Raw genomic sequence first — 288358 nt, 5'->3', positions numbered from 1 at the left:
AAAATATTGCCCTGTGTGGGCTGCAGAAACACATTTTAAGCATCATAGAAAATGGCCGACTTGGTGGAAGTTATGGGAAGTGTTTTTTTCTAATTTTGCTAAAGCGACATGCAAAAAAACACCTTTTTGTGTGCTCCTTGTTAAGGATTGCTCTCTGCTTTTCCTCCTTACATTACTACACAAGTGTCTGCAGCGTACATTGTACATAGTGCAACAGATGAACAATTTCAATAGGAGGAAAAAAACTATCAACGCCACTGGGAAACATCACTCTAGAAGCACTAAGGTTCTCATGGGTACAGAAGAACATCCTAGCATGGAACAGAAAAGCATACATACACCTGAATTGATAATCCGTAGTCCCATTTCCATGCCAAGCACATAAAGAAGTACAGCATGTAGCATGTGCGCTTTGCCCAACTACCGCAAGGGCCGCGCCCCAGGAAAGCAAGTCCAGTCCTTCTTCCCTTTCCAGTACTCTTTTACCAGCACTCCCTGATTGGCTACTGTTAAACGATTACATACGCATCCACCAATTACAATCAAGAATTGTGCATGCAACGCTATCACATCTATTGAACAGTCCATACCAATCGTTAAACATGCAGAAGTCAAATGTCCTGTAAATCAAAAGCACCTGCACGGGAGGTACTGTAAAACGATCTATGAGTTCTGCACCCACATACATTGGCATTGCTACCCATCACCACGCCTAGTAGGTATAACTATTGTTTGTACAGTACTGTGGCAACTGTGTTATAAGTTCGTAGCAACAGGGTACCGAGCAGTGAATCTCCATGACGTACTCAAAATTCATACTGTTATTTCTCCCATCACCTACCATTAAATGGCTCTTACAGTGGTAGGTGGTAGGTGGTGGCAAAGTTGCCATTTGCCCATAACAGTCGTTGTTAGATGGAAACGGCTACTCTGTTCTTTTGTTCCGTCAATTTTACAATGCTTTCCCCGATTAACGCACCTGCTATCAAATTTGTAAAAAATCGCACACAAAATGATCAAGCAGCCTTTCCCACCAAACTAAGCCAAGTGCATACATTGCAAGCATAACAACAGTTTCCTGCCGCACGTCATAGATAACAACAGTAGTTAAGCAATTAAAAAAATTATGTGTGCATTTAGAACAGTAACATTCATAAATATGCATAAGGACATTAAAGCCCAAAAGCAATGCCTGCTCTCATATAGCAAGCATACATATGCAGAGAAGTATATTCAAACGCACACACAAAAACATTCTGCTTTGCACTCTGTACATCTTTCCGCACCTTTTTGTCATCCTTCCACAATACGAAGTACTGCATTTTGAAACTAAATAGGCCTACACTAATACATACACATGTTTAATAACAAGTCATGCAATGCACTCCCAAATAATCCACCTACCCCCTTAACAAACATGCTTTTGCTCCCAAGTGCCCATTCATATCGTAAGCCTTCCATTTACACACACACACACTTCCTATTCCTACCAAGACATCCCCCAATAGTTTTGAAGAATGTACTGCACAAATGTAAGCTCTATGCCATTAGCCAACATATTTTGTTACCATCTTCTCATACAGGTGCAGTACCCACCTCTCTCCAGAAAGCTACTCGAGTGTGCACTTCAAAATACAGCCTGCAATAAACCTACTCTCAGCAAGCAACAAAGTAAGTACAATACCATCATACTGTTGTATGTCTTACTAGAAGAGTACACTATTGTTGCATTGTAGCATATAGATGTGCGGCCATCCACCAGTATATACTTCATTGTTACTGATGACACCTCTACAGGTGCTCAGTGGTGGTTATGTCATCACCATTAGACAAATCCCCACATGTTAAAATACTGTCCCCAACCAAAAGTTAGACACCACTGCACAGTGACACACTTCCAGTTAAATGCCTACCCTCCTATTGACCCACTCATAAACATTGCACACATATACATTTCAAATTTTGCACACCCCCATTTCCCTTTCTTCACCAACAGCTACTACACAATGCCTACCAAACTGCAACTCCGTAGAAAGCAATGCAGAAAGAGTGCCATGCAACCTAAAAACACAGAACGTAGCCATCCACTGCAAGCTGAGCGTGAACAGAAAGTTGAAGGAGAATAGGTAATTCAGTCATTAAAGAAAATGGATGCATCTACCAGTAAAAACAGTGTAGTTGATCTGTCAACATGTGAAAATGAAAAAAAAGCCACTAAGTACAGTGCAACGCACACTACTGCTAAGAGAGCACGTACCAATGGTAATGTAACCACAAGCAAGCATTATAAAAAAGTAATTTTACAAGAAATGTTCCACCACAGAGTCCTTCAGAACCTTATAAATTCAGGGAAGAAATTACGTTCAACCCTCAAAACTTACCGCAGAAAAGCCATTTTAGAAGCTCTTGAAGACAGTGCAATGAGCGCGAAACGGAAATTGTTTATAGTAATTTTGAACAGAATGAAACCACTAACAAGATTAATTGGTAAATTGCAAGCATTACTTCGAAACAAACTCAATGTCTGCATAGCTACCTTTGGCCGCATCTGTACAGGTGAGCGGAGTCACACCACCAACACAAAACTATACTTCAATGAAGAATCATACAAACAAGAACAAACAAACCAAATTGCCTTAAATCGGAGTGGACGAGGGTATGAAAAGATACACAATACCATAATGGAAGAGGAAACACTGCTTTCAGAAATATCCCCATCAAACTTAGATGTCACTCTCCATTCCACCAAAGCAACACGCCTCACCTACAAATGGCCTTGCACATCAATGTTTAACGTTCGCCAATGCTTAATCAAATCTTTGCAGCAATTCCTCAATCAGTATGTCAATGACAAAATAGCAATGACAAAATAAAAATAAAAATACTACAAATTATAGACTCCTCTCCAGTGCCCAACCACACTGGAATACGAGAAAATTCCTTAGCCTGTATTTCTGGACCTGCTTGCAAAAGCACCTTCCACTGTATCAAAATGTTAGCAACCCACCATTCAACAGTCAGAAATCTAGTTTACAAACTACTATGCAAAAAGTCCAGCTTTTGCACTCCAACATTTAAATGATATTATCCTACACGGTACAGCCAAACAAGTGCTTGATGAAATGGAGCACATCCAAAGGTAATATTGTGGAACTGAAGAGCACTTACAAACTCCAGCATTTTCAGACATTAGTAGTGACAACAGTGCAGCTATCAACTTTTTATATCACACATACAGAAAAGAAATTCAAACGTTCAAAAGCACATTTGCTGAAATGCCAAATCAAGTATGTGTGTGTTGTTGTAGAACTTTCTATAGAAAGAGTACCAAAACTGTAGATATAATGCAGAAAATAGAAGGCAATGAGGAATCCCAATGGTTTCAATTAGCTAGGTACCTTATAGCTGAAAACAAATACGAAATTATGAACACCTTCATACTGGGCACATATTACACTGCAAAACTGGACAATAACCAAAGGCCTTCATGGGCAATTAGCAATAATTTGGAACTATTTCCACTGCCAAACACACTGCAGCTGCTTAATTTGTATGAGACCATTATAATCCAAACAGTGCACCCATTTCAAGCAATAATACAACTTCAGTCGAAAACTGCAAACTTACCGAATTACTGAGAGGCAATTGTGGTAAAGTCGTTTATTTACCATTAGATCTCAAAGAAAATGTAGACACTCTACGAGTGCAAAGGCCAATACACAAATCTTTGATTATTCTGGTAAATGGTGTACCTACAAAAGAAAAAATAAATTGGCAGCAACTAGTGGACTTAACCAAAGTTAGGGAAACGTTGCAATACCTTAAAGAAAACAATGAATACTACAAGGAAATAAATGTTCAATAAAACCTGAGAGAAACAACCAAAATAATGCAGGACTCCTCAACAACTGGAGCATGGGCAATTCTCAGTCGCACTGCGCCAAGGAGTGCAATATAGGCATGTGTTGCAAGTAATTGAAGAGAGATGTAGTAATAAGTCTGATGGATTTATTTGCAAAGTAGCCTGACACGTGTTTCAAGTCTAAACCGACCCTTCATCCGAGGCAGTAAATGGGAGATGGGACCTAAGATAAATTGAAAGAAGGACAGTGCCAGAAAACTCTCTCACGGCTTCGCAATTGCGGTAATTTCAGCACAGCAGGAAAAGCCAAAGTGATGTGAAAGGAAGCAGCTTCAGCACATGCCTATATTGCACTCCTGGGCGCAGTGCGACTGAGAATTGCCCATACTCTAATTGTTTCCACAACAGTGGTTTGTACTTGGCAGTACTCCCACACCTCTCAGGCACCTGCAGCCTATGTGCACTCTTAATATTTATTCATACAAGCGCTGTGGTTTTGTGACTTTTTCTGCCAAATCTGTGTTTTTCTCCTCAACAACTGGCCAATTTGAACATCTAGATCCTAGTGCAGCCTCCAGTATTTTAGACCACTATACAATTCACCCACTGCACTCGAAAGACACCATAGACGATGCGCTAGAAACATATCAAATGCGGCAAGCCAAAGGAGCGCCAATCAGTATATGGGAAAAAAGTGTGGAAGCACAAGCCTTTCCTCTACTCTTCCCGACTGGAAAAGTATGGAGTGGACTGGAATGATGAAAGAGGCAAACAAATAACAGCATCAGAATACCTCTGTTTACAAATGTATTCTGAAGACCCAAGTTTAAGACAGAACGTGGAGTACATATTCCACCTGCTCTTTGAAAGTGAACTGGCAACGCTACATTATGGAGTTGCCCACACATTAAAAACAGGTTCCCATTTTCAAAACATGTCTGCTACACAGCTACTTCAAAAGGTGCAAGAGAAGGACGAAGTTTTACAGTCAAGTATTACAAATCTCTTGGCAAACATGCGTGGTATGAAAGAGTACTGGTTCCGACAGCACGCAGATGTACACTGTATGCTACGCAACCTTGGGCCACCCACCTGGTTTGTCACTTTAAGTTGTGCAGAGTATGCACAGGAAGACTTGCACACTTTCCTGCGCTTAGCAAAATAAAACAAAACAGGTGTAGACATGAAAACACCAGGAGAGCTTTGCTCTCTCGATCCAGTAAATGTTTCACGCAACTTCCATCATCGCTTCCTTGTCATGGTGCACTTCATTTGCAATAAAGCACTTCCTCCCCTCGGAGAAGTGGAACGCTTCTTTTGGAGAAAACTATATCAAGCCAGAGGAGCACCACCCATCCACATGCTTTTGTGGATTAGAAAGGCTCCTAAATTTGGTGAGGGGAGTAATGAAACTGTTTTGCAGTTCATTCACAAATCTGTCACTTGCGAAATCCATTCGGAAAGTACACATAGTGACCTACGAGCACAAATTTCACAATTCCAAAGACACAAATGTGGCAAGTATTGTCAACACAAATATCAGAACAGATGCAAATACTACACCAATGCCACTTTGGTTTCCCTAGACCAGTTTCAACAACAGGCCAAGTAAACAGCTTCATGTCTTTGGTTCGACACAGTGTGAAAGGAAAATCTCCTAAGAACACATACTGCATAAAAAAGAGCGAAGCATCAAGGTACATCAATGATTACAATCCAATTTTTGGCCTCCTAGGGAATGCCAATGTTGATATACAGTACATTGCAGACAACTCCACTGCAGTTGCACGATATGTCACCGCCTACTTAACCAAAGCAGAGAAAACAGAGCTCAAAGACCTCTGGGGTGACATATCCTCTGAGCTCAGATGGGAACTAGACACTACACTGGGTTTTAGGGGAGGCAGAAGTGTGTTATTCCCATGCTCACCTCTGTTTGACCTCACGAGATTAAGAGAAAGTGGAGGAGGAGGAGGAGAAGGAGGAGGAGCTGCAGCGGGCATCGTTGGAAAGATGAGAGGACTGCGAGAGTGAAGCGAAGGATGGAAGGAGTTCTGTACAAATGGACCAATTATATGACAGGGAACGGGAGAGTTGTGAATCTCTGGGTGTACCCCTTGAGTCTATGAAAATTTATATTGGAGGATTTAACCTTTCCTCCGAAATGGTGCTGCCTGCATGAAAAACAGCCACTGCAGGATTGAACCATTCCCATATCTCCAGCTGACGGTTACGCAGTGCAGACGTGTTGGGACATTGCATATTGGTATAGCTGGTACTCCTGTTCTTCATATCAGGAATTTTCAGCTGTCTCTTCTTTTCTCTCTTCATTCATGAAGAGTCGAATTGTTATTCTCCTGATGAAGGCGTAACTCAATTAAAGTTAAATACGCCGAAACCGGTTGAGGAACCAGTGATGAGGTCAACTTTGGACATCGATGTGACCCATCCTAAACTGATGACCACTTGAACTATCTGTTGTGGCTTTTCATATATATTTATTATATATCTCTTTCTCTCTCTTTTTTATGAAGACAATAAGTAAATCAATTGTTATGACTTTTTTAGGATAAAGTTTTACCTTACATGTATTATTGTGATGGATGTATGAATGGTTATTGGATGCCTGTGTACGAATGAGATGGATTATATGTGAAACTATGTGAAATTATGTGTTCTTAATTCCTTTCCTGCGATATAAAATTATTGAGTGCTATGATTAATTCTCGATTAAAATTTGATATTTAAATAATGGATCAGGTTCAATTAAATTTCTTGATTCCTTCTGTCTCCAAAATTGTATCCTCTGGTTTTCTTCCGTAATTAGTAATATCCTCTGACAAAACACTTGCACAGAAACTGTTCAGTTTTGGCATTAAAATGCTGTCCCATAGAGAATGTAGCAGCGACGAACCCGCTGGCCGTTTAACCGGCACTGCCTTATATGGGAAATCTGACAACATAGTGTAGCTAAGCCTTGGCCCTGCTGCATCCAGTAAAAGAGTACTTAAATCATATGAAGACATACAAACAATAGCCAAAAGCGATTCCAACAGCCAGGACATTTTGAAGAACAACTTATTGGATACATACTACCCGAACAGGAGTATTACTTTAGAACACTTGTGCCTGTACCAGATAGCCCAAAACTATGCATACAAAAATGACATTAAAGCAAATGAGGAAAAAGGTAGATACAGAGTGGAAAGTTGTGAAGGCAGCCTGGTGGAACTTAACAAAAGCAGCATAATTGATCATATGAAGTTGTCATGAAAAACCCCTCAACACAAAGAACTGTACTACAGCACTCCCTTATGCACCTTCTTCTTAAGAAACCCTCTGCCAACCGGTCCTGCCCAGCTAACTATCGCCCAATCTCCATCACTCCTTTCCTGGGCAAACTCTTGGAAAAGTTGGCCATCTCCCAACTTAATCTCCACACTGAAGCTGTTGGTTGTGTCCATGATCATCAGTCTGGCTTCAGAGCTGCCAGAAGCATGGAAACTGCTCTCTTGAACATCTGTGAAGACCTGCTCTCCAACCTCGATTCCAACACCCCTTGTGTCCTCATCTTACTTAATTTCTCCTCTGCCTTTGAAACGGTCAACCATGCCATCCTGCTCAACCTTCTCCATGATAACCTGGGTATCACCGGTCAGGTCCTGGCAGGGCTGACTTCTTTTCTCTCTGATCGACCCACCCAGGTTTAATTTGGGTCCTTCCTCTCCTCTATCTCTATCTCTACCTGTGGTGTTCCCCAGGGGTCTAACCTCTCTCCCTGGCTGTTCAATCAATACCTGGCACTTCTTAACCACCGCATTGATGTGCTCTGCCCCAACCTCCAGTGCTATGGGGATGACATCCAGCTCATTTTCAGGCTACCCTCAGCCACCTCTTCTCCCTCTCTCATGTCAGACTGTCTGTCCGCCATCCATGCCGCAAATGATCTCTGCCTTAATTCCAGTAAGACAGAGATTCTCCTAATCGGCACGCCCACTCCCACCTTTCCTGTCACTCCCTGGCTGGCCTCTCTTGGCCCTCTCCCTGCTCCCATCTGTGAGGCTAAAAACCCCAGGGTCATCTTCGACTGCACACTCTCCTACTCTCCTCACATCTCTGACATTTCTAAGAAGTTACTCTACCAGCTGCACCTCCTCAGAGGTATTCTTCCTTCCCTCTCCTTCCCCCAGAAGCTCACTGTCTCCAGAGCTCTGGTTCTCTCTAGGCTGGACTATTGCAACAGCCTCCTTCTAAATCTGCCTGCTTCTACTCTCCGCCCACTGCAACTCATCCAGAACAGGACTGCGAGACTTGTCCTTGGCCTCAAGCCCAGGCATTGTATCTCTCCAGGACTGAAATCTCTGCCCTGGCTCCCAGTGGCTGCGAGGATAAAGTTCAAAACCCTCTGCATTGTCCACAAGGCCTTCTGGGGCCTGGGGCCTCAATACCTTCAACTCTCTCTTCCTAAATATCTTCACTCACCAGCTCTGCCTCCAACTCCCTCAGGGTCAGTCGCTTCTCCAAGCAACGAGTTGGTGGTAGATCTCTTTCTTCATCTGGCGCCTCCCTCTGGAACAGCCTCCCACCCCCCCGAATCTTGAGGAGAATCATATACGGTTCCGGAAGCACCTCAAAACATTTATCTTTGCTTCTGCTTTTTCTCCTCCTCTCCCCTACTGACTTCCTGGCTGAAACTGAATCTGCACTGGTTACCTGCCCACCCTCTTTTCTCAGGCCCAGGTCCCTTCTCCCACCAGTTGCACCCCCGTACTGCCTTCCTGGCAACCCCCGCACTTGGGACTGTTTCTGTTTCCCTACGGTCCCAATAGCACCACTTACACCTGATGTCTGCACTCACCCTTGCACTTGCCACCTGATATCTGCACTTACCCTTTCACTCACCACAAGTTGGCTGTACAGTACTTACTTATTTATTATATCATCCTATGTACTGCACTTTTCCCTCCTGCCCCCCGCACTTTCCTTTTCTCCCTTTCCATGCACTTGCGCGATCTGAATGACACCTGGCCTAGTAGGATTGTTGTCTGTCTTCCCTCTGTTCCCCCTCCCTTGCCTCGTTGCACCTTGAAACACTTGTGTATAGGTGCGCTATAAATGCCATATCATATCATATCATATCATATCACATGGCTCTACTGCAACATTTCAAACTATGGAGAAAAGAAGAAGATTTATTAGCCACCTACACCTCCTATGAAGGTGCTTTCAATGCCAGTGAAAGTACAATTACAGATGAAAACTTTACATGGTACAAAACCATATGGAACAATGAACACCAACAAGAAGAAGAACTTCAAGCGCAACTAAATGTAGACACTTCTGAGAGCAGTGAACCTTCTCAAACAGGCAGCCAAGAACCACTTCGACAGCTACTCATAGCAAATGAGGCAGAATTAGCCATGACGGAAGTAATCACCACTATGCTTCCGTATGAGCACTGTGTAGAAGAGTTTGCAGCACTGAAATCCCAACTAAAAATGAACAGCGTACCATTTTTGTCGAAGTAAGTGAAACCATTGAACATGGTATACAGTACAAAAGTAAAACTTGCCCCTTTGACAACTACAAACCTGTACTGCTGTATGTAAGTGGTGAAGATGGGTCAGGTAAAACATTCATAATAAAAGTTATCTGTAAATACCTCCAACAATTAACAAACAACCTTTCTGCTGTTGTAACCGCCCTTACAGGTTTGGCTGCCTACAACATAGGTATAGCCACTCTACACTGATTGCTACTCCTTCCAGTAGAACACCAAAACAAATAAAAGTACTATAAACTTTCAGCAGAATCTGCTATGGAGCTACGCAGAGTTTTGAAACAAATGAAAATGCTCCTAATAGATGAGGTGAGCATGGTCTCCAACCTAATGGTGGCTTTGATTCACCTCATTTTGCAAGAGGTCCTCAAAACAGACTACAAAGAACTCTTTGGAGGAAAACGTGATTGTTTTCGGAGATCTCCTTCAATTAACACAAGTCAAAGGTGACCCTATCTTCAAAACTTTAGGACCCAAAGAGTGCCGTAAAAGTCTTGGAAGCATCGGGAATGTTAATCTCTGGCAACATTTCCAATACAGAGAACTAACTCAAAACATATGTCAGTCTGCAGACCTCACCTACGCCAATATATTTTTTTAAAAACATAGAGATTGGTGTACTATCAAAGGAGGCACAGTCTACCCTCAATACAAGATGCATCCATGAGCGGTACAGGTGTACCACATGTCCTACTGATGTCATGGAACAATTAGCTCAGAAAAATATCAGCTGTATGTCCTTAATGCCAACTCTAGCAAGATGTGCACAATTTAATGCAACAATGCTGCAAAAACAAAAACAACCACTAGTGGAAATTCATGCCACAGACAAACTGGACGTACACGGTATGACAATACCTATGTGTCAACAAGGCATAGCACGACAACAAACCTTAGAGAACTCTGTCTCCAACACAGCTTGTTTGGAGAAAACTTTAACATTATGTGTCAACGGTAGAGTTATGTTAAAGCGTAACATTGACATAGAGCAAGGTTTAGTCAATGGAGCACTTGGTACAGTTGTTGGCTTCCAGACATACCCACAGGACAACAGCATTCAGTTTGTAAATTCAAGTTTGACAAACTTTCAGAAGTCAAAAATATAGGACGCACAACTGCGCAATTCCTTCTTTTCAAAGACATGTATGTACGCAGAGAACAGTTTTCTCTGTCACTAGCTTATGCAGTAACTATTCATAAATTGCAAGGTTTAACCTTAGATCAAGCATTGATTGATATTGGCAGCACAGTCTTTAAAGAAGGCATGAGTTACGTAGCACTGTCACGGCTACGTACACTGGAAGGACTGTATTTAGTGAATTTTGATGCAACTGCAGTCAGTGCAGACATTCCTTTCATCATAGAGTACAATATACTACGTGCACTGTACACAGCCCATCTGAAATGTACCCTATTCCTCGGAAACCGAAAAGTTTGAAAAGAAAGCTCATTCAATGAGAAGTTGTAAATGATTTGGCAACAGTACCATCAAAGAAATTGAAAGCAACTCTTACTACATCACCTACCAAAATCACATACAAAAGGAGTCAAAAAGACAAAGCATACCCAACTCCACCCACAAAGAAAAATGCCTCTGCAAAGAAACCACGTACCCTTCTATCAAAGTGTTCAGACACAAAAGTACCTGGCCCATTCAAATGTTCCAATACAACAGGTGTTAATTGCTATGCAAATGTAACAATTAATGTTCTATTCCAAATGCCAGCAATTGTGGAAAACATTTATTTAAATGGCACAGACCAGTTGTGTTTGCAAATGCTCGTCCTTCACAGAAATGCACTAAGTAATCCTGACACCATTTACAGTGTCTCAGGAATAAGGCAAGATTTGGACTACAGTGCTAGAATGGTGAAATTCACTTTAAACCTACAAGAAGATCCACAGGAGTTTCTAATGTACTTACTACAAATACTGGAAAGGAAAACATACTCATAATTGAAATCTTTCACAAACCTAATATACCTTACTCCCCAGCAGGACCAGTACCTTCATGAGTGGACACAAAATCTTTTTCCTTCCACACTGTCTACCTAAAGCAATTTAGCATACTGCAAGCATTGACGAAATGCACTAAAGTGTGTGTTGGACATTTCTATTTCCAATGAATACACTCGCACAAACAATACGTGTACACAAATCACAGTAGCAGTATTTTCCACAGGATACATGGAAGGAAAAGTACTAAGTATGAGGGTTCAAAACTATCCTCCGTAACCTCTGAAACCACCACGTACGCAAATCAGTCACCAGCTCTCCAAGAATAGTCATACAACTCCAAGACATATGGACCTATCATCACGTACACTACCAATTCAGAATGTACACAGATGTCCAGGTAGCAACAGGAATGCACAACCTTTACGAATGGGACACTGTAAACAGTTAGACTACGCCACATGGTACATAACTGCAACCAGAATATTAAAATGTTATTTGCAGCATTCAAACAACCCAACTCAACCTTCAACAACTACTGTGCTACAAACATATTGTAAAACACTTCCAAAGTATGAGCAGTTACAGTACACCAACAGATACGTAACTACGTCAGAATTCCGCACTAGCACACTACAATGCCACAATACTTGCAAACCAGCAGCAGCAACCAAACACATAAATAAACAGTGATACAAAAAGGAAGCAGGTAAACATTTACAAAATACCACCTGCTATGCAACGCCACCCATCCTACCAACACGCATAGGCCAGGAATGGTAAACCCTTACATTTCCTCCTACTTCAAGAGTACACCTTAAAAAGTGCTGTAACCATTCCAAACGTGACTATCCTTCATTGTGCACCATAATAGCAAAGAAATTTGGAAGGTTTTTTTTTTAATCCAGCATGGATTTTTTTTCCCCACAGACCCAATGATTATGCAAAGAAACACAGGAACTACACTCATTGCACATTACACTGGTTCAAAGCATAGTACTTAGGAAGTACTAGTTACAAGGGTCCTGAAAGTAAGTTATGCTATGTAGTGGACTGCAAACTAATGAAATACCTGCTCTAACATGTTCTGTTCTCTTTTCCCACAGATAATGCAGCAACCAGGACCACAACATTTCACACTCGATACACAAAACACAGTACAGGCCCTCCTCAATCCAAACAGTAAGTCTGCAACAATTGCTATTACACTTCTCTACAATGTCCAAAGTGCAATGTGTGCACTTATTTCTGCCATACACATAGCAATGCCACCATTTGCAATGTACACCTATATTGCACTATGCAGCTTGTGCCTACGCCCTACACACTTCACTACACCCTGTACAGTGTAGGGCCTTCAGCCACGCACTCAACATCCTACACCCTGCCCACAATTGCCGCTGCACTGTACAGCTATGCATGCAACCATCTATCCACGTACCACTAACCCCACACATAGCACAGCCACCTAACAATTAGCCACTGCAGTTGACATTGGCTGCCATTTCTTCCACACAATACATAACCTGTTTCCTACGTACACTGTTGACCCAAGCCTATAATAAGTGGACACACTGAACGCACAACACTACAGTAACCTACCCGACAATCTGCACAATCACAATACAACTTGATGAATGCATTCATACATTTTATGCAACTGTCGTAACTGCTGCATCATTTAGATCCTTGCTTTTTAATGGCACTGTGTAGGCCATTAGGTCATTTTCATAGTTATGTAAACCATTTCAAAAAAAGGTATCCAACACATATTTCAGTGCAGCTCATGGGTCATAGCTCGGCAGCCATATTGCAACCACTGCATTACTGCTTAAGTTTTCAGACTTCTGTTTCCCTTTCTCATTGTATAAAGGAAACACAATTTGAACACCATAACCCCCTTACACTGTTTGACGACCGTACACACTTATTCCTTTTCTTTGCTGAACAGCAGCCCCAAAACAGGTTCATGCTGCACGACACCAAACTGCGTAAAATGGGCCACCCACCCACTTATTCTGAGGCAGCAAACACACAGTCTGCCATCGTCCATCATTGCTCGTAACACACTGCACATATAACTGGTCCTTAGGCACTGTAAAGGCACATTTAATGTATGTTGCCATCTGTGCATTCACGGCACCATGTGTACGGCACCATCATCTCTACTTGTACGTCGTACTACATTCACCGTAATGACACTGCCAACATTCGTAAATGCATGCTACAATTGAAAAACGTTGCCGGCTGATTCCTTTTTTTTCAGCATCATCTCCGGAAAGCGAAACCTAACATACCTCTCCTTGAACAGTTCACACGCTCATGGTAAAACAAGGTCAATATAATCAGTGAACTGCGCCAATTTACAATAATACATCAATCAGTTGAGTTATATTTTTAATTCCATTCCACAGCCTGACACGTGTTTCGAGCAGAGCTCTTCTTCAAAAGCTGTGCATCAAAATACAATTTAAAACCATTAGCATGTTGACCAATGTGTACGCATCATACCAATTGGGCAAACACATAGGGGTTGAAAAAGGGGGGGAAAAATGGCCACAATCATGAATGTATGATACATAACAGCATTGTTTAAATCATTACAGTGTTACATAATCAGTGTGATTGGATAACCATAAATGATAAAGAGAAAATAAAAATAAATTACTGTTGCCAAAGGACATCCATACGGTTCCGAAACCATTAAGAAGGATGACAAAACAACATGATAAGACAGTAAGTGAGGTGCGGTGACTAAGCAACCCTGGATGATAAGATTGGCTGGATTACCAATAATAATTGAAATATCAAGGTATAATTACTGTTGATGCTTGTCGAAGGCGAATAATCTGTGCAACAAGAATTAGTGTCCAAAATCACAATTGTTACAAAGTGCCATAATGTTGCCAAAATTAATGTAACAAAAACCAAAAACCAAGATTAGCAATGTGTTGCACTTACCAATAGTACGATTAATTCTAGGGTACAATTCCAGGACTAGACGGGATTAAATTAAATATAATAATAAGTGTTAGAGCTGCATAGCCCATTCAAAGAGTTTGTAATTATGTATTTTTAAAAAAAAATTTGCAACACATTATTAATAGAAGTAAAAGAATTACCTTAATATAAATTGCAATTGCAACGACTAATTATAGTAGACTGCAAAGATCCGCAATGAAGGGGGGAATGTTGCCCACGAAGATACAATATATCCATCAATTCAAAGTAGCCACGAGAGTCCGATGTCAGTTGACAATTGAGCAATTAGCAGAAAAAGACAGAGAGCCAAAGCACGGAATTAGGTGAGTGAATAGTAAACGAACATGATTAAGTGTCAGGGACCGTATTGAAGGAGCAGCATCTCACTTACCAGCTTTCCGGCAACAACTGTATCCAAGGGAGAGTGCGCGCGCGCAAGATGCAGCTGGTGTAGTTAAGCAGGAGAACTAGGACACAAGAGCAAGACCGTAACAAACCATCCAGCTTCAGCCATGTTGGGTGAGGAAACCATTGGCTGCCAATCAAATCTCAATGAAGACAGAGTCATGAGCCAGAATTGGCAATCGAACCTACACGCAATTAAATATAGTAATTGACGTTGTATTTTAGATTAGAAATAACGCACTAAATTTATCATGCATCCTGGTTGTGTAATCTGCCGCACACACTTGTTAACTCATCACGATACATAAATCACGGTAAAGTTACTTCCATTTGCACGCAAAACAAAAATATATAGCATTAAGAACAAGGTAATGGTGTGTAGCCACCTACGGTGTTATCTGCACTGGCAGCCACCCTAATAATTGCACCAAATATAATCATGTATATAATAGCTAAAGGGATTGTGAAATTCCATTTATAAACGGGCCAGCTATACATGGACCAGGAGTTTAATCAGTGATTATGTAAGACCTCATTTAAGTCATAAATGGTTTTAGTTGAAACAAATTAATAGCATATAAAATTCCAATTTAACTGAAATGCAGATGGAATCATGAAAAAGCAGAATTTGTCTGAAATACAAGTTGAATCATAAGAAAACGTGAAATTCATGATCAGAATTTAATCCACGAGTGACCAATCTATGTTTGCAGATAAGCCTCACTTCCAATTGTCTCAGTCTGAGTTCCATATTACCTCCTCTTTTGGAAGGACGAATCTGAGCCAAACCAATAAATCTTAAATCTTTGAAATCATCCAATTGATGTAAAGTCTGCCAATGCAGTGCCAAAGGATATTTGGCATCCTGTTTGTTCAAACCCTAGAATTAATCGTACTATTGGTAAGTGCAACACATTGCTAATCTTGGTTTTCAGTTTTTGTTACATTAATTTTGGCAACATTATGGCACTTTGTAACAATTGTGATTTTGGACACTAATTCTTGTTGCACAGATTATTCGCCTTCGACAAGCATCAACGGTAATTATACCTTGATATTTCAATTATTATTGGTAATCCAGCCAATCTTATCATCCAGGGTTGCTTAGTCACCGCACCTCACTTATTTTCTTATCATGTTGTTTTGTCATCCTTCTTAATGGTTTCGGAACCGTATGGATGTCCTTTGGCAACGGTAATTTATTTTTATTTTCTCTTTATCATTTATGGTTATCCAATCACACTGATTATGTAACACTGTAATGATTTAAACAATGCTGTTATGTATCATACATTCATGATTGTGGCCATTTTTCCCCCCCTTTTTCAACCCCTATGTGTTTGCCCAATTGGTATGATGCGTACACATTGGTCAACATGCTAATGGTTTTAAATTGTATTTTGATGCACAGCCTTTGAAGAAGAGCTCTGCTCGAAACACGTGTCAGGCTGTGGAATGGAATTAAAAATATAACTCAACTGATTGATGTATTATTGTAAATTGGCGCAGTTCACTGATTATATTGACCTTGTTTCTTACAGAGGGCACTTGGTCTAGGTACCCTCAAAAATTCATGTTGAACGCTGCCTTTTATATTTATAACTATTGGCATTAGTGCTGGTCGTTCTTAGTGGCTTTCTGGACCACCTTGCTCTACTGGTAAATTTTGGCCCTGAACCCAGCAGCTGTTGCATTGTATTTTCTTAATTCAATGGCTGAAGCGGCCGAATATTATTTGCACCTCGTAGTTCTACTTTGAATCCGTTTAAACGGTTACCTAACATTACTGAGGATCTTAGATCTAAATTCATTAAGCTTGAGAGATTGAGTATTAGAGAGATCAATAAATTTTGGGAGATGACTACGCTCAAGCATTACATTCAAGAACACAAAATACCGAGAGGTCTTCGTATACTTATTTTGCCGGATTTTGAGGATCCTCAGGATAATGACTTGGCAGTGGAGTGGGAAACCAACCTGACCAATAGTTCTAATAAAATGTTATTATTACTTATTGAGCATGCGGAAAGAGCACACTCTCGTATTGTCAAACAAATTGATGAACTCAAACAAGAAATTCAATTGTTTGATGCACCTTCTGCAACTATTGATAAAAATTTCAAAACAATGTATAATATACTGAGAAGGCATCAGAATGAGGTTAAAATGAGAAAATGTAGAAAATTTTCTAGAGATGACAGGGATTATCGAGATAATCGGGTCTACACTTACCAGCCCAAATTTGATGATGTGTCCAGATCGCGCAATAGTAGTGCTGCCTCATCCCCTGCCAGCTCTGATGTAGAAAGTGATGTAGATAGACCTAGGAACAAAGCTGTCCCAGGGACTAGCCAACCTGAGGATGAGGCTCAGGATGAAGAGGATGTCGACTCGTTGGAATTACCTGCACAACCTATTTCGGCTCCGCAACCTTTTTTAGAACAGATGAGAAGATTCAAAAAGGGCAATCGACAAGAGGCCATCAGAAAACAGGTCAGGTTTCGCTTACCACCCGTTGCCAATAACGCAATGCTCGGGCCCAACCAAGGGGCTCAAGTGGTGGCCAACACAGGCGACGCCAACGCCGCTTCATTAGGTCAACGGCTAACCAGAGCCTCTTATCAGAAATCCCTGCAGAATCAGATCGATCCAAATCAGTTCAGATAGATTTAATACATAACCTTAGTCAATATCAGCTCTCTCCAGAAGAACACTCACTACTAAATAAAGGGTTATCTTTTGCTCCATCTTGTAAGAATGATTGTGTACAGATACAGATTGATTTGTTCAAGTTTATCAGAAAGTTAAAGTTAAAAAAGATTTTTGCCACACAGGTTAAACAATATTCTCCTAAAATGCCTGTTGCCGAATTATCAGAATTTACACTGCAAACAATGATGAGTACACACATACTTATGTCTATTGATGAGTCAATGTCTGATAGTGGGTCTAATCTCCTTGATACCATGAAAGAATTAGACATACAGCATCGTAATTTGACAATTAAAGAATTTGCAAACAAATCGAAATTCACTCCCATTTTTTCAGATGATAACATTATAGATACTTTTCATCGGGTAGTGACTAATGATATTCACACATTGTTTGATCGTCGTTCTTCCCGACCTCATCATACATTTTCTAATTTAACATCAGCATAGCGTCTTGCCCTTCACAAGCTGGCATATAATGATTCACTTGTGATCAAGGAAGCTGATAAAGGTGGTAATGTTGTAATTATGGATAAAGCAGATTACATCTCTATGGCATTGGATCATTTGAATTCTCCTGGGTGTTATGCCATTTTGAAAAATAATCCTATTTCACATATTCGACATAAAGTTCATTCTCTAAATGACAAATGGTATAAACTAGGTATTATTACCGATGTGGAAAAATGTTTTCTGTTCTCTGACAAACCAACAATGCCAACCGCCTATTTTCTGCCCAAGATTCATAAGCTGTTTGATAAGATACCGGAAGGCAGACCCATTATTAGTGGCCAGGGTGGAATTTTGGAACCAATTTCAATCTATGTTAATGAATGCATATCACCACTGGTTCACTCCACACCTACATATATACGTGACACTATGCATATTCTTGACATCCTTGCACAATTGCCATATATCAGTGACGTATTATTGGTCACACTCGATGTTAAATCTCTATACACTTCTATTGATCATCAGAAAGCAATTGACAGTATTACCTATATTTTCCGACACAAATCAGCATCGTATCATCTTCATATTGAAATGATCAAAGAATTTCTTTTCTGTGCTCTACAAAACAATGTTTTCCTTTTTAATGACACATACTACCAACAACTGATTGGGATTGCCATGGGAGCTAGTTTTGCTCCATCTGTGGCAAATATATTCATGCACCAATTTGAAGAAAAGTATGTGTTTCAGAACAAGGATTTTTTTCAATTTATACACCTTTGGAAGAGATACATTGATGATGTTTTCATGATTTGGACTGGTAATGAAGTAGAATTAAGAGAGTTTGTTAATTTTCTGAATTTTAACAACTGGGGTTTGCAATTTATACATCATTACTCTAATGATTCTGTAGACTTTCTTGATTTAAACGTCTCTGTGTCCCCTACTGGTTTTATCACTGAAACATTTCGCAAACCCACCTCGGTTAATGCAGTTTTACATTCATCCAGTTCTCATAAACGTTCTGTTATTAATAATATTCCGAAAGGAGAATATATTCGAGCAAAAAGGAATTGTTCTCTTCATGCTGACTTTGATGCGGAAAAATCATTTATACATGATCAATTTGTACAACGTGGGTATCAACCAAATCTGCTTACCTAAGTTGAACGTGAAGTGTCTAGTATGGAGAGAGGTGATTTACTTAAACCTAAAACTAGATCATCTTCAGCTAATATGCCCTTCAACAAAATTAGACTGATCACTCGGTACAACAGTGATAGTAATGGTGTGTATGCTATACTCAAACGTCATTGGCACTTGCTCCATCTCGACAATGATCTAACTAAACTATTGGATTCACATCCATCAATAGTATTCAGTAGAGCCCCCACTCTTAAAAATCTCTTATGCCCGTCTTTTATGGCACAAGCACCCATTGCTAAAACATGGTTAGACCAAGGGCGGCTGAATGGTTTTCACAAATGTGGGAGCTGCAATATGTGTTCATATACATTTGAGTCTGAATCCTTAGACTTTGGGTCCACAGGCAAGCATGTCATTAATTCATTTATTAACTGCAATACAAAGTTTGTAGTGTATTGTATCATTTGTGTGTGTGGACTATTTTATAATGGTAGTACCATCAGGCCACTTAAAATTCGGATTCGGGAACATTTGGCTTCTTTGAACAAACAGGATGCCAAATGTCCTTTGGCACTGCATTGGCAGACTTTACATCAATTGGATGATTTCAAGGATTTAAGATTTATTGGTTTGGCTCAGATTTGTCCTTCCAAAAGAGGAGGTAATATGGAACTCAGACTGAGACAATTGTAAGCGAGGCTTATCTGCAAACATAGATTGGTCACTCGTGGATTAAATTCTGATCATGAATTTCACGTTTTCTTATGATTCAACTTGTATTTCAGACAAATTCTGCTTTTTCATGATTCCATCTGCATTTCAGTTAAATTGGAATTTTATATGCTATTAATCTGTTTCAACTAAAACCATTTATGACTTAAATGAGGTCTTACATAATCACTGATTAAACTCCTGGTCCATGTATAGCTGGCCCGTTTATAAATGGAATTTCACAATCCCTTTAGCTATTATATACATGATTATATTTGGTGCAATTATTAGGGTGGCTGCCAGTGCAGATGACACCGTAGGTGGCTACACACCATTACCTTGTTCTTAATGCTATATATTTTTGTTTTGCGTGCAAATGGAAGTAACTTTACCGTGATTTATGTATCGTGATGAGTTAACAAGTGTGTGCGGCAGATTACACAACCAGGATGCATGATAAATTTAGTGCGTTATTTCTAATCTAAAATACAACGTCAATTACTATATTTAATTGCGTGTAGGTTCGATTGCCAATTCTGGCTCATGAGTCTGTCTTCATTGAGATTTGATTGGCAGCCAATGGTTTCCTCACCCAACATGGCTGACGCTGGATGGTTTGTTACGGTCTTGCTCTTGTGTCCTAGTTCTCCTGCTTAACTACACCAGCTGCATCTCGCGCGCGTGCACTCTTCCTTGGATACAGTTGTTGCCGGAAGGCTGGTAAGTGAGATGCTGCTCCTTCGATACGGTCCCTGACACTTAATCATGTTCGTTTACTATTCACTCACCTAATTCCGTGCTTTGGCTCTCTGTCTTTTTCTGCTAATTGCTCAATTGTCAACTGACATCGGACTATCGTGGCTACTTTGAATTGATGGATATATTGTATCTTCGTGGGCAACATTCCCCCCTTCATTGCAGATCTTTGCAGTCTACTATAATTAGTCGTTGCAATTGCAATTTATATTAAGGTAATTCTTTTACTTCTATTAATAATGTGTTGCGAAAATTTTTTCAAAAATACATAATTACAAACTCTTTGAATGGGCTATGCAGCTCTAACATTTATTGTTATATTTAATTTAATCCCGTCTAGTCCTGGAATTGTACCCTAGAATTAATCGTACTATTGGTAAGTGCAACACATTGCTAATCTTGGTTTTCGGTTTTTGTTACATTAAATTTGGCAACATTATGGCACTTTGTAACAATTGTGATTTTGGACACTAATTCTTATTGCACAGATTATTCGCCTTCGACAAGCATCAACGGTAATTATACCTTGACATTTCAATTATTATTGGTAATCCAGCCAATCTTATCATCCAGGGTTGCTTAGTCACCGCACCTCACTTATTTTCTTATCATGTTGTTTTGTCATCCTTCTTAATGGTTTCGGAACCGTATGGATGTCCTTTGGCAACGGTAATTTATTTTTATTTTCTCTTTATCATTTATGGCTATCCAATCACACTGATTATGTAACACTGTAATGATTTAAACAATGCTGTTATGTATCATACATTCATGATTGTGGCCATTTTACCCCCCCCCTTTTTCAACCCCTATGTGTTTGCCCAATTGGTATGATGCGTACACATTGGTCAACATGCTAATGGTTTTAAATTATATTTTGATGCACAGCCTTTGAAGAAGAGCTCTGCTCGAAACACGTGTCAGGCTATGGAATGGAATTAAAAATATAACTCAACTGATTGATGTATTATTGTAAATTGGCGCAGTTCACTGATTATATTGACCTTGTTTCTTACAGAGGGCACTTGGTCTAGGTACCCTCAAAAATTCATGTTGAACGCTGCCTTTTATATTTATAACTATTGGCATTAGCGCTGGTCGTTCTTAGTGGCTTTCTGGACCACCTTGCTCTACTCATTGTAAAACAGCCTTGAGGGGTAAGCATGTTAAGCTACAAGGTCAGACATTTTATGGAAGTATAGCAAAAAAGGGTACATACCTTACACTGCAGTTGGTCTGCGCATTTGCCGCAAAGGTAGTCTGCAATGATCTCATACGCCGTACACTGCCATTTCTCGGCCACCCAATAAAAGCATGGAATTTGCTGAAGTTATGTAAGCACAACTTTACATCACATGTGTATTACGAATAAAAAGTATTAAGCTACTCTTCTGTATGCATATTTATAAATTTACTCCATGGCACACTTTCTCTCTGTACATTGTACAGAGCTTTGTGACAGCAGTAAGGACGCGCCGTTACAGTGCCATGTGTCCACCATTCCCCATAAATTGCAACTGTGATTATACTTCCTTTTGCTGACATTCTTCCCCACCCCCTGCAAATGTACACATAAAGGGCAAGACGAAAAGGGAACGCAAGTCCTGCACTAAAACAACACACCTTCTGGTCACTCGTGCAGTGCTACATTCCCTGTTTTACCCTTTCCATGCCCTTTCACACAATTACTAGGTCTACACAACCTCAGTGTACTGAACATTATAACGGCCACAGGTGCACGCAACGGTCAACCGGCACACAAACATCGACAGCTCACATTTCTTTGACGCCCTTCTTAGCAAAGCAACTCCTCCATTCTCCAGCAATCCAAGGTGACCCCCATGAGAGTTCTTGTTTTCTTACTTTCTTTGCAGACAGACAGACACATTGTGCCATGGGTCGAACAACACTCGCTACCACTGTCAAGTTTTGTAAAAAGGAAACACATCAAAAGAGCATCTGGTGACAACGTTTCCAAGACATTTTGCTTGTGAGGAGCCGTACAATCACAGTACCACCTAAATAACAGATAGCAAGGCAGTGGGGTAACATATGACGCTACTCACTAACACACAGTACATGGTCCATGAGGCAGCCAGCTATCACGACATCCTTCCGCAAATTCTTGTCCTGACGCTGCCACTGATACCGGCTACTTACATATACTCTTATTCCTCTTCTCAGATATCTTGCACCTTACTGCATGTGCCACCCCTTCCACATTCCAATAGAGGGTGGTGGACCAAGCATTGGAAGATTATCATAAGCGATTTATTTTCCGTCGTTATTATCTGGGCCGACCGATATGGACTGGTATGTGCATTTGCGGTTCCGGCAATAATAACCAACCTGCAAACCTTTATGCTGTAAGGCGTCCCAGAGGCACCAGCTGCTACCTTGTCTACCTTTCAAAGAACATGTGTTGTTCCACACGGCCCACCAAGCACCACTAAGTACTCCTTTTCCCACTTTGCTAGACGAGAACAGAAGTACATAAGTGCACAGACTGCATTGGTCACTGAATTTTGTTTGCGAAATAAGAGGGGTGAATGCAGCCAACGTACATGTTGTCGTTTACAATCTGTAGCAAAATAAAGCACTTCCAACAATTCATTGTGGTGTTACTAAACTATGGGAATGTTCTGGAACTGTATGCTCTGTTTGTGCATGTCTGCTTTTGCTTTTGTTTATGTTTATGTTGTTCCTTTCCGGAGATAGGTGCTCACATGACAGCGTGCCTTACGCTTGGCACGCACATAAAGAAAATACCTGGAGTGCATGCCATGAGGAATGACTGTCCACAAGCAAAGTCAGTGACACCAGTAACTGCTGCAATTGTGTATGTCACACAAACACGTACAGGTAATGGTAGTGATGCACACATTACAATTTCACACAGTAGAAGCACCAACCGCCTCAATTGGTCATCTCAACAAGTACGCAAAACAAAGCTAACAGTCAGATGGCCTGCCGTCCTGTATTTGGCTGCACTTAATGGCGTTGATGATGTTGTCGGCTTCAAATATATGCGGGATGGTCTGTACATTATCCATACTTTAAATGTGTAATGCTTATTAACTTGTGTCATGTCGCAATATCTTCCTTCACTCTGAAAGCACAGGGTATTATGAGAGGCACACCATACGAAATATAAATGGTGGCATCTCAGTCCCTGAATGGCAACAAGGCCAATGACACACACCATATGCAAATACAGGCACTTCACGCCACCTCTACTGGTGTACCAACTGCAAAATGTCCTCCACAACCATTCTGTAATAGTGAGCACCCACAGGAGAAATACATATTTCCAAGAGTGTACACTGGAGTTACATAGCAATATAAGAACAGACCCAAAGAATGCAAGATTCTAAAACCTACTTCCAACCAGTGGCCAGCCTGTTAAGTCCAAGGGCCCCAGCCATGCACACAAGCCAGTAGGGGTTTTGCAGGCACAAAACAACATAGCACACCGACTGGAAATATCCTCATATTGTCTGCAATGCACTCCTCATCCCCAATGGAGTCTGCATGCACTCACCAAAAAAGGATAATCGCCTCTACAGCTGCCCGCCAATGACGTATATGTGAGTACCTGTGTAAAAAGTCCATATCGCAAAACTGTGATGGTAAAAAATTCCTTCCACGTCTCAATGTCGTAATGGCCTTCCTTGAAGCAAGGTTGTGAGCAAGTGCTAGCCTCTTGGGTACATGCGGAGGCCTATGGCCTCTGCTCATGTACCCAAAAGCCTAGCCCTTGCACATCCACTAGAAGGCAATAGGGAGTACACTAACAGACCCACACATGACAACTTCCTCACACCTACTTCAATATGAGTACACTAACGGACCCACATATGACAACTTCCTAACACCTACTTCCAACCACTGCCCGCACTGTTAGGGCAAGGCCCCTAACTATGCACACAAGCCAGTTGGGACTTCGAGGCACAACACAACATAGTACACCGACAGGAAATAACCTAATAATATTGACAAAGCATTCGCCATCCTCACTGCAGCCAGCCTGCACTGACCAAAATATGATAGCCGCCTGTGCAGCTAACCGCCAATAAAGTATATGTGAGTAGCTGCGTGCATGGAAGCATTGCATTGTGGGTGTGTTGCCCAAGCCCTAGGCTACAAGGGGAGGCCTGCGGCCTCTGCCCATGCACTGAAAAGCCTACACCTTACCCACAACCACTACAAGGCAAGGCAGCCAAGCATGGGAACATTTCGCCACAAACCCGCCGCCATAAAACAATTCAAACACAGAAAGTCAATGTAACCACCGGCAGCCCTAGGATACAGCACAATACATGACCAATTTCTTTGCTTTGCCCTCTTTCACCCACCCGAGCCTGCAAACCATGTTTTGAAACCCCTTGCAGCGCAGCACTATCCTCCAATACACTATGGCGGTGTTTCCCAAAAACCTTGACGCACAGGATGCTTCCCTCCAGCAAACCACCGGCCACGTCCAATGTTCGCTGACAGCACGGCATACCGCGGACCAATGAGACTTCGGTCCGCGGAGCAAACAGGGAAATGGGTCCGCGGAGCAGACCCAGATATCACTAATTTTTTGGGATGTACATTTCAGTTCTTTGCAACAAAAGTACTGGTCCGATTTTCACCAAACACACAAAAGCACGCTCTCTGACCCAAGCCCCCGCTCCTGCTGCAAATTTGCAATTGCGCAAAGTTTTTACCCACTCAGTCTATGGAAAGAAAAACGTTTTTGGGACCCCCTATAACTTTGCCCCCCCTGTACGAAACCTCACCCAACTTGGTGAAAAAATTCAGAGCCAGCCATGTACTTTTTTGCAAAGTTTGGTGAGGATTCCTCCAGGGGGAGCGAACTCATAAGCCGCTGAAAAAAAGTGCTCTTCCTATGAGTTTAGCAACTTAACCATAACTACACGGCCTCTACTGCGGGCCGTGTAATATCTATAAATAAGTATTCAAAAGTCTGCCATTGGTAAACAAGCACTGATAAAGCCAACAGTGTTGGCTTTTGCATAGGAATGCAATAGACATTTGTCGGGCACTGCCATAATGGTATTAACTGGCCATAAAATGGCAACAGCTGGAAAGTAATGCATTGTACGGGCCTATGCTAGCAGCGCCTTGCAATACCTATCCTATGCCTACACAAAAGCCAAAACTGTTGGATTTATAAATGTTTGTTTTTATTGGGACGCAAGTGCAAGGAACAGAACAAAAGAAGTGTCTGAAAGCCCACCTGGTTACGCCATTTCTATTGGACCAGTAGCAAATTTACAGCTGCACTTGCACCATTAACTCTTATCAGACTGCTTAGAAATATACTGACAGGTCACAGTTTGATGTTACTGCTTCATAGAGCCAGTCCAACGAGGTTCCAGTAGGATGTGTTTTGGGATACGAGCGGCAGGTAGTGGGTGGAGATGGCCCTAGGGATTAGCATGGCAATGGCCAGTCAATCTGTGGGTAAATAACCCAAAACACACATAAGCTACATGTCCCTCCTCACATCTCATCTTCTTCCTAGCTGCATTCCAAAGCAAAAGGGTTGGCTAATAATCAAAACTGAAAAGGAAACACACACACACACTGTTTAATTTTTAAATCACCCTCTATTCGATGCAAAAACAGTGCTTATGTGGTTTACATTAGTATGTAGGGTGGAATACCTTTCATCAAGCATTTCAAGTGCCAGGTAGTCTGCCCCTTTACCACACCCCTGAACCCCAATACATTTAATTGAAACCCCAAACATTTAATGGACCCCCCAAAAATAATAAATGAAGTGATAAGAAACCCGCTGTAGTGTATACAACGTTTAATAGAGATGTTTCTGAGCCCCTATACATTTGATTGAACCCCTATAAATGTAATGACCCCTAAACATTTAATATACATTTTATATAAACATAAGAACCCCGCTGTAGTGTATATAGCATTTGAGAGAGATGTATCCAAACCCATATACATTTAATTGAACCCAAATACATTTGATGACCCCAAAAATAAAAAATAAAAATGTTTATACATTTTACATACATTTGATAAAAATCCCAATGAGTTTGATAAAAAATGTGATATAGATTTACCCAAACCCCTATACATATAATTGAACCCCAAAAAATGAGATGACCCCCCCAAAAAATGTTATCTACATTTTATTGAACCTCAATACATTTTATATTAATTGAATATAAATTTGCTAAGATTTGCAATAAATGTGATGACCCCATTACATTTTATATAAATTCGATATATAAATTTGATTGAACCCTAATTAATTTGATGACCCCCCAAAATTGTTATATAAATTTGATATACATTTGATTGAACCCCAATAAATTGGATGAGCCCAACATTTTTTTATATAAATGCAATATACATTTGATTAAACCCCAACACTTTTGATGACCCTTCAACATTTTATATACAATTTGATATACATTGATTGAATCCCAATAAATTTGATGACCCCATTATTTTAATATAAATGTGATATCAAATTGATTAAACCCCAATATATTTGATGACCCCCTACATTTTATATATACATTTTGATATATATTTGATTGAACCCCATACGTTTGATGACCGCCCAAATATTTTTTTATAAATTTGATATACATTTGATTGAACCCCAGTAAATCTAATAACCCTCAAAAATGTTCATACAAATTTTATATGAATTTGATTGAACCCCAATGAATTTGATATAAAAATACAACTTTGAGAGCGACTCTGTCGGTTTGAAATTGAACTATAAAAAAAGCTCACATGTAATACATACCACTGCTAGCATGTGACACATTTCACAGCAATATTTAGCTATATGGTTGCCGACCACCACGTTCAGGATGTTATACATATTTGCACAGACTTCACAGAACAGCATACAGCTGTATAAATGTATTTCACAACAGGTCAATACTCTTTATAGAGACGCATAACATTTTTAACTGTTGTTTCACAAATGTGTATATATATTACACGGCCTGCAGTAGTGGCTGTGTAGTTATGGTTAAGTTGCCCAACCCACCATAGGAAGAGTACTTTTTGGGTGGCTTATAACCTTGCCCCCCTGGATGATTCCTCACTAAACTTTGCAAAAAAAGTATACAGGCCCCTCGGATTGATTCTGTGAAGTGATGGGGGGGTCTCAAAATTAGAAGTTATTCTCATAGACGCAATAGAAAAATAATTTTGCTTACATCTACAGCCCAAACTGCTGGATGGATTTTCGCCAAATTTGCAGCAGGAGCGGCAGCTTGGTCCTGAAAGAGTGCTTTTGTAAATTTGGTGTAAATCAGTCCAGTATTTTTTTTTAAAACAGCCAAAAAGTAGGTAAAACAAAATGTGTGATATCTGGGTTTGGTGCAGAGACTCACTTCCCTGTTCGGTCTGCAGACTGGCGTCCGATTGGTCCAGGGGCTGTCGTGATGTCTGTGGACATGCCTAGAGATTGGATGGTGAAAAGCATGAGGTGCGTCATATTTTTGGAAATGGTCACCATGTCTGCAGACAGCGGCCGGTGTCCGCGGACAGCACGCTGGAGGAAAAAAAGTCTGGAAACATATTGTGGGTTATTTGATGGCAAAAAGGGGGCCCAGAAAGGGTGAGGGACTGGAATAAAGATGATATGGAGCTGTTTTTCTAGGTGAAAAAGGTGGGTGCCATCCGCTCCGTGGACACTGCAGTAGTCTGCGGACAGCACCCTGAATGAATAGCTTGGAAAGCTCTGATGGCTGAAAGAAGACTTAGAAAGGGTAGGGGAATGGAATGAAGATATGGAGCGGTTTTTATAGGTGAAAATAGGATCTGCAGGTGCCGTTGAGATCGCGATGAGTTGCAGTGTCCGCAGACACCAATTCAATGGTTGGGGGTTCAGGGCAAGTTTTGTTATTTGCAGGTGCACCAAAAATCTGGCCACTGGCCACAACCATTATAGTAATATGTGTATAGTAATTATAAGTGCTGTGATTAGAAAGTATGTGGTATTTATGATTCTAGTATAATTGAGGACAGTGCTTATGGAATATGTATTTGTTTATTACTTAGTTACTTAGTTGTATAAAGTACTAAAGCTGGAATCTCTGGTTCGCTGTCTGTGATACAAAACAGTATAATTTGTTAAGCAGGATAGATGAAAGGGTTTAATAGCATACCATTTTACATATACATTTACTTTTTCTGACCCTCATAAATAGTACATTCTATGTACTATGTTTGGTACAACATACATGTGTGGTACACTGTTGTTGTATTGACTTCAATAATTATTGGTTCATTTGAGGGGAAAAAACCCAGAGGATAAAAAAAAACACTACAATTATGTCAGTGTAAGTGTGATAGTTTGTTTGGTTGAAGTGTGTTGTTATTAAGGGAATGTTTAAAGTAGTTAGATACCTGTTGGCATACTCTAACTACATTAGGCTTTAGAAGATGTTTTGTATTAACAAGAATTGTGATGGCCTATATGAAGTGTATTGCAATGAAGGGTCTTTTTAAGTAGTTAGATACCTGTTGGAGTATTCTAACTGTCTTGACTTTTAAAAGTACTATTGTAGTATTATGGATGTAGTTAGATACCTGTTGGCGTATTCTAACTGTTTATTGTGCTACAGTTTAGTGAGTAAAGTTGGGTTGAAGGAATATTAAGTAGGCATTTATTAGATTTGCTGGTAAGCTATGTTTTGGAGTAACCGAGGTGCCGTTACACTCAAACCAACGACTTCTTTTTTTGACATATGCAGTTTAATACCCTGAAGTGGTTGTGGCAGCAGTGTGGTATACAATACCTCCTGTTGTGAAGGTTTTCTTGCCAAGAGATACTTGGACGTGTGTGAAGCTAGTAAGCTTACAGTTATTTTTGGTACCATCTGCATTGCACCTAACAAGCATTAGTAGGACATATTGGCTATGTGATTGATTTGCATACTGGAACGATTGTCTGAATTGCAAAAATGGCATAGTATGCCATGATTTGCATTCTGCAGAGGCTGGTGAAATGGAATGGAGTCACAATTTGGTATGGATACATATAAAAATCATTTGTTAGTGATGTACTCTTGTGAAACATGGTTGCAGAGAGTGCATGTATGTTTCCACATGTATGAAATCTGAAAGATTTCATTTATAGGGATGTTTTTCTGTTTTTAGTACTTTTAGTAAGTACATTAGGAATTCTTGAGGATCTTCTTGTGTGTTGCACAGTAGTCCAATTCATGCCTTATATCTGAGGCACTGTAAGTGCTGTCAGGATTATTTGTGGCATTTCTATGAAGGATGAGCATTTGCAAACGCACCTGGTCTGAGCCATTTAAATAAATGTTGTTGTCAAGCTGATTGGCCCGAGAGGACCGCGTACCTGTAGTCTTGGTGGTTGGTCTCGCAGAGGTCGCCAGTCTGGAGTCCAGGAACCGATGAGATAGCGGCACGAGGAATCAGCCTCTCCACCACCCAAAAGAGGAACTGGGTGAAGGATGGACCAACCCCCAATGTCACGAAGGCACTCTCCCAGGTAAGCGTGACAAGAGGATGTAGGCTCAGATGGATGGAACCATAGTCCAGGTAGAGCTTGTAGTCAAGACCATGAATCTTCCGAGAACCTCAGTGCAGCGACAGTTGATAGATAGACCAGTGTAGCAGATAGGTATTCGCAGTAGGCAAAAGGAGCTTGACTGGTGCAGATGGTTCCAATGGTACACAGGATGAGATTCGGAGACAGGCAAGACAGGAAAGAGTGAGGACAGAACTCCGGAATGGGCTGAGGGAAGATTGACCCAGGGCAGAACCCAGGTAGTAGCTGGAGGCTGGCTGGCCCAGGGCCGGACCCAGGTGATGACTGGAGGCAGGCAGGCCCCGGACAGGCCACAGGTAAGGACTGGAGGCAGGCAGGCCCAGGACAGGCCACAGGTAAGGCTGGAGGTAGGCAGGCCCAGGACAGGCCACAGGTAAGGCTGGAGGTAGGCAGGCCCAGGACAGGCCACAGGTAAGGCTGGAGGTAGGCAGGCCCAGGACAGGCCACAGGTAAGGCTGGAGGTAGGCAGGCCCAGGACAGGCCACAGGTAAGGCTGGAGGTAGGCAGGCCCAGGACAGGCCACAGGTAAGGCTGGAGGTAGGCAGGCCCAGGACAGGCCACAGGTAAGGCTGGAGGTAGGCAGGCCCAGGACAGGCCACAGGTAAGGCTGGAGGTAGGCAGGCCCAGGACAGGCCACAGGTAAGGCTGGAGGCAGGCAGGCCCAGGACAGGCCACAGGTAAGGCTGGGCAGGAACAACGAGGTGAGCAAAGCGAACCGCGTTGAGACGCGGCCCGCTTTGACTCACGGCCTCTTTTATGGGCCGCCGGCGCCCGAGAGGCCTGGAACGCAAACCGTTCCGTTTCCGGGCGCCGGCGAACCCAGAGCGAGGCTTGGGAGGCAAGCCCCTACGGCGCATGCGCGGAACCGAGAGTGAGGGCCTCCGCGCATGCGCCGAAGGCCGCCGGCCCCGTAACCCGTCGCTCCCCTCCCGGCGAGTCCCCAGACGCGAACGCGCGGGTAGACTCGCCAGGAGGAAATGGGAGCGGCAGACCCCAGTCTCCCGCGTGACATGACAGTTGTGAACAATTGCTGAAGATTTATTGTTACATTTGCATAGCAATTTACTCCAATTTTGTTGTTTAATTAATTTATTTATTTTATTGTTCACTTATTAGGTGCTTATACAATTAGCAAAACTGTTTCAAAGTGCGCACAGGGCAAACAGGGTGGGGACAGGGGGGGGGAGACAATGAATTTACGCAAGGATTAATAATTGCATTCATTGTACAAAACATATACTGAAACTAAGGGGAAGGGGAGTGCAACCACCCATGTGTAGGGTGAGCCCAAGTAAGTGCAGCAGAAGACAGCAGCTGGGATGAGAGATGTGGAGGGCCAAGGCCCCGAGGACACATAAGGGCCCTGCACATCCGTCACGCTGCTGTAAGATTAGCAGGGAAGAGAGGAGGGGAAGTAAGAGGTAAAGAGAAAGGTCTTGAGGTTTTTTCGGAACTTAAGGAGGTCTTGCTCAAGACGCAGAGGGACAGGGAGGCTGTTCCACAGGAGGGAGCCAGCAGAGGAAAGTGATGATCCACCAGCTCTCTGTTTAGCAAAGCGCTTAACCCGCAGCGAGTGGTCCATGGCCTGAGGTAGCCTTGTGTATGATACAGAGGGATTTGAATTTAATCTGTGCTGAGAACGGGAGCCATTGTTGAATTTAAATGAACCAGAGAGATGTGTGTCTGCATCGTTTCACGGGCCTGCACATATTTCTGGATAAGAGATATTCGTCTCTTTCTTTTTTGATGATGTGCAGTTGAGTTTGTAGTAGACAGTTTTGTGGTTGTATTATTTGATGGAGAAGGAGTTAGTCGTTGTTTCTTTAGCTGTATTGTTGGGAGATCCCTTGGTGATTCTGTTTGCATTACTTTTCTTTTTAAATGTTTAATGTTTTGAGGTACAGGGTACATATCTAGATGGGGGTACAGTGCACATAGCATGTTGTATTCTAGGATGCAAAGAATGTTAGCGTTGACGTTGTTTTCATCAAAGTTAACTAGGAATAGACCATTGAGTGTACGCAGATGGGAAAGTGCCACATAACTCATACCTTCCTTAAAGACTGGGCTACCAATATCAATCAAGGCGTGATTTAGGGTTAGACCTTGCGATTTGTGAATAGTGACAGCATATGCAAGAGATAGAGAAAATTGTTCTCTGCATACGTACATGTCTTTGAAAAGAAGGAAACGTGCTTCTCACATGCTAGGTTTGTCAAAGTGGATGCTGACAAACTGAAGGTTGTTAGCATGTGGATATGTTTGGAAGCCAACAACTGTACCAATTGCACCATTTACTAAACCTTGTTCTACAAAAAAGGTTACATTTTAGAATGACTCTGTCAAGGAGTTCCCCCCTTCTCACCTGGGTCCGATGTTTGCCCGTGTCTTCGATCGCTGCTTTCTTGTGAACGCTCCTGGTCTTGAACAGCGCTGCTCGAGTCTCGCCTGGTTCCAGGTTGCGTTTAGTTCCGGGATCGCGGAGTCCAGGAATCCGGGAGACTGGAAAGGCTAGAAATGCTCGGAACCAGGAAGGGGGAAAGGGACAGGAGTGGGTAATAGCACTGAGACAAAGGAAACAATACTGCGAGCTACGAACACACGAGCACTGAGACGCGCGGAGCCGCGGAAGGCGTGGTCTATAAATAGATCACGCCGCATTCAGCGCATGGAGCGAGCAAGGGCTTCAGGTCTGGACGGCCATGTTGGAAGTAGTACGGAATGTAAGCCCCATTGAGACAAGGACCAGGAAGTCCAAAAGGGGCGTGATCTGAAGTTCATGACAGCATGCCTCCTCCGAAGGCCTTTCCCTCCAGGTTTGCCCGGGTGTATTAGGTGAAATCCTCTGAGCAACTGAGGAGCCTTGATATTTGAAATAGGTTCCCAAGTCCTTTCGCTGGGAGGATATCCTTTCCACTCCACTAGGTATTGAAGATGACCCCGCTTATACCTGGAGTCACAAATCCGGGACACCTCATATTCCAGTTGGTTGTCAACATGTAGAGGAGGTGGTCTACTGAATTTTCCAGAGGATTGAATGTAGGGTTTCAATAGGGATGTGTGAAAAACTGGATGAATTATTTTCCAGGAGTCAGGTAGCTTGATTTGATATGAGACAGGATTGATAATCTCCTTGATGGAAAATGGACCATAGTAGCGGGGAGCCCGCTTGTTTGGTCGTAAGTGTCGGGGAAGTATTTTGATGACACCCACACTCGGTCACCAACTGTATAGGAAGGACCTGGTCTTCTCTTGGAATCCGCATACCTCTTGGTCTGTAATCTGGCTTTCTCTAAGTGTTCTTTAGCCTCCCGGTGAATGTTGATAAGAGTTTCGATCCAGGAGTCAACTGTAGGTACTGGTGTAGGGTAAGGAAGAACTGAGGGTAAGACCGATGGATGGAAGCCCTGGCTACAATAAAAGGGGCTGGTCTGTAGCGCTGAGTGTTCTGAGTTGTTGTAAGCGAATTCCGCAACAGGTATCAGGAGAGACCAGTCATCTGTGACCTTGGTGGCAAAACATTGGAGATATTGTCTCAGGGTCTGATTTGCACGTTCAGTGGCTCCGTTGGTTTGGGGGTGATATCCTGAAGAGAGGGCACGTTGGATTCCTAGTACCTGACAGAGGTGTTTCCAGAATTGTGAAATGTATTGGGGACCCCGGTCAGATATGATCTTGTAAGGAAGCCCATGTAGTCGGAATATGTGTTCCAGAAATATTCCTGCTAGCTCTGAAGAGGAGGGTAGTTTCGTCAGTGGCGTAAAATGGGCCATATGGGTAAACAAATCTATGGTGACCATGATGGTAGTATATCCTCGGGAAGGTGGTAACTCCACTATGAAGTCTGTAGCTATGATTTCCCATGGTTTAGAGGGTAGAGTGGGCTGCAGAAGAAGACCCGCCGGTCTCTTGTTATCATGTTTATTTTGGGCACAGGTTATACAAGCCTGGATGTATTGCTGCACATCAGACTTCATTTTAGGCCACCAGAACTGTCTCTGTATAAGACGGAGGGTGTTGGTGATACCTCGATGCCCGGAATGGAGTGTGTCATGACAAAGGTTTATTATTTTTTGCTGTAACTTCCGTGTAGGAATGAGTAGTGCATTGTCCTTGAATAAGTAGCCTTCCTTGGCTCTTAATTTCCAGAGATTTCGTGTTGAAATGTCCTTCCATAGTTCCGAGGATTGAGTTTGCGATTGGACTTCTTCCAGGAGATCAACTGCTTGGGCTACGAAGATCGTGGGAGAGAACATTTTAGGAAATGCCTTATCTTTAGTGGTCACGTAGTCAGGACGGCGAGACAAGGCGTCAGCGATCAGGTTCTGTGATCCAGGGACATGGGTAATGTGGAACTGATACTGGGCAAAAAAGTAGGCCCAACATGCCTGACGACTGTTCCTGCACTCCAGTGACTGTAGAATCTAAAGGTTTCGATGATCAGTACGGACTTGGACAGGATGTCTGGCTCCCAGAAGTAGGTGTCGCCATTCAGTGAAGGCTTGGCGAATGGCTAAGAGTTCCTTTTCCAGGACGGAGTAGTGCGTTTCACTAGGAGTTAAGGTTCTTGACAGATAAGCAACGGGGTGTTCCAAATCGTCCTCCATCTTCTGCTTCAACACTGCTCCTATAGCGTAATTAGAGGCATCCGTTTCCACTAAAAAGGGTCAACTTGTATCGGGTTGAGCCAAAATGGGAGCTTGTGTGAACTCAGTCTTTAAACGCTGGAATGCAGTTTCTTGTAATGTTGACCAGACAAATGGGGTGTCCTTCTTTAGCAGAGCCACTATGGGTTGTATAATCTCGGAAAAGGTGGCTATGAACTTCCGGTAGAAATTGGCTAGTCCTAGGAAGGATTGGATTTGTTTCACAGACGTGGGAGTAGGCCAGGCGAGAATGGCCTTTACTTTTGAAGGGTCCTTTTCAATCCCCTCTGGACTAAGGATAAATCCCTGATAGTGCACAGAGGTAACGTGAAACAAACATTTTTCAGGCTTGGCTAAGAGGTGATCTTCCCGGAGTCTTTGTAGAACTGCCTTAACATGTCCTTCATGCTTCAGAGGGTCCTTGGAAAAACACAATATGTCGTCCAGATAGTCAATGACGAAGAGACACAACATATCAGAGAACACCCTATCCATAAAACGTTGGAATACTGCTGGGGCATTGGCTAGTCCAAAGGGCATGACCAGGTACTCGTAGTGGCCAAAGGGTGTTCTAAAGGCGGTCTTCCACTCGTCTCCTTCCCGGATACGGATCAAAATGGTAGGCACCCCTGAGATCCAATTTGGTGAATATTACAGCTCCTCTCAGCTTCCAGGATATCCGAGATCTGGGGCAGTGGGTACCAATCCTTGAGGGTGCATTGATTTAAGCCTCTATAGTCGAGGCAAGGTCTGAGTTCCTTGGTATCCTTCTTGGGAACGAAGAACAATGAAGCACCCGCTGGAGATTTCGAGGGCCTTATGGTGCAGTTTTCAAGATTAGTGTCTAGGTATTCCCGAAGGGCCTTTTTCTCGGGTTCGGAAAGAATGAACATTCTGCCGAAAGGAATTACAGCTGAGGGATCCATATCTATGGCACAGTCTTCAGGCCTGGGAGGGGGTAAGGCCTGGACTATGGCAGTAGAAAATACATCAGCATATCCCTGATAGGCCTCTGGAACTTGTATGATATTGGAAACCATGAGTGATGTTTCTTGGTCTCTTGGTGGTTCTTTAGGAGTTACCGAGGAGGGATCCAGGGTTAGACAGTGGGACATACATAACTCTGAGCCCAGGAATAATGATCCTGCTGTCCAATTGATATACGGATTGTGCTTTTGTAACCAGGGCATACCCAAAACCATGGGGTAATGGGCTGACTTAATGATGTTGAATGTAATCCGCTCTTGATGATGGTTTATGGAAAGTTGGATGTCTTTAGTCTGCAGGCTTATGGGTCCTGAAGAGAGGGGTCTTTCGTCAATTGCTTCCACCGGCTGCATGGAGTTTCGGGTCTCGTACGGAATATGATGACTAACAACCCAGTCTTGATCAATGAAAATTCCCATAGCTCCGCAGTCCACTAAGGCCAGAATGGGATAGGTCTTGTCTTTGGAGGGTGACAGGAAGGCCTGTAGTATCACCAAACTGTTTTGTCCAGGAGAGTTTGAAGGATGGAATTGATGTGGAGCAAACATCTCTCTCCCGAATCTCAGCTCCATTTAAGATCGGGAGCTGGCATTTCCCGAACGCCGAGGAGGTGCCAGAGGACATTCTCTGACCAAATGTTTGTCTGAAGCACAATACATACACAAACCCGTATGGATCCTTCTCAATCTTTCTTGAGGTGATATGGGTCCACGAAAGGCTCCAATTTGCATGGGTTCAGGTTCTGGGGCTGGACTTGGGTTTGCATCCATTCTGGCTGTGCTCTCAAAGGACGTCTTGGGTGGGTTTCCCTTGGATTTCTTCCTTTCAGCCTTCCTTTCCTGGATGCGAAAGTCTATTTGCAAGGCCAGGTCCATTAGTGCTTGGAATGAATTTGGTCTGGCCACCTTGGCCAGTTCATCCTTGATCTCATCGTTTAGGCCTCTCCTGAACAGGGTAAAACTAGCCTCAGAGGACCAGTCTGCTTCCTTAGCCAATTGTTTAAATCTGGTCACATAAGTGAGCATACCTTGGGAGCCTTGTTGAAAGTCCAGCAAGCGTTCTTGGGCAGTATAGACCTGCTCTGGACGGTCAAACATGCCTTTAAGGGCCTGTATGAACCCATCATAGTCGTCTAGAAGGGCATCGCCGGAATTAACAAGGGGTGTTGCCCAAGTTAAGGCGTTGCCAGAAAGGTGGGATATGATGAAACCCACCTTAGCCCTAGGAGTCGAGAAATAATAGGGCTTAAAGGTGAAGTGGACCAGACATGAATCCAGGAATCCGCAAAGTGTTTTTGCCGAACCATCAAACTTGTCAACAATACCGCCCAACAGGGCACCCTCCTTTGTAGCAGAATCCCGGGATAAGAACAATTGTTTGAGCGCGGCGTTTTCCGCCTTAAGATTTTGAACCTTGGTTGATAATTCTTGCATGTGTCGCATTAAGTCCTGCACGGCGGTTTCCATCTCGTTTTTAGGTTCGATGGGGTGGCATCTCAAACTGTCAAGGAGTTCCCCCCCTTCTCACCTGGGTACGATGTTTGCCGGTGTCTTCGATCGCTGCTTTCATGTGAACGCTCCTGGTCTTGAACAGCGCTGCTCAAGTCTCGTCTAGTTCCAGGTTGCGTTTAGTTCCGGGATCGTGCAGTCCAGGAATCCGGGAGACTGGAAAGGCTAGAAATGCTCAGGACCAGGAGTGGGGGAAAGGGACAGGAGTGGGTAATAGCACTGGGACAAAGGAAACAATACAGCGAGCTACGAACACACGTCTGGGCTAGTCTGCAATAGCATTGAGACGCGTGGAGCCGCGGAAGGCGTGGTCTATAAATAGATCATGCCGCGTTCAGCGCATGGAGCGAGCAAGGGCTTCAGGTCTGGACGGCCATGTTGGAAGTAGTATGGAATGTAAGCCCCGTTGAGACAAGGACCAGGAAGTCCAAAAGAGGCATGATCTGAAGTTCCTGACAGACTCTGCTGTTTAGGCACAAAATTAATATTTTCTCCAATCCAGCTGTGTTGGAGAGATATTTTTCTATGGTATTTTTCATGCAGTTGCTTGTTGACACATAGGAAGTGTCATGCCGTGCACTTCTAGTTTGTCTGTGGAGCTGATATGCAGTATGGGTTGCATTTCTTTTCTTAACATTGTCTCGCTAAATTGACTACAGCTTGCAAGGGTTGGCATTAAGGACATGCAGTTTAGATTTTGTTGAGTTCATTTTTCCATGACATCGGGAGCAGATGTGTTTTTCACCCATGTAGCTCATGGATTAGTCTAGCATTTAAGATGGATTTTGCATCTTTTGTAAGCAGACCAGTTCTAATGCTTTTTAAAATGGTAGTATAGTTGAGGTCTGCAGACTGGCACATGTTTTGAGTTAGTGCTCTGTACTGAAAATGTTGCCAGAGATTTACATTTCCAATGTTGCTGAGTTTGTTGCAGCATTGTTTGTGTCCTAATGTTCTGAAAATAGGTTGACCTTCTACTGGTGTTAACTGTAGGAGGTCTCCAAAAACAATAACATGGTTTCTCATAGTCGGTTTTCTGAGGTGAATTAAAGCCAACATGAGGTTGGAATCCATGCTAACCTCATCTATTAGGCACATTTGTTTCAGGATTTTGCATACAGTAGCATCCTCTGCAGATAATCTGTAGTATTCTAATTTATTTTGGTGTTTTACTGGCAGCAGGAGTAGTCGGTGTAAAGTTACACCTCCTATGTTGTAGGCAGTTAAACCTGCGGGGGCTGTTACAACAGCTGAAAGGTTATTGTTTGTTAAGGTTTGTAGAAATGTGTTGATTATTTTAATTAAGAATGTTTTACCAGACCCAGCTTCACCAGATACATACAGAAGCAGAGGTTTATCATTTTTACAGCTACACATTTTAGTTTCATGTTCCAAACCATGTTCAATTTATTTAGTGACTTCTAGATGAATGGTTAGTTGTTACTGACAAGTCTTCAAATTGTTTATATTGACACATGGTATTTTTTACCTCAGTTATGCCTATTTCTGCTTCATTTAGAATGAGTGGTTCTCCAAATGGTTCTTGGCTTCCTGTAAGAGAAGGGTGACTGCCCTCAGGAGTGTCTTTATCTAACTGAGCTTAAATTTCTTCCTCTTGTTAGCATTCATTGTTCAACATTTCTTTTTCTTGTTTGAAATTGGCATTTGTTATACTACTTGCATTAGCTTTGAATGCAGTTTTTCAAATGCGTCATAGTCATCTAATCAGCCCTCCAGATAAGCTGCGTATACAGCCATTTTACGCATGTAATTATGGCCATTACGGAGCATTTAATTCTCTTCTGCGTACCGTTTACGCTTTATTTATTTTCATTAAAAAGCCTACTTTCCTCCACTAGATGGCACTAGAGTGCAAAAGGTGTCTTGGATCTGCATCAGCAAACACATTTCTTTTATCAGTGGCAGAGCCTTTCATATGCATCATAGTTAAAGTGAGCAACCCAAAGCGCCCATTTAATTATGTGTTTATATTGACACATCATTAAATGGGTGCTTTATATTTCTATGATGTCTGCTAGATTGACACGCAAAAAAAATAAAGTTGCTTTAAGTCACTAATCAAATGTTTTCAACATCATGAAAAACAGAGCTGGAGGTTTGTTGCAAAGAATCTCCATATGTGAGTTTATTATATAACATATTTTATTACATGTCTTAAATCACTGAAAGTACTGTGGGGTTAACTAGATCTTTCAGGTTGATATTATCTTGGATTCTGGGACTTATAGTATACCATTCAGGACGTGAACATTAAAGCCACAATGATATTCTTTTGGCTTAATACGTAGCTGTAAGGATTTACAGGTTGGCATGTGGCGTTATTATGCAATTTGTGTTTTTTGTAAGTAAACTCTATGAGACATCATTACTGGTGGCCTTGAAATCCAAACTATTTGTACCAACTAAACCTTGGAAGCTATATGGTCAAATTTTCAGCGTGGATTAAAATCCCTGCTTAACAGTTCAGGCAAGGCTTGTGATCCTGGTCCCGTCCCACACTCCTCCCTTGCCTACCCACCCCATCTGTCTGGCCACCCCACTCCCTCCTTTTTGGATGCAGCCAGAGTACCTGTAGTTCATTTTTTTCCACTTCCACCACTCTTTAATCCCTCCTTATCTGATTAGCGATTACGGGCTAAATTGGCTGCGATGCATGTCATGCCAGAGATGCAGATTCTTGACTATCTTGGAAGAAACCTATCGGGCAATCAAGACTGCTCACCTATGATGGAAGTAGAAGATGGAGGAAAGTACAAGGAGTTCATGTGGATTTACATTAAAGAAGCAGCAAGGAGTAAGCCACGAGACATATACACTTTGGGCCTAATTCACAGAAACCTTTTATAATGGCAACAGCCCATTGGAAAACGCTCAATGATTTAGGCCCTTTGTCATGTGCATTATATAAATGGTCGCTACTATTAATGGTATAGTTCAAACAGGGGAAAAGGTGTCAGTCAGGCTTTTTTGAGTAGTAACTAGTTGGCAATAAATCACTTGTTATAGATATTTCTGTTTTTGCTAAAAAGGCAAAGTGGCAAAATTAGTTGCCCAGGATCACACACTTTAGTGTTGAAGCAGGAATTTGGGACCAGTCTGCAACTTATGCACTTGTCTGCATTTCTTCCCAACTGTAATTGCCAGAATCATGTTTTTGGTTTTGTACACAATGTGGGGATCCACATTAATTTCCTGCAGCAGACAGCAGGGAATGTAGCTTAGCAGGTTGTGACTGTTGCTGAGATTATGTGTGCAAGTTCCTGTAAGTAAATCATATGCTAACACTTGCTTACTCACACTCCCTCTGCAAGCAATACATTAGTCTCTATCTATAGTAGTCTTAACAGAGTTTCTAGTGTCCAGTGTAACAAAATGGTTAAAGGCAAGCAAGACAACTTTGATCTACAGCTCTTTTGGTCTACGTGTCCGATTTTACGGGTCTGATTTTGTGTATGCATTGGGTGTATTTTGGATACGTTTTACTCTCTTGCAGAGGAGCAAACTCATTTTTACTCTCTTGAAATTGCATTTACTCTCTAATTTGAAAAATCATGCGTAAAATACTCCCACCTCAAAATCTTATCTGGAGCACTGCACCTAATAATTCTTCTTCTTTTCTCCAAGGTTTAAAAAGTTGCACTAGGGCCATGTAAAACAGTTCTCTATGTTACATTAATTAGGCTGGTTTTGGTAAGTTTTACTAGGCTTCCTTCACAAGTTAAGACTGAATATTTGCAAGTTGCCTCATCCGGTGTGACATTGTTTTTGTAGAGTACTTTTGGGCTGTGTCGCACAAGCACATGTTTTCCATAGCAGTACTTCTGTTTGGTTAGTATGTGTCAATTACATTGTTTTTTTTAAATGTCCTGGTTGTTGGGATCATTTGTGGCTATCTCTTGGTAGGATTTTAGTACTCTTTTTCAGGATGACCCTGGACCAACGTTTAGCCAGACAATGTGTTCAAATTTGCCATATAAAGCTGTACCTGTAAAATGACCTGTAGCTTCAAAGCACCCGTATTCTCCATTGGAGAACATTTTTGTACCGAAGCTGTACAATTTTTGTGATAGTGTTTTGTCAGATGATATGTCACCCTAGAGGTCCTTTAGATCTGTTTTCCCAGCTTTATTTATTTGTTTATTTATTTGGATTTGTATAGCGCAGATCTGCCCAGGGGCATCGTGGCGCTGAAAGCATTCTTACTTGTTACAGGCAAACATGGTATGGATATAGATACATTGCTGAACATATAAGCATGTTTATATACAGTTGTGCTTATTTATATACAGTTGTGAAAAAACAGTTAGGACGGTGGGGTGGAGTTAGTTAAACAGTGTGGTTTTGAGTAGTCTGCGGAAGACATGGTAAGAGTTTTCGTTCCTAAGCGCTGTGGGGAGAGCGTTCCAGTTTTTGGGTGCTAAGTGTTGGAGGCTAGCCCCCCCGGCTTTGCTTCTTTTGAATGTCGGTACGTAGGTCTGGTTGGTCATGTGTGACCTTGTGGGTCTAGTAGATATGTTAAGGGTGATTCTTTCAGAAAGATAGGGCAGAGCCTTGGCTGAGAGGCATCTGTGGGTGATGGCCATGGATTTAAATAGTATCCGTTCTTTTATTGGTAGCCAGTGGGCTTCTTTCCTGGCTTGGGTGATGTGCTCCCTTTTAGGGATGCTTAGGGCTGCTCTTAGAACATTGTTTTGTGTGACTTGCATTTTTTTTTAGGTTTTGTGCAGACGTGCCCAGGAAGAGAGCATTGCAATAGTCCAATTTGGTACCTACTGTGGCTCTAGCTACGGCCAGGCAGTTTTTAGTGGATAGGAAGGGTTTAACAGCGTTGATTATCTTCGTGGTGAGTGCGGCAGAGGAGGCTATTGCATTGACTTGCCGTGTCATGGAGAGAGTGGAGTCAAGGTATACTCCTAGCGTTTTTACTGCAGTGGAGACTGTGATGGTAGAGTTATCTATGTTAAAGGATTTGTACTGCGGTGGGAGTTTGTTTAGTGTTTCTTTGGTGCCAACTAATAGGATTTCTGTTTTGTCCCCGTTTAGGCAGAGGCCGTTGGCTGCCATCCAGGTTTAGATGGCTGTATAGATCTTGGTTAGTGCTGCTGCGTCTTGTTCATAGACCCTTGTGAGAGGGAGCAGGACTTGCGTGTCGTCAGCATAATTGGTGTATGCTATGTGGCGACGGTCCAAGTCATTGAACAATGGGAGGATGAAGAGGTTGTATAGGGTGAGTGCAGTGCAGTACCCTTGTGGGACGCCACAGTGGATGGTGGTGGGGATAGCGCTTACAGAGTCTGAAAAGACTTTCATAAGTCGTCCCTCGAGGAATGATTTGACCCAAGAGATGGCTTCTGGCGAGAAGTGGGCTTCATTTTTGAGTTGCGTGCCTAGAATATCGTGATTGACCAGGTCAAAGGCGGCAGATAAGTCTAGCAGGAGCAATAGTGCCGGTTTTCCTTTGTCCATGATGTCATTTAGTTGGATTTTGAGGTCTAATAGGGCTGATTCGGTCCCATGCCCCGGGCGGAATCCCGATTGTCTTTTTCCTAAGATGCGGTTTTCTTCCAGGTATTCCTGTATTTGTGTGTAAGCAACTTTGTCAAGGATCTTGAGCAGGAAGGGAACGGTTGTGATGGGTCTATAGCTGTTGGCGTTTTCGGGATCTAGAGTGGGTTTTTTGAGAAGAGGGCGCACCCAGGCTTCTTTTAGGCTGGTTGGGACTGAGTTTGAGTTGAAGGACGCATTGATGAAGGTTTTAAGAAATGGTGCTAGTGTTTCTACGCAGTCTTTAACTAGTTTAGCGGGGCAGGCGTCGCCTTTACAATTAGAAGGTTTGATTCTGTTGACGATGTCTACTACCTCTTTTTCTGGAACTTCTCTAAATTTGAAAGGAGTAAAGAGCTTAGTCTTTGTGTTCTCAGTCACAGTTTCCGTGTGGGATGCTGATAGGTTGTGCTGAGTGAGATTTTTGTGGTGATCTATGATTTTTGCTTGGAGGAGTTCAATTTTGTTTATGAGGGCGGACTGTATGGTGTTACACCAAGCTTGGTCCTTAACAATCTCTTGCGACTTAGTAGCCGGTGTAGATAGTTCCTTGAAGATGGTGAAAAGCTCTTTGGATTCAGAGGAGGCGTTGGAGATTCTTTCATTGTAGGACGCGGATTTGGCTGCTATGATACTTTTTTTGTATTGGGTGGCCAGTGATTTGTAGGAGACCAGCGAGGATGCGTTGGGTGCGCTTTGCCATAGGTTTAGGGCTTTGCGTTTTTTGGTTCGTAATTCTTTTAGTTCTGCTGAGAACCAGGTATTTGAGTGTTTGGTATTTTTAGATTTTTTCTTTTGTAGAGGGGCAATGGTATCTATGGCAGTGCTGATGGTGGATTTGTAGATATCTGCCAGCGCAGCTTGGTCTGATGCGGCAGGGAGGTTAGAAGTGAGGGTGTCTAGGTAAGGTAGGATATTTTCTTTAGTGATGTTCTTGGCGCTTCTGGCCAGGGCTGGAGGTGCTGGCTTGAGTTTTTTACCCGAGTTGTTAGGAAAGGGGATGAGGAAGTGAATGAGAAAGTGGTCGGACCATGGGGTAGGTATGATGGAGCTGATGTCGATGCCACAGTTGTGGTCAGCTATCCAGTCAAGAGTACGTCCTTTGTTATGGGTAGGATGGAGTACTTTATGTTCAAAGCCCAGTTCCTGGAGAACCTGTGCTAGTGTGGTGGAAGGTCTATCTTTCTGGTCGTGGAGTCCCAGGTTAAGGTCTCCTAAGAGGATAGTTTTGGTTGTAGTTTTAAGGTTTTCCCCTAGTAGATGTGAGAGGTTGTCCTGAAAGTCCAGTATTGGGCCTGGTGGGCGGTATACTAGATTGAGGGTGATGGTGGTATTGGGAGAAAGTGCGATCTTGGCAGATAGCGAGTCTACGTTCTCCCCTAATTTGGAGCAGAGTTGTCTTATTTCTAGGTGATCTTTAGCTATGAGGGCTACCCCCCTCCTGTGGATAGTGTTCTGTCCTGTCTAAGGATGGAGTATCCCGATGGGATGGCTAGGGAGAAGGCCGGGCTGGCGGCATTGTGCAGCCAGGTTTCGTGATTGCGAGAATGTCAAGGTCGAGGTTGGTTAGAAGGTCATGAATTTCAGTAGCGTGGGCAGGGAGGGATCTGGCATTAATTAATGCACATTGTAAATCTGGGTGTGGCAGTGGAGGTGGGGTGGTATTCTGTCCAGTGGCTGCCTTGTTGGTGGTGGCCCTTTTGTGGTATTCTGTAGTTGGTTTGTTTACAGTTTTATCTGGTTGGGTTTGCGGTGAGGATCTGGAGCGGAGGCCTAGTATTTGATTTCTAGAGTTAGTAGCTCTGGGGTGCGTCGAGGGTGTGCTTGGTTTGTGATCTGTGGGTTTAGTGAAGAAGGATGGAAGGAAGGGTGTGGGGGGGATGAATGCATACGGTGGGGGTGTGATGTTGGGCATGATGGGTGAGTGCAGGGCAGCGATCAGCTATCAGTCAACTTTGGCTAGGTGTATGCAACACAATGGCTAGGAGTGGGCAACACAATGGCTAGATATAGGCAACACAATGGCTAAGAGTGGGCAACACAGTGGCTAGATGTAGGCAACACAATGGCTAAGAGTGGGCAACATAATGGCTAGGGATAGGCAGCACAATGGCTAGGAGTGACATAACATACCTAGAAGCGACAATCCAACAGTGACTGAAATGCAAAGGATAAGGCACCTATTGTGGCAATTGAGCAGTGACTAGAGTACATAACATACCTAGAAGCGACAATCCAACAGTGACTGACATGCAAAGGATAAAAGCACCTAATGGGTTGACAATTTATGCAAAGGATTATTTGTAAAGTCATTAATCCTAGTGCGAATTACTGAACAGTAGCAGGTTAGTGGCAGCATCTAAATGCGAAAATCCACGCATAAGCAAAAATACCTGCATTGACTTAATACTGATAGATCAACACTAACAGAATAGTGGCAACATCTGAATGCGAAGATCAGCGCGTAGGCAGGAGAGGCTTTCATTGAGTGTTAATGTTCCATGCCGGTAGAGAACAGATTTGTCATGGCACTTAGGCTCAACGGGACCATACGCGAGCCTGGGCTGCTAGCTATAGTGAGTGAAAATGGGAGCTAGCTTGAGAAGCGAGGTTAGGCTATTGAAGAGATAGTCTAGTCTCTCTCCTGGCGTGAGCAACTGGTATTAGGTGGTCGCAGTTGTAACAGTCTTTGCATGTAAGTAGTTCAGTTCGTATAACGTTCTTTTGCAAGATGATCACCTCACTTTGAGTGTAGGTGTGTACTGGGCGATAATAATGTAGAAGCAATATGTCACCAGCTTTGGTGAGATAGGCTGTGACATATCTTTCAACTGCAGTGGAATTGTCTGTATTTCTATATTTGCATTCCACAAGAGGGAAATGATTGCATGGTAATCATTTATGTACTTTTTTACGCTGTGTCTAACAGATGACAATAAGCTATTTACTTGTCCTTTTTTGCAAATGGGTCTAGGGAAGCCAAAGCGACATTTAGTATAGTATTTACCTTTGTTTTTATATTTACGTCGGCCGTATTTGCCAAACTTATGTTTTGGAAGCGTAAGATTTGCATTCGTAGGTCACTATCTGTGGTTTATGAAGGGATGTTGCAGGTTATGTATTTTTCAATAAACTATATAACAGTGGAATCACTGTCATGGGCAAATTTGGGAGCATCTTTTATCCACAAAAGCATTTGGATGTGTAGTGCTCCACTGGATTGATATTCTTTCCTCCAAAAGAAGTGTTGCACTTATCCGAGCGGAGGGGTAGTTTCATTGCAGATGAAGTGCAGCATGGCAATGAAGCAATGGTGAATTAACCTTGATACATTGACGGGATCAAGAGAACAGAGTTCTCCTGGTGTTTTTATATCTATTCCATCTTTATTTTGGTTTGCTGTGCATAAAAAGGCATGCATGTCATCCCATGCACGTTCTGCACAGATTAAAGTAACAAACCATGTGGGTGGGCCTAGGTTCCTTATCATACAAAGTACATCAGCGTGACGTCGGAACCAGTATTCCTTTGTACCATGCATGTTTGCCAACAGATTTGTAATACTTGACTGCACAACTTCATCTTTGTCTTTTATATTTTGAAGCAGTTGGGTAGCAGACATGTTTAAAAAAATTACAGCCTGTTTTTAATGTGTATGCCACTCCATAAAATAGAGTTGCTAGTTCACTTTCAAACAGGAGGTCGAAAATGCATTCTACATTTTGTCTTAATCTGTGTTCCTCAGACTACATTCATAAAGAGTGATATTCTGATGCACTAATGTGTGTGTGGACCTTTCGTCATATCTTCCTCCTTTTCCTGTAAAGAATGTGCTTTTACACTTTTTTCCCCCATATGCTCATTAGGGATCCTTTGGCTTGACGCATTTGATATGTTTCTAATGCATCTTCAATGGTGTCTTTGGCGTATAGTGGGTGAATTGTATACTGGTCTAAAATGTTGGCTGCAGTAACAGGATCTACACGTTCAAATTGACCAGTTGCTGGTGAATCCTGAATTATTTGGGTTGTTTCTTTTAGGTTTTCCTCTATGTTTGTATCTATGTAGTATTCATTGTTTTCTTTTAGATATTGTAGGGCTTGTCTAACTTTGTTCAAGTCAACTAGTTGTTGCCAAATATTTTTTCTCTTTTGTTGGTACACCATTAACTAGTACAATCAAAGACGCAGCAGCACTAACCAAAAATTGATCTAGTGGTCATTGTACTCCTAGAGTTTCTACATTTTCTTTAACATTGAATGGCAAATTTGCCACGGATGCCCTTTAGTAACTCAGATGGAGGGAATTTGGCCATTTTTCAGCTGAAGGCGTATTATAGTTTGAAATGGGTGTACTGTTTGGTTTATAATGCTCTTATACAAGTTAAGTTGTTTGAGAGCCTTTGGAAGTGGGAATATTTCTAAGTTATTACTGATAGCGCAAGATGGCATTTGGTTACTGTCAAGCTTTGTGTTGCAGTATGTGCAAAGTATTGAATGGTCCTTTTTTTAAAATTTATTTTCTGCTGTTAGATATAAAGCTAAATCGAACCACTGCGATTCTTCATTGTTCTCTATTTTCTCCGACATATCTACTGTTTTTGTGCTCTTTTTATAAAAAGTTCTCCGACAACAGACACATACTTGGTCTTGTATTACAGCAGTGGTGTTTTGTAATGTAACTATTTATTTTTTGTATGTGTTTGTTAGGAGGGTGGTGTGTGTGGGCTTTTCAGTAATGTTTTCTTAAGTTACTGAATTGTAAACTTCAGTCCCAAAGTACTTACTTTGGATGTGCTCTCTTTTTTGAAGGAGTTCTTTGGCTGTTACATGTACGAGAATGTTATTTAAATGTTGTAGTTCTAAAGCAGGAGTTTTTGCATAGTATAGTATATGTACAAGATTACGTATAGCGGAATGGTTTGTTGCTAACATTTTGATGTGCTGGAAGGTACTTTTGCAAGCAGTTCCCAAAATGTAGGCTAATGAATTTCCTTGCAGACCAGTGTGGCTGCACACTGGGCAGGAGTCCATGGGTTGTAAAGTTTTCATTCTCCTTTTGTCTTTTAGTTTGATATAGAGATTGAGGGATTGTCGTAAACATTTGAAGGATTCTTGCCTTACATTACACATTGAGCTGCATGTCCATTTGTACAGTGGACAGTTTGTTTGGACGAAAGGAACATTTGGTTGAAAGTTTGTTGGGATGTTTCTTCTGTAAGGGTTTCTTTTGACATAATGGTTTCTTCTAACATTTCATACTTTCGGCCATCACTGTCTATAACAATTCTTTTCTTTTTTATAAGCCTCATCATTGAAATATGGTTCGGTGCTGCTTGTGTGAATCCATACACCTTCACAGAAGTTTGAAAATGTATATTGACATTGGACATGTTTGGAAGTACTTTTTGTAATTCATTAATTAATTTAGTTAGTGTTTCAGTCTGTTTAAAATCAATATAAACAATGTTCTCTTTAGTAGAAATGCACTTTCAATTAGAGCTTGAAGGATTCATCTCCTGCAGTAGTTTTTAAAGGTGAATTGTGACTTTGTAGCTTTTGTGATAAGATTGTGAAGAACTGAGTGTACATGTTACAATATAATGAGTAAGAGTCAAATAAATGTTGATTTGAAATGAATACTCTAGGCTGATATATAGTGATACTACATTGTTACAATAGTAGCAAGATGAATACTGTATTAATGTACTTACTTTGTAGGATGTGAAGAGTGCTCTTTTTTCGGTAGCTGTGTTCAGGAATGTTCTTCTTTCCTGTAATTGTAAAAAAAAGTTAGTAGGTATATATGGTAATGGTGAAGTACTTTTAGTAAGAGAGGTTGTTGTTTATGAAGGTATGAGGAGTTGTTGGGAAAAAGAGTTAATACAGTTGTGTTATGGATGGTGTACTAAAGTATGTTAAGTATGTCCATAGAACAATTGGAGTATGAGTAGTGGCGCTTGGGGGATTAGAAAGAACAGGGCATAAATGGCCAGAAATGGGTGTAAGAAAAAGGTGCATGTGTAGGTTACTTTAATGCTGCTGATTTTAATGAAAGAAGTGCTGTGTTTGTGGGGCAACATATTTGTAATGTGTTCCAGTGTTTTTTTTTAAATAGGGACAGTGTGGCCTAGTGGTAATGCAATGGTGGATTGTTGTTGTAGCGCTGTTTGGTGTATTATAGTAGAGGTTGGAACAGAACAGTACTTTATATGTAAGTTGAAGTGTTGTATTTAGATACTTAGGCGGTATACACATATGTGTGAACAAGCGGACAATGATAGCAGTGTAAGGGGTGTAATGAGTGAGTTAGAAAGTATGACATGTTTGTGGAATGGAAAATGCTGAAAGTTTACAAATGTTTCTATTTAGGAGCATTTTTTCGTGAAAGTAAAAAAATGCATATGTGCATTTATAGGAGCACTGTATGTAACTGTTTGTAAAAGAAAAGAAAAGTAAGGCAACCAGATTTGTCTGGAAAATTTTCAAAATGCATTGAATCAGTTTTTGTGAACACATAATAATTACATTGTGTAGAATCTTTGTGTATAGGCGCGTTACAAATGCCATATCATATTATATCATACAAAAGAAAATAATCGAAAAAATATTTAAAAGTCAAAAAGACAAAAAAAAGGTTCTTTTAAGAGCCACCATTTTTGCGTGAAAAACAATTAAAATGATTTCCATGCCCCCACACCTGGAATTTTCCAGATGTCCGTGGACGACCACCCTGTCCGCGGACTATGCAGGCTGCAAAGGAGCCTGTAATTTTTTTTATCACATTGATATTATAGGGTGTATTGAGGGTGAGTGTAACCCATTGTCTGTATATATATTTTAGAGCCCGCCCTGAGGATGGACAGCATCTCTGAAATGCATCGGCTGGGGCCTCTGCCAGAATGAATGAACTTGAATAAAATAATCTTTGAAAAAATATAAAACAATGTATGAAGAGCATTATTTGATACAATCTAGCAGGCTAGATTAAACTGTATTGAATGAATAGAAAGTTTGAACCTTACACAAGCAGTAGTATTTACTACATACATGGCATCTCCAAAGCTCAGTGAGAGATTTACTGAGCAGTTTTTGCCCTCTAGTTTTTTTGTGACGATGTGTACGCCACACTATTTGGATGACGCCTGAACCTTCTATGAAATACAATTACAACAAAGTAAATATAAAGAACAAAGCTGTGCCCGCCCACCAAAACATTCCTTTTTGTTCACCCATTTGTTACACAATCAGGGTGATGGCACGCAAAGAGTATGTCATTCGAGGATATTTCAAATATTACAACTAAGCATGCAGAAAAACTGGGGTTTTCATCACGGGAAGCGGAGGCCAACCTAAATCTCATCTCAGATTCTGGGCTTAAACTACAACCCTCTGATCCAATCAAAATAATTTAACAATTGGAGTATTAGATTCAGAAACAAATTAACAGGAAATTACGTGCAGTTACATTAACCAAATACCATCGAGCACAACGCATACCTAGGGGTCTACGAATGCCATTACGACCGACACTATGTAAAAACAACAAAGATTTCGCAAAGAAATGGGAAAATATATTGAACAAGTGTTCTTTAGATCTCATCTTCCTTACCATACATGAATTGTCTTAATAACTAATTGTGATCAACACTGAGATAGAAGCGATCCAGGCTGCACTAGTTGGGACGTTCAGTAAGGAAGATCTTGTGAAAACTCTAGAGGACATCAATTCGAAATTGGAAACTTACAAAACTGAGTTAGAAACAAAGAAAATACGTACATTTAAACGGGACACATATAACTATCATAACGACGGGGTGTATACCTGGATGCTCAAGTACAACAACCCAAACCAACCACAAAGATACAGTTCAACTGACCATTTGAGTTCAGATTCAGATACCCAAGCACGTCAGACATCGGAAAACAGACTTGATCAACAACCAGAGACCTCGGCCAGACAACCATCTATCTCCACATACATCACCTCCAGCAAGAGGGCGCCCTGTTTTTTTAGAGAAAGCCAAAGACAGAAGAAAAGAACCAGAAGGGGGAGATGAAAGTGGAGAAACATCCGGCACACAGAGCTGATACGCGAGTCACAGAACCTAGTAATCAACTTATCCGAGTGGATGTTGACAATCTCTGAGAGTCTGACATTACAGAAAGGTCTAAACTTCAATCCAAACCTACTCTTCAACACTTTTCAAAATGAAAATTGAGCTTTTTAGGTTTGTACGCAAACTGAAGTTGAAAGCACATTTTGCAGGTATGGACATAGAGCAGCAACAAACAGCTTCCAACTATTTAGAATTATGTCCTAAAAGCACTTACATGCCTCCAACACCACATGGTACCATTGATGCGTTTCACAAGGCAATTCTTAATGATATGAAAAAGATTCCATTTCAAATACCAAAATATAGAAATTTGAGCAAGAAAGAAATCGCACTCATAAGAAATCTATATGAAGACAGTGAAATAACGATACGATCTGCAGACAAAGGAGGTGCTCTTGTAATAATTAATACATCTGATTACGAATTGGAATGCCAATACCAACTCAATGATACATCAAAATACCATCTACTGCCGGGTGATCCCACACAAATAATCAAAAAGAAGACAGATGCCTTACTAACGGAGGCTGAAGACAATTAATGGATATCTGACAAAACCAGGTCTTTTCTCACAGTACAATACCCTAAGGTTCCTCATTTTTACTTACTCCCGAAAATCCATAAAACATTGCATAACCCTTCAGGCAGACCTATTGTTGCAGCAACTAATGGATTAGTACAACCTCTGGGTACGTATATTGATAGAAATTCTGCATCCAAAAATTCCCTGCATATATCAAGGATACTACCAATTTCCTGAACAGAATACACAAGACTCTAATTGAGCCTCAAGATATCTTAGTCACCAACGATGTGTGTAGTTTATACACGTCCATACCGCACTACTTGGAATGTCAAGCAGTTGAATGGATACTCTTGAGAGAAGAGAATATTGGAGCATCAGCAGAATTTATAGTAATGTTATTACAAATGATTGCAGAAAATTCCTATTTCAAAAACGGCAAGACATTCTATTCACAAATAAGAGGGACAGCGATGGGGGCAACAATGGCGCCGCCATACGCCAATAACTTTATGCTTAAATTTGAGGAAGATCATTTTTTGAAACACCCTGTATGGCGCAAATACATTAAGCATTGGGGTCGGTACATCGATGATATTTTTATGATTTGGAGTGGTACACCAGAAACTTTGACTTCTTTTTTGTCATATTTGAACTGCATTGACCCAAGAATTCAATTTACTTCTGAAATCGGTGACCCAGGTCTACAGTTCCTGGATGTACAAGTAACACCCAAAGCTCCCAATTTTGTCACGAACATTTACCACAAACCCACAAACAGAAATAATCTTTTACATAGACTGAGCTTTCTTCCACCTTCAACCATAAAAAGCTTACCATACAGTCAACTTCTATGGGTAAAGCGGATCATTAACACGCCCAGTAACTGGGAGATTGAATCGGAAGCAATGCTTAATAAATTTAAATCTAGAGGATACCATAATGATGAACTGACTCAAGCAAAACTGAAAGTAAGCACACAAGAACTAAAATGTTTGTTTAACTCCAAAGAGAAAGGACCAGGGTTCGCAAAACCTTTAGCCTTTGTAACCAAATACAGCACACAAACCACCATAATCCCGAATCCCGACGCGTGTTATTTTTCAGTCCGTAGGAATCAGACTTTCTATTGTGGATTATACCCAGTTATTACTACAGGGATAACAGTCCTATGGATTTATTACAAGCCATTAAGGCCCAGATTTGAAAAAGGCTCAGCAGAGCCGAAACATGTTATCGTTTATGGGCTTTTGTTCAAGAAGTGTGAATATATGATATAATTAAATATACACACATCTTTGATGGCGCTGAGTCCTGGAGTCTCTTCTATTTTACACTAAAAATAACATAATCCACCTGGGAGTCATGGAGATATCAGAAATGGACCAATTGGCTCAGTTGTTGGGACAGTTACGTGCCGAAGTACATTCAGCCAGGCAAGAAACCAATGCTCTCAGGAAGGAGCTGATTGTTACTAAAGATCGTACCGATGAACTCAGTGGACAATTACTCCAACCACAGGCAGGACAAACCCCATTGCCTGGAAACATTCCGCCGGCACAAGCACCAATCTCATCAACCAGTCCAGTACAAATAACTCTTCCTGGGGCAGTGTCACAACCTTTACCCCGGCCCCCCACCGGTAAGCCCACTTGCCAGGTAAGGTCAGGGTTCGGGACTCCATCAAGGCCTTGGAGGCCTTGCATCCACTCCCAAGACTCTCTTGAAGTCAGTCCTGGCGCCTCTGGCGCCAGGCTCATATTCATTATGGAAAACATGTTTGAAAGGCGTCTACTTTTCATTAAGCCTGCAATTAACATGGAGGCATTCGCATAGCTTGGTTCCTAAGAACCAAGCTATGCGGTATAGTGTTTTGGGTGTGGTGGACTGGGACTACTTTACCTGGACTACTTTGTTGGGAGGCTATTTAAACCACACCCAAGCAACAGAACACGCTTCGCGTTACTTTGCAGACTGCAACGTGACGCTCACCGTGTCCTGTGATACCCGCGAGCATCGGAGCAACGAGCCTGCAGAGGAAACAAAAGGAACATCTTTAATCGAATCTTACCTGCAATTTCCATCCTGTCATCCGCTCTCCAGTGAAAAGCTTCTTATGGGCTCTGCACACCTACCGGAACGAAGCGACCCGAAAAGGAAAAGGAGAAAGACAACATTAGAAAAGACATACTCAGGCATCGCTTAAGCCTAAACATTATAGGAAGCTTACCTGGCTTTTCAACTTAAGGCCGGCATCGCTCCGGAGTTCCTCACCCGCAGGAAAAGGACCGTGACCTGTAAGGAAGAGAGGAAACACAGGTTAGCAAGGCAAGACAAAAGCAGCGCTGTGCAGCGCATTACTTACCGCATTACACCGCACATTCCGCGCCATCATTACAGGCGGTGCTCAAACCAACCAGTACACCACACCGAATCTCCCGCACACCTAGGGAGAAAGAAAGGACATTGTTAATTACAAAAGAAAGGCAGGCAAGAACAATCAGCGCTATAAAAAAACGAATGCAATAAGACCTACCTTAAAGACACTTGAACGGGCACTCGCCAGTGAATTAACTCGTTCACGAACCAGTGTCGTCTTCATTTCCTTTGCAGACCTGGTGCATTTCCCAATGACCAGGCGCGAGTTGCTTTTGTATTGTCATATCTGAGCGGTAGTGCTGCGGATTGGTCAGTGCCATTAGTAAGTCAAGATGATCCATTGTTACAAGACCTTGGGGGGTTTCAGATGGAAATGGAGAAACTCTTTGCTCGACATACCCACGGACAAGCATTCGACAACAAACTTTTATCACTCCTTCAAGGAAATCAAGACTTGTTAAAGTATATAGCAACCGTTAACAGATTAGTCGTTGAAGATGGGTGGCCTGAAAGCAAAAGAACCATGCTATTTCATCGAGGTCTATGGGGAGAATTGAAGGACGTTCTAGCTCAGGTGGTTGGCCCACCTAAGGACTGTGCTGAATTCATCAATCTGGTTGTGCAACTAGATCACAGACTACAAGAACGAAAGGCAGACTGGACTAGATTAGACACTCGGGCACTGTATGTTCTGTTCAAGGATAATGTCTCGCGTGTATCGGAGAACACTGTAGCACCCATGAAAATCGGAGGTGTACGACCCCCATTAACAAAAACCGAAATAGACAAGAGAAGAGAAGGCAACAACAATTATGTTTATACTGCGGAAAATCAGGTCACTTCCTCAAAGAATGTCCAGTGAAGCATCCAAAGAGAATTGTAGGGGCCACAGAGAAGGAAGATAATAAGGAGTCGGAAAACTACCAAGCTCAGCAAGCATAGAGGTCAGTTTGTCGAGTGAGAAGAATGAGCCACCAACCTCACACTTTGCATTACCAGTGGACCTAATCAATCACCAACAACCACCTCAGATGCATGCCGTTGAAGCATACATAGAGAGCAGAGCAGTTGGGAATTACATAGATCAAGAACTGGCAGCAGAGATGGGGCTTCCCTTATGTTCAAAGTCGACCACTGAAAAGGTTACCACTGTGGATGGGACAGAAATAGCTTCCGACTAATAACCCAATGTACAGCAGCACTAACCGTACTGTGCCAGGACGGACACTGAGAATCTATTTCCTTTGATCTCATCAAGGCTCCTCAGTTTCGACTAATATTAGGGATGCCATAGCTCACAATCCTCAAATAGATTGGTGTGCAAAGAAGCTGGCCTTTTCCGATGACTGTGCTCTTACCTGCTATTACCAAGAAAAGAAGGAACCTCATTTATGCACATCTGCGACTTCCAGAACGGCGGCATTAGTACTTGGCGCGACTAGTACCTTACCAAGTGAATAACAAGATTTTCAGGATGTGTTCCAGAAAGAACAAGCTAATACGCTACCATCACACAGGCCCTACGACTGTCAGATGTACCTCATCCCTGGTGCACAAATTCCTTGTGGCAGAATCTATGCACTCACAGAACCAGAAAACCTCCATTGGAAATCTTACCTAGACCAGTACTTGGCAAATGGGTTTATCCGCCGTCTAAATCTCCGGCAGCCAGTCCCTTATTCTTCGTACTAAAGAAGGAAGGGGATTTGAGGACTTGCATCAACTATCGCGCACTAAACCAGATCACCGTAAAGAATCGTTATCCCCTGCCCCTCATTCCCGAATTTTTAGACCAAGTCAAGGATGCCCAAATTTATACCAAACTAGACCTTGGAGGGGCGTATCGCCTGGTTCGAGTAAAACAAGGAGATGAATGAAAAACCGCCTTTCGTACCAAATATGGCTTGTATGAATATCAGGTAATGCCTTTTGGACTTTGCAACGCTCCCGCTGCATTCCAATAATTCATGAACTATGTCTTGTGGGAATTAATCGATGTTTGTGCCTTAGTTTACATTGATGACATCTTAGTATATTCTGCCTCAAAACAGGACATGTCAAGCACGTCTGCTCCGTTCTTACCAAGCTCCGCCAACATCAACTGTATGCTAAGCTCGAAAAATGCTCTTTTCATGTAACCGAAGTTGAATTCCTTGGTTTCATCCTCACTCCGAAAGGCATCAGAATGGACATGGAAAAGGTAGATGCCATTCTAAACTGGCCGTCACCAACTTCGCTTAAAGGAATCCAGAGTATGCTGGGTTTTGCAACCTTTTACCGCCAATTCATCCCAGACTTCTCTCAAATTGTATATCCGATTACATCATTATTACGAAAAAACAATAAGAAGTTCAATTGGGCTGAAGAAACAGAAAAAGCTTTCTAAGAACTTAAGAAAAAATTCACTTCCACTCCAGTTTTACGACACCTTCGCCTAGACCTCCCTTACATCATAGAAACAGATGCCTCTAGTATGGCTATGGGAGCTGTTCTCTCACAAAGGGACCCTGAAACTGGCCAGATTCATCCCGTGGCCTTCTGGTCTCGAAAATGTTCACCTCCAGAGTTCAACTATGCTATCACAGACAAAGAACTTCTGGCTATTAAATCAGCTTTTAAGGCATGGCGACATTATCTCCTTGGAGCCAGACATACCATCACAATAATAACAGATCATCGAAACCTGCAATACCTAAAAACAGCAAAGGCCCAATCTTCACATCAACTGCGGTGGGCCCTTTTCTTCCCTGACTATGATTAGGTAATCACATATCGACCTGGAGTCCGAAATGGAAAGGCTGACGCCTTATCCCGCATGGGCATTGATGAAAAGGTATATACAACTCCAGAGCCAGTAGCCGAGGACAAACTCTTAGGTCTTACAACAACCTTGACACAGACTGAACTCCAAGAAAAGGTTCAACATTTTATGGATCCGAACACTTCACTAGAATGGTGTGCTCAAGGAGAACAGTACACAATTAAAGATCAACTGCCATATTTTAGAGGAACCGTTTATACTTGCCAAAAAAAGAACTACAACAGCAAGTCATTTCAAGATATCGCGATTCCCTGATTGAAGGGCACCCTGGAATTGCCAAGACCCTAGCCAAGGTAAAACAAAACTATTGGTGGCCCACTTGGCGTAAAGACATTATCCAATTTATCCAGTCATAAGGCGTGTGCGCACAAAACAAATCTCAGAAGCCAGCTGGTCTTCTTCAACCATTGGAAATCCCTCCCGCACCGTGGCACACACTTTTCCTCGATTTCATCACAGACTTACCCCCAGTCAGGGATTCAACACTATTTTAGTAGTCATAGACTTATTCTCAAAAATGGCACACTTTATTCCTTTTAAGGGTCTTCCAAATGTATCCAGTTTAGCAAAAGTGTTCCTGGAAAAACATTGTATGGTTACATGACTTTCCATCAGTTCTGATCTCTGATCAGGTTAGTCAGTTTCTGTCCAGCTTCTGGAAAAGGTGCTGTTCGATGGCCCAAATCAGCATCCGACTATCCACCCATCACCATCCTCAAACAGGTGGCCAAACAGAAAGAACCAATCAAACACTCGAGCAATACTTGCGTTGCATGATGCATCAAGTGGAAGGAAATTGGAAGGACTTGTTATGGATAGCAGAATATGCTTACAATAAATTGTTACACTCCAGCACTGGACAAACCCCTTTCTACATCCTATATGGTAGACACACATGTACGTCTGAATTGGATCTTCCAACCACCTTGGAAATGCCAGAGGTTGAAAACCTACATGCAACCATTTCCCAGGCCTTCAAAAAGGCAGCTGAACACTTGCTCCAAACCAAGCACAGACAAAAGACATTCGCTGACAAACATCGTAGGAAGACCCCCGACTATCAAGTTGGAGACAAGGTTTGGTTAGCATCGAAATATGTACCCATAAAAGGAACCTGGACCTTTCGTCCTCTGTATTTGGGACCTTACTCTGTTGAATCCATAATCAATCCAGTATCCGTCAAATTAGCATTACCATCCAACATGCAAATTCACCCTGTGTTCCACATATCACTCCTGAAACCAGTACAACCAGGTACTCGGGTTACAACACCACCGAAACCAGTATTGGTCGATGGAGAACCCGAGTTCGAAGTGAAGGATATCCTGGACTCCAAATACACCAGGTCCAGGTTGTAATATCTAGTCGATTGGAAATGATACAGCCCTCAAGACAGATCCTGGGAACCTAGCAAAAACATCCATGCACCACGTCTGATAAAAAAATTCCAGCAGAATTATCCAACCAAAACAGGACCATGCAGAAGAACTACCGTGTGAGGGGCCTTGGGGGGAGTGCTGTCATGATCCCTACCCCTGACCCCCACTGGCAAGGCAGCCTGCCAGGTATGACCAGTTTTCAGGGTTCCATTATGGCCTTGGAGGTCCTAAAATCTCACCAGAGAATCTCTTGGAGTCAGTCCTGGCGCCTTTGGCACCAGGCTCATAATCACTATGGAGAACATCTTTAGGTTGGGACTATTTTACTTGGAACTACTATCTTGGGGGGCTTCAGTCAACATGGAGGCACTCACATTGCTCTGTTACCAAGAACTGAGCTATGCGGTATAGTGTTTAGGGTGTGGTTGGCCTGGGACTACTTTACCTGGACTACTTTTCCTGAAGACTATTTAAACCACACCCAAACAGCAGAACACACTTTGCGTTATTCTGCTGTTGGCAGCATAACGCTCACTGTGTCTAGTTGGGCTCCAGTATTCTTTGATGGCAGCTATTCTTGGAACCGTGTGCCTGCAAAGAGAAAAAAAAAACATTGTTATTGGAATCTTACCTGCGAGTAGCATCCTGTCTTCAGCCATCGTCAGCTCCTGATTCTGCTTACCCGGAGACAGTCGATCCAGCGAAGGTATGCCTTGAGATACATTGTTGCATTGGACTTAAATAATAACCACAGTCCATAATGTAAATGGATATTATAAATCATTGTTAACTGGAGTTAATGTAATCAGTAATACAAATGTACATGTTTGTTTTGTTGCTGTTATAGACAGTCTTGGAACATACAAGTGACAAGTTACAAGAGAATACTGGCAATTGCCATTTGAGCGCTGCTTAAACACGATGACTGCAAACATCTTTATAAAGTGAAAAGGAGTATTTTTCATAGAATAACGAAAGTGTTACCACAGGTATGAGTTGTGAGTATTTGCGTTTCAATATCCTATTTGTGTAGCATGTATTGAGGGTAAGTGTAACCCGTTGTCTGTGTATATATTTTAGAGCCCGCCCTAAGGATGGCCAGCATGTCTGAAATGCATCGGCTGGGGCCTCTGCCAGAATGAATGAACTTGAATAAAATCATCTTTGAAAGAATATAAAACAATATATAAAGAGCATTATTTGATACAACCTAGCAGGCTAGATTAAAACTGTATTGAATGAACAGAAAGTCTGAACCTTACACAAGCAGTAGTATTTACTACATACAGGGCGTCTCCAAAGCTCAGTGAGAGATTCACTGAGCAGTTTTTGCCCTCTCAGCGCATTACAAATGCCATATCATATTATATCATATAAAAGAAAATAATCAAAAAAAATGTAAAGGTCAAAAAGACAAAAAAAGGTTATTTTAGGAGCCATCATTTTTACTTGAAAAACAATTAAAATGATTTTCATGCCCCCATGCCTGGAATTTCCCAGATGTCCGTGGACTACCACACTGTTCGCGGACTATGCAGGCTGCAAAGGGGCCTGTAACTTTCTTTATCACTTTGATTTTTTTAACTGGGAAAGGTGGCTCCTAAAGGAACCTTTTTTAAGTGTTTTTTTGGTTTTGTATTTTTTGTGGCTTTTCTGTGTTTTTTTCCAGGAGAGGCAAGGTGGGAGGGAAGGGGCACCAACCACAGAGACAAAAGGGGCAGGTGGACAGATGAAGATGATGGGTGGGCCTTAATCAAGGTAGGTAGCAGTGCTTCTCATGCTCCTTGACCGCGGCTTTGAAAGCACTCTGAAACTGCTTGCCCCACCAGATCGATGCTTCACAGTAAAAAAAATAGTACTGTGACCCTGGAAAGGTAAGGGTCAACAGCATCCTTTGTGGCAAAAGGAGCGGTTCAAGAAGATGAGGCATAGGGCATCAACCTACTTTTCCCTGAGAAAGGTACTGCTTCCCTCAGAGCACATGGAGCTGGTGCCATAGGAATACAGCCCAGGTTTTCCTCGACTGGGCACAACTTTGCACTCAGTGCAGTGCATTGAACCTTAGCTGCACGGCCTTAAGCGCACTTCCAACAGTGGTGATAAATCACCACACCCAGGACTCATTTCGGGTACTGGAGATAGGGACTTCCTCCACCTCATCTTCATCTTCCTCTTGATCCTCATTATATTTATCACTGCGCATGTTACCCTGTCCAGGTCCTCCGGATGGTAATGGTTGGGGAGGAGGATTGGCCTTAGCAGATGCCAATGATGCAGTATTGCAGGTATTCTCCAAAGCAGGTGCTGCAAGATGCCCTCTCCTTGCTAGCCAGATTGAGAATGAGTGAAAGTAATGGTAAATGGGTTGGTCCCTTCAGAGGACCCGTCCGCAGACAGTTGTGCTGTCTGTGGACAACTGAGTCGCAAATAGGCCTTGAAAAGTTGTAAAAGGTTGCCAGTTCAACCAAGAATGGGTCTGGTAGCTGTGGAAGGGTAACGTTTCAGCTTGAAACACCGTTGATTGGCAGAATACGCACTTTTAAACTGTCTACGGCCGCCGACACCGTTTGTGGACATGCCATCATGCTGCATGGGTGTGGTCAAATGATTATGTCCGGCGACATCCGTGGCCCAGACGGCCATCCGCAGATAGCCATTGGGCGGGAATCGCAGTGCGCATGCACTTGGATGTCTGTAGGAAAGGCGATGTGTCCGCAGAGTAATTCAAATTGCATCATGAGAAAACAGACATGTCCGGACATCGTGCCCCTCTGGGGGCACCTCCATTTTGAGTTTTGAGTGTGGACACCCCGGACAGTCGTAGTGTCCGTGGACTCATAATGGGGCTTTAATAACAAATAAGGAATATCACACAATATACAACACATTTATAGTATAAAAATACATTTATTTATGAAAGGGATGGAGTATCGGAATGGGAAACATAAATGGGAGAATTAGGAATGTCTGTACAATAATGATCAGGGGAGGAAGAGAGTGAGGTTTCATCAAAGTGTCTTTGAATTAAATTTTGTGAATTTTATGGGGGTGATTGCTCGGGACAAGGGGTCAGGCGTAAGGACAGTGATAGGGAAACATTTCAATGACATGATTTTTGATACATTGCAAAAGTTCATTAAAATCATTACTTTTGTAGACAAGTTCATGATTTGATTATGTACAGTTGCGGATAGGGCTTCTCTTTGTGGTTCTTGGGATTGTGTATAATTAAATTGGGGCTTTGTTTCTTCATGAAAACTATGTACTGTAAGAAAAAAGAAATCATTATTTTAGTAAGGTCTGTACAAATTACATTATTTGTTTACATTAAAATGTGTATTGTATACCATTAAAGATGTTATTGTCACTAATTTCTTCTTTTGGGAAGTTCTCCTCTAACCACTCAAGTCTTTTTGCCATTTCTGTCCAAATGAAAAAATAGTGCTTTTAAAAAAAATACATGTTTACATGATGAATGCTAATAATAAAGAAAGAAATACAGTGAACTTACTGTTTGGTGAGAGATTATTTTTGAATAAGTGCTTGCTGTATGTTAGTCTCTATGAACAATTGTAGTGAAGTGATAATATGAGGTGTACATTTATGGTTTATGCCTGGTCCATTCCATTATATTGTGTGTTCTAAATAAATAATAATGTGTACATTTTCAAGTAATCACTTGTACACAAAGGTATATTTGGGTTAAAAAAAATTTAAGTAATGTTGCTTTAAGTATAAGTGTTTGTTGGTTGGTGGGTAGAACATGTTCTGTTCTCCCCTGTGCTTGTGGGCTTTGTGAATGCTACCTTCTGTCCGTGGACATTCGTATTGTTCACGGATTCTACAGCAGCTAGAATGGGGGTGAGTATAATATAAGGAATTTAGAGCAGATCAAGGGTGCACTGGTAAAAACCTATGAAATTCCATGAACAAACTTTGTTAAAGGGACGTTATGGTAAAGTTGCAATAACAAAAACCTATGAAATTCAGTGAAAAAACATTGTTAAAGGGACGTTAGGGTTACAAGTAAAACTGAAAAACCATTGAAATTTGCCAGTTATAGTAAGCTAAACAACCATAACTTGCGCCACCACTGTGCACTACTAAAACTATCACACAGGACATCAAAGATGACATGACAAAAGTCATTGATGACATCACTGATGGCATCACATATCAAATTAATTCTGATGAAAAGTCAGTAGAAGGGGTTGTGTGTACAGTGTTCGTAACAACATACTACGGATGATCGGGGGATCTCTTATTAACCATTTAATGTATTAAAAAATGTACTCATTTGTAGAAAATGTTATATTGTAGTGGTCTTGTTAATAAAACAACCTAATAATACATACACATAGGAAATGGGTGCAGCATGCACCAAAGAAGTACATTATTTTTTATTTTGTTATATCGGTCAGTAAAATAATGAATGCAAGGCTATCAGAATTTTGTCTACTGTTAAACCTGAAATTAATAGCTAACAATACAAGTCTTACTGCACACTTGTGTTAGTGCAAAGAATACATATAAAGAGACACAATGCATTGGAATTTGAGGCACATTGCCTCATTATGAGCATGGCGGTCCGGGAACTACGGTACCGGTAAGCATGCTGGCACTGTAGTTCCCCCGCCATACTACGTGCTCTGCTCGCGAGTGCCGTCTCACCTGCCAGGTTTTTCCTGGTGGGTGTAACGGCACCCGCAACCAGAACATGTCGGATGCACCGGCACAACTCTGAATGTGCTGGTGCATCCGACGTCCTCATCCCCATTCAGCCCTATTTGGCAGAATGGGGATCAGGGGGCCCTTGATTCCGGCACGCGCAAATGAGAAATTACCGGGTCCGCTGAGCTCGGCATGACCCGGTTCTTGCCCATTCGCGGGTCCCGGAAAAAATGCAACTCCAGCTGCAGCCGTGTCATTTTTAACGGCACGGCTACCGCCAGAGTTGTAATGAGGCCCATACAGTGAAACTCCAGTAAGAAGGAGAGAAAGAGTATAACTAGAAAATGGGAATAAGATTATAGTTCATTATTATATATACAAATGAATTGTGTGTTTGAGGTGTGCTTATTTCCCCATGTATGTGCACCATGAGCTGAGGCCAAACCCTAAGGAAAGTACTTAAACAACATAGGACAAGGTTAACGTCTAGATATAAAACATCTTTTCAATTTTAAAATACTTATTGTCAGTAAAAAAAATCATCAGGCCTCGATTTGTCAGTGAACAAAAACAAGTGGACTGCATATGTGATGTCATCAGTTATGTCATCAATTACATTTGTGATGCCATCTTTGATATCCTGTGTGTTAGTTTTTGAAGTGAGTTATGGTTGCTTGGCACACCATAAATGGCGAATTTCAATGGTTTTTCGGTTTTACTTGTAGCCATAACGCCCCTTTACCCAAGTATTTTAATTGAATTTCATAGGTTTTTATTAGTGCAACTCAAGCATAACGTCCCTTTAACAAAGTTTTGTTCACTGAATATATATATTGAAAAACATAAATGACAGTCGCACGGATAGGCAGCAAAGAGAAACACAGAGTGATCTGTTAGAGAAGCATTTTTAATAGCGAACAATACTAGTGCAAGAGTGCATCCAGCTACGCGTTTCGTGCCCCAACAGGCATTTGTTCATATATATATATATATATAAAATCTCTGAGCATGGAAGCCTTAATCACGCCTCCACACAACACCGCAATTCAAAAGTGCCCGGGCACACGTAGAAAGGTGCTTTAACTTTTAATCAGTTCGTGTATATGAACAAAACAAATGATTTACAATCATTGCTCAATCTAAGCAAACCAGGTAAAGATAAAATCACTTACCCTCTGGGGTGAAAAACGCCACGCGTTCCGCCCATTACAAAGACTTCTTCAGGCTGTTAGAAAACAGTTTTATTAACTGGCTTCCTTTAATATATACATTTATGCATTGGCAACTCACCTCGTGTTCGCATCACGTGATGACCATATAGTAGGTTTAAGTAAATTTAAACATGAAGACTGCCATATATGAATGGCTTAACGTGCTACATCTTAATTTATACCAAGTGGATTATGTTACATAGTAAACACAGTAAAAATACAATTTCCTTTACATGCGCGTTGCATCAGGGGAAATGACAAATGGGTTGACCCAATTCTTTAAAACAATTATAGAAGCATCTTGGCACAAATGCAATGTGATCTTGTTTGCCCACAGTGTAGGATAAAATATCCATGCATGCCGACATGGCCCGCTTGCGGCAAGGGAATTGTGGGACAGCAGCACTCGCGTTCAACTTTAACAAGTAAAAGTGTGCAATTGTAATCCAAACTGCAAGCTTACCTTGCTTATGTAACGCCCTTAAGTACACAGTGCTCTATGTTATGAGCAGCTAAACCATGCCTTATTATAGCTACTGACCTCTTTTAAAATGCCAGTGCCATTACTCATCTTTGTTAGTACACATGGCATTTCAAATTCATACAGCAACCTATTGGGCACAGAAAACAATGAATAGCATTAATTATGATAACATTTCTGCTAAGCCTGTCACACTCTGACTCTTGACTGTCACACTCTGACACTTGTCTCACCTGTTTGTCCTTTGAAGTCTTCTTTCTTGGGTTTGGAGGTCTCTCTTTTCTCCTGGTTGTTCGAGACTTGTACAGGAACGGACGATTCTCCTCTGTCGCAAGTATGCAGATGTATGTATGCAGTTCGGATACCTGACTTGATGAGATGGTAAGGTAAGACGTTCAGTGTTCCTGGAAGGGTCACGTGAGTATTGGGCAATGTCCAGGAGCCAGGAAGCAGCAGGGAACTCGCACAGTTCCACGATGCGGAAATGCGAGGATAGGTTTTGGATCAGGGCCCAGGGTCCGGGAAGAGTAGGAGACGATTCCACAAACGGAGAATGCGAGGAGCGGTACTGACTGGATACCAGGAAGGAACAATATGTTACCGCTGGAACCAAACGGAAGAAGAAAGAGGGAGTGGGAGGAAAAACAGGGTAACGTACTTGCCGGTAACACCGAAAGTTAGCGTTGAAACGCGCAGAGCCGCGGGGCGTGTCTGTTTTCTAGGAAGTGGCAGACATAGCTGGAACACTAGACAGCGGTCTGACTAACAGCGCCGGCCATGTTGGTAGTATACTGGACATGATACTACAGTGCTTAATGGACCACATATTCCAGAAGGGGCGGAAACAGTGAATCATGACAGCATGCCCCCTCTTAAACTTCGATCCACCAGGTTTACCTGGCTGAGTCAAATGAAACCTCTGCATCAAACGGGGGGCGTTTATGTTGAACACAGGTTCCCATGTTTGTTCGATGGGAGTATAACATTTCCATTCCACCAGGTATTGAAGACGACCTCTCCTATATCTTGAATCACATATCCTGGAAACCTCAAATTCGACCTGATCGTTGACGAGAGCAGGGGGAGGTCGAAGAGCCATCCTGGTTGACTGAGAGTAGGGTTTTTTTGTAAGGAAGTGTGAAAAACGGGATGAATTCTCTTCCAAGACTCATGTAATTGGAGTCAAAAGGCCACAGGGTTAATAATTTCCTTCACTGTAAAAGGCCCATAGAATCTAGGGGCCATTTTATTGGGCCGTAGGTGTAGAGGCAAAAGTCTAGAAGAAAGCCAGACCTTTTCGCCGATGGCATAGGTAGGACCAGGTCTCCTCCTGGTATCAGTATGTCTCTTAACGCCCATCCTGGCCCTTTCTAGATGTCTTTTTACGTCCTAATGTACAGTGACCAAATGCTTTATCCAGGAGTCAACTGAGGGAACCTGGGTGGAGTGAGGAAGGAGAGTAGGCAGAACAGATGGATGGAAACCTTGACTGCAAAAGAAAGGGCTTGTCTTGATCGTGGAGTGGTCAGAATTATTGTATGCAAATTCAGCTACTGGGATTAGAACCGACCAATCATCCTGGACTTTGGAAGCGAAGCATCGCAAGTACTGTTCAAAGGTCTGATTTACTTGTTTGGTGATTCCGTTAGATTGGGGATGATATCCTAAGCATAAGGCACGTTGAATACCCAATATTTGGCACAGGTACTTCCAGAATCGGGAAATGTATTGGGGCCTGCCGTCTAAGATGGTTTTGGAAGGAAGACCATGCAGTCTAAAGATGTGGTTAAAAAAAATCCCAGCCACTTCTTGTGCCGAAGGTAACTTGTTCAGGGGAGTGAAATGGGCCATATGAGAAAATAGGTCGATGGTAACCATGATAGTGGTAAAACCCTTGGAAGGAGGTAGAGCCATGATGAAATCAGTGGCAATTACCTCCCAAGGATGGTCCAGCAATGCAGGTTGATGGAGTAATCCAGCTGGCTTTCTATTGTCGCACTTGTTCTGACTGCAGACTGCACAGGCTTGAATGTATGACTTTATATCATCGATCATTTAAGGGTTTGTTATCTTGGTTCTTAGGATCTGTGTAGGAATAACCAATCTCTTGTCCTTAAAAAGGTAACCATCCTTAGCAATTAGGGAACATTGATTGGTCTTGGAGTAATCTTTCCAGAGGTCAGAGAGTGGAGTTTCAGTCCAGATGTTGTCCAATAGTGAGTTGGTCTGGGCTATAAATACAGTGTCGGGAAACATCTTCGGAAAGGCGCAGTCTTCATCCGGTTCATAATCAGGACGTCTGGATAATGCATCAGCTATTATATTGGTTGTCCCAGGTATGTGTTGAATGCAGAACTGATATTGGGCAAAAAAATGGCCCAACGGGCTTGACGACTGTTTCTGCATTCCAGTGATTGTAGGACCTGTAAATTCCAATGATCAGGTCGTACTTGTACAGGGAACTTGGCACCCAAAAGTAGATGACGCCACTCCGTAAAAGCCTGTCGGATGGCAAGTAATTATTTTTCCAGTACTGAGTAATGTGTCTCACTAGGATTCAATGTTCAAGATAGGTAAGACTCTTGCTTTAGTACAGCCCCAATAGCATACTCCGAGGCATCTGTTTCTACCAGGAAGGGTTTAGTAATGTCGGGTTGAGCCAGGATGGGTCCTTGAGTAAACCTTTGTTTTAATTCCTGGAAGGCGGATTCCTGATCAACCGACCAATTGAAGGGTGTGTCTTCCCTTAGCAATGAAACTATAGGTTGAACTATAGCACAGAATATAGGCATAAACTTCCTGTAAAAATGTGCAAGTCCCAGGAAGGATTGTATTTGTTTAACTGATGTGGGAGCAGGCCATGAAAGAATAGATTCAACCCTGCATGGCAGGACCTATTGCTACTCCTTGGGGACTTAAAACAAATACCAGGTAATGGACTGTAGAGACATGAAAAATGCACTTCTCTGGTTTGGCCAGTAGTTTATTCTCCTGTAGGCGTTGTAAGACCAAGATAACGTGTTCCTGATGTAAGACGGGGTCATTAGAATTTATCAATATGTCATCCAGGTAGACGATAACAAAAAGGAATAACATATCTGAGAAGACTCTATCCATAAAGCGCTAGAATACCGCTGGGGCATTGGCAAGACCGAATGGCATGACCAGATACTCAAGGTGTCCGAAGGGTGTTCTGAAGGCAGTTTTCAACTCATCGCCCTCTTTTATGCGGATTAAATGATAAGCACGCCACAAGTCGAGTTTGGTAAAGATTACAGCGCCACATACAGCTTGTAAGATGTCAGAGATGAGTGGTAATGGATAACGGTCCTTGAGAGTACACTGATTAAGACCCCTATAGTCCAGGAATGGTCGGAGCTCCTTGGTATCCTTTTTGGGCACAAAAAACAAGGAGGCCCCAGCAGGAGACTTGGAAGGACGAATGGTTCCATTGGTTAGATTGGGCCCAGGTATTCTCGTGGGGCTCTTTTTTCGGGTTCTGATAGAATAAACATCCTTCCAAAGGGTATAACTGCAGAATCTTCAGTATCAATAGCACAGTCCTCCTGTCGATGGGGAGGTAGTGACTGAACAATAGCTGCTGAGAATACATCTGAAAATTGATGATAGTTCTCAGGTACCTGAGTAATGTTGGAAACACTTATAGGTTGTTGTTCTGGGATCTGGGTTTCCGTGGATATGGTTTGTAACGCATTCCGGGACAGGCAATGTGAAAGACAAAATTCTGAGCCTAAAAATAAGGACCCATTAGCCCAGTTAATGTATGGATTATGTCTTTGAAGCCAGGGCATGCCCAGCACCATTGGGTAATGAACTGCCTTTATTATGTCAAAACGTCACATCTCCTGTTGGTTGTTTATAGAAAGCAGTAATTCTGAGGTTTGATGAGTTATGGGTCCTGGACACAACAGCTTCCCATCTATTCCTTCGACCGCCTGGATGACTTCTTTGGACGCCCTAGGAATATTCTGCTTCAAGGCCCACTCCTGCTCTAGGAAGATAACCATTGCACCACAATCCACTAGGGCCAGGAGGGAATGATTCTCTTTATTGGTGGTCGACACAGATACCTGGAGTATCACTAATGAGTTCTTATGAGGATAGTTCAAGGAAGGAGAAGAGTCAGAGCAAGTTCCTTTCTCCAAAAGCTGGGCTCCGTTCAAGATCGGGAGCTGGTGTTTCCCGAACGCCGAGGTGGGGCTATTGGGCAGTTTCTTACCAGATGTTTGTCAGAGGCACAATACATACAAAGTCCAGTGTTGATCCGACGAGTCCTTTCCTGTGAGGAGATAGGTCCCTGCAAGGAGCCAAGTTGCATAGGCTCTGGATCCGAGGGGTTAGATGTGGCTGATTCTTTAGGGCTAGGATGTTCCAAGGAGGCTTTCTGTGGTAGTGTCTGTGTCTTCCTCTACTCTGCTTTTCTCTCTTGAATACGGAAGTCAATTTGTAAGGACAAGTCTACAAGAGTCTGGAAGGAACCTGGACGGGCCACTCTAGCTAACTCGTCCTTGATTTCTTTGTTTAACCCACGGCAAAACAAATTAAGCATGGCTCAGGGGTCCAATTTGCCTCCTTAGCCAATTCCTTAAAACGGGTTACATAGGACAACATGTCTTGGTTTCCTTGTTGGAATTCCAGTAGCTTCTCTTGGGCGCTTTACACTTGTTCAGGACGGTCAAAAATGGTTTTGAAGGCGTCCACCAATCCTTCGTAGTTGTCCAGGAGCGGGTCTCCTGCATTCACCAAGGGAGTTGCCCAGGCTAAAGCATTTCAAGAAAGATGGGAAATTATAAAACCCATCTTAGCCCTGGGAGTAGAAAAATAGTAAGGTTTGAACGTGAAATGCACCAGACATGAATCAAGAAAAGAATGCAGGGTCTTGGATGTACCATCATATTTGTCCACAATCCCCCCTACCAGGGCACTTTTCTGAAATGCTGAATCCCTGGATAACACGAGTTGCTTTAGTGCTGCATTTTCGGCTTTGAGGTTCTGAACCTCTGTCAGTAATTCTTGCATTCCTCTCATGAGATCCTGTACAGCAGCCTCTATGTTAGTTTCGATATCGGGTTTTTGGCGTTACAAACTGTCACACTCTGACTCTTGACTGTCACACTCTGATTCTTGTCTCACCTGTTTGTCCTTTGAAGTCTTCTTTCTTGGGTTTGGAGGTCTCTCTTTTTTCCTGGTCGTTCGAGACTTGTACAGGAACGGACGATTGTCCTCTGTCGCCAGTATGCAGGTGTATGTATGCAGTCCGGATACCTGCCTTGATGAGATGGTAAGGTAAGACGTTCAGTGTTCCTGGAAGGGTCACGTGAGTATTGGACAATGTCCAGGAAGGGTCCAGGAGCCAGGAAGGAGCAGGGACTCGCATAGTTCCGCAAAAACGGAAATGCGAGGAAAGGTTTTGGATCAGGGCCCAGGGTCCGGGTAGAGTAGGAGACTCGCACGATTCCACAAAGGGAGAATGCGAGGAGCGGTACTGACTGGATACCAGGAAGGAAGAATACGGTACCGCTGGAACCAAAGGGAAGAAGGATGCAGGAGTGGGAGGAAAAACAGGGTAACGTATTTGCTGGTAACATGGAAAGTTAGAGTTGAAACGCATAGAGCCGCGGGGGGGTGTCTGTTTTCTAGGAAGTGGCAGACATAGCTGGAACAGTAGACAGCGGTCTGCCAAACAGCGCCGCCCATGTTGGTAGTATACTGGACATGATAATACGGTGCTTAATGGAGCACATTTCCAGAAGGGGCGCAAACACTGAATCATGACAAAGCCTAAAATCATAATAAAGTGCTATTGCTTAGGTGCAAACATTGTGTGCAAAATATCGCTACATCTATATAGCAGCATTTATCATCTCATAAAGTGCAAAAGACATCTTATAAAGTGCAAATGCTTTACCCATCCAAGGCATTGCCTAAGGTGCAAATGTTATGGTTGATCCTCATAACTACACAGAACATGCTAATAATTGACAATGCTAATTTATGCATTGATGGAGAAGAATAGCATTATGCATAATAGAATTCCTGCTAAATCCTAGATTCGGAATACAGTGCTAGTGCAAAACATGCTGTGCAAAATGACAATCAGTATATCTAGCAACCTGTACCACCTCACTAGTTGCATATGTTCTTCCAAAGACAAGTTGTTTCTAGGCCCATTCTTAAACACAATCATATGGCTTCTAACTGGATTCAATGGTATTTTCTTAGTGTACTATTTAATGAAACCTAACTCTATTATAAAGTGCATGTGCATCTTATGTATGAGCATCATGGTTAATTTCCACATACAATGTTTGATTGTCCTTCTCAATCTAAAACCAAAATGGGTTAAGCATCTGCAAAGTGTACAGGTTGCTACATGCTACTCTATCACATCCCTATATTAGACATCTCTGCATGGGTTCATAATAAAGTGTGACACAAGGTGTAAATCAGCATTTGATTCAATTTAAAAACAGATACATCTCGGAGTCAACATTTAGACCAAACGGTTTTAAGATGTTAAGTGTGCATATTAGTTTGGCTTCAAGTTGTCATAACATTAATTCTCTAGCGCCTTATCTTTCATGTTCTGGAATGAGCACTAGCTCCAAGAATTTCATATTCTGAACATCACTATTGTGTTTGTCTATAAAATGCTGAGTTAAAGGGTAATTAAGATCAGCATTTTTTATGGCCCTGTAATGCTGTAATATTCGTAATGGGCCAATAGTAGAACCAACATACATTACACCACACATACGTATGATGACATAAACTAACAGTTTTGTCAGGCTTGTGATTCTATGCTTCTAGGTCCAAAATTTGCCTTCTTGTATTTCAAACCCATCTGCGTGAATGAGATCACACATTTTACATTTCTGATAGCTAAAGAAGCCAGTTGTCATGGATACATTGGATAGCCAATCTCTATTTGTCGAGCTAGGCAACAATATGTTCTTTAGTGAAGGGGCTCTCGAAAAGGTTACCTGAGGGAATTTACCCAGCACATTTCGGAGATCGCTATCACTGGTTTCTACGTGTGCCCGGGCATTTTTGAATCTCAGTGTTGTGTGGAGGCGTAATTAAGACTTCCATGCTCAGAGATTGTGTTTTTCTACACTTTCAGGTGACAGCCCACCTTGCCCTTGAACACCAGCTGTGTAATGAGGCAGAGAACCTCTATTAGGGCTACGCGTGTTGTCTGAATAGACATTGGTTGTGGGCTTGTGTAATAAGTGTATATCAGATGTAACTGTAATCAACAGAGCATGCGCTCTTTAGGTTTTACAGGGTGGGGTGCACTTAAAAAACCCAGCGCAAGCTACAGCGGAGGGTCATTGAAAGGTCACATGAAACAGCACAATTGCGACCCCCCCTCTTTGTAAGCCATGTGGGCATAGTCTGATAAGCCTTAATAAGGCTTTAACATAACCTTTAAAAGAGGACTTGCGATTGTGGGGTGGCAAATGGAGACAGCAGTTGAGCTGGCCCAGGGAGAGAACAATGATCTGGGCCCATTAAAGGGCAACGTCAACGCTCAGGACATGACCCCCTCTGCTGAAGCACATGTGGAGATAAAACAGCCCCTCTACAGGACAGCGCTGTACGACTTGACCAGTGACTGCCAAGTCGGAAATGCTTCAGTGAGAATAGGTAAGGCAACAATCTTTAAAATAGCTGGAGTCCCAGTCTTGTGTTATTATTAGTCTTTAGTTATTTTAAACTTTTAACGACAACTGTTTTATTGAGATGTTGAGATTGTATTTTTAAAATCCAAACCTTCTTTGTCTCTTTAGGCATTGTTGTTGCCATAGGGAGATAGCAGCCGGGTTGGGTCCCGTGAAGAGATAACAAGCCTTTGGAGCCTTTGACCACCGTACATGATGCACATCGTTAGTGCACGCATACACACAAGGGTTGATAGCTCCCTGCTTCACTGGACAGATCTGTAAGGACACGAGCACTACATTGCTACTGGACAGCCCTACTGTAAGCCTGGGTAAGAGAATGCCTTATGTTATTAGTCTGTAGTCTATAGCTATTTTCAACTTTGAAAGACAACCATTTTATAGAAATGTTCAGAACGTGTTCTAAATCCAAGCTCTCTTGTACTCTCTTTAAAGGTACAATGGGTTTCATACTTGGGCCAGCACAGTCATGAAAATACAGCCACAGGTCATGCTTTGTGTTATTAGTCTTTATCAGTGCTATTCAAACTTTTGTAATGCTTTTACTGCCATATCTGCTTATATTTTATATTGAAGAGCCTTGCTATTTTAAACTTTTAAAGACAATTGTTTTGTAGACATGTTCAGACTGTGTTTTAAATCCAAATTGTCTTGTACTCTCTTTAAAGGTACAATGGATTCCATTTGTGGGACTGCACGGTCATCAGCAGGGGGTCCACCGAGTGCGGCTAAAATGAAATGATGCCGGACCCCTACAACTGATCAGAGGACCTTTTAAATGGGGACCGATCTGTATCATGGGAACACTGCAGGTTGCAGCCTTGCTTCATCAAGGACCCTTGGAACCGGAGTTCCTATTACAGATCAAAGGGCCTTTTCAATAAGGACTGATCTGTAGCATAGGGATTCTTGGAACAGGGACCCCTACAATGCCATAGGAAGTCTTTATGGCAAGCACTGATTGGTGTACTAAGATCAAAATACTCAATAGCTGTAGATCGACAGTTCCTTTACACGTGCAACTCGCTACTGGATGTCTGGGAATAGAGTTTGGATAGCTTACAATGCCTGTGCCATAATGCATGATGGCAGATCGTTTGGGCATAAAACAACACTTCAACAACCTCAGGTGAAACTGGAGCTGAAGAACAAGCTGCAGTGTGTAGATACAACATCTGTTTTAACTTTCCACTCTCACAAAAGACAAAAGCCTCAAGCCCAGTACAGAATGATGCTATAAATGAACATGTTGAAGTAGGGGCATGGTCTAAAGGAAAACGCTTGAGCAGTCAAAGATATAAGCACACGCCTAGCAGTGGGCCAGGGGGTGTTACATTGGCAAACAGCATTGCTATGGCCTATCTGGTCTTCAGGCAATAGCCAAAAGAGACGACTTCTATAAACGGGTGGCACACACGCATGTTCAACAGAGTGATGACAAGCCCAAGCTGTGGTAATCATCGACGATGATGACGCTGTGATAGCATGTAACCCTCTCACTGCTAAAACACAGTCCACACTGTTAAAGGTATCTGTAAAGAACAATTTATTGCAAATGCTGTTGTCAATGCTGCAAAGAACCCATCAAATAACACCACCATACCCCAGGGCGATCATTCATCAGCACATATAGGATCTATTTACCAGTATGAGCCTGATCTCTCTCTGTATGAAAACATTAGCCCGGGGCAGAAAGTGGAGTGAAGGAAGACCAAGTACCGTGGCTAAGAGTCCTAGTGGAGAGGGTCCGGGACCCAACTAACTTTGCAGAAATAAAGGACACTCACAGACCTTGGCAGGAGAGTAAACTATGGCTGTGGAGTGAGGGAAGAGTGAAGCAGGATGCTATTGTGAAGAAGTCTGGGTCCCATATGAGAAAGAGGTACCCCAATCGCAAGAGGGGGAATTACGAGTATTGAAGAAACAAGAGAAGTTAACAGACTCTGGCAGGAGAGTAAACCGGGGCTGTAGGATAGAGACAGATCGGATAACAAAAGCTTTGTGAGTGAATACATGAAGGGGGTCTGGGATCCTTGCTGGGGACGAGTTACCCAACCTATATTCAAGAGGAATACAAACTTTGTAGGTGTTGAGAAAACCCAGAGACTTTGGCAGGAGAGTAAACCAAGGATGTGGATGAAAGTGAATGAAGAGAGACTAAACTGAGAAGTGAAGATCCTGGTCTACCCTACTTGGTGCAAGAGTGGGTCAAGAAGAGGGGTATCGTGAATGAGCTCTGGGACCCAAAACAAGCGAGAGGATTTATTGCAGCACACCTTTGGAGAAAGAGCCAGGCTATTTTAGACCTGTTCAAGAAGAAAAAAGGTTGTGGAATACGCAAAAGGCTTTGGGGAAAGGAAATAAAACCCCAAGCCTTATCGAACTTATATTTGCTTTTCTACACCCTTTTGAACTTTTATTTTGGAACTATAATATCGGGCTGCAGGTTGGCAGTCAAAAGACATTTCCCTTTTCACCTTTTAACTAAGTTTAGTTTTTGAGGGATAGGATAGGTTTTGGACACAGGACAGTGGACTATAAGTTGAACATCCTGACACTGACAGTATCATTAGTTAGTTTTGTTGAGGCAGCGAAACCTCCCATAGAGATAGGGCTAGGTCGGACTTTTCGAACCCTTCTTATTCTGTCTTGAATAAAAGGTTTTATCAATCAATATGCCACCCTTGTGTTAGTCCCTTAATCCTACCACCTCACATATGGTAGTAGAAATGCTATCTGACTTGATTGATACAAATCTGGGAACCTAAAGTTTACAAAACATTCAGTCACAGTCTATGCCCCGACTGTGCCTACACCAGAGTCCATTGGTTTTGACCTCTGTAATAGTCAAGAGTTGACCCTGGAGCCATAAGCGAGACAGTAATTCCAACCGGCTTAGTTTTAACTCCACCCAAGGGTACATACATCCGATTAACATCTATATCTGATTAACATCTACACCTGGGCTAGCATGGAGGTTAGACGTACTAGTTGGAGTAGTGGGCCCTGACTACAGAGGAGACATTAAGGTCTTAGTGCAAAACAATGGGAAACACTCTTATCATGTTAAGATATGCGATAAGGTAGCCCAATGTATCTTGGAGAGTGCAGTGTTCCCCACATAGAGGAGGTCCGTAAACAAGAGCAAATGGATAGAGGTATAAAAGCGTTTGGTGAGGCCAATCTATTACCTTCCACCAGTAGCAGGGCACATGAACCCCAGATTGACCAGGAAGAAATTGAGATTATTTGAGATTTGAAATTTGAGATCATGCCAGATCTTGGATTTGTGCAAAGGAACAACCCCATTTTGTCGGATGCCTTCATCCAGGTAATACCAGAAGAGGAGGGAAGAGGAAAAGAGGGTCCTTTTTTTCACAAAGCGTGGACTATTGTAAAGGGGGAATGTTTGCAGTGATCGGGAGCATGGTCCCAAATAGTATTGCCCAACGGTCATCCATGGGTGGTTCTTCAGCTTGCCTATGTCCATCGAACTGCTGGACACCTCGGACCAGCTAAGACCCAGGGTCAAGTAATTGATAGATTCTATTGGCCAGGGATTTTTGCATATATTAAAAACTATATCGAAGCATGCCCCTTATGCCAAAAGACTGATCCCCAAATGCCTTTGCCAGTTCATTTACAACCTTTATCCATTATAGATGCACAATTTTCAAGAATAGGGATGGATATAGTGGGCCCCTTAGAGCCTTTCAAACAGGCAAATAGGTATGTATTAGCCATCTTGGATTATGCCACTCGCTATGCTGAGGCTTTCTCCATGCAAAGCAATACCACCCAGCAAATATTTAAACATCTGATACCTTTCTTGGCACGGGTTGGCTTCCCCAAGGAAAACCTTACAGACCAAGGCGCAACGTTCATGAGTAAGGTCATGGCTGAGGTGAAGCAAGTCCTTAAAATTAAAACCTACAGAACGTCTGTCTATCACCCACAGCATGATGGCCTGGTCGAGCAATTTAACCAAACCCTAAAAATAATTGTAAAGAAGCTGGTTAAGACAGATAAAAAGAAACTTGAACTTGATGATCCTCTGGCCCTTATTTGCCAAAAGAAAAGCTCTGGATGCTCTCTAGGATTTTCACCTTTTGAATTGTTATATGGGAAAGATCCCAGAGATGTGTTAGACATGCTTAGGGAGATGTGGGAGGAGAGAGAAGAAGCTCTTCTACCACTGTTTCAAACATCGCAACAGATTAAAAGCTACATGGCGTTGGTAAGAAGTGAGTTCAAATTTAGCCAAGGCTCAAGAAAAACAGAAGGGTTATTATGATCGAAAGGCAACCCCTCGTTCTTTTTCTGTAGCTCAAAGGTCCTTGTTTTACTCCTTACGTATGAATACAAAATGCTGTTGGTCCCTGATATCTTAGAGCAGACCGGACACTGCAACTATCGGGTCTCCCAACCTGACCGACGATTAAAACCTCTGTGGTAATGGCTAGTTTATTGACTGAGGAAGAGGATGGTCTAAATCTATTTCACAAAGACCTCCCCATTTGACAGCAACAGGTCCCACTGAACCCTAAGGATAAAGAGGAAACAGCCTTCTCCACCCCTAGAGGTTTGTTTCACTTCAAAGTTCTTCCCTTTAGGCTTCACATAGCACCAGCGACAGGCTCAGACTGGCCTATAGGTCAATAGGCCCAGGGCCAAACCAAAAACACAAAATGGTGGTGTGGGCCATTTTTTGTGGTCAAAGTAGGCCACTTTATTGACCAATGTGGGCCAGTTTGATGAGTTACTTCACTATGCGGCTAGTAGTTTTCACCAGTGTTGCTGAATAAATATTTTTTTAATGCAGAATTTGCATCACTGTTGAACAAATAAACTCCCCCTTCAAAAAGTGTAATAAAATGAACAAATAGCTATTTGCAACTGTGTGGCACTTTTTTATTGGTGCCCGTGACAATTTTATGGCCCAGTCCGACCCTGGCCAGCAACCTTCCAAAGGTTGATGGACTAAATATTATAACCATATTCCAATTTCTGTGGGGCTCATTTAGAGGACATTGTCATACATAGTAAGACGTGGGAAGAACATAGGTTGAATATATATCAGATAGTTAGAGGCCTACATAGTGCCAGACAAATAGCCAATCCGAAGAAGTGCCTTCTTGCCAGTCAGCAGTTAAATATCTATCTTCTTTGTTAGCAAAGGCATGGGCAAGCCACACCTAGAGGAAGTGGAGGCAGTCAGGGAGACCCCTATACCAAAAACTAAAAGAGACCTGAGGGACATTTCGGTCATGTAGGATACTATAGGAGGTTTATTCCCACCAACTTCTCCTCTATGACTTCCTGTTTAACGGACAAGTTGAAAAATGTTGAGGCACAGAAGATCAAATGGGGCAAAAAAGATCAGGCTTTCTTTGACTCTCTGACAGTCTTGTGCAGTGAGCCTGTACTTAAGGTAGCTAATTTCAACAAAGTGTTTATATTGCTAACGGACAGTGGGATATCTCCTGTACTATCTCACCGGGGAGAAAGTTTATGTTAGTTACTGACCATTCCCCATTAGTATTGCTCAGCTTAAGGAAAGATACCAACCCCTGAGTAATGCGATGGTATTCGTGACTTGCAACCATTCTGTTTCAGTGTTGCACATCGCAAGGGCAAAGAACAGAGGAACATAGACTTCCTCTCCCGTTTCCCTTTAGGAGAGGAAGGAGTTGAAACCCTACGGGAAAGGCTATATGACGAATCCCAAGATATCGTCACTGCTTTGGTTCAGGAAGTCCCCCACCTCCATGAGTCCAGGGTGGAGAGGCCGCTACCTGAAAGTCCCTCTGGGGTGGTGCACAGCAAGGGGACCACGTGGGAAGGGAGGAGCCCATTGAGAGCAGTGACTAAATACGGAGAACACAGTACCCCTTAACCCTCCCACCTTTACCCCAACCCCTTCCATGTACCCTCCACCAAGTATCACAATGTGCTGTTGTAATGCCTCTCTAGTGGAACCCATTGAGGAAAAAGACACTTACACAGTATTCAATGGTAGTACTGGGACGAGGAACAGGATGCGAGTAAGGAAGATCGGCAAAAAGGAATGAAAGTACATGCTCTAGCCTTTTGACAGCGTGATTGGTCAGCTGTCATTCAGAGGGAGAGCGGGGAGAGAAGGATGGCGTCTTCGTTCAATACTCAGTGTGGAGCGGGCACATCGCAATGGCCACGCAGACACTCAGCAGGGAGAAGTGGGCAACGCGCAGGAGGGCAGACCCATGGGGAACCGACGAAATGGGAAGCAAACTGTGGAAGAGGAGAGTTGCCTACCGGTTGCCGGGGCTTCCGCGCTGACATCCAGACAATGGGAGACTTCATGGAGAGTATGCAAGGGACAGCAGAAGGTATATACTTCATATAGATTCCTTTTCTCAGGAAAGACAGGTTTTATTAACACAACTCCACCATTTCTCACTTGGTGTTTGATAGTGCCCTTGTGAGGTTTTTAACCACTGCAACCCTCCAGGTTCCCTCTCCTCCCAGTTCTGTTCACTATGTTTCGTATTTCCAAGACTGCCCAAAGTCCTCTGGCTCTCAGAGAAGCTTGCTTTAGTAGGACCCTGGTAGGACGTTTGTCTGTTCAGGTTTTCCAGGCTCCTGTAGGCCATGTGTCCGTTATAGCCTCGCATGTCAATGTCTCTTGATTTCCCAAGGCTCCCCAAAGCCCTCTGGTCCTCTGATAGGCTTACATTAGCAGGGTCTCAGGAGCGTGGTTTGCTCCTTTGGGTTTTCTGGGTTCCCGCAACCCTTATGGCTTTCCCCAACTCTATTATTACTATTCACCCCTCTAAACAGTGTTACCTCTTCGGGAGCATTCATTTCCCTTCCGCTGCTAGGCAGTTAATGTACTTCTTATGCGGAGATCGGGGATCTGACTTCTCCGGTGCTGTCTGGCCTCAGTGTCAGATAAAGGGCTTCAGGCCAAACACAGCGTCAGTTAGGTGAGACGGTTCTTTTACTGTCTCTGTCTCTCTCCCGACCTTGACTTCTTGGCGTCTTGGTTGGTCAGGATTCCAGCGTTCCGGCATCTTGATAGTGATTTGCCCGCTCTCCATACTACTGCTGGCTCTGTAATCTACGGTGGCTCCACCCCTCCAGGATATCGTCCCAACAGAGGCTCGCCTCTGTGTATGATTCTCTTTCCTCCAGTCAAGGTTCCTCGTCCTTTTATGTATGTGATCACCAACAAAAGGGGTGTATTGTTTCGCTTTAACTGTTAAGTTCAGGCGGGATTCAGCATTACCTAAAGCCAAAGAATTTGAAGAAAGGTCACAATTTGGTGGCTTCAAAATAGAAGTAAGAACTGTCAATGTACTCTGAATCGTGAGCTCCTTACCGGAATGCAAGTCCTTGTCCCCAATTGGGGAGTCACTTCCCCTGAGTTCCCACTTTCCCAGACCCCTAGGGAGGGTCTTGCTGAGCAGGCTCACCTCCCTAGCCTCAAAGGGGATGGCTCCCCCCTGGGGAGAAGAACAAATAGTTCAGAATAATCACACAGACAGAACTGCCATACTGCAGAGCCATGGCCACAGCAGACCGTTGGTCTAAACACTCTATGTGACACAGACTAGTGCAGCAGATTTAACCTCACCGTCAGCAAAGATGCAGAGATGTTTCGCACCACAAACCAGCAATCTCAAAGTTCTACACAATACACACAGAGACAGTTTCCTTACCTGCAGCAGGACCGCATAATGATCCCCAAGTGAAAACAACATATCAATTGCTCCGGCAAGCCCTAGTACGAACTGGGACATTGATCATGATTGTAGCGGGCCGCCATTGCCTAGAATGACGGACTCACATATGGGAAGGGGCAGGGGATTAGGACCACCTTTTAAGCATTTGCTTACATGTAACACCACCCTTCTGGAAAATAAACCCAGAGATTGGCCCAGGGAACCTTCTGAGTTAAAAAAGCAAATGGAGGGGGATGAGGGAGAATTAAAAGAGGCACAGGAAACAGGAAGGTGTGGACTGTTCGGGTGTGGTAAAGATAAGAGAAGGAGGACCAAAAAAAAACTAAGCAGAGGAAGGATGGTGCAGAGGTGCATGGAGAAGAATGTTTAAAGGAGTGTGCAGTCCGAGGTATTGGTTGGTGGGAGAAAATGGTATTTGGGTGTAAGATTGCGTGCAAGGTGTTTGAGTGAAGCTAATAGAGATAGAGTAGAGTGTGACAGAGAGTAATTATAAGCTGATTGTGACAGTGAAAGTAGGGTGACTGAGGGAAAAGTTGTGGGTTGAGTGCATAGTAGGGTGGGGAGGGGAGCGTATCAGTAGGAGGAGAGAGTGGTAGTAGTGTGGAGAAGGGAGATTAATGGTAGATAATGGATAGGAGTAGGAGTAAAAAGAGAAAATTGGAGGGACCTAAGGGAGGAGCAAGAGAGGGATAGACAAAGGGGAGTCGGAGGAAGAAGAGCAGGAGAGTGGAAGGAGGATAGAGAAAGGATAGAACAGTAGGGTGAAGAGTACAAGGGCAAGAAAGGAAAGGACCAAGCGGGACCGGATTATCTTGAATGCACATTGTCTTGTACTAATTGTTTTGTGGGACCTAGGTTAGGATGCAACTAGATTGTTCCCAGAGCTAACAGATAGAAAGGATGTTTGGCCTTAGGCCATCACGACCAGCCAGGCAGTAGATGTTAACAATCTCCAGCAAACATCCTGGAGTTGAGAGATGCCTTGGCTAGGCAGAGAACCGGCCGAGCAGACAAGGAGTGGGAGGGCTCCTGGTGAACCTCTTCTAAAATCTGTCAATAAAAACCCTTGCCATGCTTTTCAAAGTTGGTGTGTCATTGAGACCATCTGTGCCATGTAGTGTCATCATGGGAACATCCAAACACTGTAACCGAGTCCGCCCAAAGCCAAGAGAGTGTAGGGACAACTTACCTGGTTGAGGCAACCACGGCGTCCTCCTTCCAGGACTCCTCTGGCATCTCTGTTGGACATGTTGGTACCTGCTAGCGTCAGTATTCCCATGCCAAGATGGCCGTCACGCCGCACCAACACTCCATCAATAGTATCCCATCACGTACCCATACCAAGATGGCCACCACAAACGTAGGGTCACGTCATTAGGACGGGCTACGGCAATAGTAAACCTACAGCATATAAGGAAGTGTTTCGGCAGGAACAAGCGTCTTGCAGTCTACATTTCCAGGACCTCGAGACTCGCTGAGCCTCATTTTCAGACTCTCTCATGACCAAAACCCTTTTTGATCTTAGGTAACTAGATTCTTGTTTGTTCTATTTTTGTTTTGGGGGCTTCTACAGGACAAGTATCCATCATGTTTTTAGTTGGAATGGCTGAGCAAGTTATATTGGACATATGAATATGATTTAAAGAGATCGCTTTCCCATTTCCAGGTAATCCACTTCCAGGAAAGGTAAGGGGGAACTTGCCTATGCCAACCCATATTACTCATTGTATTCTGTTTGTTTCCTTATAGTCCCTATCATTACGATCCATCTGGTCCCGAATAATCAAGTCACTTGTTCTAGTGCCTTCCTCACACATGGAAAGGACAGAACATCATCCCATCTGATCCAACGCTCCCTACACTTGGGGAGGAAGGGGAACCCGAAGCTGTGCAGCTACATTAGAGCATTCAGTTCCAATTTCTCTCCTAGATGTACTAACTGCATGGTTCCTGGGAGTCTATGTTAGTGATCTTGTTTTGAAATCTGACAGAGATGCTGAGAATGGTACAATTGACAAAGATGGCCCATGTCCCCAACAGAGCAACACCCAGGGCTGCAAAATGTGACCTGTATGGGGACGAGAAGGTGATAGTTCCTGTTACGCTCACCTGGTATCCACAGGAACGCCACTCAGCCCTGGTTGGATGATATGCGCCTCGAACCCTCTCCCCGATCCCTGGGTAGTGCCTCCGATGGAAGTTGAGCCTTAATTCTTTAGAAGGCATGCTCTCCGTCCTGCTATTCATGGCAGGGGAGCGTAGTCTTGTGTGGGCGTGAGCGACCAAGCTGCTTCACTGGTGCTAGCCCTTTTGAGTGTCTTTAAGGCATTTCTTGCTGCTTTACAGTCTTTGTATTCAATTCTGTTCTTTCCTTCTTTCCTCTTATAGTTATTAATGTCTTATTTCTTCTCTTTAGGTGTGCAAAGAGATTTTGGCGTTTTTTCGTGAGGGTTGAAGCTGAGCACGAGCCGGTAAAGGAGGGCGCGGTGTGCGCGATGCTGTCTGGTAAGTAATGCGCAATGCGCAGCGCTGTTTTGCCTTGTATATGCTAACTTGTGTCTTTCCCCTTCCTTCGTAGGCCGCAGTGCTCTTCGCCAGTTGCAGTGATGTTCGGGAATGATGCTGGCCTAGAGGTGACTAACCAGGTAAGGATCTTGTGATTTTCATTGTTCGTGTGGAACCATGAGTATGCGCTCACTAATGCTGTTCTTCTCTCTCTCCTTTTCAGGTTGCAGCGTCCCGGGAAGCATGCAGTGCCCAGATGATGGAGTTCACTGGATCAAATGTCTCCGGATAAGCAGTATCAGGAGCTGACGATGGGCTGAAGACAGGATGCTACTCACAGGTAAGATTCTAATAACAATGTTCTTTTTCTCTCTGCAGGCACGCGGTTCCAAGAGTAGCTGGCATCAAGAATACTGGAGACCCAACTGGACACGGTGAGCGTTACGCTGAAAACAGCAGAATAACGCAAAGCGTGTTCTGTTGTTTGGGTGTGGTTTAAATAGTCTTCAGGTAAAGTAGTCCCAGGCCAACCACACCCTAAACACTATACCACATAGCTCAGTTCTTGCTAACTGAGCTATGTGAGTGCCTCCATGTTGACTGAAGCCCCCAAGAAAGAAGTTCCAAGTTAAAATAGTCCCAACCTAAAAGGTGTTCTCCATAGTGATTATGAGCCTGGCGCCAAAGGCGCCAGGACTGACTCCAAAAGAGTCTCGGTGAGATTTTAAGGCCTTTAAGGCCATAATGGAACCCTGAAACCTGGCCCTACCTGGCAGGCTGCTTTGCCAGTGGGAGTCAGGGGTAGGGGTCATGACAGTTCCACCCCAGTGTAAGGCCTAGTCACGATTGGGTTGGATGTGGAAGTACATGAAGGGACCTATTGGCAGATTGCACAAAAATCTGGATTGGCTCATAAACATTCCTTGGATGTCGGAGTTGGAGCCATTGATGGAGACTACAATGGGAAGTTAATATGATCTTCTTTATCCTTGGGTACCCTATGACATAAATCCCAGCAATCCCATTGCTTAATTGGTGTGTGAGAAGATCTTAGTGCCAGATATTGAAGAAGTGAAAGTTCTGGATTCGATTCAAAGATTGAAATGACGGCTTCACAGAGAGGACTCCCAACCCCTACGATCTGCAGGCCCTGAATCAATAGAGTTTGTTGAAGCCCAGAAAATGGAGGTGCGCAGTGCGAAAGCCTGAGACCTCCACGCCACCCCACCCCGCACCAGCGATCACATACTTGTTGAAGTCCAGAAAACGGATCCTCTTATGGAGCAAGTTCCTAAGAATGTAGTGCCTAAAGCTGAGAGACTAACTCTGAAGACCCCCTTTTCATCTACAGGACAGGGTCTATATATAGGGTGAACATAAACCCAAGAGGGGACGGTACCAACCATTACCAACCCCTTTTCCTGAAGCAGTTCTGGAAGGTGGTGATGGAGTTGGCCAATTCCATTCTGACAGTTGTTAACCTGGGCCTACAGAAGATGCAGAACATCATCCTGAGCCAATTCTACTGGCCCATAGTGTAAGTACAGGTCAAACAATTTTCTGCAACCTGCCAGAAGTCCTCGCCAGATAACGTACCCAGGGCCCCCTCCAGCTGCTGGATATCATCAAGGTCCCATTGTAAAGGATAGGCAGGGATATCGTGTCGCACCGGGAGCCCACCAGAGCAGGGAACACGTCCACCTTTCTGATAGTGGACTATGCCACCAATTATCTAGAGGCTTTTTCTTTAAGGAGCAAAACCACCTAGGCAATCCTCAAAGTGCACATACCATTCTTCACCCAAGCCAGCTTTCTGACAGAAATACTCACAGATGAAGGCAGCAGTTTGAAGTTCAAGCTGGTGCGTGACATCAAAGGCTTAGTGAAGATGAAGACCCTGAGAACATCAGTGTATCACACTCAGACCGACAGGCTAGCTGAGAGGTTTAACCTGACTCTCAAGTGCATCCTTCAAAGGTTTGCTGCCGAAGATGGGAAAAAGGGATGATCTAATCCCATGGAATTTTGTTTGGTGCGAAAGAAGCCCCAATCATCTACCGCCTCCCCGGTTACTTTCGCTGGTGTATGGTTGGAACCCATGGGATGTGCTGGCCATTATTAAAGAAAAGTGGCAAGAACCGGGCAGTTGGCAGACCAGCAATCACCCCATTGTACAAAATAGCAGGGAGTACATGTAGAAGGTGCAATTATTGGTCAACTTCAAGACGCTAATGCCCGACAAGAGAAAGCCTACAAAAGAAATTCCAGGTTATTTATCTTTCAAGTGGGCAACAAAGTCATGGTGCTGCTGCCCACCACACAGAACAAGCTATTGGCAAGATATCATGTCCAATATGCTATCACCAAGGTTGTGCCACACATCACATAAAAAGTCCAGCGGGCTGATAGGAGAAAACCATCCCAGCGCTACTGTATTAATAGGCTGAAAACCTGGTCAGAGATTAGCAAACCAGAACTCCTAGTACTCTACATAAACAACACCTGGGGGACTTGCATACCAACTCAAGTGCATGGGGATACCCTGCCACCCGGTCTCCCCACATCCAGCCACAAGGGACTGGCTGAGTTTATTTATTTATTTATTTTGACATTTATAAAATTGCAAGGTAGATACCTGATGTGTTCTCCACAAAGCCAGGACGAGTATGAGGGGTGGTGTACAAGGTCTAAACAGAACCCAGAAGAGTCATCAGCAACCAGAGGGTAGGAAGAAGATCATCAAGCAGAAGTTAAGGAAAATGCTGGATCTTGGCACAATAGAAAGATTCTACACTGAGGGGTCTACTTCGATCATGCTGATGCCCAAGTCTGACTACAGTTGGAGTTTCTGTATAGACTTACGAAGGCTGAATGAGATCTCCAAATTCGATGCTCACTGCATTGCCCAAAAATACAAACTAGTGGAAACCCTTGGAGGGGCAACATTTGCTTCCATTGTGTATCTTACAAAGGGGTATTGGCAGGTGCTCCTAGATGAAGAAGCCAAGCGAAACACAGCCTTCTCCACAACAGAAGGTCTCTTCCAATACACAGTTCTTCCATTTGGTCTTCACAGGGCATCTGATACCTTTCAACAGTGACGGTCCACATCCTGACCTCATGTTTAATATTTGATGAGGCCTATCTCAACGGCATTGTTATATATAGCAGGAAATAGGAGGATAGCCTAAAACACCTGACCACAGTATATGATCTACTCAGGAAGGACAACCTCAAGGACAATCCACCCAAGAGTTCGTTGGCCAAGTCATCAGTCAAATACCTCAGTTTCGAAATGGGAAATGGACTGATGTTTCTCCAAACTAGTAAGGTAGATGCTGTTCAAAATGTCGCACTGCTCTCTACCAAGAAGGACATTCAAGAATTCCTGGGGCTGGTTAGATATTACCCCCAACTTCTCAGGACCAGCAGCCCTCTTATCGGACAAACTAATCAATGCCCATCACCATCCTGTGCAGTGGGATCACAGAGCTCTCCTGGTTTTTGAAAGATTAAAGAAAAAGTACAGGCAGGTGTTGTAAGGCAGTTTTCTTGGTGGTAGCAGGTGGTTTCAGTAAGTACATTTATTAAGCAGGAAAGTCATCAGATGACATCAATTATAGATTCATAAGGGATAGGAGCATAGATTAGGGAATAGAGCCCACTGGCTCCCACCATCCAGGCTACTCCATCTCAACTGCCAGGGAGGAACTTCTAATCAAACACTAACATTCTACATACACACCAAACATTCCATCATGACATCACACACACACAAGAAACCTCTCAAGGCAGCCACGCACACAGACAGAGAGCAAGGCACAGGAAAGGTACAATACAACAGCAGGCACCGCCCTTACATGTTCTTAATCAAATAATTAAACACAGGTAAGGAGGAGGCATCGTTCTGTGGGGAAGGGAACTCTATGAGAATGAGATCAACAGGCAATTGGAAGACACAACATTCTATAAAAAAATTGACATCAACCCAACTCAGCGTCTCATATCAGAGATAGAATGTCTCATGATACATGCCCACACGGAAGAATGGATCGATGACGACAAAAAATTGTTCTTGATCAATAGACATCCCATCTTACCAGCAATATATTTATTGCCCAAAATTCATAAAAATGAACAAACACCACCCGGACGACCCATTGTGGCAGGTATATGGTCCATCCTAGAACCAATATCGATCTATGTTGACACTTTCCTTCAACCCTTTGTCGGAACAATGAAATCATTTGTACATGATACAACATCCATGATCAACACATTCAGCACTATCTCCATTGAGAAAGACGACCTGTTAGTAACCTTTGATGTGGAATCACTTTACACCAGCATTCCCCAAAGGGAATGTATCGAGGTATTAAGAACTTACCTAGAAGAAATAAGCAATATGGAGCCTCCTACTTCCTTTCTCCCCGAGTGCATTCGTCTGGCACTTACAGAAAATGTCTTCATCCATGGCCAAACTTTCTACCAACAACGCCATGGCACCAGCATGGGAGCAACCTTTGCCCCCGACGTAACTAATCTTTATATGGACACTTTCGAACATGCCTCGGTTTATCATGCAAACAACCAGTTCTCAGGCAATTTGATCTGTTGGCACAGATACATCGATTATATTTTTGTAGTTTGCCGTGGCGCACAAGACCGATTGGAGGAATTATTTATATGGCTCAAACACGCAAAACCCTTGCATTAAATTTACCAAACATGAAGACCTATGCAGTATTCCTTTCTTAGATCTGGAAATATACAAATCCGATGCTAATAACTTGAGAACCACTCTCTACAGAAAACCCACATCCAAAAATACCTTACTTAGCTACTCCAGCTACCATCCATCTAGCCTGAAAGAAAACCTTCCATACGGCCAGTTTCTACGCCTTCGTCGCAATTGCACTCTGTTAACAGACTTTGACAGCACTAGCAAATCCTTGATGACATGCTTAAAAGAAAGAGGTTACCCCTCCTACATCATCAGAAGAGCTCGCAAGAGAGCAAGAAATACCAACCGAGGTTCCTGCCTTACTCGAACAACTCGAGAACTACAAGACACGCTAACGTGTATAACAACTTTTACACCCATCAGTAACACTCTTAGAAAGACAGTACTACGCCACTGGGATGTCCTTACTATTGACACCTTTAAACTAAATAAACCCAGGTTCGCCTTCAAACGAAGCAGGAACCTCAAGGATCACCTTGTTAATACTTACGAAGAACCAAAAATTGCAACTTCAAATCAAAGAACTCTGTGGAACTTACCACCTGTAATTGGCCACCATAAATGTGGGACATGCACTGCCTGTGCCTTGACAAAGGATCTGAAAGAAATCAATCTTAATGGAATAGTATGGAAATTCAAATCCTTTACTAAATGTAAAACAAAATGGTCAGTCTACGGCATTAAATCTCCATGTGAGCTAATATACATCGGCAAATGCAAACGCGTAATCCGTCAATGGATTTCCGAACACAAGTCCTGCATTAAAAAATGAAATATACGATAAGCCTATGGTGGCCCATTTTAAAGCAAAAAAACATCTCCATTCAGACCTTTTTTGGTTTATTATAGAGACCGTAAAAAATCCCTACAGAGGAGGTGACTGCGACATGATGCTCCGTCGCTTAGAACAAAAGTGGATTTACCGCCTAGACATGGTCAAACGAGGCCTTAACGTTTCAATAGAGTGGAATCTTTTCTTCAATTGAATTACAACTATATTCCTAGTTTTTCAAGCAGCCAATGCTCTTCTTATAATCAATTCATATCAACTGTTGATTGGTCCCTCTTTCACTTACGTTAGCCAATATGTCGCACACAACATGTCATTGTGGAGTTTGTTTTTATTAGAAATCCGAAAATCCCTGTATTTTCACTTGGTGCATATTTGCAGGATTTATTCATCTACAAACATTGGAATCTGTCCAGATCTTCAATGTCATAACACCAAATGCAATGGAAAAAATGTTTTGTCTTTCCATGTTCAATGTGCATGCAATAGTGTAACCATTTCATAATAAGCATCGACTCTTCCATCTCCTGTTCATGTTAGCCAATGTCTTTCACCTAAAGGGTTCTGACAATGTCACATATAATATGCTACCGCAGAAGTCGGTGTTCTCTCAGAAATTTGAAAATCTGTTTTACACTTCGTGCACAATTAGAGTGTTTTTTTCATCTACAAACAATGAAATCTGTCCAGGTACTCAACCAAATTCAAATGCAATACAAAATTCTTTCTTTTTTCATGTTCAATATGTGTACAATAATCATGTAAACACACAGCGTAATGCACGCCCATGTAAATTGCTTTCTTGTGCTTTTTTGTTATAAAACAATGCGAGCATAAAACGTATCGCAATCATCTATTTCATCGACCCACTACCAAGGTCTCAATGTTCTGCAAGATCCTTTGTTCAAAACACTAATTGTATCTTTTTGCGCCTGCAATGTGGAATTTTTAAGTAAACATTTTGTGGTTAGCACTGTAAGCTTTCTCTTTCATAACAAACAGTATAGTTTTCACAACGCCTAACATTAGAAAAAAGCCCAGATGATTTTCTCAATAGCCCGTTTGACACACTGTGCGTTCTCAGTCCTTGAAATTCAATAAAGCTATTCAACTAGAGATGTATCGGCTCATAGCGCATATACGCATGCACGAGAGCCAAGACACTCCCGCTCTACGTTCGGAAAAAGAACACACATCGAGGTGAGTTCCTCTTTCCCCCTCCGTCACATCTAAATAATAATCCGCACACATCAGATCTCTTGCACATGCTCTGGTGCAGCTATTATTTAAAAGTATTTTACATTTTTTTATGAAATAATTCGCTGCCAAGTCATGCCCTGGTCTCATTCTTAATAGCACAGCTCAGACACCGCTGCGTCACGTGTTATTCTAAATAGCCTCCTCTTTCCAAATAGCCTCCATTTTCCAACAAGTATGGCCAAATTAGTCCTACATGCTGGTTTCAGCATACATGTTGTTTACATAGCGAAGTTATGCAAGTCACTTTAACCACGGTCCTTATGTGTTTTTAGGACACATCCACAGGTGTCCACTGCAGTTCTACTGCCACAACTGGGTATTTCAGCCACCATCTAAGCCTTGCCCTTTGGTCTTTCAATCAACTGATTTCTCAGTTTTCCATTGTGGACCTGTACCTTCTACACCTCCTGTGATTTCCAACTAGCCTTGCCAGGTAATTCCACTTTACTTTGCTGTTTGACAATCACCAGTACAGCTTTTGGCACCAATAATGATTCTCTGTCTCTACCACTACAGGTAGCCATTGTGCACCAGAGACTTCCACAACTGTACGCAAGACAGTTCTTTTTCTACTTTGCTTCCCTAGACATCATTAACCAAAGGTGAGGGTTAGACCTACTCTTCCTGCATTCAATTAAAAATGAATGAGTATGATCACACTTTTTTAATTCGCTCCATTTTTATTGTTTGTAGATGAACATTTGCACATCTAGTTAATCTCCTTGTTGTCCTGAAGAAAGCTCTGAGCCCCTGAAAGCCGTTTCATCATCAACAAGACCTTAGTGTCTACAATCACTGTATCTGACTCACAAACACTAAATCTGGGTTTCCGAGCTAGAAACACCAAATCTGTGCCGACAGTGAAAATGTGTTGAGTATCTGTTACTACACATAAATCATTTTTTTCTATGTGAAATCATCTATGTTGATTTTTCCTGCCAATGCCAAGACACATGCCATTTGTCTTCTTTTAAGGTAATAATTGTACCGCCTTTTTTTATGTATGTTTTTAACATGTTTGTTTTATTAAACTTTGTTTTATATGTTTAATTTCAAGTGTGATCCTCTATAGCTAGTTTAAGCAATTACTAGTTTCCTTGAATAGGTCCTTCCCCGCTATACGCTTAAGGGAGGGGTAGCCTGGTGTCTATTCCTTAGTTTGCTTTCACAACAGGTGACCACATACGCAGACTGGGGCTTTGCTAAATACTTAAAAAAGAGGCCAAGGAAAACATCCACAGTCTTGTTGTTCTCTTGTGGAAAACCACTGTTATTTTGTATCCATAACAACAGTTCAAGTAAACAGTGCTGTATGATATACCATATACTGAAAATTCCTTTAATTAGATGTCGGGTTTCAAGTGAAGATATTGTTAGGGACAGAAGTATCAATCCAATGCATTTCAGACCTCCAAAGTCCTTCAGGAAAAACATCTGTAAAAAAACATATAAAGAAATGTCTGTCTGATATATATATAAACATATATTTTCAATCAATAAATATATATTTAGTGAAAAAAACCTTGGTTAAGAGAGAGTTAAGGTAATTAGATTTGATGCAGCAAAACCCCTGAAATTCAGCAATCACATTTTCAGCAAGTCCTGCTTAAGTATGCACCCCCTGTTGTGCAGAGTATGACCACAACGATGACATCAAATATGGCATCACTGATGGCATCACTGGTGGCATCACTAATTACATCATACATGACATCACCAATGAGATCAATAATTACATCAAATGTAACATTACTGTTTAAATTAGTTAGAATATTTTTGCTGACATCTTGTGATACATATTTTAGTGTATTACACTTAATAATAACAAAATGACATGGAGCAATAGACTGATGCATAAGTATGACCTGATTGCATGTGGAGCATTCATTTGTAGTAGTTATCAGCCTATAAACTTTAAAATATTATGCATTAGTAAACAATTACAATACTCCATTGTAGGCAATGTACCTGATTCTGGTAAATCTATTTCAGGTATTTCAAACATAATATAATAAGTATATGTAGTAGTAAAAAAAATAGGAATAGATAGAAGTAGAAACATGTTTCATAGTAAATGTTATGAAAATAGTCAATGTTCAAATTAAAATTTACAATTCTCCTTACTGTAATGGAGTGTGTTGTGTTTGGCAGGAGACGCCGCTTGGTATCAGCAGCAGTGAGGTGAGGTGGGAAGGCCTTTTTCCCTTACTTTCAACATTTTATTATTGGTGGTGCAGCCTTTAAAAGCTTGCAGAGATGCGCTGAATATTTTGTGTTTGGCACAAGACGCTGCTTGATATCAGCACCAGTGAGGCGGGAAGGCCTTTTTTCCACTTCTTTTGGCATTTCATCATTGGAGACGTGGCATTTAAAAACTGCAGGTAATGCGCAGCACGCGGAGTGCGCGGAATGTTTTGTATTTGGCAGGAGACACCGCTTGGTAACAGCAGCAGCGAGGTGGGAAAGTCTTTTGTTCACTACTTTCAGCATTTAATCATTGGAGATGTGGCATTTAAAAACTGCAGTGAGCACGGAAGTGAACACGGAAGTGAACAGGCAGTGTGCGGATTGTGCTGAGTGTTTTGTGCTTGGCTGTTTGACAGTCGGCTAGGAGAGGTGCATGAGTTGGAAAGCCTGACACCTCCACCCCACCCCATCCTGCACCAGCGATCACATACTTGTGATACAGTCCCTTTTCAGGCGGCCCTTAGCACATTGGTGCATCACCGACATAAGGTGAGACAATGCTACTACTGTGGGGGTGGAGGAAGTTTGATTTTGTATGTACGATCTGAGAAGCTCTAAGAAATGTCAAATGATGCCGGAAGAAAGACATGACCCGGCAGCCAATTTTGTACTGGCTACTTCTATCCCTCTGCCTCCCTCTTGCCTGTTTTCTTCCATCAGGTGAAGGGGTAATAGAAGGAATGGAAAAAAACCGTCAAGCTATGTCACGGGTAAAGTAGAGCACCAATAGAAACGTGGGCATTAAAGGAAAAAAAGAATAACCTCACTGCAAATTTTGAGTCTCTTAACACTACAACCTGCTTCCTTGCTTCCTTGCTAGACCGATGTCGTGAACAAGGTGAAACATTGCAGGACGTCATGGACCAGTCCCTGATGTTGGGGCAAACCTCCGTATTGTCCGACAATGAGGCCTTGCTAAGTGTTCTGCATTATACCCAAGGTCAACTTAGTCAGCTGAGAGAATTATGTGAGGTCACACTGTACATTCTGGAAGTCTCCTTTCATGAAACTGAAAAATCTCTGTCCTCCTACACGTCCACACCGGCCCCGGTACCTCCTAGAAGACTGTCGGCAATGCTAAGGCAATTGGATATCAGGTTGGCCGAAGGTTCAGGTTTAAACCAGGATAGTGCACTACAGGAAATCAATGAAGTCTTAAGTGCTTTGGTGAACCTGTATGAAAGGCTTAAAATTGAATCAAAAACCCAAACATCAATACTTGAATCGCTGGTGTTCCAGTTCAATCATACAGGTGTGCATACTAAATTAAAAGACTTTCTGAGAAACAAAGTAACATCAAAATCAATCCATAATGTGAATAATGACGAAATAACAATAAGAATTTCAACATAATACAGATGATGTGCAAAGGTACAGCACGACTGAGCACTCTGAAGCAGGTCATGAGGGAGATACAACCATCGACCTCAGAAGTATTTAGGGAAAGTGAAGTCTCCCTCCCAGCACAAACCAAGGTCAACTTCCTGCAAAAAGGAGTACAAAATGACCACATGGGATATCCATCAAGAGGGCCTTGACTGCACTAAGTCGCTGCTGGGGGAATCAGCTTTCAGGGAGATCCTTTAAAGATCAGTGGTGGAGATGAAGAGCGAGCAGGAATCAGGAACGGAGGGCGTAGATGTTGAAGTCCTGTAAAATGCCAAACATGCATCTTCCCGCCCCCGGTTGGAAAATTTGGGGAAACAGCAGGGGAAAGGAAAAGCCAAAACCAAATGGTGTGAGAATAGAAAGGACAAAAATAAACCCAGGGAAAAGCAATCACATAACTCATCTCAAAGGTTTCTGAGGAACCGGACGAGGAATCCATTGGTGATTATGGCACTCAGAAATGGCCAGTTGAAAAAGACAAAAACACAAAGTGAGACGGGTGTGGTCGGCCCACCTGAGAAGAAAGGGGAAGAGGCTACAGTTGGTTCAAGACAACAATTGCAGTTGGTCAAGTCAAGCGTGTCCCACTCGGTTCCAACAGAGGCCTCATTATTTGAGCCCTTTGTTGATGAGTCCGAGCAGGGGGTGGGAGTTCCACGTCAGAAGTGAGAGAATGCAGTAAATGGTGGCGAACGGTCAGAGGTGAACATCTATATGCCTCAGCAGGAAACGCAGTGACCCTCTCATCAGAATCACAGACATCTCCATGTTCGGGTTCTGCACAGCAGCCAGTATGTCAAAAGAGGGGAGAGTTAATGAGAACTGTATTGACGGGTCCCTCTGGAAACTCGATAAGGAATACGGACGGAACTACTAAATCAAAGGTTTACAGTTTCGTAAAGGGGTCAAAATGTTCAGATCTGACGTCGATAGGAGGGAGAGTTTCTGGAGGAGATCAAAAATGGTCTTCAGATAATTACTAAAAAAGAAACCATGAGGAGCGGAGCCCCTCCCTCTCTATACTTCATACATGGTTTTGCTTGAGAGGCTTTTGGTGGAGAACAATCCTTTGCAATCATCTAACCACAGCATCACACTTCTCTGATAAAGCCACTGCATGGATCCAGTCATTCCTTGACAATAGATCAATGAGGGTCTTTGCACCATCGAGCACTGCCGAGCCAGCACCAGTCACCTGCAGAGTCCCCCAACGATCCTGCATGTCTCCAACTTTATATAATGTGTTCACGAAGCCTCTGTTCGATGACCTTGACTATTTGGGTGTCACGTACACTTATTATGCCGATGACACCCAAATACGCATCACTATAACCAGAGACTATGCAACTGACACCAAAGCACTTGGTGACATCTACCTCATCATACAAGCCTGGATGGCTAAGCATGGACACTGCCTAAACGATGATAAGACAAAGTTACTCCTCCTTGGTTCCCAAACAAAACGCCTTCAACATCGACGGTAACATCATTAGGGTCTGTAAGGACGTGAGAACATTAGGCATCTACATTGACTCCGCTTTAACCCTAACAAGACAAATCAATGTGATAGCCTCCTCCACGGCATATTCCTGCAAATTAATTACTGCTTGCAGACTGTTCTTAACCACTACCAATTGCATATCCATAGCCAGAGCACTAGTCCTATCAAAACTTGACTTTTGCAATGCGCTCTACCTGAGAACCAACCAATGGAACATTAGAAAAATGCAAGTAATTCAAAACAATGCCATTAGATCAGCGCTGAACATCCCGAGATCTCAACACATCTCCGAATCCAGACGAACCTGAATTGGCTATCTGTCAATCAAAGAGTTGCATTCAAAACCCTGTCACTCGCACATAAGTGCCTCACGAATCTTGCACCTAGATACTTGACCAACCTTTTCTCATGCAACATCTCAGATCGCCCCACCAGATCTGCACAGGTCACTGCCTCAAGATCCCTAGGTTCAAACTACAGAAGGCAGGAGGTAGTAGCTTACCTGTACTAGCAGCTAAACTGTGGAATACTCTACCCATAACTTTAAGATTAGAACCCACCTACCACCGGGGTGCTTCGGTGGGGGCGCGACGACACGTCAGTCTTGCTTGGAGGCGGCCTTGCCGCCTTGGCCTCCTTGGCGATGATGGCGGGATCCCCCTTGCTTGCCGCGACCTCTGTAGGCCTCCTGGGAAGAGGAGCGGGCCGCCTGGCGGTATGTGGAGGAGCCACCGCTGGATCCTTTGGAGGCACCCTGTCTGCCTCCGGAGCTCCGAAAGGGCCGTCATTGTTGAAGTACCCCTAGGGCCCGGGCCTTCTCCGAGTCAGTCTTGACGGCCTGGAGAGACTAGTCCACCGCCTTACCAAAAAGGTTGTTGCCGTCGAACGGCATATCCAACACTCTGATCTGGACGTCCTGGCGAAAGTCTGTCGCCTTGAGCCATCCTCGTCGTCGGAGGCAAACTCTGTTGCCCAGTTGGCGAAATCCGGTATCAGCAATGTCCGTTGCCACCGTTATGGCGTGATCCGATGCCACCTCTCCTTCCTGCAGAATTTGTAGGGCCTCCGCCCTCTTGTCGTCAGGTAGGAAGTCTAGCAGGGGAGCTATCTTGAACCAGAGCTCCCTGTCGTAGCGGGCCACGATCGCTAAGGCATTGGCCGCCTTAATCGTCATCGCCGACGACGAGATGACTCGTCGTCCCATGGAGTCCAACTTCTTGCCCTCGCTGTCCGGCGGGGAAGTGGAAGTTGAAGCCGCCGCACCCGCTGCTTTCTTCTTAGCCACTGCCGAGACGACAGAGTCCGGCGTGGGCTGGGCCCTGAGGCACAAGGGGGTGGCTGTCGTAGAAGGGTTCTTGAGGACAGCAAGCCCCTCGTCCCAGATGTCGTCGAGCAAAGGCACCGCAAGGACCGTCTTCCTCTTGGCCTCTCGTCGTTGGTAAAGAAACCCTTCCTTTTGTTGTTCTTCAGGGCAGAGCTGGAAGAGCTCGGATGCCCTGGTTATCATGGCGTGAAAGGAGCCAATTTCGACAGCTGGAGAAGCCCGAGGGGGGGGTGATGAAGGGATGTCCGCTGTGTCATCGTCGTCGTCCGTCCCCGTCACTGTATCCGTCGCTGTATCCTCTCTAGGGTCCGGCGAGGGGGATGAGGGGTCCACAGGCCTCATGGGCACGAAGGGCGGAGAGGGGTGGACTCTCCTCCGCTTGTTCGGAGGGTTTCCTGATGGGCCTGGTTCTGGATCCTCTGTCGGGGTCCGTGGTAATCTCATCCTTATCTTGGTACATAAGGATTGGATCGCCAACAAAATGGCCGCCGAGCTATCCTGGGGCTCGGGTAATGGCTGCGACGGACGGGATGGCCGCTCCACTGGGCCCTCTTCGTCGCCATCGTCGCTATCTTCGATCACGTCAGCGGGGACCGTCCCCTGGGATCGAACCTTCTCGAACCTCTCTTTGAGGCCTATGAACCTCTCGTTGAGGCCCTTCTCGGTTTCCACCAGCTCCTCCTCAGAGGCTGATTCCGAGTCTGTAATGGCCACTGCCCACCCCCCTCTTTTTCCGCTGTGGACTTCACGGGGGTCTTAACGATGTGCTGGAAAGAGGATTCCCTCCGTGGTGGCAGGGATACTCTGGGCCCAGAGGCCGTTTCCACTGGCGTAGTCTCAGCCGGCTTCGCCAGGGTCGCAGCGACCACTTCGATAGAGGCCTTTGCCGGCTGGATTAAAGCCATCACCACCTTAGGTGCGTCCTGGGCCTTTGCCTTGGGGGGCGGGTCAGCGCCTCGCTCCCCCTTCGAGATTGACCGGGGTCGCTCCAGCAGCTTACCCGGGTTCTCGGACTTCCTCTTCCCCCGAACCACAGCGCTGGCTCGTGGTTGAACGTGCCAGGGAAGTCGTGCCCTGCCTGCCAGCCAAAGAGCCCGACTGTCAGGATTCCACAGGTGGCAGGGGGAAGCATGATGTGCCCAAGAACTGTAGGTCGTGGAAGTCACTTAAAGAAAGCAACACAGAGGTTAAAACCTCTTTATTTTAGGACCTTACTCTGTGTTCTTTGCAGGCAGAAAGCTAGGTGTAAGCGAACCAGCCTCCTAGCCCTGAAATCCAATGGAAAAGGCAACAGAACTACAGTTCCCAGCAACCTCGCGTGCACGCTACAGGATCTGGACGAGACAAGACGTGTTTCCAGCGGGCTCCTGCAGGCAGCTATCAGCGGGGCCACACCCCGCCAGCGACTTCTGCAGGCCCCGCTGAATCCTTCAGATAAGTGCATCTAACTATTATTGGTTTACTGGCAACTCGAACACTCTTAGGAAGTGTCGAGCGTTCTTGTGGGAGTTGAGTTCGGCTTCACTGACAGCTGCGGTTCGGAGCCCGGCATTGTGATATTTGAAGCCGCGCAGCTCCGCACCCGGCAGTGAAAGCCATAGAAGTCGGGTCTCCGACACGTTTAACCCTAACTAATCCTACGACCGGAGCACCGGAACTGTTAATTCAACGGTCGGAGCACCGGCACTGTTAATTTGTTTATCTTGTGCGAGTCAGAACTCTGGCATTAGTTATCCCTGCTTCTTCTAACATTTAACATTTTAGTGTTGTTTACGTTAAGCAGGGTTCCAGCGGCATGATTGTGAAGTCTATGGATCTTAACCTCGATTTCTAGATGTAAGCTCACTCGTGTTTTTGGTTCTTTGTAGCGGAGTTCCGTTGTTCGCACAGCACGCTCAGAACATTGGTGAATTAACCCCGAGTCGCCCGCTGAACAACCAAAGCTAAGTGCTTTCTTTTTGTCACTCCCAGTGTTATTTAGAACATGTTGTGATCCACTGTTTTTTGCTGATCTGTGAATGTGTTAGTAATTCTCATTCAGCCAAGGCAGTAGAGAAGGCAATACTGCTTAAATGTGATTTATCGAGGGAACCTAGGCAAAGTGTCATCTAGGTTCCCACTAAAGGACATGTACATTAGTGAAGGAGTGAATGGGCGGAGTTTCAGCAGTTTAATGAAACCCCAGGAGGGGCATCTCATCCAAACCTCTCAAACTTTCCTTGTACCTCCCATTTCCCTTTCCTACCCTGTTACTGGGTTTTCCTAACCTCCCCATCCTATCCAACCAGCGGACCCTAACCCTCTTTCCCCGGAGGGTCAAGGAAGCCTGTGTTGCTAACACTCCAGGCCCCAAGACCTAACAGGGAGGTAGGTGTACATGCTACCTCCGCGCAAGGCCAAGATCGTGACACCGACATTTCGGCGCTCCCGGTGCCCGCGGACTCGCGGTGCTTGGACTTCTGTTGGGCCCCTGTCGCCGGGGCACCCTCACAGGACTTAGAAGCCGGCTCAGACTTTTTCTTCGCCTTCTCACCTGCTGTGCCCTTCTCCAGCCAGGCGGCGAGGCGGGAACGACGATCTTGTTTGGTCCGTTCCAAAAGGTTCTTGCAGAACGCACAGTCCTTCTCCACGTGCGTCTTGTCCTCATGAAGGCAGTAGAGACATTGCAAATGCTCGTCCTCCTTGAAAACGTTTTGTAATCCGCATCCAGGGCAGCACCTGAACAGCTTGGATCCGGGCGTCCAGCTTCCCTTGTCCTGGGCCATGTCCGTTGAGGTAGGCCGCAGATCTTCCGGAATCCTCCAAGAAGTGTAAACTTGACGAAAACTTCACCCTTGAGGGGCATAGAAGAATTCCGAAACGGATCCCTGTTATCGGAAGTAGAAACGGTGGAGCTTGAGGCTCGATTAAACCGAAAAAATGAGAAAATCTCCTGAAAAAGCGCGGAAACGCAGCAAAAACTCAAGAGCTAAAGCACGAGGACTCCCAGCACTTGAGCGTGCGGTAAAAATCTGAGGATGGCTGCCAGAGGCGGGGCTTAGGGAGAGGGCAGTCATTGGCTGGGGGCAGTATGACCCAGAGATCAGTGATTGGTTACTACTAACAAAGACACATCAGAAACGAAACTGATACTGATTTTTTCTTTACCGAGGATTCCCAGCCTGACGACGGGGAATATTCATGAGCATGTGAATCCATGCCAGACCCCATGCTGGAGAATATGGACATTTGTCCTTTAGAAAACTCATTACATAAAGACCTGCTCACTGTAACCCAGTCAACAAATGCAACATTTATACATGAGTTTGCAACCTTTTGTAGTTCTCTATTGAGTTCCCTGGTGTTGCAGGAGGAGGACCTCATCCAAAATCCATTGAGGGTTCAGAAATTCTTGTTTGATGAGAATTGGATTCAAATCATGGAGAGATTTCACGGTTATGAATCTTTGGAGCACCTCAAACCTGGTCATAAACAACAGGGCACTGTGGCTCATTTTGTTACCATGTATCCCATTAGATCTATGAGAAGGCAGTTCTTGAGATTTAGATGGAATCTCTATTATAATAACCAAATTAGATTGACATATGGTCACATCCAGGCTGAAAATATACAGTGTAGATTTTGTAAGTTAGAGGACACTGTGGAAAAACTGAAACACCTTCTGATTAGACGTCCTGCTCTTGACGCGAAACGGTGGTGCTATTTGGGAAATATGCGCACGATACATATGCTGATTGGGAGGACAAGTTTTCTAAGGATTGTTTAGCCGGGAGAACATCTTCACTTGTAATCGCATTTGTGGGGGTTTCGTATAAAATATGCTAACATGATTAATGTTTAAATATTCTTTACAGGAAAAAGTAAAAATTGTTTCACTTTTTAAATTAATTTCTTAAATGCTACAAAATGTACGGAAAATGTTATCTTTTAATGAAATGTTTTTGCTAATTACTTTTAATCTATTTTATTCAAATACTGTACTTTTTTTGCAATATTTGTTAAATGTTATTTGATTAACCAAATTAACAATAAAATAAATAGCATTGCAAAAACACATTCTTTTCTAAATGTTTTATAAAAAATAATAACATACAACAGAAAGATCATGCTCGTGTGTATTGTGACAATATATCATCTATGTATTCGAAGTTTGGGTAATATGTCAAAGAAATGTGTTACTTATGCTACATAATTGCATTTATAGAAAAGAAATGAAGATCAAAAGTAAATATTTAATTATAGATAAAGCAATGGTATTAATATTTGGAGTCATTAATTTTGAAAATAAATTATGAATTTGTATTCCGATACAACAGATTACCTTCCAAAGTACATACATGCTTACATTCTATTCTTCATTGTAATAATGTCTGTATGCACTTACAATTGTATAACGCTTGTTACATTTTAAGAAACAAGGGCAGAATACATTGTACTGTATAAGTATGAAATATGTACATCAATGTTATGTTAAAAAACAGAGTTGTCATATTTCAAAATGTAATTTATCAAACCGGTGTCATCAGTGATGTCATGTTTGATGTAGTTAGTGATATCACCAGTGAATTCAAAAATGGTATCATCTGTGATGTCATATCTGATGCCATCATAATGGTAATCCGCTGCGCAATAGGGGGCACATAGTTAAGGTGGACTTGTTTGAAATGCGATTGCTGGATTTCAGGGGGTTTGTTGTGTTATATCTGATAACCTTAACTCTCTCTTAACCAAGGTTTTTTCACTGAATTTCAAAAGGTTTTGTTGTAATGTATTTTTCACGTTAAATCTGATCACCTTAACTCTCTCCCAACTAAAGTTTTTTTTCCCGAATTTCAAGTGTTTTGTTATACTAAAGATTCTTTGGGGCCCACTAGTCATGGCCTTTGGCCGTGACCAGTGTACATGTTGCACCAAAACTTTTCTTTGTGGCCCCCTAGCCATGGCCTTCAGCCATTGTCCATGGCCTTCGTCTGTGGCCACTGTACATGTTGCACCAATAGGTTTCTTTGGGGCGCACTAGCCATGGCCTTCAGTCATGGCCACTGTACATGTTGCACAAATAGGTTTCATTGGGGCCCACTAGCCATGGGCTTTGGCAGTGGCCTCTGTACATGTTGCACAAATAGGTTTCTTTGGGGCCTACTAGCCATGTCCTTGGGCCCTGGGATCCATTACCCCCTGCCCAGGAGATGTGATCAATGCAGGTGTAGGCTTTTTTTTTCACTCTCTGCACCATTCCCATGTAACCCCCCTTATGTTCCCCAATTATGGCAACAAACTACACATACAGCGGCATTGACCCTTGTCTGCGCGATTTACACAGTATTCCCCTGATAATGCTTGAAAATCCCAAACTCTTCCCTGTCCTCACAGGCACTCACCAATGACCCCTCCTTTTCCATGGTCCACTCCACTCCCTGCAATTGCTTTTTTACTGCTCTTGTTCCTGCAAGTTCTGCTAATCTTTGTCCATACTGATCTTACAATCTTCTGCGCACGATTCAATATCACATCATCTAGCAACGTGCTAACGTCCCACAGTATTTCTTAGATGAATGCTACTCAATTAGCCTATTGTCAAGTCAACTGTATGCTTTATCACATACTGCACAGCCATCTCTATGCCTAATGTATGTAAACTAATTCCCAAATGAATGCCCTTTGTACATGCGAATGCTGCCATTTGAAAACAAGCTACTTTTTCATTCCTCAATGTCTTCCATGAACTGTTATATACTCAGCTATACCCTAGCCATACCGCTGACAGACTCTTGTATCCACCTTGACCTCCAAACAGTGCCAGCCAACACCACCTTCTCCTTCTCCCCCACAATATATCAATATATTTGCACTCCTATCAGTCAACTTAGTTACCACTACAGACTAACAGACCGTATACAACATGCACACCTTGATTACATTACTGTTACTCTTGCTAGTTCCCACCTGTGCTTCTTCAAAGCACACCTTACCTCCAAACCTAAGCTCTGGGTATTAAACCTGCACAAACATGGTCAACACCAGTGACCATGCACCTGGAATCAGAGCCACACATTTCCTACCGTCACTCAAACTTGATCTATTGGACAGAGACGTCTTTATGGGAGGGCAAAAGGGGCACTTGCCCAGGGCCCCCACCTTGGAGGGGGGCCCCCACAAGGCTGCCTGATCTAAAGTAAGATTCCATTGTTCACCAGACTTAAATAGCACACGCCAGGAGATTTTATGGCATGCTGCTGAGGCGCTAAACCTATTGTCTGTTTTGACAAGTACATTCTGCCTTGATCAATTAATCATGTAATGCTTTCTGTTTTCACTGTGGAATACATAGTTTATGTGTTCCGTACTGCACAACTTCTGTAGCATTCTTTCCTTCTTGTGGGAATTATGTTGATCAAGTGCAATAGCCAACGTTGAAATCCATATTGATAAATTGAGTGCCACAATGGTTCAGACGTTAGCTCAGTGTGTTAAGCACACATTGCAGAGATGAGTGTTCATATGAAAGATTAGAAGAGCACATTGCAGCAATGCCGGCTGAACCTTTCATATGTCTGAAGTTTATAAACCCACCTGCATATGAACTTGGTTTTGCAACAGAGGAGGTGCTATTATCAGCAATGCTCCTGCATCAGATAGGGGTTGCTATAAAAACTAACATGTCATTCGTATGGTGAAGGGCCAGAAATTGGTTTGTTCAGATGGGGCATTCTAAAACCTAGGCAATCCCCTCCAAAGATGAGCATAAACTATTAGTCCAAAAGGTGAATAAAAGACTGTGGAACCAAAGTGTTCATGCTTGTATCCTGGCTTTGCCAGCAGATGATACAGTGATCCTGGTCAAATCATTTATCTCTTGCATTACTGTGCTGTCTTCTGTGAGGTTTGCCTTCTTGCATGCTGGTGGCATCGTTTAGCTCATTACTTGATCTTTCTTCTTATGTAGGCCATTTGATTGGAATGGGTGGTAGACAGGAGAGAGAGGACCAGATGGTGTAGGCATTGGGCAAGCATATTGTACGGTCTGTTCATTTGACACAACTTTTAGCTTTTTGTATAAAAGTCAAATGTTTTTCTGCACGTTCATGAATGACAATTTCACAAGCCATTGTTTTGGAAGTATTTAAAGCTTAAAAGTACAAAATACATACCTAGATTAAATCTGTTAAATCACATTGATTGGTATGCTGGTACTTATATACGTCCCTTGATGATGGAGAGAATGTAGCTAGAATCATTCCCATTTTGCCTAACACCCTTCTGTAATGCTTTGGTTTTAAAAATTGTCAAGTTTGGAAATGTGATTTGTGTATTTTGCAAGTCAGTTTTATAAAATTAGATTGTTTTAGTACATTGTAAGAGCTGGAAAAGAAAGTTTTCAAATGCAGAAATTGGAGAGTTGGCAAAAATCCCAGCTTCACCCCTTAAGCAATATGTGATCCTGGGCATCTCATTTAATCTTGCATTGCCTAACCTCTCAATGTTGCCAGTCCCTAAACCTTTCAAAATTGTCAGCCCCTCAGTGTGATTTCCTTCTCAGGGTATGATCTTCATAAAAGCCTCACGCATGGTTTCACTGGCTATAGGATTGCTTCCACTACAATAGTGAGCATTGATATACTGCACACCACAGGCACTTGTTCCCTTGATCTCTAATGGCAACGCTATTTGAAAACCATGTCCCACTTCTAATCTCAGTCTGTCTGGATAGAGGCACCTTCCTGGTAGCTTCTAATCTGCCTCCACTATCCATGCTATGGTATGTGTAGCTTTCTCCTTCCTTACAATTGGTCTACTCTATCCATGCATGAACACTTGCGCATTCTCCAAGGCAGCTAAATTGAGTTATCTGCCTATTCTGGGTAACATGTACCTTTTACATACAGTTCTGCATTAATACTACAGGCGGCATACCTTCCCGGATGCTATGGATAAAAAGTATCCTGTTTCTATACTAGAACAGAAGTAACCTCTTCGTAGATTGCTAATGTTGGTCTTCAAATGCTACTTGTTTATCAATCTGATTAGAGCAAGAATGAAGAGGGTAAGGGGACTTAAAGGGAGTAAACATGCTTATTTTGAATGGTGCGAGGTGGCATGTCTACCTATGGGTTGTGCTCACAGTGGGGTGGAGGGTGCCACCAGATATACTTGATCACTTAATTCCTTTGGTTTGATTGAGGGGGTCCCCAAAGATGTCCATGCCCAGGGCCCCAAAAAAGCTTAGGGTGGCCCTGCTATTGGATGCATCCATCAGATCCACTAAATTCCTACCTAAACTACGGCCAAACCCTATATGCCCTATCAGGGCCTCTCCACCTGATGCCATTGTGTCACTAATAAATGCATTTCTGGACCCTCGCACTCACTAACCTCCCATGCCACACCAAAGACAGAAACAACAGACTCCGATCCAGACTAGCAACCTGTTTCGAACCTTTGGCTAAAGTGAACTACAACAAACTTACACCTACTACCAAGAACAAAAAAAACACATGACTGGGTTTTCAGATGCAACCAAAACAACAAGAAAACGAAATAAGAAATCAAAAAAGTCTAAACCTACTTTCACTACTACTACAGATACTTTAGACACTACTTTAGCTACTACCCAAATGATTAAGGGACCATTAATTAATGACCGATCTATGATAGCTCATGCAACTGACATAGCCAACATTATTTTAGCTGAAAATCTCGATTTCTTGGCCATCACAGAATCTTGTCTGCATGCAGCAGCTGGCCCTTCTCTCCTACTTGCGGTACCAGACAATTAATCAATCATCAGAGTGGACAGACCAACTCCAGAGGAATGGGTATCGCCATTATCTCTAAAACCAACCTAGACCTGAGATTAGCCACCGCACCCTCACTCTTATCCTGTGAATTACTCACAACCAAATGCCAGTATTACATACAAGTACCATTACAATCCACCTAATTTACAGACCTCCAGGGCCTATCAGCCTACTTGAAGAAGACTTGATGACTCTTCTATTCGACAACATCAAAGCCTCATTGCAAATTCTAATTCTTGGAGACTTTAATTTAGGATTTAATGATCCTAACGACCACCAAGCCTCATCTACAGCCAATACCATTACTGAGCATGGCCTTAACCAAAAAGTTCCCAGCCCACCCATGAGAAAGGGAGAACCCTTGATTGGGTAGCTGATCTAAACTGTGACATTGCAATTACTGCTAACTCACCGCAATACTGGACGGATCACCCCCTCCTCACATTTGCGCTTGCAGCTAACAAACCAGTAATCAAGATTCTCCTCATCGGCACACCGGCTCCCTCCTTTCCTGTCACTCTCTGGCCAGACTCTCTTGGCCACCTTCCTGCTCCCACCTGTGAGGCTAAAAATCTCTGGGTCATCTTCGACTCCACACTCTCCTTCTCTTCTCACATCTCCGACATCTCTAAGAAGTCAAACTACCAGCTGCACCTCCTCAGAGGTATTCACCCTTTCCTCTCCTTCCCCCAGAAGCTCACTGTCTCCAGTGCTCTGGTTCTCTCTAGGCTGGACTATTGCAACAGCCTCTTTCTAAATCTGTCTGCTTCTACTCTCCGCTCTCTGCAACTCATCCAGAAAAGGACTGCGAGACTTGTCCTTGGCCTCAAGCCCGGGGATCGTATCTCTCCAGGACTGAAATCTCTGCACTGGCTCCCTGTGGCTGCGAGGGTTAAGTTCAAAACCCTCTGCATTGTCCACAAGGCCTTCTGGGGCCTGTGCCCTCAATACCTCCAACTCTCTCTTCCTAAATATCTTCCTTCTCGAGCTCTACACTCATCCGCCTCCAACTTCCTCAGGGTCATTCGCTTCTACAAGAAACGAGTTGTGGCAGATCTCTTTCTTCGGCTGGGGCCTCCCTCTGGAATGGTCTTCCTGCCTCCCTGAAACTGGAGGAGAACTATCTCCGGTTCCGGAAGCACCTCAAAACCTTTCTCTTTGCTTCTGCTTTTTCTCCTCCTCTCCTCTGCTGACTTCCTGGCTGAAACCTAAACTGCACTGGCTACCTGGCCACCCTCTGATCTTGGGCGTAGTTCCCCCGCCCGCCAGTCGCACACCCGCACTGCCTTCCTGGCAACGTCAGCACTTGGGAACTGTTTCTGTATCCCTACAGTTCAACTACCAGCACTTGACACATGTTGTCTGCGCTTACCCTTGCCGCCTGCTGGCTGTACTTCTACTTGTTATTTATTCTTATCCCATGTACTGCACTGTCCCTTCCCCTTACCCCCACAATGTCCCCCTTCCCCTTTCGCATGCACTTTACGCAATCTTAATGACACCTCGCCTAGTAGGATTGTTGTCTGTCTTCCCTCTGTTCCCCCTCCCTTGCCTAGTTGCGCCTTGAAACACTTGTGTATAGCGCGTTATAAATGCCATATCATATCCCTGCAGCACCTCCCTGCCTGAAAAGAAACAAATGCAACATTACCACAGACTCCATTATGCCACTTGTGATCCCCATCCTCAACTCCTTACAGTATACTACAGACCCGAACTTAATATTGGACGCTTATAACTCCACAATGACTAAAGCCTTAGACACTGTGCCCCCCCCTAAAAATGTGCAAAGGCAAACCAAAAGCCCACCTGAACTCCTGGTTCACACCGGAGCTGAAAACCCTACGATTTGAAAAAAGAAAACCCGAAACCCTATGCAAACATAGCCCATCCATAGAGAACAAATCGAATTTGACTAACCTTTGTGCTAAATACAAAGATGAGATCATTTGCACCAAACGTGAGACGTACAATAATAGAATAAACCAAGCTAGCGCCAGCACCAAAGAGCTTTTCATTATCCTAAGAGAAATGGAGACGCCTAACCCCCCCACTACCCCTGCTGATTCATGCATAAAAGACAATCTCTGGTGTACAAACATTCAGAATGCTCTTGCATATAAAATAGCCACCTTGCAAACGAAAATTAAGGATAAACGTTGTAAACTACCCTAGCCTAGCTCCGACCTACCCGACTCAAGAGCTTTCTACTAAACCCACCCAAGACTTCAAATTCTCGAAAGTCTCTATACTAGAGATACAAAAAATCATTGCCTCCTTGAAACTGATGAGGTGCCAAGGAGATAGCTGTCCGGCACGGATCATCAAAGATACCGCTAGAGATCTGGACCCTTTCATTACTAAGTTAATCAATGCCTCCTTCTCCTCAGGCACTGTACCTAGCAACCTAAAGGAATCATGGGTACACCCCCTTCTTAAAAAGCAATTGCTGGACCCCTCCATTCCTACAAATTATAGGCCAATCACAACAGTCCCATTTCTGCTGAAGATCCTGGATAGGGTTGCGTTTATGCAAATCCATGACTACTTAGAGGCCAACAAGCTCTTGGGGATTCGTCAGTCTGGCTTCAGACCTCAACACGGTTCCCTAAATGGCACTGATTGACTGAAAGAGTCAGATCAACGAACTAAAAGACAGAGGAGAAATTGCAATACTTCTACTCTTGGACCTTTCAGCCGCCTTTGACTTGGTTGACCACAGAGTTCTCTGTAGTCACCTCGCCACAGCTGCCCATTTCTCCCAGAATGCAATCACATGGATCCAATCTTTCCTAAACAATAGGACTATGCGTGTTTTCTCACCGCCAGTGGCGGCTGGCCCCATCCCCATCACATGTGGAGTACCCCAGGGTGTTATCTGTTATCTGAATAGCGATTAGCTCAGTTAGAGATATAAAGATTAATGCACTAACCTATACATCCAGCTGTAACCGGGAAGGGCAAAGGTACTGACGACTGCGAAGGCTTCCCTATAAGCCCAATCACTCCCTACCTGGATTGAACAACCAGGAGAGAGAGGACTGTGCCCCCAGGGAAACCCTCTATGGGAAAAAACCCTGAGCGGCACTGAAGACTCTGGTACTGGGCTGGATTCAATTTCCTGGAATCTTGAGGGAACTGAGATGCTGAAGTATGAGTTCGGTCGGGAAGAGTTCTGTAAAATGAGAAAGAGCTGATGAGAGAGGTAAAGGTCGGAAGGGGAGAGTCCCACAGAAACCCTGCGCCTACCTATATCTGCCTCAGATGTTCTAATGCAGACAAATTGCGCTCCGTGTTTCAAGGAACTCAGAAGGCTGAAGGGATGGAAGGAACACTCCTGGAAGGTACGGAAGAGGAGGATGGTTAGTAGAATAGTAGAAAGTAGCAGAATGGCGGGTCTAGGAAGAGAGAAGAGAAAATGGCCTGAAAGTAAGTACCGTAGAATGAAAGCAACTATACTAGATTCGGATAGAGGTCTGGAGATACACTGCAGGGGGTCTCGGCGGGTGGAATCAAAGAATCCCTGAATTCTGGAAGATTCAATGCTAAAGCACACAAAAGGGAAAAGGGTTAGCAATCGAACACAAGTCAGAGAGTAAAGATCCCTAGGAGGCTATCACTTACGAAGCGTCTGGGCTAAAGGAGTAGCGACACGCGGAGGCAAAGCAATCGGTTCCTTATATCCGGTCACATGACCCGCTGGCAGCATCTGAGAAGTACGTGAAACAACTATACCGGCACTCAAAGAATAGCAAGAAAGACGCCACCATGCTGGGGGGATTCACAAATGCGGAACGGCACGCCCTGCCGCGATGCCACAAGGACCAACGTTTATAGCAGGATGTAACACAGGGCTCCTGTGTGTCACCAACGCTCTTTAATATCTTCACGAAGCCGCTATTTGACGAATTGGACCGTCTGGGTGTCACCTACAGAAACTATGAAGATGAAACCCAGATCCTCCTCCCTCTAACAGGCATCTATGACTCTGATGTACGGCTCGCGAACAAAATGTATCTAATCATTCAGGCATGGATGGCCACCCATGGTTTATGCCTGAATGATGATAAAACAGAACTCCTGCTCATAGGTTTCTCTGTAAACCTGAACAAGCTCAACCCAAACTATGCCTCTTTCAATATAGACAGGAACAATATCCCAGTGGCTAAAGAGGTAAAAACACTGGGTTTCTACCTCAACTCTACCTCAAACCTTCTCAAACAAGTTAACGTGACGGCTTCAGCTACTGCCTACACATGTAAACTAATAAGAGTGTGCAAACCACTGCTCTCCATGGAGCTCTGATATTGTACAGACTGGACTGTTGTAATGGACTCCACTTGTGTGCCAGTAAGTTTCTGCTTAACAAACTGCAAATACTGCAAAACAAACCGCTCAGGATTGCGCTGAATATCCCCAAGAGAGAACACATCTCTGCTATAAGAAGACAACACAAATGGCTCTCCATAAAGGAAAAGATTGGGTTGAAATCCTTGTCTCTTACATTCAAATCCCTGAATCACACGGCTCCACCTTATCTAATAGAAAAATTCACCATCAGATCTTTGACACAGATCAACAGATCATCTAACACGTCTTGCCTGTTGGTCCCAAGATATTAACTTAAAAAATCAGGTTGGAGTAGCTTCCCTGTCCTGGCGGCCCAACTGTGCAACACACTTCCACCCGACATTAAGATGACCCAGCACTTCACTAACTTCAGGAGAAAATCCATCTCCTGGCTTATCTGCAATAACAAACTATGACTTCATGCAATCCTTAACTTGTCGTCTTGTCACTCGGCTTCCTGTGCATTAGAAATCCTTCCTGCTTCTGAATCGAAACTGCAACCTGCCTTATGATTTTGCTCTACAAATGCAACTGTAATGTTTCCTATTTGTCTTTGCTGTAGCAATAGTATTTTTGCTCTAAACGCACCCAGGTACCACAGGGTTAGGTGCGCTATAGAAATAAATAAAACAAACACACAAACAAACAAACGAACAAACAAGATGTCGAGAGCAAAAATGTCTTGTGTCCAAAATCCTTTTCTAGACCGCACATTCTAAAAGTAACTCAAATGTGTTAAGGGTATGTCTTTGGCCTTGGAAGTGCACCTTTCGAGAATCTGCAATCGCATTTGAGCGCCTGATGCTATATCGCCATTGGGCAAATTAGTGAAATTAGAAGATCTATTGCCAAAAGCTGACAGCCCATTTCTAAATCACACCTTTCTTTTAGCCATGTGGAAAAGCATCCCCTGGCTCTCATCCATTAATAGTGATGATTTATTATACTTTGAGCTTCCTAAGTGGGATATCACTTCTAATTGGGTCCTAAATGAATTTGCCTCTCCGGCATTAGTGCCCCCACTGTGTACCTGTGCTGGAACCCTGTTAAGAATGGGGTATAAGTTTACGATTTGCTGATAATACCTGATAATCTTGATTCCCATTCTCTTATTTTCAGGAAAAAAGTGATTACTTCTGATGAGCAGCAATATATGGCTAAGCCCATTTTGCAGCCAGCAGCTGCTTACCCCATGATAATCATATGGGTGGCAGAGAAACTAACTTCTGGCTCCCGGATTCTACAGATAAAGATAATTACTGACAACATAGTCAATTTCACACCCTCAAGTGGGTCTGCTGGAATACTTGTGGATTCCACTCTTTCCGGATAAACCCTCTGGGTTTAGCACACATCAAAACTTGTGAAGTTTTTCTTTTACAAGAAACATGAGCAGTCGAAGCCTTCATTATCGATGGCTATAAAATTCTATGCCACCCTGCCACTCGCGGAGTTAGGGGCCATCCGATTGGCGGCCTTGCAATTGGAGCTCTGTCCAAATTAAGTTTGTAACTATTTTGTGTTGAAATTACAACTGCATATGTCATGTCTGCAATCTTCATGTTACTTCTGCGAGCGAGAGAACTATGAGAGTGTTCTCCCGTTCGGCAGCAGCGGATCCTACACCTATCCTGTGTGGTGTCCCTCAGGGCTCTTGTGTCTCTCCCACTCTATATAACATCTTCACCAAACCCTTATTCGATGATTTGGACCTTCTGGGTATCACCTACACTAACTATGCAGATGATACACAGATTCTCCACCCACTTTCTGGGGATCGTAGTAGGGATCTGGAGTTAGTGAATGGGGTATATCTCATCATTCAGGCATGGATGGCAACACATGGCTTCTGCCTGAATGATGATAAGACAGAGTTAATAATCCTGGGCATGCACTCCAACATCAATAAACTAGGACAAGAATATGCCTCATCCAATATCGACGGCAGCATCATAAATGTATCCAATGAAGTAAAAACCTTTGGTTTTTACCTGTACTCAACCATGTCTTTTGACAAACAGGTGAAATCTCTGGCCTCGACCACTGCCTACACTTGCAAGTTAATAAGAGCGGGCAAGCCCTTCCTTTCTAACCACAGTTGCTTGATTCTGGCTAGAGCCCTAATCGTATCCAGACTCGATTACTGTAATGCCCTTTACAGTGGTACGAGCAAAGCTACCATCCAGAGGCTACAAAGTTTACAAAATAATGCCCTAACAGCCACACTTGGCATAAATAAAGGAGTACATATCTCCTCCACTAGATGCCAACACAAATTGCTCTCCGCCGACAATAAAATACAGTTAAAAATGAGCTCCTTGATGCACAAAGCTCTTAATAACGCGGCCCCTAGCTACCTCATGGATAAATTAACTAGAAGAACATCTACTAGACCAACAAGAACGGCAAATACCAATTGCCTTGTAGTTCCAAGATACAGACCAACTAAGATTGGAGTTAATAGCTTTCCAGTGAAGGCTGCTAAACTGTGGAACGCCTTGCCTTATAAGTTGAGTAGATCAACCTTACCCACTCTTTAGAAAGAACTACATTAATTACATCAATGCCAATGGTCCCTAGACACCTTCCACACTAGTACCAAAGCTGTTTTAGACTTCTAGTCAAAGATTCAATTGTATATTTCCTGTATAGATTGTAGATTTTCTGTATAGTTTGAACTTGCATTGTAGTACTGCTACACTGCCATGCAACATTATCACAATATCAAAGTTGATTGTAAACTTATTTGTATTGCTGTGCCCTATTCTGTAACATGTAAAATGTGTAACTTGTAAGCCTTGCATCTTCTTACTGCTGCGCCCTCCTACATCCGGGTTTTGGTGCTTATTAAAAATAAACAAACTAACAAACAAACTTCTAATGTTCAGAGGAATCATATTGTATGGAGTAGGAATAATGTTTAAAATATCTGTAATTTTATATATTCTAATCAAGATTTGCTCCTGGAGTGGCTTGAGAAGAACTATTGGGACTTGTGTGATTTGATTCTGTCCCTGAGAAAGTTGTTGCACTTGGAACGTAGGGCCTCGGCTGACTTAACAAAAAAATGTGGTATTTTGGACATTGCGATATACCCTGCTAAGAAGTCATGTCGCAAAAAAAGTACCACCATTAAGAATAACTTTAACCATGCGTGGCATGTGAAAAAGGAAACGATTGCACACATATCCACACATTATAAGAATTAGCTTAGGCGTCATAAATTCTCCACTACCAAAGAAGTTTGGAAATTCCTTTTTGGAGTACTTCAAAGCAATGACGAAAAGAAGTTCTGGGACATGGCAAGAATTGTTGTTAATGGTCAGTCCAGGCTGGAACTAAACCCGATTAATTAATGTGAATGGATAACTGCTATCAGGGACCTTTATTATGACCCTGCTTATCCACCTACTGAGGATCCCCCCTATTTACAGATGGCACATTTCTTAGTTGTGTTTGGGAGGGATATTACCATTCAGACCACTAAATCCATAAGTAGCTCTTGTGCTCCTGGCCCTGACTCTTTGGCTAATGTTGTATTGAAGGAAAAGCCCAATTTTGAGCTTTTGTCTTAGAACAGCAATATCATAAAATTTGAATTAGTAGGCTTATCCCTCCGAGCTTCAAAAAGAGTTGCCATGCCAACTGTAAGGCAGGCATGGTATCAAACAGTCAAACAGTAAGACAGACACAAGTGATCACAATTCAGGGGTGTTTCTTGAACTTCAACTAGGTTTAAAAAAAAACTATCTAATCCTACATCAAAAGAGTGGAGCAAGCTACGACCATCAAATAAAAATAAAGCAGTCCTAGTGGTGTCTTGTCAAAATAAAAGTGCCTATACTAATAAACCTATTGCCAATCCTTAATTCTAAATACAAATAGTGTGGGAAACAATGTTATGCAAAAGTAAAGTGTGCAAGAAATGCTATGTAGGATATTCAAGCCATTGGCTTTCCTTCCCCACGTTTTCAGCACGGGACAAGGAAGCACACTGAAGCCTAGCACAGTCTCGGTCTTCTCTAGCATGAGGGTGCAGTTCAAAACTTCAACATCATGGCCTTCTGTACCAAAGTCTCTTTGCCATTCAAATTCTCTTTTCAGAGGGCCTGATGCAACACAACAAACATCGAAGTTCCTTTCCTCTTAGGATTTCACATGTACAAATTCTCGAATCATTTTCTGTTCACCCCAGGGCCCTCTCCACCGGGCTCAGACCCACTTTAACACAAAATCTTCTCAGTGATTTTCACTTCACCAAGGGTCCCCTTCCGCCAGGCTCATACCCACTTGAACACAAAGCTTTCAATTGACCTCCCTCTGCCGGGCTCGGACCAACTTTATCTACTTTGCCACAAACTTTCTTTACTCTATCAACATCAAAGACTTTTGACTGTGCCTGGGATTTAGCTTGACCCGTCACAGGACCACTTTGATTCAGAATTCTTTAAAATTCTTTCACTTTTCAGCAGGATACCTTATAGAGACCTTCGATTGAGCACACACACGCTGCTGGACCACTTTGTCAAAGGTATTGTATCTTGGTTTCAAAGTTCAATCACTCATCAGCAGTTCAACTTTACTTGTGTCTTTTATCACACGTATTTCAAACAATGTCGGTTCCAGTGCTCAACATACAATGTTGCCATTTGTGACCTTGGCTTCAACACAGACCAGTCTTGTATCGGTCTCCCCAACTCACCGGCTTTGTTGATTTTACTGACGCTGCTTTATGCTTGGAGCCAAGGCCAGTACCTCTGGGGCTGGTGATTTTCCCTGCTTTGATTATTGACGCGGGAGGGCTGCGGATATCTCTGACACACAATGTAGGATTCTTCAGCCTGTTTTCCTGATCTTACGCTTTCCAATCCCGAGGGCTCATGGAAGCAACGGTTCTTTGCTGAAAAGTTCAAGGGCACTTCCCTCCTTGTGATCGGCTTCTGTTTAGCCATCTTTCTTCTCTCGTTAAACTGCCATCTTGGAACTGCTGTTTCCTTGTGTGTTTTGCCTCGCTCAGAGTGTGCTCTCGTGCTCCGCTTTTTATCCGTGTGGGGAAGCTTAATGGAAGTCAGGTGTGTGTGATGGTCAGTAATTGCCTGAAATTGCCTGACCATTGTATTGGTATATGGCTCGTGTGTTAGTCTGTTTTCTCTCATGGCGGGCTGTCTGTGAGAATGTGTTGTAAATGAGGGGAGTAGAGTTCCTAAATATCCTACTTGGTAGGATGGGGTAAAGGTGTTATAGGAAGGGGATACCACGTCTCACCATCCAGTGTCACAATCCCACTCCCTGAAGACCCCTCACCCAGGTGATTCTCCCGCACTGGTCCACCCCCAGGAACTGGATCCAAAAGCGATGGCCGTGTCCTGGCCACCTGGATGACAGATCCCTGGGGACTAGTGGGTGAGACACCAGCTGGTTTCTCACACAACCCACAAGACCACATACTTTTGGCAACGCTGGGCATTAACCAAAAGATCTTTGGCAGCATATTGTTAAAATAACTCTCACAATGGGCTACAGCTAAAGCATTATCATCCCCCCTTCAGACATGCTTTCGAAAAGGCCATAGTACCTTGAATAATATTAGCGTATTACTCTTTATCAACTCTGCTTGTAAGGGTAAAATGAGTGGTAAACTTTATTTGTGTTTCATAGATTTTAGAAAGGCGTTTAATAATATATGTCTCATCCGCTGCTCTGGACCAAATAAAAACATTGGGGGATTGATCCATCTCTTTTACATTTTCTTACCTCTTTGTACTCTGATACCACTGTGGTAGTTTGCACCAATCAGATGGGAGAGTTTACGAGTTAAATACCTACCAATCCTCGCCTGAAACAGTACTAGCTCCACTCGGGGGTGGACTGACCTACAGGGAACTATGGAGATTTCCCGATAGGCCTCTGCACCCTGGGCCTCTTTTGTGTTGTATTTCCAAATGTTCCAATAGGAAAGGAGTTCGGCTTGGTGAAAATGTGTAATATGGGGACACTTTGAAAATGTATTGCAGGGCCTCTTTTGGTTCCCAGTCCACCCCTGACTCCACTGCGGTACAATGTATATGTTTCTGATATGGGCCTTGCTATCAAGTCTGCCTGTAATTTTCCACCATATTGGAAACAACTTGGCATTTTGGATTGGGTATGCGGATGATCCCATTTTGTAAGACCAAACACTGATTGGTCTTCAGCATTCGCTAGATGCCCTTTCCTCTTATGCCAATAAACATTTTCTTAGGGTTAATATTTCAAAAACTAAAATATTGATTATTGGTTGAAAATTAAAGAAATGTACGTCTAAATTTTTTTTTAAGGGATCTTGTTTGGAGATTGTGGGTAGATATATGTATTTGGGAGTCCCTATTTGTTATTCTTCCCCACAACATTTTCATGGTGATTTTATTAGAACTAAAATATTAAAGAAACGGTTGCTGCTCAAACATTTTATTCATAAATGAGGTGGTCATAACATTGAGGGCCTTGATTCGATCTACAGCAAAAGCATTTTACCTGGGATTCTGTACGGACTTGCAGTCTTACCAGAACCCAGCTTTGTGGCAGTTGAGGCCCTACATTGTGAGCTGGGAGTTCCTTCTATCCACTCTCTTTGGTTTATTCAGCGCTGTAACCATTTCATCACTATTTATACATCCCTACTTTCTTCAAACAAATCAATTAGCTTCCTGGTGCGATAATATTCCCAGGAACACTTAATACCTTTTAGAAGCAATTGCGTTTCACTGCATTAAACCATCTGGAGCATGTTGACATTGCACTTGAGGATCTGGTACAAGCTCCAAATGCGTGAAGGGTATTACAAAATAAAACCAGAGATTACGATATCATCACCAACATCGAATCCAGTTTATTGTACTCAGGGTATTTGACGTAATCTTCTCTGTCCATATCTAACCAAACTATGCTCCTTACCTATACGTAGATTTATTGTTTACTTACGCTTCAACATCTGACCTACACTGGAGCATACTGGTCGCTGGCTAAATTTACCTCAAAATGACAGGATTTGCCCGCTCTGTCATTTTGTCATAGAATCAGCACATCATCTGCTTACACAGTGTCCAAAATAGAATCCTTGTTATTGAAATAACTACTCTTGTCTCACTACTAACATTGATTCTATTGAGACTGATCAATCCTGGTGCTCTATCTTTGGGGCTGAGTCAATCATTATTACAGCTGCTGCGTATCATGTGTGGAAAGAAGCCCCCTGTTACATTGCATTATCTTGAAGATCATTGTTGCTGATGGGCATATTAATTCTAATTTGAATAATTGTATCTTTTGGAGAATATTTGCATTCATTATTGTAACTAATGTGTTGGAGCAGCATTCTTTTATAGGTTAGTTTTATATTTTAATGACTGCAATTAATTGGGAAAAAACATTTATCGATTTGACTTTGTATCATAATTAATGTTTTAAACTCATTGCTGCTATTATTCTATTTCATCTTCAATTATGTTGATTATTGTATTGTTATTGTGATTATAATATGTTACTGTTTGTTGAAATGTGCAAGAAGGTTTGTTGTATTCATAACCAAATGCACTAACAAAAACAAACAGAAAAAACAATTGTTCAAGTATAAAAGAAAAGTGTAATTCCAACACAAAAGTTCCCAACGGATAGTATTCACAGATTTAGGGAATGGCTCCCTTCCCCAGGTTTCTCTTCACCAATATGATAGATCAACAAGACATTCAAAGCTGCTTATAGCCCAAGAGGATATTTCCTTTCTCTTGTTGTTGGAATCCACTTTTAGGAAGAATGTCCCCAAGTCTTTTCTAACATTCACAATCCTAAGCGTACGAGTCTTCCTTGCGATTCTTTATTCAACAAAACAACTTGAAAGCAAAACATCTAGTACGCGGGCTGCAGCATCGCAGTACATCTGGTATACTCCTCTGCCAGGGTCTTTCCACACTTAATGCAATCTGACTAACAAACCTATTATTTCCTGATATACTTTGCTGCCAGTCCTTTTCCATGTGGGTCACTTTTTGCATTCGCAAACTTGACTTTGCCTGGTACACTCTCCTGCAAGGGCTTTCTCAGGTGATTCTCTTTTGCACACTTGCAAACGTGACTTTGCTTGGTATACTCTCCTGCTAGGGCTTTCTCGCACAGTTCACTTTATACACTTGCCTGCTATACTCTCCTGCCAGCACTTTGTCAGGTGATTCACTTTTCCACACTTGCAAACTTGACAGTTCTTATTTCTAACATCCACTTCTGGTATTCTTCATTTTCAAATATTAGATCTCAAATCCCTTGCATTCACTTTGCTTGCTCTTTTCTTTCCTTAATAGTGTTGGCAAAGTACATCAGTGTCACAGCTTCCCTCCACTGGACTCACCGGCTTTTCGTGGGTCTCTTCGGTCCCCTCATGGTAAACGTGAAGCAGCTCTCTGGCGTCCCATCTCTACTTCACCGCAAAAAATTCTCTAGCTTCCAGCTACGGTCCCAGCACGGCAAACCTGCTTCTGCAATCTTCCTCTACCGACTTCCCAAGCGGTACAGCTCCAGGGTCTCCTCTGCAGCTCAGCGGTCCCTCGGTCGGCACCCAGAGGATGAGGCTCCTTTCACAGCATCTCTCTGCTTCATGCTGGTTTGGAGTTTTAAATGTCCCGACACCTATCATGCGCTTGCAACCACTAGAGTGCGTCATGGGCTTCTCGGCTTCTCTGATCTTCATTATTCCATTCAGCCACCTCGTCACAGTCTTTCCATACAGATGGGAATAATAGGCAGTTTTTGGTATTTCATTCTCAGAATACTGAAAGAGGTTATTAGCAGGTTTTATGGTTGATTGAAGAGGTCCACCACAGTATGCCATAAAGGCATGAGGAATTGAGGGGATATCCCTAAAAGGGAAAGAGTGATATGTGTTTTCATCCGATGATGTCGGGTCATCCCCCTGAAGGCCACCTCCCCATGTGGTCCTCCCTCATATAGCCACCCTGTAAAGACTGGAGGAGGTTATCTGTACTCCGGCCCTCTACATGGCAGAGTAGAAGCACAGAGCACCCCAGCCAAGATTCTCTATATGGTAGAATGGACGAGCAAACAAGGCTTGAGGTTTAAGGAGGTGATGCAGGCTAGTTCTTAAGTCCAGTGTAGTCCCCAAGCCCATACAAAGTAAAGTCCACACACTATGTTATGTGCTAACACAGTTCTTTACATACAAATAAGGTTCAATATATATACACAATTAATAACACACTTTGTACTTTGGCAAATCTAATATGGCATATATATACAATCTCTATGTGGTACCAAACTTAATTAGTGACTCTTTTAAAATGCATCAACTGCTGACAGTTCTAACGGCATACAAATCATATAACAATGGGTATCAGCATAGATCATAAGAAGGAAGTCAAGTTAGGTTAAACAATGGCAGAATGGTTCTCTTGCTACTAAGACACAGTTTTGTGTGAGGATCCCACCCACCTGTACAACCTGTAATAACATGTATTAACAAGCCCAGTCCATTAATGTTTATATAGTCTTGTTTCCTGGTCAAAATGTTCCAGTACCCCAATGTACCTGAGTTTAGCAGAGTTTCTTCTATGGTTCGTCAACGGATCCCTCGAGGGTAGACTCCCTTTAAAGCAGGACTCAAGGGCGTCAAGATTCCTCTAAGAAAATGTGAACACTGTCGTCGAGACAGCAACTTCAACGTTCGTGGTGCTCGTCGACGAGCGATCGTGGACGTCCTGCGAAGACGAGGCATGCGGTCCACCTTGACGTAAAGAGTTTGAGTACCGCAAAGAGAACGTAAGCCTGGCAGTGGGCATCGGTTGTCGGTGTCAGTGTCAATGATTAGGACTGGACCACAGCTGGATTTCGGATCTTTACTCATCAGCGCCTTTGTGGACTTCAGAAGGCAGGAAATCCACCGGTGGATTCTACTCAGTCGCTGACTTTCTCCGGGGAGACAAAGCGGTCAGCGGTGATGGCAAGGGAGCCCTTTGTTTAAAGGTTCCTAGGCAAAGGTGGAGCGTTGCGGCTCCGGTCGTCGAGCAGCACAGTGTCAAGCTCTCTCCCCTTGTGGGCAACACGACTCGACTGGCTTCCAGCAGTTACAGAAATCCTTCGAACCCCAGTCGATGAAGATGGACGTCAATGGCCTTGTTGTCTTGGTGCTTTACTTCAACATTTCTCGGCAGACCCCGTCTCCGGTCGACAGCCTTTCAGGACTGGATTCCAGGGTGCCTTAATGAAGATCAGCTTTTGCACGATGTTCCCTCGTAGCTCATGGAGAGGTCTGCTAGCCAGGTCTTCTCTTGGATTAGTACTTGACAGAGTCAATAGCTTTTAAATTTCATCAACGGAAAGCAGCAGCAAACCTTTTTCCAGCTGGGCTTCAAGGATAACCCGCTTCAAGTTTAAACGTCTGCTTCTGACCCAATTGGAAAGTGAGAAGTCCCAAGATATACACATCTGTCGCTCATTCACACTACTGAGCCAAGCTTAGTCAGCAATCAGTCCCAAGGGCATTCATGCAAGCAGGCAGCCAATCAGGGTCACAGTGCATTCAGGCCATTCACTTCCCCCCAGACACCCATAACAAGGAATGTGGATTGGGGCAAGCACACAGCCTTTCAGCAGACCACACTGCACTCATTTCAGTTTCAGACAGGGCTGTCTCATTCTTTGTGTCACACACAGAGATACCAGACACCCATAATTTAGAATGCATAATGGTCATGCACTCTATTCACCTAGGTCCCACCCCAAGGGTGTACCCACAACATACAGTCACTGGGAAGACTCCAGCCAGTCTGGCCTGGACTTCCCCCCGAATACCATATATGGTTCTTCCATCCAACAGCCAGTCAGGGGAAGGGACAGAGTCAGGGCTTCCCAAGATTTTGGTAAAACAAGGTAACAGGCAATAGAATCCAAGAGGCCACAGGGGCCATCTTGCCTTCTATCAGAAATCTACTGGTTCCTATGGCAGGGCCTGGGTATCCCAAAATTCAGTATACTCAGAGCACCTGTCAAGTTTAGCATGGAGCTGCCACCAGCCCATACCCCGCTCTGTGGGCCACACACAGGTGCCCACAAACATACACTAGGGGTAAGGGTGTGTACCCCCCAGCCATGGGTGCCAAAAGGGTATCCCAGGGGTCTCGGTTCACCACAACCAAAAAGAGGAAGAGCTGCACTGCCAGGGGCCCCACTGGACTCTTGTGCAGAAAACAACACAGAACACACATGATAAGATAGTACAGGACAAGGACACGGAGTCCATGTCCCTCCAATGCATTTCCAGCATCACAGTGCCGAAGTTTGATTCCTAAAGGAATACTGAACTATAACCCTTTATTCCTACAAACAACTACAACACTTATAAGAAGTCATGTGGTTACATTTTGTATCCTTGTATACGTGATCGAAAAGAAAGAGCAAGCATTGCCCAAGCCAACAGGCTTTTCCCTTTTAACACTGAAAACAGCCTTTCTCAGAGCCGAAACACATTGTTATCAATAATGTGAGGCCAATAGAAGTTTGTTCTTGCTTAAGACATCAGTGTACATGTAATACCTAAAGCTAAAATAGTGGCACCAAGGCTTTTGAGTAATTGATTGGCTAACAGCTAGCAGAGAAAGTGAAGGCACAGTTGAGGAAAGGGAACCTGCTGCTCTTAAGTATTGTTGAAGTTGACAACTTATATTGACAAAGACTGTGAGAGAGAAGTGGGTAATAAAGGCAAACATGGGTTGTTACTCTGGCAGATAGACAAGAGAGGCAAAGAGGCTGCCCCTTTTGAAGTGAGTTTTTTAGAGGAAGAGTGCCTTGCCTTTTCACAGTTATTTAAGTACCATGAAGTGAGTCTTGTTGAAATCTGTCTTAAGTTTTAAAACTAATGAAGCAGTTGTGGTCTATCTAATTGCCAGTGGATGCAAACTTTCAGTGACACAAGTAAAGTGGAATGCTGTGTCGCAAAGTCTCAAATAGAAGTGAAGTGGTTGAAGTATAATACTAAAGTTGTGGTTGTATCACAAACGATTGAAGCTGTGGCTGTATCAAAATTTTCATTCAGACAAATATACCTTTTGAGCAGTCTAATACTGAAGTTGTGGTTGTATTCCAAAGTACTGAAGCTGTGGTTGTATCACAAGTTGAATAGAAGACTGATAACTGTGAACTAAGACTTTTGTTATCCTAACCTTCTATAAGTTATATTTATTTTGAACTGTGTCAAGTATTCTGTAAGGGGTGAAAAAGCATTGTGGCTGGGAATAACATTGATGGTATTCTGAGTAACTGGAAAAGTCCATATTTCTTCAGTAAAAATTACTTTGTTATTGGAACTTTGGTTAACAAGACCTTACCTTGCCATAAGAATGTCAAGAAGTGAACCAAGAAGTTACTATCTATGTGGATTTCCTTTCCTTTTGATGTACAGTGGAACTGAGTTAATCTTGAATCCTGGGAAAGGGAGTTCACCCAAGTTACTGAAAAGGTTCACAAGAAACTGTAACTATCTTTGTTTATGTTGTTTAAATTGCCATATAGTTTTCCTTTGTATTGAAAGTTTAGTTTGAGGGCCAGAACCTCTGTGCTAGTGTTTCCGCTTAGTTTTTTAGGTAGGGAAACCCACAGTAGAGTAAGAAGAGTGAGTAATTTGGATATTCATTTTGTTATAATAAAATGGCATATTTTGAACAAATATCAGTTGTCCGCCTTGCATTGCTGACCCCTCACACTTCATATTGCACCAGATGTAAATGACGATCACTACTTCCAGTTGCCAGTTCTGCAGCTTCAGATATATGCCATGCCATCAGCACCATCTTGAAATTCTCTATGGGTGTGTTTGCCATTTCGAGGTGCTCCGCAACTGCCTGTGTTAGCTAGTCAAACAGATGAAGCATTCCGTGGGTGACCTGGAATCCTGCTTCTTTACAGGTATGTGCATATGTTGGTTTTATTAAGCTTGCTGGGTCAGTGTTCAGGTTCGCTTGTAGTCGTATTGCTGTGTATGTGATTCTAGTGTCCTCCAAAGGGAACACAAAAACACTGCGCCCATGGAAATCCCACTCCATGCACCCTGCGGGTGGTCCATCAAATAGCAGCTTGACCAACCCAGTCCTCTGTGGCTTGGCCCTTTCATAGCAGAGGATGGGGAGTGTCTCTAGCTCACCAAGGTCTGAACCCACAAGTCACCTTATCCTGGTTTATGAGATAGACTAATTTGTTGAAAAAGAATTAACTCACATTGGTGAGAAATAAAATGGGTCCCCTCAAGGGTCGAGGAAGATGGCGACTGAGAATAAAGATGCTAACCGGTTTATGGTCTTTCCATTGAAACTTTTGCATCGAAGATACGTACCATCGATTTTTTTCCATCAAAATATGTTCCATCGAATTCCCATACATAAAATGTAAAGTGTTCTTCCATCGAAACCGTTTAATCGAAAAAGACTTTACATTTTTTTGCATGGAAATTCGATGGAACATAACATAACAGGGAGCTGGAAAGCTCCTTTTAACTTACAATATTTATTTTTTATTGGGGTGTCTCCCCCACCAAACCCCCCTCCACTCCCAGGGGTCCTCCCTCTCTACCCACCCACACCAACCCCCATTTTCAAAATTGAACCCTTGTCCAGTGCTGAAATCTTTAATGTATTTCAGCACAGGACTGCTCCCTGTAACTTGATGTATTTATTGTTTATTTGGGGAGTGGGAGGATCCACCCCAATCCCCCCTAACCCCAAAGGTGCTAACTCTTGCCCTAACCCTTCCCCTAACCTTTGCCCTAACCCTAACCCTTGCCCTAACCATAACCCTAAAATCCATCAAAATTCATTCAATTAATATGCTTTTCGATGGAAAAGCATTTCAATGAGCAAAATTCAGTGGATTTACATTTGATGGATACATTTTTGATGGAAAGGCCAGGTACCAGACTAATCCTTACATATTTCATTGGAGCACAGAGACACACTCTGATGAAGGTGGAACACGAGCGAGAGCAGATCCTCTGGGGCTAAGGCAAACCTACTGGAGCAGAGAGACGGACTGAGGGACGAGAACAAAGGGTAGAGAACACTGAAACACTTGTGTATAGGCGCGTTACAAATGCCATATCACACCATATCATAACCCCAGGAGTTCCCTGCAGGAGATTGGTGCCTCCAAAAGGCTGTGAAGAAACATGGAGAAGGCCAAGTCATAGACAAGAAAACTGCATTGTGTTTCAATGACGTGTAAGGAACTCATGGTGGCAACAGTAAGACAGCAGAGACAAGTGATCACAGTTCAAGGGTGTTTATTAAAACAATATGCAGGTTGGAAAAACGCCCAAGCTGAACCTAAATCTAAGCTGGGAGCAAGCGTTGACCAACAAATGAAAAATTAAGCAGTCCTTGTGGCGTCTTGTCAAAATAAAAGGCCTACACTAAGAAAAACCTATTACCTTACAACTAAATACAGAAAGAGTGAGAGATAAGGTTTTTAATAAAGAAAGAAGTGTTCTAAAATAATATGGAAGGGTGGGCATTAGTCAGGTGTCTCCCTTCCCCACTTTTTGAGCATGAGGTAAGGTAGTAGTCCTGTGCACAGCACACGCTCAAGCTTTCCCAGCACGAGCTGACGGTTCCTGGGCAAATATCAGGTTCTTCCTTGGTTAAGTATCTTTCAGCAAAAGGCTCCTGCCTCCATGGACCTGATGGGTTTCAAAAATAACAAAACAAAAGTTCCTCTTCAGTGGGTGATGCCTTCACCCCTGGGTCCCCCTCTTCCGGGCGCAATCCCACAATGAGTTTCTATCAGTATTAGGACCTTCGAGGACTTGGTGTATTCCACAAACAAAAAAACAATTCTGTTCCACATATCCGCTGGGTGATGGCTTCATCCTTGGGTCCCCTCTTCTGGGCGAAAAACCCCTTACAAATCAAATTCAACAAAACAAGCTGGGCTCAGATCCTCATTCACAAGGGGGAAACTTCCTTTCCCCTTGTCTTGCAGTCCTTAATGTTTAACAAATCTTAATGTTCTTTTAAACAGTATCACAGGCTTCAGCCCTGTATGTCGGGCTCCCTCTGCTGGGTTCACTCTGGCCACCTTTTCAAAACACTTCACTGCGAACACCCCTCATCTTTATCAATCGTGCCTTTCTCAATCACCTGTCGGTCAAAGACTTTCGACAGTACAGAGGATTTTGCAAGGCCCCTGTATGACCACTTTGACGGTTCCTTCGCAGCATTCCTTCTGGTGTTAGTAGTTTTCAACAAACACAGGTTTGACCAGAGTCTCTCGAGTAAGCACCCACATGGTGCCGGATACCTCTGCAGCTGGTCTTGAAGGTTTTCATTGCGTCTTATAGTTTCACCACTGGGCCTCCCTATGTCGGGCTCAGAACCTTTTTGTAGTTCTTCAAGGTTCTCCCTCTGCCGGGCTCAGACCCCTTTTCCAATAGTCACAATTTTTAACACAAACAAGTTTTTGGGAGTTTTAGACGCAGCATGCATTTTCGTCAATTTTGCTCCCACTTTGTTGCTCCCAAAATGGCACTTTCTGTCTTTGGGAGCTGCAGGAGCCAGAATGGGATATCTGTAGGAAGTCAAGGTATCTCCCACTGCCCCTCAGAGACCTGGGTTTGCCTGCATGGCCAGGTGGAGGAGTTTAACTGTCGTTTCCAGTGGACAACTCCAACTGCCCCTGGTCTTGCCTTCTGGAGGGACAGTTTCCTCCTCCACACTGCAATCTCGTCCCTGGCAGCAGTGCCAGTGTTTGGGTGGTTTTCTTCTCCTCCTCCAGGCCTTTCAGGGTCTCTCCAGCTCACATGGGCTCTCTCCGGGACCTTGCAGCATCCCTGACTCGCTCACAATGCTGTTCCTGGCTGCTGATTTTATATTCCCATCTAGAGTTAATTGGAGTGAGTTGTGAATAGTTGTCCCTCCCTGCCTGACTCTGCCTGACCTCGTCATTGGGACAACATGGAGACTGTCCATAGGAATCCATTGCCCATGGATTCCTATGGGTACTCCTCATGACTCCCATCTGCCTCTTCCTTGTCCCAGTCCTTGTGGATTTCAATAGGGGAATGGTATTATGGGAATTGTAGTGTTGTGGAGAGGTCAAATTCGTTTTGGGTTTTAAATGTAATTTGGAGTTCCCCTATTGTTTTATCCGTCCTTTCCGTAGTGGAAAGTGCTGGGAGGGATGGGATTTTGGTGTCAACCTCCCATAAAGACTGCTGGGATATCAGGTAGGGATGCATTGAAAGAAATGGGATACCGCGTCTTGCCCAAGGGCTCTCTTCTCGCAGTCTCCAAGGACCCCCGGCCCAGGTGATCCTCCTTTGCTCGTCTGCCCCCCGGGTTGGGATCAAAGGGCGATGGCCCTCCCTTGGCCACCTGAACAAAGGATCCGCGGGAATAACCTTGGAGAAATTTCTCAGGTTTCTCACAGACGCCAGCTATAAAACCTGTGATACTAAGTAGCGGAGTGGTCCGGCAAAACATTAGTAGCCTACTCGAAAGTCTCAGTGAAAGGTGAAAGGCCTTTGATAAAGTGAATGAAATATAAAAAGCCAAGTGATCAAAAGTAACCCTGGGAATAGGGGGGGGGAGTAGAAAGGTGAACATTGAACTTTTGTGCTTATGTCATCAAACTACCCAGACCAAGAGACACTGGGGCAAATAACACAAGAGTGTGGAAGGAAAGTTGAAGTGTCCTGCGTAGGTCTATAGCCAAAGCCATGCACATTCGAAAGTCTACGACATCAGGAAAAGGTCAGAGCCCAACTGAGGGAGACCAGAAGTGTGATAAGTTAGGGGAAGAGAACCCCTAGAGGATGTGAATTAAGCGTGGAGAAGGGAATACCTGCAAGTGTTGTGTTTGAAAGGTCCAAGCCCGACTGAGGGAGACCTACGTGAACTTTTGATTTGACGTGAATATTTTGCATTGAAAGATCCAAGCCCAACTGCCGGAGACCTATGTGAGCTTTTGCTTTTAAAGGTCCAAATCCGAATGAGGGAGACCTATCTGAACTTTTGCCTTGAAAGGTCTGAACCCGACCAAGGTAGACCGGCGTGACTTTTTTGTTGAACTGTGTTTTGAAAGCTGGAAAGAGAGACTTTAACATGGAAGGCCAGGTGGGCCTCGATCCACGTTTTGAACTACCTTTGCTATGAGAACCTGAGCCAGAGTGTGTCATCCTGTCTACAGGGGCTGCCTTACTCCGTGCTGTCTAACGTGGGGAGGAGAGCTGACTCAGCTACACTTAATCTATACATTCTGACACTGATTTTCCTTTGCATACATATTCTCCTTTACACATTTTTTGTACAACAGATAGGGCAGGCATAAGGGTTTTGTTAGTATAGGCTATTTCGATTTGGTGGACTCCACTAGGACGGTTTTATTTATCGTTTGATGGTAGAGACCACTCCCATACTAGCTATAGGGCAAAGTAGGAGTTTTTCCAACCCCATAAACTTTAATAAATGTTTTACAAATTGTACCCTTTGTGCCAGTGTCATACTTGTGATACCATGCCACCCCTACAAACCTCAGACACGTGTTTTGGCCTAGTCGGGCCTCATCAGTGAGGTGGAGCTGTGCCTCTCTGAGCAGAGTGAGCAAGGGGTCCACATTCCGATTACCCTGGTACCTTAGGGTGAGACCCCAAGTACCTCAAAATATGCAAAAGATGTCTGGGAGTCCGTCTACTGGCAGGAACACAGCCAATTGACCTTCATTTGCATACATTAGGACAGTACTTGTCATCTAAAAATCATTTGTCATGAGGAGTGCCTCATGGTATCCCGTTATCCCTATTTTATTCAACATTTATATGGGACTGTTCTATGATATTTTCAAAAAATGTTATCTCGGTTATCATTCCTACACAGATGACAAACCCAGATTTGATTTGAAAGTTGGCGACAGTAATACAAGAGCTGATGTTCTGAAAGAATGTTATGGCCAAGTAGTATCATGGATGCTGGGAAATGCTCTACATCTTAATCCTAATAAAACAGAGGCCCTTCCATTGGGTCCCAAGAATACATTCAATAAGCAGGACTATCTGCTTCCAGCCCTTACCCTGTTTTATATACCTATGGATTATACATCCAAAGTAAAAAAATTGTGTTTTTTATTGCCAGCGAGATGTTGGCTTGGATACCAAAATAAACCAATTGTTGAAAGCTGACTTTTTCAAATGCTGGCTTTTACAAAGAGCTGCTCCATTAAGTGAATCAAGTTCTTAGCTGATGTACCGAGCTCTTTGACCAAGTCAAAAATCGATTACTGTAATGCTTTATATGTAGGCATTCCAGGCTATCAGATTACACTGCTGCTGGTAGTCCAGAACGCAACCCTTCAGTTGATTCTTCAACTCTCTCTGTGTGATTCCGTTGGTGCCCTGCGTCAATTCCTTTACGAGTTAAACCCTACTGGTAACTTTCTGCATGGAGGGGACCAACAGTTTGTCATAGCAGCCCCAAGATTATGGAACTTGTTACCTTAAAACAGTTGAGAGACAGATAACTTCCTTCAGCTGAGTAAGGGGATCATGACTTGGTTGTTTTGTTAGTTTTACTAGTCCTGCAGAATAGAGAATTCTTTTAGTAATATGTCTTTTTTTTGTCCTTCGCGCCTTGATGCAATTGATTATCTCGGTGGGGCGTTAGATATTCAAACTACAAATTACAAATAGAAAACCACAGCACCATAAGAACCCTCCACTGGGCACACAGGACACTCAACACTACAGCCAAAGCCACAGCAAATGTCTACACAATAAACATCATGAAAGCATCCAACAATAGCAGTGCAATCTTCCAACCCATGAAGCACTGCATCAACTCTGTGTCGTGAGGCCGCGCAATGTCACAACTGACGCAACACAAATCTGATGAGATTCAAAAGGACTGATTTTATTGTTGGTTTCTTTAGGGAAGGGGTTTGACGAAACACCTACAGATTCTAGGGAATGAACACTCGAAACAATAAGAGATTTACTAAAGCAAACAGTGTTATCTATGGGTCAACACAAAGTGGGGGTCTCTCCAGATGTTCAACAGATCCATAGGTTGATATACTAATGATAACCTATTCTTACAAGACCTCTATCTCCCTAGGGCACCCTATTTTACAAAGTAATATTCAACAAGATGACAATAGAAAGTTCAGATTGTAAGCCTCAAAATTATATACTATGGAAGCAAAATAAGATCACAAGAGGCACAGAGATGATAGTAAACGAAAACATATTTATTATGCATGGCAGGGGAAGTCAGCTGCTCACTAACAAGCCAAGCCCCCAGCACTCAGCTGTCACACTAACACTAGCATTAGCACAGCACTCAGCACTCTCAATAAGAGCCCTAGCAAAATGAGCAATCCGCACACTCTAGCAATGAAAGCTCTCCCCTCTAGCACCGAAAAGAAATCCACTGTTTATACATAGTGGCATTGACGTACATTACATGGGTAGAAGCCTTTCATGGAAACAGCATGCTTCTACTTACATGCATACATTTCATCATAGCCATGTACTGTAATGGACATATTCTAAGAAAGCAAGGCATATTGTGCGAACATTCTTTCTCTCGTACAAGACATCCTAACTCTCCTGAAACAAAGACATGTGTCCTGCTATCTCTGCAATCAAGGCTGTATTCTCTGTGCTGAGAATAGCTGACAGTCTGCCAACAGACAAGTTCTTCTAATAACATCTCTACACTGTGTTGAGCGGCCTTCAGTATTTATCATGAACACATTTCCTTTGCATACTCAGCAAAGCCTGATTCAAAATGGACAAAAACACACCACATTTAGCACTTAGAAAACTAGAGTGTGTGCTTTACAAAATAACAAGTATATGTTTCTGCATGGCTCTCAGCAAATGTGGATCCATGATAGCTCAGAACAAACCATAGTGCTAAACATATTTGACATTAATGAATGAATGGATTAGTTTATGCTAACCATAGAAAAATGCAAAGCAACAAGATGTCTAATGTTAAAATGTCCTTAGTCTCCCAGCGATACTAAGCTATATTGTTATTGTTATTGTTATTTGGCATTTATAAAGCGCTCTATGTATCATTGGTATGACCTCAAAGCGCTGGTCGGTTGAACGCCCTCGGGGACCGTAGTCCAGGTCAGTTGAGAGAGTAGGGTGTCAAAGGGTGCGTGGGTGCACCAGTTAAGTGTGCAGCTGATTAAATTGTCCGATGGTAGCTGCATCCTAGCAATAGGTGTGGTGGTATTGATATCGGTACAATGTGAGCAGTCTAGCGGGATGACACCAAGACTGGGTTCTGGCTGCGTTGGGCCTGTGGGACACTTATGTGTGTAGCTAGGCTGGTTTGTCATGGGGTATAGCTGCATTTTATTAGAATGATGAGATATTCATGGGATAGTGTTCCTATGTGAGCAGCTAGGCCGAATTAATTGAGGGGTGTAGCTGAACTCTAATTGTGTGATGGTGTAGAGTAGAGAGTGAGCATAGTGATATGATATGATATGATAGTTCATTTATACACTGTCAACAGACAATGCTTTCCAAAGCTCCCACGACAATGGAGGGTACAGGAAAAACACAAAAACATGCCTACAGGACATGAACAACAAGAATGAGAAGATTAGCCATTGCACTTGGCCTAGTGACACTTCAGACAGTGCAAGTGCCAAGATACAGAGAGTAGGGAAACAGGAACAGACAGGCGATTACCGCACTAGGCCTGAAGACATCTCCAGAGAATCACACAAGGTGAGGGAGAGGGGAGGACAGAGGAGGGAGAGGCAGAAACAAGCAACCATTGTACTCGGCCCTACGACACCTCAGGCAGTTCTAGAGGGGGGGTTTGGGGGAATAACACATAAGGGGGGAGGAGACAGACAAGTTTACCCATCATACTAAGTTCAGGGGTAATTCTGATAGAGAAAGTGCAGAGAAAGATAGTGGAGGGGAAGAAGGGAGGGGGGATGGGAGAAGAGAGGGTAACAGAGAATAAAACAATGGAAAGAGCAGAGAAGTAGAGGGGACAGTGAATACAGTTGCAGATGTCAGTAAAGCACATAGGGTGGCGGTAAGGGTTTACCGGTACCGGTAAGGGTACCAGTGCGGGTAAACCCTTACCGCCTTACTACGAGGTCCCTTTGCGGGTCCCTACCTTAACGGCTGGTTTTACCAGCCGTTAAGGACGGGACCCGCAAAGGGACCTTGGAGGTAATTACGGTACCGCAATTTGCGGTACCGTAATTACCACCTTCCTCATTCCCATTGAGCCCTATGGGGCAAAAATGGGAATGGGGAAGTGCCATGGTGAATGGGGAATCAGCGACCCCCACACACCTTGGAATAGGGCAGTAATTCCGCCATTCACCATGGCGGACTCGGTAAAATACCGGCGGCAACCATGGCGCTAATAGCGCCATGGTTACCGCCTTCCGTGTAATGAGGCCCATAATGTTGTAAAGGAACAGAGAATGCATGCGAGGATTAACGTTAACGATGGGTACATCATGATTCAGGGCCAACCTGAGTGCGGGATCAAGGGGAGGTCCAGCATGAGAGTAGAGGGGATGAAGTACCACAAGTCAATGGGCATCATTACGAGTTTGGCGGTAGCCGTGCCTGTTTTACAGGCACGGCTACCGCCAAACTCGCTACCGGCACCGCCACCCACGATTGGGCAATAACTGGCCCATTACGAGTTGAATGGGCCAGTAATTGCCCATTCGCAGGTGGTGGTATTGCCGGACTAAATCCTGATCCCCATTCTGCCCTTTAGGGCAGAATGGGGGTAGGGAGCATGGTTTCACCGGCACCGTTGATACCGGTGCCGGTGCAATTACGAGTTATGCAAGCGGGTGCCGCACACCCTGCCATGTCAGACCTGGCGGGCTGTCAGGCACCCGCGAGCAGAACTCGTAATTCGGTGGCACATTATGAACGGTGCCAGTGCCTTACCGGCACCGTGCATACTGTGACCGCCAACATTATGAGGCCCAACGTGTCCAAAGGTCAAATCCAGGCGTTGGCAAAAGGTTATTGGTGGTGAACCCTTTATGAATCAAGACAGCACCTGCAATGAATGGGACGTGGGGATGGAACAAAGGAATAAGGGGGGAGGAGGGAGAAAAGATCAGGGAAATCAGGGGTGGGGGGCATAGGTGGGGTTAAAAGACGTGGCACACAGCAACATGACAGGGACCATAGGGACACACAGCGACATCACAGGGGGCTAGTGGGGCTGGGGGCACACAGCAACATCACAGGGTATTAGAGGGGATGGGTAGCACACAGTGACATCACGGGGACCTGGGGGGCTGGGAGGCACACAGCGACATCACAGGGGACCAGAGGGGGTTGAGGGGCACACAGCAACAGTATGAGGACCAGAGGAGGCTGGGGGCACACAGCAACTGCATGGGGGACCAGAGGGGATGGGGGCACATATCGGCATCACGGGGGACCAGTGGGGGCTGAGGGTAAACAGCAACAACACGGGGACCACCTCCAGAGAGTGAGGTGGAGGCACACAGCGACAACACGGGGGACCAGAGGGGCTGGGGGCACACAGCAACATCACGGGGGGCAGGGGCATACAGCAACAACACAGGGTATGAGGGGGGGACAACAGTGATAACACAGGGGGCACATAGCAACAACGCAGGGACCAGAGGGGGCTGGAGGCACACAGCAACATCTTGGGGACCGGAGGGGGCTGGGGGCACACAGAGACATCACAAGGGGGCCGGAGGGACTGTGGGGACACAGCGATTACACGGGGCGATAGGGCCACAGGCACACTGCAACAAGGGGGGGTTTGGAGGAGAACACCGCAACGTCACGGGGGACCAGGGGCATACAGTGACAACACAGGAAAACTAGGGTGCTGGGGGCATACAGTAACATCATGGAGGCCAGGGGAGCAGGGGGCATGTGGCAATAACACAGGGGACCAGAGGGGCTGGGGGGCACACTGCAACATCACGGGGATCAGGTGGGGTTGGAGGGCACACAGTAACAACACGGGCACCAGAGGGCCAGGAGCACACAGCGACATTATGGGACCAGAGAGGGCAGGGGGTACACAGCGACCTTACGAGGAATCAGAGGGGCTGAGGCACACAGCGACATCACGGGGGACCGGAGGGGCTGGGGGTCACACAGCAACATCACGGGGGACCAGAGGGGCTGGACGTCACACAGCGACAAACCGGGGGAACAGAGGTTGTTGGTGGCACACACAGCAACATCACAGGGGCATACTATGGCCTCACAGGGTACCAGAGGGGCTGGGGGAACACAGCGACAACATGGGGGATCAGCAAGCTGGGCGGGCACACAGCGACAACCCGGGGGGCCAGAGGGACTCGGGGCACACAGCGACATCACAGGGAACCAGAGGGGCTGTGGCACACAGCAACAACACGGGGGACCAGAGGGGCTGGGGGCCACATAGTGACATCTCAGGAACCAGGGGATCTGGGGGGTACAAAGCAACAACACGGGGGACCAGAGGGGCTGGCGGCATATGGCAACAACACAGGAAACCAGAGGGGATGGGGGCACACAGCCACAACACAGGGACTAGAGGGGCTGGGGGGTACATAGTGACATCACGGGGCGGGAAGCGACCCTGAAGCAGACAGGGAGCAGACAGAGGCCTTTGTTGTGGGCCTTGTTCGGTGAAAAATAAACTGGCAAGGATATGTGAAATCCAGTAAGGAGAGAGTTTGCGTGGAGTTTTGATCTAGGGGATCAATATTCTGCATTTCAGGCATGCAGTTGCTTAATAGCGAATTACTGAGCGTATTCAGTGATGACATTGTTGGGATCTCATTGAGCATTAGTCATCGGGTTGCTAGGGTTCAATCCCTTCAGAAGGTCGTGGTTTGTATTACGGAAAGAGACATGTTTTTAGAGCTTTGCGGAATGTCATAGTCTTGGGTGTGTCGAATATGAGGGGGAAGCGAGTTCCACAGAGTTGGGGCCAAGGTTGAGAAGGCAGATCGGCCAATCCTAATAGAGTTAGAGGTTGGGATCACTAGAAGGAGGGCAGTGCTTGATCTTAGGGTACGGGGTTTCATCTTTTCTTGCGGGTATAATGGGTGGGTCTTGTGCACTGCGCAGCAAGTGATGCACAGGGTTTTAAATGTGGCCCTTCGTCCAACTGGGAGCCAGTGGAGAGTTCGGAGAGCTGGAGATATGTGGTCTCTCAGACATAGGGCAACGAGCAGTTTTGCAGAAGCGTTTTGGGTTCTTTGGGGTTTGTTTAGATGGTATTCCGGGGCTCCTAGGTATAGGGAGTTGGCATAATCCAGTCTCGACATCACAATAGACATAACTGCGGCAAGTCTGCTCGGGAAGGAGAGGTAGGGAAAGATGCGCCTGAGAATTTTAAGATGGTAGTGACAACATTTTGACACATTGTAGATCTGACGGGAGAGGGTTAGGCCAGAGTCCATAGTGCACCCATGTTTTTTACTGTGTAGGAGGGGGGTGGGCCCAGGGTCGGGGACCATGGGAGCGGATGAGATAGAAGGGCAGTGTTGCCGCACACCATGAGTTCAGTTTTAGTGGGGTTCAAGAGGGGGTGGTTTATTGTCATCCATTGATCAATATCGAGAAGACAGGCTTCAAGATCGGAGGGGGGAGGGGATTGGTGCCAGATTTGGGAATTCTTAGGATGATTTGGGTATCGTCAGCGTAGTTGTAGCATGAGATGTTATGCATGCGGATGATTCCAGGAAGGGTGGTCATATAGAGGTTGAACAGGAGATCAGATAGGCATGAGCCTTGCGGTACTCCAGTGTTCACCGAGCGAGCAGAGGAGGATTATTTGCTTCCTGTTGCTGGAGAAGGAGGTGATCCACTTGAGAGCAGTGCCACGGATTCCAAGGGAGTGGAGGCAGTCAAAGAGGATTGAGTGGTTAACCATGTCAAAAGCTGCATAGAGATCAAGGAGAATTCGAGCAGCGCATCCTTCGGACTCTGCAGTGACCTTGAGATCATCCCAGATCGAGGTCAGAGTGGTTTCAGTTCCATGTTGTGAACAAACTTCAATTGTTCCAAGGGAGCAAACAGAAGTTCCTAGGAAGACCACCACAAAATTGATTGAATTAGTTCTAATCTTAAATGTCCACCGTAAATTATGTTAAAGAACAGAAAAGGTTCTCCTTGGAAGGGCCTTCAAGGGTTTACTCAATGTCTGGATCTACATGGTTTCACAACGTCTCTCCAGACATGTCCTAGGTTTTTGGCTTCTAAGGATTTTCTAATCAGGTCTCCATTCAGCTTCTAGTTTCTTCACCCCAAAGATAAGTTCCTAAAATGCTCCTCATTGGCTGGTAGAGTCCTCCCCATCCTCTTGACAGTCTTGTCTTCTGAATATGTAAAATTATATGTCATCATCATGGGTATCCGAGAAGGCAAAATAATATAGAGGGAGGGATTTTTGGGTTGCCTATGATACTTTCCCCTTTTGGATACCCTACCCACACCCATATATTCCAGGCCAGGGTGTTTATTATGTTTCTTTAAATTTTAAATCTTAGCAGGCTTTGGTTGAGATTTGTCCCCTAGGTGTATGGTAGTAGCAGAGCATGCTCATTTTCTGGATGATTTGGGACACTGGGTGAAGGACACCTATCTGGCATTTTTGGACTGAACTGGTTATATCAAGCCCCAACAATAGGACCTTCTTCCAGACCTGATGTGCAAAGGGGGCGCTCGCCGAGAGAAGGATGGGACCGGAATTCAATGCGAACACTGATCTGAACCGAAACTACAATGTCATATGGTACCTATAAAATGCTGGAAGATGATAGGCTTCTTCGAGGAGACAAGGATCCTATTGTTTTAGAGAGGCAGGAATTGATGGACTTGAAGGCCTGATGAGACAATGAGGTTGAGTATCTTGTGGGGAATAAGGGTAGCCAGGTTGGGGGGTGCGATGGGTTGGCTTGGTGTACAGGGTTAGAAATTGATTCTGTCCACTTTGTTGCAAGACAATGGAAAAATAAAATGTTGCTGGTTCAGTTTTTCAATCCTACTCCAACTGGCCTTCTGTCATGCTCATAGTTTACAGAGGTCTTTCCAGGGCCTCAAGTCTCTAAGTCTTTGTTGCAGGTTTCTCCCTGAACGGGGATCTTTCAATATTCACTTCCAACCTTGCATTTCTAATGATTCACTTCAGGTCTTTGCCAGACCATCGGGTTTTCAGCATTCACTCAGATCCCTCATAGACCTTGGGTTTCTCAGCATACAACTCAGATCTTTCCCAGAGGTTGGGGTTCTCAGCATTCTCTCCAGGTCTTTCCCAGAAATTGGGTTTCTCAATATTCACTTCAGGGATAATGCCCCCACCTCATTGTGGTCCTTTTCAAACAGAAGACATGCTGTCACCCTTCTGATACAGGTCTGATTTCTCACCTTCTGAGCAGGGGGTCCTGGTGGAAAGCCTCGGACTCAGGCTCTACATTCCACCCAAACAATTGGGAGCTGCTTCTGGACACCTGTAGTCAGCCTCTCTCTCCAGAGCTTCAAGGTATGACAAGCTCCCCATCTGTCCTTCAAAAGCCTCCAGGTTGGTGCAACATTCTTCCAGAGAGCGTGCTCATCAGTACACCTCTCTGGCTCTGCATTCCTCCAGGCAGCTGGCTTCTCAAGAATTACCCTTTCAGCACTCTCCACTAGTAGCAAGAACAAGCATGTTTGCTTCCTCCAGGATTCATATTTCTACTCGTGTTTTACATCCTCTTTTATACACTACAGGTTGGAAGGTGTTTCTAGAGCTCTCACTGATATGTTATTCTCCTTTTGGTTTTGTGTTCCTTTCGAGGATTGGTCATTCCTCCTTTCATTCTCAACTGCTCTCATTAGGGTATTACTAGTCTAGGCCTGTTATTGGTTAATTTGATGATTTCTATATATATATATATTTAATTACTGCATATGGTTACAAAACAAACCTTTTGCCAATTTAATACAGCAAGTAAGTGTGATACATAAAACCAGAACTGATAGAAACACAAAGTTGTGTGGAACAATAGCAGCATACAGTCAAATACAATCTAAAATAAAAACTTTAGTTATAGTTTAAAAAAAATCTCCTTATATTACATTGATAATCAATAAATACTCTGCACATTTCATATTGAAATTTGGTGTAGTGCTACTTTCCACACATTATAAGCCGCAGCTATCATAACCGTGCTCTCCGCTCTAATAGTGTTCCAAAATTGATCCCCCTCTATAGATCAAATATTGTGTACTAAGCAGGTATAATTGGCACTGTAGTAGGATGTGAGAGCCTGACATTGTGTTAGAAGGTGGTTCGCAGTCTCAATTTGCACACTGCACAGTCTACAGCGTCTTTCTCTCAGTGCTAATTTATACCATCTGCCCGTATGCTCCCAGGTTGGGGTATATTGAATCGCAGGTATATTATAAACCTGCGTATATCTGTGGACAATAGTTTGGTTAAATACACAGGGAGAAGGTCCCGTGGGAAGCCTTGAGTACTATACACCTGATACATGGCCTTATTACGGAGATGCCGAATATTCAAATAAAATCAAAGCTGTTAGTCTTCTTTTTTAATATACAAAAGGCACTGGGTAATTCCATGAAATCATTCATATCTATGTACACATTTTTTAAGTGCTGCATTGCTGTCCCTTTGAGCTGGACAAGAAATGTATTCCCCCCAACCCCGATAGAGTCTGGCCATATAGCTAATAACATTCTCTCCCTCAATAAGGGAGTGAAATATTGCCAAGAACAATTTACACCACTGAAGTAGCCAAAGGGAATGGATGGTTTGGACCCCAAGTTCACACCGTAGGGCCTCTACTGGGACGGAGGGAGGGACTCCCAAAACAGACCTCAGCAGTTTTGGCTTCTAATCTATCCACCCATTTCACCATAGGGTCTGGATGAATAGCAGAGCCATAAAGAATCATACCCTTTACATTATTACCCCTTTGCTGCGGATAAATCTTCTAATTACAAGCCATTTCTTCATAGTTTTGGTTTGCACATGATTGCCATACAAATGAAGAGTCAGTACCCTTATAGCACCAATTGAAGTTGTGTCTCATCTTCTTTTTCTTGCCAAACATCAGTATCTTAGTTTTGGCACTTTTAACGCAGAGATCATTTGTCTCTGCAAACTCTGCCTGCGCGTCCAAATATCTCTGCAGACCAATGGGAGTTTGGTCAAGTATAATCGTATCATCGGCATAGCCAATCCAGGATACTGGCACTATGCCGATACAGGGAGGAGAATTATGTGCTGTTTCAATGCAAGAACCCATCCACATATAAGTTATATAAAAAAGGAGCCAGGCCGCAGCCCTGCTTCAGACCTGTAGTAGTTTGAATATCCTCAGTAACCTGACAGTTCTGATTAACACAAAGCAACGCTGTGGTGTCAGTGTACAAGACACTGAAGAAATATAAAAGTGAGCGATCAATACCGCAGTTAATCAATTTAGACCACAATCGAGTGCGGGATACATTCACTAATGCTTTCGAGAAATCCACGAAGCACACATACAGGGTCCCGAAAATTTCTTCCTGACACTGGTTAATAATAGTTTGCAGGATACTAAGATTTGTGATATCATCTTTGATGTCCTGGGTGTTAGTCTTAGCAGTACACTGTGGTGGAACGAGTTATGGTTGCTTAGCTTACTTAACTGGCAAATTTCAGGGGTTTTTCAGTTTTACTTGGAGCCCTAACGTCCCTTTAACAAAGTTTTTTTCACTGAATTTCATAGGTTTTTAGTAGCGCAACTTAACCATAACATCCCTTAAACAAAGTTTTTTCACTGAATTTGATCGGTTTTTAACATAGAACATACTGAACCCCCTACCTGCGCTAGTGGTCCTGATGTCCGCGGACCATGTGCCTGTTTGCGGATGGACTCGGACAACATCAACACTATCCAAAAACTCAGGGGGTATCTTACATTGTTATATCATCCAAACAAAGCACTAAATATGTTCAAAAAGCAGCACATAAATAAATTACATTCAATAATAAATAAAAAGTGAAACTGTGTATGTAAGACACTAACAGTCTAATTACATTGCATATGCAACATAGTGGAATATACCAAAACATAATAAATATGCCTCCAACAGAATTAACACACAGAAATTGCACAGCAAAAATCAACAGGACACCTACGCTGCAGTAACAGCAAAACTTAGCAAGAAACTAGTGAGTACACTACATTTATTGTTTATATTTATAAACTTTCTGTATTAGGTACACTAAAACTAATTTTTTTTTACACAGAAATGTCCAGTACTTTGGAATGGCTGGAAGAAAATGTTCCTTGGGATGAAATGAGTGAAGTCAGTCATACTAATGGTAGATACTACACTTCTCTATATAAACCAATTAATAACCATTACTTTATGTGTACTTAACACATTTTTTTAACAGATCATACAGACATTAAAAATAATATACCAAGAGAGACGTTAAAAAATCCTCTGCAGCGAATGGAGCTAAAAATTGATCTGTTAATGAAAAATGTCATTCTTATAAAAAACTTTGTGGAGGACCAAATAAAAGACAAAATTAAATATCACTGTCCAACAAGTACCTGTTCCCCCTCTCCATGTCCCAGCCAACTACCCCCAAAACCTCCTCAGCAAGAAAAACGTTATGATGAGACTTCAATCCCTTCCTCCCCTACCATCCATCATGTCCAACCCCCTAATTCGCCTGTATTTGTTTCAGTTTCTGCTTCCCCCTCTTTTTCATAATGTTTATACTTTTATACAATAATAAAATATTAAGTGTGTTGTGAGTATATTCCTCTGTGTCTTATTTTTAAAAAAAGGCAGTTAGGGTATCCGCGGACAGCGTGGCTGTCCGGGATGTCCTTAATTAACCAAAATGGGGATGGCCTAAGGACGCTATACCTGTTTGTACCATCCTCAATCAAGATGGAAGTGTCCTTAGGACACACAAGATGTCCGCCTGTCTGTAATTAACCAAAATGGGGGTGTCCTAAGGACACTATACATGTTTTAATTGGCTGTAGTTAAAATGGGGGTGTCCGCAGAACACTAAAGATGTCTGCATTTTCGTAACTAAGCAAAATAAAGTGTCCTAAGAACATTTCCCCTGTTCGCATTGTCCGTAACCAGAATGAATATGTCCGTAGAACACTTAGTCCGTCCGCCTGTCCGCAAAGTTGTGATGCACATTTGTTATGTTGGGGGACCTGAACACTGACCGTAGAATACCTGCGTGCATGCGTAGCACACCCTTGCCCCTATGAACATCGTGCCTGTCTGCAACTGTCCGCCGCACTAGTGTTGCACTTTTAATTAGTTTGGGGACTGGAACACTGTCCGTAGAACACCCGCACTCATGCGTAGACCCGACCCCACGCATTTGGTGTGCTATGGACAGCTGTCCCATTCGCCAACGTGTCCTCGACGTCATCATGTGACCACACCCGCGCTAAGCATAACGAACACTGTCTGGGCCCGCGGACACCTAAAAAGTGTTTTTTTCAGCAATCCAAGGTATTTTCCTAGGAAAGTTCAGTCTTGCACATGTCTCACACTATGGGCCTCATTACGAGTTTGGAGGTAGCCATGCTCTTAATAAGGGCATGGCTGCCTCCAAACTCGGGTCTGGGTCTGGGTTCCTTGAATGAGGAATTACCAGGCCGTTCCAACCTTGGAGCACCCGGTAATTCCTCATTCAATGTACCCATCCCCATGCCCATTTGAGCCCCCGCAGGGCTCAATGGGAATGGGGAGGGAGCTAACAACGGGTCCGTTAATAACAGGCCCGTTGTTAGCTCCCTGGTCCCCTCGCGGGACCCTCAAAGGACGTCTGGTCTGACCAGACGTCGAGAGCGGGTCCCGCAAGGGGACCTCATAATAGGGCGGAATGGATTTAACGGTGCCGGCACCTTTACCGGCGCCGTTAAACCCATTCTGCCTTGGTCGTAATGAGGCCCTATGTCCCTGGCGATCTGAATACTTTTTGGAATTTTTTTAGCCCTTTCTTGGTGTTCAAAATGTTCGGGGACAGTATTTATTTATATTTATATAGCGCGCAGACAGCCCAGGGGCATTGTGGCGCTGTTACTTGCAGGAACGTAGTTACAGGGGGTACAGGATTGGTAGCAGTCGTTGGCACATTATGATTGCTACAAACAGATTAGTCATTACAGCTCATGCATCTTTGGTTATTACATTACAGGCAGTTTATTGGCAAACATGGTGCTGCGAGAGACCTTCTGTGAAGAGGATGGTTTTCATAGCTTTCCGGAAGGCAATGAGGGAGGGCTCACCTCGGATTGTGGAAGGTAGGGCATTCCAGTGTGATGGTGCGAGATAAGGGAAGCTAGATCCTCCAGCTCTGGCTCTTTTTACTAGTGGCACACAGAGCGTGTTGGTATATGGTGATCTGGTTGGCCTTGAGGAGGAGACGGGGCGGATTCTTTGTGAGAGGTAGACCGGGGCGGTGAGGTGGATGCACTTGTGGGCCAGTGTCAAAGCTTTGAAGATGATTCCTTCCTTTACTCGTAGCCAATGGGCTAGTTTTCTGGCCTCCCAGATGTGTTCTCTTTTCGTGAGACCTTGGGCAGCGCGGAGGACATTGTTCTGTATGATTTGTAGCCTTTCCAGGTTTTTGTTGGAGGTTCCTAGGAAGAGTACATTGCAGTGATCTAGCCTGGAGCCGGTGATTGCTCTGGCTATGTTTGTGCAATTCTCTTTGGAGAGGAAGGGTCTGACTGCGTTGATCAGTTTGGCGTGGTACGCAGCTGAAGAGGCTATTGCGTTGACTTGTCTGTCCATGGAGAGGTTGGAATCCAAGTAGACACCAAGAGTTTTGACCGAGTCTGAGACAGGTATTTTAATGGAGTCAATGGTGAAATGACTGAATTGGGAGTGTAGATTTTTTAGCGTGTCGGGGGAGCCTACCAGGAGGAGTTCGGTCTTGTCAGAATTGAGGCATAGTCCATTGTCTGCCATCCAGGCTTGGATGGTGTTGTAGAGGTTGTTGAGGGTCAGTGAGTCAGTGTCATAGTTGCCAGTGAGGGTGAGGAGGATCTGGGTATCGTCAGCGTAGTTGGTGTAGGAGAAACCCATGGCGTCGAGAATGAGGAAGAGGGGTCGTGTGAAGATGTTGTAGAGAGTGGGGGAGAGGCAGGAGCCTTGATAGTGCCGGTGTCCACGGACACATCAGAAAATCTGAGCGTGGGGAATTAAAATGTAAATAGTGTTCCCCATTTCCCCTTTGAGGTTCGCACTGAAAAGAGCCTTTTTTTGTTTTTTTTTGCAGATGCTTCAGAAACACCTTTTATTTTGATTTTTTTTGGGGGGGTCCTTATTTTCCTCCAAAAATCTTCACATTAGCTTCTCCAAAGCAACCCTTATGTTCCAAAACATCATGGCATTTCCCACAAAAGATAAAGACACGCCATCTTCTTTAAAGTAATCAACATTACCAGGGTCAATGTTGTCATTGTTGCAAAAGAACATGCCAGCTCTAAGCATAAAAGTAAACATGCCTCGGTTGATTAAACACAATATACTGAAAGAATTTGTCCAGATGTTGTTTTTTAATTTTTAAAGGTATCAAAAATTTTATTTCTTGAGATATATTATTCTCAAAAAGTGAATTAATCATTAATTAATGCACACAATTAAATTACATTAACATTGCAGGGGAGCATAAGACACCAGATAATAAAAACCTAACATCACCATCATTCATCAACAGTCAAACCATCATTTGCAACTCAAATCAATCAGCCTCATTCACTCACAGTAAAAAGATTTGGACTAAAACTTTTAGTGCAATCCAATCCATATGTGGTAGTATTTCATAAATTAGCCCCACATGGTCTTAAATATTTCATTTTATCCACATGGAATGTGTATCAGCACAACCATTAACCAGAAATGTGCTCTATTCCACGGAGTGGGTACGTTCAACAATGAATGATAAATCCCATCCCTGGATGTTCTTCTCTACCGGATTCGACCTTTTGTGAAATAATTGGAATAACGTCTTCGTCAGGAGAAACAATTGATACAATATTACCACTGTAAAAAACACAAATATACAACAATTATATGTAGGAATCTACTGCCTATACTGGCTGGCTCAAGCTACCAACATGCAAAAGTAAACATGCCTCGGTTGATTAAACACCTACCAATATTTTGCTGAGGACAAAAAACAGAACTATTGTCCCATATTGCCCTATGTACCAAAGCAGAAAAATTACCTTGGCATTTGGAAGTAGTTTCATTACTGCCTGAATCAAGTTTTCTATATCTTTTAACAAAGTAGGTGCACTGACATAACCCAAATGCAAAGCGCCACAGTGCAGGACAACCACATGTGGACTGTTAACCCTAGCCATATCTTGGCAAACTTCTACCATTGCCTGCAAATTGAAACCAGGCACAGTGCTCCACACCACCTCCACTCCTTTTACATCAAAATTCTTTCCCACATTCCTACATTTTGCATGCTGCTCCAAACCATTCACAGACATATCTCCAAGCACCACCACCCTGACTTTCTCCACCTCCGCCATCTTCACTACACACAGCCTCTCTCAATACAAAGCAGAACCTCAACACCTGATTGGCTAATCCTCAAAATACATTGCCATTTCATGCTTGGAAGCCCCGGATGTGGCATGTCCTGTCTTCGAACAGCCGCCCCTCCCGCGGAGCACGTAAGTAACACTGGGGCAGCCCTTCTACCCTTTCCACTTCACTCTCTGCACCATTCCCTCATTTGCTACTGTTAAGCAGTCACACAACAATCCACCAATAATATGCAAGACCTCTATAGCTAACTCCATCATCACAATTCAGCATTTTTGCGCTGTGACTGCAAAGCACTTACAGCAACTACTACTAAACTCACCAACATTTCTACTTGCGGATTCATGCGCATCCACATGCATGAACACAAAGTACAGGTATGAATATTTTTTGCACTGTACACCATACATGCCAACATTCCGACCCACCTGGGAGGCACATTTCCTCCGAAAAATCGGGAGACAACATTTGTGTCATAAGAATGCATTGGGCAAAGATGTATTTTTGTGGGAGAACGTAAAAAAGAACAATATTTTTCACAGAAAAATGGGGAGTCTCCCGGCGAAATTGGGGGGATTGGCATGTAGGTACATGTACATCTCTTGTATAAATGACTATAAACAGAGTAACTGCCACTTACCCTGTGTGATCTGTAAAACAAGCTTACTGTCATTTCTCCCATCTGCTATGATCAAGTGTCACTTGCAAATTTGTCTGCTCTCCACATTTTTATTTACCCATATTATTAACTGCAGTGTGCAAACTGTTATTTTCTTCATTCATTCTTTCATTTCTGTAACCATTGCCACGTGTTTAACCACATTTCAACCATGATAGCATTTGATGCATTATAGTGCATAAGATGTACATAACATTTATTTCTATACATTCTGCACATTTCACATACATTCTATCATTTCAACTTCCTTTACAAATGACTATATTAGTAACCAGACACAACACACACAGCTATCTAACAAAGTGCCATTTCATGTTAAAGGTGGGAGAAATAACAGTATAATTATGAAAAAGGCTTTCTAGTGTGTTATAAAATTACACACAGCCAGGATGAGTACATGCATCTTTATTTATAAACACAGATAGCCAATATCATTTGAAAGGCTCCCAGCTGAAACAACACCACTGCCTCTACAACTGTTCTTCCAATCTACACAGCTCTCTCATTCCAGCTGGTTGCCCATTCCGTTCTAGATTTCACAACAGCATTCAACTATGCACAGGTGCAGTCATATCTATCACATCATCTACAACCATATACAGTGTTGTAAAGAAAGACATACAACATCTCCCCCTTCCCTTCAGTCTGCAACACAAGCACCAGATTCTTCCTTGCAACCCTTACTTTATTTCAGACTCTCTCATCTCCAAGCACCACAGAATAACCCAGTAATTTAGTAATTACCTACTGAGTAATAATCTGCTGACCCCATCAAATCCATCTGATTTATTTCCCACACCTTCACAAATACATACATTGCATACTTTTCCATACAGTTCCTGCCATTTACCCTGTAAAAATAGCAAACAAAGCATATGATTATTTCTTCTGTCTCCTAACATCCAATACCACCACCTTACGAAGCCAAGTGTGCTCTGTGTGCTTACTATTGTACTCATTTCTAAAGCACATTCAACTAACAGATTCTAAATAAAATATGCAGAATACACATAGGCAAAGATAAGTGCATGTACATGCTATGCACAGTTATCAGAAAGCACTTCCACTGCAAAAACAAAGAAATGCATGTCTACATTAATAACAATGGTATTAACACACATATTTTCTAACTTCTTTCTTTCATAATTACAGTGAAGACCACTCTCCTGAAAAGCAACACTGTCTGAAGTACGAACGAGAACTCAGAAGAAACCTACTGTTTCCATCCAAAAAAGTAAGTGCTGTAGAATTCTAGAACAAACAATTGTATTAACCCTGCAGCATTATATTCAGTATTAGTGCTTCCCCTCACCAGCTCCATACTTTCTATTGCAATCTGAACACCAGTATAGTAACACACATACAAGAATAGCCTTCCCAACCTTGTGTAGCAGCACATTGCACAATCACACATCTCTACATGCATCCTTACCATCATACCCAGACACTCATGCACAAAGCACACATACAATGCACAAAATCCCAACCCACACTTTATTTTTTCTCCAACAGACCCCAAAGAATGCCTACCAAAATTAAACTCCTTAGAAAGCAACGCAAAAGTAAACGAAATCAAAGTAAAACTCTCCAAAATAACCATCCACCTCTAGCAGTATTTGTACAAAAAGTTCAAACAAAACAGCTAATACAGTCATTGAGCAAAACAAAACAAGCTTCCAATATAGAAACTTTGCCTCCTCTTTCAAAATGTAAAACAAAACAGAAAGTGATTAACACGACTGCAGCTACCAGTAGTGCTAACACTGCACCTACAAATCTTGATGTAGCGGCAAGTAAGCATACCAATAAAATGCTCTGCCACAGAGTTCTTCGGAACCTTACAAAAACAGGAGAGAAATCACCCACAACCCTTAAAACCTACCGTAGAAAATTAATCCTAAAAGCTCTTATAGACAGTGCAATCCTTCTCAAAAGGAAATTATTTATTTTAGTTTTAAACAGTGTTGTTCTAAGTACTAAACTACAAAAAAAGACTTCTTAATAAACGGAATATCAACAAATATAACTTCACAAACATCTGTGGAGGTGAATGGAGTCATACCACAAGCACAGAACCATATTTCAATGAAGAAGCATACAAACAAAAGCAAACAAACCCAATTGCCATACATAGCAGTGGACGAGGGTATGAAAAACTTAATACCATTATGGAACAAGAAACGCTACTCACAAAAATATCCCCAGAAAACTCAGTATCACCTATAAATTCCACTGAACCAATACGTCCAGTCTACAAATGGCAGTGCACATCAATGTTTAACATTGCCAAAAAATCTTTCAAATCTTTACGCCAGTTCCTCACACAGTATGTGAAAGGCAAAGACAAATTCAAAATTAAACAACTACAAAATATGGACCCCTGTCCAGTACGCAAATACACAGGACTACACATTAGCCTGCATTTGTGGGCCTATTTGCAAAAGCACCTTCCACCATATCAAAATGTTATCAACACATCATTCAACTATAAGAAATCTGGTCCATAAACTGTACTATGCCAAAAGTCCTGCTTTAGCACTAGCCAATTTAAATAACAATGTTCTATATGGTACAGCCAACCAACTACTTGAAGAAATAGAGCATATCCAGACAAACAATTTTGGAATTGAAAGCCACTTACAAAATGCAATAGATTTACAACAGACTAGCAACAACTGTACAGATGGAAACCTTCTTTTATACACATACAAAAAAAGAAATATTAAAGTTTAAAAGTACATCTGCTGAAGTACCAAACCATGTGTGTGTGTTGTCGCAGGACTTTTTATAAAAAAAATAGCACGAAAACTGTAGACATAATGTACAAAATAGAAGACAATGAAGATTCCAAATGGTTCCAATTAGCTCTCTATCTTATAGCAGAAAACAAATACGAGATTACTGACCCCTTAATACTTTGCAGTTACTGCACTGCAAAACTTGAAACAACCAAACACCTTCATGTGCCATCACAAATAACTTTATTCCCATTACCAAAACCCCTGCTACAACTCAATTTATATGAGAGCATCACAATGCAAACAGTGCACCCATTTCAAGCAATAATACGCCTTCAACCAAAAACAGCAAAACTACCTCCCTCTGAATTAGTGAAAGGCATTCATGGCAAAGTAGTTTATTAGCCATTAGATCTCAAAGAAAATGTACACACTCTGGGAGTACAACATCTAATAGATCAATCTTTAATTATCTTAGTAAATGGCGTACTTACAAAAAAAAAACTATTTGGCAACAACTCGTGGACTTACATAAAGTTAGACAAGCCCTGCAATATCTAAAAGACAACAATGAATACTACAGAGAAATGAATTTTGAAGAAAACCTGAGGGAAACCACTGAAATAATTCGAGAGTCATCAGACCTGGTCAATTTCAATGTCTAGATCCTGCTACAGAATCCAATATTTTAGACCATTATACAATTCACCCATTACACTCTAAAGACACCATACATAGATGGTGCACTGGAAACGTACCAAATGTGACAAGCCAAAGGATCTCCAATCAGCATATGGGGAAAAAGTATAGCAGCATGTGCCTTTCCTGTACTCTTTCCTAATGGAAAAGGAGGACGGTACGATGATAGACCCACACAAATAACAGCATCAGAATACTGCTCTTTACGAATGTATTCTGAAGACCCCAGATTCCGACAAAACGTGGAATACATATTCCACCTTCTCTTTGAAAGTGAACTAGCAACTCTATGCTACGGAGTTGCACACACATTGAAATCAGGTACCCATTTTCAAAATATGTCAGCTATGGAATTACTACAAAAGTGCAAGAAAAAGATGAGATTTTACAGTCAAGCATTACAAATCTTTTAGCAAACATGCGCGGTACAAAAGAATACTGGTTCCGACGTCACTGAGATGTACGCTGTATGATAAGAAACCTTGGCAGAATATGCATGGGAAGATTTACACAATTTCCTACGCATAGCAAACAAACACAAAACAAACATAGATATAAAAACACCAGGAGAACTCTGCTCTCTAGCTCCTGTGAATGTATCAAGATATTTCCATCATCGCTTCATTGCTATGCTACACTTCATATATAATAAAACTGTTCCTCCCCTCGGAGAAGTGCAACACTTCTTTTGGAGAAAAGAATACCAAGCCACAGGAGCACCACACATCCACATGCTTTTGTGGATTAAAGATGCTCCTAAATTTGGTCAGGATAGTGATGCCACTGTTTTGCAGTTCATCCAAAAATATGTCACTTGTGAAATCCCTTCACAAACAACACATAGTGACCTTCATGCACAAATTTTACAATTTCAAAGACACAAATGTGGGAAATATTGTCCTTGCAAATATAAAAACAAGGAAATACTACACCAAATGCTGCTTTGGTTTCCATAGACCAGTTTCAACAGCAGGCCAAGTAAACAACTTCATGTCTTCAGTTAGACATAGGGCCTCATTCCGAGGTGGGTGGTAAGGGGTTAACGGTGCTGGTAAGGGTGCTGGTGCCATTAACCCCTTACCACCGCATTACGAGGTTCTTTAGTGGGTCCCGCTAAGGGCGGCTGGTTTTACCAGACACCCTTAGTGGGAGCCGTTAAAGGACCAACATGCTAACAACAGGCCCATTGTTAGCATGGTCCCCATTCCCATTGAGCCCTATGGGGGATCGAATGGGAATGGGGATGGGTTCCCTGAATGGGGAAATACTGGGTCCTCCAAGGTTGGAATGGCCCGGTAATTCCCCATTCAGGGAACCCGGACCCAGTATGCGGTAAGGGGGTAGCATGGCACTAATAGTGCCATGGCTACCTCCAACCTCGGAATGAGGCCCATAGTGTCAAAGGTAAATCACCTAAGAACACATATTACATAAAAAGAACAGAAGAAGAATCAAAATACATCAATGATTACAATGCAATCATTGCCCTCCTATGGAATGCAAACATAGATGTGCAGTACATTGCAGACAATTCCACTGCAGTTGCACAATATGTCACAAACTACTTAACCAAAGCAGAGAAAACAGAGCTTCAGGACCTCTGGGATGAGATATCATCTGAAAAACACTATCGCAGAAATTGTACAGCTTAGGCATAAAAATGCTCTCTCACAGAGAATGGGGCTGCTATGAAGCTGTAGACCATTTAACCGGTACTGCCTTGTTGTCAGGGTTCCGCTCAGTTCTTCCTCGTCATGTCTTGCACCAGGTACACACAAGAGGAAACACTCCCCTGCCTCCAGCAAATCTGCCTGTATTCCTAAAAATCTGGAACTCAAACTAAGCCCTCAGAAAACTTGTTCATCCAGAAGCACGCGTTCCTTCAGAGCAGGCTATGGCTGGCATGGAAACGTTGGCTTCCATTGCATACGCATATGCCTTCAAGATTAAGGTGGCACGTGTGCGTGCAGTCAGCTGTTTGTTATACAAACCCCACCCACTCTGCACGACAGAGTTTCTGAATTTGTTCTGAAAGCTCTACATCTTGCTGTTACCTTGTTTTCCTGGTTTTCAATCCTCTGGTCCGTATTTCGACTTCCTTGCTTCGTCTCCTGATTTTGCTTTGACTTGTTTGCCTGTTGCCAACTCGGAACGCTTATCGGACTGCACCCGCTTAAGCCCGCTACATGTAGCCTGCCTGTTGCCAACTCAGAACGTTTACTGGATTGTACACGCTTAAAGCCCTCTACAACTTGTCTACCTGCTGCCAACTCGGAACGCTTATTGGACTGCATAAGTTTACTGGATCGTCACTAATCTGGAACTTTCAACGGTTGTTCACATCTTCACTTCTTCTCCTGTCTGAAGACTTTAAAGAACTCAGGGGTCATTAGCGCAACGGCGCAAGGATCAAAATACTGTGTTTAGGCGCCCTTGTGCCGGCAGGAATAGTCAACAAGACATTTGTGCTCCCGAGATTCCTCTCTTCAGAAACACTCCAAGACACCTAACATCCTTCTATCGCTAATCCAAATACTGTTGGAGTCTTTTGCTCTTCCCTATCTTGTTTGCCCCCCAGTAATTGCTACCTCTGTTTTTCCCTGGGTACTCATCATCCCAGCTTGGAAAACCTTAGTCATATCTCTCATTCTTCACTTGTGAGTAACAGTATTAATCTCGCCTAGTTCCACCACTGCCTTGAACTGTGCATTAATCCTTGTTTTTTTCCTTTCCAGCCAGCTGTGTGGGTACCAGGGTGTACCAAATATTTTCGGGCAATACTCACCTCAATCTGTCCTTTTGTACTCTTGAGGGATATATTGTCAGAAAGACTCAATTGCTTCACGACGTGTCAAGGCACCACTTCTGTGTTTAGCCCTTGGGCCTAACACTTGTATGGAAAATCTGACAATATAGTATGGCTAAGTCTTGGTCCTGCTAAATATAGAAAAAGAGTTCTCAAATCATATGAGGACATAGAAACAATAGCCAAAAATGATCCCAACAGCCAAAACATTTTGAAAAACAATTTACTAGACACATACTACCCAAACAGGAGTATCACTTTGGAAACCATGTGTGTCTACCATGTAGCATAAAACTTCACATACAAAAATAATATTAAACCAGATAAAAAGAAAGGTAGATACAGAGTAGCACATTGTGAAGGCAGCTTAGTGAAACCTACCAAATGCAGCTTAATTAATCATATCAAATTGTCATTTAAAACTCCTCAATATAAAGAACTGTATTACATGTCCCTACTACAACTTTTTAAACCATGGAGAAAAGAAGAAGAGTTACTGGATACGTATGACTCCTATGAAGATGCTTTCAAAGCAAATGAAATCCCTATAACAGACATAAACTTTACACAGTACCAAACAATGTTGCACAATGAACAGCAACAGAAAGAAGAACTCCAGGCCCAACTAGATGTGGACACTCCTGGTAGTAGTCAACCTTCTGTAACAGGAAGCCAAGAACCACTTGGACAGCCACTAATAGCAAATGAGGCAGAATTAGCCATGACCGAAGTAGAAAACACCATGGGCCTCATTATAACCCTGGCGCTCCCGGATTGAAGGGGGCCGGTACAGGACCGGCCCCCTTCAATCCGGGAACACCGATTACGAGCTTCTCATCACGGGACCCGGATCGCACGCCTGGTAAAACCAGGTGTGCTTTCCGTGTCCCACGAGGGGAAGAAGGAGACAATAACGGGCAAGTTGTACTCTGCCCGTTATTACCTCCCTCCCCATTCCCATTGAGCCCCATGGGGGCTCAAATGGGGATGGGTTCCTGCATGGAGGACTTACCGGTCCTCCTATCTCGGATTAATCCGGTAAGTCCCCATTGTAGGAACCCGGTAATGGAGCCCGGAACGGAGGCAGCCATGGAGCTAATAGCTCCATGGCTACCTCCATTCTCTTAATGAGGCCCCATGTGTCAGTATGAGCAATCTACAAAAGACTTTGCTGTACTGAAATCACAACTAAACACTGAGCAGCGTAGTATTTTCCAAGAAATAACAAAACAAATTGAACATGGTGTGCAACATGAACATAAAAACTGTACTTGCCAAGACTACAAACCTATACTGCTATACGTGAGTGGTCAACTGGTTCCGGCCAAACATTCTTAATCAAAATCATCAGCAAGTTCCTCCAACAATTGACAAACAGCAAACTGTCAGCTGTTGTAACTGCCCCCACAGGTTTAGCTTCCTACAACATAGGCGGTGTGACTTTACACCGATTACTACTCCTTCCAGTAGAACACCAAAACAAATTAGATATTACAAACTTTCTACAGAAGCTGCAATGGAACTACACAGAGTTTTCACACAAATGAAAATGCTGCTAATAGATGAGGTGAGCATGGTCCCCAACCAAATATTGGCTTTAATTCACCTCAGACTACAAGAGGTCCTCAAAACAGTCTACGAAGAGCTCTTTAGAGGAAGACGCATTATTGTTTTTGGAGATCTTCTTCAATTAACACAAGTGAAAGCTGAACCTATTTTTAAAACCTTAGGGCACAAACTGTGCCATAAAACTCTTGGTAGCATAGAAAATGTCAACCTTTGGCAACATTTCCAATACAGTGAATTAACTGAAAATATGTGGCAGTCGGCAGACCTGACATATGCCAACATTTTAAAAAGTATTAGAGTTGGTGTACTATCGCAAGAGGCACAAACTATATTAAAAACCAGGCACATCCATGCACTCTATGGCCATAACTCATGTGCTACTGATGACATGGAACAATTAGCACACAAAAATGTCAATTGTATGTCCTTGATGCCAACTCTTACAAGCTGTTCAAAATTTAATGAAACAATGTTAAAAAAAAGAAATGCAACCAATAGTTCAAATTGCCTCCACAAACAAACTGGACGTACATGGTATGACACTACCCATGTGTCAAAAAGCCACATCAAGGCTAGACATCTTGGAAAACTCTATCTCTAACACAGCTGGTTTGATGAAAATATTAAAATTATCTTTAAACTGTAGAGTAATGCTTAAACGTAACTTTGACGTGGACCAAGGACTAGTTAATTGAGCACTTGGTACAGTTGTTGACTTTCAAACATACCCACGTGACAACAATATTCAATTTGTCAATATTCTCTTTGACAAACTATCTGAAGTTAAAACGATAGGACGCTCAACTGCCCGCTTCCTTCTTTTTAAAGACATGTATATACACAAAGAACAATTTTCTCTAACTCTAGCACACGCAGTCACCATTCACATATCACAAGGTTTTACCCTAGATAAAGCATTGATAGATATTGGTAGCACAGTCTTTAAAGAAGGCATGAGCTATGTAGTACTATCATGCTAACGTAAACTTGACAGACTATTTCTAATCAACTTTGATGCAAGTAAAGTAAATGCTGATATTTCTTGCATTCTAGAATACAATATGCGTTTAACTCTACACCCCCATTTAAAAACCTATCCTGTTCAACAAAAAGCAAAACGTTGTAAAAGAAAACTACTTCAGACTCAATATATGCAGGATCTCACAGGAATTGCTCCAAAGAAAGTAAAAGATTCCAAAGAAAGTAAAAGAAGGTAATACTTAATCAAGGACCACAACCAAATAAGAATCTACTGCTCAAAGTAACTCAACTACCTCTTCAAAGAAGCAACACAAACTCCAAACAAATGACTTGGACACAGAACTGTCAGGTCCATTCAAATTTTCAAATATGACTGCTGTAAATTGCTACGCAAATGCAGCAATAAATATTCTATTCCAATTGTCACCAATTATTGACATTTATTTACACGGTACAGACCAATTGTGTTTGCAAATGTTAGTCCTTCATAGAAATGCAACCAACAATCTTGACAACACTTAGTGTTCATGGAATAAGACAGGAATTGGACTACTGTGCTGGAATGGTCAAATTCACTATAAACTCACAAGAAGATCCACAAGAATTTCTAATGTACTTGCTACAATTACTAGAAAACAAAAACATATCTATACATGAAATCTTCCAGATTTCATACATGTGGAAACATACATGCACTCTTTGCAGGCATGGAGTACAAGAAGAAGTTCCTAATGAATGCTTTGCGTATGTATCCATATCCAACTGTGATTCCATTCCATTTCAGCAACTTGTACAAAATGCAAACCAGGCAGATTACGTACTACCTGCAATTCCCATAATCGTTCCACCTTACAAATACAGATGTTTTTACGTTATAGTGCAGATGGTACCAAAAACAACTGCAAAATGACTGGATTCACATATGGTCAAGTATGACTTGGTAAGAAAACCTTCACAAAAATAGGTATAAGCTACCACGCAGGAGACACAACCAATGCAGGTCACTACACTGCATATATAAAAAAGAATTGTGGATGGTTTGAATGTAATATAAGTACCATTACTCTAAAGCAGAGATACCAGCAAATCTTGTAAACGCTTACTTAATATTCTTAAAACCAAAATTTAATAACTAATTTGTGTATGAACATAAACAAAACTTGAACTTCAAAACTATGACCAGTTAGAATATGCCAACAGGTACCTAACTGCCCCAAGAATCTGCATCAAAGAAACAGATAAATGAATACCACTAAAATTAAACAAGAAATAAACAGAATACACCAACGGGTATCTAACTGACCCAAAAATCTGCAACAAGCCAACAGTTAGATGAATACCACTAAAATGGAAAAATAAATAAACAAATAGAGTACACCAACTGCTATCTAATTGCAACAATACTACCACCACTTCCAAATGAAAAACCATACACCTATTCAATTCCTCCGATTGAAATCAATGATAGAAATATGTTGTACCACAACGTAGAAAGTTTTTTTTTTTTTAATCCAGCATGGATTTTTTTTAACTATAGTACTCCTAAAGTACTAACTACGAGGGTCGACAAAATACAGAAATGTCTACTATGCAATGCAATACTCATTATAAACTACCTACACTACCTACACTAACATGTGATTTTTTTCTTTTATCACAGTGATTGAAAAAGAATGTGGGCTCCAACTATCCTGCTAACTAACTGCATACAACCACAAAAGGTCAAACAGTAAGTATATAATGATTGGACTCACAAACACCACAAACACCACAGCACAACACACCCATTCAAGCAAACACTTGACAATAAACCACAATCCAAAATGTTTGCTTCCATAGGTATCTTATGCTGCAGCGCTTGTTGCCAAACACTACAATCTTGACTGTTGAGGCTGTATGTAGAGTTTTGGCCAGGTCCTGGAAAGAAAAAATGTAGTATATAATAATTAAATTCACAAACACCGCAACATAACACAGCCATGTAAACTAACACCTCACCAATAAATACAACCCAAAATGCCTAGAGTGTTCAATACCAACAATCTGAACACAATCCAACAAAAAAACACACATCATCTCACTATCCTATAAACACTATTACACTAGTACCAATCAGTACTTTCATTTTTGAAAACATATCCCCTAAGCAGCCCACATACCACAATCAAAATGTATGGTAGCATTGTAGAGTTCTGCTGCGGTAGTTATGGCCAGGGCCTAGAGTCTTGGGTGCCTGGCCTACGGCCATCGGCCATGCACCCAAGACTCTAGGCCCTGGCCACAACCACCGCAAGCATAACACACCCATAGAAACAAACACCTACCAAATGACCACAACCCAAAAACATAATACATCCACCTCAAAACTATGCACTTCAATTAACCATCTAAAAAATAATTACAACCAACGTACAAACTCTTCATTACATACCCTCTTCACCCAATGCTCTTCTAACGACCCAAAACCAACATCATACTAAACTAAAATAGCCAGTAGTGCGCCCAGTGTCTAGTATGCCCGTGGACAACCGCGGTGACTGCGGACACCGCGAACACATCATGGCCTTCTCTCACCTAAACAAATACAGCATTTGACCCATCTCTTACTCCCCCACCCTCTCCAAGCACTCATACACACCAACACCCTCCCAAAATAGGATTTATGCTCACTTCCAGCGCATGTCCACGCATCCAATATGGCGGGCGCATCGAACAATTTGACGCGCCTCATCCCAGCCAATCAGAGATCCCGTCGCGTATCCGCGGACATGACACAAGCCGATTAGCCAATCGCTATCCTGTCCGCGGAGCAAACAGGTAAGTGTGTCCGCAGAGCAGACATAGATATCACACATTTTTTTAGACCTACTTTTTGGTCGTTTTAAAAAAAACTACTACTTGATTTTCACCAAATTTACAAAAGCACGCTTTTTGGAGCAAGCCGCCACTCCTGCCGCAAATCTGGTGAAAATCTGTGCAGCGGTTTGGGCTGTAGGCACGACAGAAATTTTGGGAACCCCCCTATAACCTTGCCCCCCCCAGACCAAACCTCACCAAACGTTTGCAAAATATTCAGAGTGGGCCATATACTTTTTTTGCAAAGTTTGGTGAGGATTCCTCCAGGGGGAGCGAAGTTATAAGCCGCCCAAAAAGTGCTCTTCCTATGGGTTTAACAACTTAACCATAACTACACAGCCGCTACGGCGGCCTGTGTAATTTGTGTTGAGGGTCTGAGCTATATGATATAGGGCCTCATTACAAGTTTTGCGGTAGCCTTGCCGGTAAAACAGGCAGGCTCCCGCCAAACTTGCGGATTTTTCTGGTGCCCGCGAATGGGCAATTACCGGGTTATTACAGCCCTGCCGGACCCGGTAATTGCTCATTCGCGGGCGAGAGAATGAAATGCTCCCCATTCCCATTCCCCATAGGGCTCAATGGGAATTGGGAGGTCGCATGCATTCAGAATGGTGCCGGTGCATCCGACATGCTCTGCTCACGGGTGCCGGTACGCCCGCCAGGTCAGACCTGTTGGGCGGGAAGGCACCCGCAAGCAGAACTCGTAGTTTGCCGGTCCGGTAACAACGGTACTGGCAAGCTTACCGGTACCATTGTTACCGGACTGGCAAACTTATAATGAGGCCCATAGTGTGTTTACCAGTTTGTATAAATGTTCTTACAGGTTGTCAAGTATAATGAAAATATGAAAAAACAAGAAAAGAGGGGTGCGCATGTGGCATTTAATATTTGTTTTTGTCCTGATGGAGGCCAGATGTTACTGATTGGGGCAGCACATGTTTGACTGTACATGAGGGGGTGGCCGAAAACAAAGTGTGTCAACAGATAGTAGATATGATATGTCATTTTGTGATATGCAGATCGAGAATACCCCTGAAAATACACAGTCTTGGCAAGCTGGGCTGACAACAACCCGGCGACCAGTGTCTAATGTTAATAGTTGCATTGCTACTAAATCAGATGGCACTGAGAAATTTGTGACATAGAAGGGTTTTTGTTTGTGCAAGAAAGAGTGACTGCAATTGTTAGGATCCATGTACTGAAGATGTTTAGAAACATGATTGTAGAATAATGCACTTACTAACAATGGTCGCCCAAAAAGTTAAAGTGGTTTTGTATGCTGACTTGTTTCTGAATTTTAGTGAATGTTTCTATATATGTTGTTTGAAATAAATAAACTGGCGTAAGAAAGAGAATCATCTACAGGGTTGAGCTGACCCTTCAAAAGTGTGGCTTTCGTGTGGTTTGGCAGACTTTTGCCTTCTACGCCTGTCTGTTTTTTTTAAGATTTGTCACTGTGGGATTTAGGAAAAGGTTATTTGTTTTGTGCGTGTTTTTCGAGGGCCCTGCAGAAAACGTTAGATGTTGTCTAATACTGAATACCAAACGGTCCTTCAATTAATTAAGTAGGATTGGTTGGTCGTTGTGTTATTTATAATGCGCCTATACACAATGGCGCCAATTCATGGAATTATTTGCGTTTAAAACGGGGATTTGCGTGCCATTCTGCCCGCAAATCCCTGTTTGACGAATGGGGATTTGCGGGCAGAATGGCACGCAAATCCCCGTTTCGCGCGTGTTTCAAGGCGCAAATGTGTTTCCAGGCGCAACGCGAGCAGTATTCAGCGCAAGTATTCATCATTTGCTCAGGAATGTGTCGAGCGATACGTGTCTGCACTCAAGTTCATTTTTTTGTTTCATTATCATCTTTAATCCGAAAATAAAGACTTGCAAATCGTGTTCCTTCAGATCTGCTTCTTTTACACGCGGCACCTGAAGGTTCGGGACATTTCCCAAAGGACTTGCCTCTTTTCTCACTGTCCACATTCAGGAATACATGCTCTCGCATAGTCATTGCAATGCAACAACCTTCATCTGCTTCCTAGTGCCCCGCAGCTCGGCTCTCCGTCTGCGACCTTCGCCAAGATCACACAGTTCCATCGGGGCCCAATTCATAGCTGTATCGGTGGAGCCAGCCCGGTGACGTGAAATCGCCAACATGGAAGGGTGAGCCTGGAGAGCTCATGTTTTATGTGCAAGCAGGGGATTCCCACCAGGCAATCAGCTATGCACGATGACAGCCTATATTAACAGATGCAAGCCCATGTTCGAAGTTGGGCGGTGGGGCCTAATTCCTGTCAGCCTGCCCCTCCCATGCCTCTTCCCACTGCTCACGCTCACCCTCTTATCCAGCAACTACTCCCAAAACAGCACTCTGCAGGCCTAGTCTTCGGTACTTGCCGCCTGCCTCTCATTGGCACCTCAAGATCCATGCCATGGAAAAGGAAGTGCAACTCCGCTTGGAACCCTGGCTTCCTTGTGCATAGCAGTCGTGTTTCTTCTTTTCACACGAACAGAATGCACTGGTTGCAAGCTTCCCCCTCCTTTCCATGTTTTTCCTTTATTACCTCACGCGTTGCACCATGGACCTTTGCGCCAGGATTCTAATCGTCATAATGCCCTGTTCTTTGGGCAGGTAACCTGCCATTACCTTGGGCTGTGTGGGGCATTACCACCCGGTATGGACATCCGAATGCTACATGATTGCTTAACTGGAATAGCTTCTCCACTACCTCACCCTTAGAGTACCATCTTTCCTGGGCAGATTCTACACAAGATAGCACCAAAACTGCCACTCTAGCATGCACCCCATATCACAAACCCTGCACTGCAAACCCAGCCAAAAAATGTTAAAATCAATGACTGTAACATGTGAAAACATCACACATATGTATCACCTTTCTCCCACTATCCAGCACTATGCCCATGTAGGTTTCTAGTCTTCCTGTTCATTGAAAAATGTTTCATCGAATGGCCATACATGAAGTGCAAAGTGTTTATGCATTGAAACCCTTTCATCGAAGAGGGTTTCGTTATATAAACACTTAACATTTTTTGCATGGAAAGTTGATGAAACATGCATAATGTTATAACGTTACAAAGATCTGTCCAGAGCTGAAATCTATTCAATACAATTGCAATGTATTTCAGCACTGGACAGATCCCTCTAACTTGTATAGTGTGCATTTTTATTTTATTTTTTAATGCTCTCCCCCACACCCCAATAAAATAAAGGTCGCCAGTCCTAAAAAAAATAAAATGAAAGTGCACACTACACCAATCAGAGGGAGCTGTCCAGTGCTGAAATCTATAATTAATTTCAGCACTCGACAGATCCTATTGTTTATTGGGGGGGAGAGGGGTTGGGGGGATCAAAATGTAACCCTTTCCTCGACCCATTGATTTTCCAACCCAAAACGAAATTCAATGAAAAAAAAATCTATTAATATGATTTTCGATGGAAAATGATTCGATGGATATTATTTCGATGGATAGACTGCATACCGCCCACGTAGTTTAGGAATAGAGTTTGTATATATAATTATACCAGTCCTAAAATAAGTCGGGTTTTCAATATAAACAAAAGATGGATTTATTCACTTGTAAGTAAAGTACTTAAAAGTCCTATATAGTAATTGCAAAGTAAACAATTTTGCACACAAATAAATCACTTTCATTACCTAATGTTTATGTTCTGTCTCTAAACACACTTCATTTTTTTAGGCTGAAAAGTGTGACTATTGCTGCTGCTATCTATTTTTACGACCAGTTTGTTCTAAATTGAAAGCTTAACTAGAGGCTATAGTCTAATTAAAATGTACTGAAACTCTTTTCATCTATTAGTAACAGGAACTGTAATCACGATTCTCATATTTATTTGTATGGTAGCTGGTTCTGACAAAGAAAACATTTCACTTTTTGCAAGCCATAATCTTTGGCTTTGCCAATTCTACACTATAGAGTATCATTTGAAATGAATCACTTCTAAGGATCACAATGTTGTCAAATAAGGCTCAGTGATAATAAATAGTTGCCTGGGATCTGACACTTTGGTTAAGTTTGAACTCAGTCAGCAATTTAAGGACTTTACCACACATCTAACCATCTCTGCTTGGTACTGATAGGTGTTAATGTTTGAAATCTCAGGGCTAAAACAGTATTTTGCTTTTTAGAATGGAATTTAAAAGTGCACAAATCACATAATAAAGCAACCTGACAAAGAATGCTTTGACACAAAAACATGTTGAGCAAATGGAGTTTGATTTTACTGTTATTTTCCTTATCCATAAATCAAAGACAGCATACAGGCCAAGCAACTGCACATGGAGGCCTGGTAAATGTGGGGCCCTGGGTTTGGATCAGGCAGGTATGCTTCATCTGCTAACCCTGGAACAAGACAGCAGAGGAGTTGAAATCATGATGCTCCTTCTGTAAACTGCCAAGGCACCTAGATTTTCCTTGTGCCTTTCAGTGTCTGGGGAGGGGGGAATTACACCAGCCAAGGGAGGTCGGGCAACCGGATGGTGTGAGGCACCCGCCAGGTGGCCCCATGTAGTCAAACTGCACTGTGCTGGAAAACAGGAGCTTAATGCACAACAACATGAAACCAGCACAGGAAAGCCTCTGCTAGAGGAGAGCTTTCTTCTGTGGCTTCAACTCAGCTGAGACTCTCACAGTCTAGTATGGTACACATGCTCGTCCTCATCTTTGAAAGCGCTCTCTTGCCTTGTTTCTGACCTTCATTTCACTCCTCCCACATCCGCTTATTAAAAAAATCAAGGAGTCCCTTACCATACCCATATGCTTCAACATGCAGATACAAAAAATGAAGGTAGGGGGTCCCCTTAAGCCTTTGTACCTGGGAAAAGACAAATGAAAAACAAACAGGCCGTATAAAGGCCAAAAGGATCCCTCACACGAGTATGAATCCACAGAAAAAAGACGTTACTCCGAGGGGCCGTGGAGTCTGTAGTACCGGAAGAGACGTTTCGGGTCCGTGACGAATAGCAGGATGTTTGACCCCGTTCGGCAGTATGGACTAGACTTGCTTGTTCGGAGACATTTGCATTGTGGACTGATGGTGACGCAGCACATATGCAGACTTTTTTGACAGAAAGCTGCGGCCCGCCGTAGTGACGTAATTTTCCAGTGAAATCCTACTCGTCAGAGGTCCGCACCAAACCCCTGGAGAAGTAGATGTCTGGACTAGCTAGGATGCACTTAGATCGATTTGGTCGCAGAACATTGGCTATCCAGTCCTGAGGAAAAAATAACCCGCATTGTGCATGTGTGCATGTTTAAACTAGCGAGGAGGAGACTGTTTAAGCACCCGATAAAGGGCACATTTTAGAAGGCAACTTTGCGTTTATTGTTATTGTTGCACTGATTTATTCTCGTTTTTGCATTGTGCTTCTGAAGAATCACCTTCCGGGGCACCAGTGGTCCAGGGATAAATATCGGTTTCTAAACCATCAATGAGCCCCACACCTCTAAGACACCAGAAGGGATCCGAACAGATTGGAAACACAAGTCAAATATAAACCTCATTGTCCAATTTTGGTAACGTGGACCGAACGTCAGGATTATCTCTGCAAGGTCGTGGATCATTGGTTAGCTGCAACACAGCACACCTATAATTATTACCCAACGATAAAAGGGACTGTCCACTCAATATTGTAAAAACATATCTACTTTATTATTATCACAGCAAACAATTCTAGCCCACTACAAAATAAAACCCATCCTGGAAAGGAATGCAGAGGACAGACAGTTTCAAGAAGGAAAGGGGGTGCACTCTGCACACTGACAGGAGGGTAGTCGGTAAAGTAATTAATCGCAATAGTTCACGGATACTTGGTTTCAGCACAAACAGACCAATGGGTCGTAAAATGTCATTAGGGGCCTTCGGGGAAGGACCAGGGGCACAGAACCACAATGCACCTTGTGCTTGTAGAAGTTCTTGGTGATCGACGGGGTTGAGTCGGTTTCAGGGCGCTTTGCAGCTCCTGCGACAGAGTTCAAAATGGGAGACAGCTGCGGGTATCAGGCGGCAGGAAGTTCAGCGAGTGGGACCGGAATGACAGCTGCTGGCTGGCCCACACAGCAGCTCGGGGTCAGTTAATCGTTGTCTCAGTGATATTTGGCAGGTCTGAAGCACTGGTTGAGGCATCTCAGACGACGTTAGCGACTGCAGCATGACAACAGTCATCAGTCGAATGCAGCTCGAGGGGCTCATGGCTCGAAAATGTCCTTTAAGCCAGATGCTGGTTGATGCTCGTCGATGCACTCCTCTGTGCTTCTTTACTGGGCTTGCGTCGTCCTTCAAGGCGGATGGCCCAAAGCTGAGGAGAGTGTTGTAGGCAACGGCCTTGTCCTTGGTTTGGTTCAGAGACTTTCTGCCACTTCCCACCTAGGAAGCTTGCCTGCAGAGACTAGCAGGGCACACTGTGTGCTGACTGGGTATCAGTTCTGGAACTGCTGGAGGGTCCTCTTGATTCAGTATCTCCCTCTGTTCCCAAGGAGATGTTTAGAGGAGGGATCTTGCTTCCCTCTTTGGAAATCCTGGTATTCCTTCAATGGCGGAAGCTGTGAGGCAGACTGTACCTTCAGCCAGGGTCTAAATTAGTTCTTCTTGTTCCACCTTGCAGTCTTCAGATTATCTGCCCAAAAGAGGGGCCCAACCCTATTTTGTAGGCAAATGGGGCACAGCGGCATGGCTACCTCCATACTTGTAATGAGGCCCATAGTCTTTTAAGTCCAGCTGGTCTCTTGGATACCACCCCTGCGACTGCGGCACTTGCATCAACATGACTGTGGAACCTGCCAGTGTCCATGAAAATCCTTTATTGTCGAGTGGGTGGGAGGATAACGCTGTCCTACTTGCAATGAGTTCTTCTTGTTACTCCTTACAAAGTCTTCTGATGACCTGCCCAAAAGAGGGGCTCAGCCCTATTTTAAAGTCAAATGGGCCACAGTGATTGGTGTAGGCTAAGCCTACCTTAATGAACCAATCCTGGGTCACCACCAACAATCTCCTGCATGCATGAGGTCATAGCCAGAGTGCTTTGCAACAGAAAAGGTAAATACATGTAATACTAAGTCCCATCCATCATCCTGTCTGTTCTGGATCAAAGGGTCTCTCTGATTATTTGAGCTCTCTGTGGTTCCTGATTAAAGCAGCAGGTCTCCCTTGAAGCTGAGGCGAGGCCAGACCTTTGGTCTCCGCCAAACCACATACTCGTCGCTTCTGAATGGGGTCCCCCTACAGGGATGACCACTGTAAATACATAGTTGCGGACATCAGACATAATAGGTCATTGCTCTTGATACTGAGAGGCAGGAGCTGGCTCTAGGTTGAGACAGTGCATAGCAAAGGTTGTTGGGGTGACTTTGAGCATAACACACCCCAATCCACTACCATGGGAGTCCGGTGGGGCGCCTTCAAAGCCTTCATCAGGGGAATGTCCATATCTAGGGAGGCGGGAGTACACAAGACAATAAGAGCAGCCCTCGGCTGCTCCGAGTCCAATCTACGTGAACTGGAGCGGGCACACCCAACATCGGTTGACCCTGCAAACCTCGTGGGCTCACCCAACATCGATTGACCCTGCAACCCTCGCCCTAATCAGCGAAGAACTTCAAACATTCAATGAACACGCCACTAGGGAAGTCCAATATTTTAGCCGCCCACAAGCCACACGGAGGTATGGAGAGGGTGATAGACCCGGCAGAACACTGGCTGCCCTAACTAGGGGAGAGTGGGGTCAGACTCAGATTACTTGTGTCAAGGATGACCAGGTTGCTGTACAGTGGTCCGACCAGCAGATTTTGGAAGTCTTCACGGACTTCTACTCAGAGCTATATTCCCAACACCCGAACATAGTGAGCCCCAGATGAGGGATCTCCTTGAATAGATCCCTACGACTTGCATTTCGTCCGCAACCATAGACCAGCTAGATTCCCCAATCCTACTGGACGGAATAGTTGAGGCCATATATCCAGTCTGCCTAAGGGTAAGGCACCATGCCCCGACGGGCTCACGGCAGAATTCTATCAGGAACACATAGCCATACTGGCCCCTAAACTACTTGAGGTATGGGACGAGTCACTCTGGTTAGCTACCCTCCCCCAACACTACATGAGGCCGGCATAACGGTGCTACTTATACCTGGTAAACCCAGTGATGAGTGAGGCACCTACAGGCCCCTCTCACTAATGAATCTGGACACTAAAATCTTCGCCAAAGTAATAGCAAACCGCTTCCTCCCAGTTATGACATACATGGTCCATGACGATCAGTCGGGGTTTGTACCCGGGAGATCCACCTCCCACAATATCAGGAGGCTGCTCAACGTCATGGCGCGGATCGATCAGGGTGCGAGTGCGGTTGCGGTCACACTTGACACACAAAAAGCATTTGATATGGTGTCTTGAAAGTACATGTGGTTGGTACTGGAGGCTATGGGCATTAGGCCTAACATGATCAGATACATTAAATTACTATATACCTCACCAGTGGCCAGGATCCGAGTCAGCTCCCTGACGTCAGCTCTGATCCCACTCCACAGAGGCACCCGACAGGGCTGCCCATTCTCCCCGATTCTCTTCGCCCTGGCAATCGAGCCGATGGCTGATCGCATCAGAGCATGCCACTCACTCAGGGGGATACGACGGAAAGACACTCCTGAGATTCTATCCCTCTATGCGGATGATGTGTTATTGTTTATCAGAGACCCCGCTATCCACCTTGACCCAATTCTACGTGACATCACTCATATAGGTACACACTCTGGATTCACCATCAACTACACCAAGTCTGAGCTCTTTCCCCCTCACTAGTTCCACTCAACAACCTGCCACCGAGTATCCACTCCGCTGGTCGCCCGACGGGATTAAGTACCTGGGGGTCCAAGTGTCCCTGACCAAAGATACATTGCTAGCAGACAACTACCTGGCAGCGGCACAGCAGGCTGAGGCCAAAATGACGCGATGGCGCTCCCTTCCACCATCACTTGCTGGGAAACTCTCACTCATCAAGATGGTACTGCTCCCCAAGCTGTTGTACATATTTAGTAATGTGCCCGTCTGGCCAGGGGGGGAATACTTTACAAGATTGCAAAAATTGTGTGCACAGTTCTTATGGCATTCTGGCGCTATGCGCAAAAAATGCTCTGACATGACGCTCCCCTACGATAGAGGGGGGTTTACCGCCCCTGACCTGCTACTGTACTGGCTCGCGGCACAAGCGCAATTCACCTCCTATTGGTATCCTCGGCCACCTCCTCGCCCCCATGTTAAGCTGGAAATTCTGGCGGCAGCAGGCACCAACGTAATGTCACTAATACTACACCAGCAGTATGTACCAGACTTGCCCATCGACCCGGTTGGAACCACTGTGCATGCTTGGGGTCGAATATTTGAGGCTGGTGCGGAACAGCAGCCCTACTACAAGTGGCTCCCCGCCTGGGGATTTCCCTGGCTGGAACCCACACATGACACAGCCTTGGCACGACACTGGGAGGCCCTGGGGTACCTCGCTCTAGCGGACTTTTACCCCAACGGGAACTTTATAACTCCACAGACATGGAGACCGGGCCATTCGGGTTCAGCATTGGAATATCTGCAATTTTATAGACTCCGCACAGCCTTCTAGACTGCTTGGCCTGGTTTTCCTAACAAGCCCCCGGACTCCACAGGGATTGCATACATTGCTAATTCGGGTGGCGCCCATGGGGTGGTATCTTCACTGTACAAGCTTTTGCTGATGGGTGCCCCGACCCGACCCTCCAGGGCCCGTGATGACTGGGCGACCGAGCTGGACGTGAAGCTTACCGACCACTTATGGGGGAAAATGTGCTCACACACTAACAGAGTCTCCCTCAACTTTCGCTACCGAACCATACAATACAAATTGTTAAATAGACTGTATCATACTCCGCACAGGATCTCTAAGTTTGCTCGAACCACCCTGCAATCCTGCCCTCGCTGTGGAGCAGAGGGCGCCGATCATCTACATGTTCTGGGGGTGTCCGAGGCTGGCGGAATTCTGGGGTAAGATCCTGGAGGCACTATCTAAAATCAGTGACACTGTTATTGACCCAGACCCGATAGGAGTTTTGTTCGGGGTGTGGCAGGCTGAGGGGGCTAAACATATGGCCACATTTCTGAATGTGGGCTGTATAGTGGCCAAGAAGTGTGTTCTGCAGAACTAGAAGAGCCCTTCTCCCCCCTCATTCCAGAAGTGGTTAAACCTACTCACCTGGTCTCGTAATTGTGAAGAGCAGTACCTTAGTATGATCCCAACTCGCTCTTGCCCTAAAAACATTTGGACGGCTTTCAACAGTTACCTTCATAGCCTGGACGGGACCTCCTCTGTAAGTGGTTCCTCCCAGACCTCTCATTAATATGCTGATGCATTATGGTACATTGTGATGTCTTATTCCCCACCTATTGTTAAATCACTGTCTTTGCCTGCTACTGTACTCATGTATGCATGTATTGAACCCACTGGTTGCTCTGATGTATGTGTATGCTATATGCCTCTGCCAACAAAGCATTTAAAAAAAAAAATAAATAAAAAAAGGTTGTTGGGGTGTTCCTGTCCTTTGTTAGTCCTGCAATCAGGCCCCCTATGGGCCTGTTTGAATTAACTCTAATTAGTATACAAAGCTTCCACCAGCAGAGCTAACAAAGGATAGGGTGGATAGGGTGGATCCATGGAGCCTTTGTTAGTTCGTTAGGCTGGCCATGTGTCACGCCCCCATCCACATCCACAAGCCCGCCTGTTGTACCCCGTAATTCCATCAATACACGGCAGAGACATAGAGCACAGCAAGTCCCCACACGCACCATTGCACATCCTCACCTTCAGGTTTGCCGACAAGGGGCTGGCCGAACTCAGAGGTGCTGGCTTATGCCTCGCTCTCCATTTCTGCATTGGCGGTTGCTGTGGAGACGCGCCACGGGCATTCCGCGTCTCCGCTGCCGGCGCTTGGACGCTCTTCCTCCACGTGTCCAATCGCGTGTGCGCCAATCACGTGTGTGAGCCACGTGATCACTGGAGCGAGCGTTCAAAAGCGACGCGCAAACTCCCATCCGCGCTTCACAGCTGATCTTGGTTGGACTACGGACTACAGACTTGACGCTGCTTCTTGATCTTGGATTTTTGCCCTTGGATTCCGACCCGCTTCCACTTTGGTACCTCGCCTGGACCTGCTTCTTTCTGGCTTTGACCTCGGCTACTCCCACGGACTGCTTCTTGGATTTCCCTTGTTTTGGTACCTTGTCTTGAACCGCTCCCCCTGGACACGACCTCGGCTTCCCACCTGGACTGCAATTGGATTGCCCCTTGGTTTAGACTGTGCTCTCTGGATCACGTGCCATATTGTTTGGCTCACAGTACCAGGTTCCGTATCAGGTGGTGATTCCATCCTTCAAGTGCATTGCCAGGCTGCTACCTTGTCGTCAACCCTGCCGGTTCCCTCAGACAAACACCCCACATCAACATTGGTTTCCAAACAACCACTCAGGGTAAGCTCCCTTGTAGATAAACATTAAGGATTGTGTACAGGGTGTATTTGTTATCTAACCCGCGTGTTTGCCTTACAGTGGTCGGGGGGACATCTTCCGGCATTCCTGGTTCCGGCTGACGACATTCACCACCTGTGGCCTCAAGGGCTGCTCGAGCAGTATATTGATTGTTTGCTCGAGTGGAACTTGGGGACAGAGGTATCATCGCCTACACGACCATCAAGTTTTGACAGACTATGAAGCCACTTCTGGTCGTTCAGGCGATGGAACCCGCTGCCGGGGATCCCGTGGCCGCTCTAATGCAAGCTGTTGCATCCCTTAGAATGGAAGTGGCAGCTGCCACAACCGCGATTCATCATCGCTTAGACAACATCCAGAGCAACCGCAACCCTTTACCGCCAGATGCCGAATTTGGGGATCCTGCACCACCAACCCCGGGCCCCTCTGCACCCCTCACGCCACCTGCTCCCGTGGTATTGCCCACCCAGTTTCCTTTGGCATCCCCTGAGAAGTTCCAGGGGGACCCCAGAAAATACTGTACCTTTATCAATCAGTGTAAGCTTCATTTCCTTTGTCGGCCCTTAGTCTTTCTCGATTCCACCACAAAGGCCGCTTTTCTGCTTTCCCATCTGTCCGGGGTTGCCGCTACTTGGGCTAATCCTTTCCTTGAAAACGATCACCCGGCCCTTTATGATTTCGACCTCCTGGTGAGTGAGTTGGCAAAAATATTTGACACCAGATATAAAGCCCAGTCCCGGGACCTGGAGCTGCTAGAGCTATCCCAAGGGAGACAATCCTTGATAGAATACATCACACACTTCAACCAGTTGTCGGCTGAAACCTCATGGCCAGAAAACAAGAAAGCCGTGGTGTTCTACAAAGGGTTGTGTAACACTATGAAGGACGCCCTTTCTGTAGTTCCTTCACTTCCTGACACCTATTCTGATCTGGTAGACCTAGCCCTACAGGTAGACGCTCGGAAGTCCGAACGCCGGATGGAGTCAGGGCTTTCTGTAAAACCCTTGCCCTCTTCCCCAGATGGTGCTGGTGAACCCATGCAAATAGGAGGTCTACGAAGCCCTATTACCCAAACCGAAAGAGAGCGTCGGAGAACTGACAATGCATGCTACTATTGTGGCCTCAGTGGACATTTTGTCAAGGAGTGCCCTCGACGCCCAAAGAACAAGGCTTTGGGTTTTCAGAAAGCTCGCCCTTGAGTACGGGGGACAAGGCGAGCTCGGTTTATAACCCCGGGGTTCCTTCATTCGGTCCAGTAAGGCCAGTAGTTGTTCAAGCGGTTCTTCAACCGGCCAGGGAGTGTTCACATGAAGTCCACATCGTCATTGATTCAGGAGCTACCGGTTGCTTCATCGACATATCATTGGCCAAGTCACTGAACCTTCCACTGGTAACCAAGATACATCCCGAACCAGTCCAGACAGTGGACGGGTCCTCCCTCGTATCCGGTCCGATCAAGCAACAGACCGCCCAAATGGACATGACCATCCAGGGCAACCATAAGGAACAACTGTCCTTTGATCTGATATCAACACCACAGTTCGGGATAATCTTGGGCCTTCCCTGGTTGAAAAAGCATAACCCTCTCATCGATTGGGGTACTGGTCAGGTCTCATTTGAATCCGAGGTATGCCAGCATTTTTGCCTACTGGAAGACGATGTCCTCATCAGTCCCGCAAGGGCACTCGGGGGGCTACGCATAGTGGATGAGAGTCCTCCTGAAGGGGCACACACAGTGGGAGCCACTGTATCAGGGGTACCCCCGGAATACCACTATTTCCATTCGGTTTTTGACAAAGCCTCTGCCGAAGTACTACCACCCCACAGACAGTATGATTGTCCCATTGATCTGATCGATGGGGCAACGCTTCCCAAGGGGCGCATATATTCGCTATCACCATCAGAAGAAATGGCCCTGAAGGAATACATACGTCATGCCCTTCAATTAGGTCACATCAGGCCTTCTTCTTCCCCTGTGGCTAGTACCATTTTCTTTGTTCCGAAGAAGGAGGGTGACCTCCGTCCCTGTGTAGATTACAGACGCCTGAATGCGGTCACCATAAAAAATCGCTACCCTCTCCCACTCATATCGACCTTGCTAGACAAGCTGACCAATGCTTCTGTATATACCAAGTTGGATCTCCGGGGAGCATACAATCTGGTCCGTATGCGCTCTGGTGACCAGTGAAAAACGGCCTTCTGCTCCCGTCAGGGGTTGTATGAGTATATGGTGATGCGTTTTGGCCTTTGCAATGCCCCCACCACTTTCCAACGGTTCGTAAACGACATATTCAGTGATATTCTGGGCATATATGTTGTAGTATATCTGGACGACATACTAGTCTTTTCCCAAACTATGGTCGAGCATGTCCTTCATGTTAGAGAAGTACTCACACGACTCAGAAAACATTCCTTATATGCCAAACCCGAGAAATGCCTATTTCACACAGCTGAAGTCGAATTCCTGGGTTTTCATATCTCCCCTGGGGGGCTGACTATGAACCAGTCCAAGGTCCAAGCCATCATAGATTGGCCGATCCCTGTCACTGTGAAACAACTGGAATCTTTCTTGGGGTTCGCTAACTTTTATCGGAGATTCATTGCGAATTTCTCTTCCATTGTGGCACCCCTAACCGCATTGACCAGTCCCGCAGTGTTGTTTGACTGGACCGATACACATCAAGTAGCCTTTGTTACCCTCAAAACCTCGTTCACCACGGCTCCTGTCTTGCAACACCCGGACCCAGAACTCCCATATGTCGTGGAAGCAGATGCCTCTTCATTCGCTTTGTGGGCCATCCAGTCCCAACCATGTCCCTCCACCGGAGCACTACACGGGTGGCCTACCATTCCAGGAAATTCAAACCGACCGAGACACACTATACGGTCACCGAAAAAGAGCTCCTAGCAATCAGAGATGCGTTTCTGGTCTGGAGACATCATCTCCTGGGGGCGAAGCACCAGACCACAGTCTACACTGATCACAAAAATCTACAGGACCTAGCGTCATTGAAGTGTGTCAACAGTAGAAAGGTTCGTTGGCATCTCTTCTTTTCTGCCTATGATTTCCTTGTCAAGCATAGACCTGGGGCGATCCATGGAAAAGCTGACGCCTTGTCTCGTTCACCAGGTGGGGTACCCCTTCCTTCGTATCCCGAAATGCTTCTAGGCGAAGGCCATGTAGTTTGTGCTTGCACTCCACCCCCATCTATGTTGACTGCTATTCGACAATGGGTTGCACAACATCCCCAGATACTAGCTGACTGGGATCCTGACATACAAGACGGCTTGCCTTTTGTTCAAGGGAAATTATTCCTACCCACCAATGATACTCGTAACCAGGCTTTAGAGTGGTCCCATAATGCTCTCATCAATGGTCACCCAGGTCAGCGACGAACCCTGGAATTATTGAAACGCTGGTGCTGGTGGCCATCGATGCGACGAGATGTGGAGACTTATGTCAACACCTGCTCTACATGCGCACAGTGCAAAACACAGAGAGGCCGTCCATTGGGATTACTACAGCCCTTACCCATACCCCCGAGACCTTGTCCATGGATTTGATAACAGAATTACCACGTATTCGGGGTTATGACACGGTATGGGTAGTTGTGGACTCGTACACCAAAATGGCCCGCTTTGTACCGTGTAAAGGCATCCCCACCGCTCCTTCCTTGTCCCGGATGTTTTTCAGGTCTGTTTTCTGTCTGTTCGGTCTGGCATGTGTCATTGTGTCAGACTGTGGAACACAGTTCACGTCACGTTTCTGGGTGGCCCATACCAAACTACTGGGTATTGACGCACGCTTCTCGTCGGCCTACCATCCCGAAAGCAATGGCCAGACCGAAAGAGTAAATCAGGCCTTGGAACAGTACCTACGTTGTTTAGCCTTGCAATTCCAATACACCTGGCTTGATTCACTACATTACGCAGAATTTGCCTACAACAACACCCTGCATTCATCTACTGGTTTCTCCCCTTTCTACTCACTCTACGGCCAACATCCACGTACTCTCCCTTTTTCTGATTCCAACTTTGCCAATACCCCCGCACTACGGACCAGAACTCCTGCGGCAAATGACTGTGCCCGGGATCTCGCATCCATACACGCCCAAACCTTTGTCCATCTCCGGGAAGCACAGGAGTCGATGCGGACAGCCGCTAACAAAAGGAGAAAGGCAGCCCCTTCATACTCACCGGGCGATCGGGTATGGTTGTCTACGCGTCACCTACGCATACCGGGTTCACGTAAACTACTACCCCGTTTCGTCGGCCCATTTAGGGTCTCCAAGGTCCTGAACCCGGTAGCTTACCGACTCGCTGTCCCCGCTTCATGGAGACTGCACCCTGTTTTTCACACGTCCCTTCTCAAACCCTGCCTCGATGCCACTCGCATGAAGCCCACTCCCGGTCCTGTTCCACTGGCCTCCCAGGAGGATTATGAGGTTAGCGCTATTTTGGGGTCCCGGATTGTTAGAGGGCAGTTGCAGTACCTGGTAGACTGGTTGGGCTTTGGTCCTGAGGAACGGTCCTGGGTCCCGTCTCCTGACATCCATGCTCCGTTGTTGGTGGCTCGGTTCCACAGGGAGTACCCTTCAAGCCCACGGGGTCGTGGGCCTTTGAGGGGGGGGCTCTGTCACGCCCCATCCAAATCCACAAGCCCTCCTGTTGCACCCCATAATTCCATCAATACACGGCAGAGACATAGAGCACAGCAAGTCCCCACACGCACCATTGCATATCCTCACCTTCAGGTTTGCCGACAAGGGGCTGGCCGAACTCAGCAGCGCTGGCTTATGCCTCGCTCTCCATTTCTGCATTGGCGGTTTCTGTGGAGACGCGCCACGGGCATTCCGCGTCTCCGCTGCCGGCGCTTGGATGCTCTTCCTCCACGCGTCCAATCGCGTGTGCGCCAATCACGTGTGTGAGCCACGTGATCACTGGAGCGAGCGTTCAAAAGCGACGCGCAAACTCCCATCTGCTCTTCACAGCTGATCTTGGTTGGACTACGGACTACGGACTTGACGCTGCTTCTTGATCTTGGATTTTTGCCCTTGGATTCCGACCCGCTTCCCCTTTGGTACCTCGCCTGGACCTGCTTCTTTCTGGCTTTGACCTCGGCTACTCCCACGGACTGCTTCTTGGATTTCCCTTGTTTTGGTACCTTGTCTTGAACCGCTCCCCCTGGACACGACCTCGGCTTCCCTCCTGGACTGCAATTGGATTGCCCCTTGGTTTAGACTCTGCTCTCTGGATCACGTGCCATATTGTTTGGCTCACAGTACCAGGTTCCGTATCAGGTGGTGATTCCATCCTTCAAGTGCATTGCCAGGCTGCTACCTTGTCGTCAACCCTGCCGGTTCCCTCAGACAAACACCCCACATTAACATTGGCTTCCAAACAACCACTCATGGTAAGCTCCCTTGTAGATAAACATTAAGGATTGTGTACAGGGTGTATTTGTTATCTAACCCGCGTGTTTGCCTTACAGTGGTCGGGGGGACATCTTCCGGCATTCCTGGTTTCCGGCTGACGACATTCACCACCTGTGGACTCAAGAGCTGCTCGAGCAGTATATTGATTGTTTGCTCGAGTGGAACTTGGGGACATAGGTATCATCGCCTACACGACCATCAAGTCTTGACACCATGGCAAGAGGAAGGTTTTCCATTCCCCTTTCTGAGATGCTTTGATGTGCTCTTGGCTGTCATATTCCAACTAAATATGACGGGGGATGGCGCCTGTAGGCTGTGTCCACCCAGAGTATAAAGGTTTATGTGTATGTCATGCGGTGAGCATAGGAAACTGTGTGTGGATTAGCCCTACACATTTTCCAGAGGTTGATCTACATCATTCAATTTCATATCAAAAAATGTTTTAAAGCCCAGGCGAGTGCACACCCACCGTGCAGATTATCAAATTCCTCACATGCCCCCCAGCCTCAACATGTGAACCACAACCCAACTGAGGGTCTGGTTCATCATCAAGACAAAAGAACTAGCAGGGAGCCTGGCTTGTGCTGGATGTCGATATCTAATCCCTTTTTGTCAATCCCCTGCTAATGTAGGCGAAAGGTTGCTCTACCCCTTGAAAGTTCCGCTGAGCTAACACTGCCCCAAACCCAAAATCACAGGAGTCTGTCTGGATAAGGAACTCTTGACTATAGTCTGGCACTTTCAGAACTGGGGCCCTTGCACACTCCATCCTTTAAAACCTGAAAGGAGGTTTGACAGGCAGGGGTCTAAGTTACCTTCTTTAGCAATTTCTTGGAAGTTACATCATACAGGGGCATGGCAATGAACAACCAGTAGTACCCGGTGAGACCTAGAAAGGCTCTTATGTGTGTCTGTGTGGTGGGGATGTCCTAATCCTTCACAGCCTGCACCTTGGCTTCGAGAGGTTGTTTCTTACCGCCACCGACCAGGTGGACTGGATATGTCACTGTGCCCTGCACTATCTGGCACTTCGTGGGCTTGATAGTCAGACCTGCATTCTGCAGCACCTGAAACACGTGTTTCAAGTGGGATAAGTGATCCTCCCAGGTGTAGCTGAACACAGCAATGTCATCTAAATAGGCAACAGTGAAGTTTTCCAGACCAGGTTAAGCATGCGCTAAAAAGTGGCAGGAGAATTCTTCAATCCGAAGAGCATCACATGAACTGAGAATGTCCTTCTGGGGTTCAGAATGCCGACTTCTCTCTCGCTCCATCTGTAAAGCTCACCTGCCAGTACCCTGCCGTGAGGTCAAAGGTATTCAGGTACTTGGCAGCGCCGAGCTTGTCAATGAGCTCATCTGCCCGAGGAATGGGATGAGCATCTGTCTTCGTGGCAGAATGGTGCCCTCTGTAGTCCACACAAAAGTGATCTTAAGTCTTCCCACCACTTGTCTTTTTAGGGACCAGTACCACTTGGCTAGCCCAGGGGCTGTGTGATGGCTCTATCACTCCTAGTGACAGCATCTTGGACACTTCCTCCTTGATGGTGTCTCTGACCTTATTGGACTTCCGGTGAATCCTACTCTTCACCGGCTTACTGTCTCGAGTGTCCACATCATAGGTGCACGAATCTGCATGACCTGCAGTCAGCGAAAACAGACCGGCAAACTATCCCAGTAACTGGCGAGTCTGTCAGCTGCTGTTCTGATAGGTCTGTTACAAGGGTGACACCTTCAACTGACCCATCTGTGGCTTCAGTGTGCAGGATGTCTGAGAGGGGATCGGTCTCCTTCTCAGTCTCTCCATCAGTCACTAATGCATCGACCAAGTCATCCCGGCTATAATGGGTTTTAGCCGGTTGACATGAAATACCCTGCACATCTGTTTAGGTCCTTTAACGTAAATGAGATAATTTACCTCACTGACATTTTTCCAGCACACAGTAAGGCCGAGTCCACTTGTCCTGAAGGGCACTGGGTTTGACAGGAAACATAATCCACACCCACTAACCTGGAGAATAGACTGTCACTGTGGACCTCTGGTCGTGCCAGTGCTTCATCAGCTCCTGACTGGCCTTTAGGTTTCTCGTTGACTGTTCCATGTACTTGGCCATTTTAGACCGAAGGCCAAGTACATAGTCCACCACATCCCGTGTAGGGGACGAGGGGTTGCCCTCCCATCCTCTTTCACTAGACTAAGGGCACCTCGTAGGCGAACAGAAGGCATGGCAGGAGAATATCCCATTTTCTCCTCAGGTGCTCTTCCAAGCCACCTATCATACCTTTCGTGGGTCTTGTTGAACCACTCAACAAGCCCATTTGTTTGTGGATGAAAGGATGTAGAGAACCGGTAGGTGACCACACACTCTTCGCACATAGCATTCATATATGCTGATATGAAGTTTGATCCCCTGTCAGAAATTACTTCCTTGGGAAATCCAACATGAGAGAATATCCCAATCAGAGCCTTTGCAACAACAGTGGTTTTAATGCTTCTTAGAGGGACAGTCACAGGGTACCTTGTGGCATGGTCTACCACCACAAAGATGTACCTGTTCCCTGAGCTCGTTTGAGGATCCAAAAGACCCACAATATCTATGCCTATTCTCTCGAAAGGCTGTCCAACCATGGGTAGGGGAATTAAGGTGGCCTTTGTGGCGCCACCTGACTTGCCAGAAGCTTGACAAGTCAGGCAGGACTAGACAAATTCCTTCACCTTCATGCCGAACTGCGGTCAGTAAAAGTGTGCAGACAACCGGTCCAATGTCTTAGTCACTCCCTAGGGACCCGCTAAAGGAATTTGGTGAGCCAAATCCAAAAGGAACTTTCTGTGGCAGTGGGGAATCACCAGCCTTCTGGTGCCCTCACCTTCAGTCTTTTGGCTCACTGTACAGGAGTCCATCCTCCCAGTATACTTTGAACAGTCCACGGGCCTCGCCCTTAGCCTGCTTCACTGCCTGCTTCTGCAGACCCACCAAAGCGGGACACTCTTTCTGGGCTGAGAAGAAGGCAGTCTGATCTGGGCCCCCAGCTGATGCAAACTCATCCAGCTTTGGCAGGCCCTCCAGATCTGCACCCACCTGGTCCTCCACCTCAGGTTCCTGCACTGCGCCAGGTAACTCTGAAGTCACTGAATCCCCTGCTACCAAAGTAGAGTCCTCAGAGGGTACTGGTCCCTCTCCCGCAGGAGTAGGCCATTCAGAAATCTGTGGAACTGGACTAGGGGCTACTGGCCACGCTGGTCCTTGCAACAAGCCCTCTGGAAGCACTCCATGCCTTAAGGTGCTGAGAGTGTTCAATCTGGCAATCTCTTTGGCCCTGGATTGGGTAGCCGCTGTGACTATCTCGGGTCAGGAAGATCATTATTCAACAGACATGGGACAGGGATGGAGTCTTTCACTGCAATACAGCGCTAGGTCATTTCACCTTGTCAGCTGAACTCTACTATTGCCAAAGGGTCACTTACTCTTTCCGTCAAACCCACTGATGCTACAATCAGGCCCATCAATATATTGGCCTGGCTGTACCCTCTGCCGGGTGACAGCAGTGACGCTAGCCGCAGTGTCTCGGACCGCAGGAGTTTTGTGTCCATTGATATACATACTTCTAAATAGAGTTGAGTATTTTTGGGAACTGGGATCACTTCTAGAGACCCGGTATCGTTCCCACTCAGCGTAACCAATCCACATTCGGCCACTCCTTGGCCTAGTGGGAAGTCCTCCTCTAAGAGGCCCACACTAATGGTGGCCTCTTCCATGAGTCCAACATTCACTATGGCTTGCTTGGGTAAACCCTTGCAAGCAGGACCCCCTTTCCTATGGCCCAGCTCCTTACAAACAAAACAACCTTTTGGTGGTGAGAACACATGTGTCTGAGGGATAGGGGTGCCTGTGCTCTTCTTTTCAGTGTGTTTAGGTTTATTTTTATAAATGTATATAGTGCTTAAGCCAACAGGCATCAAAGAGCAGACATGAACACAACGGACAACATAAATGTCACCAGACGAGCTAGAGAGAAGGGGAGCCATTGTATGGGAGGCAAAGTCCTGGATAACCCCTCCCCTCCATTCTATCCCCACATGCGGATTATGGTTTGTCCACCAGCCACCTATGCTTCTGTGGCCAGGGATGCGGGATGGCTGCGGGACGATTCATATGTACGCACACATTGACCGGAAAGCTAATCCCAGCCTCCATTTTGTACCTCAACCCGACTCCATTTTGTGCATACCACAGGCCTCATAGACAAAGGTAGCCGGCAGAGCTGCAGCTCTCCCCTCGAGATTACGCACAGCAAGCCTGTCATCTCCCTCACACTCCTCCCCTCTGCGTCCCTGCAGAAGGTCTGTTCCCACGGGAGACTAAGCGCAAACAAGCTACATGACAAACACTGTATCTTTTACCTTCCGCAGTTAATCACTGGCCTGCGAATGACCGGGCAAAGGCTTGGGTTTAAGGAAAACAATCCATCTCCACGAACATGTCCCGTCCCCTTGTGGACCCCACATTTATGACATACATTGTGGATAACCCCCCAACCTTGTTCTCCTTTTGAAGTAACAGATATAGATTGTACGCCTGTGTGCTACCCTGGTTCACCCTTACTGCTAATCCCTCTGTGAAGACTGTAAATTCTCTCATGTAAGTGTGTATTAAGGTGCTAAGTTCAGAAAACGAAACAAGAAGATCCTCACATATTTGTAATGCACATGAAGCTATTAGTCATATGTATACGTCCCATACTGTTAAACGAATTTTGTCTTATGACAAAAGCTCACACTAATGTATGGCGTGGTGATTCACTCGTTCATTATAAAACGAGGTACACAATCCAGATTTTCACTGGCTTTTCAAATATATATGTGTTCACATAATATGCTCAATTTACATACTGGTCCAAATGTATATGATGCAAGATGATAACGTTACGAGACTGCTATAGATAGAATTTACTTTGTAACATGGTACTCATGATAATCGTAAAATGTGTAACCTATACAATGTTCATAAGTTCCCATATTGTTTGATGTACCTGCAACCACACTGGCCTAATCCTACCTCGCACTCTAAATGACGTGCATATAACCCCGTGAAGTAGAAGAGTTAGAAGCCACAAGGGCCTCTCTCCCTGCCCCAGCAGCGCTGCATACTCAGCCCCCACCTTTCTCCCGCCTCATGTTGGGCTGATAACTGGAGGCCCTTATTCCATTGATGATGTGATGCTATAAGTGTAACCTCCCACCTCTCCACTAAGCCTGCACCAAGTATCCTCCCTCCCCTAAGCCCCCAGACCCACAATAGCACCATAAAACTTGTTCCACACCCCGCGACCTAGGTTGAAACAAATATAGGCAACAAGCCCCTCATCCCACTGCCTTTTTGATGTACCAGTTATGTGCCCTCTGACCAGATAGTATCCAGGCTCACCCCAACCCCAACTGACCATGGCGGCGGAATATTTTCTCTTGTACTAACATACTATAAAGATGTCCCCCACTAAATGTAACAAAGTAAACTGTTCGAGATATCCCTGACATGTGCCCCCTGAGTGGGCACCTGAAACCATGAAGCAGTCCCTTTATTGTATGTTGTGTTTTATGATGATGAGATAAGAGCACCTAGAGTTATGTGCTATTTCTCTCGCGATGTTAGATTAACAATTTGTAGGATTTACAGGGCATTATGAATTATAATGAACACTGAATGAGTATGTGTGGCCACAAGAGCAAATGTCAGTGCAGCCACGATGTATCAATTCAGACATCTTCTGATCCGACACTCGACCCCGATGAGCCCAGCTGACCTCCAAGCATCACCATGACACGACGAGGAGCCTCACCAATCCTGGAGCCTCAACCCTGTAGAATCCATGCTGCTGTTCCCCTTTGCCCAATCTCATCGATTTATGTAATCCTTAGCTCCCACGTCATTGGTGACACGGTTTTGTAACAAAATGTAGATGCTTTCTAATTTCTGACAGAGCGCTCTCAGAGTTTACAGAGTTCTCTGCTTGCCCTATTTTTTGATAAACGTACTTTTTACCTTCACCCGCACTTGGTCTTGGTCTCATTCCCTCCTGGGGTGTGTCCATTATTGACTCTCACTGGGAAGTGTTTTGTTGTATTTTTGGGGACGCTCACTTTCACCATATAAAGGAAAACAGAAGACCGTTAAACAAAGAGCAGGGTCTTAAGCCTTTTACGAAACACAGCAAGACTCTGTTCTGTGCGAAGATTGGCTGGGAGTGAATTCCAGGCCTTAACTGCATGCACAGGGAATGTTTGACTCTAGGGCAGATCAGTCTGCAGGTTCCTGCATATCTGGTTGAACGTGAGGATTGTTGCAGCTTTACGCATTCTTTTAAGTAGCGTGGGGCCAGACCAAAAACACACTTGTGAACTAGAGTGTTCAGTTTAAACGTGATTCTGGCTGGAATAGGGGTACAGTGAATAGCCTTCCTAAAGCATGACACAAACCCTCTTTTAGGAATATGCTTTATGATACGAACTGCATTGTTTTGAAGAACCTGAAGCTTGTGTAAATTCATTTTACTGGCGCCACAGAGAAGAGCATTACACAGTAATCTAGTCTAGGCATGATTCCTGCCCTTACAAGAGTTTCACAATTTTTAGGGGAGACAAAGGGCCTCCCAGCCCTTAATAGCCGCAGGTGATATTGAAATTGTTTCACCACACTGTCTACTTGGGCATCAGCTCCCAGAGATGTCTCGAAGAAGACACCAAGAGTTTTAACCTTATCATGAACTTTTAATCTAATTTTCTTTGATACAAAAGCTAGTGAAGCGAAGGTCTAGCTTTTGACGGGCCTGGGAAGAGCCAAAGATAAGAAACTCTGTCTTTGATATGTTCAAACACAGCCAATTGGTAGTCATCCAATTTTTGCTGATGCTATAGACATTCTGTACATCTCTAAATCCAATAGGTAGTTGCCTGTTAATTCTATCAGGAGCTGAGTATCCTCTGTATAGTTTGCAAACACAAACACAGAGTCCTCCAAAAGCTCACATAAAGAGTATATATACATTAAACAGAGAGGGTGACAAACAGGCAACCCGTGGCACACCACGCGTGATTCTGGATTGAGGCGAAGATGCTTTATCCATAACTACGCGGGACATGCGGTCACCTAGAAAGGATTTAAACAATATGATGCAGTTCTTAGAACATTGTGTATTGGCCTGTACCTCTGAAAGCAATCTATTATGATCTACAAGGTCAAACGCCAAGGACAGATACAGAATCATCAAAAGACCAGCTTTACCTCAGTCCACCATATCCAGCATTTGTTATTGCAGATCATCCAATGTGCTTTCCGTGCCAGGATTGGCACAAAATCAGGATTGTCTGGAATGTAGCGGATTGGATGCCTCACAGTATTCTTGGAATTACCGATGGCCACTTTGTCAATAGTTTTTAATAAAAAGGGAACATTTGTAATAGGTCTAAAGTTCCCCATGTTAGACGGGTCAGCCCCAACCTTTTTTTATCTGGGGTGTGATCAGCACATGTTTATTGGAGTCTGGTACTATGCAATGGAGGAAAGATGCATTCAAGAAGTGAGTAAAGAATGGTATGAAGAAACTGGTATTATCTAGGACAAACGTGGAGGAGATAGTGTCACTAGGGCATGATGTCGGATGCATCTTTTTTAATATCTTAATTTCCTCTAATGAAACATGGTTAAAATTAAACATATCACCTGTATCACAAACAGGTTCTTATATATGAACAGGGTGGGATATGTAATATCCAGGGAAAGATCAACAATTTTAGCCCTTGCTACATTAATTTTATCAAGGAATGCCTCTTGAATATTCTGGCACCCACTATCTGTCCGAGAGACCAAATTTGGATGTATGTGAGGTTTTTCTAAGTATTTGAAAATAGAGAAGAGTTTCTTAGTACTAGTGGAAGCCTTCTCTATTTCTTTGTTAGAAAAGTATTTCTGGGAATTGATGATTTGATGTCTATATACTTGTTCTAGAGATTTCCAGGCGAGTAAATTACTTGTAGAGCTATCGTTACTCCACCGTCTTTCAGCACGTCTTTTTTCTGGCTTTAGGCTAGCGAGTACAGGAGTAAAGCAAGATTTAGGTATGGAACCATTTTTGATGACTGTCAATTTCCAGGGGGCCACTTGATCCAGGAAAGAACTCAAGCAGTCGTTATACAGTGAGGCTAGCCTAGTGGGAGATTCAGAGTCCAAAGTGTCCATCATAATGCTATTAAGACAGCTATGGGGGTTCTCCAGTTTTATTTTCTTCAGGTTACGGAAGGTGGCATCTTCGGATATGTTGGCCCTAGGGGTCAGGCTTCCCTGGTACGTGTAACCTAAATGTAACAAAGAAGTTGTCCGACCAAACACAAGGAGTAATCTTCCAGGTGTCCAGATGAAAGGTTTATTGACATAACCCAATATAGGGTGTTGCCTAACATGTGAGTAGGGGCACTATTGTGTATAGTCATACCATTATAATGTGTGCGAGGAGGGGGTCTTGAAACCCCCCCATTCTTACACTTCCTGGGTGGGCCCAGTGCGGCTGCTTTGGGTCCAGGGCCCGGCCCCGGAGCACCCAAGCGGGAACACCCCTAGGAACTGTGACCCCCCTTAAGACAGCATATGATCAGAATTGAACCAGACTCACTTTTGCAGGCCACCAACTCCAATTTGTTATTTCATATTGTCAGACCAGCTGTAAACTTAGAACACAGACCTGCAGCTCTCCCAGCCAGGCACACACAGCAGACAAGCTACTCCTCCCGCCTCCTCCCCTCTGCCATCTCTGCAGTTGTTCGGTTCTCATGGGAGACTAGCCGCGAGATTGCAACAAACTTTACACTGTATCCCCTGTCTTCCGTCTTACCTCACTTCACCCTGCCACAGCCCACCACAGGGACAAACAGAAGCCATTCATCTCTATAAGCCTGCCCCCCACCCAACAGACCCAGGCCACAAAGAATACCATCCCCATATTCCCTAAAACATGATCAAACAGCTAGAAGTGACCCTCGAGTATGTTTAATTAATCGCGCCCCAAGTGTCTTCCCGCATGCAATTAGAACAAGCTGCTCATTTTTTGTAGAATAATGTAAGACTTGTGGTACGACAATCAGCATATTAATAATGTATAATATATGTGTGCTCAAAAGCATTAACGTTGGAATCCAGTTATCAGAGAGTGTTGTGTGTTAACGTGTCATAGGACGTTGTTTAATAGAAATGAATTACAATAGGTACTGCATTGGCGCAGCATCTGAGTCCTAATTGGCACACACAAAAAATAAGGAGCAAAAAGACGATGAGTGGTATGAGGAGTTTCACTGTCATTCCAAGCCACAAGGGTACCCAAGAAAAAAGATTGTCGAACCAGGTGCTGGGCTGCGCTCCTCCTTCATCTTTCATACGTTCTCCGAGGTCGTGCACCGCTGCAATGACATGGGAAAAGGAGCCGTTGTCCGTATCTGCAGAGGGTGCGAAAGTGCAACATGCGCTCCCGATTTTTCAGAAAACACCTCCATCCATTGTTCTTTGATAACGTTGAATCATTCTTCAGTGTCGTTGTCCAGCTGGATGAGCTCCCACTTTGTTATCTGAAGCCATTTTGCATTCGCCCTTGTCTGGATGCTGGGAACGAGGGATGGAAAGAAGGTCTCAACGGAGCTGAACACCTGGAATCGATCCGGGATCTGCGCCAGGAGTTCTGATCATCTAGCTGAAATATAGTTTGATGATCGTTTCTTCCTTCTCATTGTGCTTTGCAAACTTTTTTCAGCTATGGCATACACTGGAACCTTTTCAGGTGGCGTTGGAGACAGTTCATTTGGCGCCGCCACCTGTGTGTTTTCTCCTTGGATGTGGCTTTCTGGGATTACCATAAGTGTGGAATGCAGCGTTGCCAAGGAACACGTGCCCCTCCATGATTGCTGGAGTTGTAGGTACGCCAGGTTGCCGCAGACCCAGTACGTATCCATCATCACAGCCGGTCCTTTCTTCATGTCAGATATTATGAGAGTTTTGCTGCAGTTCTTGTTTTCTCCCATGTTCTTTTTACCTTCCCCACGGAAGCAGAGTTCGTAAGAAATGTCTTTTTGCAGTTTGAAGGGTTTTTCGATGACAGTAACCCAAGTAAGTTTCATTATGTGTTCAGTCCCTATAGGAGCACATGTTTTCTGTACCCAGGAAAGTGTTTCTTCAGACAGCCCTCGCAGTGCTTCTGCCTTACACATTATTTCCTCGTTTTGCCACTTATTGTCCAAGTGCAGCGTTCCCTTCATCACCAAGAAAGGCTCCTTTACACAAATCACTCCTTGCGGCCAGGAGTAACATGTCAGTTCATTTTGTAACAGCTCAAATATGAAACTGTGTGTGCTTGAAACATATTTTTGATTCTACACAGCGCAAGATGTAAGAGACATTGGGCCTCATCACGACTTTGGCGGTAACCCTTAAATCTGGTGGTAGCGCTATAACTGCCGGATTTAAGGGTCCGCCAAATCAGGACTTCGGCGGGTTTCGCCCGAGCTCTGAGCTGGGGGGAAATCCATTGAAAATTTGCGCTCATACCGTGGCGGGAAATCCGCTGGCGGTATTAGCGTGAAATTTCCCCATTGAGCCCAATGGGGAATGGGGCATTCCCGAATGGGCTCAATGGGGAATGGGGATTAACATTACTGCCGGACTCGTGATCCGGCGCTATTAGCGCCGGGGAGTTCGGCGGTAGGGCAGATTAGCGCCGGCGTTACCGCCCAAGTCGTGATGAGGCCCATTGTGCCTCTGCAAATGGAATTTCTTGTGGAAGCAATACCTTAGGGGTGCCCGAGGCATGGGGTATGAGTGAGCAGATGTAACAACTTTTGTTTGTTGTCTGCTTTGCCATGTTGCTCATGTCAGCATACCATTTGTTTGTTTGTTGTGGGTGCTGAGGATCATCAACTGTATCTAGGCTGAATTTATAATGTTCTTGCCATTTCTCCTGTTGCATTTCCCTCTTTTTCCTCCTTTGTCCACCCCCGTTATATCACGGGGGCCGTCTGGTCACTCCCTTTTTCCTCCCACTCAGTGTATAGGCTGGAATAGCTGTTAAACGTATATCTATCATCATCGTTTTCTTTTCTGGTGGTTATGCTACCTATTATATGTGGATTCTGCGACTGACATTGTGGTCGGATAGGGGTGGTTTTGTACCCATGTGAGTTCTGAAGGTGTTCTGTCATTCATTGTGTAAACGCTAAAATCAAATTCATTGAAGTATTGGGCCTTCTGTGTGGCCTGCATCATTGTGCCATTTGTGTTGTTATTGTATTAATTCCCATGACTACCGTGGGCCCAGATTAACTTGACACCGTCCCAAATTAAATGGGTTCCTTGTTTAATCGATTTCATGCCCACGCCCCGCTGGCTCATATCAACTGAAATAAACACTATTGCCCAGTACAGGACCAGGACAAATAATGTTGAAAAAAAACACCACTGCACACACAAACAACACACACTCATATGAATAGCTAGGATAAACACTTTTTCTTCTATTCCTATCTACACTATTATTCGTTGCCGCTGGGGCCTCTTCCATTCCCATTGTAGCTCCTAATAAATGAGATGTACGCAATTGTTAAGCATATGTGTTAAAGTGTCATTATTTACACTTTTTATTCGTAAGACATTTCCAGCTTTCCAAGTTTTTTTTTAACTTGCTTTTTGTTTCTTATTGGTAATCATTTTCTACATCCTTCCTTCCTCCCTCCCCATACTTCACGCTTGGGGAAGACGAATTGAAGGAGACAATTTACTATCAACTTATAACCAACAATAGAGAGAAACGCATTTGAAAAGAGAGAGAGAGAGAAAGAAAGAGGGAGAGAGTGTGGAGGACATTCATCATTGTTTTATATAAAAGTTTTACACCTTAGCAGAAATCCTTCGTTTTACTCATTGTGGTCATGCATCTGTTAAATATCCTCTTACCATTGTTTACCCCTGTTCTAAGTTTACAATCTATTTCTGTGTTTCTTCTTTTTCACTTTCTATGTTTGTGCACTTTGTTCACCTCTACCATCTTCATAGTCCGTACAGTCTGTACTCCCATGGGCCCGGCAGACATCTGTCAAGTGCACCCAATACCTTAGGCCCTGTACCTTCACTGCCGTAGGTGTGCAGTATATTACCTTGTAGGGACCATGAAACCTTGGTCCATTCCACCTTCGCACGAAACTCCTCACGTATACCATGTCACCTGTCATCAACTGGCTGTCTGGGCTGTCTGCGGCTGGAGTGGTTGTATCAGTGGCAATTTAAATGGTGGTGCGATTTGCTTTACTATGGCTCGTGCTGCTCTTGTAAGATTTCTAAGATACTCATGGAACTCTTCTACAAGTACTGTGGCACTCTGATGTGCATCTCACTGTCTACGCAGGGGTGAGTGGGCTGTGTGCATTCTCCTACCTGTCACAATCTCATGGGGTGACAAGTGGTGGTCCTTGCTGGGCTGATTCCTCATCTCAAAAAGTGCTAAGGGTAAACAATATACCCAGTTCTTTTTGAGTGTATGGCACAATTTTGACAATCTGCTCTTGAGCAATCCATTCATTTTTTCAACAATGCCGTTCGATTGCGGATGATAAATAGTACAGAGCTTGTGAGTTATATCTAGCATTGCAGATATGTGCTTCAACATGTCATTAACAAAGTGCATCCCATTGTTGGAAGGCATGACTCACAAATGCCCCAGTGGGGAAATACCTCCCTGACCAGGAACCTGGCAGCACACCGTGCGTCTGTGTGAGCACAGGGGCCTGCTTCCACCCACCGGGAAAAGGGACACACTAAAGCAATCAGATATCTGGACCCGTTAGACCGCTCTCCCATGTCTGCATAGTTTATATGCAGCTCTCTGAATGGCCCTTCAGGTTTTGGCAATGTTCCTCTGAGCGTCCGTAGCTTCAATCCAGAGTTGTATGTTGGCATATGATGCATTCTACTATTAGCTTTGTGACCTGCTCCTGTAGTACCGGAACGAACCAATCTTCTTGTATGTCTGCGATAGTGTGTTGCTTTGCATTGTGGGCAGGGAAGTGCAATTGCTGGAATGCCACCTTCAGTAATTTTGCAGGCATTACTACCTTACCGGTGTTATTCTGTCTCCATAAAAGGTCGGTGGATGACTGGCTGCACCCTCTTTTCACCCATGTTTCCTTCTCCTCACTGGGTGCATCTTGCTGAAGTTCAATAATTTGGGAGACTGGCAATGAGTTGAGCCCTTCTGGCTGCTCTTCCTCTACTGCCTTCTGTAGTATGTACTCACCTGGTGAGCTTTTTGGTAAATAGGAGGCTTCCTTGGTGGCAGTGTCCGCTGCCGCATTCCCCAATGAGATGACGTCATCACCTCGTTTGTGGGCCTGACATTTCACGACTGCTACAAGTGTAGGTTCTTTCAGTACGTCACTTCATTCCCCTAGTAATGTTGCATGCTGGACTGGGGACCCGTCTACCCTTCGGAATCCTCTCCTTCCCCACCTTGCATGTACTGTTGTTGCCATGTAGGGAGAGTCTGTGTAGATGGTGACCGTGCACCCTTTTGCTGTGTGCAATGCTTCTATGAGTGCCACCGGTTCTGCTGCTTGTGCTGAGAAGTGTGGTGGTAACCATTTTTGTACAATCACTTCAAATTCCCCTCCTTGCCCCACCTTTCGCTTTCTTGATCAGGTAAATGCAAGTGTTGCAGGGTGAATTGGATGGCACTATAAGTCCCTGTATCATCAATGCATTTATAGTTTCTCGTATTCCTTCTTCTGCTTCCCTCAATAAGGGGTATTGTTTTATCCGGGGTAGAATGGCTCCAGGCTTGAGTTTTATTTTTACAGGTGTTACTTCATATAGCAGCCCTACATCGTGTGGGCCTATGGTCCACGACTGCTGCAGTACTTGGAACATATCTTCCTCAAAGTATGCTGGAGGTGCTTTGATAGTTGCTATGAGGGGTAATGGCACCTCTCTTTTTTGAATCATCACATCACAGGGGATTGAAATCTCCATCACTATTTCTCCATCATTTTCTACGTCACTAAACAGTTCCTAGTCTGTTAAATCCTGCAGGGCCATATTGGCGTCGATGCACAACACTATCCTCCACTGGCATCCCTGCATGTCCATTGCAATTACCGCTATTCTTTGCGCTGACAACTGCACTGCATGTATGTCTAGCGATACTATTGATCCTGGCACTATCTCCGGGTCTGTGATTGGGTGAAAAATAAACCATGAGGACACTCTCCATTTCCTACGTTTCAACTCTGGCACCACTCTCACCAGTATCCTCATCCCTTGTACGAACATGTCCGGGTCTACAGGTATGCTGCATGTTTGTGGGAAGTTTGCTTGAGTGTGTATCGCTAACATGGCGTGAATTGTACATGTGCCTGGTGTAGAGCACACTATTCCTCTTTCAATGAAGGACATAGTCATGTTGAGTTTGCTGAGAAGGTCCTTTCCCAGAAAATTAATGGGCGACTCTTCGTAGTAGAGCAGGGGCGCCCGTACAGTTTTTCCCCCCACTGTTCTGTCTAGCTCTTCAGTGTATGGAACCTCGACCACCGCCCCAGAGAATCCTTGCGTTTCCAAAGTCCGATTAGAAAGCGGGAACCTGCCTTCCTTGAGGCATGATTTTTCCACTCCCGAATCCACCATAAAAACAAATTGTTTCCTATCGCTGCCCCCACCGGTGGTTCCTCTGCTGCGTTAAGGGTCATCGACAGTACTGAACACCCAAGTGTTCCCTGTGGGCTGTCCTATGCCGAATGCCATGGGAGTTCATCAGTGTCAAAAACATTTCTGTTACCATTTCCGTCCCTCTACATGGTCTAGGTGCTCCATTTGTAGGGGTAGTGTAAGTGCTGCCACTAGTGGGGGCAGTACAATCATGAAACTGGGGGTGTTGAGATGTGGTTTGTGGGGGCATCTGGTGCTCATTCGTGTACCTAGGGTCGGGTTGGCTCTCCCTTCTGTTTCCGCCCAACAGTAACCCGTAGGGGCTCGCTGGGTGGGGATGTCCATTCTGTGGTTCGTTTGAGTATAAATTAGTGGGCCTGCTCCGGCATTCTCTCATGAAATGCCCCCACCTCCCACAATTCCAAAACTGTCCTTGCCCTCCTCCTCTGGGCCTTCCATACCCTGCGCCCCCTCCCCTTCGCCCCCTAAATCCTCCTCCATTACCCCGGCCTCCTCTCACCAGCCACTGTGGTCCCTCATACTGATTTTCCCCTAACCATGATTCCTGGCCATTACCTGTCCAGTTTGCCGCCATTTGCGCTGGTATTCCCATCTGTCTGTCGTCCTCTTCCCGTTACCTTCCTGCCGTACTGGTTGCTGCTGCTGTACTGACCTTCACCAGTTTGCTTTGTACTAACTTAGCCTTGTCTGCCAATCGCCGCTGAGCTATCTCCTTTACTTTCTCTTTGATCCTTTTACAATGGTGTACTATTATGCTTTGAATTTCAGGCCATCCTTTAGCTTCTATCCATGCTATTTTATCAAGGGCCTTCTGAACCTCCTTTGGGAGCCCCCTTTTTATTATGAAATGAAATAAGGATGTCGATTGGTCCCAGGCTGTACCCATTTCCACTCTCCACATATCCTGCACTCGGAGAATGAAAGCCATCACATCTTCCATTGTACACTGCATTACTGACTGTAAATCTGGTGTATCTGGAAATGTGTCCCTTTGGGCATCTCACACTCTTGCCAGTACTGTGTTGAATGAGGCTCCATCATGACGGTCACAATCCAATGTTATTCCGGGGAACCCTGCCTTCACCCATACTCGGTTTGCTTGATCTCCCACTGCAGATACTAGCAGGCTTTTAACATCCCCCACTGCCAAGGGCACTCCTGCCGTATGTTTCTCAAATGCGTATACCCACTTACTGGCACCTCCGGACAGTGGGGGTAATTGTTTGAGCAAATTGGCCTTGTCCATTTGGGCCCACGGTATGTAATTTGGCCTCCCTGCTCCCCTGTGTATTAGTGGCAGCTGTAGGGTTCCCCCCCTTGCTGATATTCACCTTTTTTCCCCTTCTTTCCTACTACTGCTATGCGCCCCATTCTATTCCTTAACCTCCCTTTCCATTCTTCTGTAGGGGACAATCCCTCCCCAAATGAAGCCCACCCTGAGGCAATTCCCAACCTCCCTTCTTCTTCATCCTGTTCCTCTTTGTCACACCAATATTCTTTCTCCCTGTCCGATGTCATCCCTCCTTCTTCTATCTCATGTTCACTGCCCACTGTGTTTATTTCTATGATTCGTGTGGAGGTGTCATTTATTCGAAATCATATCTCTCCCTTCTTCCATCCTTCTTCCGCCACCCCTTCACTCGGACGAGACATTGCGTCTCGTTCTGCTCTGGGGGTGAGTGACCTTCCCTGTTCCCCCATGGCCCTCAGGTCGGACAGCTAAGTTTGAGCCATCGTTAATCGAGAGTCTAAATCCTGTGTAAGTTTCTCAATATCAATAGGTATGGTCGGTAGTGTAGGTTGTGCTACGTATACGGGGCCACTGTATCCTTCTGCAAGCACTGGTTTTGTCAATAAGGGATATGTGTGTGTAACCGCTATCTTAAACTCATTCTGTTCAATTTTCCCTACACTGCCAGTTGTTTTCAGGGGAGATGCATTGTACTCGACACTTTTACCCGAGGGGACTTCCTCGAACAGCCGCCACAGGTCCAATATCTCTTTCCTGTTCTGCAACTGCTTCCCTTTATATTTAATGAATAAACAGGTGGCAACCATATCTAGCACAGCCTTATCAAAGGACCCTCCCTGGGGTCACACTTGAGGCAATCCTCATGATCATGATCAAACATGATCAAACAGCTAGAAGCGACCCTCAACTATGTTTAATTGATCCACCCCAATAGAAGAAAACCAAGTGTCTTCCCGCATGCAAGTAGAACAAGCTGCTCATTTTTTGTAGAATAATGTAAGACTTGTGGTAGGACACTCAGCATATTCGTAATGTATAATATATATGCATCAATGTTAGAATCCAGTTATCAGAGAGTGATGTGTGTTAACGTGTAATATGACGTTGTTTAATAGAAATGAATTACAATAACAAATAATAACAAATGCATAGCAGAACATAACACTGTGCATGCCAGCACGAAGGTACCTCGTTTTGAAGCTCAATGTAAACATATGCATGATATAGTATGAAAATAATATAACAACTAGCTGCCATAATTAATGTGATTCTAACATGACAATATATGCTAGAACCTACATGTGTAGAATTTAATAATGAACTGTTCACTAGAGAATATATAATGACCTAAGTATATGCGATTTATTATCATGAAGTATGTAACCACGAGAACACTCAGGCAGGTAGAATAGATAGTATGCTTTAAATAAATATAATTAGAATGCAATGAGCCACGTGTAAAAGGCCTTCTTGTAAAACCTACTCCTAAAGGCCCTAGTTTTCAAGGCTATGCAGACCTACACCACAAAGGTGTTTCGATTCCCCTCCGTCCTCCATTGTGTCAAAGCAGATCAGCAAATATTTAATGATGTTTAAACAACCGGCCCCAGCCCCCACAGTGAGACTTAGGACCGTTGTGGTATGTGCCCCTTTGTGGCCTAGTCTTTTATGTGTAAGTTAGATCTTAGATTTAGAGTCTCCTTTGTTGTTTATCAGATAGACATTCCAGACCACACAATGACCTCAAAAGTCTCACCTCTTTAGTCAATATATCTTGTAGTGTATCGGCACATAGTCAAGCCTACACATAGTTAAGCCTGCCTAGCAATGGATCGAACAATGCATTTAATACCTGTATTTTGACCTATGCCCAATGTTTGTTTGTTTATTTGTTTGTTTGTTTATTTATTTGGTATGGCGCACAGAACCCAGAGGTAACATCGTGCAGCCGAGAGGCAGGAAAGTAAGGTTACATAAAAACTTGGTTACAAGGTAGGCACAAAAATGTACATATATACATACAGTTAATTACATTAGGCAAGTCAGTTACAGGGATGTACATATTTACTTTCGGTTTGGTTGTGGTCAGTTAGTGCGCGGGTCAGTTGTAGGAATCATTGGCACGTAGCCAGGTGAGGATGTTTTGCCTGAAGCAGTGGTAGGATTGGTCTGCTCTTGTGTTGAGTGGGAGGGCGTTCCAATGTTGGGCTGCCATGACAGGGAAGCTACTGCCGCCTGCTTTCTTTTGTCTGAATTTGGGTACCTGAAGGCGATAGGAGTTGATTGTTCCGGTAGGGCGGGTGGAGGTCTTTTTTACTATTCTGGCAGCGAGGTAGGAGGGGGCTGCGTTGTTTAAGCATTTGAAAGTAAGTGATGCTGTTTTGAGGGAGATGCGGTCGCAGATTTTGAGCCAGTTGTGTTCTCGTCTTTTGATGGAGATATGTTCCTTAGAGGGTAGGTTGAGGGCTGTTTTGAGTGCATTGTTTTGCAGAGTTTGGAGTTTGTTGATTATGTATTTGTTGGCTCCTTGGTACATGGCGTTACAATAATGGAGTCTGGAGAGTATTAGGGCATTAGCGATAATGATGCAGCTAGCTTGGGAGAGGAATGCTCTGCATGCTCTGATTAGCTAGCATGTATATGCGGTGGAGGAAGCTAGTGACTTTGCTTGTTTATTTAGTGACAAGGTGGAGTCTAGATGAAAGCCTAAGGTTTTCACTGTTTTGGCAGTTGCAATGGTGTTGCCATATATGTTGAAGGCTTTGTAACTGGGGCTGAGTTTTTTTAGGTTGGCGTTGGAGCCAAGGAGCAGAATTTCGGTTTCCTCATCGTTCAGGCATGGGCCATGTGTGGCCATCCATGCCTGAATGATGAGGTATATTTTGATTACCAAGATCGTATCTGAGTCAAAGTTGCCTGAAAGAGGTATGATGATCTGGGTGTCGTATGCGTAATTAGTGTAGGTGACACCCAGTTTATCCAACTTGTCAAATAAGGGCTTGGTAAAGATGTTGTAGAGGGTAGGGGAGACGCAGGATCGCTGTGGAACACCGCAGGTTATGCTGATGGGGTCTGCAGAGGCTATTGAGGAGAAGACTCTAATGGTTCGATTGTCCAGGAACGATTGTATCCAGTCTATGGCTTCCTTTGAGAAGTGGGCTGCCATGGCCAGGTGTTTGCACAGGATTGCATGATCCACCTGGTCGAAAGCCGCCGACAGGTTAAGGAGGGGTAACATGGCGGTGTCGCCTTTGTCATTGATTTCATTGATCTGGGTTTTAAGGTCGAGAAGAGCTGTCTCAGTACCATGCTGTGGTCTGAAGCCTGATTGGCGGTGCCTAGGAGTTTGTGGGTTTCTAGGTATTGCTGGATTCGTAGGTATGCTACTCTCTCTATTATCTTTAACAGGAACGGTACTCTAGTGATGGGCCTATAGTTAGTGGGAATAGCGGGGTCTAGAGTTTGCTTCTTGAGGAGGGGTAGACCCCAACACTCTTTAAGATTGTTGGGTATGGTATTGGAGGAGAAGGATGTGTTAATCAGTTTGGTTATAAAGGGGGCTAGGTCTCTGCCAGCGTCCTTAATTATTTAGGGTGGGCAGTTGTCGCCTTTGCAGTTGGATGGTTTAAGTGAGGCTGTAACTCTTTCAGTTTCTAGGATGGATATTTTGGTGAACCTGAAGGGATTGGGGTTAGATGGGTTGGTGCTTTTGGCCTGCTTTGGTGATGATGCGTTTGGGGTTAAGGAATCTTTTTTTAGCTTAATTTTAGTTTGGAGAGTTGTGATTTTATTGGATAGAGCGTTTTGTACGCTAGTGCACCATTGCTTGTCTTTAGTTATGTTGTCCGGCAGGGGTTTGGGGGATTTGAGTTCCCTTAGTATAGCAAATAGTTCTCTAGTATTGGAATTTGAGTTTTCAATTCTTTTGTTAAATATGTTCTTTTTGGTAAGTAGGATTTCTTTTTTGTAGTTGTTGGCGAAGAGTTGAAGTTGTAGTTTGTTCTCTTCTGTGGGGGTGTTGCACCATTGGGATTCTAGTTTCCTTTTGCTCATTCTTAGTTCTTTCAGGTGGGGGGTGAACCAAGTATTCAGATGAGCTTGCCGTTTGCTTTTTTGCATTTTTATGGGGGAAATAATGTCTAATCCATTTTTCATGGCCAGGTTATAGCTTTTTACTAGGTATTTTGGATTTGAGTTGTCAGGGAGAGTATTGAGGGTTGGCAGTAGGAGTGGTAAGAGGTTGTCGGGAGTTATCATTTTTATAGCTCTGGTGGGCAGTGGTGGTGCCATAGTCTTTCCTTTACTCACTTCTTTGTTAAGTGATAATGTAAAGTCGATAAGGTAGTGGTCTGTCCAGTGTTGAGGAGTGGTTTTGGTGATGGCGGCATCGCAGTTCAAGGTGGCGATCCAGTCCAAGGTCCTGCCTTTATTGTGGGAGGGTGTGAGTACTTTTTGAAGTAGACCGTGTTCGGTTAGCATGGTAGCGATGGCTAGTGCTGATTTGTCATCAGGGTCTTTCAGGCCAAGATTTAGGTCACCAAGTAGTAATAGTTGAGAGGTGCCTTCGGTATTGTTGGCTATGAGGCTGGATAGGTCTGCCTCAAATGAACCAATAGGGCCTGGAGGTCTATATATGAGGTGGATGGTTAATGTACGGCAGTTGGAGATGGGTAGTTTTGCAGTGAGGAGCTTGCAAGATTTGAGAGGCGATTGGTTGATTAACCTTAACTCAAGGTTAGATTTTGCTATGATGGCCAGTACGCCCCCTATACTATTGGTTCTGTCCATTCTGATTATTTGGTAGTTTTCGGGGATGGCTATTGATAGTGCGGGGCCTGCTGCCTCATGCAGCCAGGTTTCAGTGATTGCTAGTAGGTCGAGGTTGTTAGAGGAAAGGGTGTCTGCTATTTCTGAGGCGTGGGCTACTAAGGATCTGGCGTTGATTAGGGCTCCAGATAGAATGGTTTTGTTGGGTGAGTCCTGGGTGGATGTAGGGGTAGTTTTATGTTGGGTGGAGTTGCTACAGGGTATGGTAAGGTGAGGACATGCTTCTGGGTGTCGTGATCTTGTGGGAGGATTGGGGAGTTTGTTATGATACATGGGCTCATAGAGGCGGGGTAATCTTGCGCGAAGTCTTAGGTTTCTTTCTGAAGGAGGGCAGGGTACATTTTCTGTTGGGGGCATGGTTGTTGCCATGATGGAGATGCCGATGGACGTAAGGAGGTACAGTAGGGTGACCGTTTTTTTTTTTTAGTGTTCATAGTACTATGAGGGATGGTCTCAAGTTGTATTTAGTGGTGGCGATAGTGCCTTGACTAGTGTCATGTAGGGCACAGCATTGGTATGAGGCGGTGCTAGGCTAGTGAATTAACCTGTGTTTGAGAAACGTCTATTCCTTTAGTGTCCAACCTCACAGGTCTCAGAACACGCTGGACAGAGCAGATCATGGTATTGGATGAATGGGAATGTGTGGCCACAAGGGCAAATGTCAAATGGTTATTTTATAAAGAAACATCTCAACAGTTGCCGATTCTGCATACCAATTCGATAAGCCCAGCTGACCGAGTGACTCGAGAAGTATCACCGCAACACCACGTGCTCCTGAGCCAACCACATCCCTCTGACCCTATGGCACCTATAGGTGTTTGTCCCTAGTGACCAATCCCAACTGTTCATGTGCCCATTAGGCCTTCCCTCTGTTCGATGACGATAAAGCTGTATAAAAGTAATTTGTAACATGTTTTCTGCAGAGCGCTCTATCCTGTTTGCTCTATTTTAGATAAAGCCTTCTGATATAATCCGGACTTGGTCTTGGTCTCATTCTCTCTGGGGAAGTGTCCTGATTGACTTATTGGGAGATTTAACTGCATTTTTGGGGGCCTCTCACCTTCATAGTTAAACTGATGTTCCAAGGTGAGCGCTTCAGAATCGTCTGAATTATTCCACCATCTGTTAAAGTCACCTAGGACCAGGCTAGATTGATTGGGTTTGCCTAGAGAAGATAAGATATTCATGATTGTTTCTGAAAAGTCCAGTGTGTCCCGAGCGGTGGGGGAGTGGACAGGAATTTAAATTAAAATAAAATCAGCAAAAGTATTCGCAGAGGAGGTGATTTTCAGTTGCAAAACCTCACAGGCTTCACAGTCAATTGGGGAAGGGAAGAGGTCCAAATCTTCACGTGCTTCAAACACAACCTCGCCACCATTCCCTATTAGATGATTTATACTGTCCAATTTATAGACCTTAGGAGTAAGTAGATCTATAATGGGACCGCTTGTGTCTTTAAGCCACGTTTCCGTTAGGCACATAAGGTCAATCCCATGATCAATAATGTAATCATGTATATCTATAGCATGTTTATTAACAGACCTAATGTTAAGTAGGGATAGAGTAATAGCATGAGCCTGGATATCCTGCACAAGTGTGCTGTCAGAAACTGCACAATCTGTTACAGTTTGTGTAGAGAGAACAAGTCTGTCAGGCAGGGTGAGGCCCTGACACTGTTTAGATTGGCTTGAAGCAACATTTGTGAGATACACATAGACAATATCACCATCACCAATAACATAATGTTCTAGCCATGGTCTTTCCATCTCTGTATCAAGGGCAGGGAGAGTATCAGAGAGTGTACTTGAATTGGAGTGCAGTGCATCATCGATATACTTCCGAACGGAGGTCTTGCCGGCAAGTTTCTGAGTTGAAAGAAAGGGTTGGAGATATTAAAAACCCTGAAATGCTGAGGTGGAACACCAAACAGGAGCATAACAGTACCCAAACTGGCACTAGCCGGCTCACCCCTAACTCTCCGGCGCTGACGTGCCTGGGGACTAAAGAAATACGGCGAGGACTACAAAAACCCTGCAAAGTGTAGTTTCTTGTAGTTCTCATCATAGAATAGGAGCAAAGCTAATTTCACACATTTCCTTCAAAAATGCACCGTTTCTATTTTGCACGATAACGAAAATGAAGGATACTGTTAAAAAGGGCAATTTTCTGTACAACGATCAACACAATTTAAAATTTAAATAAGTTTACAAATTGTTTAAAATTGTATAAAACTAAGCAACAATACAAGTAGATGGCGGCAAGAAGTCTGGACGTGGACAGGCTAAGGGGAACAGCTGAACTAAAGTTTTGGGATTTCCCTTCATTCTTTTGGAGATCTGACTTTGAAGAAGAGTGGGTTGGACCTTTTTCCTTCCCATCCTTGCTTACTTTTTTGTCTGAAGATTTCTCTTCTGGTTTGGGTGCGCTCGCCTGAGCCTTTTTCTCGACTTGTGTACTCACAAACCTGTCGGCAGCCTTTGCAAGCTCCCTAGGGTCTGTGATAGTCTTGTCCACAAGATGCTGGTGTAGGTCAACCTCACAATTCTTCAATACATGCTCACGCGCAATCAAATTGTACATCCCTTTAAATGTGGCAACTTTGTTACCAGCCACCACCCTCTCAGATATTTCAACAAGTGTGTGAACTCTTCAAATGTCTGCCCACTTTTCTTACCAAGCTCTCTGAAGACCTTGAGATACTGTTCTGGGGTTTTACAGAACTTTCCGAGGAGGGCTGCCTGCATCCTTTCATAAACAGGGATTTTTCCTCAGGAGTTAAATGAAGAATTGCATCGGTCCCTGATGTAGGTAAGCGACTTATCGGGGCTGTAGCTCCACAGTACCTTTCCCACCTCCTGTAGCTGAAAAGCCAGCTCGAGTGCTTCAAACGAGTCAAAAATAGCCTTCACCACTTCGTAAGCCTGCACTAAGTCTTTGGGTATGTGCCACCGGGGCTTATCCTGTGCACTCAGGTGTGAGCCACTACTGCTGCTTTCACTTGGGGTGGATCTGTTGGCCTCCTTCTTATCTTCAAGCGCCAGTTGCACAGCTCTATGGTGACCTTGTCCCGCTGTTTCTGTTCCTCTAGCGCTAGTCTCCTCTCCTTTAGCAGGAGCATTTTAGCTGCTACCTCATTAATAGCCAGAAATAATTACTGAGCCACTTAGAGACTGTGCTGAGGCCTGGGAACTGTGGGATGCTGCACTAGCCCCTGACCTCACTGACACTCTAGAGTGCTGAGAAACCACGCTTGCCCCGCCACCGGATGGTTGGCGAGAAACACTACTTATGATGTCATGCTCGTCATCTTCCACTTCCCCCTCTGGAAGGTAATTTCCGTTCGGGTACACAGGGCCTAGCCTGTCCCCTGGGGTCTTATCCCCAACCGCCCTCGCTTCTACCCAAGCTTGAAGGCTGGTCAGCAACTCAGGTTTATTAACCTTAGTGGTGTGGGGAAGCCCCCTCTCTTGACATAGGACGCGCAGGACATCCTTGGCCATCCCTTTCACAGTCTCCATGTCTAGATCCATGGTTATTACAAATACCTAGCAGTGTCTAAACGTTGCCTGCAACAGTACTTTTATCATTGGGTGACTAAGCTGTATGCAAGGCTCGAACTAGATCCTACCGCTGCCACCAATGTGATGAATATCAACTTCCAGGGAACCAGTGGTCCAGGGATGAATATCGGTATCTAAACAATCAGCCCCATACCTCTAGTACACCAGAAGGGATCTGAGCAGATTGGAAAGGCAAGCAGATTCTAAACCTCCTTGTCCAATTTCGCTAACGTGGATGGAACGGCAGGCTTATCTCCACAAGATTGTGGATCATTTGTTAGTTGCAACACAGCGTAAATACAATTATGACTAATCATTAAAGGGACTGTCCAGACAAGGTTGTAAAAAAAAATCTACTTTATTATTATCACAACAGACAGTTCTAGCACACTACAAACGACAACCTACCCTGTAAAGTAATGCATAGGACAGACAGTTTCAAGAAGGAAAGGGGATGCACTCTGGATACTGACACGAGGGTAGTCGGTAAAGTAAATAATCGCAATTGTTCAAGGATAGTTGGTTTCAGCACAAAGAGAACAATGGGTCATAAAATGTCACCAGGGTCCTTTGGAGAAGGACCAGAGGGACAGAACCACAATGTACCTTGTGCTTGTAGAAGTTCTTGGTGCTGGACAGGGCCGAGTCGGTTTCAGGGCATTTTGCTGCTTTTTCCACAGAGTTCAAGACGGAAGACATCTGTGGGTATCAGGCAGCAGGCAGGTCGGAGAGCGAGGCTGGACGGACGGCTCTGGCTGGCCTACACAGAGGCTAGGGGTCCGGCTTAGTTGTCTCAGTGCTGGTTGGCAGGTCTGAAGCACTGGTCAAGGCGTCTCGGACGATGTTAGCGACTGCGGCGTGACAACAGTCAGAAATGAAGTCGGTTGTAGCTCGAAGGGTTCGACTGGCTTGGAGATGTCCTTTAAGGTGAACACTGGTTGATGCCTATTGATGCACTCTTCCTAGCTTCTTCACTGGGCTTGTGTCGTCTTTAAGGTGGATGGCCCAAAGCTGAGGAGAGTGTTGCAGGCAATGACCTTGTCCTTGGTTTGGTTCAGAGACTCTCTGGCACTTCCCACTTAGGAAGCTTGCCTGCAGAGCATAGCAGGGTACGCTGTGTGCTGGCTGGGTACCAGTTCTGGAGCTGCTGGAGGGTCCTCTGAATTCAGCATCTCCCTCTGTTCCCTGGGAGATGTTTAGAGAAGGGATCTTGCTTCCCTCTTTGAAAATCCTGGTCTTCCTTCAATGGCGGAAGCTGTGAGGCGGACTGTACCTTCAGCCAGGGTCTAAATTAGTTCTTCTTGTTCCTCCTTGCAAAGTCTTCAGATGATCTGCCCAAAAGAGGGGCCCAACCCTATTTTGTAGGCAAATGGGGCACAGCGGCATGGCTACCTCCATACTTGTAATGAGGCCCATAGTCTTTTAAGTCCAGCTGGTCTCTTGGATACCACCCCTGCGACTGCGGCAGTTGCATCAACATGACTTTGGAACCTGCCAGTGTCCATGAAAATCCTTTATTGTCGAGTGGGTGGGAGGATAACGCTGACCTACTTGCTTCTCGGCAGCGGCACGAACGGAAAAGAGGGTCCTGCAGAGGGGGGTCACGTTTATATACTTGGAGAGGGCAAGCCTCCCGATTGGCTGCCTTCTCCTCTTCTGGCTGCAGACCCCCATTGAAATTTTCCAGGCCTTAGTTCTTTTGGCGAGCATGCTCCCTTTCCTTTGTTTAGCCTCCAGGGCAGTGGCACAGGTTAGGCTTATGCCTCCTCCAGGGTTGGCTTCGCCTCTCACGTCGTCATCGCCAGTCTCCTGCTATCGCCCCCAGGGCATTGTGACATGGCCTGTGGATGGCCACAGCCCCCATGCGACAACTAGATTGGTGCATTGGAGGGAGTTGTGGATTGTATGTGTATGTTTGCTGAATTTAACTGGTTCATGTGATATAAAGTTTCCCTGTTGCATTGTGTTATAAATGCGGGCAGGTTGAAACAACAAAAGGTTATATGGGCCTCATTACGGGTTTGGCAGTAGCCGGCTGCCACCAAAATCGGGTCTGGGTTCCCTGAATGGGGAATTACCAGGCCAATCCGAGTTCTGAGGGCCTGGAAATTCCTCCCTTAGGGAACCGGGGCCCGGACCTTCCCCATTCCCATTCGAGCCCCCATAGGGCTCAATGGGAGAGGGAGCTAACAATGGGCCAATTACGACCGGCCCTTTGTTAGCTCCCCGGTCCCCTCGTGGTACCCGGTAACGACACCTGTTTGTACCAGGCGTCTTTCTCGGGTCCCGCAAGGGGACCTTGTAATCAGGCGGAATGGGAATAACGGGTCCGCACCCATTAGCGGACCCTGTTAACCCATTCCGACTGACTTGTAATGAGGTCCCATGTCTTTTTGGCAGACCCTGGCCCCTGCATGACCCAAAACCAGGTTTCTTTTGTCAAAGTGTTTACTTTGGATTGGGGGCACATTGAGGGGTTTTCAAATTCTAAAAGGCCTGTCCCTGTGAGTTGACAAAGAAAGTGCTAGTGCCACCCACCATTTAACACTTGTTTCTACTGCAGCTTGCAATAAAATACAAGCCCAATCTGCTGCTTTAAAGAAACATAGAGGCGAGCGGTGAGTGGACAAATGACCTGCAGCCTGTCAAGCCTGTGCTGGGGGAGTGCCTTAACATTTGTTTGAAAGCCCTTGATTAGCGCCTCCTCGGCATGAACCAAAAACAAGAATCCTTAATTTGGACAGAGGCAGAGTTGCATCACGTGATTTACACCTTAAGGATGCAACATCTTCCGTGTTTTCATGGACCATTCCGCACTTCAGTAAGAACCACCACAGAGGCTTCAGGGTTGGTTACCCCAGTGCTTTGAGCCCCAGAGCGATCATTACTGGCGGCCGGGGATTGAGTCTAACCAGGCGATATAACCTGGCGCCTGTTATGTTGTCAGCCCTCAGCCTGCACGCGCGGGGGCTGGCAGAATGCTGGTAGGCCGCGTGGCCTGTTGCGCAGCTCCAGCGGAAGCCGAATGATCGTACACCCACACAGGTTGCTGGTCAGCCCCGGAACTGCCTCCCGAACGCGGGGGCGGGGCTTTTATTTAGGACGCCCTGCGTCACCGCGTAGCGGGACGCAGGGCGGAACTTAACATTCCTCCTTTATTATAAAACAAACAAACATAACGCTAACTACCAACAACGGCGAAGTCCAACATGACTTACAGTCTTCCACACCCAGCTACCCTGCCATTGGGGTTCATGGCACCGGGGCACTAATTACCACACATAGTCACTTAGCTTGGCTGGCAGTCTCGTCGTTGTTCGCAGCCGGTATCGCCCTTCTCGGGGAGCACTCCCCCTTGCTTCATGCTCTGGTTCACCTTCGCTGTTCGGGCCCTCGAGGTCGGGTGCATCCAACGGCTCCCAGGTTCCATCCCCCGCTCCTGTCTCCTCAGGGATGGCCTCCGGCTCTTCTTCGCTGGGCTGAGTACCCTCGCCTTCCCGATGGCCCTCCTTATCGGTCCACAGGGTACGGGGTACAGCCTTGAACCATGACGAATTCCTTGTCACTTGACGGCGTCCTCGTGTCACAGTCACCATGGTTCCATGCCGGTCACTGACGGTCCATGGAAGTTCCTCGTACCTGGTATCAAGTTTTGACTTGGAGGGGTTTCGTATGATGATGACTTGGTCACCCACTTGATGATGGGACGGCCTCGCTCTCCGCTTGCCACTCATGTGTGCGTTAGCATCCCTTCTCCTTCTTTCTATGCGTTCCTCGCTGACCGCGTCCGGGGTCCTGCTTGGGTGATGCGGGATCGACGATCTAATGACAGTGCCAAACATGAGGTCCGCTGGTGGTATGCCGGTTGTGCTATGAGGCGTGACCCGGTAGTTCCGGAGGAATCGGAAGAGGTCAACCTTCCAGGGGCTGGCGTTCGCCTTGGACACCCTGAGCACCTTGTTGATGGTTCTCATAAACCTTTCTACGTCTCCATTTGCCTGGGGGTGTCTTGGTGTGATATGATGATATTTTACATTGAGGTCCTGTAGATAATTTTTGAAGTCCTCTCCCGTAAACGGTGGCCCGTTGTCGCTTTTGATTGAGGTCGGAAGCCCGTGAGTTGCGAACATTTTTTCTAGGGCCGGAATGACCACTTCAGCTGCTGTGGATTCAACTATCTCAACTTCCGGGTATCGGGAGTGATCATCCACGGCCACCAACAGGTGGAGGCCCTCTCGTAGCTTGCAAAAGTCGATGCTGATGGCCTCCCAGCGAGAGCGGCCACGTTCTGCCGATATGATTGGTTCCGTTCTGGCGGGGCCCCCGTTATCTGACAGGATAGGCACATGCTAACGAGTGTCTCGACCCGCTCCTCGATCTGGGGAAACCATACTCGGTGCCGAATACGGGCTTTTGTCCTTACCAGTCCTTGGTGTCCTTCATGCGCTAGGGACACTATCCTGTCTTGTATTTTGAGAGGGATTACGATGCGGTTTCCTCTTAGTATCAGTCCACCTTCTGTGATTGACAAGTCTTGCCGGACTGTGAATATGCTGGACAAAAACCCTTTTGCTTCTGCTGTTCTGTTGTGCGTGTGTCTCATGAAGGTCTTCCAGTCACCTGAGAGGATGGCATCCTTCACTAAGTCACAACACGGGTCCTTGAGCGTTTCCGCCTCGATTTCCTCGATGCTCACCGCCTTGGGTCTCATCGCGTGCACCACTTGACATATGTGTTCCTCCGTCTCTGCAGCTACTTGGATCTCTTGTTGGGTGGCCTCTCGCGGATGCCTGGAGAGAAAATCCGCCGGGTTTCCGCTGCCCGGTTGGTAGATGAGATCAAAGTCATATTGCTGGAGGTGTAGTAACCACTTGGTGATACGTGCCGGAGGGTGTGCTGACGTCCCCATGAAAATGGGTAGTAGGGGCTTGTGGTCCGTGATCGTCGTGAACCGACGCCCATATAAGTAGAGGTGAAAATGCCAGCACCCCCACAGCACAGCGATGGCCTCCTTTTCGATGTGTGAGTACCTTTGTTCGGTCTCTGTGAGGGCTCTCGATGCATATGCTATCGGTCTCTTCTCCCCTTCCTTCGTGACTTGCATTAGGATGGCTCCGAGCCCTACGGGGCTTGCATCCACGAACAGTTCTGTGGGCAGCTTGGTGCTATAGTAGGCCATCTTGGTGTCGGCGGACAGGGAGTCCTTGATGCTCTCGAACGCGTCCTGGCATGTCTGCCCCCAATCCCACTTGACGTTGGCCTTGGTGAGTTCCCGCAACGGCTCAGATAGTGTGGCCAGGTTTCGGATGAACCTCCCGCAGTAGGTGGCCATGCCTAGGAAGCTGCGCACTTCTGTGGGGGTCATCGGTTGGCTTGCAGCCTGAATGCCTGCGACCTTCTGCGGGTCAGGGGAGATGCCTGTGCTGCCAAACTTGTACCCGAAAAAAGTGATCTCCGATTTGAGGAACTCAGACTTCTCCCGGTGTATTGTGAGCCCAGCATCTTGTAGTCTGCCCAGTAAAACGTGAAGCCTCTTGATATGTATTTCTTTGTCGGGGGCGTGAATCAAAATATCATCGCTCACGTTGAGGACAGCAGGGATGCCTCTGATGACCTCCTGGATGGTTTGCTGGAATACCTCAACAGCAGACGATATTCCGAAACATAGGCGTTTGTATCTCCGCAGCCCCAAATGCGTCGAGAACGTTGTAATGTAGCGAGAGTCTCTGTGGAGTTTGAGTTGATGATATCCCGCCTTGAGATCAATCTTTGAGAATACACACGACCCTGTGAGGTCAGCCACGATTTCGTCGATCGTTGGGGTGATGTGGCGTTCTCTTTTAATGGCAGTGTTGGGGAGACGCATGTCTATGCAGATCCGCACCTTTCCAGGCTGCTTAGGCTTCCGTGTCACCACCATTGGAGAGACCCACGGTGTGGGCCCTGTGACCTCCTCAATGATGCCCGCTTCTTCCAACGCCTTGAGTTCCTGCTCCACTTGTTCTCTCATGTGGAATGGCATTCTCCGGTGCCTAACGGCTTTCGGCTGCACTGTTTCATCAATATGAAGTTTGATGGTTTTCCCTTTTAAACAGCCTATTCCCTCTTGCAAGTCAGGGTATTGGTTCAGCATCTGCTCCACCTCCTTGTCTTCGTTGACATGGCAGATGAATTGGACCACTCCCAGGTCCTCCGCTGCGTCCCCACTCAGGAGGCTCTCAATTCCTGCCTTCACGACATAGACCTTGGACCATAGTCTGTTTTTTCCGTGTTCCAGCGTAGTGCGGAACCTGCCAATCACCGGCAGGGGCTTTCGACTGCCGTATGCATACAACAGAGTGTCTGTGCTTTTCAGCTCTGGTGTAGGGTTTAGAGTCTGGAAAATGCTTTCGGGCATGACGTTCACCGAGGCGCCTGTGTCGATGGTCATGAGAATGCACTGGTTTTGGATGGTGACCATGCACTTGCGCCTTCGGACGGCTTTTCTTCGTGGTCCCCGACCTTGGCACAGTGCAGACACCAGGTATACCTTCCTCCCTTTTCTCTCGATGTCCTTGGTGGGGTCCTGCTGCATTGCCGAGACATCATCCCTTTCATCCTCCGTGGAAGAGTTGGCCACTGCGACCCTTCTGGCGCTCGCTTGCTTCTTTTTCTTGGTCGCGTTCTTCTCCGGCGGGTTTTGTGGGGGCTGTATGGGGGTGTCCGCTGATCGGCATACCTTTGCGTAATGATCCTTCCGGCTGCATGCTCCACATGTGGTGCCTTGAGCAGGACAGTTGCAACGGCCATGTCGTGGGCCACCGCACCAGCCGCACTCTGTGGGCCCCGGAATGCGCGGTTGCCACCTGTTTTTGCCGTAACCTCCACTGTTGTCGTCCCTCGAGGATTGTCTGTTGGTGATCCGGGCCACCATAGCTGTGTTGAGAGCAGGTTACAGCCTGTGTAGCGTGGCCTCCATGTTGGCCGCTCTGGTGTGGGCCAGTTCCCTTTGACGTCCTAGTTCAAGGATCCACTGTAGGGGAATACCGTTTTCGCTAAGTATCAGGCGCCTTAGCTTTTCCGAGTGTATCCCGTTGATGATTTGCCTCCTGATCTCCCTCTCCACGTTCGTGAACTCGCAGGACATGGCTAGCTTTCTCAGACGAGTGTGATATGCATCAAGGGTTTCCTCCGCTGCCTGTAAGGTGGTGCAGAAGAGAAACGTCTCATAGTCTGGATTTAGTTGAGGGAGAAAATGAGCCGTGAGGGCATCTTTCGCGCTTTGGTATGCATCCTGGCCATCATCAACGTTCAGGGAGTTGAAAATGCGCAGTACCTCGTCACCCACGCTGAGTAGTAGGTGTGCCTTCCTTTTCCTGGGCGCCGTAATCTCTTTGCACTCCATCGCCATCTCAAATTTCTGAATCCACAGCTGCCATCTGGGACCGCTCGATGATGGATCCGTGAATGGGTCAAACGGCTGGACCAGTGTCGACGAACTCCCGTGTGTGCGAGGTGGAGGTGACGTCATGGACAGGTTCGCCGCAATTCTGGACGGCGTGGTGGGCCCAGGCGTGGACGTGCCGGCCGCCATGTTGGCATGGACCTGATCGATGTTGTCGTGAGTTCTTTCGACGACCCCCAGCGCCGCGACGTCGGGCCTACCTTGGAGGTGCTGCCGTTCCCAGGCACTGTGTGGGACAGTTCAGGGCTTGGCGCTCCCGTCACTCTGTGTTGCTGCCCTCTGGTGTTGGATGCCAGATGCCACCAGGTTCTCCAGTGCCCAAAGGAAGAGCTTTGGTCATGGTGGATGGGGCGAAAAACGGAGTGGCAGAGAGAAGGAAGAGAGAAAAGAATTTTTTTTTTTTTTTTTTTTTGGGGTGGGGGGTCACGTGTGTGATTCCACCCCCACCGGGTGTCCAAAAATTTCGCCGCGATGGCTGTAGGGCGTTAGGGTGCCTTCAAACCACCGAGCGTGTAGTGGAGTTCATCCCGCCTCGTCGCCATTGTTATGTTGTCAGCCCTCGGCCTGCGCGCGTGCGGGCTGGCAGAATGCTGGTAGGCCGCGTGGCCTGTTGCGCAGCTCCAGCGGGAGCCGAATGATCGTACACCCACACAGGTTGCTGGTCGGCCCCGGAACTGCCTCCCGAACGCGGGGGCAGGGCTTTTATTTAGGACGCCCTGCGTCACCGCGTAGCGGGACGCAGGGCGGAACTTAACAGCGCCTATCCACCGTTCGGGTTCAGGAGAGGGGAAACATCTCTAGCCACCTGTCATGGCGGTTCATTGTCCAATAGTGGGATCAACGCTCGTCAAAAATGATCTCAGATGACCCCACGAATCATGCCGGCTCCTTGCCCAGAGCGCTGTGGACACAGCGACTCTTGGTTCAAAAGCCATTAATCAGAAAACAGCTCTGCATGACACGCTGTTCGGCAGGGAAATGAGCTGCACAACTATTCATTGAGCCACGCCCTCCATTCTTATTCTGATTGTTTTTTTCAAATGCATTATTTGCAACATAGTTTGACAAAAACACCCCCTTGGGTACTACTCAAACAGCCTGTCAGGATGGTAATTAATTGTTATATGTGAGCGCGTGCCACTTTTTCATTGGTGTCTGGACTGACTTTATCCCCCAGCCATGGAAGGAAATTTTGGGAAATAGGGGTGAGGAATAAAGTAATTGTAGCACCATGGTGCCACCTTCCGGGATTAGAGGTGCTTTCATGCTTTCTAAGAGCAGTCATAAAGGACTGTATCATGGCTATGTTCTTCAAAGCAGAGCATCCATGACGTCCTAACTTTCCCAACTATCACGTGGGCTACAGTCTCGAGCATCCACTCGTTAGCTCTTCTCCCACACATCATTCCATCCCATCCCATTCTAGATACGGCCGGCCATTTTAGCACTGTCAGGGAGTGCTGGTACATGTAGCCATATTAGGTGTTTGTGACACACCTTTACTTCCCTAAGGTTACTCAAACAAGAAATAACATTAAAAGATGCTCTTTTTCACGTGGCTGTGACGTGGGGCCCCAGGCATGGATCCGTTATAAGGCTTTATTTACTTGCTTCTAAAGTGCCTCCATTTTGACAAGACCTTTTTCCTTCTGTGATTTCTCTACTGCCCCACAAATGCTTTGGCGACTGTCAGTTGCAAGTAAGGGTGTTGATGGATCTCCCGCTACCACCCAGCTCTGCTTCCCCTACCCTCCTTAGGCTGTGGCTTGGACAGCTCCAAGGAGAGAAGTGGCACCGATAAAAGAAACTCAGGGCGGTGGTCACTTTGTATAGTGTAACTAAGTGCTATTCAAACTTTTTTTATGCCAAGTCCCGCCTTCCTTACATAGACTTGCACAACACACATAGCCTTACACAACAGCACAGGACGGATACCAACCTCAGATACCACACCAAAAAGCTCAGCTAACGGTGCTCACCGAACTGAAGCTGCCAACAGCACATCACAGCTCCCTTGCTCTTTCTCCAAACTTTGTCCTACTAACGTACCCCAACGGACCCCCTTTTTTCAGATCCTGCAGAGCGCCAGGGGACCACTCAGGTGGTGATAGTGCGTGGTATAAATATTCTTTAACATAAAAATCGTGTTGCCTGAAGCACACACTCATTTTTCGCCTTTTCTTCTGGAACTCTTTTGAACGTTGTTGCTTTGGTTCAATGAAAAGGCTTTTCATGCCCCCTAGTGGCACAAATCAAGAACAACGATTGCATCCATTTTTGTAGTGCTAATCTGCCATTGCCATAGCCACATCACATCATGTGCTGTCTGCAAGTGCAATACTGCAACAGTTCTGGATTTCCGGTAGAAGTCTTACTTTTCCAGAATGAAAGCTGCTGTGGAATGCCAAACTGATACATAAATACAGATATCTAAGACAGAGTTAGTACTTTATCCGGGGTTAGGTCTCCGTGGACAAACCCACAGGTGGGAACCTCCTAAACCGCTGGAACCTAGAGGTAAGGCCATAGCATGAAACAAATAGTGGTCCCAGGGTAAATGTGGATAAACTGGTGCGAGAGAGAAAGGAGGAGATAAGTATTAAATCATTATTTTATTATGATTTATATGCTAAATATCAAAAATCATTAAACATTTTTAATGAATTCTTTTTGTTAAAACAAGACATCCTAACATCATGCATTCATTCATTCATTCACACTAATATAAATCGTAAAACATTTCATGATTATACAATAAAATTCAATTTCATTCTGCTGTAGTTCACTCCAAAAAATATCGACTATTGGTGCCCAACAGCATGGATCTTCTTTACAAGGCAGGGCTTCCCAGTGGACAAAATAGTTTCGACTTTTACAGATTATGTTTGACTTCATCAGGGTAAGTGAACCTTAACCAAATTTCTAAAAACAAAATAAATAAAAAAAAACATTAAAATAACAACTCCTATTCTTTCTCACTCAATTTATCCAACATAATTATCGATCAAAACTAGGGGAGCACTTAGCATTGGTCCAGGACTGATTTGATTCAGAGGGTCCTTCCTCTTGGCTTTACTTTGGGTGAGAGGGTAATCTTTTATGATGCTCCCCTAGTTTTAAGCATCTGGATAAAACTTAATTCTGGGGCTGATGATCTACATTGCAGGAAAATATACAAAATGGACATGTGTCACCAGCAATGGGATGCATTGTTCCTTAGGGTATTTTGAGGGAATTGTGCGGTGGCTTTGTGATGTGAAATGTAAAAGAACAAAACAGTTGAAAGACTGAAAAGTTTGGCGGTGCAGTAAAAGCCCTGGTAAAAAATAGTGGTAAATTTGTTACTGGCACTTTTACCACACCTCCATACTACAGTTTGCCGGTGGGGGTTACCTAATTTACCTGCAGCCAATAGCTGGAGGCAAATAGGGCCCCCATCAGGAAAAAACAGCCGCTATTATCAGCACCGCTAACACCGGCATTCCCCTCTATGGAGTCCTAGGAATGGGGAAAGACCGCCCTTCCCACAACCTGTGATATCCTGGAAATTCCAGGATATGAGTCGGCGGAAACCATAGGTCAGTTTGCCAGTATTCCGCTGGTATTACTGGTGGGATACCAGCAAACTTGTAATGAGAGCATAGTCTTTCTTTCAGAGTACTACCTGCCCTCCCAATGCTCTCTGCTTCGGTGTTGCTTGGATACTACAAATTAAGGGACTAATCAACTTCCACTTCATAGAGAAAGTGAAATAATTTTGATTGCTCAAAAACATTTATGATAGAGTTGGGATTCTATTAAAGGCACTGTGGCAAGCATTATGCATTTCTCTTCTTTTTTCAGCAGCAAGAAAGTAAAAACAAACTAAGCCTAGACACTATACACGACAAGTCCCATAAATCCTTGCTGTCCCTCAGTGTCCTGTAGTCCATCTCCTCGAATCCTGATGCACTCTCCATCTTGAAATTGACTCCACTCCCACGTTCTCTTCGCTACTGTTCATCTACAGGGACAACAATAGGCCCTTCGACAAAGTCAGCTGCTTCATTCTGGGAAACCACTAGAGGGGTGGCCTAGAGAGCCAGTATGACCTCGAATTAGTGGATGATGGCCCCCAGGGTGGTGAGGAGAAGATATCCTGGTCACCCTCACTTAGCCTGTGTCACTGCATAGAAGACAGTCACATGCTGGAATACACGCTCCTGGCCCTTTAAGGGTTTTGCTGGGACACCTGCAACCTCACACAGTGCAACTCAACCTAGGATCAAACAGATGCAGGCCTCAACCTCACCAGAAACTATTATACCACGTTTAGAGAACTGACAACCATTACCGTGGGTCCTCCCGCAGATGCGACACAGCTGTTGGCTGCGGGTGCCCACGCAAATGTGCAGTCTCCTAAGGACAAGAAATCCAAGATGGCTGACCCACTTCATAAAGCCACTGCCCATCCGCCATTGGGATTACTCGCTAAAACATAAGCTTCTCCTGTGGGGAGAAAGTAATTCTGCAACAACCAATCACATGGCAACATTAACGAGGATACACATGTGCAGGCCCAAAACCCGGACCAATGCAAAGGGAGGACCCACTTGGATATACAAGAGGCATCACAGGGAGGGACGGTGTGGGAGTTTGGGAAAGGTTGTAGCCAGAGATTGGAGGCAGTAAGCATTCAGAAAGGAAGGAGTTGTTTGAGAGACAGGACAAAGTGGAGGAGGCTGGAGACAAGAAGGGGGGAAAACACTAGGTGGTGTTCTGGGGAAGACATCTGGTGTTGGAAGGAGGAAGCATTCAGGAGGAGGATATTACCAGGAGGCACGAGAAAGGCATCTGGAGGAGTCGGGGAACTGAGAGAAAGTACAAAGGACTAGCAAGGTGGTATCTGGGAAGAGCCGGAAGGGAAAAGAGGGCACAAAGCATGGGGTAGTAGTGAGACCCCGATCAAACGGAGAACCAAGCATGTTGTGTGGTGTCAATGAGAGCCAGGACTAGAAGAGCAGTAGAGAGGTGGTGCAGAGGGTAGAAATCAGGACCCTGGAAAGGAGAGTGGAAACATCCATCTTAAACTCATCGGTTGAAACTGGGGCAGGCAACCTCAATTGGCTACAAGTGGAAGAGAAACTCCTGCTGTATCTATGGCTTGTGGGGGAGTCTGTCAAGGGCAGGTGAGAGAGAGAGAGAGAGAGAGAGAGAGAGAGAGAGAGAGAGAGAGAGAGAGAGAGAGAAGGAGACTTGTTAACCAAAGCTGAAGAGACAGTGGTGTACAGAAAACTGTAAGAGGAAAGAACTTTTCACACAAGAGGATGGGTTGTTAGTGTCAACAACCATCAAGGGGAATTAACAGAAAAGCAACGAGACTGCAACCAAGACAAACAAGCTTAGTCCGCACACTAGGGATGTACACAGAATGGGCACAGGGGTTACCACAATGTCAGGTTAAAACTCTAAGCAAAGAAAACAAAATAGGTAATGGCGGGAATGTTTAGAATTAATCTTAACCTCTGGCATTGCTCTGGGCAACCCTCCAGACCACTGTTCTTCGCCTGCCAAGCCATTACAAAAGGGGGAAAGACGATATGCAAATCAGGCTTGATCCCACCCCAAAAGGGGCTGTCCAGCCAGAACTTCTTGGTCACACCACTTCTGCAGGAGACCAAAAACACTAGCCTTCTGAGCAAGTAACTATTAGAGTTTCTCACTGTGAGTGCCCATGGGCAGGAGCAGCAGGAGTGCACGTCTATGTCTGGACCTGCAGGCACGAATGAGGAAACAATACTCACAAGACAGTATCCTGCATTGGTCCACAGGTTTCAAAATGTGCACTCACCACTAACCGTTGGCTAGTGATATTTGACTTTCGGCGAGTAAGAAATGGTGTGCTGTGTTTATGTATAGAATTGTGGTGGCGAGTGATTTCTTTTATGACTGGCTAGTAATTGCAACTTGATTATTTTGCCCCCTGTTGGTCCAGCGGAAATAGAACAGTGGCTTCCACCTGAAACAGGAAACAGCACACTGTTAACAAATACGGCACAATGGACAATACAGTAGTGTGACAAAGGACCGGGACAGGGATTGCCTGCTGGAAAATCCGGCAGCCAAACTCTGGACAAAGGAATTACATAAGCACAAGTGAGGACAAGAATAATAGCACAAACCTTCACAGAAATAACCCAGTAAAGAAAAGGAAGTCCAAGTAAGCAAAGTTCAAGACAGAGAACAGAAAGCAAGTGCATAAGTTGAAGCAAGCCTGCTAGCAGCAGCTGGAGTATCACACCTGAAAGTAATCAGCACCCTCCCTCTCCAGACCTGGGAAAGGAAAAGCAAAGAAGGCCTATACACCTCCTGCGGACTGTAGTTCTCAGACTCTGACCTAGGATACGCTAGGTTCCCAGACTTACCAAAAGGTGCATTTTGGGACATGCACTTTGTGCAATGCAATAGGGAACTTCCAATGCCTTCCAAATGGAATATAAAGCTAGACATTTGCATGAAAATTGTTCAGACTGAATTGTGATAATGTACTGCAAACCCAGGCTAGTCCCCAAGGGCTCCTTCTATTGTTGAAGAGGTAGAATCATGACAGAGCAAGATGTATAGGTTCTCAAAGAAGGTTCAGAAGGGGTTGCATTCCGCCTTCAGTCAGAGACAACCTGGGGGGCCTTTGGAGAAAGTAACATAGTGACTGTGAGTAACTTGGGAACTTTGTAAGGAGACCCGTGAACTGGTGAAACTGTTGACAAAGGACTGTCCAGACACTTAATGTTTCCATTGACCCAAGGAGGAGTTATGTGTAAAATAAAACCTAGTTTTACCTAATATCATGTTTGGCCTCCTTGTGGATCCCACTCTGCAATATGACCGCATGAAGATATATCACGCCAGCACACCCAAGATCGGCATCCTTGGCTATCTCATCTGTCTATGCCTCCAGTCAGTCAAACTGTTGCCCTGTATACGAGTCTGCAGCTGCATAGGACAAAAAAGATAGAGGGGCTCAATAAGAAGGCATAATACAAACGTATGTGGCATTTATAAAATAATGACTGTGTCTTAAATTACAAAGAGCAATAACCATTCTATAGCCTGGCAGAAAGGCTTCCTATTAAGCTATTTGAAATCCTTTCAATGACAGAAGCATAGGGAATAATGGCTTTACAATACAAAGTATGAAACCCCTGCCCCTGAGACCAATCAGCTGATCTGAGAATGCCCTCTAACCTGTACCAAGGCCACAACGCCTTGGATACCATTGCCCCGTTGGCAGAATGGGACACATATGCAGAGGCATCTATGCCAGCCACAGACATAACCCACCTAACCAACCTAGCCAAAGAAAGAGAAGAAACTGGGCTATGTGGTTTATCAAAGGAAACACACAACTGATCACATGACACTCACAGGTTTTCTGTATGAGCCTCTTATTCTTTGGAATATAGCATCACAAAAAGAAAAAGGAATGTCTCTAAAACAAGGACATTTAATAAGGGCAGACTAGTTCTTGGGTCTTCAGACAATCCTGAATCTAACCCTCACCAGGGTGAAATACACACCTGGGAGGTTCAAAGCCTTCTGTTGCAAAGCTAAGTGGACTCTACAGAGGATTTGATCCATCTATATTGTTCAGAAAGGTTTATTCTGGACTATATGAAAATGTTGGGGAGCTCCAATGGGTCGTAATGGCAAAACATATACCTATTATTATGAAAGATTCTTCCACAGGTCTCTTTGGCCCTCTCCCCGGGTGTCACTCACAGTCTTTAGGTACAGTGTTGCTCTGACAACTGGTGTCCTGGTCTTTGGATGGTTTCTCGATGTAGGCCACTGGTGGAGTAGCGCTGCTCAGGTGTTACAGGTATTTGCGTTACAGCTCTAGGCATTGTGGCAGAACGTTCCATGACATCTGCCCAAGGTGAGGTATGCCAGGAATCTATCTAGGGCACTGATCAAGCTCTAGATTCCCTCCCTGATGCAGGATAGTGAACCTATTGCTACCCAACCCCATCTTACTTTTCTCCTTGCCGACGTGATACTCTTTTTTACATATCAGCCTGTCATTGAACCTCAGCGTTGATCCTCGAGTTAACTTCTTCGATGTTCCACCACCTGCATGTTCCTCCACTCACTTCCCAGACAATGGATAAGCGCGTGTTGTCTATCACTGTCCCTTCATCTCCATGAACTATAAACCATTCTCCTTCCTTGTTTCCGGCTTCCTCTCCCTGCCTCCAATGATTGCTTTTCTGCTGCTCTTCTCGTTATTCTCTCCTCACCTACATCCCACTTCTACTGCACGCCATCTTATCCTGCACCTCCAACTCCTTCTGTACTTCTATCTCCTCCTGCAGCTTCTACTCCTTCTGCAACTCCCTCTCCCCTTCCTCCTGTATCTTCAACTCCTTCTTCACCTTCACCTCTTCACAGCTCCCAACTCTGCTACTCCAAATGCCCAAACCCATCCTTTCTCTCCCTGGCATTATATACCTGCTGATCCCTTCCTCTCTGACCATTTATCGCATTGCGGGTGTTGGGGCTCAGCCCTATGAGTCACCCCCCACGGCAGCAGCTAGGGCTAAGCAGGGGATATCATCACATAACACCCTCTTTTTATTTGAGCCCTTCCCTGCAAGGACTCCTCCATATGGACTACGGTAAAGGAGTATATCTGGAGAGTTAAGAACCAATGAATGATTTGTGTGTCGGTATCCCCATTTATATCTAACCTAACCAGACCACAGGCGCATGGTCTATAGCCAATACACATTTTCTGCCACTCAGGTAATACACGAGGGCCTTTATGGCACATTTATTGGCCAGACATTACAACTAAATTGTGGTGTAATTAAGGTCTCTGGGGTACAATTTGCGGCTGATAAAAAGGATAAGCTGTTCTACACCATTGTGAACCTGGGAGAGGACTAACCCCAAGCCCACTGTGACGAGTCGCAGGAATTAGTCCCTTCTCTCCAAGGGGAAGCCCACCCCTGTGAGGCTAGGGAGGTGAGCCTGCTCCACAAAACTCTCCCCAAGGGTGGAGGCAAGTGGGACCTTACCAGGAAAGACTCCCCTTTTGGGGCTAAGGACTTCCATTCCTGTGAGCAATGTCCTAGAGAATACTCTAAAATTACCTCTTCAAGACTTTCCTGTGAAAATCTATATGGAGAGAAAACCAGTATATGTTGTTTTCAACAGAAAATGGTAAATCTTTCCTTAAAAACCAATTCTCATTTCACTGGGATGAAGAAGATGATGTACGGAGAAGAAAAGCTGCTAAAGACAGAGAGGAAGGGACAAGGAGTTGCACCAGGGAAGCCCCACTGCTATGTCATTTCTGAAAGGGGAGGAGCCTGGAGATGCGAGGGAAGAACCTGCGAATTACAAAAAGGCCTGAACGCTGGTTCAGGGATGATACTGGATGTGCAGCATCCAGGAGTTCTACGAGTGCGACAAGTGGCGACAGACGTGCTGCAACTTGTAGCATGGAGACAGGGAGCAACAAAGCCGAATGCGTGGTGACTTAGCCCGGAAAAGAGAAAGAGACAGTGGTGGCATGATCAAGGAAGGCTCGTGGTCGACCAACAATGCCCCAAAACAACACAAAAAAAATCACATTGTAGCGACTTGCACGGCATAGGCTTGTAGATATAATACCGAACGGCCATCCGAGAAGACAAGACGGACAAAACAACATAAAAGGGAAAAGAGAGACCAAGCTGGAGAGAGAGAGAACCAACCATGAACAACTAGAAAACCTGGTGACATTATCCCTAAGAGCATCAGGTAATAGGGAAAATGGGAGACACAGGAGGGGTACAGAGAGTTATTATTGGAGTAATCATACTCATCCCAGTTAAGATAAAGAGACTGTACTACTAAAACCCAGAGAATTAATTGAGAATCATTATGGGAGTACTCATACTTGACCCAGTCAAGATAAAGAGACTGCACCCATGTAGAATTGGTGGTACCTCATGCCATGAAGGTGGTGTACCGCAATCGTAAGCAATACCACTCCATCAATGTGCAGATGGTATGTGACTCCAGCAAGATCATCACACATTGTTGTGCCTGATTTCCCGAATCCACACATGATGCCATGGTGCTGCGGAACTCCTCGCTACCCCGCTACATGGAGCGACATGCTGGACGACATGCCTGGCTGCTCAGTAAGTTGCCTGACAGGCCCAGGACAGTGCAGTGGGGGGATGCATACTCCAGCTGGGTGAGATTGCGGCATATTCCTCATCTTGTGATTCCTCATCTTGTGATATTATATCTCTGCAGTTTTGTTGCTTCGGAAAACAGAAAATTCACGGCAGAGGGCGCTGTATGCGATGCCGTCACGTCGATGTCCCTCGAGGGCCTCCCACGAGCGTCAACGTCATTGTCAGTATAAATAGCGCATGCAGCGCCCATTGGCTTCAGTTCTGTTTTTCTCTTCCCCTTTTTCGAGGAATTAACCAGGCGTACCCAAGACCGCAAGCTCACAGAAAGCGCAGATTGTAATACACAAATTGTACAGCAGGGTAGGCTGGGAGGGGCGATGAGGAATATGTGGGAGGAACATCCAATTGAAAGAACAATACCAGGGGTAAGTAACTTGTTCTTCGAATGGATAGTGTCCTCCCACGTATTCCTCATCTTGTGATAGACTCCCAAAGCAGTGACAATTTCGAGGTGGGAGTATCAATCAGTTTAATCATGTACCGAATGGAGAACGGCCTTAGCCAAAAGTCCTCCTTGAGTGGAGGAAGAATCGAAACAGTAGTGTTTGACAAATTTGTGAATGGATGAACATGTGGCCGCTGAACAGATGTAATTTATTGGCACACCCCTTTGAAAAGCTGCAGAGGTTGCCATGCCCCTAGTGTAATGAGCCTTAGCCCTTACGGCTGGCCCTTTCCCACAAGTCTATACCATTCTTCAATGGCCAGTATGATCCACCTGGAAAGAGTTCATTTGGGGACTGCCAGACCCAATTTGGGGCTGGTATACCCAATAAAAAGTTGATCATCCTGGCGAAATTTAGCCATTCTTGAAATGTAAACGCTTAGAGCCCTTTTTTGGGTCTAGCCTATGTAGTCTCTCTTCCTCTTTGCCTGAATGAGGAGGAGGATAGAAAGCTGGTAGCGTTATCTTCTGCGACAGATGGAAGTCGGAGACTACCTTCGGTAGGAATGATGGTTTTACCCTAAGGATGACTTTGGGCCTCATTACACGTTGTGCGATAAGGGAATACCGGTACGGGTAAGGAATTACCGGTACCGGTAATTTCCCAAGCCAATCAATACCCGGACCCACCGCTATCAGCGCACCCATTAATTACGGTGCCACTAATAGCGGCAAGGCCGCGGGCGCGCGACCCCCAGGCCGGAATTAGCGCCATGGCGCTAATACCAGGCCATCACAAGCCATGCGGACATGGCATTAGCGGCATGGAAAACACCCAAAAAACCCTTACCGGCATGGCGCTAATAACAGCATCGAAAAGCACCCATTAAGAGACCTGAGCAGTGTACCCATCTACCACAGGTGGACACAATCAGCACAGGTGCATGCAATGGAGACAGACAGCACAAAAGAGCACACCACACCCCTACCCACATCCCTTCCCACACCAAGATGGTCCCAATAGCAGCAGCATGACATGACGGCCTTGACTACATGATAGCAGTGCAGCACCAACAACAACAGCCCGCACCAGAGGTGACCCGTAACAGGTACCCATTCCTCACACCATACAGGCGATGCCAGCTATCCACTGAGGAGGTGGCTCCTAACCCCTGTACGGAACCCACAGAACCAGCAGGAAGAGGACAACAATATTGCACATCCCCGTACCTGCGTCGTGATAGAGCTGGCAGTCAGCCTTCCAATGACAGTGCTCCGCTGCCTAAGCAGCCTGGGTGAGGCACTCCTGTACAGCCGTGTCAAAGTGGCAAAGATAACCATGGCATGTGTAGACCATCAAAAAATGTGCATATGATGGGATGTGCCAATGCCACCTGAAATTAACATGCAACCACCAGAAGAGCATGATGTGTATGGGGATGAGTACGGGTGGAATGCCCCGGCAAGACATGCAAGAGGCAATGCCAAGGAGGCACACGATGTGCGTCAGCATCTGATTCTGAAATCCCATCAGGCACAAAGGTGAAATAGCATGGACAGAGACGGATATTGTTGCCCTGGTGCATGTTTTGAGTCCCACAAAGGACCCTGTCCAAAATAAATGACACATACGCAATGATGGAGACCACGCTTGGATTTCAACTTCAGAACAGTGTATATTGAACAGAATGTGATAATAAGTGCAACACCCCAACACACCCAAATGCACCCTTACCCCCCTCCCCCCAAAACACCCAAATGCACCCTTACCCCCCTCCCCCCCAAAACACCCAAATGCACCCTTACCCCCCTGACCCCCAAAACACCCAGGTGAGTCTTATGGTGTCTACGTTTCCTGCCCCACATGTGCCACCTGGTCCTTGGTGGACCTAAGCCTCAGGGCCTCCACCAACATTGGATTGGAGTGATGTGGGGCGCCTCAGGTTGAGCAGAGAGCGGCACAGGGGGCTGGTCTGCTGGGAACTCTCTGAGGAGGTTCCCGGTCGATCCTGTGTTGGGGGTTGGTGATGCTGCTCCATGATGTCCCCAATACGTAAAATGGCCTGGCGGAGTTGGCCCATTTCCTGGCATATCCTGTCAGTGCAGGCCTCAATGGCCTCCTTTGTTTGCCCTGCATATTTGTTGAGGTCATCCCTTAGACGGCCTGTCTCGGCCACATGCTGGGCGACCAGCGCAGTAATGTCCTCCTGCCTCCGGGTGATGGTTGCAAGGTCAGTCAGGGTGGTAGGTGCTGCTGGGCTGGACGGTGCGCCCTGGTCCGTGCTTCCGGCATCCGGTGAAGACACCTGAGGGCTCCATGCACCTTCTACAGTGTGGGTGTCATGTGCTCCCTGGCTAGCAGATCCGGACGTTGCCCTTGGACTCCCCTCAATGGACCATGATGGGCTGGGGGTATGGATTAGTTGTAGGACGTCAATTGCGTCCTCCTCGTCAGTGGGCGGTGCGGTGGCTGCTGCCTCCCCAGTTGAGCTGGTGGCAGCGGAGTGCGTGCCCTCCGTGCTCATCTCAGCAATGATGGGGCACACTGGCGTGGGTTCAGCTACAACAGGAGCCGTGCCCTCAGGCTGTGATGAAATGGTGCTCCTGCCGCCCTTGGCCCTCTGCAGATGGACTGTCCTCCGAGTTCCCCTGGAGGTGGTGGCGGTGTCACCTTTCTCATGCATCCTGGCTTTTTCGGCTGCTGGGGGAGTATGTGCTGCAGTGCTTGTATCTCCAGTGTCTGTCGGTGATCCTGTGGAGGACATAAATAGGGTACATCATCGTTAATGGGTCTAGGTGCCTCATGCAGAATGTTCACGTCATGCTGCTCTATGCATTGGGGCCTATTTATCAGTGATTCTTGTAATGGGGATGTCGGGTTGGTCATGCATTGATGGGTCTGTATTGCACGTGTATATGGTGATGCATGCATGTATGTGTGTGGCTGGATCAATGGCCCGGTCATCGACACATGTTTGGGGTACCCCCTCACCCTTCACTGTGCATTGTTTGACGTATACACTCACCTCCATCAGATGAGATGGCCACACCATGCTCCATATCTCCGACCCCCTCTATGGTTTCGACTCCTATTGTGGAGGCACATGTCTCCTCCCACTCCATCTTCAGAGGTGATTCTGCGCCACCTCCTGTGGCCATTGCAAGGTTGCGGTTGACAGATAGGATATTCCGCACACGGAGCCGGAGGTCGTCCCACCTCTTGCGGCAGTCCTTCACACTGCGGGTGGTAGTGCCCACCGCACTAACTTTGCGGGCAACTTCGTCCCAGATGGCCTTTTTCTTGATGATAGCCTCCCGGCGCATATCATTGGCGAAGACGACCTCGGCATTGGCTGCAAGGTGCTAGTCAGCATTATGAGCTCCTCAGGTGTACATTTCTCTTTCCGCTGACGATCTGAGGTTTTTTTAAGGCCTTTGACATCTTCGGGCAGTCATGGATGGTTTCTTGTCGGAGTTCTCCAGAAAGAGGTCCTGGATGCAGAGGATGGAAATGGATTGTGTTTTTAAAGATGGCCGCCGTTCTCTTTCCCGTTCCTGTGCGATGACGCTATTTCCGGTTCCGCTTTTTAACGGTGTCCGCTAATAGCGGTGACCGCTATTTGCATGTTGCGTGAGGGAGGAGGTGCTATCAGCACTTTGGTCGAGGCCGGTAATGGGTATTTTGTTGACTTTTGCGGCATGGCTGTCAGGACTCTGGCAAGTGTTGGGGTGGTGGCAGGGAAAAGGGCCCCTATGTTGGGTTGTGGAGGGAGGAGGGGGCCTCTGCGGCGCCCAACTGGCTTCTCAAGACGTGTTCTCCACCCCTTTACCAGGTCGTGTGGCCAGGGGTGGAGAACAGCCAAGAGACTACGTTTCCCAGCGGCCCCGGCAGCAGGACACATGAGAACCGCGCCCACGCGAGGGCGCATGCGCGAGCCGTGCCCCTCGAGCGCTGCTCGCAATCCTGACCGGCAACCTGAGCTGACGTGTATCTGATGAGCTCCGGTCGGCAAGCATCAGCGGGGCACCAGCCCGCCTGAAAGCATACCCCAGGCCCCGCGTCACAATTAAGGTAAGTAGCGCAAGGTTCTACGCGCAGCGGCTAATTGCATGGAAGAGATTTCTCATAAAAACTAACAAGAAAACCAAGTCGCGTGCAAAACGAAACTAACTCTTGGGGCACAAACTATTAATCCTGCATGGGTAGTGCTTGCATAACTACCGCATGCACCTTGGGGGGCATTGCATGGTCCAGACTACTAAGACCCGTGTGGGGAAAACGAAAGACACGGGCCGCTCGATCTCAGAACAATTAACCCTTTAAGGGTAGAACTAGCGCAAGCAACCGTTCTGACATTCCTTGTTTGTTTCTAGAGGAAGACGACTCCGCGGAACGGTGCTGGGACAGAAAAGACGACAGTCGCCGCAGATCATCAGAAAACGAAGCTAAGTTCAAGATTATGTTTCTTGTAGCTTTTAATGACAGAGTGAGCCTAGTGAGTCACGTATAGCAGAATTGCCCCTCACATGAAGCAATGTGGGGAACGCTTATTTCTACATGTAGTAATGTGGGAATCTTGCACGCAATAACCTGGGAAATGTTTTGTAGGTGTTTGTGAATAACATTGGTAACCGCACAGGCTCTGCAGAAGCAGTTGGCCAAACTGGTTGGAGCTTCAGCACAAAGGCTCCCGAGTTTACCAGATGTGGTAAAGAGCATTGGAGTGACAGGTCACAACTCCACTGAAAGGAAGCAGGAGCCAAGGAGCATGTTACCCTAATTCCCCCATTCCTATCCACAACTCCTTCCTCTACCTCTTTCCGGTGATCCTAAAACCCTCAGCCTATCCATTCCACGTACCCTAACCCTCTTTCCCCGAAAGGTCGCGGAAGCCTGCGATGGTGTAATCTCCAGGCCCCAAGACCTAACGGGAAGGGAGGCGTTTGTGCTGCCTCTGCGCCAGGAGAAGAAGACTGAAGGCTCTGACAGAATTGCGAGCCCACGTGTAAATCAGGCGCTCAGGCAGTACAACCATGGCAGATGTGGTTACACTCCTTCAGGAATTGAAAGCGGAATTGACCGCAACCAGACAGGATTACCAGAATCTGGCGGGTCAGGTCCATACTTTAACAATCCAAAGCCAGGCCCAAGCAACGCCACTACCAACCCCTAGAGTGTCATCCCCTATCCCAGTACAGGTGCAAGTGTCCACAGAACCACCAATACCTCTAGCGGCCCCAGAGAGGTACCATGGAGATCCTCAGAACTTTAATCAGTTTATAATGCAATGGCAACTGCATTTCTTAACCAAACCAGCAGTTTTTCGGACAGCCCAAGCGCGCACCGCATTTGTAATTTCCTACCTTACGGGCGATGCGGCCTCATGGGCCACCCCCTTGGTCCGAAAGGACGACAGTTTGCTCTACGATTGGGAATTGTTCCTCGAAGAATTTGGCAAAATCTTCAATCGTAGGGCTGCAACTCTAGTGAAGGATCGAGAACTATTGACACTAAAACAAGGCAACAGAGAACTGGTTACCTATGTCACGGCCTTTAATCGACTGGCTATGGAAACGATTGGCCTCAAGAAAAAAGGATGGCTTTGTTCTATCAGGGGCTAAGGGAAGATTTAAAAGACCTAGTAGCACAGGTTGACCCACAACCAGAGACCTGTTCAACAATGATTGATCTAGCTCTTAGATTGGACCAAAGACAAAATGAGCGGCGACAAGACCGGCGCAGGTGGGAGAACAAGCCTCTAGTTAGGCTCGATCAACAAAAGACCCCAAAAACATCGGAAAAAGGAACAGATGTCACGCCCTCTCACGCAACCCATCTCTCACTTCCCCCCTCACACCTATCTCCCTCATCAGGCGCTTCTCGCCGTCGTATTTCCCATTCACACCAGCGGGGGAAACACGGCAGGCGGAATACCATGTTGGGCGGACTTGCCTCTTTTCGCCCCTTTCCGCGTTGGCGGTTGCCATGGCGCCTCCTGCACAGCCGACGACTCCAGGATACCAGGACATACCGACAGCCCCAATCGCTGGCCGCGTTGCGCTCCACGCGACGTGCGCGAGCAGTCATGTGATACGTCAGGTGATAACGCTCGCCTCTTCAAAAGAAGCCGGCAAACAAGACTCTTTGCTTCACAGCTACTTCTACGGAGGACTGCCAGGCGATACCATTGCTTCTTGTTTTCTCTCCTTGCTTCGACCTTGGAACGCTTCTTGGAACTGCTCTTGGATTACCCTTGGACTCTGGCGTGCTCTCTGATTTCCCGGACATCTGACACCTATTTGTACTCTGGACTTGCTTTTGGATTGCCCTTCTATTTTTGCAAACCTCGGATTGCTTCACGTTTTGCCACGGATCCAGTCTTGCTCCACCAGGTGCTTTCAGGAGTGTCAACTACATCATCCCAGCCTGCTGTGGGTTCCCCTGCATAGGTTCCTTACCTACACTCCAACCCTTATAGGTAAGCTGGTGTCACTGCATCTTGTTTACTCCTTCTGTCCATTGCCAATTGCCATTTTAGTGTTTCCTTGATTATAACCCTTTGCCTTACAGTACTCAGGGGTCCTTCTGGCGTTCCCGATACCAGGCTGACGACGACACTCCCACCTGTGGCCTCAAAGATTGCTTGGGCAGTATTTTACATTCTGCTCGAGCGGTACTTGGGGACGGAGGCATTTCATAACTGCACGACCATCAAGTCGGACCCATCAAGTTAGAACAGACTGTGAAGCCTTATGGTCGTCCAGTTATGGATGTTTCAGCCGGGGACCCTGTGACTGCTTTAATGCAAGCAGTGACATCGCTTAGGACAGATATGGCAGCTGCTACCACTGCCCTCCGCACTGACCTGGCCTCTGCCACCACTGCACTGAACCACCGTCTTGATGCCATGCAGAGCACACAACATCCCTTACCTGTTGACGCCGAGTTCGGCGATGCTGCCCCATCCCAAAACACGATTCCCGTCACACCACCCACTCTGCCAGCCCCGTCTGTGGTGGTTCAGACCCCATTTCCTCTAGCAGCCCCTGAGAGGTATCAGGGGGATCCCTTGAAATATCGCACCTTCATAAATCAGTGCAAACTGCATTTCTTATGCCGACCTCAGGCTTTCTCTGATCCGGTCTCTAAGGCGGCTTTTCTTCTATCCCATTTGTCGGGTGTGGCAGCCACATGGGCTAACCCATTGTTGGAGGGCAACCATCCTGGTCTGTATGATTTCGAGTTATTGACCCAAGAAATGGCCAAGGTTTTTGACACTAGATATAAAGCCCAATCCAGAGACATGGAACTCTTAGATCTTACTCAAGGCCGATCCACTCTCATTGAATATATCACCAAGTTCAACCAACTCGCTACTGAGACTTCCTGGCCAGAGAACAAGAAGGCAGTGATCTATTATAGGGGATTGTGTGGTTCCATGAAGGATGCTTTATCTGTGGTGCCTTCTCTTCCTTCACTCTATATCGATCGAGTCGATTTGACCTTGCAAATCGACGCCAGGCGGGCAGAACGTAAGGGGGAAGCAGGGTTATCCCAGACCACACCTTCAACCTCATCTGGCACCTTACCAGAACCCATGCAGATCGGCGGGGTACGCAGTCCTATTACTCATGCTGAACGAGAGCGCAGAAGGGCGGACAACGCTTGCTTCTACTGCGGTCTCAACGGGCATTTCGTAAAGGAGTGTCCCCGCCGGCCAAGGAACAAAGCTCCGGGTTTTCCCAAGACTCGCCCTTGAGATCAGGGGTTGGGGCGAGTCCTATACTAAATACCTCTGATCCAGCATTTGGTCCCGTCCGACCTGTGGTGGTACAAGCTTCCTTAAACCCAGCCGCAGGGGTCTCCCATGCAGTACAAATAGTGATCGACTCTGGAGCTACAGGCTGCTTTATAGATATAGCACTAGCCAATTCGCTAAACTTACCTCTGATCAAAACGAAACACCCCGAACCGGTTCATGCAGTAGACGGGACGTCCTTAGCCTCTGGACCAATCTTACAACAGACAGCCCCTATGGAATTAGTCATACAGGAAGTCCATAGAAAGACCATGTCATTTGATCTCATAGCCACGCCTCAGTTTGGTGTTATCCTGGGCATTCCTTGGCTAAAGAGGCACAATCCTCTGATAAACTGGGGCACGGGTCAGGTCTCCTTTGAATCAGAAACGTGCCAATACTACTGTCTGCTCGAGACACCTCGGGTTTCCAGTCCCGCAGACATTCTCGGGGTAGTCGCTTCTTTAACCATAGAAGACAGATCCGACGCCCAGGACACTCACATGATAGGGGCGGTCACGTACAACATACCTCCTGAGTATTCTGAATATCGGGCTGTGTTTGACAAAGGCTCTGCGGAAGGTCTTCCTCTGCATCGATCCTACGACTGCCCCATTGATTTAGTCCCGGACGCCCCCATCCCAAAGGGGCGGATCTACTCCCTAACCCAGACAGAAGAGCGAGTCCTGCAAGAATACATACAGCAGGCCCTGCGTCTGGGTCACATTCGCCCGTCAACATCCCCAGCTGCAAGTCCTATCTTCTTTGTGCCAAAGAAGGAAGGGGATCTCCGTCCTTGCATTGATTACTGGCGTTTGAACGCCATCACGGTAAAAAAACGCTATCCTATACCTCTCATTACCCCATTGTTAGACAAACTCACTCATGCCACAATCTACACTAAACTGGATCTGCGGGGAGCATACAATCTCATACGCATGCGGGAGGGTGATGAATGGAAGACGGCCTTCTGCTCACGACAAGGGATGTTTGAGTATACGGTTATGCCGTTTGGCCTCTGTAATGCTCCTGCCACGTTTCAGCGCTTCATGGATGACATATTTTGCGATATCCTGAACGCTTACGTGGTAGTGTACTTGGATGACATATTGGTTTTCTCTTCCTCCCTCGATGAACACATCACGCATGTCAAGGAAGTGTTGTTGCGTCTTCAAACCAACACGCTATTTGCTAAACCCGAGAAGTGCATTTTCCACACCAGTCAGGTTGAGTTCTTGGGGTTCCATATCTCTCCTGGGGGTCTCTCTATGAATCAGTCCAAGGTCCGGGCAGTTAACGAATGGCCAGTTCCGACCACACTCAAGCAACTGCAATCATTTTTGGGTTTCGCCAACTTCTACCGACGATTCATAGCTGGGTTCTCCTCTATTGTAGCACCACTCACTGCGCTCACTAGCCCGTCAGTCCCCTATGTCTGGTCCGTGACACAACAAAACGCCTTTGACTCCCTGAAAACTATGTTCACCACTGCTCCGGTGTTACAACACCCTGACCCTGAACTCCCGTTTGTCCTCGAGGCAGACGCATCCTCTTATGCACTAGGAGCTGTACTGTCCCAACCATGCCCTGCCACTGGTCGTTTGCATCCGGTTGCATTTCATTCTCGTAAGTTCACGGCAAGCGAATTGCACTACACAGTCACAGAAAAAGAACTCTTGGCCATTAAGGACGCCCTACAGACCTGGAGACACCACCTCCTGGGCGAAAAACACCAGACGGTGGTGTTCTCCGATCATAAGAATCTCCAAGACCTCGCCTCCCTGAAATGTACAAACAGCCAACAAGTACGTTGGCATCTCTTCTTTGCCGCGTTCGACTTCGTGGTCAAACATAGACCTGGTGTCGGGCATGGGAAAGCAGACGCTCTGTCTCGTTCCCCTGGGGGGAAGGTTCTCCCATCCTTCCCTGAAACCTTGTTGAGTGAGACTCATGTAGTTTGTGTCTGCACACCATCACCTTCATTACAGTCCAACATACGACAGTGGGTCTCCCGCTATCCACAGTCACTAACAGAATGGGATCCGGTCATGCAGGATGGGCTGCCCTTTGTACACAGGAAGCTTTTCCTTCCCACAAGCGAAACCAGGAACCCGGCGTTGGAGTGGTCTCATGATGCTGCCATTAATGGTCAGCCCGGGCAGCATCGTACTCTGGAATTACTCAAACGCTGGTGTTGGTGGCCAACTATGAAACGCGACGTACAAAATTACGTCAATACCAGCTCAGTCTGTGCCCAGGGCAAGTCACGCAGGGGCCGACCTTTGGGTCTTCTTCTTCCTCTCCCGGTTCCTCCACATCCCTGGCACACGGTCTCAATGGACCTGATTACCGACCTGCCACGTACACAGGGTTTCGATACTATTTGGGTCGTTGTCGACTCCTATACCAAACTGGCCCGGTTTGTACCATGCAAGGGGGTACCCTCAGCCCCGGTCTTAGCCAAGCATTTCTTTAGGTCTGTCTTCTGTCTCTTTGGCCTGCCCCATGTTTTGGTGTCCGATCGAGGCACACAGTTCACCTCCCGATTCTGGCGGGCCCTCACCTCTCTGTTGGGTATTGATGCTCATTATTCCTCTGCTTACCATCCAGAGAGCGACGGGCAAACCGAGAGGGTCAATCAGTCATTGGAGCAGTATCTACGCTGCCTAACGTTACAGTATCAGGACACTTGGCTTAACCTCCTGCATCTCGCCGAGTTTGCTTATAACAATACATTGCACTCTGCTACTGGGTTCTCTCCTTTCTTCGCCCTCTATGGCCAACATCCCCGTACTCTTCCCATTCCGGACTTCTCCTCTTCTGATACCCCCGCCGCTTCGGCCTGCGCTCGGGATTTGGTCTCGGTCCATGCCCAAACATTGGTCCACCTGCGTGAGGCCCAATCCTCCATGAAATCCGCTGCTGACAGTAGGAGGGCGGTTGCGCCTGCATACAAGGTGGGGGACCGGGTTTGGCTCTCTACCCGCCATTTACACATCCCTGGCTGTCGAAAACTTCTCCCTCGCTTTGTGGGTCCATATGAGGTGGTCAAAGTCCTGAACCCGGTGGCTATGCGCCTGGCGGTGCCCCCCGCCTGGCGGATCCACCCGGTTTTTCACATCTCCCTGCTTAAACCGTGCCCTGGCCCTACCCGATTGGCTGCCCCTCCTGCCCCGGTCTCTGTCTCGTCCCCCGATGTATTTGAGGTGCGGGCTATTCTGGGTTCCCGTATGCACAGGGGTGGATTGCAGTATCTAGTGGACTGGAGGGGGTACGGCCCTGAGGATCGCTCCTGGGTTGCTTCCCGGGATGTTCACGCTCCTCGCCTGGTGGCCCGGTTTCACCGGGAGCATCCTTCCAGCCCACGCAGTCGTGGGCCTTTAAGGGGGGGCTCTGTCACGCCCTCTCACGCAACCCATCTCTCACTTCCCCCCTCACACCTATCTCCCTCATCAGGCGCTTCTCGCCGTCGTATTTCCCATTCACACCAGCGGGGGAAACACGGCAGGCGGAATACCATGTTGGGCGGACTTGCCTCTTTTCGCCCCTTTCCGCGTTGGCGGTTGCCATGGCGCCTCCTGCACAGCTGACGACTCCAGGATACCAGGACATACCGACAGCCCCAATCGCAGGCCGCGTTGCGCTCCATGCGACGTGCGCGAGCAGTCATGTGATACGTCACGTGATACCGCTCGCCTCTTCAAAAGAAGCCAGCAAACAAGACTCTTTGCTTCACAGCTACTTCTACGGAGGACTGCCAGGCGATACCATTGCTTCTTGTTTTCTCTCCTTGCTTCGACCTTGGAACGCTTCTTGGAACTGCTCTTGGATTACCCTTGGACTCTGGCGTGCTCTCTGATTTCCCAGACATCTGACACCTATTTGTACTCTGGACTTGCTTTTGGATTGCCCTTCTATTTTTGCAAACCTCGGATTGCTTCACGTTTTGCCACGGATCCAGTCTTGCTCCACCAGGTGCTTTCAGGAGTGTCAATTACATCATCCCAGCCTGCTGTGGGTTCCCCTGCATAGGTTCCTTACTTACACTCCAACCCTTATAGGTAAGCTGGTGTCACTGCATCTTGTTTACTCCTTCTGTCCATTGCCAATTGGCATTTTGAGTGTTTCCTTGATTATAACCCTTTGCCTTACAGTACTCAGGGGTCCTTCTGGCGTTCCCGATACCAGGCTGACGACGACACTCCCACCTGTGGCCTCAAAGATTGCTTGGGCAGGATTTTACATTCTGCTCGAGCGGTACTTGGGGACGGAGGCATTTCATAACTGCACGACCATCAAGTCGGACCCATCAAGTTAGAACAACAGACGAACCAATGCAGATCGGAACTGTGCGTGGGCCCCTGTCTAAAGCGGAGAAAGAGAAGAGGCGAAGAGAGAAACTGTGTCTATATTGTGGCAAGGCCGGCCACTTTGTGCGGGAATGTACGAACAAGCCTGTTAAGGGAAGTCCTTCGGGAAACGAGACCGCTCGCCCATGAGGGTGGCAAGGACGAGCAAAGTTGAAGACACCCCCGAAATTTTAGCGAATGTGCAACATAGCCAGGCGGGTCATGTTTTGATAGCAGGTCACCTCAGATGGGAAGAAAAGCGGACATCAGTGTCATTGATGGTGGATTCGGGGGCCACAGGGAATTTCGTGGATCGTCAGGTGGCCTTGAAACTGGGTATTCCATTGTGTGACAAATCCCGTCCAGAAGAAGTCAAATCGGTGGATGGTTCGCAGTTGGTTTCAGGACCAATTACACAGCAAACGTTACCTTTACACTTGAGTTGTGAAGTAACACATCAGGAAACGATCCGCTTTGACGTAATAGCAGCTCCCCAGTTCGGGTTTATTTTGGGGTTGACTTGGCTGCGGCTGCACAACCCAACCATAGATTGGAGCACCGGGGTACTGGAATTTAATTCCACTCACTGTCACGCGAACTGTGAAGCATCAGAGAAGGTAACTCATTGTGTAGGAGGAAGTTCAGAAACCGACCTGCCTATGGAGTATGAAGCATATCGGGACGTCTTTAGCAAAGCCGCGGCCGAGACCCTACCCCCACACCGGCCTTTTGACTGCCGAATCGATCTAGTGGAAGGAGCAGTATTGCCCTGCAGTCGAATATATGCACTTACGGAAGCAGAAGAAAAACATCTGAAAGAATATATCGAAAAGAACTTGGCTAATGGGTTTATTAGACATTCCAAGTCTCCGGTTTCCTCACCCCTGTTTTTCGTGCCAAAGAAAACAGGGGATCTAAGAACATGCATGGACTACAGGGCAATTAACAAGATAACCATAAAAAATCGTTACCCCCTGCCTTTGATACCTGTGTTACTAGATCAGGTACGCGGATCCACAATTTACACCAAGCTAGATCTCCGTGGGGCATATCACCTGGTACGGGTAAAACAAGGCGACGAGTGGAAGACAGCATTCCGCACGAAGTTTGGCCTGTATGAATATCAGGTAATGCCCTTCGGGCTCTGCAATGCGCCAGCAGCGTTTCAACATTTTCTAGATGAGGTTTTGCATGATTACATCGATGTATTTGCAGTAGTGTACATCGACGATATACTAATCTACTCACGAGACCCAAAAGTACACCAGAGTCATGTCAAGGCCGTTCTGCAAAGGCTACGGGAACATCATTTGTACGCCAAACTAGAAAAATGTGAATTCCATCAAACAACAGTAGAATTCCTGGGGTTTATTCTGTCTCCTCAAGGGGTCACTATGGATGAAAAGAAGGTGCAATCCATTCTAAACTGGCCCTCCCCTGGTTCAGTGAAAGACATTCAAACTGTCTTAGGATTTGCCAACTTCTATCTCCGTTTTATCGATGGCTTTGCTAAGAAGGTGCAACCCATGACATGATTATTACGGAAAGGAGTTCCGTTCCAGTGGGACGAGAAGGCAGAGGAAGGTTTTCAAGCTTTGAAGGCAGCATTTACCACTGCGCCAGTTCTGCGACATCCGGATCCAGCCAAGCCGTATATTGTGGAAACCGACGCTTCAGGTTATGCAGTTGGGGCAATATTATCACAAAGAGATGAAGATGGTCAGTTGCATCCAGTTGCCTTTTACTCCCGGATGTTGTTGCCAGCTGAACAAAACTATGCAATAGCAGACAAGGAGCTACTGGCTATCAAGACAGCCTTCGACGAATGGCGCCATTACTTAATGGGGGCTCGACACACTGTCACGATATACACAGACCACCGAAACTTAAAATTTTTGAAATCAGCCAAAGCATTGAGTCCAAGACAGCTTCGGTGCGCAATGCAATTTTCGGAATACGATTTTGTGGTGACATACCGTCCGGGTATAGAAAATCGGAAAGCTGATATACTGTCACGGTACCCTGAACCTAGTCCGGATTCCAGTCAATCAGAACTCGTGCCAAAGACAATTTTGGACCCAAGTCATGTCATAGGTAGCATAGCTGTGGATATTATCTTTGAAGACATCAGAAAGGCCATGTCGGCACAGGAATTAGTCCATTGGACAGCCGGAGACAAAAACAAAACCGTGAAAGACGGGCTACCTTTCTTTAAATCAGCGTTGTATCTCCCAACAGTGCCTCTTCGTCAACAGGCCATTCGATGGTGCCAAGACTCACCCTTCGTGGGACATCCTGGGAAGATAAAGACTGTAGAATTACTCCTCCGGCATTTCTGGTGGCCAGGGTTAAATCAGGAAGTTCAACAACACATCGCCAAATGTGAAACCTGCTTGAGAAATAAGTCGGAGCATCAGAAACCGGCGGGAGTTTTACAACCACTCCCAACACCACCCACCCCATGGCATAACGTGTCTATGGATCTGATAGTGGAGCTACCACAAAGTCAAGGCTACAATGCCATCTTGGTTGTAGTGGACTATCTCACCAAAATGGCACACTTCATTCCCTGCCAAGGAACCCCCTCGGCTAGCACAGTGGCAGACTTGTTTCTACAACATATAATCCGGTTACATGGTGTACCCTATAGTGTAATCTCGGATCGAGGACCACAGTTCACATCGAGGTTCTGGCAGGCCTTTTGCAAATCAGTGGGAATGGAAATAAGGCTTTCAACCAGCTATCACCCGGAGACAGACGGCCAAACTGAACGCTTGAACCAATCTTTAGAGCAATACCTTCGTTGTTTGACACAAGGTTTAGAGAACAATTGGGCAAAGGTGATATGGCTGGCTGAACTGGCGTATAATAACGCATTTCACACATCAACGAAAACCTCGCCCTTCTATAGTATGTATGGGCATCATCCTCGCTTTCAGCCGGTGCCTCAATACGAGTACCCAGAGGTACCAGCAGCGGAGACAAAGAAGAAGCAGCTAGAGGTTATCTGGCAACAGGTATGAGACAATTTGGATAAAGCCAAACAGGCATACAAACTACAGGCAGACAAGAAAAGGCGTCCCAACCCGCAATACCGGATTGGGGACAGGGTTTGGCTGTCAACACGGAATCTTCGATTACAGGGGTCGTCTAAGTTCAAACCTCGATTCATTGGCCCATTTAAAATCACAGCTCTGATTGGACCAGTAGCAGCAAAACTGGATCTACCGGCAAATATGAAAGTGCACCCAGTATTTCACGTTGCTTTGCTCAAACCAGCCCCGTCTTTCATTCCGCCCGAGAAACCCCCACCTGTCCTGATCGAAGGGTACCCCGAATTCGAGGTCCAGGCTATCCTAGATTCACGAGTAAGGCAAGGTGCACCGTGGTATCTGGTGGATTGGGTGGGGTATGGCCCTGAGGATAGGTCCTGGGAACCAGCGTCTAATATTCATGCTCCTCGGCTCCTCCGCCAATTCCATCGAAGAAATCCTTCTAAACCTGGGCCCACCGGAGGGAGGGGAGGTACTGTCAGGACCCTGGCAAGTGTTGGGGTGGTGGCAGGGAAAAGGGCCCCTATGTTGGGTTGTGGAGGGAGGAGGGGGCCTCTGCGGCGCCCAACTGGCTTCTCAAGACGTGTTCTCCACCCCTTTAGCAGGTTGTGTGGCCAGGGGTGGAGAACAGCCAAGAGACTACGTTTCCCAGCGGCCCCGGCAGCAGGACACATGAGAACCGCGCCCACGCGAGGGCGCATGCGCGAGCCGTGCCCCACGAGCCCTGCTCGCAATCCTGACCGGCAACCTGAGCTGACATGTATCTGATGAGCTCCGGTCGGCAAGCATCAGCGGGGCACCAGCCCGCCTGAAAGCATACCCCAGGCCCCGCGTCACAATTAAGGTAAGTAGCGCAAGGTTCTACGCGCAGCGGCTAATTTCATGGAAGAGATTTCTCATAAAAACTAACAAGAAAACCACGAAAACCAAGTCGCGTGCAAAACGAAACTAACTCTTGGGGCACAAACTATTAATCCTGCATGGGTAGTGCTTGCATAACTACCGCATGCACCTTGGGGGGCATTGCATGGTCCAGACTACTAAGACCCGTGTGGGGAAAACGAAAGACACGTGCCGCTCGATCTCAGAACAATTAACCCTTTAAGGGTAGAACTAGCGCACGCAACCGTTCTGACATTCCTTGTTTGTTTCTAGAGGAAGACGACTCCGCGGAACGGTGCTGGGACAGAAAAGACGGCACTCGCCGCAGATCATCAGAAAACGAAGCTAAGTTCAAGTTTATGTTTCTTGTAGCTTTTAATGACAGAGTGAGCCTAGTGAGTCACGTATAGCAGAATTGCCCCTCACATGAAGCAATGTGGGGAACGCTTATTTCTACATGCAGTAATGTGGGAATCTTGCACGCAATAACCTGGGAAATGTTTTGTAGGTGTTTGTGAATAACATTGGTAACCTCACAGGCTCTGCAGAAGCAGTTGGCCAAACTGGTTGGAGCTCCAGCACAAAGGCTCCCGAGTTTACCAGATGTGGTAAAGAGCATTGGAGTGACAGGTCACAACTCCACTGAAAGGAAGCAGGAGCCAAGGAGCATGTTACCCTAATTCCCCCATTCCTATCCACAACTCCTTCCTCTACCTCTTTCCGGTGATCCTAAAACCCTCAGCCTATCCATTCCACGGACCCTAACCCTCTTTCCCCGAAAGGTCGCGGAAGCCTGCGATGGTGTAATCTCCAGGCCCCAAGCCCTAACGGGAAGGGAGGCATTTGTGCTGCCTCTGCGCCAAGAGAAGAAGACTGAAGGCTCTGACAATGGCGGTAAAGTCATTTACGGCATGGCGCTATGCTCGTGTCCGCGAACTCGTAATGGGACGCTATTAGCGGTCTTTTGCGAGGGCGGACACGCTAATAGTGCCATGCCGTAAAATTCCCATTTTTACCGCACAACGTGTAATGAGGCCCTTTATCTTTATAGCAAGTAGTAAGAGGAGGCTTGCATGAAAGAGCCTGCAACTCACCTCACCCTGCGGACTGATGTTATTGCGATAAGTAGGACTGTTTTCAATGTTAGTAGCCTTAAAGGACATAAATGTAAAGGCTCGAATGGGATACATGTCAGGAATTTTAATACAAGGTTAAGGTCCCAAACTGGTACATTAAATGGGACTGGAGTGTATACATTAGTAAGTCCATTTAGAAATTGTACAATCAAGGAAATTTTGAAATAGGAATCCTCTTCTGAGGAGCGCTTAAAAATGGAAAGCGCTGCCAGGTATCCTTTTATGGTTCTAATCTGGAGCCCCAGATTGGCTAAGTGCAACAGGAAAGAAAGCACCATAGGTGTGCCACATTGTAATGGATCCACATTCTTATCCTTGCACCAGTTAATGAATTTATTCCAACGACACAGGTACAAGTATTTGGTTGCTGGCCTTCTGGCCGAAAGCAAAATCTCCATGACGTCATCTGGGAGGTCCCAATCCTTGTATCTCAGTCTCAGAAACCATGCTTGAAGGGTGAGTGTTTTGACCTCTGGATGGAGAACCTGACCTTTCTCTTGCGAGAGAAGATCTTCTCTTTGTGGACGACGTATTGGAGGGCAGATGGACATGCCCAGAAGTCCGGGTAGAATGTCCTCCTGGCCCAATCCGGAGCAATTAGGATCATGGATTTCCCAAACTCTCTCAACCTCCTGATCACGTGAGGAATGACAGGGACTGGAGGAAAAGGGTACAGAAGTGGAAATTCCCAGTCCACTACGAACACGTCCCCTAGAGCTCCTCTTGGGGGAAATTCCCATGAGCAATATACAGTCCACACTTCCGGATGGTACCAGTCGCGAAAAGATCCACTTGAGGGGTTCCCCAAAGGGTGAAGATCTCTTGAAGGACTTCCTGAGCTAGTTCCCACTCATCGGAGACTGTGCCCTGCCTGCTCAGAGCGTCCGCCGCTGCGTTCTGCTCTCCGGATAGGTGAACTGCTGATAGAGAGATTCCTTCTTGTGTTGCCCAGAACCAGAGCTGCATTGCCTCTCTGCACAGTGGTAATGATCCTACACCTCCTCTCTTGTTGAGGTAGTACATGGCCACTGTGTTGTCAGTCATTATCAGGATGTTCTTTCCCCTTACAGTTGGCAGAAAGGCCTTCAGTGCTAACCTGATTGCCCTCAGCTCCAACAGGTTGATATGTAGTTTGGACTCCGATGGAGACCAACAACCGATGATTGTCAGTTTGTTGGTGTGGGCTCCCCACCGCGTGAGTGATGTGTCCATCACTACTGTTATCTCTGGCCATGGTTGCCAAAAAGATTCTCCATTGAGAATGTTTTCTTTGCAAGCCCACCATAGAAGGTCCTGGACAACTCTGCTCTGAACTTGCAGTTGGTCTGACATATTCCCTGAGAATTGTGACCACTGAGTCCTGAGAGCCCATTGAAAGAATCTCATTCTCAATTGGGCCTCTGGCACCAGAAAAATGCAGGATGCATTGAGACCGAACCTCAGAAAACCGAAGGCCGGAAGATGCTGGGCATTCTGGAATTTTGTTACCATCTGCTGAAGGTGTTGAGCTCTCACCTCGGGTGGCGAGGCTTTCCCCAGGGAAGTATCCAGGACTGCTCCGATGAATTGGAGTCTTTGGAATGGTATCATATAGGACTTCTTGTAATTGAGGGAGAAGTCTAGCCTGTGAAGGGAGTGGCAGGTGATACTGGGATGTTCCCGGGCGTATTCGGGTGAACAAGCCCTGATCAGCCAATCAACCAGGTAGGGGTAGATGTGAATCCCCGCCTCTCCGGCGACTTGCTGCCATTAACACCATCAACTTGGTAAAAACCCTCGGGCGGAGGTCAGCCCGAATGGTAAAACTTGAAAACTGATCATGAGAACCGCCAACCGCGAACCTCAGGTACTTTCTGTGCTTGAGATGGATTGGCACATGAAAGTAAGCATCCTGAAGGCCCAATGATACCAACCAGTCTTGGAGTTGGAGAACCTGAAGGATCTGAGAAAGGGTAACCATCTTGAACCTGTCCTTCCTGAGGAACTTGTTCAAGCTTCTTAAGTCCAAAATGCGTCTCAATCTGCCATCCGTCTTGAGAATGAGAAAGTAGGGGGAATACCAACCCTTATTCCTCTCCGCTACAGGTACATGTTCCATTGCACCTTTCTCTAGCAGGATTTAAATTTCCTGCACAAGGAGCAGATCTCGAATTTTAACAGAGTTGGATCCCGGTGGATGATCTTGAGGGCTTTTTTGAAAAGGAAGACAGTAACCTTGTGCTACTGTTTCCAGTGCCCAAGCATCTGAAGTAATGTCCCGACGTTCGTTCAAATGCTGAGAAATTGTACCTCCCACCAGGGTCTTGTGACCCAAGGTCCCAGAGTGTTTTAGAGGCGGCTGAGGGTAAAGTTGCCGCTGCTGGGGCTGATTTAGCACCCCTTCCTCGTCCACCACAAGGGAATCATTTTTGTCCCCTTTGTCCGGCCTGTCCTCTTTCTCTACCAATTGAGGAATAGAAACAAAAAGAACACCCCCTCTAGGAAGATGAGCCTGAATAGGGTTGTTGAGGTTGTCAAATGGAGACACTAAAAGATATAGCTGCCGCCTTGGAGGTCTGCAGCTTCTCCAGACTCTCATCCGCCTTGCTGCCGAACAACCTCGAGCCGTCAAAGGGCATGTTGAGCTGTCTGGCCTGCACGTCCAGTGCAAACTCTGACTTTCTCAACCACGCAAACCTGAGTAGTACGGTGCTAGTACCAATGGATCTGCTGATGCTGTCAGCAGTATCCAATCCTGACTGGAGACATTCTCCAATTGCCTCCTTTCCAACCATAACTATAGCCAGGAAGCTGTCTCTTTCTTCGCCTTCTGGGATGTGATCAGCCACCATGGCAACACAGTCCCACAGGGTATAAGAGAATCTTAAAAGTACAGGTGACATTGGCAGATTTCAAGGCCATGCTGCCTGACGTGAAAACCTTACGTGCCTAGGCATCTACCTTCTTGTCATCTCTATCTGGGGGGATAGAAGGGTAGGCCGATTGCCTGGTTGATGTGGCAGCCTGAACTACCAAGCTCTCAGGTGTGGGGTGCTTGGTCAGGTATTCTGAATCGCTGCTGGAAGGCCTTTACTTCCATGCGAAGTTTCTGTTAACTGCAAGTCCAGATTCTGAGGCTTCCCAATTTGCAGTAACCTTCCTCTGAAAGGCTTTGTGGAAGGGCAAAATTGGGTCCTTCTGTAACGCTCACCTGGTATCCACGGGGACGTCACTCAGCCTGTTCTGACCTCTAACGACCTCGAACCCTTCCCTGGAGGCTATTCGACTGGAGACTGGGCCTTGTTTTCTTGGATAGTGTGCTTTCCGTCCTGCTTTCAGCGCAGGGGCGCGTTGATTGATGCGGGCTCGTTGCTGCCTAGTTACTTCATCGGCAAGAGTCCGACAGGTAAGTATAATGAGTCTTTTGAACAGTTTGTTTCCTTTCCTTCCTTAGTTGATGGCCGGCGTCCAGGGATGGCGGCGTGCTGCTGAGATGAGTAGCGCTGAAGGTGAGTGAGAGCGCGATGCGCGATGCACCCCTTTCGTATTTGTATTGAACTGAGTTCTTTTTCTGTGTCTTTTAGGTGCCACAACGTTTTCAGCGTGGATGCCGGTTATGAAGAACAAATGCGGTGGGTAAGCGCGGTATGCGGCGCCTCTAGATGTTTCCACTCTAACCTGGAGTGTCTTTTCCCTCTTGCAGATGGATGAGAAGTTCCGGAGACAGAGTTACCCCAGAGCGGCTGGGATTCAGGTAAGCGTTTGAAGCTCGTAGAGTATTTAAAAATAAGCAAAGATTTGCAGAATGCTTACTAATGCCTTTTTTCTATTCTTTTCCCTTTTCCTTAGGAAGCAGCGTGCCGGGATGGGAATGACACCGCCGAAGATGCCCGCAGAACAGAAGGAGCGATGAATGATGGGCAGAAGCGCTGCAAGGTAAGGCTGTTCCTAACGGTGTTCTTGTTCTTGCAGGAGCTGAGCGCAGAAGAAAGATGCAGGCCTACTGGAGACCGATCCGAACACAGTGAGTGTCACGCTGCAGGTGCAGAAAACGCAAAGCATGTTTCTCAGCCTGGGTGTGGCTTAAATAGTCTCTGGGTATCCTAGGTGTTTCTGGGCTGAACCACACCCAAAAGACTAGACTGCACATGCAGTTCTGGGAACCGAAATATGTGGGGGCATCCATCTTGTCCCCATCAATGCACTACAAGTCCAATCCCCAATGTTATCCTATGGGAGTGAATGAGTCTGGTGCCACAAGCGCCAGGTCTGACTCGAAGTGGGTCTTTGGAGGGATGGAGAGTCCCTTGAGGGCCATGTATGTGATCATGGCCTGGCTCCAGCCTGACATCTTGGAGGGCTGGGGACATGAGGGTCAGGAATCATGACACTTCTGAGGGCCTTGGACTAGGATGTCAGTCATATCATCCTGTTCATACGTAGGGGAAGCTCTGCTCCAACCCATATATTCTGTGACCCTATTCATGAGATTTCTATAGGTGGAATCCGCATGTTCAGAATGGTCAGGCCTGCCAAATTCCAGCTCTAACGAGGTGTCAAGACCACTAGCCGACTGGAGAGAATCATAAAGGTTTCTCATTTTGGACTCTTGAGTAATGAGCTCTTCAGGGTTAAAAAAGTTTTTTTTCGGAACAGGTTTGTAAACCTTATCCTGAATGGGCAAAGACCTCGACAAAGTCGAAGTGACCGTTGACGGTGTCGAAGACGGCTTCGACAATGGCGCTGGTTTACTCTGTATCGCCTTTGACTTCGGCGTCGAGATGTAGGACTTCGATGGAGTCGACAAAGTCATCACATTCTTGGACTATTTTGTTTCTACGATTGTACCGAAGAAGGACTCGGTTCCCGAGTCGGTACTCTGGACGACTTCTCGTCAGGTTGAGCACTCTCTCGACGTATTGCCGGCTTCATGCTCGGCTTCAAAGTAGTAGCCTTCGACTTCCCCAAGTATTCCGAAAGAGCGACCGGGGCATGGCTTTTGCATGATTCTTCAAGAGGGTTGAGGCCGCATTCTCAAAAATCTGCATGATTTCAGATCTAAAAGCATCCCATTTTCTTGGGGAATATGATTTTGTCAGGCATCTGATTACCTCAGAAGAGGAATCGGATGATGAGTAGGGAGATCTATGGCGTCTACTGCCTCGATCGACTCCTCGACCAGGACCTCTTCGATTGTTTACGCCAGGAGGAGTCTCTAGACTCGCCAGATGTTTTTTTCTTTCTTCGGAGAAGACTTCGAAGCCACTCTCCCCATCACCAGTTTACCTCTGCGTTTTCTGAGAGCTTTCTCCGTCATGGCCTGACAGGACCCACAGTCATCGGTACGGTGACCGGAGCCCAGACACCACAGCCAGAGGATCCGTAATAGAGATCTTTGACCCGCAGTCGTAGCATTTTTTAAAACCAGACTTTGGGGTCGAAGGAGACCATGATGAAGACATTTGCTATGAAGAAAATTGAAGCGCGCCATTAATACTCGAAGCAAAAGCTTTCGGAAAAACAGAACTGAAGCCAACGGGCACTGCATGCGCTATTTATACTGACGATGATGTTAACTTTTCGACTTTCGAGGGACATCAAGGTGACGGCATTACATACAGTGCCCTCTGCTGAGATTTTATTCTTCCGAAGCAGCAAAGCTGGCGCAATAAAATATCACAAGATGAGGAATCACAAGATGAGAAATACGTAGGAGGACACAATCCATTCGAAAGACAAGTTATAAAAGAGAAGTCTGAGAAGAAGGTTGAAATAAGATATATGTCCAGGGACAAAGATCAGAGAGAGATCAAATATTGTGAACCGTTAAAAAAAGGAAAGGAATATTAAAGGAGACAGATATAACCATTGGATACTTTTTCCACAGGAAGAGAATAGAATTAACTCTTTTTAGCGAAGAGAAGAAACAAAAGCCCAATAACGTATTGAATGAACTATTCAAGCTGATATACTCAGTCACCAAAGACTATTTGAAGATCCACTATTGAATACAAGTTAGTGGAAAAGCAAGATCCCTGGAGAAGGGAGACATTGTCCAGTCTTTAGTTATTAAGCTAGTGGCAGGGTCAGAAAGTGTTAGCTTGGACGCTGGATAGTTTATTTTCAAAACATTCACTGACGACTGATGGGCATCATAGCCAGTTTTGCTAGTTAGTGTAAGGGGTCAGAAATGTGAGGTGGACAACTTTGTGAAGCTCTTTCATAAAATGCCATTTTATCAGCTTAAAGGGGTTTGATAGCTGCCTCACTATCTCTAACCTAAAGAGAAGTTCCTGCCTATCAAACTAACAAAAGGAAACACTCTTTACAAAAGTAATCTGACCCTTACACTTATACATACAACAAACATATAAAGAAAATGTATGGCAATTCAAAATATAACAAAACAACAGTTATATGAAACATATACTTAATAACTGTTTCACGTTGTCACCTCACCTGGGCAATGTTCCTTTACCCAGATTCAAAACAGGACAGGAATTGTGTATCCACACTTCAAAATAAGTAAGTTCTGTTTTATAACACAGTTCTGGAGAACACTGTTCTTCTTGCTCCACCAAATCTCTCAATGGGCCTTCCCAATAGTTCCAACAGAAATAACAAATCTGTTTTTTCCACTTATAACAAAGGGTTCAATATAACTTCTTCTACAGAACCAAAATACTTTCACAGTTCCTTAATGGCAACATAAATAGTTTAAGCTAATAACAAGGGGGGTCCTGGGAGACTCTCTGCCAGACATGAGACATGCCAGACCGAAACACATGTCTGGGGTTGATGTTGGTACTCTTGTTCAGAGGAGAATTCCCTAGCATTTCGGTGCTGGACTGCCCGAGGGCAGGACAAAGACTGCTATGTTTAGGATATTTCTCCTCTGTGAAAGATAGTGAGCTAAAGACTCTGGGTAATGCTCTTGTAACCAGGACTCATGTCTGGCAGAGAGTCTCCCAGGACCCCCCTTGTTATTAACATAAATAGTTTGTCAGGGTGGTTCGACAATTATTCACAATTTAAGGTAGGTGCTTTGCCACTTCGTCTTCTCCACAGTCTTTAACTACAATACAGTACTTTAGTATCTTTCACCTGGTCCACTCACCTGCCAGGTCTAACACTACAAATTCCCTTGCCCTTGTATACTCACCTGCCAGGACCATAAACCTCTAACTACACTGCAAGTACTTCTTCGGTAAAGTTCAGTTGACAACAGCTTAGCTAAGCCTTTGGACTTTCAGCAACTTCAGTACCAAAAACACTGTAGAGTCTTTTGCCTTTCACCAACTTTAGAGATAAACACTTCTTCCATACACATGAACCGCATTAGTGCTGTTTATGCCACCTGTATTGCAGACTATGCTTCTCTCCTCCAGAGTGCTGACTATCAGGAGGGCAGCTCTTCTGCTAAAACAAAGTATTTTACTTTCAACAAAATCAATAACAACTACTTCAGTTTGGGCTACCTTTGCTGGGTGAACATTAAACACATTGATGTTGCTGGTTTCACCCTTGAGACTGCCCACTGTGATGCAGATTCAACTCCTCTCTTCTTGAAGAGGGCAGCTCTTCTGCCACACCTACTTCCCCACTTTTGCATCAATTAAATACTTATAATGGTTTTTTATCACCCTCGCTTTTCTTGGGTGATTTTCTATTCACCCCGGGGCCCCCTCTGCCGGGCTCAGACTCACTTTAATACAGAGCTTTCAATTGATCCCCCTCTTCCTTCTATTGGGCTCGGACCAAATCCATATACTTTTCCAAACTTTCTTTACTTTATCGAAATCGAAGACTTTCGACTGTGTGCAGGATTTGACATGACCCGTCGCAGGACCACTTTGATTCACATTCATTAGTTATCTTTTAATTGATCTCCCTCCACCGCTTTATCTACTTTTATCACTTCTCAGCTGGGTACCTTACAGAGACCTTTCATTGAGCACCCACACAGTGCCGGACTACTCTGTCAAGGCTATTGTAGCTCGCTTTAAAGCTCAATCATTCATCAGTAGTTTAACTACATTCGCGTCTCTTATCACACATGGTTTAACAATGTTCATTCCAGCACTTGCCATACAATGTTGCTGCTTGCAAACTTGGCTTCAACACAGACCAGTCTTGTATCGGTCTCCCCAACTCACCGGCTGTGTTGTTTTTACTGAAGCACCTTTGTTCTTGGAGCCAAGGACAGTACCACGGTGGCTGGAGATTCTCCCCACATTGATTACTGATGTGGGAGTGCCCCGGGTACCTTGGACACACAATGCAGGATTCTTCAGCCTGGTTTCCTGGTCTTACTCTTTCTCTCGAGGTCTTGTGAAAGTAATGGTACATTGTCAAAAAGGTCAAGGGAACTTTCCTCCTTGCGACCCCTTCTGTTTCGCCATCTTTCGCCTCTCGTTAAACTGCCATCTTGGAACTGCTGTTTATTTGTGCGCTCTAACTCGCTCAGAATGTGCTCTCGTGCTCTGCCTTTTATCTGTGTGGGGAAGTGTAATGGAAGTCAGGTGTGAGTTATTGTCGATAATTGCCTGATCGCGCCTGACCATAGTATTGGGACATATCAGGTACACTGCTCGGGTGTTAGTCTGTTTTCCCATCGAGCGGGTTCTTAGTGAGAAAGTGTTTTGTGTTTTAAAAGGGGGGTGGAGTTCTTAAATATCCTACCAGGTAAGATGGGGTAAAGGTGTTACAGGGAAGGGGATACCGCGTCTCACCATCCGGTCTCCCACTCACTGAAGACCCCTCATCCAGGTGATCCTCCCGCACTGGTCCACCCCCAGGAACTGGATCCAAAAGCAATGGCCATGTCCTGGCCACCTGGATGACAGATCCCCGGGGACTAGTGGGTGAGACACCTTCTGGTTTCTCACATGCCCTTCCGCTATGCGAGGTGGATATACTTGTTCTTTGTCTAGGTTCTTTGATTTGAATACCTTGGATAGAACAAGAACAAGATATATCCAAGGACTTGCGCATATTCCATGGGTTTCTTCATCTCTGTGCTGACAGAAGCAAGGTGTTTCTATTTGTCTCTGGAATGTATCCCAGAAACTGGCCTCAGGGGGGTGACCCTGAATTTATATGCTCTTTATGTTTCGTGGAAGATTTTTGGTAAATGGAAGGCTCATGGCATTCTGTCTCCATCCAATCCCACAGTGGAGAGGTTTGTGAGTAACAGTTGGAATGCCATTAGTCTTGGAGGTATAAATTCCCTATGGGGAGTTGGAGACTCCTGCAAAAGGGTGGAAAACGCAAGAAAGTCCCTTCCCACAATGACTTCTTCGGGGTGACCAGGAAAGCTGGCCGATGATATCAAATATGACTCATCTCTGATGTTAATGTACACAGGTATCTTGGAGTATATTTCATTATCCCCATGTACACATGTAAGAGGTGGCATCCTTGAGGTTAGTTGTTGTAACCAAATCGTCCCTTATGGGGGTTTGTTTGCTACCTGAGTCAATTAATGCCTTTACTTGTTTCCCATTTATCAAGGCCTTTTCATATGTGAAGTCATCAACGGAGTAATGACAAACATATGCTGAAGGTTTCCAGACCTTCTTACAGTTCCTCACACTCGTCCCCTTTTAGACAGCCTATTTCCATGGGTTCATCTTTTACATTTTTTCAGACAGTTTCTGGCCAAGTGGCCAGCTTCTCTACATGAAAAGCAACTAGGAGGAGATGGTTTGATTCCCTTAGGTTCTTCTCTTGTACTTTCCTACCTCTATGGTTAGGTCTTTTAACTTCCATTCTTTCATTCGGTATCCATTCCTTGGTTTTATAGGGTCCTCCTCCGCTATCTAATACTTGGGTTTGGGTCCGGTGAGTACATTTGTGATATTTCCGCTCCTCACTTCGGTCTACCGAGTGGAAGTGTTTGGATGCATCCGAGTGGTTTTGGGCAGTCTCAATGGCCGTGGCTAGGGTAGGTCAAATTAGTTGTACTAAGCCTTTTGCAAAAAGGAAGGTAAAGAGGTGGTGAATTGTTCTAACGTAATCTTTTTCACCAATTCTTCCACTGTTTTGTTGTTAATCCAAAGAGCATTTGTGTTTGTAATTCGCTCTCCAAATTCAAGGGGGGATTTCCCCAGGGGTTAGTCTAAAGGTCCTTAATTGTTGCTGATAGAAGTAACAGGTTTGGCCTACCTTTTTTAAAAGCCCCTTTCTCTTTTATGGATATAAAGGTATCTCCCTGGGCATGATTAAGTAACTGGTAGGCGGTCTGTAGCTTACCTTTCTGCAGCGGTCCTAGATAACATTTTGTTTGATTTTCTTCCCGTCCTAACTGCTCGACTAATCGTCTGAAATTCAGAAATAAAATACTTAGATCTTCGCCCTCTTTATATGGTTGGAGTATCCCCTGAGGTAGCAGGGGTCTTGCCTGTAATTCAACCAATTATATTACATTTTCTTGAAGCCTATCCTCGGCCTGAATTTGATGGGTGGCCAGCTGGGCCATGATGGCTGCTAGGTCGACCATTTCTTCCGGTGGGGTAAAAGTTCCTTCTGTAGCTTTTTCTGAGTCTGAAAAGAAACAGGTCTCAACTCTCTCTGATAAAGTTTCAAATTCGAAAGACTCCTCCGAGTCTGATTCTGCAATAGGGGGAGATTTAGATAGATTGGTCCCTGGTCCATCAGGTCTAGAAAGCAAAGTTAATTTGGTACCGAAAAAAAAGTTTCGGGACCAGGGGGATTCAAAGCGCTAGGTCTAATGAAGGTGTGTGCTGGTCGTATTTTTAAGATTATTCGATCCTACTGTTGGATGTTATAGTGGACAGTGAAAAAGTATATAATAACAACTGTGTTTTAAAAAACAAAACCTGTTGACCAGTTGGGACGTGCAGCTGTGAGAGCAAACCCTGTTTTAGAGTGGATACACGGTCAGAGTCACGGAGCTCGACAATTCTATTTTTCCCCTTCTGGTGTTACAACGATTATCAGCATGGATTCTCAATTTTTATCAATTGAAACCATATGTATGGAAGGGTGTTTATTGAAAACGCCTATCTAAACCTAAATCTAAAGATGGGAGCAAGCTACGACCATAAAATAATAACGCAGTCCTAGTGGTGTCTTGTCAAAATAAAAACGGCCTATTAACAGTGCTTAATTTGTGGAGGTGGTTGCCGGTGCCCAACACCAGCACTCTTTTTTGGGCACCGGAACTCATGCAGGGCCAGAGCATGTGCAATTGCTTTATTTGTTCTTCCACTTCGCTTTGCTTCGATTATAAATCATTGGGATTTGTCATTCTGATCTCGATCTCTCTCGTGCTTGCAGGTTGCAGGCCATGGCTGGCTGGGTCTGGGAGGGGCCAGCAATAGCAATGAAGAACAAACTGTTACAGACAACAGCCAATGAAAACTACCATTCTTTTGTTACTATGCAGTATTTGATACATTCTGTATAGTAACACAGAATGTGCAGTTTTCATTGGCTGTTCTTCTGAGCCAGTGAAATTATATGGTGACGTGCTGTTGTTGCCACAGGAGGCAGTGCAGCGCCACCTTCATTTCACAAGTTACTGTGAAGTGAAGGTGTCAAGGCACGGCGTTGTCGGTCCTGACTTGTGAGAGAGCCTGCCCTGCTGCACTGCGTGGTGCAGCCTAGTTGCTTCCTGGGGCCCCCTCTGCCTGCTTTTTCATTTGTGCGGGTGCCAGTGTGCGCACCAGCCCTCCCCCACCCTGAGGACCCGACAGGAGACCAAGTCCCAGCCAGCAAAGCAGGTAAGTCACTTGTTGCGTGCGGTGCAGCCTGAGCCTGACACAGTCAAGTGATCAGGCAAGGAAGGCCCAGGTCAGGGCCCGGGTGGCGGCACGGTCCCCTGGTGGTGTCCTGACAGCCCAGCAGTCAGGACACCACCAGGGGCCTGTCCGTGGCCAGGCTTCTGTCTGTGTGACCTGTGTGCTGTGTACTGCTGACTGCAGTCAGTGCCAGGCCCAGGCCAATTTTTGTGACCAGGGTCTGCCGGCTGCCGTAGACTGATTCGGATGACTCTGCCGCGGGTGGCCGGGCCCGTGGATTGTGCCCAAAAGTATGTTTTTTACTTTTTTCTTTGAAAACCTGACCTTCCGTGGGGCCGGTGGGCAGGGCCCCGCCCCACGGAAGGTAGGTTTTAAAAGGAAGAACTTATTTTGAGTGGCAGCTATGGCCCATCACTTCAAAAGTGATGGGCCCCAGCTGCCCAAATATACGTTTTTTCTTTTAAAATCTTACCTTCTGTGGGGCCGTTGCGCCGCGCACCTATTTTTGTCATCATCAGGCTCAGCATGGCCGTGGCAATGGTGGCCCCACGGAAGGTAGCCTAAGTGATTGATGCAGGCAGGGCAAAGCCCAGGACCGGGCGGGGCACGGACGGCAGCGTGGTCCCACTAGTGTCTGTCACAAAAGGATGAATTGTCGTTTGCAACTTTAGCCACTTTTTCATTGGTGCCGAACCCGACTCGAGACAATTGTATGCCCAAGTACGACCCTGGATAGCATCGCATCGAAGTGAAACATGAGCCGTGAATAATTGCCTGGGTGTTTCCGTTCTTCCTTTTAATGTTATCGGCCTCATTAGTTCACAAACAAGCTTCAGCGAGGGGACCCGGATCCGTGCACGTATTGTGCCGAAACCAAACCGACTGCACTTCGCGAGAAAAGCCCATGCAAAGACGAACTTCTGAAATGCCATTTCAGGCTTAAAGATACACACATGTAAACTAGACGGGGATAAACATGGTGCACGTGCCCACTAATCTGTCGTCATAAATAAAAGCACTAGTTGAGTATTCGTGTATAATTCTCAACCGTTTTTTGCTGTCATTTTGTTACATAATTCCAGCGCATGTTTTCTATCCTGATGTGTGGTTTATACACTAGATGTGGCCCCTTAACCTGGGTACAATACACTCCGAGCATGTCCTCCGAATGAGAGCACATGCAATTCTCAGATAGGAATCCTCAGATAGGGAGGTGGGTGTCTGTTACACCCTGCAGTTTAGTGAAGTATGTCAAGAACATGTCAGTGGGAAGGAGATATCCGAATATGCATTCTCCTCTTGCTCCTGAATATTGGGGGACAAAACATATTTAGTTTTTTAATATGTGTTAAGGTGGAAGGAGGCCCTAAAGCAGAAGTAGCACAGGCTGCTGATTTCACAACAATGTCTTGCAGAAATGACTTTTTCCAAGTTATACAACACCATGCTCATACTTGAAGGAAGGGTGAAGGGGGATGCATGTATGAGATGTGATGACTGATAAGGGCTTGAGAGTAAATTGATTACACAAAACACCTGGATGAGGTGACTGAAGAACGGGCTGAGGGGAGGGTGCTCTTCCGGGAGGTAACCGATTAACAATACTTGGTGTACTTTAACAGACTGTCAGATGGGGCAGAATGGGTAGAGACAAATACAGTGCAACAGTGACTGAAACGGAATGCTTTTTTATTTATTTGCATTTTTAAAGCGCTCACACAGCCCGGGAGCATCGAGGCGCAATTACAGGAGGAGCATGTCTTAGTTGCGTATTTACTACTAGCCTGTGCCAGCAGTTGCTGCAGCGCCAAACATGTGACATGGAGCAGCAGCAGTGTGATGGGCTGGTGGTGGGCTGATTTAGGTAGGTCTAGCACTGAACTGGCGCGGCCAGCGCGCCTGCGCTGAGTGCGCCATGCCCATGCTGAGGGCGCGCCACTCCCACGCTGAGGGTGGCGCCGCGCACGCACTGCGGGCAGCGCCGTGCCCGGCATTATGGGGCCAATATTTTTGGGCACTGCCACTTATTTCTTTACAAATTAAGCACTGGGCCTATACTAATACATCTATTGCCAACCCTTACTTCTAAGTACAAATAGTGTGGGAAACAATGTCATGCAAAAGAAAAGTGTTCAAGAAATGATATGTTAGGATATTCAGGCTGTTGGCCTCCTTTCCCCATGTTTTCAGCTGGGGAAAAGGCAGCACACTCGAGCTTATCACAGTCTCTGGCTTCTCTAGCACGAGGATGCAGTTCAAATCTCAGTATCAGGGCCTTCTATGTCAAAGTGTCTTTGCCATTCAAAGTCTCTTACTTCAGAGGGCCTGATGCAACAAACAAACATTCAAAAGTTCCTTTCTCCTCAGTATTCTCATGTACAACTTGGTGGGTAATTTTCGATTCACTCAGGGCCCACCTTCTGCTGGGCTCAGACCCACTTTAACACAAAGCTTTCAATATATCTCCCTCTGTCGGGCTCAGCCGAAATCAATATACTTTTCCAAACCTTCTTTACTTTATCGAAATCAAAGACTTTCGACTGCGCAGGATTTGACTTCACCGGTCACAGGACCACCTCGATTTACATTTATTCATTCTCTTTCAGTTGATCTCCCACTGCCTGGCTCTGACCAACTTTATATACTTTTATCACTTCTCAGTTGGATACCTTACAGAGATCTTCGATTGAGCACCCACGCAGTGCTGGTCCACTCTGTCAAAGGTATTGTAGCTCGCTTTAAAGTTCAATTATTCATCAGTAGTTTAACTTCATTCACTTCTCTTGTAACACATGTTTTAACAATGTTCGTTCTAGCGCTCACTATACAATGTTACTGCTTGCAACCTCAGCTTCAACACAGACTGGTCTTGTATCGGTCTCCCCAACTCACCAGTTGTGTTGCTTTTACTGAAGTGGATTTGTTCTTGGAGCCAAGGACAGTACCACAGTGGCTGGAGATACTCCTTGCCTTGATTAACTCCGGATACCTCAGACACACAATGCAGGATTCCTCAGCCTGGTTTCCTGGTCTTGCGCTTTCTCTCGCGATCTCGTGAAAGTAACGTATCCTTGTTTAAAAGGTCAAGGGAACTTTCCTTCTTGCGACCCCCATCTCTTTTGCCATCTTTCTCCCTCATTAAACTGCCATCTTGGAACTGCTGTTTCCTTGTGTACTTTGCCTCGCTCAGAGTGTGCTCTCGTGCTCCACCTATTATCTGTCTGGGGAAGTGTAATGGAAGTCAGGTGTGAATGGTTGTCGATAATTACCTGACCTCACCTGACCATAGTATTGTATTGGGACATTTCAAGTGCACAGCTCGGGTGTTAGTCTGTTTTGCCTCACAGCGGGCTGTCAGTGAGAAAGTGTTCATGTTTTAAAATGGGGTAGGGGATAAAGTTCTTAAATATGCTACCGGATAGGATAGGGTAAAGGTGTTACAGGGAAGGGGATACCGCATCTCACCATCTGGTGTCCCACTCCCCGAAGACCCCTCACCCAGGTGATCCTCCCGCACTGGTCCACCCCCAGGAACTGGATCCAAAAGCGATGGCATGTCCTGGCCACCTGGATGACAGATCCCTGGGGACTAGTGGGTGAGACAATTTCTGGTTTCTCACAGTGATCTCCACAAATCGGATCATGTATCTAAGGAGGTCCTTGTACTGACTTCCAATAGGGAAGCAAATCATCTTTCGAACCCTGTCTATTGTTCATTCCTGCCTCTTTGGGAATAGCCTGTCTACCTCTCCACCCTATTGTCTTGGCTCCCTGCAAGGCATACTTTGAGGTCTAACAACTCTGGCCTTCTACTAACTCGAAAAGCCAAGCTATCTACTATGCTGTAGGGGTGTTTTCCAGTGCCGGCCCCTCGCCTTTGGAATGCACTGGCCAGATTTTAGGTCCTGTCCCTCCTTGGTAGCCTTTAAGCACAGAATCAAGACTATCCTGTTTCAATGAGCGGTCCCTTTCAGTTAACTCAGCTATCCTGCAGCTAGGTCTTTTTTTGTCTTTTTGTATGTCAGTCTTGTACTGTGCTTCCATGCCTAAGGGCTATGTTCCAGCGAGTTACAAATAAAGTAAATAAATAAATAAGGGAAGGACAGAGGACTACGGTCCTAAAAGAAGACTGGTCAGTCTGTATTTTATTTTGGACCCCAACCCATGACCTCAGTTAAACCCATTTCCTAACCTTCTGTTGTGTGTAATAAAAGTTGCAAACCATATAGCTTGGCTTCAAGTGGTCATGAAGCCGGGACAGAGCGTAACAGGGAAATACTTGCTTTGTAGTCTTCCCTTCCTGCACTTCTTGGATTCCAATCTGGAGATGTCAAGTGTTAGGCTGGCCTCCAAGAGCAATGATTTACTCATCCAGGTGTGACACTGGAGCAATGCCTCGAAGTCTGTCATTTGCTGCTTTCAAACGCATGTGTCCGGTTGACCGTGCTCAATGAGATAGCCCTACATCGACAACATCCTCACTGCTGCCAAGTTCCCTTTCTAACAGACTACTAGAGATGCTAAATTCCAGGTTAGGGACTTTCACGTATAGAGGTGAGATCACCTATTAAAAACTCATCTCTGACATAGGGCCAGCCTGTGTGCCACAAGTTTGAAACCCTGCAGCAGAACAAGGACACCCTTCACACTTCAGAGGTCAATAAACTGAGTACCACTAAATTGAGTATTAACAACAGCTATCATTACAGTGCTTAGCTTAAGTTCCTGAATTTGTCAAAGTTGGAGATTCAAATTACATATTTTGTCTCTCCATCTAAATACATTGCACTTGGGAAAGAAGAGAAATCTAAAATCCGCCAGATTATCTCCCACTTCCAGCATCCAAACCGTAAGGTCTATTTCAGGCTACTACGATTGACCGGTTGCCTAGCTTCACCTACACCAAGTAAGTTTCAAATACAGAAAGGAAACACAGGCCATTGTTAATGAATCTATTTCAGACAAGCCCAAACTGGGATAATGACACCACCCAACTAGATCCCTATCTGGTCATGAGCCCTGAAGAACCTTTTCTGGTTAAAACCCCATTGCTTTGAGTGGCTCTGATTGACACCACAACCCAGGGACTTTGCACTTGCACACTTGGCTTTAATCAAGACCTTTTGTTACTTGTCCCAAATGACAAACACCATAAATCTGGAACTTAAGACTCACACTGTCCACATAACGGCTCTAAATCCTCTACAACGTCTTAATTCCTCATGAAATCTTACAACCACCCCACAACCAATGTGTCTCCCATTTGGAACCTGTGAATAAGCACCTAATGTATCAATCGACGTATAGTTTGTGAGCTAAAATAAAAGATATCAATAAGTGTAGATTTCTAGATCTAAAAATCTGGATGGCCCATCCTTCACCGGGACAATTACCTGGTTTCAAATGTGGATTTGTAGAGCAGGAGATAAAGTTAGAAATGTGGTGCTTGCCATTTGTGTGGGAGTGAGGGGTCGTTTAGGCCCCCCTAATACAGTCAGCACAATGTAAGACACTTGCTCATACAATAATGGGGGACACTTCCATTGCTCGCATGCACACTAGCAGTTTCATTAGCAGCGGGAGAGGCGAGGTTGTTGTGTGAGACATTTGGCTTCCATTTTGTGCACCCTCGACTCCATCTTTGGACTAGGCCTCACTGCGATAATACAAAAAGGTCTCTCTCCCCTCTGCAGCGCTGCACACGCAGCGCTCCTAGCCCCCACCTTTTCTCACTCTGAAAGCTTCGCAGCTCCAGTTCTCACGGATGAGCCGGAGATAATTGAAACAAATACCATCATGTAACATTTCACTCTTCCTCTGAGATCACTGTCCTGTGTGTGAACCGGCCTGAAACATGCCCATCCACCTCCACAAACCTGCCGGTGCCCTCTGATTCTCGCTGTTGGAAAATTACTGCCACTATGACCCAGTGCCCTTGCAAGGTATTCTCTTGATGTAACAGACGTGTGACCCTGCTGAGCAGCCCACGCCAGTGTGCCCCTAACTAACATCAGACCTCTGTCACAATATATTGTACCCTAGAACTAACAAATATCAGAACGCCTCATAGCCTCTTTTGATGTGCCCGGACCCACCCCACCATCGATGTTATCTCACTGACCAGGACCCTAAGCCCAGGGATTCGTATAAGTCCCAATGAATGATGCTGTGATTTTATGTATACGATTTATAGGTTTATGATAATGTACTCAAAGGAGTTGTAGTGACTGTTATTTAGTGCATGTCTAATAGTATTATTTCATGGTAGCTTAGTTAGAGCCCGCTCAATCTTGCCGCAACCTGACCCTCACCCCTCCTGGTCACAGGCAGCTGGACCTCGTGACGCTCACCCTCCCGCCAACTGGGCAGCCTATCCGAAAGAAGCAGCACCTGCAACAATATATCTGCCATCACTCCTCAGGCAATCCTGCAATGTTGTAGTACCCTATGTTAGTTGCATCATTTATGACATTGTTTTACTTTATAATTCTTTGTAACTGTATCGTTTGACAGAGCACTCTCGGGCAGCAGAGTTCTCTGGATGCCAAGTTATATAAACAAAACTCTTGCAGCCTGTTCTCTTAGTCTCATTCCCCATTGGGGTGTGTCGCATTTATTTGTATTTGCACGTCTATACGGGGAGTGGGCCTTTACATTTGGTGACCCCCGCAACGTGATTGGGACGGTGCCCCGAGGCCCCGTACCATGCGGCGAGATTAGGGACGGTGTGCAGTCATAATGTCAAAAAAATAATGTCGAATTACAAAAAAGTCGAAAACGTAATGTCGAAAAAAAAATTGAATGCTTTCTTTTTTTATTTATATGTTTTTTTTGGGTTCCGCATGTAAAAAAAAAGGTCAAAAAAGGGGGGGATTTGAGGGGGAACCCCCCCATTTCGAATAGAAAACGTAGTAAAAAAGAAATTCGAATTTTTTTTTCGACATTATATTTTCGACTTTATGACTTTCAACATTATTTAATTCAACTTTATGACTATAAACCATCCGGGACGCCCCCAGCAAAACCATTGCCTCCGCAGTTGACCAGTTTGTGCACACAAACTAAAGGTTCCAAGGGTTCCCGTCATCTTTGCAAATATCCAACTAAAACTGCTCGCCAAGGCGGGTCACGGCTTGGTTGGGGTGCGGACCAGATTGTGGATAGACCGTGAACGGCGGCTCTCGGACCACCCTACTTAACCATTAGTACTGGTTGCGAAAGTTGCAGGGGAAATAAGAAAAAATTGAAAAACAGAAAAAAAAATATATAATAATAAGAGGGATAAAATAGCGGGAAAAATAGAACTTGAGAGTGAGGTTCAGGGCCTGTGTGAATGTAACTGAGGCTTTTTCTTGTCTATACTTTATAGGGCCATTAGGTTGTTATGGAAATAGAGATAAAAGAGGAATACAGGATCCTAGCTCCGAAGGGGGGTAGAAGGCGGCGCCGCATAGCATTGTCTCGACCAGTGCAGGGAACAAGTGGAGATAAAGAGAAAAACAAAAGTAGGAGTCTCATATATTCATTAGCCTCGGAGTAGTAATTTAGAATATTCTTTTTCTATGTGAGCAGAATTCTTTGGAGAGGTAGTGTAAGGGGGCATAGAGGTGGCGAGTGAATGAGAGAATAAGAAATCGGGAGGATAAACTAAAACAATTGAAAGGGAAAGCAAATTGAAAGATAATATATGTTACATGTTGAATGTGTCTATGTTACATGTTGAATCTGTCTAAGTGTTACATGTTGGTTCGTCAGTAAGTGCCTATATGTCCATGTGTCCACCAAAATAAGGTCTGGTAAGAAATGTTGGTAAATTATTTGCGATTCATGTTGAAAAAATAATTCCTGATTTTCGTACAAAGGGTGTAAGCAAAACGGTTGGTGATATTGTCTTGATGTTGACAGTAAAATAAGGTTGAACAAAGGTGTTGAAGAAAAGAGATTGTTTGGTAATTGACATTATACAATCATACCCAGAAAAAAGAAGTACGATACCAGTAAAAGTAAAAAATACGGTGCCATGGGAGGGACTACACCGCTAGTACACATGTGTCAACACCTCCCTTTGTATAGCGAGAAAATGCAGAAGTATCATGAGCAGTGGGTGTTATAAATAAAAGGAGAGGGTGTATCACCCATCTAGCCTGAGGGAGAGTCATTTGATAAACATGTATTAGACCTTGTACTTGTATCAACACACCTGCTAGCAAAATATAGAGGAAAGCAATTGCAGAACAGAAGGGAGGTGCTAGATTTGTGGCGAATGTTCGAGGAAGTAACCCCTAGCGGAGAGGTAAGTAAAGACACATTAACGGAGAAGGAGAAGGCACCAGAGGGAGGAGCGGGTGATGCAGGGGAAGAATGCACGGCGACAACAAAAGAAAATTACCTCACTAGAATGTATCTGTTACTAACAAGACCCGCAGGGGTTACAGTGAACCCCTATATGTGCCAGCACCCACCACGCCGACTACCCCGGCAACAACATCAGCAGCATCAGCCACCACCCCACCACCCTACGAAACGAGAGGGTTATACGGGCCAACTAGCACCCCTCCAGTGAATTTAGCGTGGCTAACGGGAGACTTAGACAGACAACTCGCACATGCCCAAATGGAAATAACGCGATTAAGAGCCTTGTGCGATAGGAGCCAGACATTGCCAGGGGGAGGGGAAGTACCACCATTGATGGTAAGTGACCTCACCCCTCCGCCAAGTGTCGCAGGGGGGTCAACACCATCCGTGCCGCCGCTGGTGCCAATACCAAAAGGGCAAGAACAGGAGTGGCAATCAGGTGAGTTCCTATTCCATTTAAATGGTAAACCTATGAGGATAATACGACCTCCAACTCCTGAAAGCCAAAGAGGGGAAGGGCAGATAGACAGGGAGTCAGAAGAGGAGATACAGGATGTATGGAGTGACCTAGACAAGTATGAAGAGTGTGCAGCAGGGGCAGGGTCCCCGCTGCCATTCCCATTCGACCAAGAGGATGAAAGGGCCGCATAAAGGTGGCAAGGGAGGTTAAGACAAAGAGTAGGAAACATGCTGGTAAGTAAAACAAAGAAGGGAACGGTAAGTAAAAAAGGAGGAAAAATAAGACTACAAATGCCTCTGATACACAAGGGAGCAGGGAGGCCACACTATATTCCCTGCGCACAGATGGATAAGAATAACTTATTGAAACTTCTTCCTCCACTTTCGGGTGGGGCGGGGAAGTGGATGCATGCATTTGAGAAGAACACAGCAGGAGTGCCCCTAGCCATATGGGATGTAAAGAGTTTACTAGTATCTGCAGTTGGTGATTAAGCAGACGCAGTGTGGGTGAAGGCGGGCTTCCCGGGAGTTACAATGAACTGTGACCGCCATTATGGATCGTCATTTAATAACGTCAGAGGTCAAGTATGGGATGCATTGCAAAGAACTTTCCCAGACACTCCAGATTTACACTTAGTGATGCAATGCACTATGGGAGAGGACTAGGAGGCTACGCAATTCATACTCCGGGTGCAAGACCTGTGGAGATCTGAAACGGGCATGGCGTGGGATCAATCCACCGCCTTGTTCTATTTTATAATTTAAAAAGGGCTCCCGAAGGAGGTACAGAAGGCCTTGGATAAGATAGCTGGGATAGATGTAGGAATAGAATCTGAATCTGGCCAGAGATTCAGAGCATAATTGTGCACCATTGTAGGAGGATCAAAGAAAGAGAAAAAGAGATTGCGCAGAGAAGGTTGGCAGACGAAGCAAAGTTAGTACAAAATATATTTGTGAAGGTTGCTGCAATGAATGCCACAACATCTACCGACAGACAGGAGGAAGGAGAGTAGGGGTTAGGAAATATGCCAGTGAGAATGGCCGCAACTTGGGCTGCAAATGGCCATGAGCAATGGGACGGAGAGGAGCAGTACGAAGGGCCCCAGTGGCAAGGAAGGTCCGCAAGAGGATGAGGTGGGTATCGAGGGCCGAGAGGGGGATTCGGAGGAACGGGCAGCAGAGGATTTGGTGGCCCAGGGATGAGGGGGGACCACAAGGGTCATGTTGGAATTGCGGGAGGTGGGGACACTTTTCCAGGGAATGCAGAATGCGACCAATGGGTTATTAACAAGGGCAGCCCCCCATAGTAAATGAGCATCAGTATGGTCATCCACACCCAGGCAGTCCCTATGGGTTACCTATGGGAAGGGGTGGGCAGGACTAGCAATGTTATGATGAACCACAGCAAAGGGAACTACAAATGCAACACAGACAACAACCACAGCAGAGAGGAATGCAACAACAAATGGCAATGCAGAACACTATGGGAAATGTGAACACCAATATATTTGCAACATCTGCAAATGGCACGCCAGCACCTTTCCGAGGCGCAGCAGTAGTGGGGGACAGTGTATTCTCAGTTCCAGGAACAGAAACTTATGCAGATTAGGACAGCCCACAGAAAGCACTTGCGTGCCCAGTCCTATCCACTACCCTACATGCAGAAGAGAAACCACTAGTGGGATCAGAGATAGGCAACAAACAGTTCATCTTTACGGTGGACTCGGGGGCTGAAGAATCATGTCTCATGGAAGGCCAGTTCCCGCTATCGGGAAAAGATTTGGAAACGCAAGGGTTCTCTGGGGCTATTTTAAAAGTTCCTTACACAAAAGACCTTGACATAACAGTGGGGGGAAAGAAGGTGCATGCTCCTCTACTGTATCATGAAGACGCGCCAATAAATTTAATACCATATCCTTTACTGAGCGGGGAATTGTGTGTTCCACCCCAGGAGTAGATATGTTCATATACAGAATAAGGGTACTGGCCAGAGTCGTGCCATAAATAACAAGAAAAGAATAGAAGACGCCATCAGACTTTGTCTTTCGTCCGATTGTGAATACAAATGTTGTACCTGGAACAATTTTGTCCATAGATCTGAAAGGGGTACAGGTTTCGAGCAAACGTATTATGGTGATAGGACTGGACACACATGGTTGCGAATTGAGAACAGTGCTGTGCATAGATCCAAATATAATGTTGCGTGACTTGACGGATGAAGAATTGTTCACTGACAATGAGAGTGATGGGGAAATAATAATGGAAATAAGTGTACCATGTGACATCATGATTCAACATAGGGAAATACATAACCCTCTTATGGCTAGTGTTAGTGTACCACCCACTATATTTGAGGAAGACATGGAAAAAGTATTGCCAGAGATATGGACCACAGGCCCCCATGATGTAGGATTATTAAAAGAAGTAACGCCCATCAAAATAAAACTGAAACCAGGTGCAATACCGCCTAGAGTAAAACAATACCCACTATCACGGGAAGCAGAGGAAGGGATATGAGAACCAGTAAATGCATTACTGCAGCAAGGGATCATAGTGCCATCAAATTCACCAAGTTACACTGCGATTTTTGCAATTAAAAAAGCAAGGGGCGGGGCATGGAGAATGATCCAGGACCCACGCCCACATAATGACATCATAAAGAAAGAATTCCCGTTAGTGCCTAATCCTGCATTAATTCTGTGCAGCATACCTAAGGACGCTACCTGTTTCACAGTGGTGGATTTGAATAATGCCTTCTTCTCAATACCACTTGACTCAAGCTATCAGTATCTCACAGCGTTTACCCTAGGGGACAACAGATACGAGCATCGTAGGTTACCACAAGGGTGTTGTGAGAGTCCAAGCATTTTCAATGGAATATTGTACGAAGATCTTGGTTTTACATTGATGTAGAGAGCACAATAATACAGTATGTGGATGATTTACTCATCTGGAGTAAAAGTGAATAACAGTGCAGAGCAGATTCGATAGCCTTGTTAAATTTACTGCCCACGAAAGGATACAAGGTGGACAAAGGCAAGCTGCAATATTGCCTAGCCGAAGTGCTACATTTAGGACAACTGATTTCAAAAGATGGAAAGAGAATATTACCAGATAGAGCAGCAGCAATACGCCACCTCATGATACCAAACACAGTGAAGGACATGCAAAAATGTCTTGGCATCTGCAACTACTGCCGTGCCTGGATACTTGATTATGGAGCTTACACACGCCCACTGTTACAGGCACTAAAAGAAGTACAAAAGAATAATGTCCCGTTAAAATGGAGAGACGAAATGATGACACAATATTTCAAGCTGAAAGATCTTATTGCAAACACACCAGTTTTAGCGAACCCTGATTATGACCGGAAGTTCTACCTGTTCTCCCACTGTAATGGAATTTTAATTACAGCAGTTCTAACGCAAAAAACATTATTGGGCCACAAGCCATTGGCCTATTACAGCGGCACTCTGAATTCAGTAATGCAGGGCCACTACGCATGCGAACAGGCTCTCGCCGCAGCAGCCTTCGCGTTAGAAAAATGTGCTACCATCGTGATGGGTTGCTCAGTGACACTATACGCAGAACATTCATTGTTTGCCATTTTAGAAAGATCAAAAAACTCCTTTACCACACAGAGGGCGACAGCATGCGAAATAATAATTTCAAGCCCAAACGTTCACGTAGTGGGATGCAAGACAGTGAACCCAGCCACATTTATCACAGAACCATGCACAGTAGAAGACATACAGGTACACGATTGCACCATTTACGAAGGAGAAGATGATGATATTCCTAAAGCAAGTGAAACTGCCCTAGAGGAGGGAGTGTCATGACCACTGTGAGGGGGCACAAGTTGTGCCACAAGCAGGCTCCCACCAGAACCCTGAGAGCCTTAAAACCACTGCAAAAGGGCTCCGGGAGCCTTTGGCACCAGGCTCATATGTAGGAAGCAAGGGCTGTTCAAGCTAGGTCCCATTTATGTACATGGGCCTTTAAATCCAACATGGAAGCACTCACGCAGTCTAGTTCTAAGAACCAAGCCATGCAGTCTAGTGTTTTGGGTGTGGCAGGCCTGGAACTACTTTCCCTGGTACTGCTTTACCTGGGCTATATAAACCACACCCTGACGTCAGAACACGCTTCGTGTTATTCTGCTTCCAGCAGCGTGACGCTCACGGTGTCCAGCTCCTGGTCTTCAGCATCTTCCTGTAATCCTGCAAGAACAAGAACAAGGTTATTCTGTTTTACCTGAGAAAACACCATCCAGCACTTAGCATCTCAACTGGGCTGCACTCTGTGGAAACCGAGAGAAGAAGAAACATCACTCACCTGTGCGTACTAGCTTAAGGACTTCCGGTGAACCGCTACCACAGCTGCTGTTCGAACATTGCGACCTGCAATAACGAGAAAGGGAAAAACAATATTAGAACGCGCACTTCCAAAACATCGAATTCCATCAGGCTTCGCGCTTTCTCTTACCTAGAAAACGTGCCTCTCCATCCGGCACGCCAGCATCAAGACTATTGCACCTGAAAAGAAGGAGATAAAGACATTAACGAATTCCCACCATAAACAGGAAAAAGACTTACAATTAACAAACCTACCTGCCTACCAGCAGATTCGGGGTCACAGCAGGCCTGGGCCCAAGGAAGGTGTACTGCACCAGTGAAGCAACTCAGGCAGCTCGCCAGCAAACGTCAAGGGCCCCTGCAAAAGAAACGCAGGACGGATAGCTCACCCTACAAATAACTAAGGGGCGAAAAGAACCCAGTGGGAAGGGAATCGGTCACAGGGAGGTGGGAGATTCACCCATTAGAGACAGTTATCACAAATCCTCCCTTCTGTAATTGCAGATTCATTATTCAGCACTGGGCAACTACGCATCTAGGGTTCCAGATCTCAGAGCCTTCCAGACGACCCTGGGATATCAGGTGAGCGTAACAGGGAGAAATATATTTTGTAGACGGGTCAGCATCAATAGACAGTGAGACAGGTGAAAAATTAGTTGGGGCAGCAGTGGTAAAAATGGAGGAATGAGAGTATGAAGTGATTGTGCAGAAACGTCTCCCCTCACACTATTCAGCGCAGGCAGCAGAACTAGTAGCGCTTATTGGAGCATTACACACGGCCAAGGGTTGTGCAGTGACAATATACTCTGAATCAGCTTACGCAACACCAACAGTGCACTCAGGATTATCACGTTGTCGGCGAAGATGGTTTAGAAGGGCAGATGGTTCACCAGTACAGCATGCAGCCCTATTGAATGAGCTAATAGAAACATTGGCAGAATCGTCGGTGGTAGCATTGGTGAAGTGCCAAACACATACAAACAACATTGATACGATCTCATTCGGAAACCCGGCAGCAGACGCCACAGCGAATGAAGCAGTTTATTTTAATATCCCCCAAGCATTTGAGTGCATTGTAAAAACATCCGGGACAGACACAAAAGAGGAAGGATATAGCCATATCCCAAATGCCCAAATAATAGAACTCCAAAAACATGCACCTGTAGAAGAACAATAATTGTGGGTAAAAAGAGGATCTAAACAATCACTGACAGATTTGATATGGAGACAGGAACTAACAGGGAAGGTAGAGATGCCTGTGGAATTGTTAGAAATAGCATTTCAACAACTGCATTACCCAACACATGTAACTAAACAACACATAGCAGCCGAAATACAGGAACATTGGTTTGTTCCAAATTTGCAGGAGCATTTGTCAAAATTCACTGTAGAGTGCAGAACATGTCAAACATACAGTTCAGGGATGACTCTTTGAACACTGAGGGGAACCCTACCGTGTCCAGTGGGGCCATTTAGAGAGCTCCACATTGATTACGTGGACATGGGGGAAAGATGCAATGGAGCAAGATATTTGATTGTGATAGTTGCCCATTCTCACTGTGGGTGGAAGCTGGACCATGCCCCCACCCAGACACAAAGTATGCTACTAAGTTCTTGGTATGGGAGGTTTTCTCAAGGTGGGGCATATGTGATGTCATAAGGTCAGATAACGGCACACATTTTGTCAATGATCTTTACAAAGAATTAACCACCTTATTGGGGGTAAAGCATAAATTATGCTCTATCAACCGCAGGCGAACAGATTCGTAGAAAAGATCAACAGCCTGCTTAAAAGCAAACTATCCAAACCGTGTAACACCCTCAAGAAAAATTGGGTGTATTGCTTGCCCCAAGCTCTATTTCAACTGCGAACACAACCAAACAAGGACCACCATTTCAGCCTGCACGAAATAGTGATGGGACGGCGCTTTCATACGTCACTCTCTCCAGTAACAAGAGCATCTGATGCTCACAGAGCCGCAACAGTGCTGGGGATGAATTTAAGGAATATCTTACCCAACTGACCCGTGCAGTGCGCAGCATAGCAAAACAGATAGCACCCGCGTTCACGCATCACATACAAACAGAAGTTTTGTGCACAGATGGAATTCCCCAAGGTTTCATGGACCCTACGAGGTCATATATTGTGCACCAAGCACAGTGAAGGTAAAAGGGTTGAAATATTGGGTGCATCTGTCAGATGTAAGACAAGCACACGATAGTACCACCCCTCAGAGTGAGCAAAATGAAAGCAAAGATGTTGCAAATGGCTAATATACAGGTCTGCAAAATGCAAAGCAACATAACAAGTAACAATAAAGAGTTCACAAGTGAAAATGTATGATAACGGTAAAATACCATAAGTAATGATGTGTATATAAATGTATATAAGAAAAAAGAAACATATAGCTCTCTCTCTCTCTCTCTCTCTCTCTTTCTCTCTGTCACTCTCTATATTTCCCTATGTCCCTATCTATTTCTCTTTCTCTCTACCTCTAAATAGGAATATGCAAAGTGAAAATATGCTAAACAATATAAGAAAAAATAGAAAATAAATGTGATATGAATGGAAAATAAATAATGAAATATATATATATATATATATATATATATATATATATATATATATGCATTGTACTTAACAATTTTATATTGCCCCTTCAGGTGGAAACATGCCAGAAAGGAGGATCATCACTAACAACAATACAATGAAGTTCTCTGCTGTGTTATTTTCTGTAATGTTGTTTTTTGCGGCATGGTACTATTCAGTGGCTTTCATAATTAAGGATATGAAAGGGGGAGTGGGGCAAAACTCGTATGGGAAGGCTCGACGCTCATATGGGCTGGAGTCACAACCATGTGGAAGCATAATGGCCTTGCAAACAATAATCTTACCACATTGTATAAAAACCAACAAGTAAATTGGCAGTAAAAGTCAGTAATATCCACAGCGCTTGTACAAAGGGTTTTAGTTAGCAATAAGGCAGCGGGTGTCTCGAGAAGTGTGGGTGGACTGCCAATCCACTATCACGTTAATTAGATACAGAGTAAGAATTGTCAAGACACACTGTGCAAAAAGATGCAAGGATTTTTATCAAACTACAGATTTGTATTTATTGAAGTGTAGTAGTCAGCCTGACACGTGTTTCGAGCCAAACCCGGCTCTTCATCTGAAGCTGATAGACATTAGATATGAGTAACGCATAATGCAACAAACAGTAACACAATAAATCAACCATTCATAATTATCATGGCAACAAAAACAAAACAGCACAGGGGGCAGTAAGCCAAACAAAGCAATTGAAATTTCAAATGAACATCAGGTACATGGATGTAATAATGCAACCAGCAAATTACAACAAATTGAGATACCATTGGTTGATCGATTCAAAGGCAAGGTTCCATTGTAAAAAGATTCAGATGAAGAAAACCGAATGGAGGGAAAAAGTGGGATAGACAAACAAGTAGGGAAAAGGAAAAAATATGAAAACAAAACAATCCATTAGTAAAGCAAATAAATACAGCGCGATCAGTATCATTTAGTGCCAAGTACCCTAGAAATGTGAAAAAGTGAAATGTCATAGGTACCTTATTGGAGGAAGAATGGATGCAAACCATATATACATAAATTGCCAAATTACTTGAAAGGGAGAAAAAGAACAAATTAGTGTGGGGCAATCAGTCTCAATTACTAAAAAAGTGTGCATACGAAGTTAGAATATAGTGTTAAAGGACAGGAAGCATACCTCTATTGCTTTGCAATTGCGGCAAATGGACTAAAAAAAAGGAAAAATTAAAGCAAAACAAAGCTGCTGTTAGCAACAGTTAATTGTCAAAGAACAAGCCAATTGCAATAGGGCCATCACACACTACCAGATTTGTGGTGATAGCTAGCTAAACCACTGATTCAGGCAAGGACAATCAATTAGTTACAAAATAAATTTAGTAATCTTGTAAATGGAGAGGAGCAAGTGGCTAAATACAAAGCTCAAAGTGTTAACTAGTGCTGCAAATTATTGAGAGCTGCAGCCAAAAAACGTGCCGTAACCAAATGTGTTTGTTGCATTATGCGTTACTCATATCTAATGTCTATCAGCCTCAGATGAAGAGCCGGGTTTGGCTCGAAACAGATGTCAGGCTGACTACTACACTTCAATAAATACAATATTGTATAAAAACCGAACCACCAAAACCACAGGGGCAAAACTCATACGGGAAGGCTTGACGCTCATATGGGCTGGAGTCACAACCATGTGGAAGCATAATGGCCTTGCAAACAATAATTTTACCACATTATATAAAAACCGAACCACCAAAACCACACTTTACACTCGTTCCTCTATAGAAGTAAGTAAACTTAATGAGACCAATCAGTATGATGGGGGCTACTCCTAGGAGAGTGAGCCTGATCTAATAAATACTGATGCGTACACAACCACAGACCCTACCTCACAAAGCACTGTAATGCACTTTTATCCTAACACTGTAAGTACACAAGGCACTCCAGTAACGCAGTCCTGGCACGCTGATAGTGAATGAAGTAACTCAACATGGGCAGATGTCTTTCCTAGAAATTATAAAAGAGTGAAAATGGAAAAAAACAAGGGAGAGGGGAGGAGAAGACAGAAAAGGAGGGCGGAAAGGAACAGATATGATATTTACCATGGCCTGGGACTAGATGAAATTGAAGACCCCCGCCACCCAGATCAGTCAAACAAATGGTACTCAGATATGAGTGCGACAGCAAAGCAAGCCACAAATGAGAGCTGCTATGTCTGCTCACTCATACCGCACGCTTCGGGTACACCTAAAATACTTATACCTCAAGAAGTGCCCTTGTCGGATGCCCAATGCTTAATTCATCTCGTATAATGTAGAATTCGGAGCACCTTCCAGTCGCACACAGTTACAATAGAAATGCTGCAGAACGAGAGAACCTGCACGAGTATGCCACAAGGAGTAATTTGCATCAAAGAACCCTTTTTTGTTATCAGAGGGACAAGGTTCACAGAAAACAAGTGGCAAGACGAGAAAATCATGTGTAAAACAGAAGCGCTGAAGCATTAGGAGGGTTAACTGAAGAGAACTTTCAATGGGTCAAAGAAACATGTACCCCCGTCTGGTCCCAACACATTGCAAACTCAGGTGGGTTACTGCACTTGAGAAACCCATCAAAACTCAGAGAGAAATACCACACAAACTTTGTTTTCATGGCGAAGGGAAGGTGCAGATGGGCGCCAACGAAAATGCATCAAAACGATCATCATCCCAGACATAAAAAAGGTACAGCAGCGCTCACAGACATGTACTGGGTGTGTGGCAAACAAGCTTACCTGCATTTACCAGCATCATAGAAAGGTACATGCAGCCTGGCCACACTACACTCCGCACTAATGGTAATCCCAGAAAGCCATATCCAAGGGGGCAGAGAGTCGACTGGCATATCCGCAGCAGGAGAATCAGCTGGCATATCGGCAGCAGGGGAGTTGGCTGGCACATCGGCAGCACCCCAGTTAACAGCAACAGAGCCTTCCACATATGACATTCTGCCCAAGGACGAGCTACAAGACAGACTGTCCCGCACAAGGAGATCAAACTATATCTCCAACGAATCATCCAAATTTCTTGCCGAGATTCCTAACAGGTACAAGTTGTTTAACTCAGCTGAAACATTCTTTGCCTCCCACCTGACGCCAGGACTTCAGGCGTGAACAAATGCCAAATGGTCCTCTGGGAGTTGATCCAACTGGCCAACGATACCGAAGAAGGGTTCAACGTGATCAAAGTGGAACTGCGTGCCTTGCGCCTAATGACAATGCAGAACCGGTACATCCTAGACCTTCTCACAACAATGGATGGCAATGTTTGCCGAAAAATCAGGAGCACATGCTGTACATTCGTACCTTCTGAAGATGCGGACAATGGGACCCTCTCCCACGTCATCTCAGCAGTGCACAACTTGGGGGAGAAAATGCGGAAGGAAGGCGGCATAGAGCCGAGTAACTGGTTCAACAACATGTTCAACTGGATACCCTCCTGGTTCAGCACCATGATGAAAATGTTTGTCCCAGTGGTTGTTTGTTTTTGCTATTTTTCTGTGTGTGCCAGTTAGGTATACGATGTTGTGCAAAATCTATGCCTAGTTCAACGCTGATGATGGTAACAATGGGCAAACCGACAACGGTAGCAACCACGATAGACACACAAATACAAACTGGGGAGGCCCCCCCACCAAAGTATTGCATGATAGCTGTATATCACCAAACACGGGGTCAGGGTGGACAACCTATATCACACCACAATTAAGGAACCAAGGGAGTTGCAATGGTACAAGGAAGCATGGTGGATTTGGACGGGGATGGGGCATATACATGACATGCACACCAGATGAGTACGCAAGAAGAAGGCAGAGCCTAAGAGGTGTATGTAGGGCTTGAATGCCAATAAAGGGTACACCAGCATGGGAGAAGACAGTAGCAGAGGCTGAGTATTATCGGATGGAGAAGAATAATAAAAATTAGTTTGTTACTTTAGATGTAACGGAAAGGGGGGAATGTGTGGGAGTGAGGGGTCGTTTAGGCCCCCCCTCATACAGTCAGCACAATGTAAGCCAGTTGCTCATACAATAATGGGGGACACTTCCATTGCTCGCATGCACACTAGCAGGTTCCTTAGCAGTGGCAGAGGCGAGGTTGTTGTGCAAGACACTTGGCTTCCATTTTGTGCACCCTTGACTCCATCTTTTGACTAGGTCGGTCTCACTGCAATAATACAAAATGGTCTCTCTCCCCTCTGCAGGGCTGCACACACTGCGCTCCTAGCCGCCACCTTTTCTCACTCTGTCTGAAAGCTTCGCAGCTCCAGTTCTCACGGATGAGCCAGAGATAAATGAAACAAATGCCCTCATGTAACATTTCACTCTTTCTCTGAGATCACTGTCCTGTGTGTGAACCGGCCTGAAATATGGCCATCCGTCTCCACAAACCTGCCAGTGTCCTCTGATTCTCGTCGTTGGAAAATTACTGCCACTATGACCCAGTGCCCTCGCAAGGTATTCTCTTGATGTAACAGATGTGTGACCCTGCTGAGCAGCCCACCCCAGTGTGCCCCCAACTAACATCAGACCTCTGTCACAATATATTGTACCCTCGAACTAACAAATGTCAAAACGCCTCGTAACCTCTTTTGATGTGCCCGGACCCACCCCACCATCAATGTTATCTCACTGACCAGGACCCTAAACCAGGGCTTTGTATAAGTGCCAATGAATGATGCTGTGATTTTATGTATATGATTTGTAGGTTTATGATAATGTTATCAAAAGAGTTGTAGTGACTGTTATTTAGTTCATGTCTAATAGTATTATTTCATATTAGCTTAGTTAGAGCCCGCTCTATCTCGCCGCGACCTGGCCCTCAACCCTCCTGGACACAGGCAGCTAGACCTCGTGATGCTCACCCTCCCGGGCTGCTGGGCAGCCTATCCGGAAGAAGCAGCACCTACGATATATGTGCCATCACTCCTCAGCCAATCTTGCAATGTTGTAGTACCCTATGTTAGTTGCATCATTTATGACATTGTTTTACTTTATATTTCTTTGTAACTGTATCATTTGCCAGCGCGCTCTCGGGCAGCAGAGTTCTCTGGATGCCAATTTATATAAACAAAATATAACTCTCGTAGCCTGTTCTCTTAGTCTCATTCCCCATTGGGGTGTGTCGCATTTATTTATATTTGCACGTCTAGACGGGGAGTGGGCCTTTACACATTACATACCCTGTGATAGGATGGCACACAAAGTATGTAGTCTAACACTGTCTGCCTGTATTTATCTGTTTCCGACACAGTATCTCACACAAACTCTTCACTTGCAAAACTTCTCAACAGAGGATCCAAGGAACCGCTGGATCTCAGCCAATTTCCTTTGAATGGCCTACACTTCCACAATACAGTTTACTTTGCTTGAAGAAGACATTGTCAGTAATAAGGCAGGAGGCTACAGTTCCCCAAATGCATTTGACTTTAATTGAAATGCCTCTGTAGTTTCTTGGGTAGCAGCATATTATCAATGATACAATTCACTTTACTCAAGATGTCTATGTGGTTTCTTGCGTGGCAGCAGGCTATGATTCCCACAATCCAATGTGCTTCATTTGAAATGTCTCTATAGTTGCCTGTATAGCAGGGGACTATAATTGTCACAACACACTTTACTTGAAACATCAAATTTTTAGGGCCCTTTAATCACCAACTTCCTTGGTAGGCCCACTGACTTCTCACAGCATACCGCTCCTTTCCAAATAGCTGTCACATTTTTCCAGCTCTCACAGGAACTCTCCTCGATCCTTTGATGGTTCTCTAGCTGCTCCCACGTCTCATGCAACACTTTTCTCTGGACACAGTATTCCACCACCAGTTCAAGGTCTCACATTGCTAAATCAAACATGTGTTCTCTTCTGCAGAACTCCAGCCTAGCCCATCCTCAGAAAGGTTAGGGCATGCCCTCCTCACAGCACCCTCTTGGCCAGCTCTACACCAGGTCTCTACAGCTCTTGCTTCCTTCTCAATTCTCGCCAGCTTGTTACCTTACATAAACAGAAACTCCCTCTGTGTGGGTGTACTCCCGCCAAGTACACCTGGAACCCACAACTTAATTATCTTCATCTGTGGCAAATGTGAGTCAGTTTACTTGTTGATCCAGGTGGGAATGGATTACACAAGACTTTTTAGCTCGTCTCTCACACAAAAGGGTGCAAGGAGATCCCCTTAGGAAAAAGGTTTGTCGAGATGCTGAGGAGAAAAATATTGGGTCGATGGGCAGTCAGACCAAGATCCTGGCGCAGGCAGGTGGTCAGGAGCCTCAAACTCAACCTGTGAAACCTGATTGGTGGTCTCCATTGTGACAAAGATTGGAGTTTTTTCTGCAAGTGTAGACCCGACCGTCCAGAGCGGAATCAAGTGGCATTAGTTTTCAAGACAGTGAACTCGGGTTGTCTCACCACCTTGAGCAGGAGCAATGAAAGCTGAAATAGCCTGATCAGAGGAGTGAAGAGATTCATTGAGACTGTGAGTGACCCTGGGAATGACACAGAAACCTGATAAAGACTTATCAAATTGAGCAAGAGTGAAGCTATCCCCATTTACAGTCTGAACTTTATTAGTTTTAACTTGACCAACATTGTAAATATCCCCAACAAATTCCTATTAAACTTCATTATGTTGTTGTGGTTAGCTTTGTGAAAAGCCACTGCATACTAGTCTTGTCCAAAACAGTGAGTAAAATGTGAGCCACCTTCATGTTGGGTGGTCAAGGTACCTCTAACGTTTAAACTTTTTGGCGATTCATCCAAAAATATTTGTAGGATCAAGCATGCAAGGTACGTGCAGAGGGGAGGGCCCGAAAACATGCACAACTGCCATGCAAAATCCTGGCAGGGACCCACAGGGAAGTGCGGTATGTATTATACTCCTGGAGACAGCTGGAAATAGAAAAGGTACTTTTTATATTTCCAGCATCAGAAATAGGTACATGGATGAAGTCCCCCTGCCTTATTTTGGGGACATTTATTTGGGTGTCCAAGGGAGCCGGATGATTCCTGTGACAAAGTCACATGCCTGGACCTTTGTCTAGTGACCATGAACAAGTCGACTCAGGGAACTGGGTGGATAGACAAACCATTAATGCAAAAATACATTTTGACAAAATGCCTCACAGAAACAAAAACAAAACTCGGACAGGATCCGGGAAGCGGAATTAGGGTATGGGTAGAGAGTAAAGCTGGCAAAATAACCAATCCTAACACTTAAGACAGGGAAGACATCGGAAAACCTCTCATGGGGCTCACACATCGAAATTATGCACACAAACGACCCTCAGATGGACGACATTTACCACAATGCCCTTCTCTCCCAACCAGAAACCACAGAATGGATCAAGGACATTAAAGTATCCCTCCAAGGACAGGGACACCCTGAAGGAAACCTAAACACCCATATAGAACCCGTAACACACTTGCCCACCTTCCCAACAGCATCACAGCAGGATATTCTTTACAAAAGCAGCTTGTTCAGCTTCTCCATGCACACAGAGTTACAAACTGGCCACCACGGTTCTTATAAAGTAATTCCAGTCCCCTCAGCGTCAATCTGACTATCAGGAAGTGAGTTAGCCTGGCCAATCCTAGCCCTCACATCCCCTAGGCTCAAAGCTGCAGACTATCAGCCCTGATTCCAATCAGGTAGAGGGGGCATGTTGATATATAAGCCAAGCAGCCCAGCTCAAAGTGAAACTGACAGGAACAAGCAGTTCTTGCTTGGAGAAGGTTGGGGAGGGAATATTGCAGGAGAGGAGAGGAGAGGAGAGGTGCAGCAGAGACTTTGCAAAGTGGAAACAGGAGGGTGCTGCAGAGGGGAGCTGAGAATTGGCAGCAGGAGAGGGGCGCTGATCTCTACAGAAGTAGAGAAACAAGAAAGTGGTGAGAGTAAAAGAGGAGAGAAAGGCAGAAAAGAGGGAGGAAGTAAATCCAGGAGTGCATTCGAAGCCATTGGTAGTAGCTGAGTAAACAAGGGAGGAATAAAAACCAGACGTGGAGTGGAAGTCGGTAGTAGTAGCAGAGGAAAGGAGGGATGAAGTAAAACGTGGAGTGTAAGTCGGTAGTAGGAACAGTAGAAAAAGAAAAGAAGGAGGAAGTAAAACCAGCAGTAGAGTGGCAGGATGAGAACACCTCAGAATGGTAGAGCCTGAGAACAGCCCAGAGTGGGGAGTGAGAGTGAGAAGAGCCCCAGAGTGATAATAGCCTAAGAACACCCCAGAGTGGCGAGAGCCTCAGAACACCCCAGAGTGGGAAGTTAGACTAAGAATGGCTCCAGAGTGGAAAGAGCTTGAGAACACTACAGAGTTGGGAGTGAGAGGAGGAACAGCCCAAGAGGTGAGAGAGCCTGAGAACACCCCAGAGTGGGGAGTGAGACGAAGAAGAGCCCCATAATGGGGAGATCCTGGGGACAGCCCAGAATAGGGTGTGAGAGTAAGTACAGCCCCAGAATGGGGAGAGCCTAACAACACCCCATAGTGGGGAGAGCCTGAGAACACCCCAGAGTGGGGTGTGAGGGTAAGAAGAGCTTCACAGTGGGGGTGCCTGAGAACACTCCAGAGTGTGGAGTGAGAATAAGAGCATCAGAGGGGGTAAGAGAATGAGAAAACACCAGAGTGGGTAGTGGAGACTGTGAGAATTGTATTAAGATATTGAGAAGAGGATTCCAAAATGGCTGCTATGTGGAAAGCACCATGACGGATGCGCTCCTGACCCCAAAACCGGGTAAAGAGACCCCACTGCTGAATGACCCCTTCCCCAGGTGATTGACAGTGCTCACAAGTGCCCTGGACACAGAAGGTTGAGCGGGGAGTCGTCCGGCTACCTGAAAATAGTATTTCACAGTGAGGTCAAACCGCAGGGCAGCGGCTGGAGCGGAGTAGCCAAAGCAGCAAAACAAAGGAAAGGTGGACCGCAGGGGATCAGCGGGCTCTGCCACAGGCAGCAAAAAGAAAGGCGGACCACGGGGTCATCCGCGGACCGCATAGTGGGCAGCAGAAAGAAAGAAAGGCGGGCCACGAGGGGTCCTTCGGACCGCATCGAGTGGGGGCCGTGACTCCCCTCCCCAGGAGCAGGCAACGCCGGGATACCCGAGAAGGAGACCCTGAGGTGTGGGGCGCATCGGCAGCCTTCCGGTAATTCTGGAATCAGAAGGCTTCAAGAGAGCCCAGGAATACCTGCTCCCGCAAACAGAGGATAGATTCTGGCTGACATTGGAGGACCTGCGGCGACGGCCGGGTAGCACTAATAAGCATGTGGTAAGAGGGAGAGCCCGCACACTGATCCCCCCTCAGCGGGCTCTCATCTTGACGACCCCCATCCCCTCTGCAGCGTAACCCCCAAGAAGCGGTGTGCCACACCCCCAGAGCACCGGGAAGCCAGCCCGGCGGACCGGATAGCAGCAAGGCCCGCAGCTCCCTGGAATCCAGACCCCGGGACATGGGACTGGTAAAAGGAGGGAATCAGCGGAACATTCCTCACAGTAAGGCCCACAGACCACTGCACCAGAATCACTGAAGCACGCCCCCCACCGCGGGGTGGGGGCTTGGAGGGCCTAAGGCAGCAACGGGAGGCCACAAGCAGACAGGCTATGCAGAGGTGGCCAGACAAAGGCAGGTGAGTCCCCCGCACATGGAAGCATAAGCGGCAGGGCCTGGGTTCTGGTGACCATCATCCCTCCTCAGAGCAACTCCGAACATAGTGGCTCGCCACACCACCACGCAGCGAGGAACCTCTCAAGTCCGGCTGGGGTCGGGCTAGGCCCCCCCGGGGAGGGGTCCCAACTGTAGGATACAAAATCCCTGAGCGGCTCGGGCCGGGGCAACATAGAGGTAACCCTGCATCAAAATTCGGTAGCACCCCACTCTCGGAGGGGGCTATGTCGAAATCTAGGGGGAAGGATCCCCTGCACCTTGCGAAAGTTACTAAGAAAGCCCAAGAGAGCAGCATCCAGAATATGTGGGGGAGCGGATCGGCCTCCCCTCCCCCGTTGGGGCCCCCGCTGGAGCAGTCAGACAACGAGGACTTAGTGTATGCCGAAGCACATGAGGAGGTTGTTACCCACTCGGTACTCAAGCAATTCTTTACAGAATTTGGAAATAAGATTGCCAACGCTGTCCAAATGCAAATGCATAAAATTAAGGAAGATCTGGCAGTGCCGCTGCAGGAAATGAAGACCGATGTAAGTAAAATTGAGGAGAGGGTGGACACAAATGAAAGGGCACTTCAAGAGTTGGCAGATGATGCCAGGAGGTCGGACACGCTACTCGAACAACTGGCGATTGCCACACACAACCTGGAAATAGAGACAGAGGACCTAGAAAACAGGTCCAGGAGAGCGAACATTCGTATAAAATCCCTCTGTGAAGACGTTCTGGACAAAGACCTGAAGGGGGTGGTCCACAGCGTATTCGTGGTCCTGCTGAAAGAAGAAATAGACAACGGAGGTCCGGCTGGATAAAATCCATAGATTAGGCCTGCAGAAATCTGGCCCGGGGGCCAGACCTAGGGACGTCCTGGCAGCCTTTCATTATTATTCCACAAAAGAGAAGACTTTGGCAGCCACAAAGAAGGCAAATCAAATGTCATCCAACGAAGCCGAGATCTCTCTCTTCCAAGACCTGTCCACAACGACGCTGACTAAGAGGAAGCAAATGGCCCCAGTAACAAAAGTCCTCCGCAATAAGGACATCTGCTATAGATGGACCTTCCCAATTGGGACGGTATTAAGTGGCAAGGAAAAAAAACGACGGATTGCCTCACTAGAAGAGGGTGCAAAAATGCTAGGCATAGAGGAAGATCAACAAGCCGCGAGTGCGCCCTCTACGAGTGGTCACACAAGACCTAGAAGCTGGGAATGGTCGACGGTCCGACCCAAGAGGATCAAGAAAGGGGGGTATCAGCCCCATCTGAGAGGCCCGGGACCCCGAGGGCCCGGACTATCTACATGTACCGCGATAGGGGACGCACAGGGAGAAGAGTGAGGAGGAGCGAGGATTCTACTTCTACAGTTGAAACCTGGGGAGGGCAATTAAAGGTGTTTCCTTTGTGTTGGTAGTAGTCTCGGGGTGGGGTGGGTGGCGTGGGATCAAATTGGGGGTTTTAATATACCCCACACTTGCTCCTGGCTGTTACACTCACGAAGCGCTGGTCCCTTTGGTCTAGAAGCCGGCTCTGTGGCTCCATTCGGAATGGTACCTTCAAGATGGTGGATCGCAGTACGAACGGTTCCGCTATCACCGTTCCAGTCCTCTCACGTTCGCCAGAGGTACGGCGTACCGCTCACGTGACTCTTCATAGGACACGGAGACTTCCAGCTCTTCGCGTCGCTACTGTACTAGCGGATGCTCCGTGAGTTCGCAACTAGGCAATCTCAAATCTTCAGCAGAAACCTCTTACCTCTGACCATTACTAACCCCTCTTCTCTTAACTTTCCAGATTCTCTTTTCAGCCTTCTTTGTTGACACAAATCCCCCGGATTCATCCTGCGTCTCATTCTGAAACGCTGCCTTTGAGTTCTCGAGTTACTGCATTCTGGGTAATAATAAATACTCCCGTCCAAGTCCCTTTCTGAATCTTTCTTCAGGTATTGTAGGATTTTATTCTATGGGCTTACCCACCTTTACTTCCTTCTGACAGACTTGTGTTCCAGTCGCCCTCTCCGTGTCTCATATTCTCAGCTTCTCTCCTGGTATTTACAATCCGGCTGGTTAAGAGGTCAGGGGAATTAGTCTCTTTCCTGTTTTTCCCCATTCCCCTTCCTATACTTCTGCTATTCATCACTTCGCTTCTCATTTCTTCCCTCTCCAGAAGCAGTCTTCCGATACTCTACGCCACGATCGAATTGGCGTCATCAGCCTGCGAACCACACTCCAATCTTCGGATCCTGCGCTCGACCAGGGTTTTCTTCCCCAGAGGGTTTCCCTGACTGGCGCGTACCTCTCACTCTGGGTTTCCCTACCGGTTGAGAGGTTGACGCGTTGGTCGGGGAGATTCTTGAGTTCAGCATTTGCTTCCCGTTGAACATATCAGTCTGCTCAGGTAAGACCTCCAGACCTATTTAATCGGGGGTTCTTAAAGATCCATTGAACCTAGTCTAAGAATCTAGTATTCTGTAACACTGGCTGCGTAGGTGGGCCACCTCCACGGATGGTTCTGGCGGCACACACAAAAGACACCTACAGGTGATGCACAACCATGTAGTAGGGCAGGCACACTCATACCAAACACTCCATGTTTGAAACCCATTCCAATGTTTGACACTTAGCTTATGGGGTTTGAATACCCCTATCAAAAGGAGGAAGTTTGAGTCTCTTCTGTCCAAACTCAATCCCGATTTAGTAGCTCTTCAGGAGACTCACATTAAAAGGCAGGATAAACACAAGCTGAGGTTGGGGCAATACCCTAAGATTATACAGGCAAACGCGGGGGGTAAGAGTGCAGCGGTGCTCATCACGCTTAAACGGGACACGCAGGTGTCTATCCTAACATCCCATGCTGACACGGCAGGTCGATACCTATTTCTCCTCCTACAACTTGGCCCACTCACCCTTACAGTGGCTTCAGCCTACTCTCTGAATACAGGACAAGAGGGGTTCCTGAAAACGGTCATCTCCAAATTGGAACATTTTAGCGGTGGGGGGGACACAATTCTTTTGAGGGACCTGAACTTAGCGTGGGACCCGGTCAGGGATATGAGCACAGTGACAAAATACACACAGATGCCCACATCCCGGGCCCTAAAAGAGCAGTTCCATAGACTGACCTTCAAGGATGCTTGGACCTCCTTAAAAGGTGAGGAAATTGTGTAGACACATTACTCGCATGTCCACAAATCATTCTCTAGAATCGATTGTGTATGTGCTAAGTTGCGCTCTTGGGAAGGATGGGAACAATTGAGACTTACACCATAACTATTTCGGACCATGCCCGATCACCTTTGTCCTTAACATACCTACTCAGCAATCCAGGTTATGGAAATGTTCTTTCCCAAAGACCCTATCATATGATCAGCTTGCCTGTGAGTCCCTGGAGGCCAAAATTTCTGAGTTTTTTAAAAATAACTGGGGGAAGGACATGCCAGAGGGAGTGGTTTGGGACGCGTTCAAGGCAACAATGAGGGGAGAAGCAATCACTGCTGAGGAACATAGGAATAGGCTTAGGAGAAAATTGGAGGCGGATCTCGAAGCAGAGGTAAAGAGGCTCATGCATAGAATGGAGACAGAGTCCACCCCAGAGTTGCGCTGACTATAAAAGTGCGCAAAGGGAAAGTTGGACCTCCTCCACACGAGACAAACTGAAAGTAGCCTGCTATACCTGAAACAAAAGTACTATATTAAGGCTAACAAGGTGGACAAGCTCCTAACAGCCCAAAGCATTCAGGTGATCGAAGTCTCACCGGACAGGAGGGTTACTACTATAGAAGACATAACCGCGCAGTTCCACGCCTAATATTTGGCTCTCTACACCCCAGATCTCCCCGACCAGAGGGGGTAGAGGGAGTGTTTCAAGTCTGCAGCTGTGCAGACACTCATGACCCTGGACAGAGATAGTATCAAGTGGGAGGAGATAATACTAGCGATATCGTACCTCCCGCCGAATAAGCCACCTGGCCTGGATGGGTTTCCAGCTTCCTTTTATAAGCGATTCATGGCGACGTTGGCTCCCAGACTGGTGGCTCTTTTTTACTCTTTTGCAGTAGGATCACTGAATCCATGGAAGAGGCCAAGATAGTTCTATTCCCAAAGACCGGGAAAGACCCCACGAGGTGCGGGTCCTATCACCCTATTGCGCTCATCAACACGGATGCTAAAATCTATTCTAAGATCCTAGCTAACAGAGTAGCCCAGCTGATGCCAACAGTAATCCACCCGGATCAGACCGGGTTCATTAAGGGACACCAAACACACTACAATCTCAGGAGAATCTGTCACCTCCTAGAAAAAGTAGAGAAAAAGGAGGGACCCAGCGGTGCTGGTCACACTGGATGCGGAGAAGGCATTTGGCTGCGTCGAGTGGTCCTTTCCCTTCAATACACTGCATTGTATGGGGTTGAGGCCTGAATTCATAGCGATAATAAGGGCAAACTATGCCTGCCCCACGGCTCTGCTCTTCGTGAATGGCCAACTTTCAGGTCTGGTTCTACTCCAGAGGGGCACCAGGCAGGGCTGCCCTCTCTCCCCCTACTCTATGTGCTGCATCTAGAGCCGCCCCTAGTGAGACTCCAAAATGTAGATGATGTCAAGGGCATTTCCTTCGGGGGGAGACCCACAAGCTTATGGCGTACACGGATGACATGTTACTTACACTTACAGAGCCGGTCTCATCCCTACCCACGTCACTATGAGAATTGGAGGGATTTGGCAGGGTAGCAGGCCTAAAAGTCAATATCACAAAGTCAGAGATCCTAAACCGGTGCCGGGAGGATAGCTCAGCAGCAACGTGTTCGCCTTGGAAGCAAGACGGCACGAAGCAACATAGGTTTGATCCCCGGGTTCGCGTTTAGAAACCTCTCGGTATTCAAGCGCGTTATAAATATGCAACTGAGACAAAAATTACAATTATGCAACTAAAAAATCAAACATTTCCTGTAACAGCGCCACGATGCCCACGGGCTGTGTGAGCGCAATAAAAATGCAAATAAATAAATAAACATCTCGGTTAGTCAGTCAGACTTGATAGCAGCGGAAAAAGCGATACAACTCCAGTGGGCTCCAAAACAGTATCCAAATCCTGGGGGTGACTATCACACGCACGTTAAGGAGGCTCTATGAGGCGAACTACCAGCCGTTGCTCACTCAGTTCCGCATGCAACTGGAGACTTGGTCCCCAATGTCGGTGTCCTGGCTAGGGAGAGTTAATGCTATCAAAATGGTCATACTCCCGCACATTTTATACCTATTCCAGGCTCTCCCAGCTCCCATTCCATCCTCCTTCTTTCGGACGCTAAATAATCTAATTGCCAAATACATATGGAGGAATAAAACACTGCGAATCGCACTGAGCACCCTAATGCTCCCCACAAATAGAGGCGTACTAGGCCTCCCAAACTTTAGGGAATACTACTGGGCAGCGCAGCGCAGCCTAGACTTGTTAGAGACTGGTTCGGGGAAAATAAGGACACGAGATGGGCGCAGATGGAGAGGGCAGAGGCGGGAGCCCACATGGGAGAGAAACCTTGGCTACCAAGAGCAGACCGACCCCGCAACATCCACCATAGCAACATTACGAAGGTGGTGGAGGACATGTGGGATCAAGCAGCGAGCAAGCACCACATCATGACTTTCCCCTCCCCCTTCACTCCTCTGTTTGACAACCCACAGTTCTCCCCAGGCCTGGACCCACAAGCTTTCCCACATTGGCAGGTGGCAGGGTGTACAACACTCAGGGATATGTTCCAAGGGGAGGAAGTTACAACGTTTGGTACAATTAGACTTCTTAGCAATAACAGAGACGTGGCTCCATGCAGCTGCTGGACCTTCCCTCTTACTTGCTATTCCAGACAACTACACCATCCTGAGAATAGACAGAGAAACTTCCAGAGGAGGCGGCATTGCCTTCATTGCCAAATCTAATCTGGGATTTAGAGTCTCCACACATCCTCCTTTCACATCAGGTGAACTTTTGACAGTTAAACTACCTCTCACTAATTCAAGCACCATAACTATGCAGTTGCTATACAGACCTCCTGGCCCCATTCGCTCATTTGAGGAAGGCATTACAACACTACTCTTGACTAATACTAAACCTAACTCACAAATTCTAGTTCTAGGAGACTGTAATTTAGGTCTCAATGACCCTAACGATCAACATGCCTTGGCACTCGCTAACTCCATAGCAGAATTAGATTTCACTCAAAGAGTCAATAAGCCAACACACTAGAACCTTAGACTGGGTGGCTGACCTTAATTGTGAGGCAGTAATAACGTCCATCGAACCTCACGCCTGGACAGACCATCACTTACTGGCCTTCACTATGCAAGACAGCCCACTACCTATCAGGACCAATCTTCTGGGCCCTCCACTTCTCACCAGAAATAAATACAATATTACAGTGGACAAGTTACGGCCGCATCTCCTCCATATCATGAACTCTTTTCCTGTTACTTCAGACCCGGCAGTTCTAGTAGACTTATATAACTCTATTATCACCCAAGCTATAGATAACATTGCGCCCTTAAAAATGTGCAAAGACAAACCTAGAGGCCACCTCAACTCATGGTTTACCCCTAATCTCAAAGGCCTATGGGCCGAAAAAAGTAAAGTTGAAGCCCTCTGGAAAAATCATCCAACAGCATTAAACCAAGACAATCTACTGGAAATCACAGCTAAATATACATTGGAGGTCCTTCAAACTAAACAGAAACATACAATGATAGGATAAACAAAGCCAGCTCTAGTACAAGAGAACTATTTGTCATCCTAAGAGAAATGGAATCCCCTATCCCACCAATGGACACCTGCATCAAGGATAAAACCTGGTGCACCAATATTCAAAATGCATTGCCCCAAAGCTAAATGGGAGTGAGACTTCGGTCCGCTACAACCTGAGGACTGGACCATAGCCCTTATGTACCCCAGTGAAGTGGCCATCTCTGCTAGAATTAGACTAGTACAATTTAAAATACTACATAGGATATATTACCCGAGACTAGCATTGTACCAATGGGGCAAAACAGCAGAGCCAAATTGTCTGAGATGCCGACAGGACGAAGGAACTTTTATTCATATCTTATGGGAGTGCCCACAAATACAGACGTTCTGGCAAAAATGCTGCGATAGGCTTTCGTTGGTAATGGGCCAAACGATTCCCAGAGACCTAAAACTGCTAATACTCGGAGTGGAGGAAGAAGGTGAAATGTCGCGATACGAAAAAATAATGTTCTCAACGGCCATGGGTCTTGCTAAGAGGAACATAGCACAACTCTGGGGCTCAAACATTCCCCCACAATATGATCAATGGGTGGCATATGTGGATGTGTGCATTACAATGGAGAATAGAGTATATACGGCCAGAGGATGCCTGTATAAGGCCCGAAAGATTTGGCAAAGGTTGGAGGACAACTAGAGAAACAATAGAACCAGTACTGCCAATGGGCGAACGAGCTCAGAAACTAATCGTTTTAAAAAACCTAATAAATGTACTGGATCGTGTGGTGTTGTGCAACCTATCTACTGTATCGGACCTGCGACCAGAGACTTATGCAGTTATGCGATTGATGTTTCTATATGTTTGTATGATGTTAACCGATATCATGTTTTAAAAATCAATAAAATGTGTTTACAAAAAAAATGCATTGCCCAACAAAATTTCTCTTCTTCAAAATAAAATAGTACCAAAAAAACTTTACCTTCCTAATCCTTGTACCCTTCAGAGACCCAAATCAAACTCTACTTAACCTCCCCAGCGATATACATTTCCCCAAGTTTCCACCCAAGAAGTGGAAGACATCATAGCCTCGCTTAAACCTTCTAGATGCCAGGGAGATATCTGCCCGGCCTCTATAATTAAAGAAGCTGCAAGAGACTTAGCCCCCTTCATTGCTACACTAATTCATTCTACATTTAAAACGTGCACTGTCCCCACCAACCTCAAGGATGCCTGGGTCCTACTGCTTTTAAAGAAACCTACATTGGACCCAAATATCCCAACTAATTATAGACCCATAACAACGGTCCAGTTCCTGTTAAAAATTATTGGCATGGCAGCCTACCTCCAGATACAGTCGTACCTAGCGCTTAACAATCTTCTAGGGCTCCGGCAGGCTGGCTTCAGACCTAAACATGGCACAGAAATGGCCTTAATTGATCTGAAGAACCAAATTGATGAACTAAAGGACAAAGGGAAATTGGCTTTCCTACTTTTACTGGACCCCTCGGCCACCTTTGATTTGGTGGATCATAAAGTGCTTTACAAGATCCTGTCTACAGCTGGCCACTTCTCCCCGGAAGCAACGGCCTGGATTCAATCCTTTCTGAATAATAGGTCTATGAGAGTGTTCTCAACTTCTGCTCCAGCAGAACCAACACCTATTACAAGTGGAGTACCGCAAGGCTCATGCGTATCACCCACCATGTATAATATTTTCACTAAGCCATTGTTAGATGACCTAGACAATCTGGGTGTCACCTACACTAACTAAGCAGATGACATCCACATTCTCATACCTCTGTCTGGCGATTATGACACTGACTTGGCCTTGGTCAATAAAATCTATCTCATCATTCAGGCCTGGATGGCCTCTCACGGCCTCTGTCTGAATGATGAAAAGACTGAGCTCCTGCGCCTGCGAGCACCTGCCAGTATTAACAAACTCAGCAATCAATTTCAATCATTTAATGTTGATGGCATTGATATCAAATTGGCTAAGGAGGTAACAACATTGGGCTTCTTCTTAGACTCAGCCTTGAACATGCACAAGCAGGTCAACGTCATAGCGTCAGCGACAGCATACACCTGTAAGCTGATCTATGCATGCAAACCATTTTTATCTACAGCCAGCTGCATTACCCTAGCCAGAGTATTAATTCTCTTGAAACTAGACTATTGTAACAACAAACATCAAATATTACAGAAGAATGCACTAAGAAATGTGCTAAGTATTCCAAGAAGACAACACATTTCGGAGGCCAGACGTAATAATAATTGGCTTTAGTTTAAAACTGATTCCCTTACACATAAATGCCTAACTAACTCGGCCCCAAAATACCTAATGGAGAAATTTGTCAATAATACATCGACACGCCCCACTAGGACCTTGCACTCATTTTGCCTGAAGGTCCCTAGATATAAGCTGAATAAAGTAGGGAGTAGCAGCTTTCTTGTCATGGCAGCCAACCTGTGGAACTCCTTGCCTACAACTTTAAGAGCTGACCAGTCCTTCTTCAGCTTTATGAAAAGCACCAAAAGTTGGCTCCTTGTAAAGGATCCATGACTGGCACTAGTCTGTCACTATTATACTAGTTAGAATACTATATTGTTTATATCTATCTATGTAAACTGGCCTTGTAGATTTCTGATGTATAATATTGTTAATTTCACTGTGTAAATAATGTAAAGAATGTCCTGCAACTATTCCACTGTGTACTTGATCCTACAAGCAATTTGTAATCTGCAAATAACCTGTAACGCGCCCAGATACCTCCAGGTGTGGAGCGCTATATAAATAAATAAACAAACAAAAACAAACAAACATGTAAAGAGGAACTGGGCCTACACGAAACTCAGCGCTTCCCATACTGCCAGGTGCACCATTGGATACTGCCCCCCCCCCCCCATAACCGAGCTGCCGCAACTAGGCTCCTTACACTGTTTGAAAAATGTCTATCATCAAACCCTGGCGAAAAACAACATCTTATCTCGCAATTATGTAGGCTCCTGGTAGACGCTCCCCCACCCAAACAGCTGCCCTTTTAACGCAGATGGGAGAACACACTAGATTGTAGAATCTCGGAAGAGAGCTGGGCTTTGTTGGGGTCAGACATCCCCCGCTTGATCACCGCTATCCAAATTAGAGCATTTTGGCTGAAACTCATGTACCAATGGCACTACACCCCAGAGAGGCAACACAGGTGGAACCCTGTGGTCTCAGACAGATGCTGGAGGGGGTGCAGGGCCGAAGGGGGCTGGCTCCACATTTGGCACTCCTGCACGCACTACAAATCTTTTGGAACAAAGTCAATAAGATCATTTGGGTTATATATGGTCTGGATGGGGACAGGGCTATGGGGAAATTCCTCCTGGGGTTGGCGGGCCCAGACAACAGGATGTGGCCAAAGTACAAAAGGAAAGCCTTTTACATTGTTCACATGGCATTGCTGTTGGTCATAGCTTGAAGTTGGATATCAGTGGACCCCCCGGGGTTGGCAGACTGGCTGTATAAGCTCTTGAACTTCATCGCCCTAGAATGGGCCACCTTCTCACTACAGGGGAATCAAACCAAATTCACTTTGGAGTGGGCCCCTATACTGAACATTCTAGAGGGGGACTTTTTTGATACAGTATTGCCAGCACAAGTTACGTCTCTTGGACATTTCATAAGATGTTTGGTCATGGTTTGTGAAAGTAACAGACAGTGTGCCGGGGGGCAAACGAGGGTCTGGGAGGGATGGAGGGTGGGAGTTATGTTGTTCTGTCAAACTATTCAAAACCAATAAACATATGTTTAAAAAAAAGATATTGAGAAGAGAGGCAAGGAGTCAGAAGCAAGCTAGTCAGCTAGAACTAGAAGAGTCAGGTCCTAGGAAAGCAGAAAGAGCAATTTGACAAAATGGCGGCAAGATTGAACAATCTAACTTACCATCTATGGTGGTCACATAGTTGAAAAAAAGTATCCAATGGAACATAAAGTGGAAGCTCTGGAATGATCATTCGTCTCAACGCTAAAGAAATGAAACATGTGTAAACCCCAAGTAGTGAGAGGAGTAAGTATGTGACCACCATAATTGGTAAGTTACATTGTTCAATCTTGCCTCCATTTTGTCAAATTGCTCTTTCTGCCTTCCTAGGACCCCTCTTTTTACAGACTAGATTGGTTAGAAGCCATTTCTAAAATCCTCTTAGCAGGATTATCTAATCCTACTGCAGTTAGAAATAGCTGACTGTATTCTACTAGCTTTACCATACTTGTTGAATACATCTGACATTTAATAAGTTGTTGTTTTGTATCGAATAAATAATGATCAAAATGAAATTGTAATGCACACTACATATGCAGCTATACTAAGATGCACTTTTTTCTATCTTTTTCTAGAATTTTGTGAAATATGATTCTGTCCCTGAAGAAGAGTTTATACTCGAAACGCGTTGGGCCTAAAAACACTTTATAAATAAATTTATGAATTGTTTTCTACATGAAATCTTGTGAGCTGGGTATTTACTCCAACTGAACTATGGACTGCATCTAATGCATCAAATTGTTAATGGGAAATAATATATAAATAACACTGAATTACTGATCTGCTCCACAGATACTAGATAGTGTGCAGGGGACGGGAGTTCCTACATCTCTAGGAACAACCACTTTTTGTTCTCTCATTTATCCAACCTAGTTGCTAAGGTTGAGTTTTGCTCCCCCGCACCTCAAACAAACCTTAATTTCTAAAAGGTCACCATAAACCCATCTTGTGAGGTTTTTTCCAAAACATAGGTGTGCCCTGGTGTTTGTGCCTATTTGCTTATTGACCCTAATGCCATTTCAGAGAGGCCCTGTGGGTCCTGCAGAACATCAAGGTTTAGTTTTGGGGTACAGGACCCCGGAATGCCCAGAGCTAAGCTCAGAGGATCAGAGGAAAGGTTTGCTATACACTGGGAGGAATGAGGTAACTGGGACTTTTGAACAGTGACAGCTAAGACTCAAAGCCTGACCACTCACCAGGAATTTGGGAAAGACATTGTTAGGAGACATTTATGTTTTGTTATATCTTTGGGGAAGATAACATGGTTGTTTGCAGACATAATTCAGACCTCTGGTGAACCTCGTGTTTTTAATTGGATGTTAGTTGTTGCTGACCTTCCAGCCCAAGTATTGTGTTTGCCCAATTTTTGTTTCAACTAACCTCGTATGTGAGGACCAAGGAAGCGCTTTTTCCCACACAGACAAAGCCTTCTAAAGGTCGTCCAAAACTGACAAGCAGAACAGACCTGAACAAAAAACAGTTGAGCCCGTACATTAGACTTATCATTGGCAAAAACTGAAACCTAAAAACGCACTTATGCGAAGATAGGAAACACGTATGCACCTTTTGAAATCATTTAAGAAAAATGCTCTTTAAAGTGGAACTGCATCAACAGTATTAGATCCCAAACCATCCACCATTTTCCTCCTGATGAACCAGTACTCGAATTACTGGTGAAACACGTGTAGAGGACCAGGAAACAAAGGAAATCTTTATGAACACAAATTTGTACAAAGATTAACATTATTGGAGATAAACTTTACAATTACTTTTTACTGCAAAAACAAGTGACTCGCTCTTTGAATATCAATCCAGTTAGGCGCGATCTTAGCTGTCCACAATTTGCAATTTTTCTCTTATCTTTGGGAAGATCCTGTTTATATTTAATTTGACCCACCCCTTTAAAAATTCACTAGTAAAGTTGTTGAACTTTAAGCATCTGGCCTTGGCGTACTTCTTGGTTCCAAATGTCCAGTTTGTGACAATCTCCAGGCTAGTGGATGATGGGCTCAGGGATTGCAAGGGGGGGGCGGAATCGCTGTCACCCCAACATAGGCCCCACCAGCAGGCAGGCCACTGTGACATGTATAACCTAAATGCAGACGGCCTATTCTGATATATACATTTGTTTTGGATGACTCATCTGTTTCCTAAGGGAGTCTCCCTAAGTCCTGTGAAGCAATCTATACACGCAGAGAAAACCTACAATACAGTCTCCCTGCATTCAACTAAGCAATACCTGTGGGAAGAGAACCCCTGTACACTCTCACTCCTTCCCACAAAGCAATATCCACAGGCAAAAACCTCAAGTTTCATGACAGCATAATTCCAGCAGGTAGTGCCCCATGGGTAAAGAAAGAAACAGTGATTCGCTTCCAGATCCAAACATTCAAGCACATGAGCGTTAGCATGCACTGTCCCATTCAAATATGATGGACACAACACTTAAAGCTGCAACCTGCTTGCTGTTGCATGGAAACTCTAATACACCAAATCTGTGCCCATAATTAAGGAAAACAAATCAAAATCTACACACAATCAGCCAGCTCCTACCTAAAGAGAGCTGTGGATGTTTGGATGAAGTCACACGTGGGGTTTGGAATGAATTGGTGATTCAGAAGAGAAGTGGCAGAACAAGTTTGAAGGGAGCAGATTTTCAGGTGGTGGCATGTGGAATCAGGTGGTGGCATGAGGAGAGAATTGGGTGGTGACAGGAGAGTATAAGGAGGTGGCAGGAGGTGAACATCAGGAGGTGGCTGGAGGGGATTATCAGGAGTTGAACATTAGGGGGTGGCATGAGGCAAAAATGAAGAAATGGCCAGATACGAACATCAGGAGGTAGCAGAAGGAGATTTTCAGGAGGTGAACATCAGGAAGTGGTGGGAGGAGAGAAACCAGAGGTGTGAATAGAAAATAGGTGGTGGAAGAAAGGAAACATTAGGAGGCTGAGAAGCAGGAGGAATCCAGCTCCAGGGAGCTACCAGCTTGTAAGATCAGGAAGGAATGAGAGAGTGAACATTGCACAAGGCAGTAGGAAAGAGAAGGGGGCCGGGACCAGAATAGGAGTAGAGAGGTATGTGAGGGGTCAGTAAAGCGAGGTGGAAAGCTGCTTGGAGATCTCAAAATATTTCATTTTATTAAAGAAATTAAAATGAGAAACTACAGTGCCCTATTCTAAGAGCGATTTCCTACCTAGTCCTTTCCTTTTCTACCTAGTCTAAAGGCTAAGGGAACATTCTCTAGCATGGGTAAACCAGCCTGCACACTAAACAACCAATATACAAAGAAAATCATATAGCAACATAAAATAATAATCAATATGAACACAATATCTTAATGGCCTTCTCCTGTCCTGGGTAAGGTCACTTTAGCAGGCTTTAAAGTCACTTCAAAAGGTTCAACAAAAGAAAAGAACGTTTTTGAGCCAGTTCTTGAAAGTTCAAAGTCAAATCAAAAGTTCATCCAACAAAAATCCACTGGTAACAATTCTTTGTTCCTGGGTGAAAAGATCCCCTTCCAACTTCCAGAAAAGAAATAGCACCAACAGTAATCCTGGTTATGATGATACATTGGGCCTCATTACGACCCAGGCGGTAAGTTACCGCCTGGGCCGTGACTTTACCACCATGGCGTAAACTACGTTTACGCCATGGTGGTTGGCGGATTTACCGCCCCATTCCAACCTTGGCGGGGCGGTAAATCCCCATTTTCCCTTCCCCATTCCCATTTTGCCCCATAGGGCATAATGGGAGTGGGGATGGCGTTAATTACGCCACCGTAAATTACGGTGGCGTTATTAACATCAAGGTCCCTTAGCGCCATGGATTTTAACACCTGCTAAAAGCAGGTGTTAAAACCTCCATGGCGCTAAGGGACCTCGGAATCAGGCGGTAAGGGTCGGCGCTGTTTACGCCGCCGTAAAACCCTTACCGCCTGAGTCGTAATGAGGCCCATTGTCTTTCCTTCCAGATAATTAGCCACAGTTCAATATTCTTCAAATGTCGATAATAAACAATTCTTTAGTTACAACCTTACATTTGGTATATTTGTCAGGATGCGTTCTCTGTGCTGCTGCTTCTGTTTTCACCAACCACTTTTCTATTGTTGCCACTATGAGAACAGTCACCTTTGTCTCACAGTAAGTTACCGCTTCAACTACTACAATGTAACATCTGCTGACAGCATAATAAACCACCACAATTCAAGTGTTACTACTACTACTCCAGTACTGTTGAATTATTAGGTAGATTTTGACCAGACACTTCAAACTCTTCGGGTAGGCAAGGCACTCTTCCTTTTAATGGCTTTCTCAGCCTCTTTGCCCCTTCGGTCTGTCTAACTACCACAAGAACAACTTGCCTATGCTCACAAGACTAACTCTCCCTTCTAGCTTCAGTTTTTAAGGTTTAAAGTTGAATAAAACCTTGTATTACCATGTAATGGTAAAGAATTAAGTTCAGACTTCTTTCAGGAATTATAATTAGGCACATGCAATCTCCTTTTGTTATAGTTTTGACTCTAAGTTACTTGTAAGTCGTATATAGACACGGTTCTGTATTCATAATAATTTTGGAAGCGTTCCCTTTAATTAGAGACATGCAACCACTCTGTTATGTAGCATACACTCTTTAGATACATCAACAATGGGTTTCAAGTACTTTAGCTTCTCACGCGAATAGTGATCTTCAATGTTATACATGAGTGCTACAATTCCATTGATGGTAAGAGTTCTGATATATCGAACAGCTTTTCCTCGCATTAGATATGACGCAAGTCAATCAGGAGCTGGCTACAGTTACCGGCAAAGCTTGCACAGTGCACCAGAATGCTGTGCTTCACTCACCGACTTCAGTGACACTGGTTTTGCAGATTACACTGCTTCACCGACTTCCTCTTCCTCCTTTTACTACTTCAGGCTCGCTGGGGACTCACACCCTTCTACAGCACAGGTGCTTCGGTCCAGCCACTAGATGTGGGAGTTTGCTTTTCTCCCGAGACCCTCGGCTTGCCTTTTGCTTCTGGCCTTAGTCTCATGCACTTCCACAGCTCTGCAATCACTGCAACACGGCTCACATGTGAAAAACGTAGCCTTCTGCACGTCTTCCGCTGCACAGCCACTCCTTCTAAGAGTTTGGGAGAACAGGACTCTCAGAGCTTGCAGGTAAAATCTGCTGTCTCCACGCTGCAGTGTCCCTTCTGTTCTGCCACATTCTTGTGATTTGATAGCTTCTCCTCTGCTACTACTGCTACAGACAGCTTTTGCGTTCTCGTTCCAGCTCCTTCCACTCCTGCGTTCCTGATGGGGTCTTTTAGGGCTCCGAGGTAGTGTAATAGCCTTCAGGTGTGGGCTATAAGCCTCAATTGCCCGACTCATGCAATGGCTACTAGGCTTACTTGCTCAACCCCTACATTTATATACCTCTTCAGTCCTCTTATTCATCTGAGTTCCCTCAGGATTCTGGGACTTGTAGTTTGTTCCGCAAAAGTTAGGTTTTTCAACTTCTACATTATTTATCAAGGTAGATGTTATTCCCTTAAGGCTTTTAACAGAGGGGCTATATGGTTAAGCTATTATAGAGGAAGATGGTTTAGTGAAAACAACATTTCCACAATCCTTTAAATTGTACCCTTGAGTTTTAAAAAGGTGTTTAGTCTGGGATACCAAAAAGGATCTTTCTTTCGCTATAGCTTGTTCTGATTTAATAACCTTAGGGTTCACAACCTGAGATTTCATATGAGTTGAGAAACATTAAAATGGCAATAAGCTATAACCTCTTTAGGTACAGGGGAAAGAATCTTCCTGTCAGAGGAAAAATACTGTGTCTCATCCCACGGAATCTCCTCACAACCCTGGGCCCTGTCTCCCCCCAGGTGATCCTCCCACAGTACACCACCCCCAGGGTTGAATCAGGAAGCGTCTGCCTTCGCTATGCCACCTGGAAGGAGACTTTAGGCAGTGTTTCAGCGAGAGATCCATAGTATTCTTCACAGGTGATATGATATATGTTATAATGCACTTATTACCCAGAGGTTTCTAAGCGCGGACCCAGAGATCGAACCGTGTTGCTCCTGTCGTCGTCTTGCTTCCAAGGCGAGCACGTTGCACCTGTGCTATCCTCCCGAAACTATTTATCAAGTATAGGAGCCGGACCTTTGAGAAGGAAAGTGATAAGGCACTCCTGGGTGGAAATGGGACATAAAAACCCAGTCAACTCTCTTCTCATCCAAAGGGAGGAGACGCTCCTACTGTTACTACTATTTATTAAAAAGCAAGAATAACAGTCCTTAAAATCCGAACTCCAGAATATTCTGTCCTGTTCATTTATTTCCATGAGATGACAGTTCACTGAGCCAGAAAAAGGCAAATAAGAAGAGAACAGCAAAATAAAATAAGAAATACAGGAGTGGGTGAAGCAGAACAAGATCATAAAAATGGAACAGGGAAATGACAAACACAAAATGAAAAAAAACAGAGTAACGGTAAAGGAAAGGGCGAATAGGAAAGCAAATCTGATAGAAATAGGTGGCAAAAAGAAACAATGGAGTGAATATTAAACAGAATAGAACAAGTTAAACAGAGTGGCCTTTCTCACCATTTAACCCCGAGTCTCGCAGTTCTACATGAGGCCGTCCTGACGCAACGACATTCCTAGGTCTCCCTGTTCACAGGGGGTGTTGCTCACCTCCAGAAAGGGTGAAGGGTATAGACACATTGAAGAGATAGAAACAAATAAACAAGGAAAGAAAGGTAAAAGATTCTGTAATATAGAGATTGAAAGTTAGCTGAAAAAAGTGCGAAAGGACACAAGGAAAGTAAAACTGAAAAAATAATAACAGGATAGAAAAAATAAGTGATGGGGAAAATGAAACTACATGAAAGAACAAAGTGATAAAATCAGATAATGGAAAGATTTAAAAGGGGCAAGAGGAGGAGAGAGATATGGATGTTAATGGAAGTAAAGTAGGAAAAATACGAAAATAACAGCGACACAGAAACCTAGATATAAACATACGAACAGAATATGAAATATCGGAAGGAGGGAAGGGAGGAACAACAGAGAAGGGAGGAGATATAAAAGGAAAAGGAAGAAACAGAGGCGCACGGACATTCAAGGTGGTCTTGGTGTTTCAAATCTGTCCATCTGAAGTAAAGTACCCCATCCCTGTCATATTCCTGAGGCCTGCCCAGAGTCATGCCATTTCCCAAGCAGCTGACATCACTGAGACAATGCATAGAGAGACCAGGCAATGACATCACAAGATGGAACTACTGGGCTAACCAGAGGGATAAGCATGCTGCAGGCCACTGGCAACGGTGAACCCACTTCTTTGCCCCATGCAGAACTCACTCTCTGCACAAATATTCCTTGTCACAATCCCTTTGTGCATTCTTCTTGGCTTTCCTGTGTTCTTCACTCTCTGCACGTCAGCATTTTTGTTTTTCTTTATCCTTTATTTTTCTTCCTTCCATCATCATCTCTATTTCCTTCCCTCTTCTATTTCGATATGCTTTCACATTTACAATTCCTCTTTTAGCTTTGTTCTTCTGTTGTTCCATTGTTATGCGCTTTCTTTTTCTCACCTGTTCTATTTTCACTTTCTCTGATGTTCACTCTTTTCTGTCTGTTTTATTTTCTCTATAATATACACCTTATTTTTCATTTTTGTTTATTTTGTTTTCTCATTCTTTTGTCCTGCTTCTCCTTTTTTCTCCCTTTCTTTCTCTTTTCATATTTTCTCACTTTCTCCATTTCCTTAGCCTCTATTTCTCTATTCCATCTATTCTTTCTCTCTTTATTTTAGTCTTTCCCTCTTTCTTCTCCTATCGTGCCGCTATCTTTCCCACTTTCTTCCTCTATTCTTCTTTCAATCTTTTTTCAACACAGACCATTCTTCACAGGGCGCTGTTGGCAAGCAGCTTATTGAGAGGGGGCCTGAGCCACATCCTGTGTATACTTACTGTATGCAAGTGCTCTATACTTTGGGCAGTGATTCATGCACTGCATAGTTTGTGATTGCTCACAACTCACAGATAGTGTTAAGAAGCTCAGAATCCGCTCCCATCACAGTGGCGAGAGAGAGCAGCTCAGCATCCCAGTGTGTGGCCTACCGGACTTCACCTTCATACCTTGCAAAAGCACAGGATGCCTGCAAGACGTTCTGAAGACAAGAGGCAGTTGAGGAGTCTTCGACTGAGTTCGATTTGATTTTTTTCCCATATTCAACATGAATGCACTGAACAACAGTGCTGTTTTCATTGTTTTATATTTCTTAGGAACAGGAGTGATGTAATGTTCTGTTAAAAGCTCTTATACTGGGCACTGTTGCCACCTGAATGGTTTCTTGGCGCGCTGGCGGATCTGTAAAGCAAGGGGGGTAAGTTAGTAGGACTGAGCGGGAGAAAAGAGCAAGAGAGCTGTGATGTGCCGTTGGCAGCTTCAGTTTGGTTGACACCGCTCAATGAGCGTGGGTGTGTTTTTTAGTTGGTAGCCTCCATGCGCTGTTGAGCGAGGCTAAGTGTAGTTTGTTTCGTTGTTGTGGTGTAGTGAAGGCAGGTGCTCAACACGATTGGGTTAATTGGGCTTTAGCCTCCCCCTGAAATTCTATGTCATCTTTCACAGGGCCTTTCATAAAGATGACAGCATGTTGACTACACAGAAATGTGCTATACAAGTAATTTGCAGGCCCTTCCTATGGTGCATGCTAGGCAGAACACAGCCTTTCCTTAAGTGTGAACATAAGCATATGCAATTGGAACTGTAATAGGACATTTCCAACTGAAATTCCACACACAGCTGCAGTTACCTACCAAATCTGTGCCTTCAAAGGCAAAGACCATTAAAGTGGGTCACAAAATGAAACCTTTTTTTCTAGAGCTTAGTTTATATCCTACGAAGTGGCTTTGCCCATGGTTGGTGCCCTGCAAATCACCAACCTGATTGATGTCTGGCACAAAAAAGGTTAGCTTTAATGTAGTTGCACATATTCTTAACATCAAATAATAAAAAAAGGTGTTGTACCAATTAGTGTAGTAAAGTGTTTATAATCACACCATTTATGTTATTGTGTTCCTTTAAGTGCTGACAGTGTAGTGGTGTATAGGAGAATGCTCAGCCTCATCTTACTTTGCACTCTGGAACATATAGGGGTCAGGATGTGTAAAATAAAGCCACAATGATACTCTTTTGGCGTAGCATAGGCCTATAATTTACATAGTGTCCGGTTCATTTACTTTGTGATTTTGTACTTTGCGAGTAAAATCTGTAAAACAGTATTGCTGTCGTTCTGATACTGCAGAATGGGTTAAAACTCCAGTTTCACTGCTTAACCAT

At 45.1% G+C, this 288358-nt stretch overlaps 1 long non-coding RNA gene across 1 annotated transcript; it reads right to left on the bottom strand.

Annotated features, from left to right (window-relative positions):
* Nucleotides 1-90391: 90391 nt before the first annotated feature.
* Nucleotides 90392-286221, bottom strand: LOC138579624 (uncharacterized). Its single transcript, XR_011304101.1, has 3 exons — nucleotides 285620-286221; nucleotides 210333-210486; nucleotides 90392-90581 (listed from the first exon to the last, which is right to left on the bottom strand). It is a non-coding gene; the product is annotated as an uncharacterized lncRNA (long non-coding RNA).
* Nucleotides 286222-288358: the final 2137 nt, after the last annotated feature.

Source organism: Ambystoma mexicanum, chromosome 3p (genome assembly GCF_040938575.1).
Source record: "Ambystoma mexicanum isolate Mex_15411 chromosome 3p, UKY_AmexF1_1, whole genome shotgun sequence".
Taxonomy (NCBI): domain Eukaryota; kingdom Metazoa; phylum Chordata; class Amphibia; order Caudata; family Ambystomatidae; genus Ambystoma; species Ambystoma mexicanum.
Note: the sequence above shows the minus strand (reverse complement) of the source record. Positions and strands in the feature narration are given on the sequence as shown.